At 42.3% G+C, this 288,358-nt stretch overlaps 3 protein-coding genes and 1 non-coding gene across 10 annotated transcripts; 1 reads left to right on the forward strand and 3 right to left on the reverse strand.

Annotated features, from left to right (window-relative positions):
* Window positions 1-8,511: 8,511 nt before the first annotated feature.
* On the reverse strand, window positions 8,512-31,446 carry CEP57L1 (centrosomal protein 57 like 1). Of its 3 annotated transcripts, XM_059700776.1 has the most exons (11): window positions 31,285-31,446; window positions 28,246-28,411; window positions 26,640-26,819; window positions 25,364-25,485; window positions 19,041-19,157; window positions 17,908-17,985; window positions 17,175-17,261; window positions 13,100-13,177; window positions 12,740-12,984; window positions 11,636-11,780; window positions 8,512-9,601 (listed from the first exon to the last, which is right to left on the reverse strand). In XM_059700776.1, the coding sequence occupies exons 2-11, from the start codon at window positions 28,406-28,408 to the stop codon at window positions 9,383-9,385; spliced, it is 1,434 nt and encodes a 477-aa protein (XP_059556759.1). In that variant the 5' UTR covers window positions 28,409-28,411; window positions 31,285-31,446; the 3' UTR covers window positions 8,512-9,382. The 3 variants fall into 3 exon arrangements, with proteins under 3 accessions (XP_059556759.1, XP_059556760.1, XP_059556758.1); XM_059700777.1 differs by lacking the exon at window positions 28,246-28,411; XM_059700775.1 differs by lacking the exons at window positions 13,100-13,177; window positions 31,285-31,446.
* Window positions 31,447-32,382: 936 nt separating this feature from the next.
* Window positions 32,383-131,375, forward strand: SESN1 (sestrin 1). Of its 5 annotated transcripts, none has more exons than XM_059700769.1 (10): window positions 32,395-33,047; window positions 114,441-114,506; window positions 115,252-115,452; window positions 116,013-116,195; window positions 119,540-119,782; window positions 122,665-122,812; window positions 125,515-125,627; window positions 127,673-127,863; window positions 129,023-129,167; window positions 130,202-131,375. In XM_059700769.1, the coding sequence occupies exons 1-10, from the start codon at window positions 32,769-32,771 to the stop codon at window positions 130,286-130,288; spliced, it is 1,656 nt and encodes a 551-aa protein (XP_059556752.1). In that variant the 5' UTR covers window positions 32,395-32,768; the 3' UTR covers window positions 130,289-131,375. The 5 variants fall into 5 exon arrangements, with proteins under 5 accessions (XP_059556754.1, XP_059556752.1, XP_059556753.1 ...); XM_059700770.1 differs by lacking the exon at window positions 32,395-33,047 and adding an exon at window positions 104,465-104,719; XM_059700771.1 differs by lacking the exon at window positions 129,023-129,167 and having other exon boundaries at window positions 32,383-33,047.
* A 4,693-nt stretch (window positions 131,376-136,068) lies between these two features.
* LOC132237745 (U6 spliceosomal RNA) lies at window positions 136,069-136,175 on the reverse strand. The gene has a single exon (XR_009453588.1). It is a non-coding gene; the product is annotated as a U6 spliceosomal RNA (small nuclear RNA).
* A 9,638-nt stretch (window positions 136,176-145,813) lies between these two features.
* ARMC2 (armadillo repeat containing 2) lies at window positions 145,814-238,381 on the reverse strand. Its single transcript, XM_059700768.1, has 18 exons — window positions 238,212-238,381; window positions 232,510-232,770; window positions 232,002-232,074; window positions 223,514-223,685; window positions 216,984-217,191; window positions 202,782-202,858; window positions 198,142-198,240; window positions 194,004-194,179; window positions 188,849-188,951; window positions 186,918-187,141; window positions 176,769-176,914; window positions 172,471-172,570; window positions 158,991-159,309; window positions 155,718-155,840; window positions 155,273-155,386; window positions 152,650-152,782; window positions 152,136-152,296; window positions 145,814-146,199 (listed from the first exon to the last, which is right to left on the reverse strand). The coding sequence occupies exons 2-18, from the start codon at window positions 232,725-232,727 to the stop codon at window positions 146,042-146,044; spliced, it is 2,604 nt and encodes an 867-aa protein (XP_059556751.1). The 5' UTR covers window positions 232,728-232,770; window positions 238,212-238,381; the 3' UTR covers window positions 145,814-146,041.
* Window positions 238,382-288,358: the final 49,977 nt, after the last annotated feature.

The following is a 288,358-nucleotide window of genomic DNA, read 5'->3' on the forward strand; positions in this document are numbered from 1 at the left end:
TTTTTTTTCTACTACACTACACTGATTTTGCAAGAAAATTCTAAATAGAAATATTCAAGCGTTCTTGAATGTATCTTTAAAATTTTTTATGGTATTTTGTTTTAGAAATACATTTCTACAAGTAATGACTTCACTGCTGATAAACTAAATATTATATTCAGTCACTTTCTTAAGTGCATAGAAAAAGGCACAGAAAGATAGGGCTACATTATGGTCCTGTGTTTGTTGTTGCTGCTGCTTTTTGTTTGTTTGTTTTTGCTAAATATAAACTACAGAACTCACATTATTGAGAAAGAAAGGCAAAGTAGAAAAATAGCTAAGGTGACAAAACTGAGTTTAGATGATGTACTCTGTGGGACATCTCTGGGGGTGAAGGAACTGATAGAGGGAAACACTTTTTTCTCGGCCTTTAGTTATTTTCCAGGACAATTCCAAGCATCAATCTGCCTAGCCTCTGTCATTTCCCCACCTCAGGTCTTCTAACCTAGTGCAGCTTCTCTTACTGAGAATGAATCTAGTTCTCCCCAGAAAGACAATTACCCGCTTCACCTACGCACACTTTTTGGGAATTTCCTAGGACATAAAAACTGTCCTTATTAAAAATTTAAATCTTTATGAAATATGAAAGTATTACATATGCCCTCCCCATTGACCCCTTCTAGTCCCCCCTCCCCCGTTAAAATTGCTTTTCCTAGCTCCCTAAGATCCTGACCAAAAATTCTTTTACATCTTAGCTTGAACATTCCCCCAGCTGTGGGCTCAATAAAGATATACCTCTAATTCTCTCCCCTTGGAATCACCATTTCTTAAACTATTACCCAGCAGACCCTCTCTGGAGATCGAGACCAGAACTTGGCTGGAGATCCTGGCTAGGCTGCTGATCAACTGAACGCTGTCTCCGTGTCATTCCTTCTTCGCCGACTCCGTCTACGCCTTTGGGAACCCCTGGACCTGCTGGGGTTGGACCCCGGCAGTCTCATTCAAGAAGTGGAAGATTTTGTCACTGAGGTCATTGAGATGCACTGGAAAACGCTGGACCCCAGTGCCCCAGAGGACTCATCGATTCCTTCCTGCTCCTCATGGACAAGCTGTCACTGGAGCTGAGAGCTGGTTCCAGCTCTGAGGCTGTTGCCAGCTGAAAGCAGAAAGAAAGGGGGAACCAAGATGGCGGCGATATAGGCAGACGTGTCCCAGGTCGTGTCCCCGAGCAAATGGAAGCTGAAGCTAGTAACACTCACACCGAATTGGCGAAATTGCTCAGCTGGTGAGAGGGTTTGCAGCCGGGAAGAGCAGAACTCCCCTGGAAAGGTAAAAAAAAACCAGGGATTTGGGCAGGAAAGTTTGCCTGACCTCTGAGCCCAGAGAGTCGGAGGGGGACCGCGTGGCAGACAGCCGCGTCCTTTGGGACAGGCACAGCCCCTGACGGGGGAAAGGAGAACTGCGGGATTCCTGGCGCCGCCAGGGAAATTGAGAGCTGGGTTCTGTGATCACGGAGGACTGAGCCTAAAGGGGGCAGCCTGAAGAGCTGACCTGACCATGCAGTCCCGGTAAGATAAGAAGCTTACAGAAACCAAGCCTTCCCCGTTTCCGCGGCCAGCATTTGTTTGTTTGTTTACACTGAATCCTGTTCATGGGACATTTCGGATACAGACACTCACCTGTGCTGAAGAGAGGGAGAGTGTGCTGAGGAGTGGAATCTGGGGAGAGACTGGGGAAAGAGGGGGAGCCGGGAGAGGTGGTAGTGAATTGAGTGCTGAGACACCCCTGAGGCCAGGACTGGGGCAGCCACCCGCTCCTGAGAGTGAGTCTCCTCCCCCCAGCCCCCAGGCAAGGAGCACAGCCACACCCAGATTCCACCCTGAACGAGATCAAGGATTAAGATAACCTGATCAGTCCCTGGGAGTTAACAGGGTCTGGCCTATAGGGGGATTTTCAATCCCAGCAACAACATACGGCCGGTAACTAAATATTACGCAGTCAGCTCTGGGCAGTGAACTTCCACTGGACAGAGAGGCCCTATAGCCTCAGAGGCCAACCCCAGAACACTGCCACCCAGAGGCTGACCCACAAACTGACTCTTTGCTAAACACAAAATAAGGCAGTCTGGGAAATAAATGCGGCATGCTTTAAAATAAGGACTGTGGTTTACAACACAGAGGAACAGTATATCGCAGGGAATCTCAACACTCTCCTGAATACCTGGAAGGTCTAAGGCGAGCCACACTGAAGAATAGAAGAAACGAAGGACATTCACTACTGCAATTTTTTTTTCTTTTTTCACTTTTTAACTAAGAAACCAATTTTTTTTTTATATTTTTTTCTGTTCTTTTTTTTTTTTTCTTCTTTTTCCATCACCTGATTTTACCCTTTTAATTACTACCTTCTTATTTTTAACCAGTATTATTACTGCTACCATTTTACCATTTTTTAAAGTGCCATTTTATTTTTTCTTTATTTTATTTTGGGATTAGTGTTCACCATTCTATTTTCATCGTTATATTATTGGTTGTTTCTAGTTTGCATTCATATCCAGGGAGCTGTTGCTGGAATTTGTTGGGATTAATGGCTGTCCTATAGGAGTATTCTCCTCATATAAAAAGTCTCTTCCCCTCTTCCACTTCATTCTCTCTTTTCGCTCTTTTTTTTTTCTTTTCTTTTCTCGCTTTTATTTTCCCCCTTCCTTTTTCCCAATTTCATTTTTGCACTCCCTTTTTTTGGTCCCTACTTTTCCTTTCTCTCTTTTATCTTTTTCTCTTCCTTCTTCCTTATCCCCTAATTCTCTTAATTCAGGTGGTCACCTTTACTTGGGGTTATTAATATCGTAAATATATTTGTGTATAGTGCCTGGTACGTGGTGCCTTGTTGTGTTGTATTTTGTGCCTTTAAATCAACGCAGCAGATCCAAGCAACAGCAACCTCCTGAGCACCACATCCTCTGCTGAGGAACAGCAGCTGTACGTGAAACCTCGCCCCACCAGCCAGAAGAGCCACCACAGCTGTGAACAGCACCCACCAGAGGAGCTGCTGACAACTGAAGAGCAGCTGCTACCGCAACCGCCCGAAGAGCAACCACAGACCAAGGAGTCACTGCCTCCAAGGGAGCAACCACTGAACAACTCAACGTCTAGATATGTCATTGAGATCAAACATGGGTAGACAAAGAAACCCCCAAAGGAAAGAGAAGGAGGACTCTCCAGAAAAGCAGCTAAGTAATACAGAGGCATGCAACATGACAGATAAAGAATTCAGAATAAGGATCCTAGAGTGCATAAACCGGATGGAGGAAAAAATCGACAACCTCTTCAAGAAGCAAGAAGAAACAGATGAAAAAATCGATAACATATGGAAGAAGCTAGAAGAAACAGATGAAAAAATCGATAACATATGGAAGAAGCTAGAAGAAACAGATGAAAAAATCGATAACATATGGAAGAAGCTAGAAGAAACAGATGAAAAAATCAACAACCTAAGTAAGACCCAAGAGGAAATGAAGAGTGATATAGCTGCAATGAAAAACTCCATTGAAAGTATCAACAGTAGACTAGGAGAAGCGGAGGACCGAATAAGTGAATTAGAAGACAAGGAAGCAAAACACACCCAAAATGTACTGCAATTGGAGAAAAAAATTAAAAGACAGGAGGAGAGCCTAAGGGAGCTTTGGGACAACATGAAACGAAACAACATACGAATAATAGGAGTACCAGAACAACAGATGGATGAACAAGGATTAGAAAACCTACTCGAAGAAATAATATCAGAAAACTTTCCTGAGGTGGGGAAGAAAAAAGTCACACAAGCCCAGATAGTCCCAAACAAGGTGAACCCGAAAAGACCCACACCAAGACACATCATAATCACCATGGCAAATGTTCAGGACAAAGAGAGAATCTTACAGGCTGCAAGAGAGAGACGGAAAGTTACATACAAAGGATCTCCCATTAGATTGTCAAATGACTTCTCAACAGAAACACATCAGGCAAGAAAAGAATGGACTGAAATTTACAAAGTGATGCAAAGCAAAGGACTGAATCCAAGAATACTCTATCCAGCAAGGCTATCATTCAAACTTGAAGGGGAAATAAGAAGCTTCACAGACAAAAAAAGGCTAAGGGAGTTTGTCACCACCAAGCCAGCATTGCAAGGAATGCTAAAGGGACTGATATAAAAATAAGAAATAAAAAGCTCAGAAAGAAAACAGCCACACAAAAAAAGAAATGGCTACAAACAAGTACCTTTCAATAATAACTTTAAATGTAAACGGACTAAATGCTCCAACCAAAAGACATCGAGTGGCTGAATGGATAAAAAAACATGACCCATACATCTGCTGTCTACAAGAAACCCACCTCATTAGAAGGGACTCACACAGACTGAAAGTGAAAGGATGGAAAAATATCTTTCAGGCAAATGGAAAGGAAAAGAAAGCTGGGGTAGCAATACTTATATCGGACAAAATAGACCTCAAAGTGAAGGCCTTAACAAGAGATAAGGAAGGCCACTTCATAATACTAAAGGGATCAATACAACAAGAAGATATAACCCTGGTAAACATATATGCACCCAATGTAGGAGCACCCAAATTCATAAAAAAACTCCTGGAAAATATCAAAGGAGAGATCGACAACAATACAATCATAGTAGGGGACTTTAATACACCATTGACAGCACTGGATAAGTCCTATAGACAAACAACCAGCAAAGATATAGCAATCCTAAATGATTCACTAGATCAGATGGACTTAATAGACATCTTCAGAACACTTCACCCCAAAGCCAGAGAATATACGTTCTTCTCAGGTGCTCATGGGACATATTCAAAAATAGACCACATATTGGGTCACAAGCAAAGTATCCCCAAATTCAAGAAGATTGAAATCATAAAAAGCGTCTTCGCAGACCACGATGGCATAATATTAGAAATAAACTACAATAAAAACAACCCAAAATACTCAAACACCTGGAAGCTGAATAGCATGCTATTAAATATTGATTGGGTTACCAATGAGATCAAAGAAGAAATTAAAAACATCCTGGAAACTAATAACAATGAAAACACAACAATCCAAAACCTATGGGACACATTGAAAGCAGTCCTGAGAGGGAAGTTTATAGCTCTACAGGCCTATCTCAAAAAACAAGAAAAAATGGTAGTAAATCATCTAACTCTACAACTCAAAGAATTAGAAAGAGAGCAACAAGAAAACCCCAGAGTGAGCAGAAGGAAGGAGATAATAAAGATTAGAGCAGAAATAAATGACATAGAGACCAAAAAAACAATACAGAAAATCAATGAAACCAAGAGCTGGTTCTTTGAAAGGATAAACAAGATTGATAAACCTCTAGCCAGACTCACCAAGAAGCAGAGAGAGAGGACCCAAATAAATAAAATCAGAAACGATAGAGGCGAAATAACAACAGACCCCACAGAAATACAAATGATTGTTAAAAAATACTATGGACAGCTTTACTCCAACAAACTAGACAACCTGGAGGAAATGGACAAATTCCTAGAAAAATACAACATTCCAAAACTCAATCAGGAAGAATCTAAAAATCTCAACAGGCCAATAACTATGGAAGAAATTGAAACAGTCATCAAAAAGCTTCCATCAAACAAAAGCCCAGGACCAGATGGCTTCACAGGGGAGTTTTACCAAACATTCAAGGAAGAACTAAAACCTATCCTCCTCAGACTACTACAAAAAATTCAAGAGGAAGGAACACTTCCAAGCTCATTCTATGAAGCCAGCATCACCCTAATACCAAAACCAGGTAAAGACAACACAATGAAAGAGAATTACAGGCCAATATCCCTCATGAACATAGATGCCAAAATCCTCAACAAAATCTTAGCAAATCGGATCCAGCAGTACATCAGAAAGATCATACACCATGACCAAGTAGGATTTATCCCAGGGATGCAAGGATGGTACAATATCCGCAAATCAATAAACGTGATACATCACATAAACAAATTGAAAGAAAAAAACCACATGGTCATATCAATTGATGCAGAAAAAGCATTTGACAAAATTCAACACCCATTTTTGATAAAAACTCTCAGCAAGGTGGGAGTAGAAGGATCATACCTCAACATAATAAAAGCCATATATGACAGGCCCACAGCCAACATCATACTCAACGGACAAAAACTAACACCATTTCCCCTAAGAACAGGAACAAGACAGGGATGCCCCCTCTCACCACTCCTGTTCAACATAGTACTGGAAGTGTTAGCCATTGCAATTCGGCAAGAAGAAGAAATAAAAGGCATCCAAATTGGAAAAGAGGAAGTAAAACTGTCCTTATTTGCAGACGACATGATATTATACATACAAAACCCTAGAGATTCCATCAAAAAGCTACTAGACTTAATACATGAATTTGGCAATGTAGCAGGATACAAAATTAACCCCAAGAAATCTGAGGCATTTCTATACACCAATAGTGAACTTTCAGAAAGAGAGATTATAAAAACAATCCCATTTACCATTGCACCAAAAAAACTAAGCTACCTAGGAATAAACTTAACTAAAGAGGTAAAAGACCTCTACTCAGAAAACTACAGGACGTTGAAAAAAGACATAGAGGAAGACATAAACAGATGGAAGAACATACCGTGTTCATGGATTGGTAGAATCAACATCATTAAAATGTCCATACTACCCAAAGCAATCTATAAATTCAACGCACTTCCCATTAAAATACCAACAGCATACTTCAGAGATCTAGAACGAACTTTCCAAAAATTCATCTGGAATAAAAGAAGACCCCGAATAGCTGCAGCAATCCTGAAAAAGAACAAAGTAGGTGGGATCTCAATACCAGATATCAAGTTGTATTACAAAGCCACTGTTCTCAAAACTGCCTGGTACTGGCACAAGAATAGGCATATAGATCAATGGAATAGAATAGAGAGCCCAGAAATCGGCCCGAACCAGTATGCTCAATTAATATTTGACAAAGGAGGCAAGAACATACAATGGAGCCAAGATAGTCTCTTCAATAAATGGTGTTGGGAAAATTGGACAGATATATGCAAGAAAATGAAACTAGACCACCAACTTACACCATATACAAAAATAAACTCAAAATGGATAAAGGACTTAAATGTACGACGGGATACCATAAAAATTCTAGAAGAATCCAAAGGCAAGAAAATTTCAGACATATGCCGAAGCAATTTCTTCACCGATACAGCTCCTAGGGCACTTGAAACTAAAGAAAAAATGAACAAATGGGACTACATCAAAATAAAAAGCTTCTGCACAGCAAAAGAAACCATCAACAAAACAACGAGAAAACCCACTGTGTGGGAAAACATATTTGCCAATGACATATCTGATAAGGGCCTAATCTCCAAAATTTATAGGGAACTCATACAACTTAACAAAAGAAAGATAAACAATCCAATCAAAAAGTGGGCAAAGGACCTAAATAGACACCTTTCAAAAGAGGACATTCAGAAAGCCAAGAGACATATGAAAACATGCTCAAAGTCACTAATCATCCGAGAGATGCAAATCAAAACAGCAATGAGGTACCATCTCACACCTGTCAGACTGGCTATCATCAACAAATCAACAAACGACAAGTGCTGGAGAGGTTGTGGAGAAAAAGGAACACTTGTGCACTGCTGGTGGGAATGCAGACTGGTGCAGCCACTATGGAAGACAGTATGGAGTTTCCTTAAAAAACTGAAAATGGAACTCCCATTTGACCCTGTGATCCCACTTCTAGGAATATATCCCAAGAAACCAGAAACACCAATCAGAAAGGATATATGCACCCCTATGTTCATAGCAGCACAATTCACCATAGCTAAGATCTGGAAACAGCCTAAGTACCCATCAGTAGATGAATGGATTAGAAAACTGTGGTACATCTACACGATGGAATACTATGCTGCTGTAAAAAGGAAGGAACTCTTACTATTTGCAACGTCATGGATGGAACTGGAGAGCATTATGCTAAGTGAAATAAGCCAGTCAATAAAGGAAAAATACCACATGATCTCACTCATTCATGGACAATAGAGACCATTATAAACTTTTGAACAATAATAGATACAGAGGCAGAGCTGCCTCAAACAGATTGTCAAACTGCAGCGGGAAGGCCGGGGAGGGTTGGGGGGCAGGAGGTAGTGGGGTAAGAGATCAACTAAAGGACTTGTATGCATGCATATAAGCATAACTAATGGACATAAGACACTGGGTGATAGGGGAGGCTAGGGGACTGTCTAGGGCGGGGGGATAAAATGGATACATATGTAATACCCTTTGTAATACTTTAAGCAATAAAAAATAAATAAATAAAATAAAATAAAATAAAAAAAAAAACAAAAACTATTACCCTATTTTCCGAGTTCTTCCCTCCTAGTTTGCCTTTCCTGTCAGCCTCCTATTTTATTTCAGTTAATGACTGCAATTCTCTAGCTGTCCTGAGGGATTCCAGTGAGAAAACAAAAAAGTTCAGAAGAGTCACACTAGTTTCCAAAGGCTCCTGGAAAGATAGGTCAACAAATGTTAATTTATTATAAAACATACAAATACACAGAAATCTTTTATAGCACCGATTAAAAAATATAAAAAATAAGTATGTACCATATTTCCTCCAACTTTTGCTGGATGGTAATAAAATGTCCAACTTCTTCCCATAATTTCCTATAAAAAATATGCTGGCTTTGTGGGTCCTGAAAACCACATTCTTAATTTATACTGATGAATATTATGTATAATGCAAAAACTAAAAGTCGCCAAAAGCTGTAGTTATAAAAGGATTTGTAAAGGAGAATGGGAATAGAGGAAAGCTTTTGCAGTTGAGTTGTCATCTAAAATTGAAGTAACTATGGGTTCTTATTGGTAATTGTCATAGAAACTTGGGCTAAAGGTTCACAAAGCTTTTCCATTCTAAACAAGAAAAACATTTCATTTCACAGCTCTAAAACAAGATAGGGAGGAAGTGCTAGGAAAGTTATAAAACCTTTCCATACTCTATTAATTTTATATTGGTTCTTAGGGTTACAGGCCTAAATGAAAAAGTGAGATGGTACTTGAAATAGTATTTCAAATTGAAGCTCAATTTTAAATGTCATCAATCCAGTATAATTTCTCAGATTTAGCTTAAGATATCTGAAAGTGAACAATGTTTCTAAAATATGGTGAGATTAATATTTCAGTCAATAAGAAAAAAAATACCAGCATATCATTTATTATTTGGGACTCTTAGATCATTAGGCATTAATTAAAAAATACTACAACCTGACACATTATAGAGGCTAGAAACATAATTCAAAATTTCATAAAGATATATTAAGTTAAAACCACTTTAACAATATAAGATCGCATTGACAGCTATGTAAGGTGACAGTTTTGCTATAGTGTTACTGTTCCCACATGATATCATCTCTTCTTAATTTCATTTGAAGATTATGGACTGGCGTTGGATGAAAGTTGCTGTTCTTCTGAAGACAGTGATTTAGCAGACATTTTCTGGGGCTATATTTTATGTTCTTTAATCCTTTAGGGTTGCTATCTTCTCGTTGAATACATGAAGCTTCACTCATCTTTGAGTTTTGAACTTTTTGCTGTAGTTTGCGAACCTGGAGAGAAAAAGATCTACCATTTTAATAAAAAACATTAAAGATATAACCTATAATAGATAGATTGGATTGATGGTTAAAGATTACATAAAATTAAAAAGCTCATTAAGGTCTTATTTATTGAATACCTATTAGATGCCTACTATTGTGCTAGTCAGGTAGAAATAAAGCTCCTTGTTCTCAAGAGGCTCACTGCTCTTACTAGTGAAAGAAAAGCATAAACATGACAGCTAGAGAATAGTTCAGGCTGGGATAACTTGGAATAGGACAAAAACTGTGTATCAGAGGAGGCCAATGCGGGACAAGAGCAATGTGGGCTGGAGAAGCTGAGAGAAAGGTTTGTGGAGGATATGAAATGGGTAAAAACTATAAAAGAGAGGAGAGAGAAGAACCTTTTAGACTATATCAACAGCAAAGACTGGGTGCTAGCAATGAGCACCAAGTTTATAGAATCAAAATACATATATTACTTAAAAGAATTCCTGAATTTAAAGTACTACTGAATGCCAGTAACAACAGCAACAAAAAAGTCAAGGGAATAACCTTATCTCATTAGGAGTATCTAGTAATGGTTGGACAGACAGAATTTAAAAAAAAACAAAACCTACCAACTAGCCAAACCCATTTCTTCTAAGTCCAGTCAATTACTTAGCCTATTTACTAATGCATAAGTCTAATTTGTACCTGATGTTCTATTTGCTAAGGCCATTTTAATTGCAGATATTAAATTTATCATGATAAAATACTTGAAAATTTATGCTGCTACAGCTATTATGGAATATAAATATTTTCACAATATAATTTATGTCCACACTGCCTAAATTTAAAAAAAATGACTACTTTTCTATTCTCTTCAAGTTTCTCTTAAGGAAGTATGTTATGTAATCTTCATCCTAGCACAATCATACAAAATTTTTTACTTACTATAGCATTAAGAGCTAGTAAAAACTTGCTTCAAAACGTTCATTTCCCTCTTCCTTTCTTTTTTAAATATATTTTTATTGATTTTGGAAAGGGAGAGAGAGATGAAACATCAATGATGAGAAAGGATCATGCATCGGCTGCCTCCTGCACGCTCCACTGAGGAGCCCGCAACCTGGGCATGTGCCCTGACTGGGAATCGAACCATGACCTCCTGGTTCAGAGGTCAACGCTCAACCATTGAGCCATGCTGGCTGGGCCCCCTTTCTTTCTTTGTTGGCCACAGAAGAAGAAAGACAGTAAAATCCTGCATCCTTTATTACTGTCCTATAAAGTGGGGGAGGCTTAATTGTGAGGTTAATATATCACCAACTTATATTAATGTTGTTACACAGGCAGATGGCTACGTGACTTGAGAGTTCCTAGAGAGACTCCCTCTGCCTTCTGCTCCAGCAATATAATAATGCTAATATTCTCACTTGTAAAGTTATTATTTTGGGATATAATAACTGTCCATGATTGCTGTTAAAATATTAAAATTATTATGACACTCTTAGTTATTAAGAACTCCCACGCAAGGATAGAGTCTCCCTCACCACCTCACTACAGCAGATACTCAGGGATTGCAGCAAAGCACAGCTTTTTTCTGGGGAAGTGGAAATAGTGGTTATAGGATTAGGTACTGCTTAAGGAGCCAGGTTGATGTATGGTACTGAATTAGAGACCTGTCAACATAAGGGGCTTCATTAAGCAATCAGAGAAGGGAGGAATAAGGGGGAAAATGCTAAAAGGGTAACTGGAAAGGTTATAAAGCAAATTCAGCATGTACTCACTATTTTACCAAAGACATTTCTGAATACATAACTAAATTTTCTTCCTCCGTTTTCATTATCTTATCTTGGAGAGTTCTGGAGGAGGCCATGTTACTCCAATGGAATAGATGGCTCTATTCTATAATAGGCCCGAGTGACTCCTATTTATCATCTTTTCACCAAGTCATACATACAGACCTCAAATTTGGAAGGTCATACAGAGATATACACTGAATCCAGGTATACTATCCTTTTATTAAAATCTTCTTTTTATTAAAATCTTTTACTAAAACTTTCTTACACTGTCTTGATGCTTCATCAGTTTGGAAATCTGTTCTCTTTTAATTTCCATTTTCTTGACTAAATGCTCTAGTTCACATTCTATGTCTTCAAAGACTGCATGGCTTTCAGTTTCCTTCATTTGATTCAGTAGTTCTTGGTGTTCTCTATGAAAGAAAAGCAAATGTTAGATACATAAATTTTAGTCAGAGTTAAACATTAATCTTCAAAGACCGTCTGTTCCTATAATTAGGGCTAATTGAATATATGGTAAATATAAATAGGTTCTTGCGATTTGAGATTAGATATATATAGAAATATCTTAGACTCAGGGTCTTAAAGAAGCTTTAAAAAAGTCCAAATTCTTAATATTTATAGCTAAATGTAGCAAACTATTCTGATGTCCTTAGGTAGAGGTATTAAAGTATTCTTTTTAGTTCCAACTTTGGAATTATTAACGTAGGGTCTTTGGGAGAATTCCAGCTATAGAAGTATTTGCCAGAGAATTCCTTAGATAGCCTACTCAAAGAAATACTGCCAAAGGAACTAGTTACCTCTTCTACATTAGTCTTAGTTCAATTAGCTGGCTAGCCAAATCATATATTTTCTGAAATTCTGTTAAATATATATTTAAACTTGGGGCTAAAAATATGTGTCCCATACAGAATTTTGTTTGCTATGGATGCTTCAACTTGTAATGCAGACCAGCCAGAGTTTAAAACAAGAGACTACATTCCTACTTGTCTAATGAAATCATTCATATCACTAAAAGATTATAAAAAAACCAACACAATCTTTCTTTTAAAAGCTTTTGTGAGTTATAATTTAAGATCACCAGAACTCATTTGTTAGAATGACAGTAATATTGTGCTATAAGTTGAGATCTTGGGAATACAGAGACTCCTTAGATTAGATCAATAGTAATTATACACAGTTGAAAATTTAAATCCAGTAGTATCAATAAATACAATGAAAAATCAGTGACAAGAAATCTACAGATCAAATAAGTCCAAATGACTAAGTAAGGACATCAAAAATTTCTAAGTGGCACTGCTCTTAAGACTAAGAAGGAAAATAATACCTAAATATCTTGCTATTTCTTCTGGTAAAAAATAAAAATACTTACACACTCATTTGGTCCAGTTCTTCCTGCATTGCTATCAAAAGTTCAGACAAATTGTCACAAATGGAAACAGATTTTTTGGAGTGAGGAGGTACCACTTTACACTGGGAAGTTGTTCTAGTAGGCTTGTAGAGACATCTAGGCTCAGCAACTTCAGCAGGTTTCTGAAGAATCTGTGGCCCATAATGTTGCACCATCTGAAGGAGGTTTTGCACACTTGCATTTACAGAATGGCATGCCCTCGCAGGCTTTGGGGGAAAAGAAATAGCTGAGAACAATTTCAAGTGATGGATGGCATTTAAATAGAACTTACAACAAAGGAGGAGTTTTTCTGAACAAGCATCTTTATTTTTCCCCTCTCACCTTTTCAGACACCATAGGCATTGATCCAAACTTTGAATACATTTGCTGAGGTGGTCCTCTTTTTAAGCATTTAGTTTTCTAAATATTGAGAAGGGAAAAAATAAACAAAAATGTTTTAAAAGACATTTATGACATGAATAAATCTCAAAGCTGAAGAGTAAATAAATAATTTGATAAGAAAATAGGCAAAAACAGAGATTTCACTGAAGAGGACATACAGATGGCAAATAAACACATGAGAAGATGCAGGGTTAGATAACTGAACTTTATATAAAGACTTATTTTGTTTCTGTTCTTCAGCAACTTGCTTTTTCTACTCAACATTAAGTTTATGAGGTTCATTGCCGGGGTCCAACCCCAGCAGGTCCAGGGGTTCCCAAACGTGTAGACTGAGTCGGCGAAGAAGGAAGGACACGGAGACAGTGTTCAGTTGATCAGCAGCCTAGCCAGGATCTCTAGCCAGGATCTCCAGCCAAGTTCTGGTCTGGATCTCCAGAGAGGTTCTGCTTCGGATCTCCAGCGAGGTTCTGTAGCCATGTTCCCTCGCTAGGTTCTCCAGCCAGGTTCTGTCCAGGCTCTCCAGTCAGGTTCAGTGTCCAGGTTCCAGTCAGGTTCTCCTGCCAATCTCTGTAGTCAGGTTCAGTCCAGGATCCCTTGCCATGTTCTCCCGCTAGGCTCTGTCTCTAGGCTCCGAGGCCAGTCCCTGTCCAGGATCCTCCGGCATGCTCTCGCCAGCGAAGTTCTTCTGTCCCTAGAGAACGTTCTGTGTAGGTTCTGTGCCTAGGCTCTGTCTCTCTTGGTCCTGTCTTCCAAGCCCTGTGTTCTAAGTTCTGTGTTCTGAGTTCTGTCTCTTGCTGTCTTGTTACATCTGTATTTATACCAGTTGATTCAATCCCATCAATCTCTATTCCAAAGGTTAGGGCGTTTCTTATCTCCATTCCAGGGAGTAAAGATTATGTAGCTTAAGCATGATTGTTCGTAGTTAAAGTGATTAATTACCCGCCTGGCACTTAGTTAAGGGGTTTTATTCCCTCCCTAACTTCAGGGGAAAATCCCTACCTGGGGAAACAACCTTTCTCAGAGGTGACCTTGGTTAAAACACATAGTGCCAAGAAGGTGAGCAAACATATTAAGAAAAGTATGCCATATATGCCAGGTCCCTTGAAACAGCAAGCATGGACCGGCTCCCGGCAGTTCATTCAAGTGATGTATATACCTGTGGTTCACTGCTTCTTATGGCTATAAAAGCTTTATTTATTCTTCCTCCTTTCAATGATCATTTGGACTGTTTCTTTTTGTTATTATAAACAACACTGTTATGGACATTTTGTACCCGCCTTCTGGTGTATATAAATAGGAATTTCTGTTAGATGCTGGGCCATAGAGTTGTGCATTCTTAACTTTACAAGTTAATGTCCAAAGTGACTAGACCAATCTATATTTTAGCCAAGTTATGATTGTTCCATATCCTTACCATAGTGTCTTTTTTTTGTTTGCTTTGTTTTTACATTTTACTGGGAGGTCCCCTCTATCTTTAACCAGTGTCTCACAATGGTAATAGCTGGCATAGTATAGTATAATATACAGAGATTATAAGATGGCTGCAGAGTAGCTTGGAAGCTGTGCCCACTGCTCCCAGCCCCAAACCAATTTATAACTAAATTACAGAACAATCAACCTCAAAAACCAACTGAAGGCTAGCTGACCTGAAATATAACCATGAAGTACAGAAGCCACAGAGAGACTGGTAAGAAAGGTGAACACGTGGAAAGGGATATAGCCTTCTCACACAGGTGCAGGGGCCAACAAGAGGCCTGAGGAAGAACGGCTGTGGAATTCCCTCCACTGCACCTCCAGGAGCCTGGAGTCTCAACCCCACACAAGGATCCCCAAACCAGAGCAACAAGATGGGAAGAGGAGCCCGCCAGCATCTGGTAGTGGGAATCAGTGGGGATTCAGCCGGCCTGGGATACTGACCACAGCCAGGAATAGAGCGCTCCTAAAGTTAGAGTACCAGCTGGGGAGTCACTCCCCAGGGAGGAAGGCTGGTGAGGCCAAGCTGCCACACTTGGGTCCTGCTGAGGGATCTGCTGGCTACACCCAGCAGTGACTTTAAGGGACCCTCTATTTTCTGGCGGAGACCCAGAGTAAACTGTCTGTATGACTTGGGAAAGAGGACCGTCTCCCCTACCTCCATCACACAGCTGGCACCCCTCCCGCTACCTGTTGAGCTGCTGGGCCTGCCCAGTCCTGCTGGGTTGGTGGTGAGGGGAGGGAGCCACACAGAGCTGGGATTTTCGACTGTGTCTCCTGGGGAGGCTTCTGTCCTGGAGCCAGACGGGCAAGTGCTGGGCTGTGTGGCTACATTGCGAGGAAGCAAATCCAAGCTTCCTGCGAGTTCAGCCACCACTGCCTCGGGAAGGAGAAGTGCCCACCCATCTCCTCCAGACTTGCAGGCACCACCCCCAACAGGAGACAGTTTGGATCAGCCCAGCCAAGTCCCAGATACCCACAATGAGCTCAGTGGGGGGAAGGGAAGGTGGCTCAGAGTGGGAGCATTCAAAGTGTGAGACTCAGAGGCTACAGTCTGGGAGTGGGACCAAGTGCTCAGCCCCTGCCTGTGGGCTAGGCAGGCATCATTCCCAATGGGAAACTCTGACCCATCCCCAAGCCCAGGGCAGGTAAACTTGCTTCTGTAGAGGGGACAGCTGGGTGTAACCAAACTGAACCTGAAGTGAGCCCCCCTAGGGAAGCTAGAGCTGGAGACTGGCAGAAGCTGAAGGGCTTGGCTTAGAAGCAGGCGCTACATTTTCCTCATTTGAGTGCCTGACTGCATGATTCCCAGGTAGGGGACCCGCTGGCCCCATATAGGCTGGCCTGGGCTCTTTTACTAGTAGAAGCTACCTTTTCTTTTCTTCATTTCTTTTACCTTACTTCTCCCTCTACCTTCATCATTTTCACGATGAATAGAAAAATTTAAAAAAATATTTCCACTAACTCATCAAAGGATGTCATAAAACATAAAGATAAAAATAATTCATATTTTTTCCCCACTGGCAAATTACTTATAGCAATTTTCTATTTGGTTTTGCAGCTTCTAATCTCATCGTGCAAACAAGATACAGAACAAATATTTAAGAAAGGAAATAAGGAAAAAAAAACAGTTTCACTGGGAAAATGCTTTAATTATTGCAGTTTGCAAATTCTCTGAAAGAAAAAAATTATGAAAAATACAGCCAGACTATTGAATAGTAATTCTTATTTATGCAATAAAAGAGTAGCCCAAGTAAGTATAATGTTCTCTACATTACTGTATCCATAGGGTGAGCCTATGGCAGTGGCCAGAATTCTCAAAAAGCATCTCTGCTTCCACAGCAAACAGCACACAGAAACAATAAGTAATCACATGCATATTGAGTAAATAGTGATAATGGTCATCAAAACTGTAATTTCAGAATCATAAGATTAAAAGGGATTGAAATCTTCTTACCATTACAGATAATTAAGAAGGTTTAATACCATTTATCCGAAACATCAACTCATCTATAAAGTACTAACTTTCCAATTCTATTTTTAGGGTAAAAAGAAAATAGATTCCCTAGAGAAATTACTTCATAGATCTATAATTTAATATTATGTAGCCTTCTCTTTTTATTGTGCTCAGAGTGGGATCTATTGTGTGGTTGGCCTCTGTTGTTTTATATAGTATCACAAGATAATTTCTCTAAGAACTTAGCACTAGGAAACATTTGCCTTTCTAGAAACACTGGATGCTTACTGTTATTGCACGAAGGCAGATGATACCACCCATTATCTGCTCCTTTTGCTTTTATTGTCAAGCAAACACAGCCAGGTTTTGTGCTCAACTGCTGTGGAGGTTTTATGGAATTTTCTATCCTTTTACTTCAAACCATCATCACTGGATTCATATTTTTATCTCCATTTCATAGCAGTATTACATGTCTTTTATTATAAATGTCTCCAATTTTTTTTTTTGGGGGGGGGAAATGAATAGATATAAATATGAAGAGTGAATAAATAAGTATTAGCAAATAAAAATAAAATGTTTGCATACCTTTGAAGATTTCTTCTTTTCCTTAGGTTGTTTTGGGTTTGATACTGAAGACATTAAAATTCTATTGATTTCAAGTCCAGTTTGAAGCTACAGTATTAAAGACAAAACTTTATAAAATTGATTTTTAACAAGCTTCTTTACAATGAAAGATCAGGTCTGTTTATAAAGAAAAAAATACTTTTTGGAAAAGAAAAGAAAAGAAAACCCCAAATACTGTTTTTGTGGTGTGAAAGTCATTAAATCTATTGGTAATTGCAATCATTTTCTGTTTATAAGAGAATTATTCATTCTCTCAACCAAATGGAAAACAATCTATGACCAGGAGTTGATATATACATGTATTTTTTGTCAAAATTTCAAAACACCAAAAGACCTCTTGGAATGCATCCCAGTATATGAATGTACTGGCTTATTGAGAATTTCATTAAACAGACAAAACTAAAAAGCTAGGAAGCAGAAATTAGAGTCTAGAATTTAGGCTTCAGTTAAGAAAAATAAATGTTCAGTGGTTAGAGCATCAACCCACATACCAATGGGTCCCAGGTTTGATTCCCAGTCAAGGGCACGTACCAAGCAGGAGGCAACCAATTGATGTGTCTCTCTCACATCGACTCTCTCTCCTCCCCTCCCCCTCCACTCTCTCAAAAAATCAATGGAAAAATTATCCTCAGGTGAGGATTAACAACAACAAAAGAAAGTATAATTGTGATACATGATACAGTGCTCTATTTACCTCAGAAGCTTTGTCTTGAAATAGCTTACGCTGATGTTCTTCTTCCTTAAGTTTTTCCTCTAAATGTTTAATCTTGTCCTGCAAAAGAATAAAATAACTAGAGCCAACTACCCTTTGTCCCTTTTCCAAATAGAGTCCTTGGGGGTCTTGATTCTTAATAATTTGGCAAATTAGAGCAGAAAGTAAGAAAAAAGTAATGGCAAAAGATGGTAAGGTTTTTTTTTGGGCTTTCTTCTTATGCTCCTTGACCATAAAAACAAAGGGAAAGCAAAGAATGCACATGCAGAGGCATTAACTTCCAGCAACAAAACCATAATGATGAAACTTTGAGGGATATTAAAGGTCTAGAAGGTCAAACAATGATATTCTTGCATCTCAATGTTTCACTCAAAACACAGACAAATCACAGTAAATGTCCACCATGTACATACAATAAGGGCACAGTTGGAGGAGGAGGGAAGGGATAGGAAGACATTAGAAATATAAGATTAGAAATATAAGATATAGTCCTTGTTACTTAATAGCTTATATTATATCCAGGAAATCAAAAGTAACACATGAAACAAACAACAAAGCAACGAATATGACTTGACCCTGACCATGTGTATACTTAGGCACATAAGCATTTCATCTTATATCCTTGGTGTGGTTCACAATAGGAGGACACCACCATTTCAAAGGAAGAGTTTCCTGAGTGTTGGAGAACTCAAGGAAAGCTTCATAGAGGAAGCAGGACCGGAGAAAGACCTATGGAATAAATAGGATTTTGGTGGAAAAAGAAGAGGGCATTTCAGGAAGGGACATAGGATAGGCTTAACTTAATTAACTGCAAGTGGTGAAAGACAATCTTCTCAATATTTTTTAGGTAAGTTATTTGGAATGAAAATGTTCTGTCATCTCCGAAGAAGCCAAAATTACAATTTTACATCAACAGGCAAGCTCATTCATGCTGTGACAGAATATATTAATTTTTCATCTCCATGGGCAGGAATTCATGGTTGGATTACTAAAAGTTGTTAACAAAGTTTTATAAATCTAAGATTTACTGCATATTCACATACAGAGCCAATTATGCATAATACTAAAGATTTATTCCTGGCACCACTACTTCAAAGAAATAAGTGGAAGCTTACCTCAGCAGTTTTCTGAGTTGTTGTAAGTTTAAAACATTCTTTTTCTAAGAGATCAAGCTTTTCAAGTTTTGCTTGCAGCTTCATCTGATCTTGTTCTTTCTCCCTTTGAAGCTGGGTCTGGAAAGGATAAAACAAAACCTGAATTTGGCAAGTGATGCCAATGGCTCAAGAATAATACAATTTCTCAGAATTCAAAGCACAATATAAATATGTCATTAGAAACATGCATTTACATGCACCGAGTTTAGGTGCAATATAAATCTGTCATAAGAAACATGTACAGCCCTGGTCAGTGTGGCTCAGTTGGTTGGAGTGTCATCCTGAACATCAAAGGTGGCGGGTTCGATTCTCAGTTGAGATGCATATGGGAGGCAACCAATCAATGTTTCTTTCTCACATCTCTCTCTCTCTCTTTCCTTCTCTCTAAATAAACAAACAATAACAACACAAACACAGAAATGTACATACATGCACCTACTTTTACTGACAAAGGCCAAGAAAATCAAATATTTTTAAAGGAGAAATAAAATGTGCAAAAAAGATGTGCTATATTAGCACTAATGGAGCAAACACTGTGCATCTTTATATAACATTTCAACTAAGAAAAACATCACCAGTGAAAACTGTATTAAATAGTATTACAGACAGGGTGATCAAACCTACTCATTTAATTACCCTTTCTCTGTAACAAAGAAAAGCAGCTATCAGAGGAATAAAGCATACAGAGAACATGGAGAAAAAGAAAGTTATACATATATATGCATATCTACTAGTATGTACTGTTTTATAATGGTATTTATTACAATGCAAGATGTTAATAATAAAGGCAACTGTGAGGGGGAATGGGGTAATAGAAAATATTCTAGAAGACAGTTTAGTAGTTTCTTATAAAGTTAAACATATACCTACCCTGTGGCTCAGCAATTCTCCTAATACATATTTACCCAAGAGAAATTAAAACATATGTCCACAGAAAAGATATGTATAAGAATGGTCATAGCAGCTTTATCTATATAATAAAAGCCTAAGCGGCCGTTACGCTGAAGGACCAGAACGACCTGTCGCTATGATGCACATTGGCCATCAGGGGGCAGATGCTCAATGCAGGAGCTGCCCCTGGTGGTCAGTGTGCTCCCACAGGGGGAGCACCGCTCAGGCAGAAGTTGGGCTTACGGCTGGTGAGTGCAGCGGCAGTGGTGGGAGCCTCTCTCGCCTCCGCGGCAGCGCAAAGGAGCAGCGAGCCAAGAATGAGCAGCGAGCAGGCGGGCGGTAAGGAGTGAGGGATCCCTGATTGCGAGAGGGATGCCCGCCTGCTGGCTTAGGTCTGATACCCGGGGGGATCAGGCCTAAGCCGGCAGCCAGACATCCCCCAAGGAGTCCCGAACTGCGAGAGGGCACAGGCTGGGCTGAGGGACCACCCCCCTTCCAGTGCACAAATTTTGTGCTCCGGGCCTCTAGTCTATATCCTATATAATAAAAGGCTAATATGCAAATCAACTGAACAGCAGAACGACTGGTTGCTATGACACGCACTGAACACCAGGGGGCAGATGCTCAATACAGGAGCTGCCCCCTGGTGATCAGTCAGCTCAACCAGAAGCTCATAGCTGGCGAGCGCAGCAGTGGTGGTGGGAGCTTCTCCCGCCTCTGCAGCACCACTAAGGATGTCTGACTGATGGCTGAGCAGGCCTAAGCCATCAGTCAGACATCCCTGAGGGCTCCCAGACTGTAAGAGGGCACAGGCTAGGCTGAGGCCTTGCACCCCGACCTCCCCTGTGCATGAATTTCATGCACCGGGCCTCTAATCCTATCTAATAAAAGGGAAACATGGTAATTAGCATACGACCGCTACCCTTCCCATTGGCTAATCAGGGCGAGATGAAAATTAACTGCCAGTCAAGATGGCAGCTGGCAGCCAGGCAGCTTGAAACTAACATGAGGCTTGCTTGCTTCAGTGACGGAGGAAACCAACGTTCCCCGCCTGCCTTGCCGGCCTCTGAGCCTGCAGTTTGAAACACTGTAACAACTATAGAAGCTAAACAAAACCCCAGAAACCTGCTTTCAGTGAGCCCGGGATCTCAGAGCTGGAGTTATACATTGTTTCGATTATAGAACCGAAACAAACCAGATACCTGCTTTCAGCAGCAGAGGCCTAAGAGCTGGAGCCTCAGAGCTAAAGCTGGCCCAGAATAAAAAAGAAAAAGAAAAAAAGGAGCGGTTGGGAGCTTCAGTCACCCGCCAGCCTGAAAACAGCCCTCAGCCCCTCACCCAGACTGGCCAGGCACCCCAGTGGGAACCCCCACCCTGAAGGGTGTGTGACCAGCTGCAAACAGCCATCATCCCCTCACCCAGGCTGGCCAAGCACCCCAGTGGGGACCCCCACCCTGATCCAGGACACCCTTCAGGGCAAACCAGCTGGCCCCCACACGTGCACCAGGTCTCTATCCTACATAGTAAAAGGGTAATATGCCTCCCAGCACCGGGATCAGCAGAGCCGAGAGGCCTCCCGGCACCGGGATCAGCGTGACAGGGGGCAGCGCCCAAACCCCCTGATCGGCCTGCGGCTCTGTGTGTGACAGGGGGTGGGGCCACAACCTCCCTATTGGCCCTGCTCTGTTTGTGACAGGGAAAGGCGCCCCAACCCCCTGATCAGCCCTGCTCTGTGCCTGATAGGGGGGAGCTCCCCAACCACCTGATCGCCCTGCGGTTGTGTGTGTGACAGGGTGTGGCGCCCCAACCCCCTGATCGGCCCTGCTCTGTGTGTGACAGGGTGAGGCGCCCCAACCACCCCCCCACCCCGCCGCCACGGGCCCTGCTCTGTGTGTGACAGGGTAGAGCCATAACCTCCCCATCGGCCCTGCACTGAGTGTGACAGTGGCGGTGCCCCAACCCCATGATCGCCCCTGCTCTGTGGGTGATAGAGGGCAACGCCCCAACCGCCCCCAACGGGCCCTGCTCTGTGTGTGATGGGGTAGAGCCATAACCTCCCCATCGGCCCTGCCCTGAGTGTGACAGGGTGCGGCACCCCAACCCCCTGATCTGCCCTGCTCTGTGTGTGACAGGGGGCGGTGCCCCAACTCCCCTATCGGCCCTACTCTGTGAGTGACGGGGGGAGCTCCCCAACCTCCTGATCGGCCCTGCTCTGTGCGTGACAGGGGGAGCTCCCCAACCCCCTGATCGACCTGCTCTGTGCGTGACAGGGGGAGCTCCCCAACCCCCTGATGGGCCCTGCTCTGTGCGTGACAGGGGGTGGCGCCGCAACCTCCCCATCGACCCTGCCTTGAGTGTGACAGGGGGCGGTGCCCCAACCCCCCAATCAGCCCTACCCTGAGGGTGACTGAGGGTGGCATCGCAACCTCGCGATCTGCCCTGCTCTGTGCATGACAGGGGCGGTGCCCCAACTCCCCAATCGGCCCTGCTGTGAGCCCAAACAGGGGCTGCACCTAGGGATTGGGCCTGCCCTCTGCCACCCGGGAGCAGGCCTAAGCCAGCAGGTCGTTATCTCCTGAGGGGTCCCAGACTGTGAGAGGGCACAGGCCGGGCTGAGGGACCGCCCCCTTCCCCCCGAGTGCACAAATTTTTGTGCACTGGGCCTCTAGTATATATATAAAAGCCTAATATGCAAAGTGTTCCCTTAGGAGTTCGACCAAATGGGAGTTTGATCACTCACTATGACATGCACTGACCACCAGTGGATGGTGTGAAACGAAGGGAGGCGCCAGCCAGCAGCCTGTAGCCGGTAGCCCCATGAATTTCAAGCACTGGGCCTCTAGTTTATAATAACCCCAAACGGAAGCAAGCCAAATGTCTATCAACAGGAAAATGGGTAAACAAATTACGGCATATCTATATAATGAAATTCTACACTGCAATAAAAAGGAATGAACTACTGATACATAAAACAACATGGATGAATCTTAAAAACTTTATGCTAAAAACAAACAAACCCAGATAAAAAAGAGTATACAAAGTTCTAAGATTTTATCTTATAAAGTTCTAAGGTAAAATAAGTCAGAATAGTAATTGTCTTATTGGGAGGTGGGGAGAGAACAGAGAATAACTTTGAAGAGATGAAATAATTTCTGATGAAAATGTTTTATTATTTGACTAGAGGCCTGGTGCACAAAATTTGTGCACAGGTAGGGTCCCTAGGCCTGACCGATGATCAGGGCCCATCTGTGGGGCGACTGGTGTGGTGATCAGGGGCCCCCCGCTGGCACCCACTTTGGCCAACCTGGGGCCTATGGGCTGGGGGTAGCTCCTGTGTTGAGAGTCTGCCCCCTGTGGTCAGTGCACATCATAGTGACCGGTCATTCTGCCATTCAGTCGATTTGCATATTAGGCTTTTATTATATTATCTGATAGGGCTGTGGATTACATGAGTATATGCATTTATCAATAATCAACTATCTCTATACTTAAGGTCTGTACCTCCCACTGTCTGTAGATTGTATGTCAAAACATTTTAAAAACTATTATAAGTCACTAGTCTACTATAGCTAGGATAGGAATTTCTAGGCTGTTGGGAATGTGTATGCTGAACTTCACAAGATAAAGTGGTTGCTCTTCTGGATGTTGTATCCTCATTTATACACAGAATTGTCAGACTTTTAAATTATTTCTAATCTGGTAGATGTGAAGTAGTATCTTACTGTGGCTCTTTTAAATACACCTGAGGATATGTTTTTTACTGATTTTAGAGAGAGAAACGTTTATCAGTTGCCTTCCTTACATACCCTGACCAAGGTTTGAATCCACAACCTAGGTATGTGCCCCGACTGGGAATCGAACCCACGACCCTTTGGTGCATAGGACAATGCTCCAACCAACTGAACCACACTGACCAGGGCACAAGCATTAAGTATTTTAAAGACTGTGTCTGTTAGAGCCAGTACCTAACTGGAGTTAGTTTGCAAAAGTATTTATAGATAGTCTATTAAGTAGGCTCTATCTTGTTCTTAGTGTCTTATCTCCTTCTGCCTGGTTATCTTCGAAAGTTTCTCACTGTGTCAAAGTAATGTTTGTAGAAATAATTTGAAGTACCTGAGAATATAAGCAATTCAGTATCACTTTAATACAGTTTCAGGGACTAAGATTTTCTGACTTACTTTGATAACCTAGAGCAGTGATGGCGAACCTATGACACGTGTGTCAGAGGTGACACACGAACTCATTTTTTTGAGTTGATTTTTCTTTGTTAAATGGCATTTAAATATATAAAATAAATATCAAAAATATAAATCTTTGTTCTACTATGGTTGCAAATATCAAAAAAATTCTATATGTGATGCGGCACCAGAGTTAAGCTAGGGTTTTTCAAAATGCTGACATGCCGAGCTCAAAAGGTTCGCCATCACTGACCTAGAGCAAAGCTGTAATCTGGGTTTTTTCCTACTGTTCACCCTTACAAAGACTGAGCACGGAGGATATACTAGGGTTCCTATTCTTGAGAGGCCATGAATTCTAACTTTAATTTCCTTAACCCCAAAAGGATGGCGGTCAAAAGCATTACTGAGGCCGAAACCGGTTTGGCTCAGTGGATAGAGCATTGGCCTGCGGACTGAAAGGTCCCGGGTTCGATTCCGGTCAGGGGCATGTACCTGGGTTGCAGGCACTTCCCCAGTGGGGGATGTGCAGGAGGCAGCTGATCGATGTTTCTCTCTCATCGGTGTTTCTAACTCTCTATCTCTCTCCCTTCCTCTCTGTAAAAAATCAATAAAATATATTTAAAAAAAAAAAAAAAAGCATTACTGAGCCTATCAATGGACTGTCCTGGAATCAGAAATGCACTCAGAAGGGACCTGAAATATCAGGCCTAGCTCTCTGGATTAAAGTCTGTACACAGATAATACTGAATGGGTGATTTTTATCAACGTATTAAATCTCCAATGCCTTTGTGTATTTTTTCTTTTGATTCTGTCTTTCCTTTTAATATTCTGTACAGTTTTTCTTATTTTCCTCTATAAGAAGGCTGTTCTAAATGATCTAGACTGCATCACTGTTAAGTGGAAATCTCCTATATACAACTTTATATCCTATTTTACTTGACTATAATGTAATATGACAATTTTCCCACAACATTAAATATTCTCTTTTTTCCTGAGGGGAAATTTACCCTTTTTTGGTGTATTTAATTTGTGTCATCTAATTTACATCTTACTTTTTTTACTGAGGCATAATTAACATATCATGTTATATTAGTTTCAAGTGTACAACTTGTGATTTCATCTTTGTATACATTGTGAAATGATCCCCTCAATAAGTCCAGTACCCTCTGTCACCATAGAGACCTTAAGTTACGTTTCTTATAGAAATATGCTCACCTGCTGTTCCAGGATCATATTCTTCTCTCGCTCTACATTGAGAACCATTCTCTTTGTATATTCCAGTTGCTTCTCTAGGAGCGTACAGCGATTCTGAGCTGAGCTTAATTGTATACTTATATCTATGAAAAAGAAAAGTAATTATGAGTCAATTAGTTGATTCTCACATAGGCCAGAGATTTGGTTACCATAAGAAATACATTATATGAATTCAACCAAGAGTTAAAAGTTCAAGACTTCGTTAGTTCTACGTACCGACTCTTCCGGAGTTATAAACATACATTTTGTGGATGTTTCATTAATTATATATCACTGGTTTAACATTATCTCTGCCTATGGACCCAGAGAGCATACATCTGAAAGGGGAAGATGCCAGTGACTTGTGAGATGATAAAGATTCTGACTGTCCCTGGGAAATGACACTAACTGGAAAAATAGAGGCCCCAATGTCTCTTTCCTATCAGTACATTTCTTCTCTTTCAAAAACTCAGGTATATGCATCCTACCATTCCCACTGTCCTCTGCTCTTAACTACAAGACAGCATGGTTCAATTCATCAGGTGGAAACAATTTCTTTTTAATCCTTTATGTTCTTACTTTCCTCAGCTCTTTCTTCCACTTTTGTCCAATTACCTCAGAAAAATATTTCTCCCCATTTCTTCATTCCACAAGTTGAAACACAAACTTGAACCCTGTTTTTGAGGGCAAGTGTCATGTTACAAAAAGCCACATCTTGAAGTAAAATTATATAAAGGATTTATGTTCTAAATCTCTAAAACCCATGTCCAGATGTCTTTTTCATAACTTCCACCAAACTGCCACCTATTGGTCCATTTCATCTAATTAACCACTCAAGTTTTTATTTTATATTCATTTTTATTGTTTTTATATTGCTTAATTACTAGTGTTGCCTTATGTTTTCAAATTTTAAAAACATGTTAACTAATAGTATAAAGCATTTTAATTATGTCCACGTTAAACTGGATTTTGCCGGAATTCTGAAACTATTCTAATTTCTAAACACAACTTATCTAAATACAGTTTTTCTTTTAATCTCAAAAACTTATGAACCGGGATAAAACGGATATAAAAATAAGTTCAAAGTTATATTTTTTTCCTGCAAATATCAAAATGTCTGAGAACAAGGCTTCAGGATTTGAATATATATATATAAAAGAATAAATATATTTGAGTAAATCTGCTTAGACTGCGCTTATTATTTCAAATTATAAACTTTAGTAACTCCTTGCTTCTGAGAACTACTGAATTTTCTTGCCTTTTTTCTGCTTTATCAGTTCCTGGTGGACCAGATTTCTCTCATTTGTTTCATCTTCCAAGGCCTTTTTATACTGTGCTGCTTCTCTGGATAGGGTGTTCAGGTTATCTTCAGCTTGTGTTCTTTCTAACTCCAAACGGTGAATCTTTTCTTGAAGAGTTTTTAAGGCTAAAATAAGAGCTGTTAAAAAAAAAATTGCTTGATATTATAAATGAGAATATTTGAATACTCACAATCATATAAAAGTTACCAGTATATTTTTGTTAGCCAGAAAAATGTATAATACATATTTCTGATAAAAATGGAAAATAAAAACAAAAATTCTAAAAAGGAACAAATTTTTTTCTAAAATATCTTGTAAAAACAATACATTTGATTGCATTTAGTGGTTTTTCTAGGTTTGAGAAAGCTAATGACGTAAGACTTAAAGATAATGTACAGTCTAGGAGGCATACCAATCTGAGTATGAATAAAGAAAATAAAAATATAGTACCCACTAACATAAAATTTAGGTTTAAAGTTAAAGGTTCTTTTCAGTTATTAATGTGTTCACTTTTAATCAAACTACAAACATATATTATTCATTTGTCCAAGATGTGTTAATATTCAGGACATATGAAGAACAGTTTCTTCCATTGGAAAAAAATTGTAACCTAGTGGTTTACCTGATATCAAGCTTGAAAGATTGTAAGTAGCACACATAAATTACTAAAATTGTTTTCAGTTATATTAATATCATCATGATTCAGAGAAGTTCAGAGTTATAAAATATTCAAGTATTACCTTACACTTTCTATTCAGTTATAACTTCAAACTATAAAACTAGAGATGAATAGAATATAAATAAATGTTATAGGCTATCTTTTGTATAGTTTATATCCAATTAGAAAGATGTTTGCTAGAGATTATCATTTGTTTTTTACAATTAAGATCAAGAAATTATACTTATTGTTCTTTATATGGTACTTGTGGCTGACTCACTGGTTTGGAGTACTATTTCTTGTGGTTGTTTTATTCCACTCCATAAGGCTACCTTTATTAACGGCAACCTTTATCAAAGGATATTAAAAGACAAAGTGATAATCAGCATTTAGAAAGTAATCCGAATCACACAAGGTATGCCTGGGGTCATAAATATTTTTCTAATTCAGTTTTAACATCCTTCTAAATTTATATTTTAAAAGTTACAATATTTGTATTTTGTAACAATATACTGGTTCCTCAGGAATTTTCAAGGCAATTTTGGATATATTCTACTTCTGAATTTAATCCTCAAATAAGACACAACTCTACTTAACTCACTAGCATTCTAATCTTCTAGTTTAGACGGATTCCAAATCTGACCTTTTATTCTTCAAAGAATTGTCCATTTTCTAATGATGTTTTTATAATAAATCTGTGATATATGTCATCTTACAGCTGAAGCCAAAATAAAAAATGTTAAATAACTTGCATAAATTTACAGAAACTTTTAACAACAGAATAGAAATGAGTAGTTTAATGTTAAAAACACAATCTATTATTTTTACATAAAAATAAAACATTTTATATAACACACTTTATACCACTCCCCTATTTTTAAGTGATATTTTAATGTTAATATTACCTTGGCTATTTGGACTTTGAAGCATTTTAGGAGAGGTAACTTTAAAGTTCACAGAGTGGTGATTCCGAGGTAATTCATCATTCTGGGTGAATGACGGAGCAAAAATTCTTTCTGGAGGTTTAATATAGCTTCCTACTATACTATGCATTAATTCAGAATCCATTATCTGTAGAGAATAAAGAAATTATATAGTACAGCATCACTCTTTCCTATTTGAATGACAAAAACATTAAAAGTTCAAATGAAACTTTAACATAAAATACAAAAAATTGTATCCTTCTGACCTTGTCACAAATCAACACTAATAAAAGAGAAAAATGGTAATTGGCGTATGACGATACCCTTTTCATTGGCTAATCAGGGCTATATGCAAATTAACTGCCAACTAAGATTGGCAGTTAACTGTCAACAAGATGGCAGTTAATTTGCATATGTAGGCACAATGCAGGGAGGCGAAAGGGAAAGCAGGAAGAAGCCCCCTGCCACTGACAGTGATCGGAAACCCAGGGGCGAGCTAAGAGCTGGGGGGCAGGGCAAAGGCGGCCCTGGGGCCGCCTTTGCCCTGCCCCCCAGCCATGATCGGAGAATCAGGCACCTTTGCCGCCCTGGCCAGTGATAGCAGGAAGTAGGGGTGGAGCCAGCGATGGGAGCTGGGCACGGTCGAAGCTGGCAGTCCCGGGAGCTAGGGGTCCCTTGCCTGGGCCTAAAGCGAAGCCCACGATCGCGGGGCCGCTGCAGCTGTGGGTCCCCACTGCCCGGGCTGATGCCTCAGTCAGAGGCATCCTGCAGGGGCAGGGGCGGAGCCCGTGCAATCACAGCGCCCCCCGCTGCCACTGCAGGTCCCCGCTGCCCGGGCCGGACGCCTAGGCCAGAGGCATCAGGCCTGGGCTGGGGGCAGAACCAGTGATGGGGGGAAATGAGAGTCCCCTGCCCAGGCCTGACGCCTCTGTCAGAGGCGTCAGGCCTGGGCAAGGGGCCGATCCTGCGATTGGAGGGTGATGGGGGTCAACGCCTGAGGGCTCCCAGTATGTGAGAGGGGGCAGGCTGGGCTGAGGGACAGTCCCCCCGACACACACACACCCAGTGCACGAATTTCGTGCACCGGGCCCCTAGTTCAACTATAATAATATAAGCTCAGCAATAAAGTAAAAATGACTATTTACTGTATAATCAGTATGGACAATTCTGCTTGATTTGCAATGAGCATCTGGCCCTGGAGTGAGCATATGGGTGATGTGAATTTTCTGGTTTCTCGGTTGATGTATCCTAAGTTCAGATACATCTCATCATATGAGCACCTCTTTATAAACAAAGTGATTCTAGAGTTCAAAGAGAAAATACATATTTTTAAAAGATAACACAGCTTTTAAAATATAATTTAATTCTCCAGTTGAACTCCACTGTACTAGCTTCCCAAGGGATTTTTAAGAGTAATTTTGGATATATCAATTTCTGAATGGAACCCTTAACTGAGACAGAACTCCATTTAATGCATTAGCATCCTAATGATCTAGTTTAGATGAAGAATCTAAAATGGCCGTATTTTGCATTCAATCAGTAGCTTAGCATGTAGCAAGGCTTTCCAAATTAGACCAACTCTTTAAAACTATAAATCTGTTCAAGAATAGGTCACTTTCAGCATCCACCTGGAAAATTCACAGTACCTGTCTCTTTGGAGCTTCAAAGTGAATCAGTGCACAAGAAGTCACCCCTTCCACACTGTCTATGACTCGGCTTGCTGCAGTTTCCTGGAACCCCGCCTCCTCCACTTCTGGGCCTCCCCATACGCTGTTTTGGAGTCCTCTTTCCCTGACTCTCCAAGACCCCCGGGGCTCAGTGACCTCTGGAGCCGCCCCAGTTATATCAGACAGCACTGTTCTTGTGGCCTCAACCATTGGTTTCTCTCCGACAGGAAGGGGCCGTGTCTTTTTCACTCTTGTATACTCAGTACCCCAAAAGGCGACATGTTTTGAAACACATCTATTCTGCAATGTGAAGAATTAAAATCTAATTTGGTTGTGAGTCCACTGAAGACCTTTCTCACCACTCCCCTTCCCAAAAGGAGTTATTTTAAGCCCTAGCCCCGGAGCTCAGCTGGTTAGACCACTGTCCATCCCATAGGCCGAGGCTGTGGGTCGGATCCCTCAGGGCACGTACAAAAAGCAGCCAATGAATGCATAAATAAGCGGAACAAAGCGATGCTTCTCTCACTCTCCAAACTCAATCAAGAAACATTTTTAAAGGAATCATTTAAAAACAACAGTACTTTGCCCTGACTGGTTTGGCTCAGTGGATAGAGGGTCGGCCTGCGGACTGAAAGATCCCGGGTTCGATTCCGGCCAAGGGCATGTACCTTGGTTGCGGGCACATCCCCAGTAGGGAGTGTGCAGGAGGCGGCTGATCGATGTTTCTCTCTCATCGATGTTTCTAACTCTCTATCCCTCTCCCTTCCTCTCTGTGAAAAATCATTAAAATATATTTAAAAAATAAAAACAACAGTATTTTGTAAACAAATGGTTGAATCCTTTCACTCTACTACAATTGGAATATTTTTGTGTCTTTTTTCACAAAGCATCCTTTAATCCTGCAAAAATCCATATCAAGGAATACTGGGTATTCTTTGCCCCTTAGCCTCATACAACATGGATTTGACAACCCGCCTTCAAGGGCCTGCTGGGGAGGTCACTTGGCTGAGCAAACCAAGCACAGAGCGCCCCGAGGCAGTATCAAAGGCGCAACTGCACCGGGATGCCTAACCCACTCCGCAGGAATCCGCCGAAAAGAGCGGAGGCAGAGGCGGCGGTGCAGAGCATCCCTCCAGCCTGGACTAATGCGACCCCTCGGGATTGCCTCCTTTCCTACATCTGCGCCTTCACGCGCCCTCGGATTTGGGCACCCGGACTAGTCGTTCTCACGCAGATGGCTGGAAAAAGTCCCTGGACAGCCCCGGATGGCTTCGCCTCCAAAACCTCAGAGGAAATGGAGGAAGGAAGAATCCTGTGGAGGGAAAAGTGGCAGCTTCGCCTGGGGTTCTCTCACCAAGGCGATGCTCTCAGTCAACCTCCGTGAGTGCTAACCGTTGACTCGCAGGCCTACACAGGAAACCTCGCAGTGGCTCCAGGGGGCTGTAGTTTCTGTCGCAATCAGAACTCGCCAGCAGCATCAAAACTACATTTCCCAGAAGTCAATGTAATGACGCCCTAGCTCCTGAAAGAAAAGGTTTGGCGTAATTAAAGAGACCGTCACTGTTTTTAGGCTAACCTTAAAATTAGATTAAGTTTCTTCCAGAAATGCATCTTTCCCTTTCCTGTGTTTGCCTTGTCTGTGAAAGTTACAGTACTTGAACTCTTCCTTACTTTTGTTTCTCCTCCAGTCCGCAGCATCCAAACGTCCAGGTACGCGGAAAACGCCCCCCGCGGCGGATTAAGTGCCGTTTAAGACGCATGCGTCCCGTTCGCCATGACGCATGCGTAGCAGCGGGCAGCCGTTGGCGGCAGCGCGCGGACGAGGGTCCGGAGGTAGCCCGCGGAGGGCGGGGCTTTTTTCCAATGGCTTTGCCTCCGCGGGTCGCGTCTGCCTGGGCGGGGAAGAGGGCGCTAGGGCAGGGACGGCTCCTGGGCTCCTGGTTTGTGCCGGGCGGAGAAAGGGGAGGGACTGGGGGTGAGGACCCCATCTCCCCTCCCCGCTCCCGCCCTCAGGGGCGAGCCCCACCGATGGGGCTGGGCGAAGGGGCGGGCTCTGCGCCTCGGGCCCGGCGCCGCTGCCACCTCCGCGGCGCAACCCCGCGCTCGGGGATTGCAGGGCAGCCGGGCGTCCGTCTGGATTAGCGGGCGGTGGGCGAGGGCGCAGACGTCGGAAAAGAAACGGCATCTGCCCAAGGAAGCGACGGGGCGGGAGACGCCTTCCTCCTACGTCGCTGCCGAGACCGCGACTGCTGGAGGCTGCCGTCCCCCGGGAGCGCCTGGATCGTTCGGCCGCGGCAGCGAGCGAACCGGGGTCGGCCAGCCTGCCCCGCCGGCGGCCCGCCAGCGTCCGGCCGCCGCCGAGGCGCGGGGAGGGCGGGGCCTGGTGCGGAGGAGGGCGGGGCCGGAGCGCTCCCGAAGCCCGGTGGCTGCGAGACCAAACCCCGAATGGCTGGAGGGCGCTCAGCGGGGACCAGCCTTTCTGGGCAGCGCACGGATTTGACAGCTCCGCCGCGCGAGGATCTCCGCTGACCCCGCCAGACGGCGGCCACCTCTCCGCTGCCCGGCCGAGCCGGCGCCGCGAGGTTCCAACTTTCCAACTTCTGACCCGAAAAGACTGCCCCTTCGTGTAGGAGGAGACGGGGAGCTCTATCGTGCCTTTCGCTTGAAAGCCATCCGTAGAAAAGGCAGTCTGGTTCCACCTGTCGCCCGGACGTCTGTTTTCATGAAGGTTGCATTTCTCTGATACTACTCTTCCATTTCTCGTTTTAAAAATACAAAGTGCTTTTGGGGACATGCTGAAAGGTAACTGAAGGCGGCCAAGAAAAACCTCCGGTTGTCATGGCTGAAGGAGGGCATGAAGTGAGATGGGATGGGCTGTGCAGCAGAGATTCAGCGGCCAGAGAGACAGCCCTGGAAAACATTAGGCAAGTCATTTTGAGAAAAACCGAGTGTCTTCGTTCGGCGAAAGAGACCCCTTACCGCCCATCGGACGGGCTTTCAGATGCTGGCTCGTTGGATGGGTTGAATAAGCTTCTTGCTCATCTGCTTATGCTTTCTAAGAGGTGTCCCTTTAAAGATGTCAGAGAGAAAAGCGAGTTTATTTTGAAGAGCGTCCAGGTAAGGAAGAGAACTGTCTCTATAGTGAAATGTTACTTGCACTTAAAGTCACCTCGTGTTTACTTCTAATAGGTTTTATATGCACTCATTATGAGTTCACTCTACATCTTAAAATTAGAATGTCCTATAAACATTGGATTGGGGGCCAAAATTGTACAAGATGACCTAAGGAAAAAAGTAATTTCCGCTTATGAGTAAACAGGTATTGTCTTTCTAGAGAGTTTTAGCAGAAACGACATTCCTCCTGGGAAAATAAGTGAAAATTACAGTTAGTTGCAAGTAAAGACTTGCTTTTCCTTTTATTTACTTTTACGTGTTGTTGGGAAGTGTAGCCAGTATGCTTTTCACATTGCTACAAACTGTTCTGTGTGGAAAGTTTCACATTTAAAACTCTCTCAAATGATAAAGGACGTTAAATGTTTCTTTGTCAGCTTGTTCAAGATAATTGGTGAAACAACTTTCTCTTGTTCTTAAAAACAAAACAAGAAACCCAGGATCTGTTCTCTAAATGCAACCTTTCTTTTAAGAATTATATAAAATAATAAAAGCTTATGTTGATATAAAAGCTGGCATCTTCAGATTTAAAATTTGGACTCAGGTGGAATGTATGGTAGAAACACTTTTTATGGTAAATTACTCAACCAGCTTTCTCTGTGTTTGCTTAAGTTGTTTGTTTCTTTTCATTTTCACATGTGTACTCATTTAAATTGTGAGTGCAACAGGTTAAACATATTATAGTTTTCCTCCTGTTTTGTACATAATCAATTTATCCCATTTTATTGAAGATTTCTTGAAAGGGTTCTTTTTTTAGGAGAGATTGTTCTTAAATATTAAGAATGCTCAATAGCCCTTTATACTTGTCAGTCTAAATTACTCCACATGTGTTGTTCAAAGTCATAGTGTGAGAAGTTTTTAAAATTTATAATTTACTTGTGTATACATGGAAATTAAGATAAACAGTTTTTCTATTCTGGCTTGAATTTAGTTTAAAGCAATAGAAAATTGAAGACTCTTCACAATCTTGGGATATTTCTTCTTACAATTACTTTGGAAATAATCATTATAACTCCTTTATCCAGAGTTACTAGAGAGGAATTTTCTAGAAACTTGAAGTTTACCCTTTTAAGCATCAAAAGTTTTTTTTCTACCTGAGACTGCTTTTTTTTTTTGCTTTTTTTTTGGTAATAGGGTCATCATTGTGCACATTAGTTACTGTTGCATAGCTAAAGGTGGCTTGTAGAAGACTACATGATCCATGTTTTTGAATTTTTGTGTTCAGTTCCGTTTATTGTCGGTATACTTCATTTGGTTTCTTCTTTAACCTTTCATTTTGCTGCTTATTTTGTGTTAAAATGGGAAACCAGATAACCAATTTTGTTAAGAGATACAGTGAAAACAAGTAATTGGGCTCTGGGGAATACAGGGTCAAAGGACTATAATACAGTAAGTAAATGGGTACTGGAGTCAGATGACTGAGTAGGCTCAAATTATCTTTTATATTTATTTATTTATTTACTTACTTACTTATTGTTAAAATATATTTTTATTGATTTCAGAGAGGAAGGGAAAGAGAGAGAGGGAGAGAAATATCAATGATGAGAATTATTGATCGGCTGCCTCCTGCACGCCTCCTACTGGGTATCGAACCTGCAACCAGGGCATGTGCCTTTAACCTGAATCCTTTCAGTGCGCAGGCCATCCTGCTATCCACTAAGCCAAACCAGCTGGGGCGAATTATTATCTCTTTTATTAATGTACTACATAACTTTGGACAAGTAAGTCACTGGACTTGTTTTATCTTGGATTTCCACACCTGTAAAATGGGAATAATAAAATAGAGCTATTGTGAGAATTAAATGTGATGTAAAGTACCCACTACATTGTGGGTGCTTCTCTCCCCTTTCATAAGTGAAATACATAGACTATCTGATATAGTATATTTCAAGACTCATTCATCCTGCAAAATGATTCAAAACTCTCCTCAACTGTAAAGGTTTCCCATAAATTTAGATTCTTTTTTTCATCTCTGCATCTATTGCACTTTATTCCTGCCACAGTTTTAATAGGCACTTTACTTATATTGTATTATAATCATGTTTATGTGTCTGTCTCCCCAGGAGGGCTGTAAGGTCTCAAGAGTATTGGCTGGGACCTGGAAGCTACTAAATAAATATCTAGTAGATGAGCAAACTTACATTTGGCTTCTTTTGTTGCTTATCAGTTTGAATAGATGAAGTTACCACATAGGGAGTTTCCACCCCCACATCATTCAGTCATGCCTTCATTCAACCATTGGTTATGGAACCCCAGGTGAATGCCATCCTAAGAACAGAGAACCAGTGGTCAACAATTTTGACATTCTACTGAAGGGAGACAGACCATAAAGTAGTAAACAAATAATGTAATTTTAGATAGTAAAGGAAAACTTTCCCTGAAGAGATGACATATAATCAGAGATTTGATGAATGAATAAATATTATCCTGGCAAAAATGAGATTTTTGAGGGGGACATAGGGAACAATACGTGTAGGTTACTTACTCATGGTAAGAAAGAGCAGATAAGTTCTAAGAATTGAAAGTAATGCAGTGTAGTTGGGGCATACAGTTTGTTGGAAGTGTGAAAGCTTGAGCACAAACTTACATAATCTCTCCTTGACTCAGTTTTCTCATCTGCAAAATGAGAATAATGCTAATTATTCTGCTTCACAATGAGAATAAAATGAAATAATTCTTGCAAAGCACAGCAAAGTGCCTAGCACGTAGGAAACGCTCAGTACTGTTAGGAATTCTTACTGCTTTTAGGCAGCCGGATGATAGGATCTTATAAGCCTTGTTAAGATCCGGGGACTTTACCCTAGGAACAGGGAGAAGCCCCTGGGGGCTTTTGAGCAAGATGGTGACATTTTCCATTGTGTATTAGAAGGACTGCTTTGGAAGCAATGAGGAGAATGGATTTCAGGGGTCAAAGTGGATGTGCAACATCAGTTAGCAGTTTGTCCACTAGCCCAAAGCAAAAATGATGGTGGAGTAGGATATAGTGGAAAAAGTGAATGGGTTTGGGAGATAGCTAGAATATAGTGTTTAATTGGATATAGGAGGTGAGGAAAAATAACAAACATTAAGGATGGCTTGAAAGTTTCTGGTTTTAACTACGTGATGAGTAGTTCTATAATTTCCAGAGACAGAGAGTGGGTCAATTTAGGGGGAATAAAGAGTTTTGTTTTAGACATGTTGAGATTACATTGCCTATGTTGCATCCTATAAGAAAAAGCTCATAAAGGGATTTTTGCCCCTGCTATACCACTGTTCTACTTCTGCCATTATCTCTCACTTCTCCAGACTTAACCCATCCTCCACCTTTATATCCACCCTCATGTAACTGCAGAGCCATTTATCTAAAAAGAAAATCTGACCATGTTACTCTCCTGCCTAAAATCCTTTAAAATAGGACAGACTCTAAACTTCCATAAGAATTCAGCGTCATCTGGTCTCCACTTGCCACCCCAGCTCATTGCCCAGCACTCCCAGCCTCACAGGGAAACCAAATAACTCAAATGTAGCACTCCAGAATACTTTTTGTTACTCATTAGTAACAAAGCAGCAGAAGCTGAACTGCATTTGCAATTCCTGCAGGTCAGCTCAGAGGACCATAGTAAGGAAGAGAGAGATGGTAGGGCATCTCTGTTTGTATTCCTGTTGTAATTTATTGATTTCATGTCAACATACTTAAATTTATTTAGCACATTTTTGAGCACTATTCTGTGCCAAGCTCTGACCCAGGACTGGGGAGGTCAGTAAGATTTGTTCTCCACTTTTGAGGAAGGTCATCTATTCTCATAGGGGGCTTTATTTTTTAAAAATTTAACCCCATAATACCTTTTTGATATGCTTGATTTCCCTAAACGAAGGCACAAAAGTAATCCACTGGTAAACTATAGTCTTTATGATGCATTGTAATTAGAGGGGAAATGTGAACGTATATACATACATCCAAAGATTATGAGTAGTCAAAATAGCCAAGTACATTTTCAAGAATGGTCATTTGATTATTTTCATTTTCTTCTGAAAATGTCTGAAAGTAATTTGACTTACGATAGAAAATTTATATCAAGTAACAAGGTATTTATCTGTAAGTGGGATGGAGGAGGCATTAAGTGATTGTTACACCCCAGTGAGAAATGAAACTTAAGCTGTTGGGTATGGTGCACATTTACAGTTGTTAGAGTTCCAGATGGAGTGTTCCTCTCCACCCCTGGCTTACAGGATGAATCATATCTGCACTATCTATCCTCAGTGTCTTCTTTATAACATATTAATACATCCTGTCCTCTTCCTTTGTTCTGACTTTTCAGAAAGATTGAAACTAACAAGGATACTCCTTTTTTTTTAAATTTTCAGCTTTTAAAATAAATATTTTATTCCTTTTACAGTGTCCCAAATGGTCTCTAGCATAAGGGGGAAAAACCCAGAATGATTAATTTTTTATTTTACTTTTTAAAATATATTTTTATTGATTTTGGAGAGGAAGGGAGAGGGAGAGAGAGATAGAAACATCAATAATGAAAAAGAATCATCTATCAGCTACCTCCTGCACGCCCCCCACTATGGATCGAGCCCACAACCCAGGCATGTGCCCTTGACTGGAACCGAACCCGGGACCCTTCAGTCCGCAAGCCGAAACTCTATCCACCAAGCCAAACCAGCCAGGAGCTGATTAATTTTTTAAAATATATTTTTATTGATTTCAGAGAGGAAGGCAGATGGATGGATAGATAGATAGATGGAGAGAGGGACAGAGAGAGGGAGAGAGATATCAATGAGAGAGATCCCCTCCCACATGCTCCCCTACTGGGGATCGAGCCTACAACCCTCCTGCAAGCCCCCAGTGGGGGATCAGGCATGCGTGGATGACCCGAATGATTAATTTAAAAAATATTTTTCTGACATACTTCTTGTTTGGTTCATAAATGGGAAGTAGTGTTTTGCAGGGAAATGGGATGTTGAACATTTACTAGATTTTGATTTGAGGTCATGGGTTGTTCATGATATCATGGAGGACCCTGTGAACAGTTTAGCTTAATTAGAATTTTCCCATCTTTAACACATGTGCTCTTAAAGTGATGTACAGATCATTCATGTACAAAATAATTAGAAAGTAGGTATGCTGTTCTCTTTGTTTCAGAGTTATATTTTCCTTTTGGTAAGCCATTAGAAATTTGCCAATTACCTTTTAAACCATTTGGATAATAAAAATTAATAACTCAGATAGCTAATTCAAGGATTTGTCGAAACTTTGACCTGACAGAAGGTAGTTGTGGAATCTTGTGTGTAATAAAGGATTATTAATCACTTAAAACTTTAACATGCCCTGGCCAGTTTTGCTCAGTGGATAGGGCATCGGCCTGCGGACTGAGGGGTCCCGGGTTCGATTCTGGCCATGCCCAGGTTGTGGGCTCGATCCCCAGTCGGGAACGTGCAGGAGGCAGCCAATCAATGATTCTCTCTCATCATTGATGTTTCTATCTCTCTCTTCCTCTTCCTTCCTCTCTGAAATCAATAAAGAGATATATTTTTAAAAAATAAAAAAATAAAAATAAATAAATAAATAAAACTTTGACATAATAGGGCCCTGTATGGTGTTATGTCCTAATCATAAAGAGTTTTCATATTTAAAAATAGAAAATATTTATGTGATAGCAAATTAGCGTGGACTGGAGGAACTGTAGACATGGGAAAACTTAGAATTTGTGGAAAGACGAGGGGAGATGCTGGGGAAAGGGGAGGCAATGCTTAAAATACAAAGAAGGATAAAAGTACTGCTGGAATCCATCAGCACCCAGCAAGCCTTGCCACTAATTTTAATCTTCTTTATCACAATTTCTCAAATAGTCATTTTTTTCACACTATGGTAAAATACTTGCTTTTTTAATGGAAGTCAATGGAAAACAGGATTTACTTTGACCCAGCTTTTCTAGATCATTTATTACATTAAGTGAAAAAGACCATAGTTGACCTTGATGAAATTATGCTGGCACAGTATACTCAGGCATCTGAGGGTTCTTCAGACTATTTGATAATGACATTGCTAGGGGCATTGGGCAGACTGGAAATCTGCACTAATAAAAGAGAAACATGCAAATTGGTGTCACTCCGCTACACCCACCAGCCAATCAGAATGAGTATGCAAATTAACACAACAAAGATGGCGGTTAATTTGCTTATGCAGGCACAGAGCGAAGACTGAAGATAACCGAAGACTGAAGAGGCTTGGCTTCTCCGCTGTGGTCGGAGCGAAGGCCTGGGTCCAGGGTGCCAGAGGAAAACCGGTGCTAGCAGCCAGGGGAAGGAAGGCCTATTGCACAAATCTCTTCGTGCAACAGGCCTCTAGTTTAAGTATGAAAAACTCAGCTAGATACTCATACTATGGGAACATTATTTCATGCTTTGCTTTTTTTCCTGTTGGTTACTACACCAAGTAGTGTTGATAAAGTACATTTACCATGACTTTGGTGTACAGAAAAAGTCTTTAAAAATATTCTTGTGGTGTGCTGTTTTTTTTTTAATGCCTTTTTCGCTGGAAATATTTAGGGAGTTTTTGTAGGGTAACAATTAGGACCATTTATTGGATTTTCCCAGTTGGTAATTTTATTGTTAAAAGTTGTGTTGTACTAGTAGACTGTCACAATTTGTGATGTTTCAAAAGACTCGTGAAATTTGGCAACATGAGAATTTTCTGTCTTCTTGTGCTCTAATCTCTTTTATATAACTACTTACAGAAAAATCTGATTAGTTTGCAATGAAATGTGGAATTACCTTAGAAAAATGAGATACTTTAATTTTTATATTTTATTTACATCTTATCCAATTTTTTAACTTTTTAAAAAGGGAAAGTTCTTCATAGATTTATAAAGTATTACACATAATATATCTTAAAACAACTTCCTAAGCTTTTAAATTATATTAAAGGGAAATAAAATTTGTGATATGAATTTTGTGAGTTATATTACCCATCAACTTTAATATATAAATATTCATTAAAGGAGTAGTATTCACTTAGTCTTTTAACTTAATTGTATAAATTGACAAGCTACTAAGTATATATACATATGCCTTTTTAAAAAAAATAGCTAGGATAATTTGTCAGTTCTGTGTGTAATATTCAGTAAAGTCTAATTAGAATTTTAGTAACCCCACTAAAAATGAGCATTTACTGTTTTGATACTTCAGTGTTTGACAAGCACTGTATACTTGTCTTTAGATTTTACATGATTTCATTTTCTAGCAAGTTGGCAGGTGTTAAGCTGTCTATAATTATAACTGAGTAATTTTTCAAATGCTATTCATAGCCTAAAAACAGCAAGAAATTCTTCCGATCATGTGATAAAGACCAAGCCTTGCAAAATAGTGGTAGGGTGATATGTCCAATGGAACTGAAAGACATAGTTAGAAGAAGTCTTTCAAAAGTAAAAAGTGATAGGGAGATAGGTTTTCTCATCAAATAAGGTCTCTCGAAGTCATTGGTAGTGATTACACCTCACCAAATTAATATGTGCTTTACTTACTCAACTAACAAGTAATGTATACATTGGCAGACTTAAATTATTAAATATAACTTACACTTATTTAGTTTTGTTGTATAATAAATAATTGAAATTTTATTGAACCAATATAGATTTGACCACTGAACCTAGTGAATTATTTCTTCTCATTTCATTCATTAGGTGTTTGTTGTATGCTTACTATTTAATAAACTCTATGCTTATCTATCTTTTGACATGTCAAAGGAAAGGCTGTAATTTTCACCTAATTTTAATAATGCTTCTACTTTAAAAGACACACACAAAAAACCCCAGCTCTGGCCAGGTAGCTCGGACGGTTAGAGTGTCATCCCAATATGCCAAGGTTGCAGGTTCGATCCCAGATCAGGGCACATACAAGAATCAACCAATGAGTGCATAAATAAGTAGAACAACAAATCGATGTTTCTCTCTTCCTCTCTCTCTCTCTAAAATCAAGAAATAAAATTTAAAACAAAACAAAAAAACAAAAGAAGCTTGTATTTTATTTTTTATCTACTTTGTGATGTGATTATAAAAACTAAAGGAGATAATATTGATAAAGCATTTTGTAAGCTTCAATATACTGTACAAATTTAATTATAAATTAACATTTGGAACTTATATGTAAATGAGGATAATAATAATACCAATTTCACAGGGTAGTTTTGAGAATTAAATAACATGAAAAGCATGTAGAAGTGGGCCTGGTTCATAGTAAGCACTCAACAAATATTGGTGATGATGAAGATGAAGATGATGGACTTGATCTAGGTCATTTAGATAAAAAACAAATTAAACTCCAAACTAGCATTCCTTTTGGATTTTTATGTTTATTAGAGTTTAGGATTTTTGTGGGATTATTATATATGTTTTTTAATTAATTTCAGAGATGAAGGGAGAGAGAGTCATTGATCAGCTGCCTCCTGCATGCCCCCTGGGGGGATTGAACTTGCAACCCAGACATGTGCCCCTGACCAGAGTCAAACCCAGGACCCTTCAGTTCACAGGTCAACACTCTATCCACTGAACAAAACCAGCTAGGGCCATGTATTAACACTTCTAATTACCTTTTGTACATTAAATATTTATATACTAGAGGCCCAGTGCATGAAATTCGTGCATGGGAGGGGGGTTCTTTAGCCCAGCCTGCACCCTCTCCATTCCGGGACCCCTTGAGGGATGTCCGACTGCCGGCAGTCGGACATCCCTCTTGTAATCCAGGACCACTGGCTCCTAACTGCTCACCTGCCTGCCTGCCTGATCGCCCCTAACCACTTTGCATGCCTGCCTGGTCGCCCCTAACTGCCCTCCCCTGACGGCCTGGTTGCCCCTAACTGCCTCTGCCTCCGCCACCGTGGCTTTGTCTGGAAGGATGTCCAGAAGATGTCCGGTCTAATTAGCATATTATCCTTTTATTAGTATAGATTGGCTGATTAATAAAAATGTCCAACTTTATCAGGGTTCTTCTAACCAGCCACTCCCCTACACTTGCTCAGAGTTTTTTCCCAGAGATGGTGGCACATCTATGGCATCTATCTCCTCCTTGAAGTCCAATGCCATTCTGGTATGTCAGCATGACACTAGCAGGCAGATTTGCAAACAGGCAAGGTTTGCAAGCAGGCAGCTCCATGTGTCATCCAAGTGGTCAGGTGCACACATAGAGATCCATGCCTGTGTTTCACTACCTAGACACCATTGGAGGATTAATGGTCAAGACCATACATAGGCTTTGAAGTTAGTCAGACCTGGCTTTAAATGCTGTTCTGTCAAAGTCGGTGATGTTGGACAAGTTACATAACCTTCTTACAAGTCTCAGTTCCCCCACAGAATTTGTGAGGATTAAATGAGGTCACATGTGCAATCCTTACTGGAACCGTGTAAGCACTCAGTGAATGTTAACTATTAGTTTTATGTTCTGCCCACACAGTGCCATGGCACAGTATGCTCTTTACGGTTCCCTAAGTCTCTGGGCATCTGGGAAAGCTTTCATCTACTTTCCAAGTTCCCTGGCTCTAGGGAATAGCAGTCTAAAGGAAATAGCACTTCTAGGAATCAAATTAAGGATTTTATAAATACTTTTTTTTTTTTTAACAATACCACCATGAAAAGTAAGCATTATTATCCCCGTTTTACATATCAGAAAAAATTAAGGCCCAGGGAGGTTGAATAAGGCCCAAATTATCATTGCTAGGAAGAGGAGGAGCCAGATTTCAAACCTAGGCTGTGAGACTCTCTAGCAGCGGTTCTCAACCTGTAGGTCATTACTCCTTTGGGGGTCCAACGACCCTTTCACAGGGGTCGCCTAAGACCATCGGAAAACACATATAATTACATATTGTTTTTGTGATTAATCACTATGCTTTATGTTCAATTTGTAACAATGAAATTGGGGGTCACCACAACATGAACTGTATTAAAGGGTCGCGGCATTAGGAAGGTTGAGAACCACTGCTCTATCATTTCACCATTATATGTACTGCACTATCCGAATAAAAATTTCATATAAGTTTCCTAACACTGAAAGTATGTATTATTTTTCTAAATTAGTTTTGTTTCAGGATGAAATGAAAACTTGAATGTTTCTAGGGGGAACCACACTTGCACATCAAATTCTTTTTTGTTAATCCTCACCCAAGGATTTTTTTCCCCCCCATTGATTTTTAGAGAGCATGGAAGGGAGGGGGAAAGACGGAGAGAAACATCGACACCAGAGAGATTGCCTCCCACACACACCCTGACTGGGGTGGGAAGCTAGTGGGCAACATGCCCCTGACCAGAATTGAACCCTCAACCCTTCAGTCCGTGGGCCAATGCTCCAACCACTGAACCAAACCGGCTAGGGCTCAAATTCTCATTTAAACTCTCCCCCATCTTGAAATTGCATTTGAACCCTGCCAAATCTCAAACTTTCACAGTGGCATGTTAATTTTCATTATGTTGTCATTATAAATTTCCGCTGATTGCAAGGTGGCTCTGCACTGTGATCTTGAAAGTATGGTATACAAAAGGCTTATCTTTACATTTAGAGATTACTAAGTAAAATGATTTCTTTAGTGAACTGCCTAAAAGAAAATTTGGTATATTTCCATGAGTAATAGAGTAAAGATTAGCTTTGAATGTTAAAAGAGCATTCTCCTAGCTAGTTCATTGTTGCCATGACAGTGCTGGCAGGGTGAGTGTTGTAGTAACTCCTTGCAATGATCTTATTTTAGACCCTAACGTTTGCAAAGCTGAACATCCCTGTCCCCGCCCGCCAAGTAACTCTAGTGGAAAAGTACTGGTTTTATAATTGGCTTCTGGCTTTGTAGCTGAAAGACTGCACTATTGTGGGATTAGAAAAATAGTGTAGGAGTGTTGAGTATTTTTCCTGTGGATTATGAATGTTTGAAATTTCCCAAAATATGGTATTACATTACATGTCATACAGCAAGTTGTTTACAGCTAAAAAGGGGCCTCAGTAGTCTTCTTAAAAATCAACCCCAGATTGTATCATACATTGAGCTCATATAGAAATCATTTTTCCATTAGTGTGTCTCCCATGCATACTTTAAAGTCTTTAGATTCTTTATTCAGTTATTATGGAAAATTAACATTAGAACCATAAATGATTATGTTTAAACAGTGTAGAAAAGTACTTTTTTCTTATTCTTTTCATTATTCAACTTTGATCAAATTTGAACATTTTAATCTTGATTTCCTTAAATTATGAGCTAACTTATGTAATGATTTAAAGAAATTACCCAATTTGAACTGTATAGTTAAACTAACATAATTGTTGAGGTGTTTTAAAGTACTTCACTGATATTTTCTAATTGTAAATCCTGTTATAACTGTACTGTTACTCTAAAATATTTTCAACTCATAATAGTAAGTGCATTTTGTATACTTTTGTATACCATTTGTTCAGAGTTTTGATATCTATGGAAATATACATTAAAAATCTAGTAGAGTACGATAAAACAAAATGATTTTGGCAACAAGCCTTGTCAAAGAAGATGGAAATTTTAATTCTATACTTCCTTCATTAGTGATAATTACTACAAATAATTACATTTACTTTTTTCCTAAATGGTGCATTCAAAGCTTAGCTCAACTTTCTTAGATGCTGATGTAAGCAAATCTTGCACAATTGGGTCTGTACTAAGTAATTAAGTATGGCTGTCAGGCAAGCCCTTTTTTTTTCCAGTTTAATATCCTCCTATCTAATAAAGAGTTAATATGCAAATTGACCATCACTCCAATACAAGATGGACAGCAGGGGAGGGCAGTTAAGGGTGACTGGGCTGGCAGGGGAAGACAGTTGGGGGTGACCAGGCCTGCAGGGGAAGGCAGTTGGGAGGGACCAGGCCTTCGGGGGGGAAGGGCAGGCCTGCAAGGGAGGGCAGTTGGGGGCGACCAGGCTTGTAGGAGAGGGCAGTTGGGGGTGACCAGGCCAGCAGGAGAGGGCAGTTAGGGGCAATTGGGCTGGCAAGGGAGGGCAGTTAGGGGTGACCAGGCTGGCAAAGGAGGGCAGTTAGGGGTGACCAGGCGGGCAGGGGAGGGCAGTTAGGGGCAATCGGGCAGGCAGGGGAGTGGTTAGGTGGTGATCAGTCTGGCAGGCAGAAGCGGTTAGGGGCAATCATGCAGGCAGGCAGGCAGGTGGTTGGGAGCCAGCAGCCCTGGATTGTGAGAGGGAGGCCCGATCCCGGTGGGATTCCAGATTGGAGAGGGTGCAGGCTAGGCTGAGGGACACTCACACCCCTGTGCACGAATTTCGTGCACCAGGCTTCTAGTATAAAATAATTTTCTAAACAAAAAATTTGACCCCAAGCTAGAGTTGTATTTGACTTTTTCACCAAGTAATGGGTATCTTAATCTTTATTTTTTTATTCCTTTTAATGTATGTTATTGTCTCCCTAGTGGTAATTATTCAGACTAAGAAGTGTCTCATTTTAAACTACACTTATTTTTGATGGCTCTTTCTTTGAATTTGGAAGTAGGTGTGTAGTAAAATGTCAAATCAAACCTTAAGATAAATATTCGGTCATTTTGATAGTACATATATTTATAGAAAATGCTTTTATTGGCTGGAATGAAACTAAATTTTGGTTCTTTTTCTTTTGTTAATATATTTAATAACAGGGTTACTGTTTTATTTTTTTCTGAACCCTACAGCACCTTCAGCTGACCTCCCTTCAGCTAAGGTTGAAATTAGTATGGTTGCTTAAAGTAAGAATTCATTTTAAATCTTTCTTTGTACCTGACACTGTTCTCGTACTGTGAAGGATATAAAAAGTAGAAGACAACCACTACACTTAAGAACTTTTAAGAACAAATCAAGACGGTGACTAAAAATGTTAAGTTTTATGGTACTAACTTGACAAAAGTGTAACTGTTGATGGGGACTGTACATAGTAATTTTACATATAGGAAATCATCTGAGAAAAGATTTATGTATGATAACAATTACTATAGTGCTATTTCGGATATAAATATTATCTATATGTATTTTTATATGTAAGTGGGTAATAATATAACCCATTTAAATTATGGATTGATTAAGTTATGGTGCATCCATATAAAGGACTATTATACAGTTATTAAAAATTGTTTGAAAACATATTTATAAGAAAAGAATAAATATATATGTAAGTGGAAAAGCAAGTTTTAAAGCAGTATGCTAAGTATATACATATTTTTATAGAGAGGGCAAAAAGTCAGGAAACTTATATGCACCAAAATATTAACTATAATTCTCTTTTATTTTTTAATACATATTTTTATTGTTGATAGTATTTCAGATATCTCCCATTTTCTCCCCTTTTTTCCCCCACTCCCAACCCTTACCCACTCCCCACCCCCTAGGTCTTCACAGCCTTATTGCCTGTGTCCATGGGTTATGCATATCCTACATAATAAAGAGCTAATATGCAAATGGTCATCATGCCATCATGCCATCATGCTGTAACGGCTCAGACACTCAACACTGGGGGGAGAGGAATGGGGACCAGCCAGGCACAAATGAGCTTGCGAGAGAGGAATGGGGAACAGCCAGGCTGCGGCCTGGGAGAGGAACAAGCTATCCACCCCGCAGTCCCAGGTACCAGTGGCTGGGGCTGCGGCCTGGGAAAGGGACAAGCCACCCGCCCCACGGTCCTGGGCTCCAGCTCCCCGGGAGAGGGACAACCCACCCACCCACGGTCCCTGTGGCTGCGGCTGGCCCATGTAAAGCCGGCCTGGGTCCTGGGTGCCTGCAACTGGCCAGAGGGAGGGAAGCCCAGGTCCTGGGTGCCTGTGACCGGCCGGAGGAGGGAATCCTGGGTCCCAGATTTGGGGCAAGGCAGAGGCTGCTAGGGGCAATCAGGCCAGCAGGGGAGTAGTTAGGGGCTATCAGGCAAGCAGGCAGAGGGGTTAGGAGCAATCAGGCAGGCAGCAGAGGGGTTAGGGGCAATTAGGCAGGCAGGCAGGCAAGCGGTTAGGAGCCAGCAGTCCTGGATTGCGAGAGGTAGTCGGACATCCCCCAGGGGGTCCTGGATTGGAGAGGGTGCAGGCCAGACTTAGGGACTTCCCCCCACCCCCCATGCATGGATTTCATGCACCAGGCCTCTAGTAAGTATATAAGTTCTTTGGTTTATCTCTTCTTGTCCCCTCAACTCCACATTGAGGTATGTCAATCTGTTGCATGCCTCCCTGCTTCAGAGCTTATTTTGTTAGTCAATTTATTCTGTTCATTAGATTCCACAAATAAGTGAGATCATGTGATAATTTGTCTTTCTCAGTTTGGCTTATTTCACTTAGCATATTTTCCAGGTCCATCCATGCTGTCCCAAAGGGTAAGAGATTCCTCTTTTTTGCAGCTGTATAGTATTCCATTAATGTAAGTGTCACACAGCTTTTTTATACATTTATCTACTAGTAATTCTCTTTTAGAGGTGGCATTATTGGAGATTTTAATTTTTCTTTTTATAATAATCATTACTAAATAGTTAATTTTGTTGAGTTCTTACCAAATGCTAGGCACTGTAATAAGTATTTTACATATAACATTTGCAAAATTTGAGGTGGGTTATAGGTTTTGAGGAAGCTGTCTTCCCAAAACAAAATAAATATACACATATGAATGTACCCACTCACTGTAAGGTTAGGTTGCGTTTTTGGTTTATTTAGCCAAGGAAATAGAAACTTCTCAAAAGCTAGGCTTTCCCATTGAAAAGAAACCCTTGCATCCAGCCTGGGTGCTACTTTCCTTGGCCCTCAGGTCTCCTAAAGGGGGTACAACTGCTAGTGATACTGTCTGGGTCACATCAGATCTGCTAAACTCAACTCTTGGTACACTATTGCCTTTTTATATCTGGGGTCTATATCCACATTCTGGTAGAATTTATACAAACTGCCATTTCTTTGAAGGCTCATTTGCCTATAATATTTCTCTATCTTTCTTTTTCTTTTTTTTACCCTATAGCAACTCTGTGAAGTGAGTTTTACTTTTTTTTTTTTTTTTTTTTTTTTGAGAAAACAGATTAAGTAACTTAAGCAGTGAATACTTGGAGTCAGGAGGCATGTCTGACTCCCAATTAATTCTGTTTTTAACCATTAATCTGTTTTCCTATAGAGTCCTCTTTTTTTGGTAATGAATTTGTTTTAGTTTTATTTTTAGAAATGGCTTAAAATCAATGTGAAAAAATATGATATATAGAATGTTACAGTAACTCAAAGCAAGGGAAGATCAGGACGGATTAGGACAATGAAGGCAGCTTAATGGAGCAAATACATTTTGATGTAATAATTAACTTTACTTTTCAGCTCATCTGTTTGTTTATACAAGTATACACTGTTTCTATCCCCAACATGCCCAAACCAAACCTCTGATGACTGGCGGGAAGTAATTAATGTTCTGTTGTACTTTCCTGTAGATTACATTTTGGCCTGATCTTTGTTTTCTTTTTATGGCCCCCTTTTATTTTCCTTTCCTTCTCACTTTAGTATTGGGCATTATAAATAAAACAGTTCAGCTTGGCCATTCCCATGTGGTAATACTATCGAAATTTAAAGATTGAGATGGCTAAAAGAAGTAGTAAAATTTACATTAATTATATTTTAAAGCTCATTGAAAGGAAATAGAACTAGATAGGATCTTGAGTCTGTCTAATGAATTAACCTTAGAGCATAAACTAGGGCTGATGTTCAGCCAATATTCATTGGCACAGCAATACGTGTTAAAATACTGAAGTATTTTCATACCAGCTGGTAAATAGTAAATAGAGACTGCAAAAGCAATAAAATAAATGATACATAGTCAAGATGGGTGGTTTATCTTAGAAACCACACAGGCACTTAGGTTCCAAGCTGGACTGGTCACTGAAGCATGGAGCTAGGAAGTTTGCCCAAATGCCTTGTTATTTATTTCAGGATAGGAGAGCGAGACCAGGCAGGTGAATCTAATCTGTAAATCCACAAAAGGAGTGGCCAGTTGTGCCAGGGGTCCAGGCTTGCTGGTAACTGAGAAGTCTGCCACAAGACAGGGACAGAGACACTCGGGGTTCAGTCTCTCAGGTGGGCTTGAGCAGCTTTTCTTTAAGAATTGAATTAGTTATCTGTTCCTTCATAACAAATTTGATGATTTAAAACAATACATATTTATTATCTTACAATTTCTGTGCATCAGGAATATGGCTACAGTTTAGCAAGGACCTCTGCTTCAGAGTCTCTTATGAGGCTGCAATTAAGGTGGTGGCCAGGATTGTGATCTTATCTGACAGCTCAAATGGGAAAGGATTTGCTTCTAATTTACATGGTTATTGTCAGGATTCAGATTCTTGAGTTGTGAGCCTTAGTTCCCTGCTGGTAGTTGACTGGAGGCTGCTCTCAGTTCTTTGTCATGTGGGCCTCTGTATTTGCTTATTCAGAGAAAGAACCTGAGAAGAACCAGACACTAAGTACCAGCAAAAAGATACCAGCAAGATGGAAGTCATGGTTTTTTATAACCTAATCTTGGAAGAGACATACCATCACGTTTGCCTTAGTCTGTTCATTAGAAGCAAATCACTAGGTCCAGCCCATACTCAAGAGGAGCAGGTTACACATGGAATGAATACCAGGAGTTAGGGATCATTGGGAACCATTTTAAAAGCAGCCTACCACAACATACCTCCTGAAGCTAGAGGTTGGGCAGAGAGGGCCTCCTTGCTTACTGTGAAGAGAGTTGTGGTTTAGGTTATGTGCCCAGAAACCTAATTAATGTCTAGAAGAGAGTGTGGCCCAGTAAGTGATAGTATGAGCCCAAGCTCTGTTCCTTCCCCACCCTTGCAACCCATCTCCCAGATAAGGAAATCTCACATCAGCCTGGCCAGTGGATGCCCTTTCAGGCCTTGCTCCCTCCCTGGCTTGGCCCACCAAGGCTCAGTTGGAGAGGCCAGCCCATCTGCCTCTAGCAGCTTTTCTACCTTCTCCCCTTATTTCTGTGTGATCCTAGGGAATTTCCTACGTTCCTTTCTTTGTACTAAAAGTAAAATAGCATTTGTCCAAAAGGTAGGAAGTGGCCAACGGCATTCTTTTCATTATTTAATGATTACCTAATGAGTTGTGAATCAAATCTCAGCTGTTTATAATTTGAGGGAAATGCATATTAAAAAGAAAGCCCAAAACTTCTATGAGCAGTCTCAAATGAAATAATGAATGAGGTTAAATATTATTGCAAATCCAAATTTTTATTCAGATGTCCCAAACTCAAATTGGTATACTTTATTATCAATTTAGTGGTATCTGAACGGGGGAAGATGAAGTAATTTATATATTTTTATTTTATAAACCCCAGTCTTTATGGATTTAGGGTATTGTAGAGCAAGACCAAAGTGATTATATATCTCATAGCAATTTTAAAAAAATTTACCCCATTGAATACAAAGTTGAAGCTAGGAAAGTTCTTGATTTTAGTTAAAATATATACATAATTTATCTTTTTTTGTATTTTATTTTTAATGTCTTGACCAAATATTTGATTAAAATAAAGTTTTTTCCATGTACATTTTAAATCTCGGAAATATATATATATATCTTCTCCAAACGCTAATAACTCTCTCTCTCTGGACCATGGTTCATGCTTTTATTTTCTACATTTCTCTAAAATTTTCATAATGGATAGTTCTATCTTTTCTAATAAGACCAAAATATGTTATTAAAAATAAACTTAATAGACCACTTTCTATTCATAGCAGAATGAAAAGTAGAACTTAAGTATACTCTCTGAAATGAGTTTCTTCTAATACAGAATATACTAATTTTATTTTTATTTATATTTTTAAAATTTGATTTTTAGACAGAGGAGGAACATCAATTGGTTGCATCTTGCATGCACCCGACCAGGGATTGAATCCACAACCTAGGTATGTGCCCTGAATGGGTATCGAACCTGCCACCCTTTGGTGCACGGGATGACACTCCAACCAATTGAGCCACACCGGCCAGGGGAGTATATGCTAATTTCAAAAGCTGCTGTTCTCTTTAAAAAAAAAAAAAAAAATTTTTTTATTGTTGATAGCATCTCAGAAAAGCTGCTTTTCTTTAGTTTCCTTTAGGAATACCTTTCTTTCAAGACTTGGGCTGTTGATAGAGCAAATCTTTTTCTAATGAATTTTTTCATTCTGTTTTTTTCTTTGTCTCTAGCACACAGGATGAAAATTGACTCTGAATTCTCAGCTTGTTGTAGCTTTCATGAACACTAGATGGCACTCTTGCTCAACTGAAATCTAGTTTCTCAATCATATTTTAGTGCTGTGGGCCTTAGAAGAATTGAGTATGCAACTTAAAAATGCTTATGTTTCCATTTTGTTTTAAAGGAGGGAATTTAGGAAGAAAGAGGAAGTTTCCAAGTGTAAATAGCAGAGCTTAACTGGTTCAGTTTTTCCATTTATCCAAAAACCACCATGTTAATAATGATATCAGTCATTTATTCCACAAATATTTATTATGCACTTACTATCTTTAGGCACTGTTCTTGGCATTACATACATCAGTGGGCAAAGGGATAAAAATCTCTACCCTCATAGATCCTATATTCCAAGGCTTGGATTTTTTTCCCCCCAGGTGCCATTCTAAGCTCATACTTGCATCACCCATTAACTTACCCATTTAATAAGAAGCCAAAGCACAGAAAGGTTATCTAACTTGCCCCTGTTCACCTAGTTAATGTAGGTGTAAGAGCTGGGATTCAAAATGAGGCATTTGGTCTCTGGAGTTCTGGTAATCTCAATACTGTACTGCCTCTCAAAAACTGAAGAATATTTTATTACTGAATCTGTTGGATGCAAATAATAAAGTCACCTATCTTACCTAATAATAGACAAACATGCAAATTGACTGTACCTTTGCTACACCTTAAGCCACACCCACCAGCCAATCAGAGCAGATGTATGCAAATTAACCCAACCAAGATGGCAGCCAGCAGCCACGGAGCTGGAGCAAGCAGGAGGCTTGCCCCAATGATGGAGGAAGCCAAACTTCCAGGCAGGCTCTGAGCTCCACTCAAAGCAACAAAGTTTCAATTATAGAAGACAAATAAACCCCAGATATCTGCTTCCAGCTGGCCCGAGCAGGAGGCTTGGTTGCCCCGGCGATGGAAGAAGCCAAGCTTCCCGGCTGGCTGCTGCCTCCTCTCAAGGCAACAAAGTTTCAATTATAGAAGGTAAATAAACCCCAGATACCTGCTTCCAGTCGCCATGGCCACAAAGCTGGAGTGAATTAAAAAAAAAAAAAGGAAAGGCTGGGAGCTTCGGTTGCCTGGGGGCTTGGTCAGTCTGGGGACACAGATGGGACTGAGGCTTTTCACTATATGTTTTCCAAGGCCTACTCTGATATGGTGGGCCCTGGCCAGCATGTGGCCTGTCCACCCTGTCCTTCCACCTCAACTCTACTCTCAGTCCTATTCTTGAAGGATGGACATCTTGCTCTCACATCATGACTCAGTGCACACCCCACATCTAGCTACCGCTTGCCCACTTCCTGGGCCTAGAGGTGTGTCAGTGGGCTCTGTATTCCACCAACGGGAAGACAACCCAAGCACAGGTCCTGGGAGTGGGTTTAGCCTATTTGCAGAGACTCCCAGGGTTCAAGTACTAGTACATGGTCTAAGTGGGTATATGCCCTAGGCTCTGTGGACTCTTCACCTGTTGAAGAGATGCAGCTGGAAGAGGCCTAGAGCGGGTCCTCTAAAGTACAGGTACCCCATTGTCAGGGTCTCAGGGATATAATGCCATTTTCACCTTCTACTTGAAAATCATTGGATGTATTTTGTCAATGTGACTATATTCCCTACATAAAATAAATAAAATGGGACATTAAGTTATAACAAAATAAAATTACATTGGCTTCTGCGTGGAAATGGATAGGAGGGCTACAACAATGGAAACCCAATTGAAAGGCTATTGCAGTGTTTCAGCAGTAATTGATACAATGCTCAGACTAGCATGATAGTAACAAAGATGCAGTTTCAACTAGTTTTTCATTTGTATTTCATTGCTATGTTGTTTAGATTGTATAAACTCTATTTTTTTTTTAAGAGTGTGTGGGAATTAAGCCTTCTGGTCCTGAATATTTGAAAGCATTTTTCTTTGCCTTCAGGTTTTAATATAGTTCACTAGAATTTTAGGTTAAAATCATTTTCTCTCAGAACTGTGAAAACTTAATTACACTATTTTCTAGCATATAGTGTTTATAGCGAGAAGTCTTATGATACACTGAATCTCATTCTTTTTTTTTATAAAATTTATTTTTTGTTTTATTTTATCTCTCTCTGGGAGCCTTGTGGGTTTGTTGTTGTTCTCCATGTTTTTAAACCTCTTGAACAGTTCAAAGAATAATACAGTCTTCACCTAGATTCACATACTAACATTTTGCCATAATGGCTTTCTCTAATCGTTTTCTTTCCTTCTGCTGAATCTTTTGAAAGTTATAAGCACTTCACCCCTAAATACTTTATCATGTATTTCTTAGGAACAAGGACACTCTGGGAGCTTAAGATGTTTTTATTTATCCTTAGAGTTTTGAAATTTTATTAGTATATGTCAGATTGTGTATCTTTCCCCATCTAACTTTTATTAATCCTTTACACTTGTGCTTGCTTCTCCTTCAGTTACGAAACTACAGCAAAGGCTCTAGGGAGAAAGAGATGTGGATCGAAATTGTAGATTTGTGTCTTTATATTATTAGTTTATGATATATTAAGCCAAAAATCAAGATACAGGATCTAAGACAGGATTACCTGTCAATATGAATATTAATTTGAGTGAATTAATTTAAATGCAAAACCAGGATTTCTAGAGTTTTATAACTTTACCTTTCACTATGTATATACTAGTAATTCTTTTACCCATCCTAACCATGTCTCTTTCAAAATTTAAGGGACAATTCTCATTTTTACCTACTTCAGGTTCTTACATTAGACTGAAAGGATTGGCTTTAGACTATAATTACTGATAGAATTTTGTGTTGTAGTAGATAAAAGATATTACTATATTTTAAAGGAAATATATTTTATTTTTAAGTTTTGTATTTTTCTGTCTTTAGTAAATGGGCAATATTTTGTGACACTGAAAATACTATTATCACTCTGTCCACAAATGTCTGAAAGACAAATGTGTGATCCAGAGCTTTTTCTACACCTGAGTACACATGTATTTTATTTTTTGGCTTGAAGCCTTATCCCTGTGAGTCACAGTAATCTTGTTTTTTTTCTTTTTAAAATCCTCTTGTCACTTTATTCCATGTTTGAAGCTACTTTAGAAAGAACAACAACTCTGCTTCAGAGCTTCCTCCATATGTCTTCATAATCAACTAGAAGGAAATATGTGAGATGCACAATTAAATGATTTTAAAAACTAAATTAGTTATATTTTAGTTTTTTAAAAGCACAGCAGATTGTTATTTCTTTTAAAATTTAATAATAACAAGAAACAGATCCCTGAAGATTGAATGAGTAAATGGCAATAGGAAAGGAGAAACTAAATAACAACATTCATTCTTATAAAGCTGAGAAGATCATAATAAATAATAGCAATAGGGGAAAGTAATATTTTTTATAAACCTATAAGAACACCAATAATGCTAATTCTCAAATATGCCTATAGTTAAAGAAAATATAACCTTATGAAAGTCAAGGTAATAGTTGTGAAAATAATAGATAATCGGAAAATCCTATATAATAAAGAGGTAATATGCAAATAAACCCTCACCCCCTCACAAGATGGCTGCCTACAACCAGGCTGGCAGGGGGGTTAGTGAGGGACAGCCAAACGACTAAACAAGCAGGCAACGTGGGGTGACCAGGCCGGCAGGGGGGTTAGTGAGGGACGACCAAATGACTGAACAGCAGGCTGCGTGGGGCGACCAGGCCGGTGGGGGAGGGGGGACCAGGAGGGGCAACCAGGCTGGCAGGGGGGGCAGTAGGAGGCAACCAGGCCAGCAGGGGGAGCAGTTGGGGGGTGGCCAGGCTGGCAGAGGGGAGTAGTTGGGGGTGACCAGGCCAGCATGGGGGGAAGTAAGAGGTGACCAGGCTGGCGGGGGGGGCAGTTAGGGGCGACCAGGTTGGCGGGGGGGGGGGCAGTTGGGGGCGATTAGGCTGGCGGGGGGGGGGGGGCAGTGAGGGGTGACTAGTCCAGCGGGGAGGCAGTTGGAGGCGACCAGGCCAGCAGGGGGGCCAGTAAGGGATGACCAGGCCAGTCGGGGGGGTGGGGCAGTTAGGAGCGACTAGGCCGGCAGGAAGGGGGCAGTTGGGGGCAACCTGTTCAGCAGCAGGGGCCAGTTAGGGGTGACCAGGCCAGCAGGGCGGGGGGTAGTTAGGGGCAACCAGGCAGGCAGGTGAGTGATTAGGAGCCAGGGGTCCAGGATTGTGAGAGGGATATCTGACTGCCGGTTTAGACCCGATCCCTGGGATCCGGCCTAAACCGGCAGTTGGACATCCCCTGAGGGTTCCCAGATTGGAGAGGGTGCAGGCTGGGCTGAGGGGACCCCCCCCCCCCCCCGCCGCCCCGCACAAATTTCATGCACCGGGCCTCTAGTAGATTATAAAGAGTTAATGTGGTATTGAATTTGGAGACTGGAGGAGGGAGATACTGAAACTAAGTGGTGTAAAATTTTAAGTGGTTGGGGTAACTATTAGGGTAAATACTCCACTTATTTCATGTGTGTTATTCAAATAACACAACTTCTTTTTTTAAATTATATTTTTATTGATTTCAGAGAGGAAGTGAGAGGGAGAGAGAGAGAGAAACATCAATGATGAGAAAGGGTCATTGATCAGCTGCCTCCTGCACACCCCCTACTGGGGATCGAGCCCGCAACCCGGGCATGTGCCCTTGACTGGAATCGAACCTGGGACCCTTCAGTCCAAAGGCTGATGCTCTATCCACTGAGCCAAACCAGCTGGGGCCAAATAGCACAATTTCTTATGTGAAAAGTAACCTATATGTTGCACTTGATGAAAGAACTAAGAGAACGTGGTAACTATTTTTATGTTTGGCAGTTTGAAGATTTGTAGACAGATCTAGAAAGTGGAAAAGAAAGGGCTCTTTGTTGTTATTTTGCCTCCTTATACCATATAGGGATCGCTGAAGTGTTAATTAGTTTATTACTACACAAATTTGCCAACATTAAAGTATATTATCAGTGATGTAGACTTATTTACACTTGATATACTCTTATTTCTTTTTTTCTTTTCTTTCTTTCTTTTTTTTTTTTTTGAGAGAGATCAACTCATTATTTATGCATTCATTGGTTCCTGTATGTACCCTGGCGTGGGAATGAACCCCAACTTTGGTGTATTGGGACGATGCTCTAACTAACTGAGCTACCTGGCTAGGGCTGCGTGGATTTTTTTGTTTTGTTTTTTTAAATTAAATCTTTATTGTTCAGATTATTACATTTGTTCCTCTGTTTTCCCCCGATAACTCCCCTCCACCCAGTTCCCACCCCACCCTCTGCCCTCACTCCCCTCCCACTGTCCTCATCCATAGGTGCACAATTTTTGTCCAGTCTCTTCCCACATCCCCCACATCCCTTTCCCCCCCAAGAATAGTCCACTCCCTTTCTATGCCCCTGATTCTATTATAATCACCAGTTTATTCTGTTCATCAGATTATTTATTCACTTGATTTTTAGATTCACTTGTTGATAGATGTGTATTTGTTGTTCATAATTTGTATCTTTACCTTTTTCTTCTTCTTCCTCTTCTTAAAGGATACCTTTCAGCATTTCATATAATACTGGTTTGGTGGTGATGAACTCCTTCAGCTTTTTCTTATCTCTGAAGCTCTTTATCTGACCTTCAATTCTGAATGATAGCTTTGCTGGATAAAGTAATCTTGGTTGTAGGTTCTTGGTATTCATCACTTTGAATATTTCTTGCCACTCCCTTCTGGCCTGCAAAATTTCTGTTGAGAAATCAGCTGACAGTCGTATGGGTACACCCTTGTAGGTAACTGACTGTCTTTCTCTTGCTGCTTGTAAGATTCTCTCTTTGTCTTTTGCTCTTGGCATTTTAATTATGATGTGTCTTGGTGTGATCCTCTTTGGATTCCTTTTGTTTGGGGTTCTCTGCGCTTCCTGGACTTGTAAGTCTATTTCTTTTACCAGGTAGGGGAAGTTTTCTGTCATTATTTCTTCAAATAGGTTTTCAATATCTTGCTCTCTCTCTTCTTCTGGCACCCCTATAATTCGGATGTTGGTACGCTTGAAGCTGTCCCAGAGGCTCCTTACACTATCTTCGTATTTTTGGATTATTTTTTCATTTTGCTTTTCTGGTTGGGTGTGTTTTGCTTCTTCTCATTTCAAATCATTGACTTGATTCTTGTGATCCTCTAGTCTGCTGTTGGGAGTCTGTATAATATTCTCTATTTCATTCAGTGTATGCTTAATTTCCAGTTGGTCCTTTATCATAACATCGAGGGTCTGACTAGATTTCTTGAGGATCTCACTACATTTATCGGCGGTCTTACCAGTCTTTCCAAGGGTCTTACTAAATTTATCGGTGGCTTCTAGAAAGTTCTTGAAAAACCTTAAAAGTGTGGTTTTGAACTCTATATCCAGTAGTTTGCTTTCCTCCATTTCTGTCATTTGTGTCCTGTTTCTTTGTCGCCACATTTTTTATGCTTCCCTGTGTTGATAAAGTGGTTTTCTGTGCTAAGTGTCCTCTAGGGCCCAGTGGTTCAGCCTCCCAATTACCTGAGGAGGACACTCTTGGTGCACCCCCTTGTGGGCTTTGTGCACAGTCTTGTTGTAGTTAAGCCTTGATTGTTGTAGTTAACACTGGGAGGGAATGACCTCCAGGCCAATTGGCTGTGAGAATCAGCTGTGTCTGCAGTGGGAGAACTTCTGTGCTGGAGACACCCCTCTGGGGCAAGACTTGCTTCAATGGGGCTTTGGTGCTCCTCTTTTTTTTTCTTTTTCTTTCTAATATTTTATATTCTCTAAGCTGGTTAAAAGAAAAAACCTGATTATGACCTATGTTTTGATTTAGTGATGAATGATAACTGACTTTCAGGTACTGCCTTTTGTTCTCAAGTACATACTGTCCTTAAATCATTTTCTATGTTGGAAATCAATTAGTATATCATGGGACAAGGTGTTGTCTATGTAGCTGAATCCATAATATATTGGGATCAAGTAACCTGTATTTCCTTTAGGTTTATTGACTTTGAGCTAACTCTATAGTCATCCATAAGCTTTTATATACTTTTTTGGCTTATAACTCAAGAATATAAGGGTATAGCTATTATAGAATTTAGAATAATCATAGCCTATAGGAAAAAGGTGGAGGGGTGGCAGAACCCTAGAAATTATCAGATACCAAGCCAGGTTAGTGACAAGGCTAAATATTAGTTCGCTAAGATTCTAAGACTATTTTCATGATGATTTTAATGTCATGGATTTGAATTCTTTGGATCTGGAATTATACTCATGGCTCATTTTTATTTCTATTAAATTTAGTATTGATATAAGTAAAAGGCTGAAAGTTGAGGTGAAATAGAAGGAAACCTAAATATTTTAGGTTATCAAGTTATTTTTTTCTCTTTAAAAGTATAACTATTTTTGGATATTTTTATTTATTTTATTTTTAAATATATTTTATTGATTTTTTACAGAGAGGAAGGGAGAGGGATAGAGAGTTGGAAACATCGATGAGAGAGAAACATCAATCAGTTGCCTCCTGCACACCCTGTAATGGGGATGTGCCCGCAACCAAGGTACATGCCCTTGACGGGAATCAAACTTGGGACCCTTCAGTCCGCAGGCCAACACTCTATCCACTGAGCCAAACCGGTTAGGGCTGTTTGGTTTTTTTTTTAATCCTCATCCAAGAATATTTTTTTATTTTTTTAAGAGAGAATAGAAGGGAAGGAGTAAAGCAGTTGTTCTCAACCTGTGGGTCGCGATCCCTTTGGGGGTAGAATGACCCTTTCACAGGGGTCACCTAAGACCATCGGAAAACACATATATAATTAATATTATTTTTGTGATTAATCACTATGCTTTAATTATGTTCAATTTGTAACAATGAAATTGGGGGTCACCACATGAGGAACTGTATTAAAGGGTCGCAGCATTAGGAAGGTTGAGAATCACTGGCGGAAAGGAAGAGAGAAACATCTACAGGAGAGACACATTGATTGGTTGCCTCCTGTACACGCCCTGACCAGGGCCGGAGATTTAACCACAACTGAAGTACATGCCCTTGACTGTGAATTGAACCTGAGACAATTTGGTTCTTGGGCCAATGCTCTAACCACTGTGCAAACCAGCTAAGGCTCAGATATTTTTAGATACCAGGTGACTTGTGAAGTCCACCCTCCCCCAAATTAAAATGCTTTATTAACTTCACAATATGCAATGATTATCTTTTTATACAAATGGTAAAACTCCCCTGCTGAGGAATTTATAAATCGGGTGGCAAAATAATCAGATTAGAAGATTTAACACAAGACACACGTGATACAAAATATCAAACGGTTAAATCAGCCCTGCCGGTGTTGCTCAGTGGTTGAGCATCCACCCATGAACGAGGATGGCACGGTTCTATTCTTGGTCAGGGCAAGTGCCCAGGTCATGGGCTCGATCCCCAGTAGGGGCATACAGGAGGCAGCTAACCAATGATTCTTTCTCACCATTGATGTTTCTGTCTCTCTTCCTCTCTCTCCCTCTCTGAAATCAATAAAAATATATATATATATATTTAAAAATTAAAAATGATACTAGTAAATGAGTAAAGGTACACCAGCAGTGGGAAAACAGCAGTGGTTACAGTAATCTCAGAGGAGACCTCAGAAATCAAGTATTTAGACAAACATCATGATAGTGGGTTCCTCAGCAGTAGTACCCTAAACTTTCTCTTGATTGCTCTCATCTTTTTCATGAATATTTTCTCATCATGTTCATCTCCTCCAATCTGTCATGTCATTATCTGGCCACTGGGGAATTTGGGTAAACAGACTCTTTAAAAGGTTACTCTGGGGCCTATCTTCTCTATCACTACACACACACACACACACACACACACACACACACACGTATGTATGTGTATTAGAGCATTCACCTGACTAACAGACATACTCCTGCCCCCTTCTTCAGGCCCACCCAACCCCTGTAGGATGGCTGGGATCTGGGACTCAAGCAGGGAAGTAACCAAGAACCCAAGGGCTGCTTCATTCTGCAGAAAGGTTTTATTGCTCATTCATTTGGTACAATTTCAGACATTCTCCCTGAGATCAACTGTGATGTACATTTCAGACCTTTCAGGTGAAGGGATCTCTAGCAATGGTATATTCACCTTCATGTTTAAATTTATGTTATAAAATTGCTATTTTGGGTCTCTCTCACGCACACATATACACATACAACTTAAAACTTCCTATCTAATAAAAGAGAAACATGGTAATTAGCCGTACCTCCGCTACCCTTCCCATTGGCTAATCAGGGCGATATGAAAATTAACTGCCAGCCAAGATGGCGGCTGGCAGCCAGGCAGCTTGAAGCGAACATGAGGCTTGCTTACTTCAGTGACGGAGGACTCCAATGTTCCCCGCCTGCTGGCCTCTGAGCTTGCAGTTTGAAACATTGTTACAAATATAGAAGCTAAACAAAACCCCAGAACCTGCATTCAGCCAGCCGGGATCTCAGAGATGGAGTTGAAACAGTGTTTCGATTATAGAACCCAAACAAACCAGATACCTGCTTTCAGCAGCCAAGGCCTAAGAGCTGGAGCCAAGCCTCAGAGCTAAAGCTGGCCCAGAAAAAAAAAAAAAAAGAAAAAGAAAAAAAGGAGCGGTTGGGAGCTTCAGTCACCCGCTAGCCTGAAAACAGCCCTCAGTCCTTCACCCAGACTGGCCAGGCACCCCAGTGGGGACCCCCACCCTGAAGGGTGTGTGACCAGCTGCAAACAGCCATCATCCCCTCACCCAGGCTGGCCACGCACCCCAGTGGGGACCCCCACCCTGATCCAGGACACCCTTCAGGGCAAACCAGCTGGCCCCAACCCATACACCAGGCCTCTATGCTATATAGTAAAAGGGTAATATGCCTCCCAGCACCGGGATCAGCGGAGCCGAGAGGCCTCCCGGCACTGGGATCAGCGTGACGGGGCAGCGCCCAAAACCCCTGATCGCCCTGTGGCTCTGTGTGTAACAGGGGCAGGGCCACAACCTCCCTATCGGCCCTGCTCTGTTTGTGACAGGGGAAGGCGCCCCAACCCCCTGATCAGCCCTGCTCTGTGCCTGATAGGGGGGAGCTCCCCAACCCCCTGATCACCCTGCGGCTCTGTGTGTGACAGGGTGTGGCGCCCCAACCCCCTGATCGGCCCTGCTCTGTGTGTGACGGTGCGGCGCCCCAACCCGCCCCCCCACCGGCCCTGCTCTGTGTGTGACGGGGTAGAGCCATAACCTCCCCATTGGCCCTGCCCTGAGTGTGAGAGTGGCGGCGCCCCAACCCCGTGATCAGCCCTGCTCTGTGGGTGATAGAGGGCAGCGCCCCAACCGCCACCCACGGGCCCTGCTCTGTGTGTGACAGGGTAGAGCCATAACCTCCCCATCGGCCCTGCCCTGAGTGTGACAGGGTGCGGTGCCCAACGCCCTGATCTGCCCTGCTCTGTGTGTGACGGGGCAGTGCCCCAACTCCCCTATCGGCCCTACTCTGTGAGTGACAGGGCGGAGCTCCCCAAACCCCTGATGGGCCCTGCTGTGTGCGTGACAGGGGGGTGCTCCCCAACCCTCTTATCGACCCTGCTCTGTGCGTGACAGGGTACGGAGCCCCAACCCCCCTGATGGGCCCTGCTCTGTGAGTGACGGGGCAGCGCCCCAACCCCCTGATCGACCCTGCTCTGTGCGTGACAGGGCGTGGCGCCGCAACCTCCCCATCGACCTTGCCTTGAGTGTGACGGGGCGGTGCCCCAATCCCCCAATCGGCCCTACCCTGAGTGTGACTGAGGTTGGCATCGCAACCTCCTGATCCGCCCTGCTCTGTGCATGACAGGGGGCGGCCCCCAACTCCCCAATCAGCCCTGCTCTGAGCCCGGCTGCACCTAGGGATTGGGCCTGCCCTCTGCCATCCGGGAGTGGGCCTAAGCCAGCAGGTTGTTATCTCCCGAGGGGTCCCAGACTGCGAGAGGGCACAGGCCGGGCTGAGGGACCCCTCTTCCCCCTGAGTGCACAAATTTTTGTGCACCGGGCCTCTAGTTTATATGTAATTTCCGTGGTATTTTGGTTAAGGACAAAATTCTATACATGGCCTCCCACAATTTATCATTTACACTAGGACAGTATGAGACAATGCTGATTATGCCAGTTCAACAGGAATAAACCAGGATGAATAGTCACCTTCCCTATAAGGTCCCACCTGGTCTATCTGGCTTCTGCTTACCTCTGTAGCCTTGTCTTGCAATGTATTCTTTCTTGCTCAGTATGGCCCAGAGTCACAGGCCATCCACAGCTCCTTTTTCAAGTGCCCTGTGCTTCTGAGTGCTTAATCTTACTAGAAAGCCTTTATACATGTCTTTCCCTTCTCCTGGACAGAGCTTTTTCCTCTCTTTTTTGCCTAGTAAACTCCTGCTCTTTCAGATCTTAGGTGTAACTTCCTCAGGGAGCCTTCTCAGACTTTCTTGGCTAGATCTTTTCTTTCTTATTATTCCTCAGAGCTCCATACTTTATCACATTTAGATCATTCTTGGATTAGTGTCTCTCTTCTAGAGTAAGGCTTCATGTAGGTAGAGGACATGCCAGGTTTTCTCATCATTTATTTCTGTATCACTCAGTAGGTACATAGTAAAAGCTAAGTATTTGCTAGATTAATTTACAAACTGAAGATAAAAATCTAGTTTACTGCATAACCCAAATATCTATGTAAAGTCAATTCTTATATGTCCCATTTAATTTTTGTTTAGAATAATACATTTATACTTACAATTGAAAGTGTTTGAAATTTTAGAAATTTTATTTTTACAGTATACAATAATAAAAGGTTCCAAGACAGTAAATTTATTGAAAACATTTTTTTGTCAAGGTTGTGTTTTCCTTATATAACATGCCTTTCAATTATTTAGGTTTAATCTGTGGACTCGGGTGTGGTTCACAAGTCTCTATATTAGTTAGCTCATTATTCTTTCTTCCTACGGGAACTTTAAATTAGAAAAAACTTATTGTTGCCTTCATTTTAGATTATGCACATTTTAAAATCAGATAGATACATCTGAGTTGTAATATGTATTTTCAATAGTTGAATGCATTTTTAAGGAAAATGCTAACTTTCTGTTGTTATAGCAATTTTAATCACAAGTTAAATCAAGGCTTATATGCATTTATTGAATTAATCATTTAAATTCATTTGATTTAAAGTCAGCCTATCCCAATAGAAAGATTGAGAGGGGGAGTTAGAGTAGTTTGTATTTTCCCTCTGGAGATAGTGAAAGGCATAAATTTAACAAAGACGGACAGGAAAAACATGTGATTATTTCTGATTTTCTTGGTCACTTGTCTTGGTGAGAATATTGCTACCTTCCAGTAACAAATTTTCTGAGGCTTAGGAGTGGCTCCATGACACAATCAGTTCTGATCAAATTTAATCATAATTTAAGTAAGATTATTCTATATAGTTAGAGTAGAGCATCCTACAGATGCTGTGCTAATTATAGTCATTAATGGCCTACTTTTTCTGACCTAAAAAGGTAAGTGAAGAAGGGGATTGTCTTTGCCTTTGAGGAATTTTCCCTCTAAAAGAGATTAGTTCACTGTCATTGCTATTTATCTTCACATGATACTTTTCTAGAATCTTTGTATAACTCCATAGTACTGAACTAATCCATAGAAAAGGCAGACGGTGTCTTCTCCCATAGGCAAGAAGACTTGGCAGGTCAAAGCTCTCTCCAATTAGAAATTATAAAGTTTTATAAACAGGCTCTTTCAATAAAAGAGCTTAGACATAGATGGGATCTATGGATCAGGAATGTTCACATGAAACATTAGTTTAAAAACACTGTTATAACATTTCATATAATAACATCTCTTAAAAATATCCTTTTAAATGTTTTAGAATATATTTCAGGAAAAAATCCTCAATAAATTATCCTTTGTTAATGTTATACTTAATGATGTGCTTTTTCTACAGATTCAGTGATGTGTACTCTTTAATATAAATGTATATGCATGTTGTTATTATAGTTTATTATTGCACAGTGCTTAACAGAGGCCTAGCTTTGGTGCTTTGAGGCTGAGAACTAAAGGGGTGGTTTGATCAAAGTAGGTCAGAGAGTACCATGGGGTAGCAAGGGGAAGTCCCTGAGCTTTCTCACATTGTCTTGCCTCTGGTGGAGTTCACTTTCATTGTTACGGTCTAAGCCTGTCTTCCTGTGAATGGAAGAAATACTCACATTGCAGAAAAGTCTCAGGAATATTATCAAAAGTAACTTTTTAGAATAATAAGTTATTGTCTGTTATTGGGAGGGTTGGTAGGGCAGTAAAGGAGAGAATAAAAATTAGAACTGAATTTATTCCTAAATTCCACAGAATCAAAAGCAAAAATATGCATAAAAAAGATAGCTTCTTTAAGTATAACATAAGAAGTGCTGTGTAGGTCTCTGTGAGATGGGAACTAGTGTTTTAAATTTTGCCTGCTTTTTTATATGCATAGCTGTTATAGAATTGACCATGTTTTAGAATCAAGGAGCTGTGCCAGGTTTATCAATCCATGTCATATTAGTTCTGAACATATGCAATTGATTAAACGTTATAAGCAAATCTACTTACTGATCATTGCAATAGGACCTATCACATTTCTATGAAACACCATTTTGTGCCTGTTTGACTATGTATGATTAAGCTGCTATTAGAATCTAGGAGTATACTTCAACGGGCTTTAAAGATCCTAGAGTGGTTTTTACATCTCAGAGTTAAAGTGAAATTTTCTTAAAATAAAATTTTAAGAAATGGCTTCCTTGGGTTGGTTAAATGTTAAGAAATTTATATATAATTTGTATACATTTTAAAAAACTCTATTGGTATTTCCTCCAATATAGTATTCCTGGTTTCTTGGACCATGTTATCTCTTAGAGCAGAGGTTTATTTTTCTGGCTAAATGTCCTTTTACTTATTCTTCCCACCCCCACCCCACCCACCCTTTTCTAAGGGCAAGAGACCCGTGAGAACACTAAGCCTTTTAGAGCTCAAGAGTTGCTGAAGTTATTTTCTATTCTTATATTTGCCAGGAATTGCTGACAACTTAAAAGCTATCATATGAGTGAATACCAGTTGCCTAGGTTGTTTGATGATTTTGGACAAGCGTGGATCAGGATTTCCTGTAATTTTTCTTCCTCTTCTGGGGTCGTGTTGCCTCTATCTCTGAGCAATTGTACACGTAGAATGAAAAAAAAAAAGACAAAGCAAGGTCACTGGATCTAAATTGCTTTTACTTCTGTGCCAAATGAAACTTTCCTTCTGCTATGTGTTACAGTTTTGGCATCTTTTGGCATCTAGAGAGAGATTTGCAGTTAGGAGGGGGAATGTGGGGTTTTTAGGAGAGATTTTTTCTGAGCTGAAGCCTCCCTTTTTCTGTACTTCAATCAGGGTAGAGACAGCCAGTTCCTGCTCTTTGGCTAAAACGTGTTCCTAGAATCCATGATAAAGCAGAGTATCATAAAAGAAGTCCATTTTTCTATGGGTTATATAATCCAGCAGTTTAGAATTCATTCCTGAATTCTCTGTTTTGGGGTGTAGCCAAATGGATTTTTAAAAAAGATATGTCAGAGGGAGACATATTTTAAGAAGTAGGCATTCTACTGAAGGAATTGCAGTTGGCCAGCTGAATGAAGGGGATAATCCTAGCCATTGCCTTTAAATAGCAGGAGTGCCTGCAGGACAGCTTGGGTATTTTTTTTCTGAGTCAGGAAATGAACAGCTGGGTTCCAGAAGATAAGAGAAGTACTTGTGAACAGAGCCAGACCTTTAAATAAAAGGAGCCTCTCTTTAGGAACTTTAATTGGGTTTAGGGAATTGTTGTGTATGTCAGTTAGGAGTGTTTTTGGCTGCAAATAAAACTTCACTATGTGACTTAAACAAATAGAGGTCTCCCTCCATAAGAAACCTTATTTTCAGTAGTCCAGAGGTGATACTGATGCTCAAGTTTACTAATAATGACCCTTTACCATCCTTAGAATGTGATCCTCATTCCCAAGGTCACCAAATGGCTCTTAACTTTCAGGCATCATTGTATTTGTTATCTTTCGCTGTATGACAAATTACCTCCAAAACATATTAGCTAAAAACAAACATTATCTCACACAATTTCTGAGGGTTGAGAATTAAGAGTAGTTTAGTTGGGATGTTCTAACTCAGATTCTCTCATGAGGTTCAGTTAAGATGATTTCACTCATATGTGGAATCAAATGAACAAAATGAACTAACAGGCAACATAGTTAAAGCCTCATAGAGAGCAGGCTAACAGATGTTGGGGGAAGGGAGGCCTAGGTAGTGAGGGTTGAAGGATTGAGCCAAAAATAAAATTAAAAAAAGAGAAAGAAACTCACAGACATGGACAACAGTGTGGTATTGCCAGGAGGAGGGAGGAGGTGGAGGGTATAGGGATAAATGTTGATGGATGGAGATTTGACTTGGGGTGGTGAACACACAATATAGTATACAGATGATGTGTAGTAGAATTGTGAACCTGAAGCCTGTATAATTTTATTAACCAGTGTCACCCCAATAAATTCAATAATAAAACCATATAATAGCTGGCACTATCATCCAATAAAGGCTTGGCTGAGCTGGAGGTCTGCTTTCAAGCTTACGGGACCATTAGCAGGAGGCTTCAGTTCCTTACCACATGGGGGTGCTCATGACATAGCAGTGAGCTTTCCCCAAGGCAAATGGTCCAGAAGGGGGCCATCAGGGAGTAGTCTTTTATAACCAAATCTTGGAAGTGAGATATCATCGTTTCTTCATATATTGCTCACACACCCTGATACAATATGGGAAGGGACTACGCAAATAACAGGAGGCAGGGTTCACTGGAGCCATCTTGGAGGCTGCCTACTATACATCGCAAATGTGTTTCAGTCAGTAACAAGGAAAGAAAAGAAAAGGTGATAACAGAATTCTGTTTGTGTCTCATTGGCCAGAACTGTGTAATGTGGCCTCTCAAAGGAGGCTCAGAAATTAAGTGTTTAGCTTTTATAGCCTCTGTCACAGAGAAAGGCAGGGAAGAAAGGTGTGGGAAATGGAGTTTGTCTGTCCCAGTATCCACTGTCTGCCGCTACTGATATGGAAGTTTTGGACTGGAACCTCCGGTGTTTCCCCTGGGTAGAATTGTTTTTCCCCAGGCTCTTTGTCCATCGGAGTCAAAGAATGAAACAGAAGGATGATGGCATAGCAAAGGTGGAAATTTATTGAAGAACAAGTACAGACTCCCACGTGGGGAGGGGGAAAGAGTCCTACTGAACCCGTTTTCCCTACGGTTTATAAAGGCTACAGATCTTTGTGCCTTGATATCCCCTCTATCCCCTTCTGATTTGGTTACTGTCGCAACTCCTGAGCTCAGAGGTTGAACCTCACATGGGACATGTGAGGCTCTCCTCCCCCATTGTTCTTCTATTCCTTCTGGGCTTTCTTCCTCCTTATTTACTTTGTAAATATAGACCTTTTGCTGCCCCCAGTTCCTTTATCTTATGGAAATGTAACTTCTGCCTCTCTCAACTCCCTTGTCTTACGAAAATGTAACCTTTTGCAGCTATGCAGCCTGTGCTTTTCCCATGGACCCCTTTAATTTAAAAAATTCCCTAAATCTACCTATTTCACCCCTAAAAACTCCTATTTCACTACCATTACGTTTGATGACTGTAACTAATTTTAATTTGCCTGTATTGCCTATCCTTGGAATAACAATTAGCTTTCTGGGAAGAGATTTTTTTTTTATCTTCTCCAAAGATAAATTCAATTTTTTGTTGTTGTTGTTTAAAGTATTACAAATAGTATATATGTCTCCTTTTTTCCCCATTGACCTCCCGTTGGCCTCCCCTACCCCCCGGGCACATGCCCCCACCCCCCAGTGTCTTGTGTCCATTGGTTATGCTTATATATATATGCATACAAGTCCTTCGGTTGAATTATGGGAAGAGATTTAATTAATAAAAATGTGAATAAGAGGAGCCCTAAAATTTTTTAAAAATTTAATTGAGGTATAATTGACATTCAATATTATACAACCCTATTAGTTTCTGGTATGCAACATAATGATTCAAAATCTATATATATAAAAGCCTAAGTGACTGAACGACCGGAGCGACCGGTTGACCAGTTGCTATAGTGCATACTGACCACCAGAGGGCAGACACTCAATGCAGGAGCGCCCTCTGGTGGTCAGTGCGCTCCCACAGCCAACCTCCCATAGCCAGCCAACCTCCCCTGATCCCTCCCTCCCGTCTGGAAGGCCCTGTCCAGCAGACCCCAGCTGGCAGGCCCCAGCTGGCTGCTGGTAGGCCCTGGCTGGCAGCCAGCAGCCGGCAGGCCCAGCCAGACTTGCCCTGATTGGGACTGGGCGAGACAGCCCCTATAGGCCCCGATCACCAGCCAGGCCTAGGGACCCCACCCATGCACAAAGTTCTCAAGTTTGTATATATTGCAAAATGATCACTACAGTAAATCTAGTTAATACCTATCACCATTATAGTTGATTGAATTTTTTAAAAATTTAAATATAGTGATTCTTCTAGTTGTTACAGAAATAAAGCTCTTATCTGGTGGCTAGCTCTTTGCTGAAGGGTGGGGGCTGGCTGGCCTGCCCTGATGGGGGCCCTGGATCCAGGTGGGGGGTCCCCACTGGGGGGCAGGGCTGGCCTGGGCGAGGAGCTGCTGGTGGTTTGCAGGCCGGCCACAGCCCTGATCGGGGTGGGGGTCGCCGCTGGGGATGGGGCTGGCCTGGGTGAGGGGCCGCGGTGTTCTGGTCTCTGGTTGTTCCACCTTTTCGGTTGCTGGGCTTTCATTATATAGGATTACTTTTACCTTTGTAAGAAACTAATAAACTGTTTTCCAAAGTGGCTATATCATTTTGCTTTCCCACCAGCAATGACTGGGAATTTCTATTGTTCCACATCCTCACCAGTGTTTGGTATTATCACTTTTTAAAATGTTAGTTGTTCTAATCTAATAGATATATAATGATATCTCATTATTTAAATTTGCAATTCCTTGATGACAAATGACGAGCATTTTTTTACATGCTTTTTGCCATCTCTTTATCTTCTTCACCAAGTGTATATTTAGGTCTTTTGTCCACTTTTTAATTTGGTTGTTTTATTATTGTTGGGTTTTATGAATTTTTAAAAATACATATTTTAGATAAAAGTTTTTTTATCAACTACAGTCATGCATCACTTAATGACAGGGATACGTTCTGAGAAATTATCATTAGGCAATTTCATCATTTTTCAGACATCATAGAGTGCACTTACACAAATCTAGATGGTATAGCCTACCACACACCTACGCTACATGGTATAGGCTATTGCTCCTAAGTTGCAAACCTGTATAACATGTTACTGTACTGAATACTGCAGGCAATTGTAGCACAATGGCAAATATTTGAAGTATATACGTAGAAATATATCTAAACCTAGAAAGGTACAATAAAAATATTGTAAAAAATAAGTATAAGTAAAAATAAGTTTAAAAATATGGCACACCTGTATAGGACACTTAACCATGAGTGGAGCTTGCAGGACTGGAAGTTGCTCTGGGTGAGTCATTAAGTGAGTGGTGAGTGAATGTGCAGGCCTAGGACATCACTGTACTCTCTTGTAGATTTGTAAACACTGTCACACAAGCCTCCCCACCTGCTTCCTTCCGGCAGGGTCAGAAATAAAACATCGAAGCTGTCAATGTTGCTCCATGAACAGGGATGTGGGCTGGATTGATGGGAAGAGAAACTGGCTGAGTTAGGCAAAGATTGCCATAATAGTGACTGTCAGGAGAGAGTGAGAGGTTGACTGAGGACCAGTAAGAATGAGAAATCAAGATGGAGGGATAAAGGAACATAAGGATTGTCATGGCAATGTGGTTTGGACTATTGCATGTTGGAATAGTGGTCAAGTAAGGAAGTTTGTTGTTGGTATTCATTTAAAAAAAAAAAAAGGCTGTTTTAACATGGAGAGGGTGCAGAACTGAGGACTCAATATTTTGACTTTGGAAATTTGTTTTTGGTTCCATTGACCCTATCTAGCACAAAGGCCTCTCTCTCGCATTGAATTAATGGAAGAAAGAAAACTTACTTACGATTTATATCAATACAGCCTGAAAATATTTCCAAAGTACAGGGACAGGCTGGCTCCACACTACCACAGAGAGCTTTTACTAAAGTGGCTATGGTACTTAATACTTTTAAGGTAGCTGCTGTGGACCTGTGTCCTTGTACAGGGTCTTGAGTCCTCAACAAATAATTTACAACAATGTTCTCTGAAGACCATCAAGTTAGATCTGGAAGGGCTGTAGAGCTGAATATATAGCAGTGGGGAACAGGCTCCTAATGTGCTGAAACAGGTCAGTGGCTGGCTGATTGGGATGTAATCTGTGCACTCTTATGTTGAGGTGCTGTGAGTGAGAGAGAATCTATTGCCAATCTCCAGGTATGTATATTGCTCCCATCAGAGAAAAATTTCCATTTCTTGTAGGAAATTCAGCTCCATTATAATCTTATGGAATTACCATCATATATGTGGGTCCATCATTGACCAAAACATCGTTATGCAGCACATGATTGTATGTGTTTTGCAAATATTTTCCCCCATTCTGTGGCTTGTCTTATCATTCTTTTAAGTGTATCTTTTGCGAAACAGAAGGTTTTAATCTTAAAGTACAACATCAGTTTACTCTTTAATGGATCATGCTTTTGATGTTGTTATATTTAGGTCTATGATCTCTTTTGAGTTAATGTTGTGAAAGTTATTATTAGGTCTGTGTCCAAGTTCTTTCTTTTGGTGTGTGTGGTTTTTTTTTTATATGGATGTCTAATTGTTCCAGCATCATTTGTTGAAAATGTTATCCTTTCCTTGTTGAATTACCTTTGCTCCTTTGCTAATGTTCAATTGATTATTTGTATGCGTCTGTTTCTCGGTTCTGTACTATTTTCTGTTGATGTGTGTCTATTCTTTCACTAATACCATGCTCTCTTTATTAGTGTAGGTTTATAGTTAGTCTTGAAATCAGGTAATGTGACTGTTCTTTAGTATTACATTGGCTATTCAGGCCTTTTGTCTTTTCATATAAACTTTAAAACCGGTTTGTTGATATCTGTAAAATAGCTTGCCAGGATTTGGAATTGCATTGAACCTATTGATTAAGATGGGAAGAAACTGACATGTTAACAGTTGAATTTTCTAACCCATGAATTTTCTAACCCATTAACATGGAATATTACTCTCTGTTTACTTAGATTTTTGATTTCTTTCATCAGAGTTTTATAGTTTTAGGCATATAGATCCTGTCATATTTTGTTATATTTATAACTAACTATTTTTTTCTGTGCTACTAATTTTTTAATTTCAAATTTTAATAGTTTATTGTTGGCATATAGGAAAACAATACACTTACCTATATTAATTTTGTATCCTGGGGGGTTTTTTTTGTAAATTCCTTGGGATTTTCTGTATAGATGATCATGTCATCTACAAATAAGAAGTTTTATTTTTTCCTTTCTGATCTGTATGCCTTTTATTTCCTTTTTCAAATGTTATTGTACTGACTAGAACTCCCTATACTTTGACTGAGAGTAGTGAGAGTAGTCATCCTTGTTTTATTTCCAATCTTAGGGGGAAAGCATTCAGTCATTCACCACTAAGTATAAAATCTATTGGGTTTTTTTGTAGACGCTCTTTATTAAGTTGAAAAAACTTGCCTCTATTCCTAATTTTCTGAAAGTTTTCTTAAAATCATGATTCAGGGTTGAATTTACTCATACTTTTTATATCAATTGACATGATTATATGATTTTTCTTCTTTAGCCTAATAATATGGTAGGTATACTATTTGATTTTCAAATATTGATCCAGCCATACTACATTCCTGAAATAATCCCACTAAGTCATGGTGTATAATGCTTTTAAAATATTACTGGATTTTATTTGCTTAAGGAATTTTGCATCCATACTCACGAGGGTTGTACTTTTTCTTTTCTTTTGTACTGGCTTTGTCTGGTTTTGGTATTTAATACTTGCTTTATAAAATGAATTGGGAAGTGCTCCCTCCTCTTTAATTTCAGGAAGAGACGGTAAAATTGGTGTTAATTTTCTTAAAATGTTTAGTATAATTATCCAGTGAAAGCATTTGGACTTGGAAATGTCTTTTTTGGGAGTTAAAAAAAATCACAGTAAATTTTCTTAATAGTTTTAGGACTGTTGAAGTGGTCTATTTCATAGTAGGCGTTGTGATGAGAATTTATTCATTTCATCTAAATTGTCAAATTTATGAGCATAGGTTGTTTATAGTATTTCCTTATTATCTTTTGGTCTCTGCAGATTCTTTAACCTTAATCCTCATCTATTTCATTTCTGATATTGGTAATTTGTGTCTTCCCTATTTTTTTCTTTGTTGGTCTTGCTAGATTCTAGCACAGGGGTGGGCAAACTTTCTGACTCGAGGGCCACAATGGGTTCTTAAACTGGACCAGAGGACCGAAACAAAAGCATGGATGGAGTGTTTGTGTGAACTAATATAAATTCAAAGTAAACATCATTACATAAAAGGGTACGGTCTTTTTTTTTTTAGTTTTATTCATTTCAAACGGGCCGGATCCAGCCCGCGGGCCGTAGTTTGCCCACGGCTGCTCTAGCAGCTAGAGGTTTTTTAATGTGTGTGTGTGTGTGTTTTTTCTTTTCAAAGAACCAGCACTTAGTTTCAGTGCTTTTTTTCTATGGTTATTCTGTTTTCAATTTCATTGAATTTTGCTTTTATCTTTATTCCTTTCCTTCTGCTTGCTTCCCAGTTTATATTTCTTTTCATTGCCTAGGTTCTTGAGGGTAGGAACTTAAGTTGTTTGTGTTCTTTTTTATTTCTTCTTTCTTAATGTACTAGAGGCCAGGTGCATGAAATTCGTGCACTCGGGCGGTCACACAGTCTGGCCTGTGCCCTCTTGCAGTCCAGGAGCCCTCGGGGGATGTCTAATTGCTGGCTTAGGCCTGCTCCCTGTGGGAAGCAGACCTAAGGTGGCAGTCAGACATCCTTAACACTGCCATGGAGGTGGAAGAGGCTCTCACCACCACTGTTGCGCTCACCACCTGTGAGCACAGCTTCTAGCTGAGCGGCATTTCCCCTGTGGGAGCGCACTGACCACCAGGGGGCAGTTCCTGCGTTGAGCGTCTGCCCCTGGTGGTCAGTGCACATCACAGTGACTGGTCGTTCCACTGTTCAGTCGATTTGCATATTAGCCTTTTATTATATGGGATGGGCTATGTTGAAAGTTCCGATTCTCTGCTAGACCTCCTCCAGTACCACCCAAGTAGGGAAAGAGGGATGCTCATTGCTTCTGGTGTGAGTGGATGTCCAGGTCATCTCCGCCACTATTTTTTCCAGTGATGGAGGGTGAAGAGCATTAATGCCAGTGGAAATGAAAGTCCCAGCTCTCTACTCAACCTGCTCTAACACTACCCTGGCAGGCAGTTTATATCTCAGGTCTATTGCCTTTTGCTTACTGCTACTATTTAAAAGATCATTTCTCGCCCTGGCTGGTGTAGCTCAGTTGGTTGGAGAGTCATCCCATATACTGAAAAGTTTTGGGTTTGATTCCTGTCAGGGCACATAGCTAGGTTTTGGGTTCAATCCCCGGGCAACCCATTTCTCTCTCTCTCTCTCTCTCTCTCTCTCTCTCTCTCTCTCTCTCTCTCTCTTTCTCTCTCCCTCCCTCGCTCCCTCCCTCTCTCCAAAAAACAAAAACAAACTAACAAACAAAAACTAAAATAACTTCTCACTGCCATGTTGCAATTTTTTAATGAATGTTTAAAATATTTCAGGAATTAATACATGGTTTAAGAGAGGAAAGATCTCAGAATTCTTAGTTAAGCTATCAATTGTAAATTAATCATTGCTACATTACAATGTTTTATGTAATTCAGATATTGAATATGGGCCCTATTGTTTGTTGTCACATGACATGAAGAATTTTTGTGATTGAACTTTGATTCCTTATGTTCTAGAAACTTCTACCACTCTTCATTGCCCTCAAAATTCCCACTTTGGCTCAGTGGTTGCTTGTTAATGGCACAAGTATTTGTACAGGTGAATGGTGAGCTGTTCTTGGGAGAGAAGAAATGGTAAAATGTCTTTTTATAGTTCAACTTAAAATAGTGCACACTCAGCGAACTGAGAATATGTTATTAAAAGTTTATACTAATTTGTCATATACATCATGGTTAACATTTCTCATGTTTTTAAGAAGTTAAGATAAACTCAAGGAAGTGATCTCCTGTTTTAATTTAATCACTGTAGCAAAACACCTGATGTAATTTGCTGGCATTGCCCCAAGAGTCCTTGGACAAATGTTTACACAAAGAATGGAGAGACACAACTAAAATGATAAATTTATAACTTTCCCACATTTAACAACTAAGTTGACAGAGAAATTAAAAGCCTAAGCATTAGATACAACCCTTTCATTCTTTCTCAATCCCCATCCCTGCCCCCTAAAACTTCAGTCTGATACTTAAAGTATATTTAAATTAAAGAAGTACATTTAATTATAAACAAAAAGGGATACCATATAAATGAGAAGAGACATGACAAACTAAAATATTTTTTTCATGAAAGAAGAAAGAATGGCTCTGTTGTTTTCCTTAAATAACTTCCATTAGTGCTATAGCTGAAGACTAGCAATTCAAATAATAATCTCTAATCCCATTACTGGGGTTTTCATGATAAAGATAATACTTAGTTGGAATCAATAGACCATGTGTTTCCAGTTAGTTGTTTTCCCAGTCATGATTCTTAAATGAGCTCAGCCATTCATATTCTCTCACAGTCCTCCATTGGACTGAGGTACATAACACGTTTGTGAAATCCTAGCCACAGCTGTGGTACAGTGTGTAGCCATGAAATAACCCCCCTCAACTGTGCTTTCTCCTCTCTCCCATCCTTCTTCCTTTTTAGATTTGAAGCCACAGTAATCTCTTGACTAACCTATTTTTCTACATGAACAATACTTTAGTCAGGAAAAAAGAAATATTAACAAGGACTTGGAAAACTGAATTTGTAGCCAAAATAACTTTTAATAGACACTTAGTTGGTAAATTCATGAAAATATTTGTTCCCATTTCCAGTAACTTCATTTTGCCATTTGAGTCATCAGTTTAGAATCTGTAAATGTAAATTGTCTTTATATAATTTGGAGATTTGGGATTTTTAATACTAGTTAGTGATAGGTCTATGACTCTTCCACTTCAGACCTTTTAGTGGTGCTTTTCCAGATAAAGATAGCCAGCGCTTGCTGGCAGTACTCAATGAGAAAAGTCACAAGACAGCTCTCTGATGTGCAGATTTAATGTTCTTGTCTCCAAGTCACTTTAAATTGGATTTCATCTGGAACTGAAAATAGAAAAATATAAAGATGACACTTTGATGCTAATAGTTACTATTTGCAAAAGTGAAGTAAATTGTCAGTAATCTTGTCAGGTTGAGAATGTAGGAGGTTATGACTTCAAGTCTTATGCAGCATATGCATATCTGTACTCTAAGTAAATTTGTGAAGTAGGCAAAACTTATCTTTGGCCATGGTCTTTCCCCATCCCACCCCATGAAATCCTTCCTTGCTTGTAGGCACAGTGCCTATTCTTTCTTCTTCTGCTCTAATATGCCATCACAACCTGCTGTTAAGGAAGGAACTCCCTATAATGGAATTGTATCATTCATATATTTACTTTATGCAAATGTAACTATTTTTGCCCATCAAACATTTTTAAATGTGAGGCAGAAACTAATTTTAATGTAAATAGTATAGGCAGTTTTGCCAGACATCTCACTCAAAGAACATATGCCCTTGAGTGAGTATGAAAGACAGAAATCTGCTCTGTTCTCCATTGGTCTGAATTCCTGCTTTGTTCTCATAGAGTGAGCATCTCACCATTCTGAGGGTATGTCAGGTGTTAAAGAAATGTGCTTTTGTGTCCAAGGGTCCTAAACACAAACCAATAACCTCAACTAGTGCTGAACTAAATAAACAATCATCTGCTGTAATGCTAGAGGATAAAATGTCTGCTTTGCACTTACTAAGAAGTGGCTTTTCAGTCTCCAGTCTGGTATGGTACCTTCCAAAGAAATTTTCAAGGACAATTTTATCTACATGATATTCACTTTACACGCCTATGTAAGGTTTGAATCCATTATATAGTTTAATGAGTTTTGTCTTTTATGCATATTTTCATTTTAACAGAAAATAATGGAATTCATATGCTTATAGAATTACAGGCATAATTGAACCTCAGCTAAATATATAAAAGAAACACAACTAGGTATCATTTATCATTTTCATTTCTGAGGAAGAATTTGGGTTTTTATGTGTGTGTTTTTTTAAATAATAGCACTTCTAAAATTATACTAAATAAACAACTACTTACTCTGTCAAATCCTAAGGCAGGCCTGATTTTACACACAGATGTCTAAGTTTCTTAAAGCTAGAATATGATAAATATATCAACATTAAAACTATGTATTTCACCTCTGGGTCTCACTTTCTTTTTTTTGCAATAGAGAATAATTTTATTTATTTTTCATTTTTATTGAGGTGGCATTGGTTAATAACATTATATAGATTTCAGGTGTACATCATCTGTATATTGCATTGTGTGTTCACTGCCCCCATGTCAAGTTGTTTCTCAATTTCTAAGTTCCACTGTTCTTAGACACTCTCCAAATTCCTATTTTAGTTCTACTTAGATTATTTCAATAATACTTTAGCTCTGAAATTCTATGGTTTTTACACCAGATATTGACTAGATACTGAATATAATTGCATCATTTAATTAGAGGGAATTTAAACTCCTTTCAGTACTTCAAAGTTATCCCTATGCATTAAGGTTTTCATAATTATTGCTATGCAAAGATACCAATCAGTAGAGATTTATAGTTTCTAGGGACTAATAATGTTTACTATGTGAAATGAAAATTCTTTTTCTTTGCCCTAAATTCAGTTTGAAAGAATAAGAGAGAGGAAAAAAAACAAAACAGCTTTTTAGAACCTTGCTGAACAACATTTGAGCAATAATTTTGATTGAAAGAATACATTTTTATAGACAATAGAAACAAAGGCATGGCTATATGGAACAGACCGACAGCTGTTAGAGGGCAGGGGGCAGGGACTGGATGAAAGAAGGTGAAGGATTAGCCAAAGAACATATATGCATAACTCATAGACATAGACAACATTGTGGTGATGGCCAGAGGGAAGGGAGAAGCGGGGCTGGTGATATGGGCAAAGGATATAGGGCAAATGGGGACATCTGTAATAGTGTCAATAATAAAAATAAAGTTAAAAATAAAGAATGGTGCACTGCTTGCACCATTTCAAACTTTATTAAAATATAATTTACACATCAAAAAGAAAAGAATAGTGCAATATTGTTGCATCATAGATTCTTAAATAGCATAGTTCATAAATGAGGTAACTTGTTTTTCTGGACTTATGGCCCATTAGGGAGGATAAGATTATCTTTACCACTTAGAATGTGTTTGTGCTCTTTTATGCTGTATCAGGAATATAACAAAAGTTACATTTTGGCTGTATGTCATGGACAGGGACCTTGTCGAAAAGACAAGGGACCTTGTCGAAAAGACAAGGGACCTTGATCAGTAGGAGTTTCCTGACTTCAGGTGCTGAACAAAAGCCAAAGAAATTTTTTAAGTATCCTTGTAAGCCTTTTTGCTAGTACTGATTGGGGCAATGTTCCTCTACCTCTCAGTCTCAGATTCATAATTGTTTTTATTATTCTATAATTATTTTAAGAGCATTTTATTAGGTTACAGAGAGAACTGTAAGTGAACATATGATGCTTTCCTAATAGAGAAAAGCTGAGAGTAATATTGCCCAACTGGAAATAAGAAAGCTAAAATTGTGGTAGCACTTCCTCCAGGTATTTAGCTCAAGCTTAAGCAGAGTTGTCTGAAAGTTAACAGGAAAAGAAACTACTTGTGAAGTGTTAAAACCACAATCTAAGAAGACAAACTTTTTATAATGTCATATTGTAGAGTATTATGAACTGAATGTCATACTCAAACTGGTTTAGTATTTAATAAATATACATCGCTTACCTTAGATAAAAATGACAAAAAGCAACTAATCCCAACATTAGTAGCTGAGATGTTTGTTTTTTGTCTGTTTGGCGTTTTAGTCTTTTTCCCCCCATTCTTTTGGAGCCATATGTCCAGCAATAGTATTACCATCATTATATATATATTTGTTCTTTTTATTAACCATCATTATATTTTAGACAAAGAATGATCTTCAGGTTTTCTATGTCTCACAAAGGGTCTACAATACAGTTAAAATTCATGTTAATTATCTGAGGCTAAGAACTTATTTTCTCACTCTGGCAAGTCCTGTAGACAACCAGTTAATTTTAACAGCATGAGGTTGCTAAACTATTAAAGTTAGTAACATAAATAATTTTTACATTCTATTTTAGCAGTATTTCTATGAGAAAATTAAACCTAAATTTTTACTGGGAATTTCATCAACACTCTCTCCCCATTCTGCTGAATCACTTCTTCCTTCAGAAGACACTGGGAGAAGAAGGTTCGAATAAAAGATGGGAAGGAGTAGAGCTGTGAATTGGGGCTAAAATTGGGAAAGAATAGTGGGGAGCCTTTTGAGGGTTCCTGAAGGAAGGTCTTTGCTTTTAGCGTTGTAGAGGCAGGTATAATAATAAGGAGGGCAGATGCTGTGCTCTCAAAGTTCCCGAAGTTTAACAATAAGCTTGTCCCTATTAATTATTAACACATGAAAGAGGTTGTGAGGATGTGTGAAGCTCAGTAAAATTCAATAAACATGTGTTCCTTTTCTTTCTCCCTCCTTCCTTTGCTATACAATTTTATCTTTTCCTTTCCCTAAAAGTTCTCCACACCTCCTTACTTCCTACTCCCTCTCCGTATGTTGGCTTTCTCTCAGTCTTTTACACTCATGTATCTTTTCACTTTGATTCAATAGGAAAATTTGGGACCACAGAGGTATAGTGCACAAATAATAAAACACAATTCAATGTACATTTTAAAATATTGCCTGACTTAGCTCTCTGAAGTCAGGGTCTGTTTTATTCGTCATCTAACAATGCCTAGCACATGGTAGTAATTCAGTAAAAATTTGTTGAGTGAGTAATGAATAAATGAATGCTGCTTTTAAGGACAGTTCATTAATAAAGTTGAAATTCTAGAATGAAGGAAAACATGGACTCTAGAATGGTTGGAGGTAGACTAAAGGAAAGTTTAGGAATGTGATATGAACTATGTCAGTGGTGGAATATCTGAATGAACTCATCCCTTTTTTCTCTTTCACTTAATACTATGTAAATGAATCAAAGGTAATATCTACAGGGGCCTAGAAATCTACAGTGTATGAAGGCAGTACAGGACTGATTTAGAGGCCCTATGATACTCGAATCCCTTCTGTGTTTTTCCAGTAGCCTCAAGATGTAGCTTGCATCTCTAAAATAGCTGTCCAGCATGGCTGCTTCAGCTCTAGAATCACATCCACATTCCAGACAGAGGAAGAATTTACTAGAAGAATGAGCATATACATACTCATTGTAGTGACATTTACTATGCACACACCAGTGCTTTTATAATCACACTAGAGGCCTGATGTACGAAATCTGTGCAAAGGGCTTGGCCCTTGCAGCCCCGCCTGCCTCGGCTGAGCCTTGCAGCCCCAGCTTTATCCAGAAGGTCGTCCGGGCGGTTGTTCTGCTGTTCAGTCTAATTAGCATATTAGCTCTTTATTATATAAGATTGGCCAAAGCTTACTAACTTGGTCACACCTACCTGAAAGGAAAGCTTTTGAGTGGCAGCATGCCCAGCTAAAGATTTGGGTGTTCATTAACCACTAGAGGCCCGGTGCATGAATTCGTGTACAGGTGGGGTCCGGCCAGCCCGCCCCAATTGGGGGCTGGGCCTCCGGTGGTTGGCCTGCTGGCCCTGCCCCCTGGTCGAACTACTGGTCAAACTCCTGGTTGAGGGATAATTTGCATTATTAGCCTTTTATTATATAGGATAGAAGAAGCAGAGAACAGATGCTAGGGACAACTGGACATTTCTATCACATTGACCAGTAGATTTTCTTGGAAAAATATCAGTGATAAAAGGTAGTCAAAGAATTTATACTGTTACCTCTTAACTAGACCATTGCACTGCCTTAAAGCTGAAGTCTAACTGCCTTTAGCTTCTCCCCACAAATCAGACCATCCTAGAGGTTTCTCCTAATCTTCTAAGACAACGGTCACCAACCTTTTGGACCTCACGGACCACCGGTTGGCAAAAATCAAAGCTCAGTCACCTCATTTCTCTGCTTGCAATATTTTGTTGTTTGTTTGTTTTTAATATATTTTATTGATTTTTTATAGAGAGAGGAAGGGAGAGAGATAGTTAGAAACATCAATGAGAAAAACATCGATCAGCTGCCTCCTGCACACCTCCTACTGGGGATGTGCCCGTAGCCAAGGTACATGCACTTGACCGGAATCGAACCTGGGACCCTTCAGTCCACAGGCCAACACTCTATCCACTGAGCCAAACCAGTTACGGCAATGTTTTTAATGATCCGTTGACTTCTTCCCTCATCTGAATCCATAGCACTGCTTGTCTATTTAAAATCTACCATATGTGGTTCTTTATTGGATTATAAGGCTTCTTAGGGCTTCAGTTGTGTTTCTTTCATATTTGTATACTATGAAATACCTTGTGTAGGTTCTTGCAAAGCACTGAGCTCTCTATAGATAGGTATTAAATGAAAGTTTTCAATTCTTTGCTCCCTTTAAGGCAAAAATGTGGTTTAAAAAAAATTGTCCTCAGCCATGGCCTGATCCAACCCTCCTCTTCATTAAGGGGCTTGGGTAGATAGAAAAAAAGAAGGCTTGGAGTAGCTCTTTCAATGAGATTTGAGCCCATCTTCCAAATTATATTATTCCCTATTTTTTCATGCCTGTATATGTATATCTTTTTCCTGTTCATGTAATCTTAGGGAAAGTACCAGTAACCCCTAAATCTATTTCCTGATCTTATAACCCTCTTTACTTCCTCTGATTCACAACTATTTACCAAATGAATTCAGTGCTAGAAAAGATGGGCCATTTCTTACCCTTGGAGCTTTCAGTTTAGTAGGGGAGATTGGCTAGCCCACTAGCAATTACAGTGTCGAGACTTAAGTGCTATAGCAGAGGAAGTAAACAAAGGGGATATATAATACAGGTAGGACGGGGTCAGGGAAGGCTTCTGTAAGGCAGGGACTTCTAACTTCAGAATGAAGATGAGAAGAGGGCCAGGATTAGAGGGTACCAACTTATAGTCAGAGGGAAGAGCATGTGCACAAGTCCAGGAATGATCCCTGTGGGTGGACTGTGAAGTTCGGTAACATCGTGAGGCTGTAAAAAGGAAGGGGAGTGGTAAGTCTCACTACCTCTTCTTTAATGTACACAGATTTCCTTTGCCTGTGCTCATCTTGCACACTTGTGAAAGTCACTGCTTTCACCACTTTATGCTACTACTTGGAAATACTTTAGGGCTCCATTATTGCCTCCTGGCTTGTCCAGTCTCCTCTTTTCCCTGACTTTCTAGGTGCCTTAAAACTGGTCCTAACCTATTTCCCACTGTTTAATAAACTCACATCCCCCTACCAAAGCCAAGACAATCTCCTTACAATCTCAAGTTCATCCACCTTCTTTTCTTCTCTGTGCCATTCCCCTCTACCCACCTTTCAGGTCTTTACTGATTCTCTACCCCTGGATATTTACAGTTTATGGCATTCAATTTAACACAGAATTACACATTTGTCTGGTGTTGTCCTTTGATTGTTTCTGAGTCTTTTATGATCAACTGGGTTGTATGGTAAGCTTCCTGAGGGCTGGCTCTAAAGCTGCATTTTAAACCGATGAGGAAAAGAAAGAGCAGTGAACCTGAAGTCAGACAGATCTGTATTTGACTTGTAGCTCTGCCACTTAATCAGTTGCATGACTGGTTTGTTGTTGGGTAATACAGGAATAATGAGATTCATCTCACAAGGCTGTTGTGAGAAATTACATAACTCTGTATGAAATTTGTGGGCTGTAAAACTCTGTATACATTTTATATTTCATTCCACAGTTGCTATGTAGAGTCATATTCAGTAACATCAGGAGGCTGTAAAAAGGAAGGCGAGCGGTAATTATCCTATATAATAAAAGCCTAATATGCAAATTGTTCTACTGGGAGTTCGACTGCTCGCTATGACAGGTGCTGGCCACCAGGGAGTGGTGCGGAACGTGGCGGGCATTGGCGACGTAGTGCTCGCAGCAGGCGGCAGTGGAGGCACTGCCTGCCCTGATGGGCCCCGACGAGAGCAGAACCGGGGTGGGATGGTGGAGCAGGTGAGCGGGCAGCACCAGGCCAAGGCAGGTGCAAGCACAGGCCCAATCGCGACCAGTGGTGGTGATCGTGACCACTGCTGCCTGCCTCCAACTGATCACCCCACTGATGGCTGCAGCAGGGGTCAGGGCCACCGCCCAGCTCCCAGGTGCTGAGGGAGCCGGGTGGGGGGCCTGGCCCTGACCAATTGTCCTGCAGACGGAGACCAGCGGCCAGCAAGCCCTGATCGCCCAATTGAGGCCGGGCCCCAGGCTGGGATTGGGAACTGGGGGTGGGTGGCAGTGACCAACCTCCCACAGAGCCTGGGCAGGGGGCTGCGACCTCTCGCCAGCTACCTGGGGTGGGGGTAAAGGGGACAAAGGTGCGGTGAGAATGCGGGGTGTCCACTGAGTTCCCTCTCAACCCCCCTGCTACCCTCCCCCAGGACACTAGGGCTTGCACCAGGGAAGCCCCTATGCTTAGGTGCTGGATGCCTGTGAGGAGCCTGCCCCACACCTGTGTGGCCTCTTCTGGGTGAGCCAGGCCGCAGCCACCGGGACCACAGAGGCCTGTCGGGCTCCCCATGGGTTCTCGCAGGAGCTGGTCTGCAATGCCGGCCAGGAGAGAGCACGCTGCCCACCCAGCTTCTGTGCAGCATTGCTGGATGGCCCAGAGGCCCACGCTGCACCCCAGCCTGCGGTGTCCGGCCACGCTCACCGCATCTCTGTGTGGGGACTTGGGCACCAGGTCAGGCAAATTGGGGTGTGCGGGGTCAGGGGGCCCAGGTGCTGCCCAGGGCCTAGAGGTCAGCTGGGACCTGCCCTTCCACACCAGATGCTCGCACTTCAATTGCTGGCCAGGCCTAGGGACTGCACCCGTGCACAAATTTCGTGCACCGGGTCTCTAGTCTATCCTATCTAATAAAAGAGAAAAATGGTAATTGGCGTACGACGATACCCTTTTCATTGGCTAATCAGGGCTATATGCAAATTAACTGCCAACTAAGATTGGCAGTTAACTGACAACTAAGATTGGCAGTTAACTGCCAACAAGATGGCGGTTAATTTGCATACGTAGGCACAATGCAGGGAGGCAGAAGGGAAAGCAGGAAGAAGCTCCCTGCCACTGACAGTGATCGGAAACCCAGGGGGGAGCTAAGAGCTGGGGGGCAGGGCAAAGGCGGCCCTGCCCCCCAGCCATGATCGGAGAATCAGGTGCCTTTGCCGCCCTGGCCAGTGATAGCAGGAAGTAGGGGTGGAGCCAGCGATGGGAGCTGGGCACGGTCGAAGCTGGCAGTCCTGGGAGCTAGGGTTCCCTTGCCTGGGCCTAAAGCGAAGCCCACGATCGCAGGGCTGCTGCAGCTGCGGGTCCCCGCTGCCCGGGCCGGACGCCTAGGTCAGAGGCGTTAGGCCTGGGCAGGGGCGGAGCCTGCAACCAAGGGGAGCTGGGGGTCCCCTGCCCAGGCCTGACACCTCTGCCAGAGGCCTCAGGCCTGGTCAAGGGGCCGATCCAGTGATTAGTGATCGGAGGGTGATGAGGGTCAACTCCTCTGGCCGAGGCATCAGGCCTGGGTGGGGGGCGGAGCCGGGGATTGGGGGGATATGATGGTCCCCTTGCCCAGGCCTGAAGCCTGGGTCAGAGGCATCAGGCTTGGGCGGGGGGTGGAGCAAGCGATCAGAGGGAGATGGGGGTCCCCTGCCCAGGCATGATTCCTGGGCCAGAGGCCTCAGGCCTGGGCGGGGGCCAGAGCCAGTGATCAGGGGGAGATGGGGGTCCCCTGTCCAAGCCTGACACCTCTGGTGGAGGCGTCAGGCCTGGGCAAGGGGCCGATCAGGCGATCGAAGGGTGTTGGGCGTCTACGCCTCTGTCAGAGGCGTCAGGCCTGGGCAAGGGGCCGATCCTGCAATTGGAGGGTGATGGGGGTCAACGCCTGAGGGCTCCCAGTATGTGAGAGGGGGCAGGCTGGGCTGAGGGACACTCCCCCCCCACACACACACACCCAGTGCACGAATTTCGTGCACCGGGCCCCTAGTATATATATAAAAGGCTAATATGCTAAGTGTCTGATCGTCCAACCTGTTGCTTTGACTCGCACTGACCACTGGGGGCAGACAATGCAGTAGTTGCCGAGCTGCAGTGACTTGGCAGCAGCAGTTCTTGGGTGACGCACCCCGAAACCAGAGAGGAAGGAGCCGGATTCCTTGCAGGGCTGTGTGATTCCACCTTGGACGTGGGTTATGTTGTTGCTGGGGCACTGTCAGCCCCGAATCTGGTTTACTACACACTTGCGTTTGCGTTCCATACCTTGTACGACAGCAACTTTGCAGAGTGCCCTCTCACACTCCGGGACCCTTCGGGGGATGTCAGATTGCCGGTTTCGGCCTGATCCCCACAGGCCAGGCCAAGGGATCCTCCCCTGCCAGAGGGACCCCGCACACTCTGCAGATGCCAGGGAGGGACCACAGGAGGTTGGCTGCCCCGCCAGCCACCAGCTAATTAACTTCCTTTCAATGCATGCACCAGGTCACTAATATAATAAGAGATTTTATGGTTTCTTCCAAAACCTTAGGATCTTGAGAATTTCAGACATATTTTAACTCTAATACATTTTTCTCCAATCCAGGTCCTGGTTATTTTATTCTTCCTCTGTTCACTTATTCCTACCCTGTCCTCAAACTTATGGATAACATCATTTTAGACAGTTGAGAAAAGAATATTTTGAGACATGAAAAAACTTAATTGCCTAATTTAGTTGCAGAGACGGTAGAAAAGTACCCTGAAGTCATCTTCATGCACTAAAGTTGATACACTGAAGAAATTTCCCACTATCTTTTCCCCACCCTGTACTCTGAATGCATAAGAATATATTACTAGCAGTACATGGTGCTCTTCACACGTTTATGGGTATTCATAGTTCTAAGCACTTTTCTGATACCCTTGCTTCACCAGAACTCATGCTTGAGTTTCATGACTCTTCTTAGAACAAATTCTCAGGTCAGAGGGGTCCTAGTAATGACTTCTTGTCAGGTACTACAGTCCAGATTCTGAGGATTCCAGAGATAGGCATCTTGCTAATGCAGGACCGGAAATTGGAGAACCAGAGAAAACAGACGCATGCCTGTAAGTCCCTAGGGTCAGGAAAAGCCAAGTTAAAAGGTCATTTTATTAATTTTTACCTATTATTTGTACTAGGGGAGGAGAGAACCCAACATTCCAAGGATTGGTTTCCTTAATATCTAAGCACTTGTGTTATCAATAAGTCTTTGATTAAAATTAAGAACCTTACTAAAGAGTTGAAGAAGTTCAGCACAGTAGACTTTAATTAAGTACAGTTTTATTTAGGAAAATAATGAACATTTTCTTCCTCGCTAAGAAAGCACAGAGAGTAGATAAAGCTGCTTGATTGGGGGAAGGGAAGGTGTTAGAAAGGTGGCAACATTTTAAATTCAGTACTCATGGCATCTTGGGAAATAATTCTCACTCAAGAAAAAAGACTTAATAAAGCAAAATCATCCCTGCTACTCATAAGAATTGTTCTGAATGCTAAAATTGCCATGAATCAAGTGAATTTATTCTGGAGACCACCTTTTTGGTACAATTACTATGTTTTTTTTTAAACTATGGTTTCCATTGTTCCTAACAGCATCTTTAGTCATCAGTGGCTAGGAAAAAAGTCTTTCTAGGACACTGAGCTCTGTAATCCTTAGCTAGTAGCTCTCTGAAATTCCTTGTAGAATTTAAGACCTTAACTTGCTATTTGAGTTCCCCATTTACTGCTGACATTATTGCAAATTTCTATAGAAAACAATTTTCTTAAGCAGAGAGGGTAGAAAAGTACCCTGAAGTCATCATCTTCATACACTAAAGCTCTGTTTCAAAGTAGCCACAAAACTAAGAATTAAGAGTATTACCAAGTGAACAATTTGAACTCTAAATCTATATGAGACAATTTCCATCTTTTCAAGGTAATCTTCAAACCCAGGTCAAAGACACTTTTCATGTTACCACTGTGCACCATTGTGTGACCCAGTACCATTTTTTAATTTCTTCAGCTGCAGATATTTTGGAATGTTTGGGGGGTTATTATTTTCTGATACAAACAATCATGATTTAGAAGGCTTTTTGGAAAGGATCTTTTTGTACAAATACTGCTTCCATGGTTCATTTCATGTTCTGTGCCAAGGCCTGGGATTGGAGGGTCATTTTAAATAGTGGATCCTTTTTATCTTTATGGTATGTGCTCCCAAGATTTCCATGTGGCAACAACTACTATTGCCTTTAAGAAATGCTTTCTTATGATCCAAGGGTACTAGAAGTAAAACTGTGTTGTTGACCCCTGTCTTACTCCAGTATATTTGCCTAGTCTCCAGAAGAATAACCACTGTTTTTTGCTATATGGAATTCATGTACTAGGAAAGCATCACAGAGTACTTACTTAACTGCATACATGAAATGTGCCAGTATACTTTCAGGTCAGATTTGGTCCCTAGAACAGAAAGACAAAATTAGTCTTGTTAGAATTATATTTCTCTCTTCCATTCTACCTCCACTGGATCCTTGTCTTGTTTTTGTTTTAAGACCAGGCAGGTAAGAAGGAATTAAGGCCCCTCATGTGTGAACTACTTTGTGTTGATGAATTTTCAGGGGAGATTTCACCCCCTACACTTTTATTTCTATCTCCTTTTGTAGATGGGAGTTTTTCCTAGTTCATACTTTCATTGATAGCTTAGCTTTTCGTGATTTGGCTTTATGATAGGGTCTCTGGTCAGCCCCCCAGTTTCCCAAGTTCTAAGCTTTGTCTTCTTTTCCCTGTGCTGCTGCTCTGGGTTATTGGGGGTCCATAGCTGTCAGCCTCAGTAACCATTGCCTCCTTGACTTCCTCCTATTGGTCATTTTTTACTTCTAATGATTTCTCATTACTTTACCAGTTCACCCATACACTTTAAGTTATATTTCTTAAGAAAATATTGTTAGTTGTTTTGTCCAACATAGATAAGAATCACTATTATGGAGGTTAGTTATTATCCTAAACTGTCAGAGTGTTGCTAACAGATCTCCTTAAAGCTTGTAGGACTAAGTACCCTTGTAGTAAAGGCTCCTTCTACTGTTATGTTCAAGTTTTTATTTCTACTTTTTAGAATTTTTCACACACTTGCCTTGTGATTAAATGGTTAAGTACCATTTTTCTCTGCTGTCAGTTTAAACAGTAGTTCCTAATCCCTCCTAAATCACTGTGGACTTAGAAACTAGATAAACAAGCTTGTTATACCTTTGTACAAAGTAAAAGTAAATTGCTTTTAAAAGAGGTAGGCCAAAGCTTTTCCTCTGAGTACAGTATATACCTTTTGGTATATAAACTCTGTGGCATCTATTTTACATCTTTTATTTTGTTTTGTTTTTAATGTTTTAAAAAATCTTTATTGTTGAAAGTATTGTATATGTCCCCTCTTTTCCCCCACAACCCCCTCCAGCCTGCCCCCACTCCTCACCCCAGGCCTTCAGCACCCCATTGTCTGTGTCCATGGGTTATGCATATATGCATACAAAGTCTTTGATTTCCTCCCACTCACACACCCTTCCTTCCCCACCTTCCCTCCAAGTTCTGGGCTCTATTCTATGCTTCCATGTCTCTGGATCCACTTCAGTTTATTTTGTTAATTTGATTTCATATATGAGTGAGATCATGTAATACTCGTCTTTCTCTGACTGACTTATTTCACTTACCATGATGCTCTCCAGGTCCCTCCATGCTATCTCAAAGGTTAAGAGATTTTTCTTTTTTACTGTTATACTATATTTCATGGTATAAATGTACCACAGCTTTTTTATTCACTCATTACTGATGGGCACTTGGGTATTTCCAGATCTTAGCTATTGTAAATTGTGCTGCTATGAACATGGGGGTGCATACATTCTTTTTTTTGTTCTAGATTCTGTTCATGAGTTTGGCAAACAAAAAAAAAGGTCAGTTGAGGTATAATGAGATATTATGATCCTATATAATAAAAGCCTAATATGCAAATTGTTCAACTGGGAGTTCGACCGGGAGTTTGACCACTTGCTATGATATGCGCTGACCACCAGGGTGCAATGCAGACCATGGTGGGTGGCAGTGGAGGCACTGCTTGCCCTGATGGGCCCGGATGAGAGCAGGACAACAGCTGGATGGTGGAGCAGGTGAGCAGGCAGCGCCAGGCCAAGGCGGGTGTGATCGAGGCGCCAGACCAAGGCGGGGATGTCTGCCAAGCTTGCTCTTACTCCTTCTGCTACCCTCCCCTGGGACACCAGGGAAGCCCCCGTGCTCAAGTGCCAGGCGCCCACGAGGAGCCTGCCCCACATTTGCACGGCCTCTTCCGGGTGAGCCGGGTCTCAGCTGCCGGGACTGCAGGGGCCGGTTGGGCTCCCTGTGGTTTCGCGCAGGAGCCAGTCTGCGAGGCCGGCCAGGAGAGAGCACGCTGCCCGCCCGGCTTCTGTGCAGCGCTGCTGAGTGGCCCAGAGGCCCACGCTGCACCCCGGCCCATGGTGTCCACCGCACTCACTGCATCTCCACGTGGGGACTCCAGCACCGGGACTCGGGCGGAGGAGGGAATGCAGGGGCTCAGGTGCTGCTCAGGGCCCAGAGGTCAGCTGGGATCTGCCCTCCCATGCCAGATGCTCGCACTTAAATCGCTGGCCAGGCCTAGGGGGACTGTCCCCATGCACAAATTTCGTGCACTGGGCCTCTAGTATTCTATATAATAATCAGCTATTTTGACCAAAATTACTAATTTTCAGATGTGGGAGAAAACATTTCAAGGTGTGTGTATGTGTGTGTCTGTAAGTCATCATTGTATTTAATCCTATCAAATAAATCACTCTGAATTCTGCCCTTCCCTCCCTTCCTTCCTCCCTCCCTCCCTTCCTCCCTCCCTCCCTCCCTCCCTCCCTTCCTTCCTTCCTTCCTTCCTTCCTTCCTGCTTTTCTTCCCTCTTCCTTCTTTTTTTCACTCCTTCCTTCCTTCCTTCCTTCCTTCCTTCCTTCCTTCCTTCCTTCCTTCCTTCCTTCCTTCCTTCCTCCCTCACTTCCTTGCTTTTGTTAATCCTCACCCAAGGATATTTTTTCATTGATTTTTTTTTTAAAGAGAGTAATGTTTATGGCTTTATCCAAAACATAATGGATGGTATTTTGGAGATTAAAAGGCAATGTTAGCATGGTAAACTGTCAAGTAGTAGAAGATATTTCTCACAACAAAATTTACAAAATTTTGTGCAGAAGATGGAATTTTAGAAGACCTTTGAAAGAAGTTATGAAAATGTATCTTTAGTGAAATTGTGAGGAAAGAATGTTTTTAAGTGTCAGGAAGAAATGTATAAAGACTCATAAGAGAGCACAAGTAGGTAAATGAAATAAAATTAGAATAGGATTAACATGTATAGAGCAGGCAGTAGTTAGGGAGAGATGCTATGGAGCATTTTTATTTTTCCAGTATGCTCAATGGGGAGCCAGTTCAAATTTTCTGGAGAGGGATGGTGTTCTAATGATTTGGGTGGTCATAGAGGATTGGGTGAGCAGTCAGTCATACAGAAGAAATTGCAGGGAATATAATTAAGAGGAAGATACAGAAGGATAAAGAAAAGAACTAATAATAGTCCCTTGGCCTCCTTCCTGATGGACACACAATCATTGGAATATTAACTGTAGAAAGGAAACTTAAAACATTATTAGGTGGCATAATATCCCACAACATATAGTATAGTAAAAGGAACATGGCTTGAGTTCTAACCTTTACTCAGGCCCCTGCTGGCTATATGACCTGGGTTAGACACTTAATCTCTTTGTCTCATAGTTTCCCATTTCTAAAGTAAAAATCTTCTACCTAAAGGGTTGTTATTAGGGTTAAATGAATTAAATTTTTTGTAAAATGCTTTATAAGAGTGCCTGATACATACCACAATATATTAGCTATCTACACTAATAAAAGAGAAAAATGGTAATTGGTGTACAACGATACCCTTTTCATTGGCTAATCAGGGCTATATGCAAATTAACTGCCAACTAAGATTGGCAGTTAACTGCCAACAAGATGGCGGTTAATTTGCATATGTAGGCACAATGCAGGGAGGCGAAAGGGAAAGCAGGAAGAAGCCCCCTGCCACTGACAGTGATCAGAAACCCAGGGGGGAGCTAAGAGCTGGGGGGCAGGGCAAAGGTGGCCCTGGGGCCGCCTTTGCCCTGCCCCCCAGCCGTGATCGGAGAATCAGGTGCCTTTGCCACCCTGGCCAGTGATAGCAGGAAGTAGGGGTGGAGCCAGCGATGGGAGCTGGGCACGGTTGAAGCTGGCAGTCCCGGGAGCTAGGGGGTCCCTTGCCTGGGCCTAAAGAGAAGCCCACGATCGCGGGGCCGCTGCAGCTGTGGGTCCCCGCTGCCCGGGCCGGATGCCTCAGCCAGAGGCTTCAGGCCTGGGCAAGGGGCCGATCCTGCGATTGGAGGGTGATGGGGGTCAACGCCTGAGGGCTTCCCAGTATGTGAGAGGGGGCAGGCTGGGCTGAGGGACACTCCCCCCCCCCCCCCCCACACACACACCCAGTGCACGAATTTCGTGCACCGGGCCCCTAGTTCTATTAATAATTAATAATATCAAATCTGAAACTATGAAGTATGATATCTGTCTAGTTACAGAATCAAGTTTTAGATTAAAATCTGAGTTATTTTAAAGCTCTCCATCAACTGTCACTCAGTACCTAACTGCTACAATAACATTCAGCTGTTCAGCATAACACAGAATCCTGCTCTCCGAGTGCTTTGTACCTCTTGCCTTTGTAGTTTTAAGCCATTTCTCATTCTACATACCCTTTTTTGAGCAAAATGAGTATAGTGTGTAGATCAGTATAAGAAATTAGAAGAGGGAAGAGGGAGTAGAAAGGAAGAAGATATGGATATTGTTATCAAAGACAGAGAGTAGGAAGAAAAAAAATGACTGGTTCATAATAGATGCTTCATTAATACTGGGCGAATGAATAGGTTCACTATATCCATACATATAGAGGTTCATGAATTTCACATCCCATGGTGTATGTGCTAAGTAATTAATGAAACTTTCAGTAAGAGTTGGATGGATACTGTTTTAAATTATTAAGGTATAAGAGCCTAAGGAAAACATGAGTGGGATATACAGTGTTTCTTTCCTAGATGATGTTTTGAAGCTATATTTTTTTCTTGATTCACTATACTAGGTGTATTGGTTAATAATGATGGATTTTGTAATCAAAGAAAACATGATAATTTCAAGAGAAATATCAAAAGTGTTTTATTCAAAGTAATGCCCATTGCTAGCTACACATTTCCCCCATCTTTCAGGTAATTTGTGGATACCATCCCAATAGAACTTTTCTTGTTTTGAGGCAAACCATTTAGAGACCCAATTTTCCACTTCTTTGTACGTTTTGAAGTGCTGCTAAGAAAGTGCGTGTGTCATCGATCAGAACAAGTGGTAACCTGAAGGAGCAAGGTCTGTTGAATACAGCGGGGCGGGGGGCGTCGGGGGGTGGTAATACTTTCCAGGCAAGATCTTTTAACGTGTCTTTAACTGGTTTTGAAGTATGTGATGGTGCATCATCATGAAGCAAAATTACTTTGCTGTGTCTTCTGGCACATTCTGGTCATTTCACGATCAAAGCGTGGTTCAAATTGATTATCTGTTGTCAGTAGTGATCAGTAGTGATTAATGGTTTCACCTGGTTTTAGAAGTTCATAATACACCACACCTTCCTGATCCCACCAAACGCATTGTCGTCTTTCTGAAGCGATTTGGCCTTGCCGTCAATGTTGATGGTTGACCTGGATCAACCCATAATTTTGTGCATTTGGGATTCTCAAAATAAATCCACTTTTCATCGCCAGTCACAATTCGATGCAAAAAACTTTCGTGCCGTTGAAGCAACATTTTACTGATGACTTTTCAGTTTTCCATTTGTCTTTTGTTCAGTTGATGTGGCACCCATTTTCCTTCCTTTAAAAGTCTTTCCCATTGCTTGTAAACAATTGGAAATTGTTTGTTGAGCACTGTTTAATCTTTCTGCAAGTTGTTTTTGAGTTTGACACACATCTTCATCCAATGCTTGTAGTTGTTGGTCTTCAAACTTTTTTCAGTTGACCTGGACGTTCTTTGTCTTTCACATCGAAATTATCACTTTTAAAGCACTTAAAGGTAAATCATTGTTCACAAGTATCTTGAGATGGAGCATGTTCACCATAAGCTTCCTGAAATATAGGATAATTTTTCTTCAAAATAATGAATTAAAACTTCCTGCAAATGCTCTTTTTTTGGCACAAAATTCGACATTTTTAAGTGTAAAAATATCTATGATGTTAACACCTTCAGAAAATTTGAAATATGAAGTTTTGAAGCTTGCTGTCAATACAACAAAATAGCATACATATCAAATCAGATATGTATCAACATATGTGTAACTCCATCTATTGAAAAAAATCCACATTATTAACTGGTACACCCAGTAGTTCAGTTATCTGTGACAATTGAGGATAGAGGAAAAGAATAAAGTAAGGATATCACTGATAAATAAAACCTAAAACTAGTCTCCAAACATTATCTAATTTTCTCCCACCTTCCAAGGGGTATACAGAATACAATGAAATATTGAGAGAAAGTATACATATATACAGTTTGACAGCAAACTACAGTACTAGTAGCAAACCAGTGTTTTTTATAGTATACTAAAGACCTGGTGCACAAATTTGTGGACGGGTGGGGTCCCTCAGCCTGGCCAGTGATCGGGGCTGATTGGGGGGCTGGCCGGTCGGGGGAAGGGACGCTGGTGGGTTGGCTGGCTGGCCCCCAACCGGGGTCTATCAGGGGGGCCGGCCAGCTAGGGGGAGGGACCATGGGAGGTTGGCTGTGGGAGCACATTGACCAACAGGGGTCAGTTCCTGCATTGAGTGTCTGCCCCCTGGTGGTCAGTGTTCATCATAGCTACTGGTCGTTCTGGTTGTTCGGTCATAATGGTCACTTAGGCTTTTATATATATAGATAGACTAGAGGCCCAGTGCATGAAATTCATGTGGGTAGGGTCTCTAGGCCTGGCCAGTGATCAGGGCCGATCGGGTGGCCTTCTGGCTGCTGACCAGGGCCTCCCTTCCCCAGCTGCTGGTCGGGGCCTTCCTTTGTTCCGCGCCACCCCTTGGTGGTCAGCGCACGTCATAGCGAGGGATCAACCTCCCGGTCTCCTGGTCAAAATCCTGCGGGGACACTTTGCATGTTGGCCTTTTATATATATAGATGTTGAATTCAAGAGATTATTGATTACATAATAAGTCAAGCTGGTCTACATGAAATAATTTTTTTTAGAGAACTACACCAGCAAATGGTTTAAGCAGTACTTAAAGAAAAAAATAAAAGGTGGCTCTTGAAGATTTTTACAAAAATATTGGAAACTGCCTTAGAACACTATAAATTTGGCACGTCAAAAGCAAAATGAAGAAAATTGTTATTGTTTTACAGTGTTTTTGTGTCTTTGTTGCAAGTAATACTTTGTCAGTTTGAGCAATACTGAGAATTTCACTAAACAGTGTCGTAATGACATCTGTAACTCTTTGAAAAATCCCTTCTGCATTCTCAGAAAACTTTCTCCTCTCAAAGCAGGATATGTATTGAGTGATAGAAAAAAAGAGGAAAAATTGCATAGAATGGTACTATGCAATTTGTTCAGTTTGCTTGCTTGTGTTGAAAGTTGTATTTTTATGTCATTGTTTTTACTATATTTTACATTTTTGGATTCGTACTGTAGCATTTTTGAGGGATGGTCCCCCTCCATGAATTTTAGAAATTGAGTATGGGGGAATTAAAAAATAAAGAATTAATTCTTATAGATATTCCCATCCTTATACTCTGTCCACAAGCAATAAAAAAAATTTCCACAAAGTTCTATATTTTATTACAAATACACTAATATTTTAAACATAACTTTAATGTACATCATATCTGATATAGTGAGGATGAAAACAAAATTATCAATGTTATTAAAATCTAATATATTTTGATAAGGGTCGGTGAAGAGATTTTATCTTTATTACTTTTAACCCAGTACAGTACATTGTGTTTTATTACTTTTGCTCTGCTCTAACATATCATTTAAAACAAACAAACAAAACATTGAATGAAGATTGGACCTCATTGGTATCTGGAGCAGTTGAGTCCTTACCTGTTTGTCTGCTTTATGATTGGCTGAAAGCTGTTGCTAAGCTTGTTTTTTTCTTCTTAGGAAAAGTTAAAAGTTAAGTGTGACCTATTTGAACTACATCCTGCTGTTTTTGACTCTGCTTTGCTCTCTGTCCTGATCCACATACTTTCTTTTATCTTTTGAAGCTTAGATATTATTTTAAAACAGCAGTTTATAAACTTAGTGTACAGTGTTTTAAAGTTTTAATTGTATATTTATAATGCACAAATTAAAGTACTGTGGTTTAGTTTTTAAAATATTGTTTAATATTTGAAAGTTGAATTTTCTGACATAAAGCAAGTTCTAATTGTAGAGTGCAAATACATTATTTTAAAACCTGCTTGTTGCCCTAACCAGTTTGGCTCAGTGCATAGAGCATTTAGTCTGCAGACTGAAGGGTCCCGGGTTCGGTTCTAGTCAAGGGCATGTACCTCAGTTGCAGGTTTCTCCCTGGCCCGGGCCCCGGTATGGGCTCATGCAGGAGGCAGCCAATTGATGTGTTTCTTTCATATCAGTATTTCCCAGTGTATTTTCCTCTCTCTTCCCACTCTCTCTAAAAATTAGTGGAAAAATATCCTTGAGTGAGGATTAAAAAATAATAATAAATAAAAACCTCCCTGTTAAAAACACAAAAGATTCTTTGGATATCAATAATATCCTTATTGTTAATTTTTAAAAAAATTTCCAAAGTATTTCACTGAAAAATTTATTAGGTCAATTTTTTGTGATCCAGGATAAAAGCTACTAAAGATCATATTGGCATGTATGTCACTGAGGATGAGGTGGACTTAACTCATGTTTTCTGGAAAAGGGCTAGAAGATTGATAATCCTTTCATTTATAGACCAGTTCCAGGACAGGCTAAATGAAAGTTTACTGTAAGGCAAGCTTGGTTTGTAATTCAGTATATCATTGTGAAATGTGATTCTATGAGCTTTTCCTCTCTAAGGCTCTATCTGGCATTGATGGGAATCAAACTTTGAACCAGATCCCCCCCCCCAGCACTCTGCTGGAACCAGCAGAATCTTTAGAGCATGCCTAACCCTTAAAGCCTGACCCAAGTCTTGGGTGAATAATGTAGGGAGTGATAGACTAACATGTATCCTCCAAACCTACTATGAGAGTGCTAGTGTGCAGATCAGATAAAAACTGGCATTTTTATTAATAAACTAGTGACTTCGTGCACCTTGAAAGGAAATTAATTAGAAAAAATATTTTAATATCGCTATTCGCCCTTTCTCTATAATAGAAGTGTCAACCAAATTCACGATCGATAATGACAGATCGAAACACACCCATGCGACATAGATAGGGAGGTCAGCATAGCTGTTACAATTTGATTAAAATATTTTAGAATATTATTGGGATTTTGTTTCTTTGACTCAAGATTATCTTTAGTATGAATAAAACATTCAAAAGTTAGACATGATTAAGCTAATGACTCATCAATATACATTTAGCCCAAACATTTTAACCATGGGTAAATTCAATTTTGTAAAGGAAATAGATATTTCAGCGTTGAGTTCCATTAAGTCTGTGGAGTCAGGATAAGTTGAAGATATTAGGTTTGGTTTTTACCTATTTTGAAGAGATAAATTTTTTAAATATTATGCCAGACTAACATATAATTACAGGTTATATATTAAAACCAGTTCTTTCCTGTGCCCACTAACAGAAGTTTGAGAATTTGAAAACTATTTTCAGTCTGACTAGTGTGGCTCAGTGGTTGAGCATCAACCCATGAACCAGGTCATGGTTCAATTCCTGGTCAGGGCACATGCTCCGGTTGCTGGCTCAATCCCCAGTAGGGGGTTTGCAGGAGGCAGCCTATCAGCGTTTCTCATCATTGATGTTTCTATCTCACTCTCACTCGCCCTTCCTTTCTCTGAAATCAATAAAAAAAACAAACCACAAACAAAAACCATGTCTTTAAAACACATATATTTTCACGTGTTTTTAGGTATAGATGAAATCTAGCCCCTTGATTACTATTTTAGCCCTGGCCAGGTAGCGCAGTTGGTTAGCATGTCGTACCAATAGGCCAAGGTTGTGGGTTTGATCCCAGTCTGGACACACATAAGCATCAACCTGTGAATGTATAAAGTGGAACAAGAAATCGATGTCTGTCTCTCTCTCTCTCTCTCTCTCTCTCTCTCTCTCTCTCTCTCTCTCTCTCTTTTCTCTCTCTCTAATCAATAAATATTTTTAAAATTATGCCATATAGTTAGTATGTATGCATAGTCTGAGAGCTACCGTTGTTTTTTTTTAGTTTGTATTATTTCTTTTTTTCCTTCTTTAAAACCATCAGTAGCTCCTAAGAAAATGTGGGATAAAGTACTCTTAATTTCCTACTACATTCACCTTTTTCCTGTATTTCATCCTATTCCAAATTAAACCTGTTCCTTTTTGTGTAACTCAACAATGATGCCAAAAAGTAATTAGCCTCTAAAAGTTGTAGTATAAATTCTCCCATTTAATTTTTCTATCTCAACAGACACTTTCCTGTCATTTCACCTTGGATAGGCCAGAGGATGTTTAAAATCAAACTTGGTTACAAAACATTTATGAATCTTGTCAAACAATGGTATGTATACAGGCAGTGTCTGACCTATATAGCTGCTGTCTTTGTGTTGTGAAAGAGAGCAGGCACAGAAAAAAAATCAAAGAAGCTTGGGAGTATCTGTGGGTTCCCAAGAAGATGGGTAGAGACTATGAAAAATAGAGGCTGCTTAGCAGAATTGAACCCAAGGACAATCTGATTCCTATGCAGAGCCTGCCTGCTTACAGTGGCCCCAAAGCCTTCTAAAATGTTTATCTAGATGGCCCACATCTTTTATAAACTGAATATTGAACTTGAAATTCATTATTATACTTTTGAGTTAAGCTTTTTTTTAAATGGAAACATCTCTGCAGAATTCATTGATTCAGTACATAATTATTGAAGGTCTGTGTGCTGGCATTAGGGAATTGGAAATACAGCAGTGAACAAAAAAAGCAAACATTCTGATTTTATGGTGCTTACATTCTATTGAGACAGACTAATAAATAAATAAATAAATTAGTATGAGATATCAGGCTCCATAAAATAAAAAGAGTGAGTTAACCCTGTTTTCTTCTTAATACCTACCAGTTATTCTATCTAAGAGGAATAGGGATAATATAAGGAGCATTTAAAAGTTTGGATAGACTCATGTGAGTTACTTATTGAAAGAGCATTGGGTAAGTAGCATAAAGTCACCAAATGCCTGGGAAGAAACACTGAGAAGGCGGACAGGATAGAGAAATAGAGAAGCAAAGCTCTCAAAGACCAAGATCACTCATTCCATGATTTCTGTTTATTTGTGGGGTTTTGGTGTTTGTTAGTTTTGTTTTTTAACCAGATCTCACCCTGAGTATAAACAAGGGAGCTACGTTTTTCTTTCTTCCTGTCCTCTTCACTTCTCTTCAGTCAAGAACTTAGGCTAATGCATATTTTTCAAAAAATTTTAAATATTCATTAAAAGAAGTAGCCCAGCTTCTGCTGCTTTGGGTTCAGACAGACTTGGGTTCTAATCTCTGGTTGCATTTTTCTACTTTTATATTCTTAGACAAGTTACCCATACTTTATGAATTTCTGGTTTATAAGTGTGTAAAACAAATAATTATATCTGTCTTATAGGTATAAAGTGCTTAGTGTCTGATATGTAGGTCTTCATAAGTTACTGGTCTTACTGTCATTAGCCTATTACTATTTTTGTTATCATTATCATTGATAGGTTATTATCATTAACCTGACCATGATTGAACATGCTTTTTCTTTGGGGGAAAGTAATTTTCTAATTTAAAACCACCAACACTGCTTAGAATATTGTACTTCTTATTTTCAAATATGGGTGATGGATGGCCTGTATTTTTTGAAGCCTATGTGGAGATTTAAAACTGCATTTCTAAAAGAAGAAACCCTATACTAAGAGAGTAAATCTTAGAAGTTCCCATCACAAGAAAAAAACTATTTTGTGACTGTGTATGGTGACAGATGTTAATTAGATTTATTGTGGTGAATCATTTTGAAATATATACAAATATTGAATAATGTTATACTCCTGAAACTAATATAATGTTGTTGGTCAATTATTCTTGAATTAAAAATAAGCAAAAGAAAAAAACCTTAAAGGAGAGAGAGCAAAGATTTGTCAATATTCTTGCTCCTTTATAAGTCATGTCATTCTAAAAATTAAATTGAAGAAGTGGAAAAAAGTAGAAGACAAATAAGCACAATGTAAAATTAAAGTTCTGTGCTAAAAGGATCTCAGTGTACCCAAAACATGATGTTGAAAGGAAAAAAGTGCTTAACAGACAAGCTATATATACAAAAACAGGAAGATATCAGCTAGAGAAGAAATATCTTGACAAAATTAGCAAGCAGAAGTAATCTTATAAACCAGCACTCATTCTAAATGAAATGTTTTAAATGACAATGGGACATTTTTAAATAACATGCTTAAACCACATAAATGTAATGAATCCCACTCCCACTCTTAAAGTTATTTGGTTTAATGGCAAAAACCACTGCTCTTTGTGTTTTCTAATCAATTACTAAATATAATTACAACTCTAATGAATAGATCTTTAAATCGGTAGTACTTCAATATAATTCCTGGGTTAATGAGAAAATTTAAGGTTTAATAGGTGGTCCATGAAAATGTGATTATGCCTTTTGGCCTGATTAGTAAGTATTCTTTCTACTAAAATCTATCCTTTTTTATGAATTGGCTAAATTTTTTCAAGACAAATGATTAATTAGGGAAAACACTTGGATCCAGATAGCAGGTAATTTGAGATTTATCTCCTAAATTTCAAAGACAAAAGAATGAGGTGTGATTTTCTTTTTCAAGAAACTTATGTTGGAGAAACAAACCCCATCATCATTCCTCCCCTTTGCTCCATCCCCACTGTTTCCAGACCAGCCTCTTCCCTTGCCAGAATCGCCTCAACACCCTTCCTAACTCACCTTCCTGCCTCCAGGTTTGCCTTTTCTAATATATTTTGCTAAACCTTAGCTGAAATGCAAATTTGCTATCATTCTACTCTTTAAAATTTGAATAACTCCACAGTACACTTAAGAATGAAATGTATTTCCCCTAATGACTCTTTAACACAAGCATGTCAAACTAAAAGGCTAACTGGGGCCAAATAAACAAGGTTTAGTTTATGTGGGTAGCAAAAAATCAAAAGCTTCAATTTTCATAGAAATGTAGGTTTACTACAAAGGGCTGAAATAAATGAGTAATCCTATCTAATAATAGACAAACATGGTAATTGACCATACCTTTGCTACCCCTCCCATTGGCTAATCAGTGAGATATGCAAATTAACTGCTAACAAAGATGGCGGTTAATTTGCATATGTAGGCACGAAGCAGCAGAGTGAAGACTGAAGGCGGCTCCGGCAGGAGCAGCGAAGGCTTGAAGGCGGCTCCGGCTGGAGTGAAGACCTGGGTCCCGCGTGCTGGAGGAAAACCGGTGCCGGCAGCCAGGGGAAGGGAAGGCCTATTGCACAAATCTTTTCGTGCAACAGGCCTCTAGTTATTAAAATAAGAGAACATTTTAATAAAAATTTATATTTTTTTCTTGAACATTAACGTACCAGACACTGAATAACTGCACAAATTAATAAGCGTAACGCCAATAAACCTTTTTTTCTTGTTCCCCACAAGCGAAATATTTCCTGTTGTGCACACCAAACAAGACAGTCCAAGACTAATGACGTGGCAATCGGCTGCTAAAATATTCGCTGCTAGTATTAGGGGAGAGAAATGGTGCGCCTGCGCGTAAGGCACGTAAGGGAAATGAATGCAACACCATTATAGTAATCAGTCATTGAACGTTGTAGTTCGTTATTAATAATTATGTATAACAGGATATTATAAAAATTAAGTTACGAAATTTTTATTAAAATGTTTCTTACATACCATTATGTTGGCTGGGCCACAATAATATTCATTTGGGGCCTTGTGCAGTCCGCGGACCTTGAGTCTGACATGCTGGTTTTAACAAGTCCCCCCTTAGATTTATTTTTTACCTAAACTCCATCCATTACTCTCCATACCCTCTGCTCCAGACCCAATGAACTTCCTTTATTCTGCTTCCCTAATGGACCACTCTCACTCTCTCCCCTGCCTCTGGGCCTTTGAACATGCTGGTTTTGTTGCTTTGAACTCTGCCTTTACTCCCCCATCAAGAGTCTCTCTCTGCCTCCCTCCCTCCCTCTCTCTCTCCCTCCCTTCCTCCCCCTCTCTCCTCCCCCTCTCTCCTTACCAAGGCCTCCCTTCCAATTCCCTAAGTCTCAGCTCAGATGTTTCTTCCTTAGGAAGCCTATCTTGACCCATAAGTCTGGACTCTAATGCTTCATAGTTCTCTGCTCAAATGAACTCATCTAACTGCCTCCAGTTTTTATGTGGGTGTATCAGCTTATTTTTTAGAATATTGGAGTTGAGACCATTACTGCTAATGACAGATGCAAAACCTCACTTTGATACAGTTAAGTTTACCAAAATATTTTTAGAGGGAAGGTAATATTTCCAAAATAATATTACTTCTTGTATTAGATGTTAGTATTCTTCTTAGAAGAAATAAAATTTTGAAATAAAATGTTTAAATAGCAGACTTTATAAAATAGCTGCTGGCCCACATTGATAACCTGTGGTAAATATCAAAAGCATAATTCTTTCCAGTTACCGTTCTGTACTTAGGATGGTCATCTTTTCAGCAGATGTTTGTTGCATGCCTGTCATGTGCCTAGCACTGGGGGTTCATTAGGAGATGCACCTTCAGGACATCCAGTCTACTCAAGAAATGAAATCTTTGGAAAATACAAACTTTTTATTGAATGATTTTGTCAACATAAGAAGCATCCAAACCTGTAAAGAATTTTTGTGAGTTTATTTAAGCCAAACTGTCAACAATTGCAGGGAAGCAAAATCTCAACGGATTGAGATAATGCTCCAGAGAATGGCAGTTTCGCACCTTGTTTTATACATTACAATCAAAAGAGAAGATGCAAGTTACATGAGATCTATTGGTGATAGATTAGGAGGGGGAGGGAGAGGGGGAGGGGGAGAAAGCAAAGGGGGGAAACCTCTGGGATTAGATGAAAAGTAACACAGGCACATAAGTCTTTTACCTAAGTAGGTAAAGGATTGTTAACAGTTGACAATTAACAATAGCAATGAGAGGATTTGTGGTCTCTGTGCCTTGGTTGTGCCCTGAGGGGTCTGGAAAAACACACACACACTAAAGTGGGAGTTACCCTGATATTCCAAGGGAATTTTATCCTAGATGTAAAAGACAATAGACTGGCTTAGTTAAGGTAAAGATTGACTTTTGTCCAGGAAGATCTTAGCCTAGGACTTGACTACCTGCCATAAACTGCTTTTATGTAAAACTTTTTAATTTCATTCTATCCTTTGTGGTTACTTTAGGTCTCTGAGTTCCTCAGGTTAGCATGTGGCCCCTTTTTAATCCACAATTTGAAACAAAACATTTCCAAAAGTGAAATCTACAGTGATATTTTCAGGTCGATTTATTCAGAGGCAACCTTTTTATGTTGGAGAACAGAGTAACAAATTCACTGTACTGCTTTATTAAAATGAGCAGAAATTAGCATTCTTTGAAGAACTTAAGTCAGTCTTTAATAGAGACCATAAAGGAATTTTGACATTTAATTGCTAGAAGGCCTTGGTAAATCACTGAATTAAAATATGTTTAAATTTTTCTTTTTACTTAAGGTGGCATTGAAATAAATAAGCTGAAACTTTCATTAAAATAAAAAAGGAATCCTAATTGGAACTTCCTAAACAATTTTAGTACATGCTTCTTCAATAAATATCAAGCACTAAGCATCAAACACTATATGTATACAGTTTGCAGTTTTAATTTGCACTTATTTTAAACCATTTTTGGGAATGCATGCTTTCCCCTTGCCTCTCATTAAAAAAATAAATAGGTAAGCATTCTCCATTTTGCAAATGACATATTTTAATGTCACAAAGAAGGTTATACCCTACTAGATAACTAACCCCACTATTTTATTCCTTCCAGAAAATAAAATCACAGCCCAGCTCTCTGGAACCAGTCATCATTTTCACATACTTTCTTCATTATCTAACTACCTTTATAGCTCACAACCCCATACAAGAAGCCCATTTGTGTTTCCTATACTCATCTACAATCAGTGTATCTTGGAGGGTACAGCTCATATTGCTGTAAGTTGGATGATTTCCTAGGTTTATTTTTGCCTGTTTGTAGCTGAGTGGGCATTTGATTATAATGTTTGTTTTTGTGGCTGTGCTCAGAACTCCCTCTGAGCTTGGAAGCTTCTATAGCCTTTTCTTCTATGCTATTAGCCCAAAATTGCTTTTCTTGACCAGTAAAAATATTTTGGATGCTTTAACAATTTATAAAAGTAGTGTATGAGCACAAACATCTTATTTATCTGGGAAGATAAATAAAAAGTATCCATTTTTAACCTGCTACTTTTAAAATATGACAGTTTGAGCAAAAGGAGTAACTTAGTATTGTCTGAGACATTGTAATTTCACTTCTAAGACTGAAACTTATTTTCATTTATAAGTTCTGGTTCTGTGCCTGTCAGCAAATAAACTCCATTTATTTGCTTCTGTCAGATGTTCCAACTTTTTTTTTAACCTGAGCATGTAAGCTTTTGAAAACCATAGGGCAAACATGCAAAAAGAGTTCTAATTTAGGAGTTGATTTTTAAAAGTTAATGGAGTCATGTAAGGAAATAGTGTTGACACAAGATTTGAGAGATTTGTGTTCTGGATCCAACAATGTCAGGTTTTGTGTTCCTTTATAACCTATATTTTCTCAAAAATTTCATCGGATTTTTAGAAATTCTTTCTTTAGAATCCAAGGCGCTTGTGAGGGAACATTAGACATTTTAAAGCCTTCTAATTTACTTGAAAAAAGAAAATTCAGAGATCTGCTAACCTTATCTGTGTAGGACAGTGATATCTATAGTTTCTATATAGCTTACCAAAAATCAATTTATATTGAATATAGGCAGGCCATGGTCCCATACTTCTTCCTGAGTTCTGTGGCCCATTCTGCGTTGTTTGGGCATTATTGGAAGGGAAGAGGGAAATTTCAATGGTTTATAAAATGTAAAATGAACTTGATTCCTCCTCTTGGTGTGAGGGTCAGTCTAGAGAGGCTGGTTGCTGCCTGGCTCTAGATAAAAGGACCCAAGCGGGTGAAGGGAGGGCAGCTCTCGGCCGCTGGTCCTGGGGGCAGGGGCAGTTCACCTTTCAGTGAAGCCCCAGGGCTCGTGCTGCGGTGCGCGGTGCACGGTGCACGCTCACCTCCCAACCGACTGAGCCGCCCGGAGTTCCGGACCTGAGCATTAGCTGCTCTGGGGAGCTGGCCCCAGGAGCTTTTTTCCGCCGGGTTGGTCAGCTGTTAGAACCGCCCGCCCCTTCGCGCTAAGAGGGCGGGGCTGCAGGGCGCCGAGGGTCCGAATTGGTGCTCGTGGCCTCCAGACGGCGGAGTGACAGCGGGGCTGGGCGGAGCGGCTGGTTTGTTCGCCCCGCCCCTCCCCAGCCGCTTTGCCCCCGCGGTCGGCGCTGCCTGAGCTGCTGCACCCCGAAGTCCGGCCGGCCTGCCTCCCACCCGGCGCTCGCCTCCTCCGAGCCGCCCAGGCCACTCTTGGTGACCGCTGCCGTCTCGTCTCCACGCCGACATGCGCCTGGCCGCCGCCGCGAACGAGGCGTACACCGCCTCACTGGCCGTCTCGGAGCTGCTAGGCTGCAAGCAGTGCGGCGGGGGCCGCGGCCAGGACGAGGTACCCGGGCGAGGGGCCGGGCGGGCGGGCGGCCCGGCGAGGTGCCTGGGCTGCAGGGTGGTCGTGTGGCTGCCCCACTGACTCACCCTAACAGCTTCAGAGAACGCTCCCCCGGAGGGCGCCCTGGAACAACCGCCTGCGCGGCGGGGGCGTCTCGGCTGGCCTGCGGCCCCTTGGTGCAGGGGCGGGCTGTGATGGAGGGTGGAGGGGACATGCTTTCCACGCCGGTCCCTGGGCAAACACTGCCGGGCTGGAGGAGACCCCTGCCTCGGTCATTTCATGGAAGTCTCCGGCACGTAAATAACATTGCCTCCTGTGCAAGTCTCCACAAGTCAGAAACCGAACAAAGCTGAGTCTCAGGGAGAACAGCCTGTGGATTTTTTCCCCTAGGCGTCCTGTCAAACCAGATTTTTCAGTGACCCCTCACTCCCTTTGCTTCCTACTTAAAAAGAGAAAGACAAAGGAAAAAAATACGTTTCAGTCAGTTAAAAGATGATGTTGCCTAGAGTAGGTATGTTCTGCCAGCTCCATAACGTTATGCACAACGTTTACTCTTATTACCATCCCTTTTGTGCCTGAATTGGCCTTCAGAAAGAGCCAATTGTAACATTTTGTATTTTTCCTAAGTGGTTGCAAATAGGGCACCATTTGAGAGTTACTAATATAACTTTACAATTTTAACCTTTGAAAGAAAGGCTTTGGTTCAGAAACTAACAAAGGACAAAATAAGTAGACATTAAAGTTTGCATTGAAATCAGATTGCAGTATATTGCCTTACTTCAAGAAATCTAAATGCAAAGTAAATTCTCTGCAGCTTTGCCCACTAAAATTACTCAGTTTTAATATTCATAGTATTTTAAATGGAATCTACATTATGGGCATACTTGAATATTCACATAAATGAAGACATTTTCTCTTGAAGGTTGTATAATAACAGCAAATACTGTTTCTAGATTTTAACACTTGTGGATATATAATATGCTCCTTGTTTACAGTTAATGCAACAACCTAAAAAAAAAAAAAAGAACCACACAAAACAAAATAAAACTCTTATAACTTGCTTTGGAAACTTTACCAAAGAGAAAATACCGTGAAGGCGTTCAAGTAGCATTTATAGTTTTTGTTTGCAGGCCATACAGATATTTTCTCATTTTGAGAAATGAACCCCAATAATTGTGCTTCAATAGATCTGTTATTTCTGGCTATATTTATGAGGCAGAATCCTGGTTTTTACCCAGATCTAGACTCCCTAAATACAGCCATGTAAATTAAAAGATAAAGAGATACATTTTAGCTTTCACATTGATTATCTGTGATATTGTGCCCATGGGATTGTGTTTGGGAAACCAGGAAGCTTTGTATAGTTGTATTTCATTTTTATTTTTATTATTTTTTTAATATATATTTTATTGATTTTTTACAGAGAGGAAGGGAGAGAGATAGAGAGTTAGAAACATCGATGAGAGAGAAACATCGATCAGCTGCCTCCTGCACACCCCCCACTGGGGATGTGCCCGCAACCCAGGTACATGCCCTTGACCGGAATCGAACCTGGGACCCTTCAGTCCGCAAGCCGATGCTCTATCCACTGAGCCAAACCGGTTTCGGCTGTATTTCATTTTTAACACATCAAACATGTGAGAATATAAATTAGGAAGCACTGCTTTATAGGAAAATGATTTACTGTGCAAAAGAACTAACACAGCTCTTTCAAATAGCAAGTTTCCATAGTGCTTTTATATGAAACACTTCCAGGAATGAAACTTGTAACTATAGTATATAGGGCACACCTAGGGACCTAAGGCAGCCTTACAAATCTAGTACTTTGAAGTCAGTGAGTGTTTATTTTTCTAGAATCTATATATATAAAAGCCTAAGTGACTGAAAGACCAGTCACTATGACACGCACTGACCACCAGGGGGTAGATGCTCAATGCAGAAACTGCCCCCCCACCCCCTCCGGTGGTCAGTGCGCTCCCACAGCCAACCTCCCGTGGTTCCTCCACTTGGCCGGCCAGCCCCGATCGGCCCTGATCACCATCTAGGCCAGGGGTGGGCAAACTTTTTGACTCGAGGGCCACAATGGGTTCTTAAACTGGACCGGAGGGCCGGAACAAAAGCATGGATGGAGTGTTTGTGTGAACTAATATAAATTCAAAGTAAACATCATTACATAAAAGGGTACGGTTTTTTTTTAGTTTTATTCATTTCAAACGTGCCGGATCCGGCCCGCGGGCCGTAGTTTGCCCACGGCTGATCTAGGCCGAGGGACCCCACCTATGCACGAATTCGTGCACCGGGCCTCTAGTATCCTATATAATAAAAGCCTAATATGCTAAGTGTCCAGTCGTCTGGTCGGCCATTCAATCAATCAAAGTGTGATATGCTAAGATCGCTCAACCGCTCGCTGTGACATGCACTGACCACCAGTGGATAGACGCTCCTACTGGAGGTTAGCTAGCTGCTGGGGCCTGGCCAATTGGGACTGAGCGAGACGGGCTGGGCACACCATGGAGCCCTCCCACAGTCCCTCTCTTCCTGGCCAACCTCCCTTGTACCTTCCAGGCCCTGATCATGCACCGGTGGGGTCCCTCGGCCTAGCCTGTGCCCTCTCTCAATCCAGGCTGAGGGACCAACCAACCCTCCACCCCCCAGTGCAGGAATTTCGTGCACCAGGCCTCTAGTATTTCATAAGTGACCAGACACTAGAAAATGAGGTACCTTGAACTTTACATATTTTTAAATTTTCTAGTAGAGTAAATGACGATTTTAAAAGAAACACTAGTATATTTTGTTGTAGTAGGAATATTTCTTTATAACACTTCTAGATTTCTTTATTTCTATTTAAATTTATTTTATTTTTTGATTTTAGAGAGGAAGGGAGAGGAGAGAGAGCTAGAAACATCAATGATGAGAGAGAATCATTGATTGGCTGCCTCCTACATGCCCCCTACTGGGGACTGAGCCCACAACCTGGGCATGTGCCCTTGATGGGAATCCAGGAGGCTCTATCCACTGAGCCAAACCAGCTAGGGCACTATGTAAAATTTTTGAATATCAAAAGGCTAGCGCCCAGCTATAGACAATGCTTCTCCTTAAGAAGGGGGAGTGGGGTGGAACTTTCACTTTTACACAATATATCTTTGCCTTGTTGAAATGCCTCAGAAAGCACATACTCCAATTAATATCAATGTTGTGGTTATTAGTATTAAAGCATCTGTACAGTTTTAAGATGTACCAAGTGCAGTGCGAAAAATATAATGATTCAAATGATCTGAGTATTTTAAATTTTTAACTAGTTTTACAAGTAGGTAGATGCCATAGCCAACAAATGCTTTCATTTTGCATTTGTGGCAAATTCATTCTTTCACTTAAGAATATTTACATAGATTCATAAATGTATCTTTATCAAGTTTTTTAAAATCTCATTACAATAGTACTTTTATACAGTGATATAAAATTTTTCTGTGATACTGTCAACATTTGCTAAGAATTTTCATACTGTGAACGTTACTATGTTAGTAGTAGACACTAATGATACTATGTCGGAGATTTGCAGCAATGTTGTGATGGTAAAAACTTGCTCTCTTTCAAAGATGCTGATTAGGAGAATTGTTGAGGAGAGGACTGTTAGTTCCCGTGTTAGTTTTCCCAGCCACACCTTTACCAAGAGCCAATGATGTTTATGCTGTGATTAGCATCTACATCTGTTTTTTCAACAAGGCTACTTTCTCTTGGCAGTTTTGCTTCCTAGAATCTGGATTGGACAAAATTTTATCTAAGTCTGTAATTCAGTTTCTTACAGATACAGATGAAGTAACCTTTAGGATATTATGAAATGCACTTAGTTTGGCTATGATTACCCTATTGAAAACCTGCAGTGTCTTTTTTGGATCAGTTCCTGCCAGAAAATAGGGTAGTAACTAATTTGTCATGTAACTAAGAAAAATCAGTGTTTCAAAAGTGAGTTTTCTAGAAAATTGAAACTTTCAACCTTTTAGAGACCAAGAATACTATTATATAATAATAGTGATATCTAAAAGAACCTTTAAACTATCAAAAACTCTTAATGAGGCTCAATAAACACTACCTCTAACCAGACTTCCTGGCTGTTTTCAGGGTAATTACCATGCTTACTTTTCCCAGAAGTTAGAACTCAATTTGTGTGCAATGGAAGGCTAGATAGAATCAGTGATCTGCTTCCCACCAGTATCTGGACTAGGATAAATTGGGATGTAATCCCATGGCTCATAACATGTTCTTGTATCCTTCTTAGGTACCTAATCAATTAACAGAGAAAACAAAGGACATCTTTTGAGTCCTGCCTCCAAATATTAGGAAAATAATTGATGTGAAGTCTAGAATAGTAATTGTATTTCCCAATCTTAATATTGACCCTTTCTGTTGGGGAAAGCCTTAATTTTTTAAAATCTGTCCATCTCTTCTTCCCCTTATCTTTTTTTTTTCACTTCCTCTCTTTCCCCCTACCATTTCCCTTTTTGCTTTTACAGAATGTCACAAACATCTCACAATTTCTTCAGCTTAGTAAGAAATTGACCCTCGTAGCCCAAGGCAAGCTGGGTAAAATTCTCTTTTACTTAGAACTAGCTTTAGGTAAAACAATGAAATTATATTCTTGAATGTCAGAGATTCCTTTTCATTTTCAGTTTTTTCTGTTCTTCTGTCCCCTCTTCTTTTTTTAGATTCATCTTTTTGTCAAACTAGTACCTCATCAAGGACTGGATGTGATCTTACACTAAGAGGTTATTAGCATAATGAATCTATAATCCAGTCCCAAAAATGTTCTTTTCTTTTTTTAAAAAAAATATATTTTATTGATTTTTTTACAGAGAGGAAGGGAGAGGGATAGTGAGTTAGAAACATCAATGAGAGAGAAACATCGATCAGCTGCCTCCTGCACACCCTACTGGGGATATGCCCACAACCAAAGTACATGCCCTTGACCGGAATCGAACCTGGGACCCTTGAGTCTGCAGGCTGACGCTCTACTCACTGAGCCAAACCGGTTAGGGCAATGTTGTCTTAACATCCTGTTTTAAAATGCATCGTCTTCCCCTTTAAAAGAATTTATTTCCTAAGGAACAGGGAGGAAGGGTTTGGCCAATGAAGGCAAGGAAGAGGGGAGACAGTGATACCAATATGGCCTCTAAATTCCTACAGCTGTATGGATGGACTTACAAAGACTTGAAAATTACATAGGACTGTTGGCAAAGACCCTTGCCATAACTATAGAAAAATACTCCATTTCCGAAACATCAGTGACTTTCTTAGAACTGGAAAACTATTGTTTTATAATATTTTGGTATATAAACTATACATTTGGTATAAAAATAAAACCAAAATAATATTCAACCTCTTTGTTTGAGGCCCATGTGCTATCAATCTGGTCTCATTAAAAAACTTTATATATATCACCTACAATATGCTGCTAATGATTTTGTAGAATAAAGTCCTAGAAGTGGAATTGATGTTTTTCCCCCTCTCCTTACAAAGAGGAACATCCTGTATAATAAAAGGCTAATATGCAAATCAACCAAACAGCGGAATGACCGGTCGCTATGATGTGCACTGACCACCAGGGGTCAGACACTCAATGCAGGAGCTTCCCTCTGGTGATCAGTGCGCTCCCACAGGGGGAGTGCCAATCAGCCAGAAGCCACGCTCACGGCTGGCGAACACACCGGCAGCACTGATTTCCGACTGCTGGCTTAAGCCAGGGTGTGGGCCTAAGCCAGTAGTTGGACATCCCTCGAGGGCTCCTGGACTGTGAGAGGGTGCAGGCCAGGCTGAGTGACCCCCTCCCCCCAAGTGCAAGAATTTTGTGCACCGGGCCTCTAGTAATTATATACTTTTCTTTTTTGCCTCCACATTCTATACCTTGGAGATCTTTTAAAGCCAGCCCATAAGGAACTGCCTCATTTTGTACAATGCATGTTATTCTAGTCCAGCGATTTTCAACTGGTGTGCCGCAATAATTTTAAAACATGCAGTACCCTACTATTTAGTTTGGGGCACTGACCTCTTTTTCCCTTAGATTGTCAAATAAAAAATGACAACAGCAAACACAATAGCCATCTGGTGTGAATGAATCAAAATTATACCTATTTTTTTTGTCAGATCAGCAACAAATATATTTTTTTGGTGTGCTGCAGAATTTTAGTAATTAGTTTATGTGTGCAATGAAATGAAGGGTTAAAAATCACTGTTCTTTATGTATTGACACAGTCCTCTGTTGATGAGCATATCTTGTACTTTTAGAACAATGAATGTTACAGTGATTATCTTTTTACATACTATAACATTTCACATATGTAACCTTGATGTTTAGGATGGAATTGTTGATTCAAAAGGTATGTGACTGTTTCATTTTGATCATTATTACAAACTAGAGGCCCGGTGCGCAAAATTTGTGCACTCAGGGGGTGGTCCCTCATCCCAGCCTGCGCCCTCTCGCAGTCCGGGAGCCCTCAGAGGATGTCCAACTGACAGTGGGAAGTGGGCCTAAGCCAGCAGTTGGACATGCTTAGCGCTGCCACAGAGGTGAGAAAGGCTCCTGCCACCGCTGCTATGCTCGCCAGCTGTGAGCCTGGCTTCTGGCTGAGCAGCGCTCCCCCCGTGGGAGCGCACTGACCACCAGTGGGCAGCTCCTGCATTGAGCATCTGCCCCCTGGTGGTCAGTGTGTGTCATAGTGACCAGTCATTCCCAGTTGTTCTGCTTAGGGTCAATTTGCATATTACCCTTTTATTATATAGAATAGAGGCCTGTTACATGGGTGGGGGCCGACTGGTTTGCCCTTAAGGGTGTCCCGGATCAGGGTGGGGGTCCCGCTGGGGTGCCTGGCCAGCTTGGGTGAGGGGCTGATGGCTATTTTCAGACTGACCAAGCCCCCCAGCGACCAAAGCTCCCAGCCTTTCCTATTTTTTTTTTATTCGCTCCAGCTCCATGGCCATGGCAGCTGGAAGCAGGTATGTGGGGTTTATTTACCTTCTATAATTGAAACTTTGTTGCCTTGAGAGGAGGCAGCAGCCAGCCAGGAAGCTTGGCTTCTTCCATCATTGGGGCAACCAAGCCTCTTGCTTGCTCCAGCTCCATGACCATGGCGGCTGGAAGCAGGTATCTGGGGTTTATTTACTTTCTGTAATTGAAACTTTGTTGCCTTGAGAGGAGGCAGCAGCCGGCCAGGAAGCTTGGCTTCTTCCATCATTGGGGCAACCAAGCCTCCTGCTTGCTCCAGCTCTGTGGCTGCCAGTCGCCATCTTGGTTGGGTTAATTTGCATATAGTCACTCTGATTGGCTAGTGGGCGTGGCTTAAGGTGTAGCAAAGGTATGGTCAATTTGCATGTTTGTCTATTATTAGGTAAGATTGCCCTCCCTAAAAGTTGTAGTTATTTATACTCATTATATATTTCTTGATCTTTTTTTCTCATACTTCAAAACACACTCATCAGAATGTATAAGCATTGAATGATATTTCAAACCCCCCCCCCATAGCCTGTTATCAAACATTTTTATTTTCTTTCAAACTTTTAGATTTTAAACAATCTTAGGTGAAAAATTGTATCTTAGTGTAGTTAAGTTGTAGTTGGTTTATTGTGAAGGATCTCTTTTTTTAGCCATTTGTATTTCCTTTTATTTTAATTGTGTTCTTTGTTCACTTTTCTATCAGGTTATTGGGGGTTTCTTAATGATTTGTAGGAGTCTTTATATATTAAAGAAATTTAGTCCTTGATATATGAATTACAAATTTATTTCCAAGTTTTCTGTTGGCTTTTGACTTTGTATGCTTATTTTTCCCATGTGAAAGTATTCTTGTCATCCCATTTATCAATCCTATGTTTTATGACTTGGATTTTGTGGCATACTTACACCTGCTCCATTTCATGTGTTCTGTTCTACCACTGCAATGGTTTTCAGTTTGTTTGTTTTTTATGTAACACATTTACTGTAGAGTAAAGTATGATTTAAGGCTCCAACTTCATTTGGAGTTGTTCCAAGATCATTTGTTGAATAATCTCCCACACTTGATATGTCACCTTTTTATATACTAAAGTCCCAAGAATAATGTCTCGTTATAAAAAAGAATAATAAACCCTTGAAATGGATATTTTCTTAAAATGCATTTTGTTTAAATAAGATAGTAAAGATATCAGAAGGGGTCAATATTGATTTTAGCCTTAAAGTTTTGCCCAATATATATTTTTTGAACTGTATGTAATTAGAGATTCAGCAGTTAAAAAGGCTAATAGAGTCATCGTTTTATATCTACATGGCTGCAATTATACCAAGATGAGGTATTGAAAAGCAGGAATGTGGGGTTTTTTTCTTGTATTTATGATAGGATATTAAAATCAAGACACATACATAGACCAATGAATTGGGTGCCTCCTCTAATGAAGTGTGTGGTGGTTAGAACATTACTATCCTCACAATAAGTGTGGAATAATCTGATTAAGATCACTGATCTCCAATACAAGATTATTTGAATTGTATATGCTATAGATTCATTTAGTAAATATAGCATACTTTGAATCTGAATCCTGAGTTCTCCTAATAAAGATTATCTTCTATTTTGTTCTGCCTGCTTAATTTTTAAAACTCCATTCTGCTCAAAAGGTTTTCATTCACTTGAACCAGATTTCTTGAATTGCTGCCACATGTCCTTCTTTAACCCTCCCGCCCCTTTTTTCTTTAAAAGGAAAGCATCTGGTTTATATCATGAAGGACTTTTTGAAGCAGTATTGAGAGGAGAGAAATGCTATTTGTATTAATTTTGTATGTAATGTAATTTGTACCTAAGCAAGGGTTAATCTTTAGTTGTTAAAACACTAAGTTTTTGTTTAGAGACCAGATTGATGAGCCTTAAAAAAATAATAAAGTTGTATTATTTTAATTTTGTTTCTAAAGCACACTATATTGGGGGGCGGGGGGAATGGAAGCCTTAACAGTAGATTTTTAATTTTTGTTAACCACACTTCATTGTTACATAAGGTATAAAATTCTAGATTCCAGGTATGGGATTCTAGATTCACTATGTCAAAAAGCAAAACATTTCACAATTACTTGAGCTTTTCTAAAATATAACAAGGTTGATGGCATCCTGTAGATAAAAAACTTAAGGCTCACAAACAAAATTAATTTCTCTAAAATTGCTTTTATTCAACCACAGAGAAAACATGTCCTGCAGTACTTTCTCTTTTGTAGATTTAAATAACTTTACTTTTCATAATATTTCTGTCCTTATTGTGAACCATTATTATAGATGTAATAATAATTCTTTTAGTTTAAGACATCTAGGTAGAGGCTACTGCTTTTTCATTTCCTGACAAGATGCACGGGAATTAATATTTTGGTTGGTTGTGTTTTAGATGTACAAACACATTGGTCTTATTTTGTATCACTGACAATCCACAGGGTTGGCTGCTATGTACTGAACTTTCTGTTCTAGACATTTTGCCAAGTACTTTATGCAAAACTCTGCTTTAAGTGAAACAGGTTTCATTGTTTTCATCAGAGTCATATTGTAAGCTGTTGTCAGTTATGTGATGCAAACAGAGGGGTTGGTATGTATATGTGGCCATGAAAGCAACCACCAAAACAAGCCTGTCTCTGTTCAACTGCTTGTTTTTCCCCTCTTTCCTGTAGCCTCAGTTCATGCTGTTTACTGCTGGAGGCCTGAGATGGTGTAATTTTCTTTTCTAGGAACTTGGAATTAGAATTCCTCGACCACTAGGACATGGACCAAGCAGATTTATCCCAGAAAAGGAGGTATGTTGTTTGTGAAAGTACATAGTGAACTGTGTGCTTTTAAGGAAAACCTTTCATGACCTACATCTTGGCATCTGAACAGTTGTTATTATTAGTCAACAACATGTTTTACGCAAAGTTGTTCACAATTAATCATACTTTGGCAGTGAATCTGGGATTAGAAAGCTGTTGTAGTCATGTTGATTTCTAGTATTTCTAACACACATATTTAATCAAGGAAAGGCAAGACTTGTTTTGACCAATGATAATCCATCTGATTATATTTAGATACTATTTAGGCATGTCCAGAGCTGAGTTACTTGATCTTGACCATCTCCACAGGTTGGTACCAGTGCTCGATTGGATCTTTAATTTTAAGTATGTAATTACTCCTGTGCTTTATTTACAGATTTTTTTCTATTAGTCAGTTTTGGTTCTCCTTAAATTGAGAGTAGGCATTGTTATAAGGAAAAGCTTTAGTATCTATTTGCAAGCTTTGCAAGTTTGTTAATCTAAATATGCTTCTTTATCTGGATTCTTTATCTGGATTCTGCAAGCAGGCTTTCTAGATGGCCTTTAATGTTCATTCCCTTCTACATAATATGTGACTGTTCTATCTGCTGCCAGTTGAGTTAAATTTGTAACCCCTCTTCTCTTAAGCCAAATTTAATCTGCTTCTAGATGATACTTAGAATGCAGTGCATGCATATTTTCTTTAACACCAGTTTACAATTTATGTAATCCTGATTTTCTCTCTTTTATACAGATTCTTCAGGTGGGGAGTGAAGACGCACAAATGCATGCTTTATTTGCAGATTCTTTTGCTGCTTTGGGTCGTTTGGATAACATTACATTAGTGATGGTTTTTCACCCACAGTATTTAGAAAGTTTCTTAAAAACTCAACACTATCTACTGCAAATGGATGGGCCATTACCCCTGCATTACCGGCACTACATTGGAATAATGGTTTGTGAACATTCAATGAAAAATTCTGCCTGCTTTATTAATCTTTTTAAGAAATGGTTAATACTTTAAACATAGGGGTAAATACACATATTGTGACTTCTTATTGGATTCCTGTTAGTTAGTGTCTGTTTTTCCTCTTTCCAAATAAGTATGCTCTCAAGTATAACAGAAAAAGAAACATGTATTTACATACTTTTGAGAATAAACTAGAATACAATATCTGTTTCACTATTATAAATAGTTCACACTGATACAAGTGGTGCTAATTAAAGTTTCTTCTTAATCTGAGTTTTTGAAAGTTGAGTGTTTGAAAGTTGGTATGTAAGTGAAGTTTCTAATGTTCAAATAATTTTATCAGATATTTTGTTCTTGGAATATTTCTGAGGTGCTCTCTATGGTATATAAACTTTTAAACTGTTTATATGAAAACTTCATTTCTGTAGTTTAGGAAAATTTGAAAGACACTAATAAAAATTTTAATTAGCTGTTTTGAACATTATAAAGAAAAAGGATTTGTAGTTCAAGATGTTATTAGAATAATCTTTCTGTTTTCTGTTAAGGCTGCAGCAAGACATCAGTGCTCCTACTTAGTGAACCTCCATGTAAATGATTTCCTTCATGTTGGTGGGGACTCCAAGTGGCTTAATGGCTTAGAGAATGCTCCTCAAAAACTTCAAAATTTAGGAGAACTTAACAAATTGTTAGCCCACAGACCTTGGCTTATTACTAAAGAACACATTGAGGTAAGTAGTAAAGTAATATATCTAGGGGGCCATTAAAATTTTTAAATTGAATTTATTGGGGTGACATTGATTAATTATACAGGTTTCAGGTATATATCATCTGTATATTGTATTGTGTGTTTACCACCAAAAATAAAATTTCAATAGACTCTTTAGAATAGTTTTAGGTTTACAAAAAAGTGACAGACTTCCCATATTTTATCCCCTCAAACTCCCCCAATACACATACCTAAGTTCTTCTATTATTAACATCTAGCATTATTAGTATGGTGCATTTTATGTAATTGATGAATCAATATTGATATAAACTATTAACTAAACTATATTTACATTCAGGTTCATTCTTTGAGCTGTATAGTTTAATGGGTTTTGACAAATGCATAATGTCATGTATCCACTATTATAGTATCACACAGAATAATTTCACTGCTCTAAAAGTCCCCTGTTCATCTCTCCTTCCCCCTAAACTCTTGCAACTACTGATCTTTTCACTGTTGCCTTTTCCAGAATGTCATGTAGTTGGAATCATACAGTATTGTATGTAGCCTTTTCAGACTAACTTCTTTTATTTATCAGTATGTATTTAAGGTTCCTACATGCCTTTAAATGGCTTGATAGTTCTTTTAAAAAAAAAAAAAAAGAGTAGGTTTTTATTAATTTTAGAGAGAGAGGGAGAAACATTGATGATCGAGTGCCTCCTGCATGGCCTCTATTGGGGAATCAAGCCCACAACCCAAGCATGTGACCTCTTGGTGCACAGCCAGTGCTCAACCAACTGAACCAAACTGGCCAGGGCACTCACTTATTTTTATTGCTGAAAAACGGTCCAGTGTACCACCATTTGTTTATCCATTCACCTATTGAAGGACATCTTGGTTACTTCCAGTTTGGGGCAATTGTGAATCAAGCTGCTATAAACATTCATGTGAAGGGTTTTTGGTGGACATAAGTTTTAAATTCAGCTGGGTAAATAATTGAGTGATTGCTGGATTGTATAGTAAGCCTATGTTTAGCTTTGTGATAAACTGTCTTCCAAAGTGGCTGTACCAGTTTGCATTCCCACCAGCAGTTAATGAGCATTCTTACGCTCTTCACCCTTGCCAGCATTTGGTGTTATCAGTGTTTTGGATTTTAGCCATTCTGATAACTGTGAAGTGGCATCTTGTTTTATATCTTTTAAAAATACCATCTTAAACTACTTCCTTCTGGTTCTATCTATACTAATAAAAGAGAAAAATGGTAATTGGCGTACGACGATACCCTTTTCATTGGCTAATCAGGGCTATATGCAAATTAACTGCCAACTATGATTGGCAGTTAACTGCCAACTAAGATTGGCAGTTAACTGCCAACAAGATGGTGGTTAATTTGCATATGTAGGCACAATGCAGGGAGGCGAAAGGGAAAGCAGGAAGAAGCCCCCTGCCACTGACAGTGATCGGAAAGCCAGAGGGGAGCTAAGAGCTGGGGGGCAGGGCAAAGGCGGCCCTGGGGCCGCCTTTGCCCTGCCCCCCAGCCATGATGAGAGAATCAGGCGCCTTTGCCGCCCTGGCCAGTGATAGCAGGAAGTAGGGGTGGAGCCAGCGATGGGAGCTGGACACGGTCGAAGCTGGCAGTCCCGGGAGCTAGGGGTCCCTTGCCTGGGCCTAAAGCGAGCCCACGATCGCGGGGCCGCTGTAGCTGTGGGTCCCTGCTGCCTGAGCCGGACGCCTCAGCCAGAGGCGTTAGGCCTGGGCAGGGGCGGAGCCCGCAACCGCGGGGAGCTGGGGGTCCCCTGCCCAGGCCTGACACCTCTGTCGGAGGCCTCAGGCCTGGTTAAGGGGCCGATCCGGTGATTGGTGATCGGAGGGTGATGAGGGTCAACTCCTCTGGCCGAGGCATCAGGCCTGGGCGGGGGGCTGAGCCGGGGATTGGGGGGATATGATGGTCGTCCCCTTGCCCAGGCATGAAGCCTGGGTCAGAGGCGTCAGGCTTGGGCGGGGGGTGGAGCAAGTGATCAGAGGGATATGGCGGTCCCCTGCCCAGGCATGATTCCTGGGCCAGAGGCCTCAGGCCTGGGCGGGGGCCAGAGCCAGTGATCGGGGGGGAGATGGGGGTCCCCTGTCCAAGCCTGACACCTCTGGCGGAGGCGTCAGGCCTGGGCAAGGGGCCGACCAGGTGATCAGAGGGTGATGGGGGTCTACGCCTCTGGCTGAGGCATCAGGCCTGGGCTGGGGGCAGAACCAGTGATGGGGGGAAATGAGGGTCCCCTGCTCAGGCCTGACGCCTCTGTCAGAGGCGTCAGGCCTGGGCAAGGGGCCGATCCTGCGATTGGAGGGTGATGGGGGTCAACGCCTGAGGGCTCCCAGTATGTGAGAGGGGGCAGGCTGGGCTGAGGGACACTCCCCCCCGACACACACACCCAGTGCACGAATTTCGTGCACCGGGCCCCTAGTTTATTAATAAAGATAATAGAATAGCCTGGCCAGCGTGGCTCAGTGTTGACCTATGAACCAGGAGGTCACGGTTTGATTCCCCAACGGGGCACATGCCTGGGTTGTGGGCTTGATCCCCAGTGTAGGGCATGCAGGAGACAACCAATCAATGATTCCCTCTTCCCTCTCTGAAATCAATAAAAATATTTTTTAAAAACATATAATAGAATGAAAGTAGATTGGCATTCTCTAAAAGTACCTACCATGCAATAGAAATTCTTAAATATATCTTTTTGTAGAACATTTTAGATACTGTTACATAATTGAAACATCAAGAAGATACAAGCTTTGAATATGATTAATACAATATTGTTTAGTAATCAAAAATTATACAAAATTATGGAGCAGGAGGGACACAGATTGTAAGACTCTGAAGAGTTATAGACTAATTTAGGAATATTCTGTCAAGTTGTACAAACTGCTATCTTAAAAATCCTTGAGGAGGCTGATAATAATTTAAAACAAACAATAAAAACCAGGCATATTTTATACAGTAGCTGCCCCTTGAACACAGATTATATTGGATTTGAAACTTTGAACAACATAGTTAATCCATTCATAACCTAGTATCTGAAATAAGGTAACTGCTTTTAATACGCTTTTACTGCAAAATGCATTCTATTAATTTTTAAATCAGGATTTCAGAAAATAAAAATGATAATGTATCGTTATCGCATTATGTTAAGCTCTATTGGTGAACACAGTTCATAAAAATTAGCAAATTTGGGGTCTACATGTCACAAATTGTAATTTTATGCAAACGTTTATATACTGACTAATTCTGTTTTCAATAGATTAAATACCAAGATAAACTATCTACTTTCATCAACACCATACCCCAATATTAAAATATTCTTTTCCCTCCCTAAGCAACTTTTAAAAGCTGAAGAGCACAGCTGGTCCCTTGCAGAACTGGTACATGCAGTAGTTCTACTCACACACTATCATTCTCTTGCCTCGTTCACATTTGGCTGTGGAATCAGTCCAGAAATTCATTGTGATGGTGGCCACACATTCAGACCTCCTTCTGTTAATAACTACTGCATCTGTGACATTACAAATGGCAATCACAGTGTGGAAGAGAATCAGGTCAACTCAGCAGGAAATGTTTCGGTAAGTCTCTTATTTTGTTACATGATTGTCATAAGACTAATCTCAATAATTGCTATTTGGGTTTTTTTCCCATTGGGCCCCTATATCTGTTCATTCAGCAAGTATTTATTGACTCTCTCCAAATACCCAGCATTAGTCCAGTACTAAGGGATATACAAATTTATAAGACCACCTAGGAAGCTGTGTTTGAGAAATTTTAGGATTAGGAGCCACCAGCATGTGCCCCATCAGAGCCAGCTAGTACTGAAGAGCTACTGCAGTGAGAGAAGGTTGAGAATAGTGCTACACGGTGGTAGGGACTTCCTAATGCCGATCACATCCTTTTCTTCCCTTCTGGACAAAAGACACAAGCTGGCTTCTTAATTTTTTATCTTTTAGAAGATTTAATTACCCTTGACCTAGAAATTTCTCCTTTTAAAATTCTTTTTCATGTTTAATTTCATACAAATAAATATTAAAACATGTAATTTTTTAAAAATGCTTTCACCTCTACTTTTCTCTGGCTTTTATATTTTCTCAGTTGTTATTCCTTTGAAACAGATGAGTTGAATTTTCTATAAGCAAATTTGAGTCAAAATTCCCTCTACATTCTTTTGCTATAGTGAAAGTGCAAGGGCTTATTTTATGTTTCCAAGAGAAATCAGAGAGATAGCATCACAGTTTTCTGAATACTTTGCATAGATTTTCTCTGTTGTATTATTCCTTTGAAACAGATTTGAACAGGTTAAATTGCCTTTAACTTATATATTTGACTGTGGGCAAGTTATCTAACATCTCTGGGCTTCTGTTCTTTCATGTATAAAGATCAAACACAAGGTTTTTGTAAGTTTTAAATGAAATGTCTCTGAAGAGGTAAAAGGTCTAGAATGGTATTTATCAGGTGCTAAATTACATACGGTGAGATCAGCACATGAAGGAAAATCATTTTCAAGGTTGATCAGCATGCTTTGCTGACAAAGCCCAAGACCACCATTGTCACCCTCTTTTGAGCTAGTTGGGTCCACATTATAGGTCTGCATATGGCCAGTGATTATTTATCAAAGCTTAGAGGTTAAGAGATGGTCTAAGGGAGAGTATATCCGTTGCTAGGATGCTTGGAAATTGTATTATTGCTCTTCCCTACTTTTGATATAGTACAAGGCTAAAGAAAAGTAATTGATTGTTTTTAGTGAGTCTTCTAGTGAAATAATAGAAAAGTTTTCTGTAGTAGATAAGCTTCCTATTTCCAGGTGTTGGGTTGGCTCCTTTTAGAAGGTTTATAGCCCACAGTGATGGGACTTGACAGCCATCTGATATAGCTTATTCTTCAGATGCAAATGGTAAAAAACAAACCAAAAATAATTTCCTCATATAATATCAACATTTTAATATTAAAATACACTGTTTCCCTCATTTCTATCAAGTGTCTCATCTAAGAATATTTAAATTTTGAACAGTTTTAGAGGAAAATGGGTAACCAAATTAACATAATAAAGGGATAATGTCAGTTGACAGAGACCTTGATTAAAAAAACAACAAAAAACCTTGGGTCTTTCTCTTAAGCAACACAATCCCTTTTGAGTTTTTTAAATTTTTTGTTTGGCTACTAGTCCTGTCTCAGGAATAATTATGGAGAGATATGCATCAGAAGAATCATCAATACATCATAGAAACGCTTTCCATCATGATATTATGAGAGAAAGTACTTAGTATAGGAAGGACACTTTGTTGTAACTGTTAGAATCATATGAAAATAAGTACCCGCAAAAAAGTACCCCCCAAAAATTATACAGTATTTTTCTCTTAACATAGACTTATCCTGACAGTCATTCTGCAACAAATATTTCTTGAATACTATGTGCAAGGCACTATGCTAGATTCTGAAAATATACTAATAAATTAAATAGGCCTCCTTCCCTTATAAGGGTTTGTTCTTAAGGAAGCAGGCATTAAACCATTATCATGCAATAATAATTACAAACTGTGATTCACTCTCTGAAGGAAAGAGCGGAGTGCTATTTGAGAATAATTAGAGTGACTGGGTTGGTGGGGGTGGGGACTCAGGAGAAGCATGTAACCTGACACCTGAAGGACCAATGGGTGTAAGGCAGAATAGTAGGGGGAAGAACATTCATAGCAAAAGAAATTTATAAAGGGGAAACACTGATTTTGCATTTGAACACTGAGATTTAAATTTTAAGGTTTCTTACTATGTTTTATAAGGTATAAATTCTACAGATTTGAACCATCTTTCATAGTAAGGATGCAGGAAGGTATAGAAGTATAAATTGTTCGGCTGGTTTAAGACCATTTGGCCATTCCTCTAGTGTCAGACCTGTCATTACAAACATGCCACTGCTGTAGTCATCCCAGTAAGTGACAGCTGCCAGCCCCATTTGCAGAGGTCAGGTGGACAACTCCAGCCCTATAAAGGACATGTTCATTCTTACCAGTAATTGGTAAATTGAAAGATAGGGCTGATTACTGAAATTTAGAGATGATAAACATATGTTGACAATATGCCTAATGTATATAGTTGATGCAAAACCACTTATACTTTGTGCATCTTACTTGTTTAAACTGATTGAGCAAACAAAAATTAACTTCTAAAATATTTGTTTTAAATTGACAAGTAATATTAAATTTTAATTTTTAAAAGTTAACATTAACAGTAATGACATTGCAAATTTTCTAAGGTAAAAAAACACATTAGAATGTGTTCTTAAAGTAGTTTTTCTTATATTTTCAAATCTGCATATCTCTGTGTGTAACAGACCAAACCCAATTTTTGATTCACTCATATATACTAACGTTTTAAGATTTATTTTTCCTATATTCTGTTAAAATTCAAAAATTTCATCCTCTGACTAGTGTAAGAAACATTAATTGTATTTTCTCTTCAGATAAGTGATTCCTTCTTTGAGGTCGAAGCCCTCATGGAAAAGATGAGGCAATTACAGGAATGTCGAGATGAAGAGGAGGCAAGTCAGGAAGAGATGGCCTCACGTTTTGAAATGGAAAAAAGAGAGAGCATGTTTGTCTTCTCTTCAGGTAACACAACAGCTACTGAGAAATTTCTCTAGCTTACAAAGGCGAGCCCAGTTTCTTTTGAGAGAGAAAATTTAAAAGTTGTTAAACATCAATCCAAACATGTCTTTTCTCTTAGAGACTATTGCATAGGTATTCCTGCTTATAAATAAACCAGGCAACCAAGAAAAGGAAGTTATAGTGAAAATAGCACTAGACTAGGTGGAAGGACATTTGAAAAAATCTAATTTATATACAGGCATAACTCAGAGATACTAAGGGTTCAGTTCCAGACCACCACAATAAAAAAAGAATTATAATAACATGAATCACAGTATTTTTGCTAGTGAAGGGTCTTGCCCTCAATTTGTAAGAAAACACATCATCTGTGAAGTGCAAAAGATGAGGTATGCCTGTAAGCTTGTTTTTCCTTGAGAAGTTTTTCTTTCTACTTACTTGAAACTATAATCTCATCAACTCCTAAAAATAGTTCAGAAAGGTTTAGAACAGTACAGGAAACATTGTAAAAATGATCACACACACACACACACACACACTTCTTTCCTTCATTCACCATTCTAAAACCTTTGTGCTATTATGCTAAGTGTCTGACAGTTCGTTCGACCTGTCTGACAGTTTGACCAGTCGCTATGATGCACACTGACCACCAGGGGGCAGATGCTCCGACCAGTAGGTTAGCTTGCTGCTGGGGTCTGACCAATAGGGACTGGGCGAGACTGGCCAGACACACCCTGGAGCCCTTCCGTGGTCCCTCCCCGGCCCTTATTGTTCACTGGTGGGGTCCCTCAGCCTGGCCTGCACCCTCTCGCATCCAGGACCCCTCGGGAGATGTCGGAGAGCCGGTTTTGGCCCGATCCCTGCAGGTCAGGCCAAGGGACCCCACTGGTATATGAATCTGTGCACTGGGCTGCTATTATATATTATAGTATAGGACATTAATAATAAAAAAATAGTACCAGTGCCAAAGTTTAGAGCAAGCTGATTTGTTATTACCATAAAGATTATCCAAAAGGGTGTTCATACTTTCAAATACATACTTTTAAGTAGAACCTACTATCTATAAACTGGAGACAGAGGGAGAATGAGTCTGGATGAAAAGCATAAATAATTCAATCATGAGTGTGTGTTTTTTATAACAGACTAGTGACCTGGCGTGCAAAATTGCGCAGCCTGCCTGCCACTCTGCCTTGATATCCTAACCTCTCCATCCAGAGCTTGAGCATTCCTGGCCCTGCGCCCGGCCCCTCTGGCCACTTCAAGCCCCGCCCTCAGTCCCACGAGTCGCCTTGGGCTGGTCCTGCCGCCTCCGGGTGCCTTCCCGCTTCCGCCCCATCATGGTGCCGGAGGAGAGCGTGGAAGCCTCCCGCCTGCTGCGGAGTTTCAAGCGCTGCTTCCTGGAGGCACACGCACTCCTTCCCCTGGCAGGTGGGCGGCGGGCATGCTGAGTGCGAGCGGTGGGTGGTGAAGGACTGGTGAGGGGGCACTACGGGCTCTCAACCCTGCCCTACCCGCCATGGGATGGTCCCGCCTCCTCTGGGTGCCTCCCCACTTTTGCCCTGTCTCGGAAGCAGCCTCCTGCTGAATGGTTGTTACGTTGTAAGGGCGTCATGACCATTAGCATATTAGCTCTTTATTATATAGGACTAGAGGCCCAGTGCACAAAAATTTGTGCACTCGGGGGGTCCCTCAGCCCAGCGGCCTGTGCCCTCTTGCAGTCTGGGACCCCTCAGGGGATGACACCTGCTGGCTTAGGCCCGCTTCTTGGGGGATTGGGCCTAAACTGGCAGTCAGACATCCTTCTGGCAGCCCGGGAGCCGTCGGGGGATGTCCATTTGCCAGTGGGGAGCAGGCCTAAGCTGCAGTCGGACATCCTTAGTGCTGCTGAGTAGGCGGGAGAGGCTCCCACCACCAACGCTGTACTGGCAGCCGACAGCCTGGCTTATGGCTGAGCAGAGCTCCCCCTGTGGGAGCGCACTGACCAGGGGGCAACTCCTGCATTGAGCATCTGCCCCCTGGTGGTCAGTGTGTGTCATAGTGACCAGTCATTCTGTGGTTAGGGTCAATTTGCATATTACCCTTTTATTATATAGGAGTGCCTGGCCAGTCTGGGTGAGGGGCTGAGGGCCGTTTTCAGGCTGCCTAAGCCCCCCAGTGGGGACCCTCACCCCATGAGGGTATGGCCATCCTGGGTGAGGGGCTGATGGCTGTTTGCAGGCTGGCCCTGGCCCCCAGCCACCCAAGCTCCCAGTGGAGGCTGGCTGGAAGCAGGTAGCTGGGATTTATTTGTTTTCTATAATTGAAACTTTGTTGCCATGAGCTGAGGCCATAGCCGGCTCAGGGCAGGCGGGAAGCTTGGCTTCCTCCATCGCCCAGGCAACCAAGCCTCCTGATTGCTCCAGCTCCATGGCTGCCGGCCGCCATCTTGGTTGGGTTAATTTGCATTTAGTCGCTCTGATTGGCTGGTGGGCATAGTGAAGGTATGGTAATTAGCATCTTTGTCTTTTATTAGTGTAGATAATAAATATACTTTTATTATATTGCATTTACTGGTAAGTGAGCTATTTCTCTTTATAGTTTTAAGACTATTGTAGTTGATGTTGGTCAAAGAAAAGGTTATCCTATTTTTACTTGTTAATGGTAAAATGAATTTTTAACTAGCATCCTGTTTTTTTAAAAGTTTTCAGTAGTTTTTATAATTATTTCAGATGATGATGAAGTTACACCAGCGAGAGAGATATCTCGTCACTTTGAGGATACTAGTTATGGCTATAAGGATTTCTCTAGACATGGGATGCACGTTCCAACATTTCGAGTCCAGGTAAAATTGCAACGTATTGTATACACATACTAGTAATTGGTTTGAAATAACTCAATTTGACTTAAAATAAGAAAGAGCCACGTGGATTTGAGAAGTATAAAATGTTGCAGAAAGAAGTAACTTTTCTATGTACAGGCAGTTCCCTTAGATATATTTATTCTACTGTTAAATGTGTATATATTATTAAAGTTCATAAATCAGTGGCTCAGAATTCAAAACACATTCACCCATAAAACAAAATTACAGTGGTGGTTAGGTTCCCAAATGATGCATAAAAACTCAAAGTTCTAATACAACTAAACAATAAATAACAGTTGTATTTGAATGTAGCTAGCATTGGTTTTTCTCCCCTACCTACTGAGCCCCAATTTAAAATGAGGCGATTTCTGCCCTGATAAGCACCAGTCCTGAATGACAAGAGAAATGTCCTCAGCCTAGCAAGCATTATGTGTAGGTGGAGGGAAAGGGATGAGAAAATCAGAGGTGAAAGATGTGTTTAAATACAGATACCTCAGAAAATAAAGCATGACAATTACAGCATCCCAAATCCCTTTAAAATATGAACTGAATGTTATTTGAGGCAATGAGAATTTTTGAGGATTTTAAATTTGAACTTTGGGGGGATTCACATAAATAAATATTCCATAATTATTTAACAGCTATCTCTCAGTGAATAAAGTTAGTGATGTTGGGATAGAATTATTGTTGATGGGCCCAGTTTCTTTAGCTCCCAAATCATTAACTTTGAAATATACAGTAAATTTCCCCTGTGCACTTCTGTCCATGGAAACATAAGGAACTGGTGGTCCTCCAGGATACCAGGCTCCTCCTCTTTTTTTGTTTTGCAGGAGGCACTGTGCTGAGTGTTCTGCAAGCATATGGTAGAAGCAACAGTATCTGTATCCCCTAGTACCAGAAAAAAAGTTGACAATCATCAGTTAGCAAATATTTATCTATTCTGTGCTCTAGTTTTATAAGACTGCTTCTAGTCCATCAGTAGAAATATACTGTATTTTAAAGGTATTTTAGAATAATGTATAAATATTTAATTTAGGTAAATATGAGTTGATATTCCAAACTTTTCCATATTGTGAGGGGCCTGTGTTAATAACTATTTTGCCAGGATTATGAAAATAGTTGAGAGCTGTAAGATTTCATTTCTTTGCTCAAGGAACTAAGATTATTTAAGGGAACAAAAATAGACACAAGGAAGTTATAGTGTGTTTCTACTTGATAGTGAAATTGTATCATGAAATATAATAGATTAGAATTAAAGCAATCAGGAAGGCTGGACATTTTGTGGAGGGAGATTAGGAATTGAGATGATTGAATGGTCCAAAAGCATGGGCATTATATTCAGAGGACAGTAATTGAGTTTAGGTTAAGGGATATAGTGAGGGAGGAAGTCAGAGAAACTGGCTGGGCTGCTGTGAGCTTTAAGCAAAGGGTTCCTACTTCTGACTAGTAGGAAATTGGTCAGATTTGTAGGTTTGACCAGAGTAATTACATGATATCAAAGAGGTGTTTTAGGAAAATACGTATGGGAGCAACATAGAAGTGGGTGCTTTATTAAGTTTTGTTTGAGGTAGAAAGGAAGCAGGGAGATTTAATGTGGAAAATCTAACCAGGAGACCCAGTAAACAGGTCTGAGAGTCAAAAGATGCAGTAGGAGGAAAAGGAATGAGTGGTGGATATTTCTAAATAAAACTTGAGGACGGTTTGGATGGGTGCAGTGATGGAAAAGGAGAAAGGGCTCCTCTGGAGGCTGAGGGAGGAGACAGAGAGAGAACGCTGAAAACGTTGGCCTATGTGTAGGGAAGAGAGTCCATTGGTTTTTAAACCCCTGAGTAATAAACAACCTTTTGTATGTTGTAGTAAAAAAACTGAAAATATCAGACTGGAGTGCAAGTGAAGCTGAGAGCTAGGGATGTACTAGAACAGCAGTGATTCCAACTGACAATCTCACCACACTGCAGAGTGGTAGACATAGGATAATACTTGGCCACATTTTAATTATTCACATTTATTCTATTCTCTGTACTTAGGACTATTGCTGGGAAGACCATGGTTATTCTTTGGTAAATCGCCTTTATCCAGATGTGGGACAGTTGATTGATGAAAAATTTCACATTGCTTACAATCTTACTTATAATACAATGGCAATGCACAAAGATGTTGATACCTCAATGCTCAGACGGGCTATTTGGAACTATATTCACTGCATGTTTGGAATAAGGTTAGTCTGTTTTCTTATGTTTACAAAGAGGTATTTTCCATTGGACTAAACTATTCCGGTACTTGGAACACACATGCACACAGACACACAAGCTCAAAACAATCCCCTTTCCAGTAGCTTATTTTTATGCTTATGCTTCAGAGAACCAATTTATAACAGCTTGGTTTGTTTCCTCTTTCTTAGCTAGGCGGGAGGGAAAGTTAGGGACATTGGCAAGATGCTTCCAGGGAAGAGGAGGAAGGTCAAGTATTATCTATTTCCTGACACACTTACATTTCTACCTTATAGTACCCCTCTGGCTGTTCTCAAGCTCCTTCAAAAGCTACGCCCTACTCCCATGATACTTCATCAAGGTGTAAAATGTTCATGTCCTCACTCTTAGGTATTCAGCCACATTATTATGTTACATAGGGAGTGCAGCTATTATATACTGCTTTCTGACACATACACACAAACTCCATGTCACAGCCCTTTCTGATTATTTTAGCTATTGACTTTAACCTCCTAAATGGTTAGGACCAGCTTTGCAAGAACTTTCTCCCTTTTCCACTGAAAAACAAGTAGGAGATTTTAGTCCTTGGGTGTTCTAGAAATCATCACATAGTGAGGTAGAGCAGACACTGGAGCCTTTGACCATTTTGGCTTAAATCAGAACAGTGTCTCCTAGGTGTAGAAGACACCGTGAGGCCATCTATAGACCATCTTTCCTCTGGAAACCCCCCCCCCCTTTTTTTACTCATATAACCCAAGAAACTTGGAAACATGAGAAAAAGAATTCTAATTATTTTAGTCACACAAGTGAATTACAATTTATATATCATGTAATAGTACCAATAATAAATATTGTCTAATTTCAGCAATATTCATAAACTGTTTCCAGAATTTGCACCTCAGTGTGGTTGCTTAGTCATGATTGTAAATACATACTATTTTTTGGGCACTGGCAAATTTTTTGTTCCTCTCCCTAACTTCTGTTTCTTATCCATTTCCACTCACTAATCCACTCCCATTTAAACATTGTAAAGTTGTTATTGGGGGGGGGACAGCTGCCTACACAAAGAGGGGAAAGGAATTAGCATTTACAAGTGGTTTCTGTACTTTTGTAAGAAGAAAACAGCTCGTATATCGAAAACATGGTTCTCACTTTGTCTTTTAACAGATATGATGACTATGACTATGGTGAAATTAACCAGCTATTGGATCGTAGCTTTAAAGTTTATATCAAAACTATTGTTTGCACTCCTGAAAAGGTTACAAAAAGAATGTATGATAGCTTCTGGAGGCAGTTCAAGCACTCCGAGAAGGTATGCACCTATTGTGGCTTGTTTACTCTGTAACTTAGTGCTTGTTCTCCTTCACCTAATCTAAAGCATCTCGAACCTTTCCATCACCTCTCCCAACCCAAAACATTCCAGCACAGCTGCCTCAGATACCGCTTGGGAGAGAACCTCATGGTGCTAGAGCAGTGGTTCTCAACCTTGGCTGCACATTAGAATCACCTGGGAATCTTTTTAAAATCCTGATTTCTGGGCCTCATTCTCTGGAAATTCTGTTTCTTTGTTATGGGGTGGGGCCACAACATTAGTAACAAAGAAACAGAATTTCTGGAGGATGAGGCCCAGAAATCAGGATTTTTAAAAAGATTCCCAGGCGATTCTAATGTGCAGCCAAGGTTGAGAACCACTGTGCTAGAGTAAAAGAATAAAGACAGGTGGTCTGGCCCATCTTTAAAGTGCTGGCTGTCATCACTTAGGAGAAGACTGTTGTACAAGAGCTCTTTAAAAAAAAATGTTTTGTTAGAAATACCTGGTCTAGTCTTTGATTCATCTTTATATAGAAATGATTGAATGATGATTTCACTTGGGAAATTGATATTCTAATAAAGCACTGTCTAGATTTTCTGAAATATACCTCCCAGAAGAGATATGATCAGACAAATAAAAGCACAAAACAACTACCCAAAAAGAGCATCAGATAGCTTTTGTTTTGAAAAACTGATATTCTGGCCCAGCCAATTTAGCTTAGTGGTTGAGCCTTGACCTATGAACCAGTCACGGTACTTGCCGGAATTTCGGCCTCGATCCCCAGTAGTGGGTGTGCAGGAGGCAACCGATCAATGATTTTCTCTCATCGATGTTTCAATCTCGCTCTCCCTTCCTCTGAAATCAATAAAAATATAAAGAAAAATTGATATTCTGGTCAGTAAACCCAAGACTTCTAAGTTATTCAGTGGAACACAGAAAATGTGCTTGATTTTTGGTGTTTCTTTATTAGACGCACTGAAAAACTAATTGTGAATGATTATAACCTTACCTTAAATGTTATGTTTTATATGCAGGTTCATGTTAATCTGCTTCTTATAGAAGCTAGGATGCAAGCCGAACTCCTTTATGCTCTGAGAGCTATTACGCGCTATATGACCTGATGCCTTTCCTCCATTAAAGATGATGGAATAATCAACAGATATAGTCTACGAGGGGAAGGTTCTAAGCCCCAGGACCAATGGTAGATAAAAGAATTCAGAAATACATTGTGCCATGATTCCTTTAGTTTCTGCTGTTTTCCTGTGGAAATCCCACTGTTGGCACGAGCAGTGACTGCTTGGCAGCTTCAAGTTTAGAGCTGTGAAGAAGGGTTGCCGTTCACAGTATTTTGCTTTTTGAAGTTCAAGATGCTGTATAACTGTTTTTAATACAGCAAATAGTAACTCTCCAAATCCTGTTGCTTTTATGTTTTAAATAAGATAACAAGAATTGGAGCATGCAGAGAATGGGACTTGGAAAATGACATAAGCCTTTTTACACAAAGAATTTTAGGTCTTGGTGCTGCTATTCCTGCTGGTGGAATGAGTAGAGTGGTTGTTCCAGTTAAGCTATTAGTAATAAAGTGAACACTGCTACTATCTGAGCCTACATAATTTTTGTGGTTTCAAATTAAACTTGCATATGTATTAATTTTGTTGCATCTAAAAAAGCATAGAATTATTACTCATAGCTCAGCAAAGACTGTTTTGATGGTAACAGTTCAATTCTTTCATTATAGTTGTTTTTTAAAATTCAGAGTTATTGGATGACATTAATTACACTGTCATTCTTAAAGATTTCCTTCAAAAAGCAATTTAAATGTAAATGAAAATGTATAAATTAAGAAAAGCTTGATAGGCTGTTTCTCAAGATCCTCTGACACTGGAGGGCAGCTATCTTGTGCAGTGTTTTTGTTGCCAGCCCGGGAGTTGTGGGACATGTGGCTATCGTCTGCTGCACAGCCCAGGTGCATTCTGCTCCTGCCCACCTCATTGACCCCACTTTAAAGATGTGCACTCCATAAATAATAAAGCTGGAAAATATTTTTAGTCAGGTTATCAAACTTGATTTACAAAAATGCTGTTTGTTTGAAATGCAAACAGTTTTGAAAAAAAATGTATTGAGTACTTTGTATTCTGGAAGCCTGAACTGCTTTTGAAGTCTGTCAGTATTATTGGTATTTTTCAATAAAGAATAACTTTTCTCCAATTTTATTTGCTGTCTTAATCTCTTTAAATAGTCATGACTTCAGAATTAGTAACAATTCCGAATTTCATTTGCTTTTATTAGCCAGGGTAGATTCGTACTTAAATAATGTTGTATCAGATGAGAGACTGCTATTAAATGGCAAACTCAGTTATTTTGTAGAATTCAAAGAAAAGTGGACCTTCAGAATCTTAGGTAAGACTTTTTTATCTTGGAGATGACTGGCATGGTGTCAAGCCTTGTCCTTTTGAACTGAGATGTTTTAGAATTCAAATAGAATTATTAAAAAATTATGAGGAACAAGGACTTGTTAGGGAGTAAATATATAACAAAAAATGACAAACAACTAGAAATAGCTCTAACTTTAATCAAAGCTGTTGAGCTCGGTCTGTTGCCTACAAATTTATAATGTGTGAATAGGGGTGGGAGTAAGAAGATATAATTTTGAATAGAGGTGATACCTGCCTTCAAGGATATATACCCTAGTAAGATTATCACTAATTAAATAGAAATTGATTATTCAATATATAGGTCCACTTATGGTTACCTTACAGGAATGTATATATACATGGTCCTACCTATTGAATTTCCCTTTGCCCTCTTCTGTCTGCTGCTCATCATAGCAATGCAGATGAACTTAACAAGTGAAGTTGCACTGCATATAGTTAAATTTTACTCATTCTGCTTTGTCTTGAAAATACAAAGTTTGTAACAGATTATGATCACAAAACAAAATCAACTGAATGCATTATCTTAGTCCACTAAAGTTTATAATCACTTAGAAATTACAAGTCAGAATAAAAATTTTAATGAGTAAAAAAGTGTTTATACCTAAAGTAATAAAGGCATGCATGTGATACAAAATTAATGTTTCAATGTCTCCTGTTTAACAGGTGCTTCCTGTTACACAGAAAGTTTTCTCAAAACTAAACACACTGGATTTCTAATGTTATGGGCTATCAAAACCCTCACCCCACAAGAGGAAAATTTTTTCTTAAATAGTCCTGAAAACAGTTCTGGTTGATGTTTCCAGGATTTCGTTATTTAAATCAGGTTTTGGGGGTAAAATTTGGGGAACTTTTATACTAGGCCAAACTTAATTCAGTATCTCCCATTATAAGAATGAGATTAGGCCTGGCTGGCATGGCTCAGTGGTTGAGCATCGACATGTGAATCACGAGGATATGGTTTGATTCCAGTGGGTGGGGGGCATGCAGGAGGCAGCTAATCAATGATTCTATCTTATTGACTAGAGGCCCGATGCACAAAATTCATGCAAGGGGCCCAGGCTCATGGCCTTGCCCACTGGTTGTTCCGGAAGGTCATTCCACTGTCTGGTCTAATTAGCATATTAGCTCATTATATAGGATGTTTCTATCTCACCCTCTCCCTTTCTGTTCCCAATTTTTCAAAAAAAAAAAAAAGTTTTAATGAGATTAAATTCCAAATACCTCTGTATTTAACACATTGTATGCGGGAAGCGTATTTACACGTTTTACGTATTTATACGTTCTACCAGTGTAGTAGAGCGCGGGACACGTATTAATACGTTTTTTATAGACTAGCGGTAGAATGCGGGTAACGTATAAATACGTAAACTAAAGTTATCGTAATTTTACTGAACCTTGCCATTTGCACAAAAAATTAGCAAAAATGGCCCACGCCACCTGTTAGCGCGTGATAAAACTACCCGCAAACAATGTGCTAATACAATTATTTGACTTCCTATAAATAGTGGTGCTATTTAAAGCTTGAAATTCATTTAAAAGCTAAAAGATTTTTATTCTAATGGTTTAGCTATTTCTAATTAATTTTGTAGCACACCACTGATAGATGTGTAGGTAAATAAAACTTGCTGGATAAGCATGTTTTCCAAGCATATATTTTATCATTAAGACTAGTGGCCTGGTGCACGAATTTGTGCACATTAAACAAATTAATTAGAAGAAATCCTATATAATAAAAGCCTAATATGCAAATTGTCCCTTTGGGCAGGAGTTCGACCACTTACTGTGACATGCACTGACCACCAGGGGGCAGTGGAGGCGCTGCTGGTCCTGACGAGAGCAGGACCGCGGCAGGATGGTGAAGCAGGTAAGCGGGCGGTGCCAGGCGAAGGCAGGTGTGAGCAGGAGCCTGATTGCCCCGCAGACAGCAACCAGGGGCGGGGCCGCCACCCAGCTCCCAGGTGCTGAGGGAGCCGGGTGGGGGCCCAGCCCTGATTGATGATCCTGCAGACCGAATGGTGCCAGGCCAAGGTGTGAGGCTGCGAGACAGGGTGTGAGCTGGGGCCCAATCTCCGGAGGCCACCCCAAGGGACCCCACCTGTGCACGAATTCTTGCACTGGGCTTCTAGTATTTTAATATCGCTATTCGTACTTTCTCCATAATAGAAGTGTCAACCAAATTCACAATTGACAATGACAGATGAAAACACACATGTGATTGGCGCCAGCGTGAGCTTTATATGTATCGCACATGGGCAAGTCAACCTAGCCTTTTATAAATATAGAATAAATTTGCTTAATTAGACCTGCTTTCTGATTTAGCTAAACTTTTTCTAGGCTAGTGAAGCATCCAACTTCTCTTTCAGGTAATTGTCAGCAACACAGCAGTAAATATCAACATGAAACAAATTATTATTGTAGATCACACAGGAAGAACAAAGGGTAAAAGATTTAACTGCAGCAGTGTTTGACTATATTCTGCACAGTGAGAAAATCTGAAGTCATTTTCAATGTCCACCATTAACTTTTGAGTGGGTCAAGTTTCTAAGCTTTCTAAATCTCCATTTTCCGGCTAATGAAAAGAAAATAGGATTCCACCAAGTCTCTTATCTACCTACTCCAGGACTTCTATGAGGATCAAATGAGATGAGGCATGGGAAATGCTTCACAGACATTTGGTTACAGTGTAAAATGTTTCCACCTGGCTATAAAGCAAGTCGGGTTCCTGGACTGAAGAAACTCCAAGGAGGCTAGTCACCAGGGAGAGGAAGCTGGGTGTTGCTACGTGATGTCATTACCTGGTGCCCATAGCCACCGATTCTGGGTTGGGCTGGGCTTTGGGCCACATTTTGTGCCATGGGGTCTTGGCAGCGTCGGCTGTGATTTGGTGGGGTGTCACTCTGGGGTGGTGGCAGGGCCTGTGTCCCACTTCAGGGAAGCCAAATGTTGCTTTGTGGGCAACAGTTCCGCAGTGCCTGTAAATGGCCAGTGCACATCACGGCATCTCCTGCGTTGAGTGTCTGCCCCCTGGTGGTCAGTGCGTGTCATAGCTACCGGTCGGATGGACACTTAGTAAATTAGATTTTTATATATATATATATATATATATATATATATATATATATATATATATATATATATATATATATATATATATATATATATATATATATATTCTGAAAGTTTTATTAGCTATTTGTGACTAGTGAATACAATAGGCAGGTGGATGGGGTGTCACATCATCCATGAAGCTCATTCCCCATGGAGACACTAAGGTAACAACAATATAAGGACCAAACTCTGGAAACAAGTTGGGAAACTACAACACCCAGGTGAACACAAAGCCAGTAGGAAGCTGCACTGAAAATTTTGTGGCATTTTGCTCAGCCTAGCCCCTCCCCCTACCCAGCAGTGTGACACAATTGAGAGGAAACTTCCAATTCCCGCCTCTTTCCTGAGAACAGAAAGCACTTGTGTCTAACATTCTGGCTGTGTGAAGGTTGCCTGAGGGACTAGATTCTACTGACTTAGAGAGTTAGTGGAAGTGGTGGTATGATTTGGATGCTGGTTGAAAGCCACTGAAAACAGAAGAGAGCACAGGTACATTAGAAGAACAGGGTGTCTACAGTTCTTTAAGCAGAGGGTGCAAAAGAGTACAGACAGGAATACAATAAAAATTGAAACAGTTCCTGAGAAGAAACCAGGGCAAGTCTCTTAGGGAAATTAAGACAGCTAAAAGCTGATGTATATCCTAGAATGAAAGCACACACACAAACTCAGAGAAGATACATCTCCAGAAAAAGTTTGGGAGGTCTCAGAGCCTCCAGCCAGGCTTATAGGCACCTCTTCAAGCCTTTACACCTTTGTCAATTATTCAAATGCCCAAATCTGAACAAAGTTCACAAGGCATATAAACTGATGAATATGCCTCCAATCTAAGAAACAAAAATCTAGGAACCAACTATAAAGAAATGCAGAATATAAACTAAATGCAGATGCCTGAGTTACCACTTTTAGTTTTTGTATAGAATTTTAAAAGCAAAGGCAAAAAATAACTATAAATCTATGTTGTTAGGTACAAAATAAAGTATAATTTGTGACATCAATAACAAAGTGGGGGTAGGCAGAGATAAAGGAGTGGAGTTTTTGTACGCAATTCAAGTTGTCATGACTAAGATTTTTTTAATATAATCCGCATGGTAACCAAAGAAAATATCTCTAGATTTTACACAAAAGGAAATGAGGAGAAAATCAAAGCATGTCATTTCAAAAAAAAAAAATAATAATCAATGAAACACAAAGGAGAAGGGAGTAAGAGAGGAAATGGTCAAACTACAAAACATACAGAAAACAATGAACAAAATGACAACAGTATTTCCCTATCCGTAGTTACATTAAATATAAATAAGTGCATTGAAGTCCACAATCAAAAGATATAGACTGGCTGAATGGATAGAATTTTTTTTTTTTTAAATATGGAACGCTTCACGAATTTGCGTGTCATCCTTGCACAGGGGTGATGCTAATCTTCTCTGTATCATTCCAATTTTAGTACATGTGCTGCCAAAGCCAGCCCTGGATAGAATTTTTAAAAAGGATCCAACTACTAGCATATATTGTCTAAAAAAGACTAACTTTAGATCTAAGGACACACAGGCTAAAAGTAAAAGGACAGAAAAAGCTATTAATATGCAAATGGTAGCTAAAATATAGCAGTGGCAGCTATGCTAATATCAGACAAAAGGGCCAATTCACCATGAAGATATGACAATTTTAAAAGAAGATTCCAGTCTTTTATTTATTTAATTGATTTCAGAAAGGAAGGAAGGGAGGGAGGGAGGGAGGGAGGGAGGGAGGGAGGGAGGGAGGGAGGGAGAGGGGGAGAGAGAGAGAGAGAGAGAGAGAGAGAGAGAGAGAGAGAGAGAGAGAGAGAGAGAGAGAAACATGAATGATGAGAGAAAATCACTGATTGACTGCCATGCACCCCACTAGGGACAGAGACCACAACCTAGGCATGTGTCCTTGACTGGAATTGAATCCAGGATGCCTCAATCTGCAGGCTGATGCTCTATGCACTGTGCCAAACTAACTAGGGTGAAGATATGACAATTTTAAATATATATGTACAAAATACCAATGCTAAATATATAAAGCAAACAACATAACTGAAGAGCGAAATAGATAGTAATGGATAGTAGATTTAATACCCCACTTCCAATAATGTGTAAAACAAGCAGAAATAAGGAAACAGAATGTGAACACTATCGACTAGTTTAACTGATCAGACATACAGACACTTCATCCAACAATAACAGAATATACATCCTTCTCAAGTGCACATGGAACATTCTCCAGGACTGACCACATATTAGGCAATAAAACAAGTTTTAACAAATTTTAGAAGATTAAAATCGCCCTAGCTGGTTTGTCTCAGTGGGTAGAGCATCAGCCCACAGACTGAAGAGTCCCAGGTTCAATTCCAGTCAAGAGCATGTACCTCAGTTGTAGGCTTGATCCTCAGCCCTGGACAGGGTGCATGCAGGAGGCAACCAATAGATGTGTCTCTCTCACATCCATGTTTCTCTGTCTCTCCCCCTCCCTTCCACTCTCTCTAAAAATCATTGGAAAATTAATCCTTGGTTGAGGATTAACAACAACAAAAAAAGATTGAAATCAAATAATGTTTTTCAATCATAATGCAATGAAACTAGAAATCAACAGCGGGAAGAAAACCGACAATTTACAAGTATGTGGTAATTAAACAACACATTCTTAATCAACTAATGAGCCAAAGAAGAAATTGCAAGGGAATTGAATTGGACAAATTAAAATGAAGACACAACATACTAATATTCATGGGATGTAGTAAAAGCAGTGATAAGAATGAAGGTATAAATTCTTACCTTAAAAAAAAGGAAAAATATCTCAAATCAACAACTTCACTTTTCAAAGAACTAGAGAAAGAAGAACATTCTAAACCCAAAGCAAACAGAAGGAAGGAAATAATAAACATTAGAGCAGAGATAGACAGACAACAGAAAACAAAAATTGAACAGATTAACAAAATTGACACACCCTTAACTAGATTAAGACGAAGAAAAAAATGACTTCCAGTCAAGGTGGCAGATTGGTAAAACTGTACTCACCTTCTCCCACAACCACATCAGAATTACAACTAAATTATAGAACAACCATCATTGAGAGCCACCTGAAGACTAACTGAACAGAATTCCTATAAATAAGGATATAAAGCAGCAGCCATATTGAGTAGGAGGGGCAGAGGAGTGGAATAGGCAGGTCCCGCACCCATAGTGTGGCAATTAAGATTCAATTAAGATTCAGGAGAGAGATCTCCGCTGCAGTGGTCCTGCCTGAGAATCAAAGGGCCCCAGTCCCATACCAGGCTTCCCAATCTGAGGCATCAGTACCAGGAAGAGGAGTCCCCATAACATCTGACTGTGGAAACTAGGGGAGATTGCATCAGAGAAGGATAGTGGGCAACACAGAGTTTTACCTACTTTGACATCTTGATTGGAAAAAGATAAAGTCCAGGAAGTGCATAGAGTCATCTCAAACAAGATGAAACCAAAGAAGTCTACACCAAGAAACTGTATGTGTATTTAAACTGCCAAAGGTTAAAGGCAAAAAGGGAATCCTAAAAGCAGCATAAAAAAAAGCAATTAGATACCTAATAGGGAGCTCCCATAAGACTGTCAGCTGATTTCTCAACAGAAACTTTACAAACCAGAAGGGATTGGCACAAAATATTCAGTGATGAAAAGCAAGGGCCTACTCTACCCACCAAGGCTATCATTTAGAAATGAAGGAGAGAGAATAGTTTCCCAGACAAGAAAAAAACAAAGAATTCATCACCACTAAGCCAGTACTACAGAAATGTTGAAGGGACTTCTTTACAAAGAAAAGATTTTAAAATATAGAAAAAAGAGAGAAAAATTTCACTGACAAAGGCAAACAAAAGCGTGGATCAATCAACTAACTATAAAGCTACTACAAATGTTAAAAGGCAAAAATAACAAGATCATGTGTAATTATAAAAATAAATTAAGGAATACACACAAAAAAGAAGTAAAAAATAATGACCAAAACAAACATGGAGTAAAAATAGTACTGATTTTAGAATGTGTTCAAACTTAAGCAACCATCAATGAAAATAGATTGCTATTGGTATGTATGAAGCACATGAAAACCACAAACCAAAAATCTACAAGAAATACACAAAAAATAAAAGGAATTCAAGCACCACTATAGATAGTCATCAACTTATAGGTGAATAGAGCAGGAGAATAAGAAAGGTACAGAGAAGAACTACAAAAAACAATCATAAAACAATAAAATGGCAATAACTGCTTTAAATATAAATGGTTCAAATGTTTATATCAAAAGACCAGGGGTGGCTAAATGGATAAAAAGGCTCATACATATGCTGCCTACAAGAGACCTAGTTCAGATAGAAGGACACACAGACTGAAAGTAAAGAATGGAAAAAGATATTGCAATGAAAATGGGAGGAGGGAAGGAGCTGAGGTAGCAATACTTTATCAGACAAAATAGACTTAAAAAAAAAACTGTAACAAAAGACAAAGAAGGGTATTTCATACTCATAAAGGGGTCAATCCAATAAGAGACTATAACTCTTGTAAACATCTATGGATTCAATGTAGGAACACTTAAATTCATGAAGCAAGTACAGGGTGGGGCAAAAGTAGGTTTACACTTGTTCATATGGAAAATAATACAATAATAAATAAAACAAAAATAAACTGTTTTGCATACTCATAACTGCAAACCAACTTTTGCCCACCCTGTGCTGATGGACATAAAGGGAAAGATCGAGAGTACGACAGTAATAGTAGGGAACTTTAACACCCTATTGACATCAATGGATAAGTCAGACAGACAGAAAATCAACAAAGAAATAGTGACCTTAAGTGACACCTTAGACCAGATGGAGTTAATCTTTTTAGAGGATTTCACCCACAAGCAAAATATACATTCTTTTGAAGTGCACATGGAACATTTTTTCAGGATAGACTACATTTTAGACCAAATAAGTCTCAATAAATTTAAGAAAACTGTAATCATATTAAGCAACTTCTCTCATCACAATGATATGAAACTAGAAATAACTTCCCTGATTAGTGATGTTGAACGTATTTTCATATGTCTATTGAGGATTTTTGCATCTATGTTCATGAAGGATATTGACCTATAATTTTCACAAATCAATTAATGTGATACAGCACATAAACAATATGAAGGATAAAACCATATGATCATACCAATAGATGTAGAAAAAGCATTTGACAAAATCCAATATCCAGTTATGATAAGCACTCTCAGCAAATTGGGGGATAGAGCGAATATATCTCAACATAATAAAGGCCATACATGACAAATCCACAGCTAACATCATCAATGTTTCTATCCCTCTAAAGTCAATAAAAACATATTTTAAAATAATAATCCTATCTAATAATAGAGAAACATGGTAATTAACCATACCTCCGACACCCTTCCCATAGGCTAATCAGAGAGATATGCAAATTAATTGCCAGCCAAGATGGCGGCTAATTTGCATATGTCGGCGCCAAGCGATAGAGCAAAGCCCATTCGCCCTGGGGCCCTGGGTAGGAGCAGCCCTCCGCGCTGCCACCGCCGGGCTCCGCCCCTGGGAGCCGAGCCCTGCGGCGGGAGCAGAGACGAGGGTCCCTACCGGCGAAGAGCAAAGGCCTGGGTTCCTGCCACCGGAGGAAAACTGGTGCCAGCAGCCAGGGGAAGGGGCCCCCGACTGCAAGAAGGCACAAGTTGGGCTTAGGTGGCCGCTTCCCTGCCCCCACACTCGGCTTCTGCAGTGATCAATCAGTGACCGCAGAAGCCTGGTGCGGCGGCAGGGAAGCGGCTGCCGCCAGCGTCCCCGGCCAGCACTTCCCTGACCCCACCCAGCTTCTGAGATGGGTGACGCCTATGTTTGCATGACACATAACTGACTGCCCTCCCTGGAAGCACAGAAGAAGAAGCCCCCAGAAAAAGAAGGCACCCACCGTTGGTCCAGTCGCCAGCGCCTGCGGCTGGCTGCAGCCCAGGAGATGGACAAGCTACCCGCCCAAGGTCCCAGGCTGCAGCCACCCGGAGAAGCTGCCAGCCCTGTGGTCCAGGGCACCAGTGCCTGTGGCCAGGGAAATAGGTTCCCTCTTCTCCTACTGCAGTCATTACTTCAATATTCACCTTCTGAACTTCTCTCCTGTGCTGCAACCCAACTCCACTTTTCATCAGAAGGATACGGAACAGAGAGAGCAGTGTTAAAAGCTGACATTTTTAAGCCGGTAAGGTTGGTACTTAAACATATAAATGGAAAACTAGAGTCCTCCTTAAGGTAACAAAGGCTGCAAAGGACAGGGACAGCGCATGACCTATTATATCCAGCAATCCATATGGGGACTGGAAACTTTGCAATGATGACAATTAGTGAAGATATGAATCAACTAAAATAGCTGACAGGGACAATTCTTCCATCTTTGAAAATATCTACATCAAATCTGTTTAAATAGATTTTCATCTGCATAATATAACACATTCTGACAAGACCACCACCACTGCCACCAATGTGGTCAGTCAGTGTTGTGCAGATAAATGTTTAATAACTGAGGTCCCCCCCCCCCAGTGCACAAATTTTGTGCACCGGGCTACTAGTCTATATATAAAAGCCTAAGCAATCAGCCAACCAGCTGGTAGCTATGACGCACAATGACCACCAGGGGGCAGACGCTCAACGCAAGAGCTGCTGAGTGATAGCAACTTTGCAGAGTGCCCTCTCGCACTCTGGGACCCCTCAGGGAATGTCAGACTGCTGGTTTCAGCCTGATCCCCACAGGCCAGGCCAAGGGACACCACCTGCCAGAGGGACCCCGCTCACTCCGCAGATGCCCTTCAATCCCCGGTGTCACCCCAGGTGCGGGCAGCTGAGGAGAGATGGTGGGAGGTTGGCTCCAGGGTGTGTCCGGCCCATCTCACCCAGTCCCACCCCATCAGCCACCTTCTAATTAATTTCCTTTCAATGTGCACGAATCTGTGCACCGCACCTCTAGTAATAAAATAAATTAAAATGCACAGAATAACTGAATAGACATTTTTTTCCCAAAGAGGACAAATGGCCAATAGGCATATGAAAACATGTTCTACATCAATAATCAGGGAAATGCAAATTAAAACCACAATGAGATATCACCTCACAACTGTCAGAATGGCTATCAGCAATAAATCAACAACTGTTGGCAAGGACGTGGAAAATAGAGAACCCTCATGCAACTGTTGGTGGGATTGTAAATTGGTGCAGCCACTATGGAAAACAGTATAGACTATCCTCAAAAAAATTAAAAATATAACTATCATTATGACTCAGCAATTCCACTTCTGGGCATTTATCTGAAGAAATCTAAAACACTAATTCAAAAAGATATATGCACCCCTATGTTCATTGCAGCATTATTTACAATAACCAAGCTATATGGATGCATCCTTAGTGCCCATGGATAAAGAAGACGTGGTGCATATACAATGGGATATCACTCAGCCATAAAAAAGAATGAAATCTTAACATTTGCAAGAACATAAATAGGCCTAGAGGGTATTATGGTCAGTGAAATAAGTTAGACAAAGACAAATACCATATGATTTCACTTATATGTGGAATCTAAAAATAACAAAATAAATGAACAAACAAAACAAACTCATATCCTAGAGAATACAGAGAACAAATTGGTAGTTGTCAGCTGAGACGGGTGTTGGGGAATGGGTGGAAAGCTAAAAGGGAAGCACAAATTCCAGTTATTAAATTAGTCACAGGGATGGAAAGTACATTATAGGGAATATAGTCATTAATCCTATGTAATAAAAGGCTGATATGCAAATTGTCCCCTCATCTGGGAGTTCGACTGGAGATTTGACCAGAGGATGGGGCCGGCCTGCCAACGACCTGCGGCCCCTCCCCCTACCTGTCCTGGCCCGATTGGCCCAATCAGGGCAGGCCAGCCGAACCCCACCCACGCACGAATTTGTGCACTGGGCCTCTAGTTTTGTAATAACTATGTATGCTGTCAGATGCGTACTAGACTTACCAGGGTGATCACTTTGTAAGGTATATAAATATCTAATCACTATGTTGTAAACCTGAAACTAATATTATATGTCAACTGAATTTGAAAAATAAATTTTAAAAGTAAATATTGTTTATAAAAATATAAAATAAAAAATCCCCCAAAATAAAAAGAAGACTAAAATAAGTAAAATCAGAAATGAAGAAGGGGACATTTAACCAATGTAACAAGAAAACAAAAGATTTATAAGAGAATCCTATAAATAATTGTATACCAACAAATTGGATAACGGAGACACTCAAGATTGCATCAGTAATTTAAAACCTCCTGACAAAGCCCAGGCTGAGACGGTTTCACTGGAGAATTCTACCAAACATTTAAAGGAGAATTAACACCAATCCTCCTCACACTCTTCCCAAAAAGCGAAGAAATGAAAACTACGAGAAATAAAAACTATAGACCAATGTTCCTGATGAATATTGATGCAAAAATCTAACAAAATACTAGCAAAGAAAATTCAATAGCACATTAGAAGGATTATGTGGGATATTCCTGGAGTGTAAAGATGTTTCAAAGTACAAAAATTGGTCAATGTAATACACCACATTAAAGAATGAAGGGGGAAAAACATGATCATCTCAATTGATACGTAAAAAGCATTTGATACAATTAAACACCCTTTCATGATTAAACACACACTCAGCAAATCAGGAGTAGATGAAATACAGGCTATATGTAATACAATGTAATACAGGCTATACATGAAAAGCCCACAGCTAATATTGTACTTGATGAAAGACTGAAAGCTTTTCCTCTAAAGAAACAAGACAAGGATGCCTACTCTCATCACTCCTATACAACATAGTACTGAAAGTTCCAGCCAGAGCAATTATAGGCAAGAAAAAGAAAAGGCATCCGAAGTGGAAAGGAAAAGTAAAATTATCTCTGTTTACAGATGACATGATCTTATATGTAGAAAACCCTAAAGATTCTATACACAAAAAAACCTGTTAGAACTAATAAATCCAATCAAATTTAATAATACAAAAGCAACTTGCAAATATAAGTTGCATTTCTATACACTAAAAATGAACGATCTGAAAAGGAAATGGAGAAAACAATTCCATTTACAATAGCATAAAAAATAATGAATACTTAGGAATAATGTTAACCAAGGAGTTGAAAGAGTTGTACCTTGAAAACAGTGAAACACGACTATAAGATATTAAAGAAGACACAAATAAATGGCAAGACATCCTACTGCTCATGGATTGAAAGACTTTATATTGTTAAGATATCAATACTGCCTAAAACAACATATAGATTCAATGCAATCTCTAAAAAATGCCTTTTTTTTTTTTTAGAAATAGAAAAATCCATCTTAAAATTCATATGAAGTCTCAAAGAACCCAAACAGTCAAAGCAATTTTGAAAAAGAACAAGGTTGGAGATTGCACATGTCCTATTTCAAAACATATTACAAAACTACAGTAATCAAAACAATGTGGTACCAGCATAAAGACCGACATATAGACCAATGGAATGGAACAGAGAGCCCAGAAATAAACCCTCATTATATGACCATATAGTCTTTGGCATGAGTTCCAGAACCATTCACTGAGGAAAGGACAGCCTCTTCAACAAATTGTGCTGGGAAAACTGGATATTCACTTGCAAAAGAATGAAGTTAGACCTTTACCTTACACCATATACAAGACTTAATTAAAATGGATTAAAGACCTCAATATAAGATCTAAATCTATAAAATTTCTAGAAGAAAACATAAGGGGAAAAGCTTTAGAACATTGGATTTGGCAGTGATTTCTCAGATATAACACAACACCAAAGCAAAGGAAAAAGGAAAAAATTGACAAGTGAAACTACATCAAACTTAAAAACTTCTGTGCATCAAAGGGCACAATCAACAAAGTGAAAAGGCAACATATGTAATGGGAGAAAATATTTGCAAATCATATATTTGGTGAGGAGTTAATATCCAGGATTTATAAAGAACACCTTGAACTCAACAACAACAAAACAAACCTGATTATAAAATGGGCAGGGGGCTTGCATAACATTTTTCCAAAGATGATATACAAATGGTCAACAAACATATGAAAAGATACTCAGCATCAGTAATTAATAGAGAAATGCAAGTCAAAACCACAATGGTGTTACTTTATACCCATTAGGATGGCTAAAAACAAAACAGAAAATAAGTGTTGGAAACATGGAACAGACTGACGAGTCTCAGAGGGGAGGCAGGAGCGGGTTCAGGAAGATTAATCGAAGAACTTATATGCATCTATGCATTACCTATGGACACAGACAGTAGGCTGGTGAAGGCCTAGGATGGGGTGAGAACTGGGTGGAGTGGGGCAATGGGGCCAAAAAGGGGACATCTGTAATTCTCTCAAAAATAAAGATTTAAAAAACAAATGGAAGAGTAGATGGCCCAAAGTGGTCTTCCCTAATGTTTCTGCTTACTTCTCTTAATATGAGAACCACAAAAATACTGGTGTCTAATTAGAAAATTATGATTAGACTAGAGGCCCAGTGCATGACATTCGCACACCAGGGGGCAGGGGGGTGTCCCTCAGTCCGGCCTGTGCCCTCTTGCAGGCTGGGAGCCCTCGGGGGATGTCCAACTGCCGTGGAGACAGGAGAGGCTCCCGCCACTGCCACTGAGCTCACCAGCCGTGAGCCCGGCTTCTGGCTGAGCAGCGCTCCCCTGTGGGAGCACACTAACCACCAGGGGGCAGCTCCTGCATTGAGCGTCTGCCCCTGGTGGTCAGTGCATGTCATAGCAACCGGTCATTCTGTAATTCAGTCGATTTGCATATTAGCCTTTTATTATATAGGATGACATAAGAATTCATATAGATGCTTATGTAGTAATGTATTCCTAACAGTGTTGACCACCATTCTTTCTATGTAAAAAAATGGAATAGTCTTCATCATAAGGTTCATTTAACTACTGGGTGACAGGCACTTAAATTCCAGAATTGTGAAATCTGGATTTTAAGACTAGAACTAAATTATTGACTAGAGAATAGAAGAAAAAGTCATTTACTTATAAAAACCATGCATATATTTTTTTTTATCTTACATTTCTCATAGGAGAAAGTACATGTACATTCATTTTCCCATAATACCTAACAAGAAGAAATGCTTATTTCTTTTAAAATACTTCAACTACTCACTAACATCAGTACCTGAAAATTTTTCAGTATTTGTTAATATTGAAAAAAAAATGTTCATGTTTGTTACCACTTCTTAAGAATGAAGGCGACCTGACTTCCTGTTTCCGGTGTTAATTTGCATCATGTTAGAAAGAAGGAATAGGCAGGGGTTCCAGGAAGGTGTGATGAGACTGAATTCGGTTTAGAAGCTGCTGTGCCACAGGCTTGAATTCTGTTTCCCAGTGGAGTTTGTGATAGTTTTTTAGGTCTTGATCAAAACTGCCATCCAGTGCTAGTTCTTCATCTGTATCAGAAAGTTAAAATTACAGCAATTACTTGAAAATATAACCCTATTGAATAAAGTTTAATTTTTGATGGCAACTCATCCTGGGTCATCCTTAATTCCAACATGACACAGCTAGGATTTGTGGGTTAAAGGGCTTTTTTTTTTCTGATTTTGTTTAGACAGGCTTTTTTCTTAGAGAAGTTCTTTACTCTCTGTTCTTTACAAATATTTTACAATAAGTATATTTTAGTCTTTTAATAAAAAAGGACAATAATCTTCTCAAACAATTCTAAATTGCATTGAGCTTTTATTTCAACTAATCTCCTATGTGTATAAGTAAGTCCCCATCCAAAAGTCAGGTCACAATTGCTCAGAACAAAGTATTAATAGGCCACTTCCTTACCTGTGCATTAAAAAAGTTAATTACTTCAGTGGTTGGCAGGTATAAAAGGAGTCAGGAAATCTTTTGGGAAAGCAGCACAGCTGCATTTGACACTTAAAACTTTGCTAAAAATCAATTTGCTGTCTTCAAGGCAGCCTGGACATACTTCCTTAAAGAGACAACCACCCGGCCCTGTGTTCTGACCCATAACAGTGAAAAGTGGGAGAATCTGAGCATCCCAACGAGTATGAGAATTCCCAGTGAGTCCATGGATAATGCAGAAAACCACTTGTAAAAAAAAAAAAAAAAGGCAAAATTACAATTTTAATTAGCTTCTTAATCCGAAGACATCCTGAATTCTGTGAACATCTCGAGTATATCTATCCAAGTAGGGAGCGAAACGGCCACTAAGGCTAAGTCCTAAATGACAACAAATAGGGCTACTTACAAAACTTGGAAACTTCCCTCAGGGGGCTAACTAAAATCCCTTTATAGACTGCTTCATTACTGGGCACACAGGTTGTCTGCACTGGATATTTCTGTACACTCTGTGCACTTGGGCGCTATGGGTGTCCCACCCAGCGTAAGGTAAGGGAGCCTGGATTCCAGCTTGTGCACCCCCCTCGTCTCTCCTCCTCACCTCTCCACCCAGTGGGCAGCTCTGAGAGAAGTGCTGGGCAGACACTGGGCTCCACAAAGGAGCCAGGCCTCGGGAGGAGACGCTGACAGCGGGTGACGCCTTCACCGGCCCTCCCCATCGGGCTCCTTCTGCACAAGCGGGGTCTGTGAGACTCCGTGGTTTCAGAGTTCTAGGTCTTTCTCCTGATTTTCTAAGCCCTAAACTTGCATTTAGAAATGAATTATCTTGCCCTTGACAGTTTGGCTCAGTGGATAGAGCATCGGCCTGCAGACTAAAAGGTCCCGGGTTCAATTCTGGTCAAGGGCACATGCCGGGGTGGCAGGCTCGATCCCCAGTAGGGGGCGTGCAGGAGGCAGCCGATAAATGATTCTCTCTCATCATGGATGTTTCTCTTTCTCTTTCCTTCTCCCTTCCTCTCTAAAATCAATAAAAAATATATTTTTAAAAATATCTAATATCAAGACTATGTTACTTTTCTTGGGGCTCAGCCTATTAGTAGTTAATCTATACTTGGACCCTATTAACTCTAAACTGAGTTAGACAAGATAATAAAAGTGGCCAAATAGCTACAGGTAAGAGAAAAGCAAGCTGAAATTTCAAAGTAAACACAGCAAATACAATACATTTTTTCAATGCCATATTACACTAGGTATAAAAATGTGTAACTTGTATGTAGTACAAAGAGTGGCAGAGACTAATGCAAGAAAAATTTAGATTTTATCATCTTTAAGCTTTTTTTTTTACCATGACTTAAGAAATACATATTACATTATAACTGTACACATATTTCTCTACAAGTAAACAAATGTCTTATAATCAAATACTTATCCTTATGCGTGTTATCTATCCTGATATTTTCTTCTTTGCTACTTCATTTGTTCAAGATGCCGGTCACAGTGTGAAAAGCACTGATTTAGAAAAGCAATCCCCCCTCAGCGCTCTGTGTGCCCAGCACACTTCCAAATACGAGTGTTTCGGGCAGCGTATTAGAGAGGATCAGCACATTGGTCAGGGGTCACTGTAACAGTCTCCGTAAGTGATGTCTCACAGCATCATTAGGAGCTCTCGGCTTGCTGCTCAGCACCAGGGAGCTCCTTAAAGGCCCTGCTACTGCCCTATTTTCTTATAAGGCCCAGTCCCCGCATGTTCGGGAGCGTCTGCTGGCTCTTTGGCTGGGCCATGGGACTCTCTGCCTTGCATGCTGGGCCCCACCCCACCCCTTGCCGTGCAACCTAGATGCTAAGTTCCATGTACCTCATAATGACCATAAAAGCCCAGCGCGTTTTACACTCACAATGATGGCCTGCACACTCTGGTCGCCGGTTGCCATCTCCGCTGAGAGAAGCTCCTGGTGGAGGAGTGTGCTAGGGCCCAGCACTTAAAACTTGAAGGTAAACACGCTGCTAGTGAGTTTATAAGAAGTGATTGTAATACCTCAGGAGGTTTTAGACAACATTCTTTTTAAACACTTTCCAAAAAGACTGCCAACATCCTGGCATCCCAACCACGTAGTGGACCATTACTTCATCCATTTTTCCCCCAGTACCCATCAAGAAAAAGTTGGGTAACATATTAATTTATGAATTGCCTTGCCATTATTTCTAAAAACAATGCTCACACTTCAAGACTCTGTTATTTAACAGCTCATCCTGTTTTCAAAATGGCCTGTTTTTTAGCTATCTTTGTAAGAGAATTGAAATTCAAATACATTCTAGACTTCATATGCATTTCACTTGCTGCCACCCAACTAACAGGCCAGACACAGCTCCCACCCTGTCAGAAGCAAGGGGTCTGAGGTCCGCACTGGGGAGAGGAAAGCCAGGCCCTCAGGGCATGATCCCATGAGAAGCCCTGAGGCTGTGCTGGAGTCCAGCTGCCTGATGGGCTGTGTTTCCTTTTATGAGCCATGCCACAGCCCCTCCCACGGCAGGGGAAGGGGGTACCATCCATGAACAGCAGAAACGCGCAGGGCCAGATGCTTATCTTCTGATGGGAAGTCCTGGCTTTGCTACACTCTGACCCTAGGCAAGTCACTGAACCCTCTTAGACCTCCTTTCCTCTCCTGTCACCGAGCTGATGACCTCAGAGAGATCGTCTGAGGTTAGAATGAACATGCTTTTGAAAGTATACAGCACTATTAAAACAAAGCCTCTACTCACGTGAGTCAATCCACAAGCATTTACCAAGAACCTACTTCGCATGAGGCAATATCCTTTCCCTAAACTGGCCCAGTTGGAGTGGGGAAATAAGATAAAAGACACAAAACAATAGCACAGGAGAAGTCACACAGCTCAAGATTAACTGCTATATGAGTACAGATTTCCGACGATTAGACAGGGGGCTTGAAAAGCTCTCCGAGAAGGGCCTGGCAAGGCAGGTCAGGCATGTGCACCTTAAAGGTGCTGGGATTGGGGAAGCACACGTGGAGGCCGACGAGGCTCTAAGGCAGTGGTTCTCAACCTTCTGGCCCTTTAAATACAGTTCCTCCTGTTGTGACCCAACCATAAAATTATTTTCGTTGCTACTTCGTAACTGCAATGTTGCTACTGTTATGAATCGTAAATGTAAAATCTGATATGCAGGATGGTCTTAGGCGACCCCTGTGAAAGGGTCGTTCGACCGCCAAAGGGGTCGCGACCCACAGGTTGAGAACCGCTGCTCTAAGGGGAGGCTGAGGGTGGGACGTGGTAGGCCCGCTGCCCCTGGGCCTGCTGGGTGTGCTGCCCCTGCTGAAAAGCCCGCCATGCCCACGCCCCCTTCTAAGCATCCTTGTGTCCCATGGCCCCTCATCCCCGTTAGTTGTGGCTGACTGCCCAGACTTAGGTGCCAAAGGAAGCCACAGAGAGCCTGTGGCGGAGGCAGCCGCTGCCTAAGGCACGCAGCCCTGCAGCCTAGAGCAGTGATGGCGAACCTTTTGAGCTCGGCGTGTCAGCATTTTGAAAAACCCTAACTTAACTGTGGTGCTGTGTCACATATAGAAATTTTTTAATATTTGCAACCATAGTAAAACAAAGACTTATATTTTGATATTTATTTTATATATTTAAATGCCATTTAACAAAGAAAAATCAACCAAAAAAATGAGTTCGCGTGTCACCTCTGACATGTGTGTCATAGGTTCGCCATCACTGGCCTAGAGAGCAACTCTCACACTCAATCACACCTTCTCCCCAGATGGGAGACAGGGGATGCTCCCACAGCAGGGGAACCGCAGTTGCACTCGCTGAGAAGAGTAAGGTAGTTGAAGCCCTGAATCAGCAGGAGCCGAGAGGGCAGGGGGAGAAAGGGCCTTTCCTGCCACAGCGGAGACAGAGCGAGCTGGGCCTCCCGCAGGGCAGGGCGATGGTGCCTGCCACGGAGGGGCCCTGGGGACTCTGGATCCTCCTAGGGAACCTCCCAGGGGCCCTCTGGCAGGCTTTGGAACCCTGCTGGCTTCCTGGCTTCCTCCTCGGTGCCCCCTTCCCTTTAACTCATTAACCAGGGCACAGGTTCTTCTCAACCCGGCCGGCCGCATAGCAGACTCACCTGTGAACCTTGTTACAAACAGGTTATGGACCTCACTCACCCCAGAGCTCCCGAATCAGAGTTCTTGGGGATGAGGCCAGGATAAGTGTTTTTCTTAAATTCCGCAGCGGATCCCATTGCACCCGCCACAATGAATGAAGAACCGAGTGAAGGCAAGTTGCTCCGGGCCACAGGGCGAAAGCATAGGGTCCAGAGAGCAGACGGCAAACCTCAGGGATTTAAATCACTCTCGTCTGTCCTTACCCTCAGACGCACAACATTATATTTATCTGGAAGGTTGCACACCTTCTAGTGCTGAGTTCCTGTTTAACCCCGCATCGTTACAACACTCAGGATTTACAGAGCGCCTTCACAACCACGTTTCGAGGGATTGCCCCCTGTCAGGCTCTGTATCGGGCTCTTTCTACAGGTCGGCTCATTTCTCATCCAGCAGCTCTGCGAAGTGGACAGCAATTGACCAGGTCCTCTCAGGCGAGGGAGGCTAAAACCTCTCTTGTGAAAAGTGCCAACACAGGGACTTAAACTCAGAGCCCTGGGTCTCTCCCCTGGGCTCTCAGATGTGTGTTTGGTCCTCGTGACTCCCTGCAGCCGGGCAGCAATGATCAGGGCCCCGTTTCAGAGGTGAAAAGAGGTTCTGAGAGATTCTCTCATCAAACGACGCCACCTGAACCCCAGCTCACGAGCAAACGGCACCTTTCCACAGCCCTTGCCGGTGCAAAACTGCCTGGGCGAGGGCAGGGCCCTTCTCCATTCGCGGGGGTGGGGGTGGGGGGTGGGGGTAAGGGTTATTGAAAACACTCATCTACTGCCCCCAGTCCCTGTTCTAGCCCAGCATGAGAATTCTTCTAAAAATGGGCATTTTAAAAATGGAAGAAGCTGTCCTCTTTCCTCCGGTGTGTATCAGAGATTTCCCACCTTCAGGGTACGGGCCCCGCTGTGAGGTCAAGTAGTTTCAGACGCCCTGAGCCAACGTGGACAGTGAAGCGAGGGAGCTCAGCTGACCAGTAACACAGCTGCTCACGACCGTGTGTAGTGTCACTCAGCAGCATGACTCAATTCAGAGTAGCTTTTAGCCATATTTTCTCAATCACAATGATGTGTATATACCTTTAAACAACAGAAGCTTATATGTATGCAATCTATAGGAAAAGCAGAGAGAGAGAGAGAAGAGAAAAGCCACAGAAGAAAGCATGACAGTGTCCAATGAATTAAGTTTTTGTGCCCCCAACTGCAAATAACATTCAGCCCCTCCCAGATATTTCTAAATTATAATCATCTTTAACAGGCTGCTGTTGCTTGTAGAAATATAACCACCCAAATGCATACCAATCTTTAACCACACAGGGCACAGGAAAACAATTAACCTTACTTGGAGGACACTTACAGACTCACAGCGAGGAGGCTTACCTAGGAATGATGACAGCAGGACTAGGAGCGTGTTAGCGTCTTCATCTCCAAAGCATGACAAGGCGTTCGTGGTATTTTCACTGAAGTTCCACAACGTTTTGCAAACTAAGCAGGCCAGCTGCCAGTCCGTCGGACCAAAGTCTCTCAAACAACCCACTAACCTGGGGTAACGGAAGTCAAATTGCGAGGTTATTAGGTCAGGCTCTCCTTAACTTGCACATTTCTAGCACAATGATGATTATCCTCCTGCAATATTTATATGTAATGTGTACCATCCAGTGATTCTTTACAATATGTTCATATCTACAAAGGCAAGTGGCTCCAAGGGCACCGTAATCTACTTCTGAATTAGTGTAAGGGTCCAACGGCACCTAAGGCCCCCCTTCGGCCCTAACTCAGCTCTTCCAAACGCTGAAATCCTGCTGGCCCGGGGAATGGCCAGAGGGGCCTGCACTCCCCGAGAGCTGTGCCCTCTGAACCTGAGAGAGGCGGGACTCTGTGCCTCCACACTTACTTTTTAACGCTGCCTCCTTCCTTTAGGATGGCGTGCTTGTCCTTATCCACGGCCAGGTTCAGGAGAACGCCGCAGGCAGAGAAGCACATGTCCGGATGCGTGGCGTCCAGCAGCGCGATCATGAACTTGTGTACTGGGAGGCAGAGAACACACGCGGACCCACCCGTGAAGTGCGGGGTGCTCAGCTGTGGCTCATTCCCCCTTATGGAAGGGGAAAGGGCAAAGGGGAATGGGCGTGGCTTGCAAAAAAAACCCCGGCAAACCCTGCCAGGGGATTTAACCCTTTCTTCCTACCGCACCGCCCATCGCCCAGCAGTGACCTGCTCCCCCCCCAGCAGTGACCTGCTCCCCCCCCAGCTCCTCTGTCCCCAGGCACCGCTGCGTCTGGCCCCGAGAGCGCTCCCTCTCACGGCTGTGGTCCAGTCCCTGCCGGTGGAAAGGAGGGAGCCATGGACTCCAGCCACGCAGGTGACGCTCATCTTGGGGCCTTTTTTTTTTTTTTTAAAATATATTTTTATTGATTTCAGAGAGGAAGGGAGAGGGAGAGAGAGATAGAAACACCAATGATGAGAGAGAATCATTGATTGAATGCCTCCTGCATGCCCCACACTGGGGATTGAGCCCACAACCCAGGCATGTGCCCTGACCGGGAATCGAACCCTGAACTCCTGGTCGAGCTCAACCATTGAGCCATGCCTGCCGGGCTCACAGGCCTTTGGAATCTCCAGCAGCATTTTTCTCTAAATACACGGCCCTGGCGAGGGCTCCTGATGGTATCTTCCCCCAAGTCCTCCAGGGCCACAGAAGTCTTCATCAGAACCCTGGAAACCGGGCTGTGGCCAGGCAGGACTGCCTGGGCTGGGGGCATCGCAAGTGAGGACCTCTCCCCGCCTCTGGGAAGCGGTTTCCCCCACTCCTGGGAATTGGACTTGTTGTCTTATTTCCGGTCCCCAGCAGGGCCTGGGTCAGGGCTGGGGAGAAGGGATAGGTGTGTTCTCTGCCTCCTCCCGTTTTCCTGCTCACCTGGGAGGTGGCCACCCTGTTCTGACCTGGGCCCCACGGATGGACTCGGGGGTGAGCTTGGCAAAGGCTGCCTCACACACGTGTGTTCCTAAGAGTCTAAAGACCGTACACCAGGATGGAGGAGTTACCTCTGCGGAAGTGAGATGGTGCGAGACAGCCTGTGCTGCTGTTCCTCTCTGTCTCTATTATCTAAATTTTCTGGCATAAACATGGGTAATTGGGTATTTGTGGAAGAGAAAGGGGTGCTGTGATAAATCATAAATCCTTTACTGGGAAGGCCGTGGAGGGCAGTCACACCCCAGGCCTATACCTTCTTTCCTTAAAGGTTTTAAGCCAGGCCCTGTCCACTGGTCTGCTGCATCTAGGGCCACACACCTTTGAGATGCCAGAAGTAACACCCCTCAGAGGGGTAACACCCTTAAGAAAGCATATCATCTTGTGGCCCAGTTCCCACCTGGCTTTCTCCCACCCTCACCTAATTCTCCTTACACCCCTTCCTTACTTTCAAATGCACAAGAGAACCCACAAACTTGTTATTCTCAGGAGCATTTGAGATTTTGCTCCCCAGTGCATGGTGTCAGTTTGGCTCAAATCAGCTCATAAAAATTCTCTACAGGTTTGGACATTTCTTACATCAACATATTTTTAGTTATTAATCTTACATGAGCTATTTGAAACATACAAAGGATGGCTAGTATAAACTCGTGTATAACTGCCACCCAATGTAAGAAAGGTCTGAATTTGCAAAGGAAGATGGAGATCAAATGCTATCAAAAGAGAAAGGACCACTGTATATATGGAACTTTCTTTTTCAAGGAAGAAAACATTACAAATCCAATTTTATACCTGGACATTCCTTCCCCTCCAAAGATAACTTCTACCTGAAATGTGGAGTTTATCCGTTCCAAATACCATTGATACCTTACACCATTATTACATGAGCACATGACATAAACAATACCCAAGATTGTTTTGCATATTTTAAAACTTGCCTTAATGGCATTATTCTGTATATATCCCCCTATCACTAACACCTTTGCTCCTAGCTTAGGTGTTTGAGGTTGATCCATGTTGGTCCATGAACCGCTAGTTCATTCATTTGTTGCTGTAGGACATTTTATGGCACGAATAAACCACAATGTGCTTATCCTCTTGCCTGTTGATGGACACTTAAGTTGTTTCCATCTTTTGCTATGACAAGCAGTACTGTAATGGGCATTCTAGTACTTGAAGGAGACAGTCTCTTGAGTAACTATTCCCAAGGACAGAAATGAGCAAATGAGTATAGATGACTTCCTCTCTCTCTCTCTCTCTCTCTCTCTCTCTCTCTCTCTCTCTCTCTCTCTCTCTTTCTCTCTTTCTCTTCTTTCTCAGGTATCAGAAGACCTCTCACGAGGGAGAGGGATCACAGAGAACATGCCTAGTCCCTCTTGGCATCCTGAGCTGACAGCCGAATTACTGCGTGCGGAACAAAATGTGAGGCACTCACTCCTCCCAAAGCAGAAACAAGCATCACGTTGTCGTGGCCCAAGCTCTGAGACGGCGCCACTGTTTTCTGGCAAGAAGTGCATGTTTATGGACACAAGTGTCACTAACTCACCATTCCTCCGCACAATGAAATCGCAGACGTCATGGTCCTGGGAGAGATTTCCAAACACACGCACAGCCTCCAGGACTCCGTCCATGTTCTTACTCACGAGAAGCTTTACAAGCACTGGGTTTGGTGACCAAAGAGTAAAATCAGTGAATTTAAATTTTGATTTAAAGGCGATTGGAAACTAATTATCAATAGCACAATAATAGTACATACTGATACTGATAATTCAAAAATTAAAAATGATAATAAAATGCAAACTGTAGGGGCCTTCAGCAAGAATTAAGAAGCTAACTTTTCTGCACAGTCTAATTTCCCAGAATCAAATCAGGCTCTTAGATATTTGTGCCAGGAAATGAGAAGCTATGAATGGTTCTAGTGCTGTGTTTAGTTAATAAAATCAAAACCTTCGATGAACATGCCTCTACCCAAACCCAACTCTGAACCTTACATTCAGCAACATGTAGCTTTTGCTCTTGAATCACAGAGTTCTTTACTTGGTAGTAAGATAAGTTGTTGATTGTTGCTGTAGTATTGATCACCAGCTCCTCACAGTCATCAATTGACTTGTATTCTGAAACAAAGTAAGGGTGTCACAGACGCATCGCAGGGACAGTAACAGTGCCGTCCTCTCGGCAGCCACAACCCCAGCAGCAGCAGGGATGTGCCCTTGTGCTGGGCAAGGTCTGTGCAGGGCAAGGTCTTGTGCTGGGCAAGGTCTGTGCAAGGTCTGTGCTGTTTGCTGCCTTATTTCCATGGCTCTTCCTGCAGGGAAATGCGCCACATGCAGGGGCCTCCTCCTGCCCAGGGTTTAGAACACTGAGTTCCATCCCTCCAACCGAGGGGTCTGGAAAAGTCCAGGCCCTGTGTCTGCAGTAAAGCAAGGGTGCTGATGCCCCAGTGAGCGCAGCCGTCTCTAAGTCCCCTGGTTCACCCTGACCCGAAACACACAGATGCTGGCCACTTCTCACCTGCTCTGGCCACTTCTCACCTGCTCTGCTACAACCTATAGCCCGTCTCTCATGCCTAACTGGCTTCTCTTCATCCACCTTTGCCTCCCTGAGTCTATCCTCAGCAAGGTTATCCTTTAAAAGTCAGTCAGATAACGTCATTGCTCTCACTTGGCCCTCAGACCCTCTCTGGGCTGCCCCAGTCCTGACCTCTCTGGCCGCATCTGCTGCTCCAGCCCCCAGCCACCCCCGGACCGACAGCACTGGTCTGTGTGCTCTTTCTGAACATGGCAGAGGAGCCTTTCTGAGGATGTTGGCACGGCTGTTCCCTCTGTCGGGAATGTATCCTTTCCCCAGTTGTCCACTTAGCTCATGCCTCACATGCTCTGGGTTGTTGCTCAGCTGTCACCTTATTGGACAGTTTCCTTAATCACCCTATATAAAATGGCACCCATCATTCTCTCTGCTCCTGACCCAACTTCAGTGTTTTCCATAGAACACGTGACCACTTGGCTTACATGTTTAACATATGTCTTCTAGCCCTAAAACTTAAGTTCCACGAGGACTAGTAACTCATCTGTTTTAGTCATTGCTACGTTCCCAGCATCTTAAGCAGCGTTTGCCATATAGGGAGTGCTCAATAACTAGTTGCTGGATGCAAGAATAGGTGAATGAATTCGTGACTAAATGAATGAATGAGTGAATGAACCTTTTAGCTTAGCACACAGACCCTCAGTAATTCTGCCCCTGCCTTCCACTCAGCCTCCAGACTTATCTGGCCACAGTGCAGAGAAGGGCAGAGGTGAGGACGCCAGTGAGAAGCCGCCTGTGGTAGTCAGATGCCGAATCATGTAGCTTAGGCTTGGGTGGTGGTGGGGATGGAGCACAGTGGACAGGCTGACAACTATTTCGGGAGGAAAATGGAGAGTATGAGGTGAAGGCCAGATTGGGGGGTGAGGGAGAAGAACCCCCCCGTGTGATCCCTGGGCTTCTGAATTACGTAAGTGGGTGAACATAACCCGGAAGAGGGTCCGGCTGGGGAGAAGGTCATGAGTTGAGCTTTGATATCTTGAGTTGCCTTTGAAGTACCCACACTTGGTGAGGGGTAAGCTGGACATTAGGCCTGGCAGTCAGAGGAAGTCACACTGGCTACACTGAGCCAACGACAGCAACGTGAGCAGGCTTCTGCCTCTCACCTCCGACCCTGCATATCCCCTCCACTCCTGCCCCAGCCTGGCAGGGAGCTACCTCCACACCTGCACACACCTTGGGACCTGCCTGGTTAAGAAGTGCCTTTGACCTCCTGTATGAAACCAAACTTCCTCAGGGAATAAGAGGGAGGCGGTGAGCTGAGCAGGGGACGTGCTAGCTCTTACGTTTTCTGATTTCATTCTCTCGCCCTTTGGCCTTCTTTTCATGAAAGGGAATGGCCTTTTAGAGCTTACTCTATTCAAAGGAAGATTCAGTCATTCGTGTGCTACAGAAAACATATTCTCATTTATTCCGTCTTTCTCCAAGTATTCATGGAGCGTCTACTATGTCCCGACTCCCGTGCTGGCCTTGTGGGTGGGAGCGCCGCTGGCTGAAGGACCAGGGTGTGTGCTCAGATGGAGTTACTTGATACGTTTGGACTTGCTTGGGACCGGACAACCAAAACCTTGTTTCTATTTCTCCCTTTTGGAACGAGAATGTCTAACCTGTGCCTGCCCCACCACTGTGTTTTGGAAGCAACCTGCCTGGTTTTACAGATTTACAGCTGGAGAGGAATTTGTTTTCCTCAGGCTAAGGCGTATCTCAAGTCACACAATATCTGATTTAGATGACATTTCAATGAGGTTATGGACCTTGGACTTTAGAGTTGATGCTGGAATGAGTTAAGACTTTTGGGGCTGCTGAGAAGGAATGAATGTATTTTTCATATGAAAAGGATGTGAATTTGGGGGTACCAGGGGCAGAATACTATTGACTGAATTGTGTTCACTTCCCCAGGTTCATATATTAAAGCCCTAACCTCCAATGCATTGTATTTGGAAACAGGGGTTTTAAGAGGCAATTAAAGTTAAATGAGGTCCTAAGGGTAGCGTCCTTATTCGGTGGGACTGGTGGCATTATAGGGAGAGGAAGAGAGAGGCATTCTCTCGCTCTCCACGTGCACGCCTTGAGGAAAGGCCGTGTGAACAGTCATCTGCAAGCCGGGAAGAGAGCTCACAGGAACCAGAGAGGCCAGCACCGGAGTTCTGGCCTCCAGAACTCTGAGAAATGCATTTCTGGTTTGTAAGCCAGCCGAGCCGGCCTGTAGTGTTTTGTTATGGCAGCTTGAGCTGACTAATACAGGGGAAAGATAGGACCTGGATAACCTGGGGCTGTAATGACAAATAACGTGACAACCTGAAAAATAAAAAGAAAGGTAAACTTTAATCATGTGGGCTAACCATGGAAAAATTTGGGATTTTAAACCCTTTGTGGTTATTTTGGCCAGTTTTTGGTAACTTGATTGGAATACTTTTTAAATACTGCAATGTAATTCACATACCATAAGATGCACCCTCTTCATGTGGGTTTTAGCTGTAATTCATATTACTATTTTTTTAAAAAATCTGGATTATCTTTGAGGCATTTCTGAACAGAAGAGGAATTTTCTTTCACGGGGCTGAGAAAAAAAAAGCGAGCTGACTGTACAAATAAAACCCTGAGCACACCCAGCCCACAGAGCTGTCCCTGCTGCAGGGAGCAGCCCCTGTGTACCCCACAGCCCCGCGGGCCGAGGGCCTTACCCAGAGTGGCGAGGAGCAGGCCCACCACCTGCGGGTTGGCGGCCAGGGCCGGCCCGACGCCCGGGTGGATGGCCAGGTTGGCGAGCACGCGGGTCAGCTTGATGAGCACGTCCTCCACCTGGGCCCGCGGCTTCTGTGGCGTGGGCCGCTCATCTCCAGCACCCGCGGGCCTCTCGGGATGCAGGTCCAGCTCGTAGAAGGCGCGGAACAGCGACAGCAGGGTCGGGATGCTCTCTTTCTCTCTGAAAAACTGCTCACGAGCCTGGTTGTTTTTCGCTGTCAGGTTGCCAAGAATGAAAACAATACGAACGACTAAGTCCTGCAATAAATGACAGACCGTGGGTTTCGAGTGCACAGCGGCTGGGACAAATTGTTGGAAAGAGTTCAGTATTCCATTTACCCACGATTTAACTAATCGTGAAAGGGAACAAGTCTGGCTTGGACTAACTTGTACAGGAGTTGATTCCCAAGATTGGTGCAAACTGACAGAGGTGATTAAGGCAGAAGACAAGCTGGTCGATGCTATATCATTAGAAGGTCTATTAACTTCAGATCCTTCGTGGGGAATGCTAATGCTAAGCTTGTTCTGGAGGATCCGGCTCTTTTCCTGGAGGTTCACCTGTGGAAGCGCTGCATTTCTAAACACCAGGCAACAACGTTTGGTCAGATTGTGTTACAGCGGGGTGTTGGCGGCATTACTGACGTTTGGGGCTGGATAATTCTTTGCTGGGCGCTAGCTGCCTTGTATTAGCATTCCTGGCCTCTACAGCCAGATACCAGTAGCACCTCCCCAGATGCCATAGCCAGAAATGACCCCTGGGGACATCACGGCCTTATCTCTGCATACCACTTTAAAGCAGGACTGGACTTGTCTTTCTTTCTTTCTTTTTTTTTTTTTAAATATATTTTATTGATTTTCTACAGAGAAGAAGGCAGAGGGATAGAGAGTCAGAAACATCGATGAGAGAGAAACATCGACCAGCTGCCTCCCGCACGCCCTCCAGTGGGGATGTGCCCGCAACCAAGGCACATGCCCCTGACCGGAATCGAACCCGGGACCCTTGAGTCCGGAAGCCGACGCTCTATCCACTGAGCCAAACCGGTTCGGCTGGACTTGTCTTTCTTGACCTGGGTAGTGGTTACATGGGCGACACCTTTACAACTGTTTGCTAACTGGTACATATGTGTTTCATGAACTTTTCTGTATATATGATATATTTCACAAAAAATTAATAAATGTTTCTAAAAACCCCAAGGTGAGTACATTTTACAACTAAACCAGATACAGCAACAATTACGTTCATAATTCAACAACAGACCTATGAGTGTGGCCGACCTTGCACACGGTGGTGAAGGGGGTCCTGGGAGGGAGAGATTTGAAAGGAGAACTTATGACCGGTTGCAACCGGCTTGGGTGCTAATGGTCTTGTGCGGAGGGTGGAGTCAGGCTGTGAACCCCGCATTGCCCAGCCCTGGAGTCCTTTCTGCAGCCATGCCCTACTTCCCACGTGTTTGTCGTTTAGTAATCTCCTCCTTGGATTTGCCTTCTTTCAGAACAGCGAGGGAATGATCTCCTTTTAAAATGCAACTATGTCACCGGGAGGGATTCCAATAACCTTTGTTTATCAGATTAGCAGTTACCAGCAGCCTTAGAGAAAAAGTCCAAAGGCAGAGGAGGACGGGGCTGTAGGTAAAAGCAGGCTTCCTTAGCGGCCATCTTGCTTCAAAATACAAAGGAGCTCTACCAACCCTCACAGGTGGCTAATCCAGGAAGACTCAAAGCTGCTTTTCTTTTTAAAGTTCCCTCGGGCCCCTCCCACTTCTAAGATTCTTTCATTCTAGCATCTCTGTGGCCTAGGGACCTGGGGAGAGGGAACTAGGTGGTAAGGCAGGAAGGGTTCACGCTGCTAGGAGCCATCTCTCCCTGCCGTCAGAGAGGAAAAGGAGGGGGCGGTTCCTGGCAGCAGCGATGCCAACTGCAGGATGGCATGCGAGATCCACGGAAGGGGCCGGCAGATTGCGCAGTCTGCCTCAACACGCTTCCAGCAGCTGCTGCGCTCACCCTGTCTGTCGTCTTTTCTCGGGGTTGGCTGAGGCTTTCTCCCCTCCCCTCCTCCCTCTTCTCAAAACATTCTCCACGAATGGAGGGAGCACGGGACAGGCCAAAATAGAAGCCGTCTCCAGGAGGCTGGCAGGAGTGGCGTTTCCTTTTTCCCAAGCCAGCACTTGTCTTGACTCATCTGGAATCCTGCGAGCGGAGGCTGAGCAGGAGGGCGCTGCGGGCCCTGAGCTCACCACCGAGGGCTCCGCACCGCCCCGGGCACAGAACTGCACCAAGATGGCATGAGAGAGGTAATTGACTGTTCCACCGCCACAGTTCATCTCAAGTCTACAAAACATCACTTCACTAAAAATCCTCTCAAGATCTGAAAAACTGGACAAAGACCAAAAAATCACTGATTTGCAGAGACCGTGACTCCACAGCAGGAAACTCTTTCAATATGCAATTCTTTTCTGAGATACAGATTCTCTCCTTCCTTCTTAGACAATATCTGAGAACTACATATAAACCGACAGTGCACTTTTATGGCATTTCTACTAAATTTAACCCAAAGCTGCTTATTCCTACCACAGCTATGAAACAGCAAAACGAAGATGAAATAGGAGAGATACATAAAAAAAAAAAAAGAAGGCAGTCTAGTATAACCAGCTCATAATGACTTTCTAATTTTGCTTAAGGTGGCCTCGGCCTAGCAACAGCTGTGGCCAACCAGCGCTCAGACAGGTACGCCTCCTGCAAGAAGCCTGACCTCAGCCTGTGGGATATTCTCTCTGGTTTCACATGTGGTGCCCTAATGAGCAAGCACGTTACGCAATCTGCATGAGCCCCACAGGCTGTAGATAAAGCTGCTTTCACAGAAACAAAACAAGGAGCAGGACGCGGCTGGCAGAATGGTCCATGTCCGTTTCCAGCAGCAGCAGCAGTGGGTGTTGAAGGTTACTTTCCACGTGAGAGAGGTTGGCCTCCAGTCGAAGGAGGAGATGACCCTCTACTCAGAGATCTGGCAACTGATCCAGAGGCTCACTGACCCCAAAGTCCAACACAGGTGAAGAGAAGAGGCAGGACTTGAATAGATGCCCAAACTACCATCAGCCCATCGCCTCATTCCAATGACCCTCATCTTCCTACTCAGCCAGACTCAGCCCAAGGGACATTTTTGATTCCTCCCTGTCTCACTCCCCTCCCCAACCAGTCACCAAGTTCCCTCTGCTCTATCATCTCAAAATCTCCCCCCACTCCCTCCTGCCCATGCTCACTCTGGTTAACCTGTTGGGAGACTCTTGTCGGAGACCCTTGACGAGCTCCTCCCTGTGAGATCAACGTTAACACCACTTCTTGAAGAACAGTTCCTACGCCACGTCCTTGCTCAAAACATCCACTGCCTATCAAGCGCCAAAGCCAGCACCTAATGCACCATCTGGCCCCATGGGACCACTTCTGCGTTACCGCACACGGCTCCCAGCCCACAGGGGACGCCTTTCTCCCCGACTCCCACACCCTTCCTATCCACCTTCCAATAACTGATGTGCACCGTGTTGCCCTGGGGAAGGAACCGCCTCGGGCTGTCACAGAAAGAATAACCGATGTTCAGCAGACTTCACTTAGTAGAGGAGTACTTCTAAGTACAGAAAAACATTTTAGAAAGATTTTTAAAAACAGGTTTAAATTGCAGGGGTTGTCAATGTGCTTAACCAGAAAATTACGTTAATCAACATGCTCTGTTTAAAACCTGGTTGGAAAGTTCTTGTGCAATCTGGATCTCAGAGCTGAATCAGGATTTGCAATTTATAACATTTACCCAACCTCCCACCCTCATTCAAAACCCCGAGGTGAACTGAGCTTATCGGTGGCCAGAGACCCGGTAAGTTTTACCAGTTTAGAAGCCAGACTGTGCTGCTGTAAAAATGCTAACGAACCGCAGGGTACGGAAAGTGGGCCAACAGTTTGCATAAGCGCCGAACCATGTACAATGGAGGGATCTGGGATGCTGGAGACTCAAAACCCAGAACCTAGTCGAAAGTCATTTAAAAACCAGAAGATTATACTTCATGCCTCCATCCATCTGTCCATCCCATCAGCGCTCATTGACTGAGCATCCACTATGTCAGTGATTTTCAACCCATGTGCCGCCGGTTTTCAAAACATGCAATACCCGACTAGTCAGCGGCACTGACCTCTTTACCTTTAGATTCTCAAATAAAAAAATGGCAAAAGCTGTCTGGTGTGAATGAATCAAAATTGTGCCTTTTATTTTTTTTAAGTCAGATCAGCAAAATATATATTTTTTTGGTGTGCCATAGAATTTTAGGAATTAGTTTATGTGTGCCATGAGATGGAAAAGGTTAAAAATCACCGCACGGTATGCTTCTGAGCACCAGGGCAATGCTAGAATCCCACTGCATCCTGTTCTTTAAGTCAGGCATTTGGGTTCCGTGCTGAGTCGGGAAGAGCCAGTTCCACAAGGGCAAAGCCGCAGGAGCTGGAAAGCATGAACAAGCTGAGGGCTTGTTGTGCTGCCTGCTCGCCCGGTCAGGGGTGCAGACCAAGGCCAGGGCTGAAAAAAAGGAGCAAGCTCAGCCAAATGCTTTCGGCATCCACTGGGAACGCGCCGGCAGAGGGCCTGGGAAGAGAGCCACAGGGCACGCTCCTGCCAGGCAGAAGGTGGAGGGGGAACCGCAGCCAAGTGGCCACAGAAAGGCGCCAGGGTGAGAGGTGGAGGGGCCTGCCTCACCCATCCGCCCCGGCCCCAGAGAGGGTGAGGGGAGAGAGAGGTCATGCTGTCCCTGGGCAGCCGCACAGCCGTGCTTGCGTTAGAGAAGAACAGTGAGAAGAGTGGCAGACGTCCCTGTGCCGCAGCCCCCACCGTCCCGTCATTCCTGGTCTCATTTTCAACACCACGATGCCCAAGCACCCAGGTCAGACGGGGCTCACATGGCTGGAGAGGGCGCTTAAGGGGAAGTCCGGATGGAATGAGAGGCCTGACTTTCAAAGCCGCCTAAGCAAGGACATGTCTGGTGGCTCCCGTACAGGGTTGCGCAGGCTCTGATGACGGCCCCACCCTGGAAGCCGTGTGTTAACTCTCCTCCCACCCACCGGACATTTCTGCAGGTGGAGAGGGTCAGCCTGGAGGTTGTTCAATAGACGTGAGTGGCGGGAATCGAGATAAGGGTTCTTTTTTTGGGACATTGACCTTTTGCAAAAATATTGCCAGTCTTAAAAGTCATGTTGGAGGCATTGTATCAGATACCCTGCCCGGCAGATATTTACAGGAGAAATGAGAAAAGTCCCTTTCTGGTCTTTCAAGAAACAAACCCAAATGTGTTTTGCGGCGATGCTAAATGCAGCCACGCCGACGTCAGAGGCAGCTCCCGAGGCTGCTCTCCACCAACCGCTCGTTCCTTCGTTACTAGGCCCATCTGTTTCACAGTCGGTTTGTCCCACATGCATTTCCCACCACAGAGCATACAGAACGTGCATGTTTCTTAAATGGAATTTGCCATTGAACTGAATTCTGGACAGTGTTTTTCATAGATATTTTACCTAATGCTGAAGTTCAGCTTTCGAATGGCATTAAGCCAACTGAAATGTTGTGCTTCGGTCTCACTTTGTATATGTGTGGCAACTGGGGTTATTAGCTGTGCCGTGGATCATGGACCAAGTAAGCTCACAGACATGAGCCCGAGTGGTGTCCCTGAGGAAGCCCCCTGTTAGAGCTGGGAGGAGTGGATCCCGTGTCTCCGAGGCTCCTGCTGAACAGAACCCCTGGCTCGTCCGTGACCATCCTGTACAGACAGGCCCCGGCCCCTGTGCAAAGAGGGGCAGTGTAAGCCTGATCGCGTTTTATTTTAAATGAACTAGTGTCCCTCAGATTTATTTGTTGCAAACTTCCGAAGGTTAGATATGGGTATATACAGAGGTTTCTCAAAGCAGGATTACCTGCAGGAATATTTTGTGACTATCCTATCTAATAATAGAGAAACATGGTAATTAACTGTATCTCTGACACCCTTCCCATTGGCTAATCAGCGAGATGTGCAAATTAACTGCCAGCCAAGATGGCGGCCGGCAGCCACGCAGCTGAAGCGAACAGGAGGCTTGCTTGCTCCAGTGACGGAGGAAGTCAAGGTTCCCCGCCTGCCCCAGCCCAGCGCTGAGCTCCAGATGCAACAATGTTGCAATTATAGAAGCTAAACAAACTCCAGATACCTGCTTTCAGCCGGCAGCGGACTCAGAGCTTACAGCGCCAGTGATGGTAACAGAGTTTCAATTATAGAAGCTAAACAAACCCAGATACCTGCTTTCAGCCAGCCACGGCCTCAGAGCTGGAGCCAGCTCTCAGCTCCAGTGACAGCCATAGCAGGTAAATAAATCCCAGAATTAAAAAAAAAAGACAAAAAGGAGAGATTGGGAGCTTCAGTCACCCGCCAGCCTGAAAACGGCCCTCAGCCCCTCAACCAGACTGGCTAGGCACCCCAGCGAGGACCCCCACCCTGAAGGGGGTGTGACCAGCTGCAAACAGCCATCAGCCCCTCACCCAGGCTGGCCAGGCACCCAAGCGGGAACCCCACCCTGATCCGGGACACCCTTCAGAGCAAACTAGCTGGCCCCCTCCCATGCACCAGGCCTCTATCCTATATAGTAAAAGGGTAATATGCAAACTGACCCTAACAGCAGAATGACTGGGAATGACTGGTCACTATGACACACACTGACCACCAGGGGGCAGACCCTCAATACAGGAGCTGCCCTCTGGTGGTCAATGCGCTCTCACTGGGGGGAGCTCTGTTCAGCCACAAGCCAGGCTGACGGCTGCCAGTACAGCAGTGGTGGTGGGAGCCTCTCTTGCCCCTCAGCAGCCCTAAGGATGTCCGACTGCAGCTTAGTCCTGCTCCCCGCTGGCAAGTGGACATCCCCTGAAGGCTGCCGGGCTGCCAGAGGGATGTCTGATTGCCATCTTAGGCCCAATTCCCCTGGGGAGCAGGCCTCAGCCAGCAGATGGTCATCCCCCGAGGGGTCCCAAACTGCGAAAGGGCACAGGCCGGGCTGAGGGACCCCCTACCCCCGAGTGCACAAATTTTTTTTACCAGGCCTCTAGTCTATATATAAAAGCCTAATATGCAAAGTGTCCCCTCAGGAGTTTGACTGGGAGACTGGGAGTTCGCTCGCTTGCTATGACGTGTGCTGACCACCAGGGGGCGGTGCAGAATAAAGGAAGGCCCTGGCCAGCAGCCAGAAGACCCCAGTCGGCCCTGATTGCCAGCCAGGCCTAGGGACCCTACCTGTGCACGAATTTTGTGCACCAGGCCTCTAGGTTTTTTTTTTGTTTTTTTTTTTTATGTGCCTCAGGCATGAAACAGCTCTGGCCACCGACACAGACATCAAGCTAGGATGAACTAAGGACTGTACATCTGCTTTGCCTCTGGCTGATATATGAGCAGGCCTCTAGTCTTAAAATAAAAGTTGGTGGTTGTGTCACTAACAAATCAGCAACTCCTGGCCGATCCAACCAACGGGAGGTTAATGAGTTCTCCCTCCAGCAGGTGGCAGTGAGAGTCCCACAGGAGGGGCCCTGTGCTCAGCTCTCCTGAGCGGCCCACTCGGACCAGCACTGGAGCCTCGTCACTGGGATGGCTCTCAACCCACTATCAGTGTTATCAGTGTGTTTGGTCCCTGGACCACTTGTTTTGACACCAGTCTGGCAGACAAAATTTACAGGACAGTGGATGGCACCATCCCGTTTTCTCTGGCTAAGAGCACCCCTGGGCTGCCGGTCCGAAAGGCAAAAGGCCTGTGGTTGTCACCACTGACTGGGGAAACGCACACCAACACCTGGCACAGCTAATGTGGCTCCTGCTCTGCGAGAGTCACTTCCAGCCGCACGCCTGGAGAGAAAGACTGACCCTGTGTGGCTGATTAGATTAATTGATTTAGAATCTCTCCAGGTTTTGTAGAAAACCTTCTGCTGTTAATATTGGACAAAAAAATGTGCTAAGGAACCACCTTAATTTATACCACAGGTTCCCCAACCTGCTGTTCATTTGAATCCCTGGAGGAGCCTCCTAGAAACAGGTTCCTGGGCCCATCCCAGCCCTGGGTCAGAACCTCCCAGGGTGGAGCCTGAGAACCTGTATTTTTAAAGCTCCCCAGGTGACTCTGAGGATAAGCCACTGATTTAAATCAAGACAGAATTAGAAATTGCACCACCTTAATAGCTATTGTTTTTATAATATCGATTTGTAAGAATCATCTATGTTCCATGCTAATCATTCTCACAACACAGATGTGTAGGAAAGAAAAGTGAAAATCTCATAGAGACAGATTTTGAAAAGACCCATTCTGTTACGCTGAAGTCAGACTTTACCTTGACACGAGATGAGTATGCATAATGTCAAGAAACAGGAAAAAGGTTACTTTTGGCGTTTTCTTGCATACGTTCTTTTCTTTTCATAGGAAACAGCAGCAGATGGGGGAGTGAATAGTCTACTTCTCCCAGTGGCCAGAGGCCCTGTGCTCTCTCTCTTGGTCCCCAGCAAGATTTCCCCTGTGGCAGCAGCTGGTCGCCCTGCTGCGGGCTCCTCACCCAGATGAGAAGGTCACTGAAAGAGGCCTGTGTAAGGTACTTTGTTTATCACTAGAGAGGGGTTTCTTTTCTTTTAAGATTTCTGTTTCTGTTCTTTGAAAATATAGTTGGCCATTAACATGATTTAACTGAACAGTGAGTCTCAGGAAAAGGAAATCTCCGCCGATTCCAAATGTAGTCTTCAGGCTTTTAAGCCAGAGGCAATGCTGAGCCCTCAGGACAAAGACAAGGTATAGAGACTGTTTCCTCACTTGGTGGTAGCTGTGTCTATTAGGAGACTACAAAGCTTCTGAGGTTTATGTCTGCAACCCACAGTTAGTGTTGCAGAAACGTTTCCTGGAGCTGAAACAAAAATAGTTATAGGAAGCGATCATTCTATTTAAAAGGCTGCCGGAGAGCTGATGTATGTTTCAAAGGCCAGTCCCAAGCCTCAACTGTTCACGTAAACCTCAGGTGCAGCGAAGTTTTCAGCCACAACAGATGAATAGACTCAGATCATGGTGTAGAATTTCTGGAAATTAATTTTCTTTCTAGGAAAGGGGGAAGATCAAATCGTATTCCACTGGCCACCTGGGCCAGGGGAATGTGAAGGTGCCATGCTCATCTGAAGTAATTTAAAATCCATCACTTGGGTTTTGTTGTTGTGTAAGGCAGCCCACCAATGGGAAAAGTGGGGGCTGGGGGGATTATGTTTTCCTCCTCCAAACTAAGGAGAAGTAAATATTTATGGAAGAAGTACTAGAGTACTATAAAAAATATTTTATGATACTTTACAGACTTCAAAACATTTTACATACTCAAAATTCATTCTTTAAACACGTATCATGCGCCTACAATGTCAAGCATCATCTCAGGTGTATCAAGACAGGGCCTCTGTCCTTTAGGAACTCCCACTAGTGAGTGAGGCAGCTACACAAGTGATAACCACTTGCAGAATCACAAAAGAAATATGTATTTATAAAGACCTATGGGAGCTTTTGGTTAATGATATTAGGAAGTAGTTGGGACACCTACCAACTTCCTTGTAGCCTGAATAAGTTTCCCAGCTCTTCTACAATAGTTTGGTTTTGAAGAAAATATAAATTATGCATCTATTTCTCACACAAAGAAAACCAACAAACAAAACAAAGCTGGCTCAAAATGGTAACATTTCATTCTTTGGTACAAGTAAAAGGTAGTATAAAGTCAAAGTATAATTTTAGGAATGCTAACAACATGATCTTTATACAAATATAAATTAACACATTTAAAAAAATTATCTCATCAATGAAGGATCCAATACAATGATAAAGTTGGTTCTAAGAACAATCAAAGAACTGGGTGTTTATAAGCACTAAAAAGCATGTGGGATAAGGTTACTAGGTTAGATACTCACCTGGCTAATAGCCTACAGTAGCGATTTTCAACCGGTGTGCCCCAAGAACGTTTAAAACATGCAATATACCTGACTATTTATTTTAGTCAGGGGCACTGACCTCTTTTTCCTCAGATTGCCAAATAAAAGAATGACAACAGCCAACACAATAGCCAGTGTGAATGAATCAAAACTATAGCTATTTTTATTATCAGATCAGCAAAATATATGTTTTTGGTGTTGCTGCAGAATTTCAGTAATTAGTGTATGTGTGCCATGAGATGAAAAAGGTTGGAAATCGCTGGCCTACAGGGTAATAAAACCATAACTTTGGAGGTTATCTTGTCTACCAGAGAAATCTACAAGTTAATGTGTAACTTTCTGGTGTCTGGGCTCTAAATGGCAAGTTTAAACACAGACCTATTCTCCTCAAGAATAAGCCCTGCCGATGGAACAGCGCCCCAGCATGACTTTGTCCGGACATGCAGCCTCCCAGGCCACACCCTGTCTCTAAGTTTTGCATAATTTTTCTTAATCGCAGTGATGTGGTTATTAACATCACGGACATACTGCTTGGATCCTAGCTCCGGGTATACTAGCTGGGTGTACTAGCTGCATGAAAGCCTTTAAAACGAGGCACTGATGAGAGAAGACGTGGTGGCTGGTCTTGAAAGGCTCCCCAGAGAAGGGGATGTGAGAGGTGCATCTTGAAATATAAACCTGCTTTTGAGGATGAAAAGTAACCAGGGAAATTTCATCAGAGTCTCTTAGGCCCTTCTCACTAAGGGTCTACTTGTATTCGATATTATTTCAGACTTTTTAGGTGTTACTTTCAACAAATGCGGTTATGATGTCCACCTGGTAATTGCAAGCAAATGCGTAATTGCCAAAGGCAGGCAACCATTACCAAAGGCAGAGGTAACAACCAAGAGAAAGGAAGAGAGAGAAATCTACGGGAAGAAGACAGACGTTTAAATAACCTCATGGATAGACTCGTGCTCCCAGTGTAGACAAAGATCCTCTGGAACATCAAGATGAGGCTAAGTTATTTTTAATGTCTTTTGTAATACATTTAAATATGATTTTCACCACAATGATTGAAATAAGTTTGGTGATTAAGGGGATACATTGTGAATTTTCTTGATGGTTCTGAATAAACAGCATGTTACCAAACATAGTTTGTAAGGTGCTCTTTGTTCTTTGGATCAAAATAATTTTAATAGAAACACAAAATTATAATGTAAATCAATAGAGAAAAATATGGAGTTTAACCACTAATATTGCTTTGCAGATAACTATTGGACTAAGGTGAAAAGTAGTTCAGTGAGAAGTGTGGTAAATTTTATGCCAATTAGAATTTAAGCCATTTAGTCTCTGGAACCAGAAAAAGCATACCCTTCCCATACTGACACATCAAGTGTTTCATATTGGCAAGGTACCAGAATTTTTGTCTGTTTATTAAACATGGCTTTCATCTAAGCTACAATCAGAGAGACAAATAGTATCTATTAGTAATGCCATAAGGCTGTTTGTCACTACTCAGCAGATGGGTGTTCTTTCTTTATAAGTTATGACAACTTGAAATCAAACTGTTAAAAACAAGTGTTTTCTTTCATCCACATTTGAAAATTCTAGTGCAAGGCAAAATGGTTTTCTCCAGTAACCGTCATCTAAGTTATGTCTGATCAAAACACCAGAGCAAAAAAAAGAATGATGATAAAATAAATTTACAATGAAAGACCATGAAGTAAATCCACAACAGAAAATTACAATGTAAAATCCACAACTAAATCTTTTTTATAATCTAAAATAATACTTTTAATGCTATAGTATTTAGCATTTCTACCATTTTAGTTTTTTCCCTAAAAAAGAAACCAGTAGGTGTGCCTAAGCTTTTCATGGGATTAATTCACTTGTCCAAAGATTTTAGTTCTGATAATATATTATACCAAAATCTAAAATTATAAATGCTTAATGGACATTTACATTAACAGGAGATTGTGCATACTTGAAGGTAAATTAGTCAAACTCATTCATTGACAAGGCAAATTCTTACACCTTGAAGTCTTTCACAGCATGTAATTTAGAGAAAATATAAAGTACATAGGGAGCCTTTGTAAGTAAGCCAAATACTCAAAATCAGAAACTTAAATGCATATTTGAAAAACAGTTTTTAACAATTAAATAAAAACTTAACCCTTTAAGCAAGCTTTTATCATCTTTAAAAGGTAGTAATGATATAGTAAGAGCATAGAATTTTTTCTGTCATTCATATAACCAAAAAGAGACCTGCAACCTTTTAACAAATCATTAATAATAGTGTAAAATCTGAGAAATTTTATCATTTTCATTATTTTTACCCAGTTCTGTACTTGGCTGAGTAAAAATAAGCTTAATGCTATTTGTGGCAAATAGGAATTATGTTGTGAAGTGGCTTTGATATGGTTAATATAATAACAAATGTTCTTAGCATAAACATAACTTAATTGTTAACTGATGAAATTTACTATATGATTTGGAAAATTAATCATGTATATAAAATGTCTCCAATAAAGAGTTGATGTCACTTTGATCATTTATAAAGGTGAATAAAATTGGACTGCATTTAATGACTATTCAAAAACTTATAATATAAATTTATATTTGTACTAAGTACTATAGTTTTATTAAGGAGAAGTCTTTGTGAGTTCTTCCTTATTTTTTTTATTTCAGAGAGAAGAAGGGAGAGAGGGAGAAGGATAGAAACATCAATGATGAGAGAGAATCCTCGATAGGCTGCCTCCTGAACACCCCTACCCGGGACGGAGCCCACAACCCTGGCATGTGCCCTGACCAGGAACCAAACCATGACCTTCTGGTTCATAGGTCAACGCTCAACCACTGAGCCATGCCAGCTGGGCGAGTTCTTCCTTTTTGTAAACAACTATACATGGTTTTGCCCAATTCATTAAAACCAAATTATTTCCTTTAAATACTTAAGTAGAAATTTTGTTTTCTAAATACAAGGTCAAAGAAATAGAGAATTTCAGTGCCAGATGACTTTTTAGAGTATGCCAAGTGTAGGGATAGCCCAAGCTTCAATTTACATCAGAAGTCCCTACAGTTTTTGTTGATTAGCAGATGGCCAGGCCCCTCCCCACCCATCTGACTCAGTAGGCTTGGGGTGGGGTCTGGAAATAACCAGTGCACCCCCACCTCACTCCATGGTGATTCTCATGTAGGGGAAGAACAAAGCTGTGGTAGTCCACCCACCCCCCCCCTAAATCAGGAATCCTCCTACCACATGGACATTTTATTGAGGCTTTTTCAGCCTCAAACTACTCCCTTCCCAACTCTTTGCCTCCTGGGGGATAGCCCATTACACATCGAATGGAAGTTTCTAATAGAAACCTTTACATTTAAAACATCAAGTCATTCAACATGAGCTTACATGAATACACCGATACAAAGACACACTGAAGAATTAAATGCACGAAGAACTGACCTGCTTCTTCTGATATCTGTTTATCAGATTCAAAAACAAGGCGTAGCATCTGGAATAGTTGGCCAAAGCAATACAGCAGTCACGGTAAGGAGTAAGTTTGCTGCAGAAATGCCAAATGGGAAAATAAAAATAAACTTTGTTTTTCTATAAAATTCAAGTACACATTGTGTAACTTTAAATGCAGATCTTCAAAGCATTGCCCAGTGCATGAAGAGAGTCTAGAAACAGTCCGCACACCAGTCCAGAGAAGCCCGGGAGGTTTGCTGTCTGCTGTAGGCTCTGGGGGCATGGAGTGGGGAAACAAAAAAAGTTCTTGGATAAACAGAGACCTGAAGCCTGTAACCCATGCATACAGTGTAAATTTTCACAACCCACAAAATCATGGTCCAGGAAATTTAGACAAAATCTGGTTGGATACCAACCAGTGAATCCCCTGGCACCCCACCAGCAGCAAATGTGCTAGGGCAGTGAGTGGTTGGCAAACCGCGGCTCGCGAGCCACATGTGGCTCTTTGGCCTCTTGAGTGTGGCTCTTCCACAAAATACCACGTGCGGGCGCGCACGTACAGTGCAATTGAAACTTCGTGGCCCATGCGCAGAAGTCGGTTTTCGGCCTGGGCGAGTCTATTTTGAAGAAGTGGCGTTAGAAAAAGTGGGGGGGTGTCAGTCGGTCGGGCGAAGGAAGACACAGCGCAGGCGGGCTGTGGGATACGCAGCGCAGGGGAGGTGCCAAATTTCAACAGTACTTAAACTATATAGGTAGGTTAATAACAAGATACCTACCTATATAATTTAAGTTTAAAAAATTTGGCTCTCAAAAGAAATTTTAATCGTTGTACTGTTGATATTTGGCTCTGTTGACTAATGAGTTTGCCGACCACTGAGCTAGGGGTGCACACTAGGCTGTTAGGGGAATACTAATATCAGGCAAAATGGACCAGAAGACAAAAATCCTTAAGAATAGCTTCAAATTTTCTAAAGCAAGCAAGCATGCAAACAAACAAAACCAACAAGGCAACATTGACAAACTTACATCAGATTGGGAGATATTCATAAATTTCTCATTAATTGATAGATTAATAGGTAAAACATCATTACTATTTTAAAAACTTGACCATGTACCAGGCCATTAACAAGTCTCAGTACATTTTTTGAGAATTGGTATCTCACAGATCATATTCTCTGGTCAGTGAAATAAAATTAGAAATCAATATTTAAAATCCATTAAAAACACACTTTTGGAAATTTAAAAACACATAACTTTTGGGTCAAAGAAACATGAAAATAAAAAAAGCACTTAGATACACTATAAATACTACAAAATACTACCAATTAACATTGCTGTGTTATGTAACTAAAGCAGTAGTTAGGAAAACAAATAAAGCCTTAAAAGGTTGAAAAGACAAGAATTGAGCTTCTAACTAAAACAGTTAAAAGAAAAATATACCCAAGGAAAGTAGATAAAATGGATGAATAAGGATAAGAACAGAAGTAATAAGAAAGAAAATAAATATGCAGTAGGGTGGATCAATAAATCTATCAGTTCTGCAAAAAATTGATAAAAAATTGGAAAGAGTGATAAAAAAAGAGAAACATCATAAATAATCAATATTAGGAATGAAAATCAATATTAACAATAAAGAGGCAGTGTAAATAGTGGTGAAATGTATGACCTCTAGAGCTAGACAAGCTGGTTTGAACTGCAACTCTGTGATTTACTAGCTGTGTGGCCCTGGAAGAACTACCAAACCTCTCTACGCCTCGATTTCCACATGTAAAATGAGGATAATAACTACAGTTTCTATCTTTTAAAGTTGTTATAAGGAGTAAATCAATTAGTAGTTGGCAAGTACTTAGACTATTGCCGGGCATGTAGTAGGCACTATCAAGTATTTGCTAAACAAGTAAAATAAATAAAAAAGGACATAATTAGAGATGGATAAGAGGATATTTGGGACAATGTCCCAAAAATGTTGAGTGGCAGTATTTTGTAGTATTTGTAATGTATCTAAGTGATTTTTTATTTTCATGTTTCTTTGACCCAAAACCTAGATAAAATAGACAAATTCATAGGAAAAAATAATTTATTTTTTTTTTTTGAAATTGACACAAAGAGAAATAGGAAATGCGGTTAGGTACTTGACCAGTAGAGAAAGTGACTCAGTAGTCAACAATATTCACACATACACACAAGGATAAACTAGCTTCTCAAGCAAGTTCTATAAGCTTTTCAAGAAAAAGATGTTTAATTTTCACAAATTCTTCTAGAAAAGCAAAAACCCCAAAATACTTTCCAACTTGTTTTATGAGGTTCGTGTAAACCTGACATGAAAACCAGATAAGGCCAATATGGCAAATGAAAAGACAGGTCAATTTAACTCATGACCATAGATGAAAAAACCTAAACTACATGTTAGTGAACTAAACCTAGCAAAATGTAATGGTTTAACATGAAAAAATCTATTAATGTAATCTACTACATTAAAATTTTAAAAAAAGGAAAACCACACAACATAGATTCAGGACAAGCATTTAAGAAAATTTAACAGCCCTTCATAGACAAAAATTTTCCTTAGCCTTCTAAAGGGTATCTATAAAAACCTACAACAAATACTATTTTTAACTGGTAAAACCAAAAAATATTTCCTTTAAAGTCAGGATAAAAGCACTAGGTCAAACACCCTCACAACTTTGTATGGGGCATCCTAAGCAATCTGAGAAGAAAGAGGTGGGGACATGGAAGAAGAGTTGTAATAAATGGGAAAACATTATCCTCCGAGAGAATCTATAGATAAGCTCTTACATCTAAAATTCATCAAGATCCATGGATACCTAATAATCAAATATCAATACTATTCACATATACCAGCAACAACCTATTAGAAAACAATTTTTAAAAGATCACATTCATAATCACAGCAAAAGCTATGAAGAAATAAATCTAACAAAAGATGTGCAAAATACTTTTAGAGAAAATTATGAAATGTTATTGAAAGATATAAAGGAAAAGAAGACATCATAAATGTTTATGGATGAAAGACTCAGTATCATAAAGATGTCAATCTTCCCCCTCCCACCCCAATTACTCTACATACTCAGTGTAGGTCCGCGAATAACCCCAAAGGTCCTATCATGGACCTTAGCTGATTCTCCAATTCATAAGGAAGAGAAGAGAAGAATTTGGACTTTAAAGGAGAAAAGAAGTGATGGATTCATCTTATAGCCAGGCAAATTAAATCTGTAATAGTAAAACACTGTCTGCTGGTCTGAGAATAGACCAAACGAATGCGCAGAAACAGACCTACCAGTGTGTGGAACCTTGTGTTTGATTGACTAGACATGTAAAATCAGTGGGAAAAAAGATGGTGCACTTGATTAAGGTGCTGGGACAGTTGACTATTCATCTGGAAGGAAAATTAAATCGGATCCCCAGGTGCCACCATACACAGAAATAACTCAATCATTTGCCAGCACAGTGTTTCTAAACGGCAGTTGTAAGTGCCCAGAGCAAAGCTCAGGAAAGGGCGGTGCTACGAGGTCAAGTCTGATGTCACACTCTCAAACTGGGGTCAACCACCAACTCAGTCTTCAGGAAGTTTTCTATTTTTTCAAACAACCACAGTACTAGAGTTCAAGAAAGGGCCAGGTCTCTTGAGAAGGATCATTATGTAAAAACACCGGCAAAGAGCAGTGAGGAGGAAGAATAAATGCATACTTTAAAGATGGTTCTGAAATTTGACATTGTGCTTTGAGGCAACCTGGATTCAGGTGATCATCAGTTCGCAGTACAGTGCGGACACGACCAGTTTATGTGTGAACCAAAGTTCAGCCAAACAACAGAAATAAAACTTCTATTACAAGTTGTCAGATCAGACTTTCTCAGCAATGATCTCCTTATGGAGTTAAAACCCTTAAAAGATTACAAAAGTATTGTTTCCAAGTATATCAGAAAGTTTGCCATGTTTTTGGAAATAGTTCTTCATGTCCAATAAACTAACGGAAATCTTTGTTTTGTCTGCTTTGTAAGAACACTAGGATAACTCACAACTCACCAAAGAACTAAAGTGACTTACAATCAATGAGTTTAGAATCATATTAGAAATACATAGGAAATGGAGTCATGGATTTACTAGTAAATCATTTATTCTAAACTTGGGCCATTAGATTTAGCTTTGCTGCTAGGTGAAGTAAGAAGCAAAAATAGGATTCCTTGCAAGCCACATACACAAATATTAAGGATAACCTGAAATCCAAGCATTGGCATTTTTGTAAGGGTACCTTGTTGCTCAGTCTACCTACCTGAATATTCTGGCAATATTGGTGCAGACATCCTTGTCACTCATGTACTGTCCCATCACCCTGCAGAGCTGGGCCAGGGCGCCGATGCTCAGCAACTTACTTCTTGCTAGGGGTGAATCAACCAAGTTTCTCAAAGTAGCAGTCATCTAGGATAAAAGCATGTTTGTGCCTTTTTTAAAAAACTGGAAAATATAGCAACACTAATAAGCACAGCACAATTCATCCCATAAGTTTCATTATATTTGTTATGCATCTCCCACTAGAGAACGTGGGCCTAGGCACAAATAGAATAAAAAGAAAACCAAGAAATGAATACAAAGAAAGCCAGCACTGGTTCAAAGGTAAAGAATGAAATATTCATGTTAATAATCAATTAATATACCAAAGCCCCAGGGTAACAGAAATCATCATCTGAGTTTGTCAACAGAAATAAGATCTTTAGTGACTCTGCAACGTGCCATATCAGTTAAGAAACGTCTTGTCCCATAGTCTCATAAGTAGCACCAAGGAATGCTGTGGCCAAAGAATATTTAAGACTGTTAGTTTCATTCATTCTCTTCTAAGAGGGAAGTATTGATTTTTTGAAAATTTGTCTTATTTTTGTAAAACAGGTTCAGGAGAGCTATCTAGTTTAGCCTTTGTCTAAAAGTAGAGAAGAGAACAACTTAGAAAATCCATAAAGCTAACATAGTTGTTATCTAATAAGTTTAATACGCACTGTGATTTGTCCTTATACAATAGTACAGTCAGGTTACTAGTTAAGAGAGTCAGATCAGGAGTTGGATGGCCTGGCTAAGTTCCAGACCCTCCACTCATTAGCTTGGGTTAGTTAGTTAACCCCCCAGAGCACATTTTTTTCTCATCGGTAAAGCGGGGGTGGTAATAATTGCCATGAAGTTGTGAGGATTCAATGAAATGAGATGTGGGAATGGCGTTGCAGGTGCCAATTACCTAACAACAGCTCAAGAATCCTGGGTTTCATCCCTACCTTTGTTGTGGGACTTCACATCCAAAATGCAGAAGAGAGATCACTGGTCTCACAGTCAAATGATGGAGATTCAAGTCCCAAATCTCCTCCTAGTTATATGACGGAGGCACTCCTCTTTCTCTTGTCACACCCAAATAGTCATCTGGTCTACCTCTTCTCTCCATCACCAGGTCGCTGGTTCAGTTTAAGCCACTTCATCTCTTTCCCACTTCATCTCTACAGCTCACTGATCAGGCTCCTTCCCATCTCTGCCTTGTCAGGTTCCTCTCCCCACAGTGTCTCCCAGAGGGAGCATCTCAAGAGCCAACCTTCCCTGTTCAAAGACCTCCTCTGACTTCTGGTGGCCTATTGGTCAAAGTCCACATTCTAAAGGTGCTTCACTCTCTACAGTTCACCTCTCCAGGTCCATCATCATCATCATTATCTCCTCCTCCTCCTCCTCCTCCTCCTCCTCCTCCTCCTCCTCCTCCTCCTCCTCCTCCTCCTCCTCCTCCCCACCACCATTTAGACTCTGCACCATACACAATGCCCTCGTCATGTCACAATTCCAAGCCTCTGCCCAGAATGTCTTCCTCCATCACACTCCACACCCTTTCTCCAGTCTGCTCACCTCCAGCTCACTTTCTGGACCAACCTGAAGCTCACTTCCCCATGAAGATGTATCAGTGGTTGATCACATCCTCTTCCAGGTTAACAAACCATCCTGTTCACACCCACATCTCACCTATCACAGAATCATAGCTACTTGTTTCATGTACCTTCTCCCATGATGAGCTCCTCTAGGGCACAAAACATTTCTTGTTCCTCTTTCTACTCAGAAGACAACAAAAATGCCCAGGAAAAGCTGGCTGGATGAAACACAAAAGGAGAAAGAGCAGAGGGGGATAAGGACAGAAAGTGGGGAAGGGAGGGAGATGAAGGGACCAGGGAGACAGAAAGAGAGGCATTTCTCCTTTAAGGAGCCTCTGGCAAGAGAGTGCCTGGATTAGCAGAGGCCTGGTGGCAAACCAGAGTCTGCACCCTGGGGGAGGAGGGTTAGGAAGAGGTCACCGGGCAGATGCAGCCCTGAAGGCCCCACATTTGGAGGGGCTGGCTGGGAGCCACCAGTCTCACGGCGGGTGTGGGTATGGGGTGAATGCTGAGCCCAGGCAAGTGGCTTTTTCTGGGAAAAATGTAAAAAGATCGGTGGGAGGAGAGGCTAGCTAAATACTGTGGTAACAGTAGAGTCGAATTCCAAGTCAACCCACTTAACTCTCAACCTTGGTCCAACTTTTAACAGAGATAAATTTGCGGAAATCATTAATGAGCCCTGTGCTCTGTAGCAGTCTTTGCTTCCAGCCTCCAGGAAAGCCCACCCACTGGGCCTGCAGGAGTTCACCAGAGTCCAAGCCTTATGCTTAGAAAAATGTATCTGTTTCTTTCTTAACTTTTTATTCTAATTCATAATATTCTGGACTCTTACTTGGCTAGGCACTTGCCTATTTTATTGTATATAATCTTTTAAACCATCTCAAATACTTTATATAAAAAAAATAGAAGGACGAGTTAGATGCTTGGTTAGCTTCCTAACTGGAACAATTCCCAACCTCTTAGCTACTCATCAAGATGTAGCAAACTGAAACACATGAGTTTCGATTCTTTTTTCCCCCATGCCTTAATGAGCAGCCCCCTGGGACAGCTATACTGAGTCAGAAGGCAACCAGTGGGGGGAAGAAAAAAGAGAAGAATGTGGAATTGACAATCCATAAAGAGGATTAATAAAATGTTAAGTGCTCTTCTTTAGTAGAAGTTATCAGATGATGTCTGGGACAAAAGGGGACTGGCATTTTTGGTATATATCCAGGAAAAAACATTACAGTGTAATTCTGGTGACTAATCTACCGCTGGAAAATGACTGAGCTACTCTCTACAACTTCATGGTGCTCGCTTTTTTTCTGAGGCAGTTATTTCTCTCTGTATTTCCCCAGATTCCTGGACATAAGTGGTCCTAGCATTGCCGCTGCCCCCCCCCCCCAAAAAAAATCAGAATGTCCAGGTAAAATGCCTGGTGAGCTTGGCAAAGCTGTCCTATCTCACATTGAATTAGTTGAGCCTCAAGTTCTCACTATGCAGTCAACATGGGGAGCCCCATTTTAAAAAGAAAAATTATATTGAGGCACGATTAGATGATTTATAGAGGCTCAAACAAGCATTTCAACACAACAAAACTAGAAGGCAAAAGATTTGGCATCTATTATTTTCAAATGGATGATAGGTACTTTATTCTCAATTTCAAATTATGTTTGCAATGATTAATTAATTGAAAAACCTTCGAAAAACACAAGAAATCTTAAAAATGAAGGTCCCCCCGCCAATTTAGATCAGTGGACTTATATGAAAGACAACACAGGCCCAGCAGATGTGGTCCAGTTCCCAGCATTCTCTACGCACTGGATGGGCACAAGTAGGGAGGGCTTGGTGGCTCCCCTGAGCTTCCGTATACTGCTCATTTCCCAGTAGATGACCCCCTCTCTTCCCTTTGTACCATTTACCCGTCAGCATCCCCAGGCCCTAGGAAACTCACCAGATTCTGCTCCAGGAGGCATTCAGCCATCAGAGCTGCCCCAGATCAGAGGCAACCACAGAACTCCTGTTTTGGTGCATCAGAAGTTCAAAAGGCTTTGTGGCTAGCAAGGGAACTTTGCCATCAATCATGCCATTGTTGGCTGAAGAAATATTTTCCCGATTTTAAAAAACCAGCTTTCAAAGAAATCTTTGGAACATGATGCAATTGAAAATTGTACCATTAATAGTTTGAAAGGTATTTTTCTTCCTCTACCAAAATTAGCATCAAGATTCGGTTTTATTTCTTTTTACACTTTGAATGCTATTATGAAAAGGATTTGAGCAGCTACTTTATGGTTTATAAAGCTAGCTCATGCGCTTGATCTCATTTGTTCCCTAAACCAACCCCAGGAGGCCAACAGAAAGGTAGTATGATCCTCACTTTTCAGATGAGGAAACTGAAGCCCCACCAGTGACTAGGTAGGTGGGCATCTCAGCCTCCGACTCCCTGTCTGTTGTCTCCCTCACTCTATTTGGCTGTCTCTAAAAGCATTTTATTTTCTCAATCATCTGGAATACCCATAACCAAAAATCCCTCGAGCTTTATCTCAGCTGCCAACGGCAAAATGGTTCACTTCCCGCTGATGATGTGACAGAATAAACAGGACAGCCAGAGACCACGAACAGTGTCAAGTGATTTAAGACCAAAGCCACACCATTTTCCAACCTCAGCAAAACCATCTCCCTCTATTCATAAAAGCACATTCAGTTTTTGGATTTGTGCCTAACTGAGACCACATATATGCCAAAGTCAGAGCCTCTGTGGTAACCCAAGAAGTTTCATATTGTCTCATATATGATTAGCACAGTCCTGGCTGAGACAAAAGAAACCAACGACAAGATGCTGCTATATACATGAAACCACAAGCACCAAAAATTCCCAAGCCTTTCACTGGAGTTAAGGCATATGCATATGAAAGTAATACTAACTCATAATCCTTATAATGCCTGGTGCCTGGCTATGGAGCCTGTTTGGCACATTCCTTCCATGGGGGTTCTACGTCAGCAGGAACAGGTTCTGTCCTCCTCAAACCCTCAGTGTCCTACTTTGAGACTCTAACGTTTGCCTAGGTTTATTATATATCCATTTATTGCCCCACATCGGTTACCTTGGTAAAATGAGTAGGTGGCTGCTGCTTCTAGTCGTGGCTATTATATGTATCACTATAGCTGGCATTTTGAATGACCACTATTTTATTGCATATAATCTTTTAAGCCATCTCAAATACTTTATTAAAAAAAGAAGTAAGAGCTTGATGCCTACATAGATATAAACGCTGTACAATGCCAATGCAGTAAAGTAAGGGAAATGAGTCTGAAAAGGCAATGCATTAAGGACTACCAAGGGATTACACCGGTTTTCACAATTCCATGTTAAAGTTGGGGGCGTTTCTTTACTGCCACGCAAATACAACGAAGGGATGAGGATGAAGCCGCTATGGCAGCAGTTGAAAGCAAGTGGCTCTCCCCAGAAATAGCAGGAGCAGGAATACTTATTTCTCGCCTTTGATCTGCCTTTCTGGTGAGGAGACTTCCTTTGGTGTAATACTCCTGGCCCCTCTCCACCTCTCACTTCCTGTTGGTGAGCACAGGTGTCCCCTGCTCCTCCAGGGGCGGCAGCAGACTGAGACTCAGTGGGCAAGTCTAATTTGGGGGTTCAGGGTTAGAAAGCATGCCTGCCTCAGCTTAAACTACAATCCTTCAACCATGGTGGTCACTTTCTCCCCTTTCCCATTTGCCTAGGTTTTTCTCTTATTTCCAAGTTCAAAACCACAGACATTATATGTTTAGGGCCTCTGAGTCTCCTCAAATCCTCAGTCGTGTTGTGTCTGGAGAGTCCGAGGTAAAATGAGTTGCCTATATGTAGCTCCTTCCCAAGAAAGGGAAGAGCTAGGCTCTGCCTGCCTAGTCTCAGGCCCACTGGGCGAGTGGCTGGTTAGTTACACAGTACTGGCTATCCTTCACAGGATACAGGAAACTTCGTAAGTAGAAAATAGCTGCCCCCTTCCCACTAACAAATACATCATTAAGGAATTAGCAAGCCTAATAACCAACACCAAAGATTATGACAAAAACACACACGCCATTTTGCCCTGGCCAGTGTTCCTCAGAGGTTAAAGCATCAGCCTGCACACCGAAGGGTCTCAGGTTCAATTCCCAGTCAAGGGCAAGTACCTGGGTTGCAGGGTGGCTTCCCAGCCTTGGTCAGGCGCCATATGGAGAGGCAACCAATTGATGTGTTTCTCTCTCTCTCTCTCTCTCTCTCTCTCTCTCTCTCTCTCTCTCTCTCTCTCTCCTTCCCTCCCTCCCCTCCACTGTCTCTAAAAATCAATGGAAATAATATTGAGTGAGGATTAAAAAAAACTTTCATCTAATCTCAAAAACAATATGTGAATAATCAAAAGACGCCATACAGAGCACTCTAGTTAACTGTGTTGCACTCTATCAATTTTCTTGCTTTAGTAACATAAGATGTCACCACTGGGAGAAGCTGGGTGATGGGTACACAGGACCTCTCCACTATGTTTTCAACATCTTGTGAATTGAATCTATACTTAGTTCAAAATAAAAATTAAAAAAAAGGCAGACCCAAAGAGTAAACACTGTGCATTCCATTTATATTAAATTCCAGAACAGCAGAGCTTATCTATGACGAAAGGGATCAGAAAAATGGTTCCCTTTGGTGGGGGTGGGTAGGAGAGTGGGAATTACCTGGCAGGAGGTGGGAGGGAATTCCTGAGAAGTCCACATCTTGATGCGGATGCGGATGTGGATTACACGGCTGGATGCTTTGTCCAAACTCATCAAATATCAGACTGAGCATTTCTCTGTATCGTAATAAATTACAGGCCTCCATGAAAGCAATTAGAAAAGGCACGGCCTCCTCTGCTGCTTCCTATCCCAGCAAAGTCTTCCAAAGAGATGCTTCAAATATGTTCTCTGTCTAATCATCCAACCTCTAATAAAATTAGCTGTGTCAATTTAAGAAACATAATCATGGCATATTTGCTTCCATTTTATAGGTAAGCTGTTCATTTCCTCCAGAAACCAGAGCAAGTTTCCATCAGGTAGAAGTTACTGCCTTGGTCCTGATTCCATGATCTGAAGAGGCAGGCTACCCATAGGCAGGGTAAGCCAGAGAATGAGAGTTAACACACTTTCCAGCTTATGTATGCATACTCGTAATTTACTTGGTAATGTGTGTGTGTGTGTGTGTGTGTGTGTGTGTGTGTGTATACACATACATACATACATAAATGGTTGAAAGAGTTTTTTTTTAACTAGATAAGAATTCAGAAGCTATTGCATAAAAACTAAAAACAGAGTGAACATCTCAATCGGAGAATGGTTGATTATTTGAGGTATTGAAAGAATATTATGCTGCCATTAAAAAGAATAAAATAAGTCTATAGAGTTGACTCAAGGGGTTTACTATTGTCAAATGAGAAAAGAGAAGCAATGCATTTCTACATTCTTTTTGAGAACCTACGAGTGTATTAAAAGCTGCTGAGCACCTCAGTGTGAACAGAGTTGGCTAACTGGGTGGACAGAAGGAGAAACAGGGAGAGAAAATAATGATGGAAAACAAGCAAAAACAACTATTAAAAAGAACCTGGTCCATGATAAAAAGCAAGAATTATATAAAATTATACATATGTAAGCATATAAATGCATAAAAATGCTTATAAGAGTGGTAACTAAAATGTTAGAGGTATGTTATCTCAGGGATAAAGCTGCTTTATTTTTACACTCTTATGCCTTTTTTGTATTTTAACTATATATATAGTTAAAATACAAAAAAGCTATATATATACATCTCCAAAATAACTATTTATTGAGGGAAAGTTGGAATAAGTCAATGACACTGGCAGCATGAAAATCATGTTTCTTAAGTAGAATTTTGAATGATTCGTGACTAAAAGAGGTTTTCACAATCTTTTTCGAAATGGAGACAGACCACAAGTCCAAAATTAATAATCATCATAAACACTTTGAGCATCTTTATACCAGGGCCTAAATCTAATTTTTAACACACTTTCTCAAAGGCTTCAAGTGCTCTGAGTGCTTAATCAATCCTCTTTAATTGACAAGCACATTTCAAATCTCATGAATTATTACATAGAAGATGCTATTATCTGACATACAAATGCTATTAAAGAGTAAAATCTCATCTAAAAAAGAATATAGAAGCTGAAGTAGCTCCAATGAAAATAATTTAACTATGAAATTTAATCTGCCACAAAAGAAGTAATAAAACTCTAACACATAATTCATTTTTCCTTCCGGCCCTGGTCATATTAAATGTATTCAGTTTTGTTACCTTCACTCCTATAGTCTCAGGCCTACATGTCATCTACACACCCCCTCAAAGACTGTCCACTCAATATCATTAACTTTCTGGGTTTTTTTTATTGTAGACATAATAGTCATGACATTTACTACCTGTCATCATGAATAATCTCTATCTATATATATAAAACCCTAATATGCAAATAGACCGAATGGTGGAACAACCGAACAATCAAACAACTGGTCACTATGATGTATGCTGACCACCAGGGGGCACATGTGGAACGTGGCAGGCGTTGGCCGCAGTGGGATGGTAGAGCAGGTGAGCGGGGGCGCCAGACCAAGGCAGGGCACCAGTCACTGTCATCAGGGCAAGCCTCTGGTGGTTCCTGAAAATTCTTTGCTCCTGTGTGCTGCAGTCCTGCCTGGCACTCACACCTCCTGCCAGCACCTGCCCTGCTCACACCTGCTGCTGGTGCCAGAGCTGCCGCTTGCACCCGCTGCCAGTGCCTGGCGTTAGCCCCAATCACTTGGCGCTGTTAGCGGGTGCAAGCGGTGGCTGCTGGCCCCAATTGCCCCTCAAGGCTTCTCCACCTCCCCTGCTCCTGAGGGGCAATCAGGGCTGGCAGTCACCTCTTGCACCTGCAGCCAGCACTGAAGCCACTGCTCGCACCCACTGCTGGCACCGGCCCCAATCGCTCCACACTATCAGTGGGTGCAAGTGGTGGTGGCGGGAGTGGGGCTGCTAGCAGAGAGGGAACCGGCGGTGCAGAGGATGGGCCGAGACCCACCTCTGTGCCCACCGCAGCCTCGCAGCCCACAGTTCCTTTTAAGGTGCACAAATTTGTGCACTGGGCCCCTAGTCCCATATAATAAAAGAGAAACATGCAAATTAACCATCCCTCCGCCATGCTCAAGCCATGCCCACAAGCCACGCCCACCAGCCAATCAAGAGCAAGTATGTAAATTAACACAAGATGGCGGCAGCCACAGAGCTGGAGCAGCAGGAGGCTTGGGTTGCCCCCAGCGATGGAGGAAGCCAAGCTTCCTGCCTGCCCTGGCTGGCCCAGCTCCGCTCAAGGCTACAAAGTTTCAATTATAGAAGATAAATAAATCCCAGAAAAAAGAAAAAAGGAGAAGTTGGGAGCTTGGGTCGCCGGGGGGCATGGCCAGCCTGAAAATGGCCCTCAGCCCCTCACCCAGGCTGGCCAGGCACCCCAGCGGGACTGCCCCCTCCCCCCCGAAGGGGCTATGGGCAGCCTGAAAATGGCCCTCAGCCCCTCACCCAGGCTGGCCACACCCCCATGGGGTGAGGGTCCCTGCTGGGGGGCTTGACCAGCCTGCAAACAGCCATCAGCCCCTCACCCAGGCTGGCCAGGCACCCCAGCGGGACCCCCACCCTGATCTGGGACACCCTTCAGGGCAAACCAGCTGGCCCCCACCCATGCACCAGGCCTCTATCCTATATAATAAAAAAGTAATATGTAAATTGACCCTAACAGCAGAACGACTGGGAATGACTGGTCACTATGACACACACTGACCACCAGGGGGCAGACGCTCAATGCAGGAGCTGCCCTCTGGTGGTCAGTGCGCTCCCACAGGGGGAGCTCTGTTCAGCCACAAGCCAGGCTGACGGTTGCCAGCACAGGAGTGGTGGCAGGAGCCACTCCCGCCTCTTCAGCACCACTAAGGATGTCCGACTGCAGTTTAGGCCTGCTCCCCACTGGCAAGTGGACATCTCTTGAGGGCTCCCAGGCTGCCAGAGGGATGTCTGACTACCAGCTTAGGCCCGATCCCCCGGGGAGTGGGTCTAAGCCAGCAGGTGGTCATCCCCCGAGGGGTCCCAGACTGCGAGAGGGCACAGGTTGCGCTGAGGTACACCCCCCCAACAAGTGCACAAATTTTTGTGCACCGGGCATCTAGTATAATTATAATTCTGATTATAACATGCAATTGTTTTGCAGAGAGGCACTGCTTTTTCATGGTTCCAGGCCTTCTTTCTCTGCAGGATAGTGGAAAATTTGTCTGCAAGCTGTGTGGACAGCTGCTCCATGAAAAGCCTTGGAATAGCTTTTCCAGGGGAAATGGGCACACACAGGGAGGAGATGGGGCAGTGACTGCTGCCCTTGATCCTCAAGGCCAGGCACTCCCGCCTAGCTGTAGGCAACAGCCCACCTGTTAACACATTCACCTGGCATGTAACTGTTACTAGGTAACATGAAAACTAATTTAACACATCTTACCTTTTCAAGTAAAATACTTACTTGGACTAACAAGTGGCCTGAATTGGGCAAACAGGTACCACATTTATTGGCATTCTCATTTATTTGCTCTATCAAATTCATCAGTATTTCCACAGCACCTTTGCTGATCATTTCATTAAGAAATCCTGGATTTCCAGAAATAAATTTGATAGTCCCCATACAGTATAAAAGAGCTTCAGTGTTAGTTTGAAGGTCTTCACTTCTCAGGACCTCCAATAACGATTCTGTCAAAAAGATGGATTATTACAAATGTATGATTATAACAGCTGGAGAGAGACATAGTAAAGTGTTTGTTGTGAACATCAAAGACAATTTGTAGAATGTTAGTCAGAACCTACAGTCGAATGTTTGTTATGGGTTATTTATAGGTATAAAGAGGAAAGTCTACTTTTAGCTAAATCTTCATAATAGTAAAAACAGAAGGAAGGGATTATATATATATAAATAAAAGGCTAAGCGACTGTCTAACCAACTGACCATCCGACTGGCCAGTAGGTATGATGCGCACCGACCATCAGGGGGCAGATTCTCAGTGAAGGAGCTGCAGAGCGACAGCAACTTTGCAGAGTGCCCTCTTGCACTCCGGGACCCCTTGGGGAATGTCATAGAGCTGGTTTGGGCCAGATCCCTGCAGGCCAGGCTGAGGGACCCCATCTGCCGAAGAGACCCCACTCACTCTGCAGATGCCCTTCGAGCCATGGCGCTGCCCCAGGTGCGCCGGCCAGGGAGGGATAGCAGGAGGTTGGCTCCAGGGCATATCCAGCCATCTGGCCCAGTCTCACCCCACCCACCACCTTTTAATTAATTTCCTGTCAGTGTGCATAAATCCGTGCACTGGGCCACTAGTATATAAATAAGAAAGTGTTCTTTGAATGCCATTCCTTGCCTCTTACTTACACTTACTAACTAGCCTTGTTTTTGGTTGCAAATATTTTGAGCTATTAACTTATTATTAAAGCAATTTAAGAGTTACATTTCAACAAACCATTTAAAATATACCAGTTGTTGTATGGATGGGAAATTAATCAAGATAGAATCTTTTAAAAAAATCTCAATCACCATAGAAAGGAATGCTTCAAATATAACACCCACCCTTTCCCAAGACAACTTAAGAACATCCATCCAAAAACATACAATACTAGGTTTTAGGAGTGATCTAAGCAAGCCTGATAAGGCTAATCATGCCTAGCTCACGTTTTATTAATATTAATGTGATCATTTGTCAGAATTTTTCTTTGTTTTTAGTCTACAATTCTCAATGAGCTGATTCACTGACATTTCTTCCAGTACTGGGCTTGTCCGTGTTTGCTGGGATAAAAAATAGATGAAGAACATTTATCCTATGTTGCAAAAAGAGGACTCAAAGTATTTTCCATGCTGCCTTCTTTTAGATCAGCAATACTATTTCATAAAAGACTTCTATTTAGGTAGCTATTAAAGCATCTTAATTATTTAAGGGCATGTCAAGAATTAGACCATATTAACTAGATAGAGTAAAATTCTCTATCTACATATTTGAAACACATTTGAGACACTTTGATGTCAAATTTCTATAATAGTTACAGATGTCTTCCAAGTTTTAGTCATTCCTACTACATCAAAAGGCTGAAATGTTAATTATGTCAATACTATATGAAATGTGGTAGCTTTTTAAAATAGTAAATCCAAGACCAGGAAATGAATTTTTAAATAGTGAACATTTTGCAAAGTCACATAATGGTACACAAGCATTAAAAAAATAGCAGGCAATCCTTCTAAGCTCCAAAGGATATATTAAATGGAATGTAGAAAACATAGGAAAAGAACAGAGTAAAAATAGGTATCACATAACTTCTGATAATACTAGAGAATAAAATACTCTAGCTATTGCTAATCGTAACTTTGCTCTCAAGTGCAACATTTGGTCAATGGTAGCACTGAGTGATACTCACCCAGAATGCCGTCACTTTGAATCAGAGAATCATTCTTCTCACTCCTGCTAATTTTAAATATAAGTTTGCAGACATTGAGAAGATTCTTTCTACTCACTTTAAGCTGCAGAGAAAGAGAACACATTTCTATTATGGATGGAAATAAAGACGTCATACGTTTTTTAACACAAATCTAATTTTAAAGGTTGAGCAAGAGTTGATTGTTTGTGTGTGTTTTTTTAATCCTCACCCTAGGATTTTTCCATTGATTTTAGCGAGAGTGGAAGAGAGAGGGAGAGACAGAGAGAGATATCGACCTGCGAGAAACACATCGATTGGTTGCCTCCTGCAAGTGCCCTGACCAGGGCCCCAGGCCGGGGAGGAGCCTGCAACCGAGGTACGAGGTATGTGCCCTTTACCAGAATCAAACCCCGGACCCTTTGGTCTGCAGGCTCATGCTCTATCCACTGAGTCAAACCGGCTAGGGCTCAGCAAAAGTATTTTGAAAACAAAGTAAAGTTCTAAAGAAATCAACTTTTAAAAGTTCTGGCCACATATTTGCCAACCATCTAATATGAACAATACTTAGAATAAGCGCATTTTAATAATAAGCATTTATTTTTACTTCATAAGGTCTCATGCTTATATGTGAGATTACTAGTTACTCTTTAAAGAATATATGAGGGAAAAAAGGGGACATGATGTTGATAAATTTAATTAACTTGACTAATTGCTTTAAAACACAAAAGTAAAGGAAGATAGATACAGATTTCAGATTAAACTACCTTCGAAAGCACAATGGAGGTGAAAGAAAAGAAGGGGAAGTATGATTCTCTTTATCATTTGTGTAAAATAAAATTAAAAAGTCATTCTCTCATTAGATAATATATGTATTTATTTTTAAGAGCTATTTCTGGAATGCTTTGAGATAATAATGACACATAAAGTTCAAAGTTTAAAATTACCTTCCAAATCACACAAAAGTATTCAAGTAACTTTTGTGGGCAATAAGGAAATATACTTTTTTTAAAAACACAGTATAGGAGGACTAACTAAATTAGCTGTGTGTTTATCTAAAATAGTAGAAATTAAAAAGAAAAATCCTAAACGTCCAATATTAAAAAAATCCCAATATTAGGGAAAAATTTAATAAATTGTGGAACATCAATACTAGTCATATTAAGCGGTCATAAAAAGCATAACTGTGAACACTATGTTTAAAAAGAAAGACATCTATAAACTATTATAAGATGGAAATATGATGTACCCTCATTGCAAGACTGTAAAATATGTTTGTAGGAATGAGGTCATCTGAACAAATAAATGTATCTGTGTGAAAAGGATAGCATATGGGTCATTATTTTATTCTTAAAAAATATATTTTGAATTATCTTTAAATATCATTTATTAAAGAGTTTTCAGTTAGTTTTTATTTTTTATTTTTTTTAAAAAATATATTTTATTGATTTTTTACAGAGAGGAAGGGAGAGAGATAGAGAGCCAGAAACATCGATGAGAGAGAAACATCGATCAGCTGCCTCCTGCACACCCCCCACTGGGGGATGTGCCCGCAACCCAGGTACATGCCCTTGACCGGAATCGAACCTGGGACCCTTCAGTCCGCAGGCCGACGCTCTATCCACTGAGCCAAACCGGTTTCGGCAAGAGTTTTCAGTTAGTTTTTAAAAAGATAATGGAATTTGTCATACATATTTTTAGATTTGTTCTGTGTCTGGCCCATAAATATTATTGAGCTCCAAGTGTGTCCCTGGCCCTGCGGTGTTTGCTATAGGAGACACTGTGATGAATTCGGTCAGCCCCAGCTGGAGGGGCGGAGGGAGGGAGCGTTACCCTCTTTCTGCTCCCTGCTCTGGGCCCTTTACCTGCGATCTCAGAGCCACGCTGCATATCAGCTGCTGTCATTCCCATTTTGCAACTGAGGAGTCTGCTCCTCAGACAGGTCATGTCAACTCAGCTTGGCATCGCCTGGTCGTGCATTAGAAAGCCAGGATCCCAGGCCCACCCAGCAGGACTGAATCAGAATCTGCATTTTAACCAGCTCCCCAGGGGATCATGTGCACATTCCAGTCTGAGAAGCCCTGTTGAGTAAGCCTCAGAAACTGTCGACAGATCTTGTAACAGAAATCTAGCCTGGCCGGTGTTGGTTGAGCATTGGTCTGTGCACCCAGAGGTTGCCTGTAAGATTCCTGGTCAGGGCACACGCCCAGGTTGAGGCTTGATCCCTGGGGTGGGGGGCGGAGGGGCATGGTGTGTGTGTGGTGTGTGCAGGAGGCAGCCGATTGATGTTTCTCTCTCTCTCCTTCTCCCTTCCCCTCTCTCTAAAATTAATAAAAACATTAAAATACTTTTAAAAAGAAAATATAATGTCCTTAATATTTGGGAATATATTTTAATCTGTCAGCAATGTTCTACTACATTGTAAGGTTCTGAGGTCAAAATCATGGTGTATTATTCTTTTTACGGTGGTAGGTAGCACGTGTTGTGTATGGAATAAAGCTTCTCGAATACAATTCCCCTCACCCTACCAGCCACGTCATAGAATTTTAGTGAAAAGTGGCAAAGTGAAACAAACAAACAAAAAACAGTGTCAGAGTTTTCATTAAAGAAAACAACAAAGAACTCACAAGTTCCAAGTCTGCCATAAGGTCAATTTATAGTCAAAGCATATTCCTACACCTTCTCTTTTGACAACTGCAAAATTATGACTTTGAGACATGAAAAGATAACAAAACATTAAATTACATGCAAGGAATATACGCGACCTTACACGCAACAGCACCCCCCGCCCCAGCGCTGCCCATTTCCTGAACTCGGGCTTGTTTTCTTCCCACAGTACCCCGGCCCCCTCGGGCACTTGGTGTGTTTACCGTCTGTCTCTGCTGCCACAGTGCCAGCCCGGAGGCCAGGGGCTATGTTATTCACTCATATTTCCAGTGTCAAGAGTCCCTGGCACGGACTTGGTCCCTTTAATGGGGTATTTTTCTTACGTTAAAAATAGTAGTCGTTTCTATTTAAAGCAAACTTGGAAAATTAAAGAGAAGCCTAAAAATCACTCATAATCCTACCACTGTATATAATCACTGTTGACATACTGGCATTTCTTTTCCGTTTATCCCCTTTTATAGGGCGCTTGGTCTTTCCTCCTGCTGAATATAATTACATTCACACTGTATAATGTTTATGCTCTAAAAAAAATCTTAATATAGACTGATATATTTTTGTAAGATTTTTCAACACAAAGATGAAAATTAAAATGGTCTGACGAACCCCCACTAAACCGAAGAATGCAAGAAATCAGAACAACTAACATGATGCTCACTGATTTTTTTTAACTATAAATAATTCAAAATGCCTCAATTGTTGCATTAAACTGATAGATAAAATAAAGGTAGGTGGCGGAAAGAAGTTATTAGAACCTTCTTAGTCCTATATATCGTTAATTTTAGGCCGACTCTTTTCAACAGCTTTTCATGTGGTCTTTTTAAAATTTACGTAGAACCCCATCACCGAGGCCTAAGCAAAACAACGTCTTGCCTGGGACATGACAGGAGAGTCAGGAGGCAGAGGGGACGTTGGACCCGATGGCCTTGAAGGTCCTTCCTGACCTCGTGGGCTCAGAGCTCATCAGAGGGGCCAGCCTACGGTCTCTGCGCTCCGGAGTGTAGCCCAGGGAGCCCTGCCCGATTCAGAGAGGGCGCCATCTAACACACGATTCATTCAGAGCATGCTCACTGCCGGGCAGGTCACTGAGCTTTTTGCTCTAAAATAGTTAACTTGTGCCATGTGTACAATTAATTTGAATGGCACCTTGAATAACCAAAATAACACTTTCTCTGCAAAGCATTAACAAATTCATGGCATTTTCCGTCTCTCTCTTGCTCTCTGGCTTACTAATTTTGTTGGCGTGGCCTGGACAAATGTCTAGGATGTAGGTAGGAAACCAAAGGCCATCCCTGGGCAGCGGGCAGCTATGCCGGCAGGGCCCCCCAGCCTCACACCGGGGCTCTCCTGGGCCAGACAGTGACCCAGATCCAGGGCCCGAAAGGGAGCCGGACAAGCACGCTGACGTCCTTCCACCTCCACTAACAGCTTTGACTTCGGAAGTCCTCCCTGTGGTTTATGCTCCTTTTGTTTCACTAAAGCGATTGATCAATTATCATCAATGAAAGGGGATTCAAATACTACTGACATCACTATTTCAAAGAAGGGCTGCTTTCTGAGTCATATAATATCACAGTTTTTACAGGGAGGGTGAACAGTTGGGATGACAGCTTAAATAAAACTGTAGCTGCTCCAAAAAAAACTACACTGGACATACAGTCAGAATATTTTGCTGCATGAAAGACATCACAAGAAGAAACGGTGGACACGCTTCCTCACTGTCAGTAAGTATGCCAGCGCTTACTCTCGCTGTGTGCTTTAAGATTTTAAATGCTATAAGTTATGGGCTGTTACCCTAATAGCTTTTACTTTTATGAAACTGGGTAGACAAAGCTTCGTTTGTTTTAGCGGCTCTCTCAGAACATTCTATAATACTTGTGCCTTATCTTTTGGTTCCAACTGTTTATGGCTATGACAACAAGGTGGTCCCCTCATACAATGATATCATTTTGTTTGAGACAGAATTTTTACGCTTTTATGTGGTGTCTGGCCTTTTCTTCCAACACCTCTCAGGAGCCATCTGTGACCACCTTCCCACGACCGCATGCAGCTGTTTCTCTGCTTCACGCTGGCTCACAAAGCAGCTGGCCCTTGTGCCCCGGGCCCAAGTCATCTTAAGTTATTGATTAAATGCCGTGGCAAGCCGAGCGCCCAGCAGAAACTGCAGGGCAGAAACCATCACCTGCACCTCGATCCTGAGCTCCAGTCAGGTCATCAGAGCAGCTGTCTTGAATGTGTTTGCCTATTGTCCCGTTTCCTAACCCAGCCACAGTCCACATGCTAGAGTTCATTGGAACATTTTCTGGGTCCTCAGCCTTAGTTCCTTAGTGCATTCTAGTCACATTCTGGGATACCGGTTTATTACCTGAACTTCTTTCAACGTTCTAAATGAACACACCGCATTGCTAACCAATTCGGTGGTATTTACCAGCAGAGCATTAAACAACACTTTCATGTGCTACCACCTACGAGACCAGAGGGAAGAAAAACTTACTGCCAGGATAAGTTTTGCCAGTTTAAGGCTGAGCGGGTCTGAGCCAACATCAACTAGTTTATACAGGGTCTTCAGGAGATGACTCCTTCTCCTGAATTTCTTTCCAAGCATGTTTTCTTCCTCTAAAGTGCGATGGAGTTGTGTGCAAGCAGCACAAAGCAGTTCAGTGTCTTCCTCTGTCAGGGCAAAGAGAGGCAGGCAGCGCTGACTAATTAGGGTCAAGTTTTCAAGTGTGTCCAGCACAGACAGTATAAGTGAAAACCCCATAATTATCTCCCCGGACATCTTCAAATGCCTCAACGAGGCCTTTCCCCTCTCTTAGCACTTTCATCTACCCCATTTCTTTTTATCTCATTGCTGCATCTCTTACCATGTCGACTTGTTTACTAACCAGTCAGTGAGCTTGCCTAGCACACACAGTCTTTAGGAGAGCATGTTAACGAGTGGAATGCTACCCACTTCGGTTGGCCTCCTTCGTTCTAAAGGCCTCCCCCTCAGCCAGGGCTCTGTGTGGGCTCATGGAAGCAGACCATTCACATCCCCATCGCTAACCCCTTGGGGCGCAGTCTACTGGCCTAGAATGTTCTTCTCCTTGTTCCTACTGATTCTGGCTCTTCAAGGCTCTGTTGACGTTCTGGCTCATCCAGAAAAGGTGCGTTAATCCACATACAACAAATGCTATCTTGTACTATTATTTCCACAGCTCTGTATATGATGTTGTGTGATATGTCCAGTGCCCTCCAACAGACGTCATGCTAAGTGAGTAGGAATCCTGTCTCACACGTTTGTATCAATTGTGCATGGTGCAGTGAGAATACTGTACTGACAGCCTGTGACATAGTCTAATACATATTCATTTTCTAATATATCTGTTGTTAAAAACAATGATCGATATTTTTTTTGTGTGAGAATAATGCTCATTAGTGAGAACAGAGGCTCAAATGAAACAAAATCTCAAAATGTCCCCACACCCACCATGATTTGGAGGTGGTTATTAGAAAAGGGGAGAATATGAAAAGAGACTTTTGTTAGGAAGCAGGGAGACTAGAACACTTCATTTTGTAATTAGAAGTCTGAGGAAAGCCATCTCTTAAAGTGGCAGCCACACTAACAGGCATGTAAGGGAGAAAAGCAGACACGGAATGTGAGGAGAAATACACGAATCCAAGGTCCACAGTATTCCGTTGAAAAATATTATCTCTGATAGATTCCATCACAAAATTTAAAACTAGGAAACCAATCTTAAATAAATACCATAATGTGCTCTTAAAAGCCCACATAGAGGAAGTGTGCGCCTGCAGAAGGAAATGACTCAGGCCATTTTTAGCTCTTTTCAACAATAACATCTAAGAAAAAATTTAAAACCTCAATAGCGAAGTAACCTTCAATGCCTTTCAGTTATGCATTTCAATAAATGAATTGATGGGAAATGACTTAGACTAACTTTAAATGCAGGGAAAGACCTGAGCTCTATTGTGAAAAACACTTTTGTCTCGTTGTTTTCTTCTTCTGTAACTGGCAGTCTCTTCAAACCCGAGGCCAGTGGGTTCAGACTTCAAGGCATTGTCCTAATGCCCCCTCCACCAAGCCTTCAACCTGGTGGGTTCTACTCAAGGGCATCTGTTTCAGCTTAAAATTAAAAAATAAGGCTCAAGGGCCAAGTTTTAAAACGATTGATCAAATGAACACTTGATACCAGTTGGCTTGTTATCCATGCCACAGAGCCACAAAACACAACTTGAATCTAAGAGCTATCAAGATTTTTAAGGGGCTAAAGCTAGGGAGTGAAAGTTTGATGAATGATATAAAACAACATCATCGCAAAGTACCCCTCCCCCATAAGATACTTATTAATTACAAGAGGGGAAATAGTGATTTTACAGTAGAAAAACTATAAGTCGTGCAGACTCACTTCCTGAAAGGCTTACGTAGTATCTGGGGGAAGAACACACAGGATTTCTTTGTACTGTGCTTGCAACTTCTCTATAAGCCTAAAATTATGTCAAAAAGTAAAAAAAGAAAACGAATCTCAAAGGATCAAGTAACCCAGCCCTGCCCCTTTTGCTGTTAAAGTCGGCAGACACCAACTTCCTCAAGTGGTCAGAGTTCACCGCCCCAGCAATGGACCAAGTCAGCATCACATGCCTCCTACTAGGATGCACTGAGGACATAGCACCACCCATCCCATAGACCTGCCCCAAATGCCTAACCTGGATCTAATTGTGAGAAACTACCAGACAAACCCAATTTGTGGGGCAGTCCATAAACAATTAGACTGGACTCCTCCAACATGCCAAGATCATGAAGGAGATGTGACAAATAATTGGAACTTGTGATCGCAATTTTCTTTTTCTATAAAGAAAATTATGAGGATAACTGGCAAAAATCTGAATGAGGTTCGTGTAGTGCTGCCTGGTAATTTCCAGGTATATCACAGAAGGCCCTTGTTTCTAAAAAACTATATACCAGAGTACTTAGGGATACGGGACATCATGTCAGCAACTTGTTCTCAAAGAGTTTAAAAAAGGAAAAGCAATGTGTATGTGTGTGTGTGTAACGGGGGGCAGGAGGGGGGGCGTATCAGAGAAAAAGAGCAAGAGGGAGGAAGAGAGAGAGAGACTGATGAAGCAAATGTGGTAAAATGTTAATATCTGGGAATCTGGGGGAAGAGCACACAGGATTTCTTTGTACTGTGCTTGCAACTTTTCTATAAGCCTAAAATTATGTCAAAAAAAGAAAAGAAAAAGAATCTCAAAGGATCAAGTAACCCAGCCTGCCCCTTTTGCTATTAAAGTTGTCTGTGGAAGACACATGCTACTTTAGCATCTAATCCTTCTGAGAAGGGCGGTTTGTCCACATTTCAAATCCCAAGGCCCTGCTAGCTCCTGCGGGGGCCCATGGGGCAGAGCCCTCAGAACCTCCTGGGATCCTCAGGCTGAAGTCCTCCTCCGAGAGAGGCCCCTGCACCGCCAGCCCCTCTCCCGCTGGGTGCCTCCCCGTGAGCTTGCTTGTTGAACTCCTACCCGACTAAGTGCTCCCTCACTAGCTTAGGCCCGCATCTCCTCAAGTCAGGGCTGAAGTTAACCGGGCCTACCAACAAGAGGGTGAAGATGAGGAACTCTAGAGGGGCCACATCAGAACTTCTTATTCTCAGGGATTTGAGCGGCAGTGGACTTGGGTGAGGACCTGGTCTCACTCACCCCTCACCTGGCAGGTGAGGAGCACCTGCACCGAGGTCAGGTGAGTCCCCCAATGTGCAGGCCTCCCACATCAACCTGAGCATGGCCAAGAGCTCATGTGGCCTGTTAGGGAGTGAGTCTGCACGGCTTCCCTGTTCGGCATGGCTGCTGGGGACGACTCACTTCCCCACTTCCCCTGAGCCTCTTCCTGTGGCTGCCATGCTGTTTTGCTCATCTCAGGGGCACTCATCCCACAATTGCTAGCGAAGGCCTACTGTGTGCTGTTGTGCCAGGCACTGGGCTCAGCCCCGGGCCATGGCTGCAGCTCCACGGGAGCCTGTTCCAACCTCAGAAATGGACTCCCCGAGCAGCGGACAGAGGAAGAAGGTGGGGGCCATTCCCCTGACTGGCAAGCTCCCCACAGGTCACATCTGCAGAGGCCTGTTGATCGTGGGCCTTCACTGCCGGCCACTCCAGAGTGCACACCCCACAACACTTCCTGCTCTGAGAGGCACCCCTGACAGGTGTGTTCTAACTAAAGAGAGTAGGACATATGCATTTGGATCTAGAAAACCAGGGGCACAGCTGCCCAGGACGCCAGTCTATGAGACTTAGTCAAGTTTCAGAGACCTGCAATCTGTTTCAATCTTTCACTTTCTTGCTTAACTGCCACCCTAAAGAGCTCAAACCAGCATCCCTGTGGGCAGAGGAGGTGAAAATAAATATATATTCCAAGGGGGATTTTACAAGTAGACTCTCTTGCTGCACTTAAAGTACAATTCTCCTCATTAAAAATTAGGTTTACATATAGTCCTGGGTAAACAGGTAGATGGCTTCATTTGTTTTTTAATGAGTTCATGGAAATGATAGTCAAAGCATACTAAAAACATCAGGGCAACGGGGGCATATATATAACCACAGAAATTTCTGATTTAAAACAAAAAAAAATACTTTATTACCTTTCTCTAATTTGTGCAAAATTGGCATTATCCTGGTATTCCAAAAGACATCGTCTACTTCCATTTCTGTATCCTTTCCTTGCAGGTCAGCTTTTGAACCTGCAAAAGAAACCCAGAGCAGGGGAAAGAGCACTGAAAAGAGTTACAACTGGAGCGTCGTCACAAGCCTTTGCTGTTTGTCACTAAGAATAGTGAACTCTAGAATTAAATTACATTTTGCCCCCAAAGCTCGACGAACACTGTTTAGAAGTACATGTCTTCTAATCAAATCACCCCAAATGAAACTCCAATAAGATCAGGTAAAATTCTGATTGGGATACTTCATAAAATCTTAAGCTTTGTAAATGTTGAAATTATTGTCAGTAAGGCAAACAGTTTTGAGTTATTTTTACTTAAACTTATCCGTCTTTAAAGCAGAATAAGTAGAAAACTATAGCTAGGTAAAGAATAAAGATCTTGAAAACATTTAATGGAAAGTTTTACAACAGGGAGGCTTGCAGGGATTTTCTGTCCTATCCTATAAAATAAAGAGCTAATATGCTAATTAGACCAAACAGCAGAATGACTGTTTGGATGACCTTCCAGACGAAGCCGGGGCTGCGAGGGCTGCAAGGGCCGAGCCCCTTGCACGAATTTCGTGCATCGGGCCTCTAGTATAAAATAAAATGTCCACAGCATTGGGGGCCAAGTTAATTTGGTGGGGGGTGGGGGTGGGGGTGGGAAAAATGTGGGCTTTGGGTGTTGCCAAATCTCAATTGAAATTCAACTTCATTATTGATGCATCGGGTGGCCAGGGGCCAGTTTCTCATTCTTTCTAAGCCTCACCAGCAAAGCAGAGGTCAGATCATTTGCCTTCAGGGTTTTGTGTGAGTTACAAAACATGATGCAGGCAAAGCTCTGAGCCCAGTGCCCAGCATAACACTCAATAAATAGCAATTTCTTCCCCTGATTAAAAAACAAACAGGTCATCATGTCCGAGGTGTATCAGGCTGTATGATACAGCACATCACGATGGATGGTGCCTGGAGAGGCAGCCTGCAGAGAAGTGAAGCGACCATTCGTCATGTATGTCAGGTGCAGCAGGCCCACCTTTAATTTCTGTAACAATGCGATGAGAAGGTTCCTAAATTGTCCCCATTTTCCACATGCAGAAAGTGGGGTTCAGGCGTCTTAAGTTACCAGCCCAGTGTCAAATAGATCCATAGTCTTTGCACTTGACCTCTACGCTATTCTACCCTGCAGCAAATCAGCAAACTAAAAGGTAACTTTGAGGGGAAATGCAAATCCTATTAGAAACTGTAAATCATGATTACATTTCACAAGGAATTATCTCAAGATCTGAGACACTGACAGTCGAGCTGGAGGGGGGGCACCACATCTGGTTTGGGTCAGGAAATCTGTGCCCTCCCCAATGCCAATTAAGTGACCACATAGTGGGTGCCTGGACCCTAAAAAATGTCACAGAATAAGGAGAGAGAGAGAGAGAGAGAGAGAGAGAGAGAGAGAGAGAGAGAGAGAGAATGAGAATGAGAATTGAAAGGTGTGTGGGCTGGTCCAGCCAGCGTGGCTCAGTGGTTGAGCATCAACCTATGAAGCAGGAACCAGGAGGTTTGATTCCCAGTCAGGGCACATGCCCAGGTTGTGGGCTCCATCCCCAGTGAGGGGTATGCAGGAGGCAGCAGATCAACGATTCTCTCGCATCACTGATGTTTCTCTCTCTCCCTCCCTCTCCCTTCCTCTCTGAAATCAACTTAAAAATATATTTAAAAAGAAAGGTGTGTGGCCTGTATACATTTAGGTTGTTTCAACTAAAAAATGGACAAGCTGATCGGGAAGGCCCTTGAGGAGCACAGGCTCTGGAGGCACTGTCTGGGTGTGAGTCCTAGCTCTGCCCCTACGAGCAGGTTCACGTTGGGCAAGTCGCTTTGCTTTTCCTCTGTAAAATGGGATGACAGTGGTCATCTCAAGTGCTGGGATTACGGCTTATTAAGGTCTTTTACGTGCTCTGCTGTATTTTTCAAAACTCCTCACGTGCTTGTATTACCCTTGAACAGGATATATGTGATGCCTATGAAGTGAGGTGATGACGCCGAGAGGCAGGAAAGCTATACCCGTTACCTATGCGCCCAGCTCACAGGCCTTGCCCCAGAGCACTCCCTGCTGCAAACAGCCACTCCCAGTTGCAGCGAGACTAAGCTCACCTTTTATTAAACCTTCCTAATACCAGGAGGGGCTGACACGCGCTGGGCAGGTAGGGCACGTGAGCAGCAAAAGTAGACAAAAGGGGTTGTCCACAAGCTGTAACTAAGCAGTGTAGGGGCTGTCACTAGTTTTAATCGCGAGGTTTCACATCATCTGCAAGCGAGAATTCACACAAACACATAGTTGAAATGGAAAAAAATCAGCTCATATCAGTAGAGGCTTACAATCCCTTATCCAAAGCCTTTGGGACCAGATGTGGTTTGGGATGCAGAAAACTTTGCATTTTAGTAAGGCAATAGGGTGCACACACTGCATTTTACATACCACCCCCGGTAGGGTCCTCTGGAGCAGCCCCCTGGTAGCAAAATATGTGACTGTTCACACTAGTGGAACCAAGACTACACTGGCCTGGGATCAGTACAGCTCAGGCATTGTCACTAAAGGGGTTTGCAAAATATGTCAGCTTTCAGAGCTTTAGGTATTTCAGAACTGCAGATAAAAGATTACAGGCCACCGTCACCATCTTTGGGATCATGACTCTCATGAGTCTGCCATAACTCTGATAAATTACAAATATGGATTCTAAAAGTAAACCTGAATATTCAAGCAGTATAGAAAACACAGCTGTTCATATTCCCAGGGATATGACATCTTCAGAGTCCAAAGTATATGAATAAAATCAACATATATCAAGCCAAAAGCCAAAAGATAATGTGAGACAAATAATTGCATCAACCAACACTTATGATGCCCTTAAATTTACGAGACACACAAATCTCAAGTCTAGTGAGCTCACATGAGCATGTTTACCACCTATGCAATATGCTCTGTAATAGAATGGCTCTGTGAGAACCAGGACTGTCCACCCCCTTTTCTCAGGACAAACAGAACTGGTAACGTTCATCCCAGGAAGAGTCGTATTACAGGGCTGAGCCAGAAATCACAGAACAGTTTTTTTGACCTTCAGAAAGGAGGTCCTCACAGGCCCGTCTGAATGTTTCTGGGCTGTGTTTGCTCTCAGAACGGAAGTTAGCTGGGCACTGTCGTGTAAGGGTTTGCTCCCCACTCCCTCCTAGGGACCCCTGCGTGAGCAGCTGTCTCCAGCTCCAGGCTCTCCACATCTCCGCCCTCGCCCACCTCCTCCAGCTCTGCTCCCCACACAAATCCCATGCTACACACTAACTAGGAACTGAAGCATGGGCTCATAATGATTACTTTTTAAGAGCCACACAAAAAAATAAAGTCTGTCTCAGTCGTGAGCAACAAGCTAATATTTCAGAAAGCACTTTTACCTAGGTTTGCTAAATAGAAAAATTATGATTCAACAGGAAATTGGGTAAGTCAAGCAGAAATTTCAGCATGTTTTTGAAGATTTTGCTGTCTCAGTGGTTATAGTTCTAAACCACAACTTTGAGCTCTGGACACAAAAACTTGACGCAGTGTTTATTGGCTGATGTTTTTAGCATGTAAATGTAAAAGCCTCAGCAACAATGCTGATATGGAAATGAGCCTATCTAAGATTTCCCTGAGTACTACAGAAATTCTCATCGGCCACAAAAGTCATTTTATTGATAAGGAATTAGTTTTGAAGATAATAAAAACATTTTTGAACTTAATAATAGTTTGGTTTCATAAAATTTCATGTATATAATAAAAGTACAAAGAATATAACAAACACCTGCATACCCCAGACTCCTTTGGTCAAATATTAACCATATTTTCATCCTCCTTCTTCTTTTAAAGAACCACAATGTTACAGACATAGTTGATGCCCTCTGTATGTCTCCCCGCACCTGCTCTCCCCACTCTCTCCCCCTGAGGGTTACCACCATTCTAAACCAGGTGCTTATTTTTATCATGCTTGAGCAGGTTTACAACATGGATCTATATCCATAAACAACATATATCATTATTTTTGCAACTCAATTTTTCATGTCATGTTATGCTTATACTCATTCAATATTTTAAATGTAGTCTAGTTCATTTTTCTAATTGCGATTTTCCATTGCATGATACATTTTGTATCATTTCTAGTCTGTGACTAATATTGTCACATATTTTTCTCTACTAGTTTAAACACCCAAAGAGCTGTCTTCATATAGTTGATATAGTTTCGTTTAAGTGAGTAACGATTTTGAACCAAAGTTTTGAACTCAATAACTATGTTCATGTCATGGTTTGAAACTTTCCAAACACTTTTACAAAATAAATTTCATTAAGAGTGTAACCTATAGATAATAGTATTTGAGCTGGAAGAATGGTAAGACTGTTGTGAAAATAACAAAAAGTTATAAAAATAAATGTTGCTGTGTGACCAAGCTGAGCAAAGTTCCTGGAGTTTTCAAACAGCGAGCCAACATCAGACGTCTTCAGTGCAGACACTTCTTTCTGCAGCAGGTGAAGGAATGTTGGGACCTCTAAGCACACAAGCACCTCACCTGCTCTGGCTCCCAGCCTGCTCAGGTCCGAGCTGTTGGGGCATGAGGAGGCCCTCGGGCGCCTCTCCCCCTGGTCCCTAGGAGGAAGAGGAACACACACAGCACTCAGCGCAAAACCAGAGCATTTCTCTTCCGTAGGTGTCGGGAGTCGGCCATGAAGTTTCTGAGGAAGCCACAGGGTAACCCAGATCCCAGTTTAATCAACCTCTAATTTCCAATCAGATTCACCTTTTGAAAACAAGCCATATTTGCTTAACAATATGAAATATAGTTACTAGAAATAACAACAAAAATAAACCCAAAGTTGACTTTGCAAATAGAAAAGGATTTTACCACAAGAGGTCACTGTGAGAATAAGAAAGAACTCCTCTATGCTTGAATTACAAGAGCCTAGCATTTATGAGCTGGGAGCAATCTCTCTCTCTCTCTCTCTCTCTCTCCTCCCTCCAGACACCCCCCGCCCCCCCAAAAAAGTTCCCAAATTCATCAGATGTTCCCAAGGTCATGGAACAAGGTCAGATCTAGAGCCCAAGTCTTACAATTTCCAATTCACTGCTCTTTCCCATCACAGGTCCTGTTTCCTTTTTAAAAATTAAATGAATATTTTCTGGAAATGTTTTATTTTTAAACATAATTTAAATGTTAAAAAAACTGAAGCTAAATTTAGGCAGTCCTAGATAACAAAATATTTTATATTACAAATAAAAGAGTGATGGCTAGCCAATAGCAGGATTATGCTACTATACCTGTTTCTTTTTTAATTAAGGTTACATTTAATATAGAGATGGTCTCTGAAGGATATAATTTCTCGTTAGGTAGAGCTGAAACTTAAAAGTACTTACTCTGAAATCAACACTAATAAAAGAGAAAAATGGTAATTGGCGTACGACGATACCCTTTTCATTGGCTAATCAGGGCTATATGCAAATTAACTGCCAACTAAGATTGGCAGTTAACTGCCAACTAAGATTGGCAGTTAACTGCCAACAAGATGGCAGTTAATTTGCATATGTAGGCACAATGCAGGGAGGCGAAAGGGAAAGCAGGAAGAAGCCCCCTGCCACTGACAGTGATCAGAAACTCAGCCATCGGAAATACAAGCCCCCCAGCCATGATCGGAGAATCAGGTGCCTTTTCCGCCCTGGCCAGTGATAGCAGGAAGTAGGGGTGGAGCCAGCGATGGGAGCTGGGCACGGTCGAAGCTGGCAGTCCCAGGAGCTAGGGGTCCCTTGCCTGGGCCTAAAGCGAAGCCCACGATCTTGGGGCCGCTGCAGCTGCGGGTCCCCGCTGCCCGGGCCGGACGCCTCAGCCAGAGGCATCCGGCCTGGGCAAGGGGCCGATCCTGCAATTGGAGGGTGATGGGGGTCAATGCCTGAGGGCTCCCAGTATGTGAGAGGGGGCAGGCTGGGCTGAGGGACACTCCCCCCTACCCCACACCCAGTGCACGAATATCGTGCACCGGGCCCCTAGTATCTGTATAAAATTCCAAGACAAAAAAAAAAGCACAAAACACTGAGAGAATAGTGAAAGTTTTGAAACAAAATTTTATTCATCAAATATAAAATTTGCTCTGAAAGCCATAAGGAGTGTACATACATGGGGCCAGGGTTACCCACGAACATCCATCTGCGTGCCCGTTGCTCCTGCTTCCTGTGACGAAGAGGCCCATGAACTTCCAGTGCTGGTCTTGCTTGACCTTTCCTACTGCCCCAAGGCTTAGCTTCTCCAGATATAATTTTTTCCGTAAATAGGTCCTTTTTCTCTAACACTTGATCTTATCATATGAGAGAAAAGAACAAGCTAACCTTTTTCAAAATGTCTAATTAGTGCAGTGACGGCGAACCTTTTGAGCTCGGCGTGTCAGCCTTTTAAAAAACCATAACTTCACTCTGGTGCCGTGTCACATAGAGACATTTTTTGATATTTGCAACCACAGTAAAACAAAGACTCATATTTTTGATATTTATTTTCTATATTTAAATGCCATTTAACAAAGAAACATCAACCAAAAAAAATGAGTTCGCGTGTCACCTCTGACACGCGTGTCATAGGTTCGCCATCACTGAATTAGTTAATACTCTGAGAAAATTACTTCATTTTTATTCAGGTAAAAACATAGGTCTGGTAGCAAGGTGTTCCTGGCCAATCAAACAAAGAAATGCGGATGAGATTCTTATTGTCCACACTCTCAGAGTTGAAATAAATGAAGCAGATCTCAGAGAAGATAGAAAAAAAAGAAAGCGACCCTCCAAAAAGAGAAAAATGCCGCAAGCTTGGCAGGGGTGAAGCTGGAGGTTCCCATATTTACCACCCCCGGAAATAACCAGAAAGTGTGAGGGCAATAGAGGCGAGGTCCTCTTCATCATTGTCCTAAACAACTGTTGCGATCAAGCAAGATAGTTTTCAGCTGATGGCCTTTCAAAGTCACTGAGGACATGGCCAGTGATGGGGTTGCCTTCCTATAAACCACATTTGTGTACCCCCATTTCAAGGGTGGGGGGTCCTTCTCAATACACAAGCGCGGCAGTGCTGACTACACTGATTCTCAAAAACAGCACAGGCCTGGAATGGGCCAATCATGGCACAGCGATTGGATGTGCAGGCTCTGCACACAAACTACCTAGAGTCTAAGTTCAGGGCCCAACACTTACCAGCTAGGTGGCCTTAGGCACGTTACTTAACCTCCTGGCCTTGATTTCCTTCTCTTAAAATGAATGCAATGCCTCTATTTAGTACAGTGATTGGTACATATGAGTAACTTAATAAGTTGTCACTGTTATTCCTCTCTTTAGTTCTGAGTCAACCAACACCTGTCTGAGCAGTCCAGTGCTAGATAGAACATTCGAATGAGTTGCCCTAAAGAAATTTAAAGTCTACTATGAAGAACTAAGGGACTTTTTTAAAAATGGAAAATTGCAATTGAGTCTCTATACAAGTACTAGAAGGTGAAATTCAGTGGGTGCAGGAACTAGAGGGATGCCGAGAAGGAAGACGTGGACCACAAAGTGGGCCTTAAAAGAATAAAAGCTGAACCAGCAAATGACAGACCTCCTCTCAGGAGGAGAGCAGCATGAGTGAAGGTAAAGAGGGCGTGAGGAGCCTGTTTCTCAGGGCAGGGGAGAACTGCACCGGCCAGCAAGATAGGGATAGAAGGTTTCTGCTGGGAGGTGTTGGGAACAGCTGCCTGAAACGTCAGGTGGGTCCATGGAACCGATGTAATGGGCAGTGAGGAGCTGTCACGGGCTCTCATACAAGCAGGTGAGGAGATTTAGAAGTATCCAGTAGCAAGAGTATTTAGGAGACTTGGAGAGAGGTCAACAAGGTCCTTCGAGGGTGAGAATGGGACTGGACAAGAAAGAAAAAATACAAGAGACCCTATACATGACAAGTCGGTAGGATTTAGTGATTGATTTCAGGCAAAACAAACACAAGGTAGACCTGGAGGCACAGGATAGTAGGGCTGCTACCCAAAACAGGGAGGGTGGGCAGCAGAACAGTTAGAGGTGTGAAGTAAGTTTGGGTTTTGCCACATTGGATTTCTGATGAAAAATGGAGCATCTGCAAAGGAGATGTGGAAATCAGGACAAGAGCTCTGTCAGAGACCAAAGCAGCCCAGGGAGCAGCAGCCTCAGAAGACTGGCTCAAACCCCGCGCTCGCGGAACAAGCCCGTCAGAACAAGGGCAAAGGGCAGAAAGGGGAGAGAGACTCCAAAGGAAGAAGAGAAATAAAATCTGCTCCATGTAGCCCAAACTGTTGTGAAAATGAATATGATTAACAGGTCTACGAAGATGAGGACTGAGGAAGAACTGTCCAAAAATTTTGTGTTGAGTCAATGATCTTAAAGAGAAGAACCCCCTCTTTGCTAAAGAAGAGGAGACTAGATGGTCTTACACTCAATGGAAATCTATTTCCCTGTAACGTCTACCCATTGGTTTTGTTTCCACTAACCGGAGCCACAGGAAACAAATCATCTTTCTTGGCAATCCTTGAAAGATGGTACGTTCACCACTTAAAGCTATGACCTAACACCCATGGTTCTACCGCTTACTGGCTGTGTGCGCTCAGGTAAGATTTTTACCTAAACGTTGGTTTCCTCTGTGTATGAGGGGGTGGTGAGTAATGGCCCTCCTCCCCATAGGGTTGTTGTGAGGGCGAAATGATATCAGGTGGAATGGCTCAGCGTAGTTCCGGCACATGGTGAGGACTTAAGTGTTTACTGTCACCGCAGCTGCTGTCATTGATGTCATTGACAAACTTCTCCGTTCCTTCAAATGTTTCTCATTTGGTAAGGCTTTACATATTCTTGCCAGCCTGTTGAGTCACTCTGCTGGTCTGGATCCCTTTTACAGTCTGGAACCCAGCACTGCGCTGAAGGTGTGGCCTGAGGAGCAAAGAGGTGAGAGTCTAAATAATACAGCCTGACACTGTATTAGTGGTTTTGGTGGTCACTTCACAGTGTTGGCCAGGTCTTGTCTTTTCTTACACATGCAGCTCATCCTTAATCGTTTCCTTAAACTCATTCTTATTGAATTTCAGTGTTATATTTGGTAAAGTGTTCCTGCCTATCGGCCGGTTTTAGATCTTGATGCTGTCATCCAGGATAATTGCTCCTCTGCCCAGTGTCCTGTTCCATGTTGTTAAAGGCCATAATTATATTTTTCCATGATTTTGATGTTCCAAGGATAAAACAATTCCAGAAATTATTCCGTAGAGCTACTCTGTGAAATTCTTCTTAGAGGTAAAATAACTCCATTTTATTTGTTAAGGTTGTTTCATCTACAAATAACGAAAACCTACCTCTGACTGACAAACAATAAGGGAAATTTATTGGCTCATCTGACCCGAAAGGTGAGAGCCAGGGTGGGTTTCAGGCATGGCGTGATGAGGGCTTTGGCCCCATCACTCTGAAATTCTCTCAGGTCTGCCCTTCCTTTGCTCCCATCTGTAATCAGGTTGGAGTTCTGAGGAAAGCAAAATGGATTTGGCATTCCCAGGCTTCTCGTCTGCGGCCCACATGTGTCCCAGTTATTGACAAAGGACCTCGTTTCACTCTGAATAGTCAGAACCAAACTCTGTAGCCAAGGCAAGGCCATACACAGAGTTACTAATGCCCATCCATGAATCAGTCACACTAACAACATCTACTGCTGGATAAAATATACAGTGACAATAATAATGATAATGATAACAACAACAACAACAATAATAATAACAAATAAAATATATTTCTTTAAAACTATTCTAAAATTCAGATTTTGCTATAATCAGACAGTTCTTCCAATCATTACAAGTAAGGTTCTTTAATCAGGGGTCAGCAAACTTTTTCTTAAAGGGCCAGACAGAAGATACTTTACACTTTGTGTGTCAAGTGGCAAAATGGAGGCTGGTATGTAGGGACTTTTGTGACCATTTAAAAGGTCATGACTTAGCCCTGGCCAGGTGGCTCAGTTGCTTGGAGTGTCGTCTCATACACCAAGAGGTAGCGGTTTGGTTCCAGGTCAGGGCACAGACCTGGGTTGCAGGTTGGGTTCCCGGTTGGTGGGTGAACAGGAGGCAACAAGTGATGTTTCTTTCTCTCTCTCCCCCTCCCCCCTTCCCCTCTCTCTAAAATCAATAAGCATTGGTCAGGCGAGGATTAAAAATGTAACAATAAGAAAGGTAGCCATGCCGAAATCGGTTTGGCTCAGTGGATAGAGCGTTGGCCTGCGGACTGAAAGGTCCCAGGTTCGATTCCGGTCAAGGGCATGTACTTGGGTTGCGGGCACATCCCCAGTAGGGGGTGTGCAGGAGGCAGCTGATCGATGTTTCTCTCTCATCGATGTTTCTAACTCTCTATCTCTCTCCCTTCCTCTCTGTAAAAAATCAATAAAATATATTAAAAAAAAAAAAAAGAAAGGTAGCCATTTAAACAATTCTTAGCTCAAGGGCTGTAAAAACCATAGGTGTCCGGTCACATTTGGCTCCTGGCCTGTCGTTTGCCTCCTGCTTTAGAGCAATACCTGGATATTAAGTCAACTAAATAGAAGAATTAGGAATTAAGAAAAAAAGCATACATTTATTTTTATTTGGGAAAAATTACATGTAAAACTGGAAAAGGAAATTTTAAAGGATACTTATGATAAAAAGAAAATTTGGCAAATTTTGAGCTAAGCGTTTTCTTACACTAAGAAGATGACAGTAGGCTTGAATTCCCAGAGCTCAGAGTGAAAGCCCAGTTTCATGATTCCTGTGACCTTCGTAGCCGCACGGTTTCCAAGAGCCTCACGTGAAAAGGCCTCAGGCCTCCTCACTGCTGCACCGTGAGGCCTGAGCACAGGAGACGGTGCTGTGCCTGCCTCTTGGACAGCACGTTTCTGAGCAGATGGATGCCACGTGGTCTCCACTCTCTGCTTTCCACCCCTAACGCCTCAGCCTCAGGCGGTGCTCCAGCTCACACATCACCACCTCCTGCCGGTCCTGCGGCCACTGCTTCCCGACGGTCACCTCTGCCCAGGCTCTCCCTTCCCCACACGTTGCCCACACTGCCGCCAGCCTCTCTGCTGCCCAAAGCCCCTCAGGGGCCCGGCAGTCTGTGGCCGCAGGGCCCATGCCCTGCTGCGCCAGGCCACCTGCCACCAGGTCAAACCCCCCTCGCCCTGCTGCTCCTTTAGGAAAGCACACATCCCTTCCCCATTGCACATCAGCCCTGGGCGGCAACACAAACCCGCAAGGCCAGGAAGCCTGCTGTGATCTTCAGTCAGAATGAGGTGCCCTCGCCTGGCCGGCGTGGCTCAGTGGTTGAGCGTCAACCTATGAACCAGGAGGTCACGGTTCAATTCCTGGTCAGGACATATGCCCGGGTTGCAGGCTTGATCTCCAGTGTGGGGCATGCAGGAGGCAGCCGATCAATGATTCTCTCTCACCACTGATGTTTCTATCTCTCTCTCCCTCTCCCTTCCTCTCTGAAATCTATCTATCTATCTATCTATCTATCTATCTATCTATCTATCTATCTATCTATCTATCTAAAAAGAATGAGGTGCCCTTGCTTCTACATGCCCAGGACCTTTCTTTTAGTTCTCCTTCCCTCCCTTCAGCAGAGAGAAATCACGGAATAGTGCTTTGACAACGTTTGTGCACATGCAGATCGCCCAGATATGTTATAAAGATGCGGACGCTAATTCAGCAAGTTTGGGGTGGGGCCTGAGATTCTAAATTCTCTCAAGCTCCCAGGTAATGTTGCTGCTGCTCTTCCACGGGCCACACCTGAGTGACAAGCCAGATGCGCCCGTGAGCTCCTCAAGGACAGGGTCCATTCCTGCATCTCCCAAGACATGCCTCCTACATGAAAACTATCAAATAATGTGGGACTCCACCAAATCATTCTGACCAACGCATCTTCTCCAAGTTAAAACAGTTTCTCGGCCACATTACCCTTAATTTCTTAACAGAATAATGACTTCATTATTTTTGAAAAAAATGATATATTTATTATTATTGTTAAAGCCAGGCAATATAAGGAAATACAAAGAAAATTATTAAAAAATCACCCAGGATCCCACCACCCAGAAACAAATATTATTAATATGTAGTAACCATCCAGACATATTTTGCATATATTCAGATAAAAAGATAAAAGAATGAAAGAATGGAAAGGTGACTTGGAGGAAGGGCAGGTAAGGGATACATATAAATGGGATCACAATACATGGCATTGCAACTTTAAAGTATGAACTATAAATTTTACTTGAGTTTAACAGAGAAACAGAAATTGAGGTGAAACTGAAGGGATTGTAGAACTTCAGATGAATGGGTCCTCCCAAAAGATTTTAGTTTCTAAAAGATTTCTCTGAAGTTAAGAAAAAGAAAAAATAATGAAAAACATTAGGATGCTGAAATCATTCTTTTTAAACAATATATTTCAATTTCAGGCTGTAGCTACTGAAAAATCTATTCCCTATTACGAAGTGAAGTAATTAGCACTCATGCTTCCTCCCAAATACCGCTTCTGATTATTTATGTTACTCCGACATCATCAAGGTTCCCATTCCACAGCCATCATTTTCAGAGTTGTTTACTTTTAATTCAATAGGAAAACAAAGTCAATATCACCACAAATGCGTCTACCATAGCTTCTTCACTTCTGAGTTTTGAAATCTGACTCATCACTTTGTTATCTAAGAGTTATCTAGAGAGTGCCTTAGTACTGTAGACCCAGAGTTCACTCACATTTGGAAACGTCTGTTGCCTTTTTACTGAAGAACAACTTGGCGGGTGATATGATTGTCGGGTTGTCCTTCTTATACTTAGGACTTCACAGACGTGACTTGACTGCCTTCTAGCACCGAGGGATGCCCTAATAAAGCCGGGGCAGCCTGCCTTCTCCTCCTTTTGTGGGACTTGCTTGTTCAGCCTGGGTGGCCAGAGACCTTCTTCCATTAATCCCTGTGATCAACCATTACTAACTGGGTGTGGGCTGTGCACTGGGCAGTGTTCTAATGCTGAGCACTGTTGGCAATGTTCTATATCAAATTTTTTTTTTGCAATACAATGTGTCCATCTGAGCTTCAGATTCAAATCTTTATTTCAGAAAGTTGTGTTCTGTTATGTCTTAATATTTTTTCTGGTTCCTTTGGCTCTGATCTCTTCCATTCTCAGTGGATTTATGTAAAAATAAAGTGAGTTAATATATCTAAATCACTTGGAAGAGTGCTGGAACTTACTTCAAAGTAAGATATTACTAAAAGGAGGAGGAGCGGGAGGAGGATTCAGGAATACAAGTGTCACACCTCCCATGTCTATCTCAGTCTCTCTAATCATTGTCCAATCTTCTTACCTTCTGCTTTTTGAATGAGTTCCTCTAGCCTGTCCACTAAGTCTCATTGTATTGTCAGCTGTTTTATTCTTATTTTTCATATCTAATGTGGCTTTCCTCTCCACATTTAAACCTTTCCCTCCTTTTCTTTTTAGATAACTACGAGCATACTTTTCATCTCTTTACATGGGTTTATAATCTCTAATTTGAATTCTTATAAACCAAAGAAGAGCTCTTGTCCTAGCCAGTTTGGCTCATTTGGATAGAGCGTTAGCCTGTGGACTGAAGGGTCCCAGGTTCGATTCTGGTCAAGGGCACATGCCTGGCTTGTGGGCTCGCCCCCCAGTTGGGGACGTGAAGGAGGCAGTCAATCAACGATTCTCTCTCTCTCTCTCTCTCTCTCTCTCTCTCTCTCTCTCTCTCTCTCCCCCTTCCTCTCTGAAATCAATAAAAATATAATTTAAAAAAACCCTACAAAGCAGAGCTCCCCCCTGCCATTATTTTTTTAAAAAGAGACCGATAACATTATCAATCATCTCTTGGAAGCTATGCAAAATTGTTTTAACGCTTTCCTTGTTTTTGGAGAGTAATTCTTTTTGCGATTCATTTTCTTCATCTGTTTTTGTTCAGTTCTTTACATATCTATGATCAAGTCCCATGTTAACTCTTGTCCTAATACTAATTTTCTTTAAACAGAGTCATATATTTGTTGCATAATGAAAAGGATCCACAGAAGAGAGAACTGGGGTATACTGCGCCTTCAGCTTTAGTTTTCTTGAACATCCATTCACCAAGTTTGTGACTTTTCTTGATTTTGAGTGTGTGTTCCCTTGGTTATGTGTAGCAGGTTGCCATGACTCACAGAAAAGCCCTGTGTTAACCTATCAAACTGCACCGCCTCCCCCCCCAAACTAGCTGGCTCACAGGAAATGTGGCGAGCATGTCACCCTCAGCTTCCCTCCCCACCCCCACCCCACCCCCGTTTGCTTCATGATCCGGATCTTGACTGTCTTGAATGGGGTCTTTACAGTGGCTCCCTCACCTCTCCAGTGGCCTGCCCACATCCTCAGATCTCGTTTCTCTGACTACATCTTTCTGAACCAAGAGACTCAGTTTTAGTGAAACCTGTTTCTTCACGGTCTGAGGAGGTGTCTGCTCTCAAATCCCCTCTTGTTTTCCTCTATATTTCACAGAGTCTGGCAGGTTAACTAGACTCTTTTAGTTGCAATGTTCCACATGACAAAAACCTCATCTATTATACCACAAGCTGTACCTGTCAAAATAAATAAAGGAAAGAAGAAAGAAAGGCAAAAAGGAAAGGAAGGAAGGAGGAGGGAGTGAAAGAGGGAGGGGAAACAAAAGAAGAAGAGAGAGAGAGAGAGAGAGAGAGAGAGAGAGAGAGAGAGAGAGAGAGAGAGAGAGAGAGAGGAAAAGGAACATATTGGCTCAAAACAGAGCAGTCCACAGTGTAGATGTGGTGGCCTCAGGCACAGCTGGATTTAGGGGTTTAAATAATATCCTTGAACTTGGTCACTATCTCCATTCTGTTTGTTTATACATCACTTCCCTCTCAGAGTCACTCTGCACAAAGCAATGAGTTGGCCACTGTTGGCTCCAAGACAGCATCATCTTTATAGCTTGTGAACTTGGAGAAAAAGCACTTTTCTCAAAAGTCTGAGGGAAGAATTCCATTGGGCTGGCTGGGATTATGTGCCCACCTCTGAACCAACCGCGATGGCTGGTGGGTTGGAGAATTCTGATTAGCCAGCTCTGACCACTTAACCACCTCGAGAGAGAGGGGTAGGGAAGGCAGGGCAGTCCTCCTCCCAACAGACTGAGCAGGAGTTCACACCCAGTGCAAGACGGCTCACTTTCCAAAGGGGAGGGGATGGGCCCCAAACACAGTGTGAAGTTTGCTCCATGTTTTGTAGTTCGGGGTGGAACCATTTTTGTTGTTGTTGTTGTTTCATCGATGACGTTTACTTCTCTGTTTTTCATTCTTTGTTGCTTTGAGTGGGTTTCTGCAGAATGCCTCTGCTTTGCCATCTTTGACCAGAGAGCCCTCTTTTCTTCTTTTTTACTCCAATAATACTAACAGCACGTGGTACTTTAAATATAAGCCTTTCAAGTCTTATTCATTGTTCCTCAGCCCATGGTGAGGGCTGGGAGGAGATGGGAGTGAAGGAGCACAGTTATTTCCATTTTGCGGATTAAAAACTGAGCTCCCCAAAGCGTGGAGAGATATGCTAAACAGCACACAGCTAACTTATGAGGCTGAGAGACTAACCAAATCAGGGATTCTGGCCCCAGTGAAGAGTTCTGACTCTGCAATGAACTGTTCTTTCCTCCTAAAAACCAATTTCCTCCTAAAAATTAATTTTCAAACCACAACATTTTGAACAATATTTACCCAGAAAGGGGGAGGGCAAAAGTAGGTTTATAGTTGTGAGTGCATGAAACAGTTAATAAAGCTATTGCAATAATCATAATCTGTATGTTGTTTTCCATACGAATGGCAATGAACTTACTCCTGCCCACCCCTCATACAATTTTCAATGAAAGCTGTTTTTAATCCTTGTAGCCCACAAAGTAGGAGAAAATGGAGTGTTGCTAAGGAGCAAGCCTGCCAAACTTTACAGGAACCCTTAAAGGGGCGCACGGAGACCGCTGTGGTGGGCACACCGGTTGTATGATCATCCGTGGAGTCCTTGGGGAGTGTGGTCTCTTTCGGAAAGGTAACGAGTTCCCCAGGGTCTCGTCTGCGATGATATCTTTCTGAGCAAACCCTTTTCCATTACAACCAGCATGAAGTTAAACTCCAGTCCATCCCCTGACCGAGTTATCTGTCTGTATTCTAGATGAAGGCTGCACAAAGCTCCTTCCCTCCCCCCGCCCCCTCAGCCCGAGCCCTCGGCCTGAGGCGGCTGCCCCCACCCAGGACCCTGCATGGGGAGCGTGTCCTCACTCCCTCTGTCCTCTTTCCCATCTGCATGTGTGCCAGGCCGCTTCCTGTTCTAGTTGCGAATCCCCTCCCTCCCTTCCTCAGTAGCCCCGCTCACGACAGGACTCTTCACTTCACAGTTTATGGGCGAAAGAGGCAAACAATGTTAATTGAGGGTAAGGCTTTAGCATCAAAACTGGGAACACTCCACTGCATAGCAAAGATCATTTCTTGGAATTATTCACTTAAATGTTTACAAGAAATGATTATCAAGTGTCCCGGATTGATTCACAAATGTAATTAATGAAAGAACTGCTAATAGTTTCCATTTGCTGGTTTGTTTTAAATCCTACTGTATAAAAAAATTTTTTTTGGCACCTCAACAAAATCCCATCCAACGACTAAAGGAGCTAAAGATTCATAGAGCAAAAATGTTATTGGCAGTGAGACTTGTCAGGGTATACTGCAAACCCAGCTCCGTCCCAACCATTACACGATGCCAAAGCCATGCTAACAAAACAAAAGGAAAACAATGAACAATCAGTGCCAGCGCCTCATCATTCTGGACAGTCGGGAAGAAGTGCGTCCAGGCGCTAATCGGCTTCTTCTTTGCTTTAGTGGAATAAACTATGTCACTGAAAATGCCTTTGCTGTCCCAGGCCGAGGAAGACAAGATGAACTCTGGCTGGCCAGGCTACTCTGCAACATCTGAAGGTTTGCAAAAATAAAAAAATAAATAAAAATAAAATAAAATAGAACAGCTCTTGTCTGGTTTTCCCCGGTCAGCTTTGATTCCCGGGAGGCTGGGCGCAGCAGGATCCCCGCGGCCTCTTGCTTCAGGGCCGAAAGGCGCACAGGTTCCCTGCGGCCCTTGTGTTTACGCGCTGGGCCCCAGCCCGTTCTTACTCAGCAACAGCAGAAGATTTGTGGCAACGGCCAGTTTCATGTTTTGTGCTCAACTCCCAAAGCCCCGATGTGAAGTTTGCTCTCTTCCCCTTAAGGAGACATGTCGTTTCCCCTTTCATTTAAAAAAATGTTCTGAATGCAAAGCGACCTTACAAGGACGACGAGGTTGCCTGACATAAATCCCGCGTGTGCCACCCTCCCCGGGCTGCGTCAGCAGACAAGGTCAGCTCGGCAGAACCAACCGGCTGCCAAGCAGCCAGTTCGGGGAAGAGTTCTGAGCACGTAACCTGTGTACAAATCAAAGTCAGGCCTGAAATCTAAAGTGAGGGCAACAAGTACTTGGTCTTGAAATGGGCCGTGGAATTTAATCTTGGTAGGCAAATTTGAACTGGGCAGTTGTCCATAATGACCCAATGGAAAGTCATAGAAAAATATCTTTGAGTGACCCTGTCCGGCCCAAGACCTTCTGCTTATTTAGGATCAGTACTGGCTGGGACTGGAAACAGAGCCTGCTCTCACCCTGACCCCCAGTTATTCAAGGCTGCCGTCAGAAAACACCAGGGTAAGACTCCATGTGGTCCATGCAGTGAACATTTCTTCACAAATCCTTAATATGATAGGACATTTGCTCCTCACTTTTCTGGGGCAAGCCCTGGAAAGCTCTATCCAGGAACATAATATGAACTTAGGGCTCCCCAGATTGGGGGGTGGGGGTGGGGAGGGATGAAGGTATCAGTGAGAGTTAGGATAAAAAAAAAAAAAGCCCTATCTAGGAACATGGTATGAAGTGAAGTAATTCCGAATCATTCATTTTATGAGGGATTAGTAGAGGGATGTCATAGAAAGAGAAATCCACGGGACTCTCCTGCTTTAACTATTAATTTGAAAAAATAAAACGTCTAAGTTTCTACTGGAGAAGAACATAAACTGTCCCCTCTTGTGTGGAGCTAACAATAGTGAACTAACCCAAAGGGAGGGATCAAGAGATTCCAGGCCAGGCAAGAATCCCAAATAACAAAAAGAATGATCAGCCGTCCTCAGGGGTGGGCTGGAGCAGGCCAACTCAGCGGTTCTCAACCTGTGGGTCGCGACCCCTTCGGCGGTCAAACGACCCTTTCACAGGGGTCGCCTAAGACCATCCTGCATATCAGATATTTACATTACGATTCATAACAGTAGCAACATGACAGTTATGAAGTCGCAACGAAAATAATTTTATGGTTGGGTCACAACATGAGGAACTGTATGTAAAGGGCCAGAAGGTTGAGAACCACTGGTGCAACTGAAGCCAGGACTTGAACCTGACAGTCCTATCAGAGCAGCATCTAGGCAAGTATGAGCAAATGTTCTCCTAAGGATTAAATGGGGGGCGGGGGGGGGGAGGTAAAATCAACTCCATGCAGCTGTGAGAAGAAACCTTTCCTTCTCATGTACCGCTAACTTAAGATTTGCTTTATATAAAAGAGAAAATGTGAACCAATCATCGACATAAGTTAGAAAACAAACTGGTAAATGACATCGCTGCCCTCGCCAGAAAAATCAAATAAAAAGAACACTGACCCTCCGCTTCTCCGATGAGATGGCAAGGATGTTGCCCCTTCGAACATTTCTTGCTCCTCGATTTCTCTGAAGCCTCCACCATACGTCAGCTGAAGTGGGTGACTCTTTAAGTGGCCAACAGCCTTTGGTTCTGTTAAATAAATCCCATTGATTTTCACCGGAGAGTCCCCCATCCTAACTGTGTCTTTGGATTCCACTGTCTTCTTTCCTGTAATAACCAAGGAGATGTTTTGTCAAAGCATTTCTTATTTTAGGAATCACCATCTTTCAATATTTTTTTTAAAACCTAAGAATGTACACAATTCAAAAATTACATGTCACTTATAATCAAGTATGGATACAACGTCCCTGGCCATGTAAGACCTCACCACTATTTTAGGCTTGGCATCATCGATCCAGCAGGTAAAAATGAAGAGGATCTTATTTCTATTAGCTTGGGGTCTACCTAAGGCAAACATTTAAATTTAGATTTATGACCCACCAAGTCCACATACATACTCTGCATCCCATCCTATTCCTACATGTAATCATGTTAGTAATTTCTGATTCAAAAAAAAATATATTTATTGAGTGCCCCCTGATGTCAGGCACTGTCCTAGGCACGTAGGATGCATCAGTGACAAAACAAAGATCCCTGACCTCATAGGGCTTACATCTGAATAAACAGATAATAAGTAATACACCATAATAAATAAGGTATATAAGATAAGTGTTATGGAAAAAAGCAAAAGTAGAAAAGTGGACAAGGGTAAACAGGACTGGCAATGGGTGGACATGGTAGATGGACCCTTGAAGGAGGTGGGGCACCTGCCCGTCACATGCTGAGGGACAGGCTTGCCGGCAGAGGGGAAGCAGACGCGGAGGCCCTAAGGCAGGACTGTGCCTGACATGCTCAAGGAACAGCAGGCGGGGAGTGTGTGAGGGGAGAAGAGGAGGAGAGGTGGTCAGAGGGGCCGGGCCGGGTCGTGGAGGCTGGCAGATCATTTCCAGGTGATGAACGGAGGGGTGCGCTGAAGCCCGCCCAGGCTTTCTGAAGGGACTAAGAGTTGCAAAAAGATGTCAGCCTCTGAACCGAAACACAGGCCTTGTTTATGACTGCAGAGTCTGACACTTATAATACAACACGGCTTCTTTACCAGCAACTGACATGAGGGACAGCTTATCCATGCTGCTCTGCTCTACTCTAGTCTGTGATAAAATATGTTTTTAAAGCGGAAGGGGGGACGAGCTTCATATAGAAAAATACTGTTTTGCAAGCTTTTCCAAAGCAACTCAAGGTTTCCTTTTCTGCACTTGAACCAACAAACCAATGAAAACCGACAACAAAACCGCCTAGTCTACGCTTCCGACCAAGCTCCTTGCGTCCACACACTGAATTGTAAAGCCGAGGGAAACCTGAGGGATTGGCTAGGCTCACCTTCGTTTTTCAGATGAGAAAACTGAGAACCCAAAAGGTTAAGTGACTAGTGTGAGGTCACAGGGGAAGTTCAGGGAGAGCAGGACCGTACAGTGGGAAGACAGTAGGCTCTGCATTTCAGCAGATGTGGGCTCAAGCACAGGCTGTGTGACGAGCAGGCCACTCAACCTTTCCCTCACCTTCCTCCGTGGTCCCCACTTCTTGGGGATGTGGTGAGAATTAAATGACATGACCTAGTGACTTATCACACTAAAACCTAGACGTCAGTGTCGTTACTGTTCATGGAACTCCAGAATCCTGGCTGCTGGCCCAGGGTTCTCTGCACAGTGCAGGCTCCCTTAGAGGTCTTTACTACTGAGTTACAAGGCACACATTCTGTTTCGATCACAAAGAATCTTTAGCCTGTGCCTATATCTTAGCACTTGTTTCTTTCATCCATCCGCTCCTTGAATATTTATTCAGCACCCACGCCAGAGGGCCAGGTGCTGCTCCAGGTGCTGGTGGTCCAGTGGTGAACGAGAAGTCCCAGCCGCCATGGGCTCCTGTCCTGGAGGGGGAAACCCACCGCCCGAGAGGGGAAGGAGCTGCAGCCCCTTTATCTTCACCATCTACTAGGGCAGTGGTTCTCAACCTTCTGGCTCTCTAAATACAGCTCCTCATGTTGTGACCCAACCATAAAATTATTTTCGTTGCTACTTCATAACTGTAATGTTGCTACTGTTATGAATCATAATGTAAATATCTGATATGCAGGATGGTCTTAGGCGACCCCTGTGAAAGGGTCGTTCGACCACCAAAGGGGTCACGACCCACAGGTTGAGAACCGCGGTACTAGGGGGAGCTGGCCGCTACTACCACAGTGCAGGCTGCCTGGGGCTCTCTCCTGCTCCCGAAGGAGCGCCGCTATTCAGCTGAGCACCGGTGGCGATGATCCACGTCTCCCTGGCCAATCTCTGCAGCCCGTACTAACTTTGTATGGGCCGGCGTTACCATGCAGGAGCGGTTCCAGCTCACAGACACTTCTCTGCCGCCTGCTGTATACCAGATCCTGTTTTAGTCCCTCTGGCTACAATGAGAGAAAAGCCTCTTCACCTCTGAAGTTGCTCAGCCTAGTAGGGGAGACAGAAGCAGACCTGGGTAAAGAGAGACATGCCGTACAGACAAGTGCGGTGGTCCGAGCCAGGTCAGGGTGACGGAGAGAATGGGGGCGTCCTGAGAGGTTGGGAGTTGGTCGGGGAAAGATTCAGAGCGGAGGTGGGGCCTGGGAAGCATTTTGAAGGATTAACAGGAGGCAAAAAGGAGTTCTGAGAAGGAGGAACAAAAGCTTCGAGTCCCAGCCAGCCTCTTGTGTGTACAAATTGGATAGTCGAGCAGGCCCCTGCTGAGAAGGGCCCCGTACTGGCTTAATGTTTGCTGTTGCCATCTTGAAATTCTGAATAATTTTTTAACAAAGAGCTCCGCATTCTCATTTAGCACTAGGTCCAACAAATTCTACAGCAGGTCCTGCATGAGGCTCGGAACAACAGGATGGGTGGGTGTGGGGAAATGCAAGGAATTCCACATTGTTGGTGCATAGACTGTGGGGTGGGCTAGGCCAGGGAGGGTTGAGAGAAGGGCCTGGCTGGGGCCAGATCACAACAGGGCTGTACATGCAAGGAGGGGGGGCTTCATCCCCCAGACCAGGAGTCAGCAAACTACCACCAAATCTGGCCCACCCCCCATTGTGGTAGAGCCTGCAAGCTAAGAATGGTTTTCATATTTTTAAATGGTTGGGGGGGAAAAAACATGTTTTGTAACATGATCATTATATGAAATTCAAATTTCACTGGCCACAAATCAGTCTATGGTTGCTTTTCATAAGGGCAGAGATGAGCAGATGTACAGACTGTATGACCTACAAGGTCTAAAATATTTACTATTAGGCCCTTCACAGGAAAAGTTTGCCAACGTCTGTGCTAGGTCAGTGTTTCTCAAACTGTGTTCTCCAAAAGACAGATTCCATAGCCAAGTCGACTTGTGGAATGCTGGGTGGAATTAAAATTAAACGCTTTCTTTACCAGATGGGCTTTACCGACTCTCTGAAATGCCCATGTGTACTGCGAGTCTCCGAGGGGGAGAGAACGTGAGTGCACCTATTTCAGCACGGAGCTCTTTTTCCAAGGAAAAGCTATTAATATTTTGCTAGAATTTCCCTAGAACTCAGTTTGGCAAACACTCCTTTAGGCACAGGGGGCCCTCTGAAGGTTTTTTAGCAAGAAGATGACGCAATCTGATTTTTGTTTGCTTCCTGACCTCTGATCCCTGATGGCACACACAGAACATGATTTCTGTGGTCCGGTGAGATAAAGGGAGATGGCCCACAGCCATGTCTGGGTGGGAGCTTGGCTTCCTCAGGCTGTGCTGGCTGCTCCAAGGGCCGAGTGACCTTGTGTTGACCCACTTGCAGCCCCCGCAGAAGGTGAGGTGGAGCAAGACAGGAGGGCCGGAGACGAGGGACAAGGCCGGAGGTGATCAAGGCAGTGAGGCGGAGGTGGGACAGGAGAGCAGACCCAAGCAGTATTTAGAAAGCCCATTTAGGAGGCCCGGGAGGGGCTGGTGATGGCAAAGATGACCAGGATGGGTGAGAGGGTGCCGACGGCACTGAGGTCTCTGTCCGGCTTGGGTAACAGGGGAGCTGTCAGCAACACTGCCCTCTCCAGCCCAAAACCACAGAGCAATTAAACTGCTGGCCCAAGAAGACGGGCACACACATCTCTTCCCCTTTCATTTTCGTAAATTGGAAATGCCCAGCCTGTCACCACACCCCGAGCCCCGCCCGTGGCAGTGTCAGCTGCAAACAACTTCCCACCAAAGAGAGGGCCGCCACTCCATCTCCGTGAACACGGTTCCATTTACAATCACCCAGGAGAGGGTCCCTTCTCTACACAACAGGGCTGGAAACCAGCCCAGGGAGCCGCTGTGCGGATGACCCTGGCCGCAAGGCTAGAGCGCGTCAGCGTTTTTGTGGATGGGGCAATGTGCGCTTTTAAAGGGACAACGCCTTCTAGCTGCCATCGCTTCCTGAGTGCTGACACAGACCCAGGGGATGGTGGAAATGGTGAGGTGGGGCCGCTGCAAACAGGGTGGATAAGAGAACCGCAGCAAAGACGTGCTTTGGGGCAGCTTGGAGGCGCGAAGATGGCCTCGGTGCTGGGACAGGGTGCCTGCCGCCCACGGCACCTTCCGAGCACCACTGGGGTGCTGTGGCCGAGGGCCCGGGGGGGCCCAGGAGGGGAGGAGCTAAGCCATGAGGGAAGCACAGAAGACGAGGTGGTGGGTGACACAGCCACCTGTTCAGGCACCTTCACAAAGCCGTGAGTGGCTCGGTGAGCAGCAGGGCTCTCAGGGTGAGCTTCCAAGAGTTAAAAGCGTTACACGTGGCTGCGGCATTCGCGTTCAAAGTCACCCAACGAACGGCCATTTAGTAGCTCTTACACCAGCTCTGCCATCCTGTTCACAAGAAGTGACCCTGCTCCTCTCTGCATCTGCCTTCACTCCTAACCTTGATCCCATCCCCCTCACCCTGTCAAGGGCTTTGCTCCTGCGGCTACCACTCCCTTCTGATGAACTGGTCTGCTGGGCCCAGTGTGGAGCCTGTGAAAGTGGCTCAGGTGACTGTAATGTGGCCTGACACTGAGAAACATAAGGTGGGTGGTGTGTCTCCCTGGCTTAGACCCTGCCCTGGCTTTTCCCTGCAAGCAGCTTAGAGCGGGCCATCCCCCCAGCCTGGCCTGCGTGGCCTTTGGCCTCAGCTCCCGCATCCATAGCGGGACGGCTCTCCTGCACTACACATCACCGCGTGACACACACACACACACACACACACACACACACACACCCTGCACTGCCTGTCTTTTCTCTCCTTGATGCCACCTCTTCAGCTATGTCAGGGATCTCCGGAGACCCCAGGAACCAGACAGGAACATGAGCTGAGGGGCCAGGCGACATGGGGAACAGCAGATCACATCCGGGGCTAACAGGGTGGGCACACCCAGCTCCAGTCATTCTCTTGGGGGCTGCACAGAAAGGGGCCCCGGAGTGGCTAGACCATTAGATTTTTCACAAGAAGTCATACATCTGGACTCTCCCATGAGCTCTGCGTTTAGATGTTGATGACTACAAGGAAAGGCTGGTATGTGAAACCAGGAGGCGCCTCAGTGCGGCTCGCAGCCTTCGGCATCCATCCTCAATCCCTCCTCTGTGTGGCTGCTGCCAGCCCTCCACCAAGCCTTCAACTGGAGGAGGGCCAGTTCCGCCGGCCCCGGGCAAAGTGGTTTCCCGACTTTTCTGACCAGAGAGAGCAATAGTAAATGTATAACACGCTTGACTATGAATGTACTACATAGCAAATTTACAACAGGGCCCTGAGCACACAGGTATGTGGCTGGAAAAGTCTCCCGAAGCCGCACTCATCCCCTTACTGTCCGCAGTGCACCCTGACGTTTTCCATTACATGCTGGTCTACTTCATTTTTTTTTAATGCTTGGAGTGACCCACTAAATTGATTGTCACCCCACTGCTGTTCCTTGGTTTGAAAACTCTTAGCATGCCCTGGGCAGGGAATGATGCCAACTGGTGGCGCCACGCCTTAGAATGCCCCTCCGTCCCCAGATTTAGATACCTGCCAGCAGTTCTGCGACAGCAGGAAAAGCCCCATTCAACTTTTGCTTATATTTTCCCATGGGATCGGAGGGGTACTGCCAAAGACCCAAGCTCAGTGGACATCATATGAGTCTTAAAAATGCCTAATGAAATGAACAATTTCTTAAACTCTAATTTTAAAATCATTTATCCAATCTTGATAAACCCGTTCATTAGAAAATACTTGTCCTCCTATCCTTTTTCTACCAAGTAACAGTTTTTTGAAAACTATGATATTGAGGTATTCTTTATAAACACCCAGAAAAATATGTGAACAATATTTCTTACCCAGCTTTTGCATAATATTAACTAAGTCCTAATTAATGTAAAAAAAATCACATGGGGTTTGAAAATATGATAGAAAAATAGCTTTTGCGCGCAAATTCGAGAGACATGCCCGCCCCCAGGTGTAAAGATGGTCACTGGGCCTTACGCTCAGCGGGAGGCGGCGTCCTGTCTGGCAGAAGGGCCCCCTGGGAGGCCGCCCTGAATAAGCGCGCCCGGGCGCTACTTATCCTCCGCATCTTCACGGGGTCCACCGGGGGCTTCGGGAAGGAAAGGCCGGGGTCCCCTTCTGTGGTGGGAGATGCCGGAGCTTTCGGTTTCTGGAAAGAGAATGTTTAAACGACTGGCGTGAGTTTCTGTGTCTCATACCAGACTGGCACCTGGGGCTGGCCCTGCCCCTGCTGCTGCGCACAGGCGGGGCTTTCTGCCTGGCTGGTCCCCGCCCCGGGCTCTGCGTCTCATGGGCCATCTTACTCAATATGGTATATAGATAACTCTTGTTCATTGTCTTTGTCAAATACATTGTATGAATTACACTACTATCCTGCTTAGTGTTTTTAAAAAACAACAACAGTCTATCCATGCTAGCAGCCAGCTACCTGTGTGAGAGACTAAAACATCTGGGAGAGTATATTCAACATGCGTTGCAAATTTATGTGTTCAATTCAGTTCAGAAAACATGTATTGGGCACCTATATGTGTCAAAAACTATGTGGAATATAAAGATGACCATTACACATTTTGGACTCCACAAAAGTACTTTTTAATGATATAAAAAAAAATAAAAAAATATATTTTTACTTATTTCAGAGAGAGGAAAGGAGAGGGAGAGAGAGACTCATTGACTGTCTGCCTCCTCCAGGTCCCCTACTAGGGATCGAATCCGCAACCCAGGCATGTGTCTGACTGGGTGTGTGAACTGAACCATGACCTCCTGGTTCACACGTCGATGCTCAACCACTGAGCAGGCAATGATATAAAATTTTAGAAACTAATTTAAAGTCACAAAACATAAGAGCAAGAAGTTGTCTTGGACTTGTGACATAAACATGTCTTATTTTCCATATCACTAGGATTCTATGCTGATATCCTTAGAAAAGAAACATTACTGGCAAAATTCCAATTCCTTAAAGACTTTTAAAAATACCAGCACCAGGCACTGTGCTGCCCAGCGCATCCTCAGATCTAAGCTCCAGGTGGCAGTGGCCTCTGACCCAGGGCCAGAGCCCCATGGAAGCCTAAACTCCCACTTTCAGTGTTGCTGGTGGTCAGTCCTTCCTCCCTCCAACGTTAGCAGAATTACCTGTCTGTGAAAGAGCAATCTTATGGCAGTAGTGCTTTTGGGGTCTCTAATCAGAAATAATCAAGTTCAAGTTCCTCAAGTCACTTACATAAATATGTGAAATGAGTGACACTCAATCCCACAGGTTTGTCAATAAATATTTTTAAAATCCAGTGTGAACTTCAAGTCAGATAATTTGGAAAAATGGGTGAAGTCATCTACCATATATGACACATAATTTTAAACACATGTTTTTCTTATATACATTAAGAGAACAAAGGCATCTATACTAGAGTTCTCCCTCCAAGGAGTTACTTATTTCAATAATGATGACATTTTTCAAAATTTTTTTTCTTTTCCAATTACAGTTGACATTCAATATTTTTTTCATTCAATATTATTTTATATTAGTGTCAGGTGTACTCAAAATATTTGTTCATTTGCACCTGAAATCAGTTCATGAACCACATAAAAAACTAGTTATGACTTTAGAGACACATTCTTCTAAACACAGCTAGAAAACTGGTAAATAAAATAATTAGCATAGTATAGAGGAAGAGTAAATGACTTTGGAATCAAACTGATCTGGAGTGGAATCCACTCCCTAGCTGTGTGAACTTGGGCTGGCCATTGACTTCTCTAAACTTGCCCAGCTATCAAATGGAGACAGCAGTCCCCTTCTTGCAGGGACACTGACATAGACAATTCCTGTTACGGAGGCTCCAGACATGCTAGCTCCCTTCCCTATGTGAGCGACTCACTCATTATTTACCGAATTTGGCTCCAAGTTACTTTTAAGTCACAAAGCCAAGGCTCTAGTCTCTGACACAACTTTGCTCAGAAAAAAATCCTGAATTCAGAGGCATCTATTCTGAAGGAGACAACACTCATTTGTCTGTATAAATTCTGCTATATTTGTTTGATAAATAGTCACTTTACTTTTTATTCTCCCTAATGTATTGCAAAATATTCATTAGAATGTGACTTAGGCCATGAAACTAAGAGTAACAAAAAAGCTAAAAGCATATAAAACAGGAAAGTTAAGTGCTTTAGGTATTATTATGGAAGATAAGATGCATTAGGACAATCTCAATATTGAATGTAGATACAAAGTTTTCTTATCTCAAAACGTCTGTACTCTGCAGGTACCTTGAATATAAAGCAAAGACCAAGAAGTCTGCCAAATAATAATAATGCAGATAAATAAATGTTTGTTTTTGTTTTTTTACAGATGCCATAATTGTTCTAAAAATTTTGGACACTAAATAAAAGGTCTTATAAAGGGAAAAATGTTTTTGCAAAGCTAAGTTCTACCCAAAGCACAATAGCTGAATTACCTCTGATGGCAAGATAAAGCCCCTTCCCTGCTCCCTGATAGAAGGTGGGATTTTCCTAGCACAACGCTAGTCGGTGTTGGCATAATGACAAATTACTTTCAGTTTACTGTTGACCTTTACTAAATCATTTGTCTCATTTAAACATATACCTCACTGGTCTACTTAAAATACAAACTGATACATGTAAAGAATTTTTAAACTCGTCAGGGAAAACGACTAAAGAAACCATCAATTTCTATCATGTCAGGTTCTACAAAATGGTCTTCCACATTGCAGAGCAAAATGGTGTCTATAGAGCTAAACAGTAAAAATGTTTTCATACACGATTCGTGGCATTTCAGAATTCAGAGAAGGTTTCAAGTAACTTTCAGTCTTCACTGGAGAACCTTCCTCCCCGTGTTGTGTGTCATGACATGAACCAGGGACTTGAGTATAATCAGGGACACTGGAAAGTCAGAATTTAAGATTTCTTCTGGTGGATAAAACTGCTGCAGTCCATTGAAGACTGAGAGACTACTTTCACAGAACCACCTAATGAAAGAAGACAAAATTCCTAGAACATCTAAGGGATCTGGCTGGCTCGGCTCTCCTCCCAGCACTTGGGCCTTGACTGATTTCTGACCTGGATCCTTGGGATCACCAGTTGGGAACATGGGGTGTCCCCTGTTCTACATGAAGGCTGGGAATGGGAGTCTATGACATCCCACCCCAGAAAGTTGCTATGATTTAATTTGTAAAACAGCAACACACACACACACACACACACACACACACACACACACACACACCCCTCTTGGAAGTTAGAAAGCAAATATTAAAAATTCCCCCAAGCCCATGACGTCTGCATGTGGCACTCGGACATGATTTCTATTACCATGATTTCCTCTCGCAGGTACCCTGGGCTCTCTGTCTCTCCCAGCAGGTGGCTCACGGAGGTAATGCTACCACTCCTTTCAGACACAGTGAAAGACATTGTTTTGTCTTTGTCTGCTTTTTCTCACCCTGAATCTCCTCTAACCTTAAAGTATGGGCTTCTTAGTCCCCATCTTTTAAAAATATATTACATTTTGTTTTACTCACCAAATACTTGGAGTTTGGTTCCTATCTATCTATCTATCTATCTATCTATCTATCTATCTATCTATCTATAAAAGCCTAAGTGACCATTAAGACTGAACGACCGGAACAACCGGTCGACCAGTCGCTATGACGCACACTGATCACCGGGGGGCAGATGCTCAACACAGAAGCTCCTCCCTGGTGGTCAGTGCACTCCCACAGCCAACCTCCCATGGCCCCTTCCCCCAGCTGGTCAACCTCCCATCCCCCCTCAACCCCCGGCCAGCCAGCCCCAATGGGCCCCCATCACTGGCCAGGTTGAGGGACCCCACCCATGCATGAATTTGTGCACTGGGCCTCTAGTAAAATATACAAATTATGGCTCGAACTAACATGTGCTATGAGCAGTGAGGACAGCAGTGACCATGGGGAGGCGGTGTCTGAAAGGCTGGCAATGGTCTGTTTTCTTTGAGTGCTGCTTACCGAGTGTGCTGAGCTAGCGTACATTTATCAAGCTGTGCCCTTTGGATCTGTGTCTTTTCTGTATGTCAATAAAAAGTTTAATAAAAATACCTGGAACTTAAATAACAAGGCTTTGTAAGGTTGGGAGACACCGGGAGAATTCTGTTTTGACAGTGATAGTGAAGAAAGACACAATTCCCTATTTGTTCACATGGTCCCATGCCTTTTCCTACTTTCTACAATCAAAGCATGAGAGCAGCTGCCCCTGCGTCTCTAAATCTGAATACCAGCTAACCAGAGCTGCAGAATGAAACCGGGAATAGCTGCCACCACACAACAGCCTGGTCTCAGAGCTGTTGGGAAAGGTGGAGGGCTGCTAAGAAGGGACAAAGGTGTGCCTAGGCATTCCTACAGCGCAGGTCGATGTAAATGTTAAGGGAAGACTACGTTGCAAGGCTCTCCCCCTGTCTTAAAGGGTCACTCGTGCTAATGGGAACACTGGTGAGCCAGTCAGACCAGCCAACCGAGGCCTCAGTGGCTAGGACCGGGAGCATTCATTTTCCCATCACTCTCTGAAGCCCAGGTCATTTCTGAGTGCAGGCAGCCCACAGACAAACAGGGGGAGAAACAGAGAGAAGGAGGGCACGCGTGCAAGCGCAGAGTTGAGCTGATGTGTCAAATGTAGGAGCTGGAAAGAGTTGCTCTCTGGATCCCTCTTTCCTGTCTGAGTGCTGGTTGAGGAATTATTAAATAAGCCTGAGAAAGTGTCCTAGATCCAAATAGTGTGAAATTCAATTGGTTAGGACTTCGTAAATTCTTTGGGCAAGTTTATCCTCTATTAGATACCCTACCCCCACCTTCCTCCTTTATCCTGTCTTCTCTATCCCCCTCTCCATCCTCCCACTCTTATTTCCCCTTTCTCCTCCCTTTGTCAAAGGGCAGGTAGTATGAGGCCCCACTTTCAGAGTTTCTCGACTGGGAGCTCCAAACTTTATTGTTCAAAATGAATTATACTTAAGACCCTTACATAATCCACTATTAACAAAATTATTTCAAACTAAAGGAGTTACGTAACTTAACATGGAGATTTCTTAGCCCATTTTCACTTTGCACCTAGCACCCAACCATTCTACAGGAAAGAAATTTAATGTCAATGACCTTCAACAGAGGCAATGCCAACATTATCTCTGTCTGACACCAAATCCCACAGTCTCAGAATGGTACCAGTTTGACAAGGACCAGGTTCAGTCTAGAAATACAAATTTTTATGAAAGAGTAGGGGAAGGGATGGAGCGAATCCCAAAAAACTACAGCAATATTGAAGACGACTGATAGGAGTCAAATGACAGAATTATACAATAGAGAGCCGTTCTACACAGGTAGACCCATTGGACTGCCCAGGTGAGGTCCTCTTACTGTAGTTGGCTCAAAACCCAGTAGTACCCAAGGTTGTAGGTGCAAGAAGCCATATGTCAATAATGACTGGCAAAATATTTATTGCATACCAGTTCACACATACTATTTTTGAATCTTACTTTCGTCATCTGCAATATAAAAACAAATATAATCTTCCTCACAAAGGCATTTTGATGAGTACTTTAAGACTGTGATACATTTTGAGACAATTGGTAATTTGGACATGGACTATACATTAAATTATATTACTGAGTAATGTTAATTTTCTGAGACGCAAGGATAGCACTGTGGTTATACAGGAGACTATCCTTGTTCATAAGAGATGCACACACATTTTTATGGGTAAAGTCTTACAATGTCTGAAACTTACTTTCAAACAGTCCACCAAAACCACACACACACATGCACACACATATACAGTGACAAAAACTGAGAAGCAGCTTGAGTGACACTCCAATTCCATAAAAGTCTGAGGAGTTGGTGTCGCTGGTACTTGCAGTAGCAGGGGCATAGGGAGGGGTACCTAAAATCAGAAGGATTGGCTGCAGGTCTGTGCAACCCTTTCCCAGCTCTACATAATCAGGCTACAGAACCCAGGAGTAGATGGGAGGTTTGTTCTCTCAAGACGGTAAAACAGCAGCTCTGAATCAGGCTAATCGGGCACAGTTGATGACCAGGGTACTTTGTGTAAGCATAGATATTAATGGAACATTTAAACACTGAATGTCAGGCATTCCTATCTTCTTCTTCTACCTGATTCCTGGAAGTTAGAACCAACCTTTGTCCTCCAGGCAAGAGCCTAGAAGATACTTGTACAGAAAATTAACTAGCCCTCAAAGAAAGCCCTAAAGATACTGCCATTGGGAGTTTCATAAACAACACAGCCCAGCCAGATCCCTCCCCTCTAAATGTAGCTGTGGGGCCCAGCCGGTGTGGCTCAGTGGTTGAGTGTCGACCTATGAACCAAGAGGTCACGGTTTGATTCCCAGTCAGGGCACATGCCTGGGTTGCAGGATCGATCCCCAGTGTGGGGCGTGCAGAAGGCAGCTGATCAATGATTCTCTCCATCAGTTATGTTTCTATCTCTCCCTCTCCCTTCCTCTCTCCAAAATCAATAAAAATATATTTTAAAAATAATAAATGTGGGTGTGGGTAGGTATAACCTATGTGTTGACCAACACATTCTACATGCTTCCACTCTCAAATAAGGGCAGCCAAGCAAGCAGCAGGAGTTTTCTGAGGGGAGCTCTAATATGAAAAACAAACCCAAACAAACAGAAAATGCATCAAAACACAGAGAAAAGACCATGTGAAGACATGGGGGGAAAGACAGCCATTCACAAGTCAGCAAAAAGTCCTTAGAAGTAACCGACCCAGCTGTCACCTTGATATCAGACTTCTAATCTTCAGAACTGTGAGAAAATAAATTTCTGTTGTTTAAGCCACACACACACACACACACACACACACACACACACACACACGCAAGCAACAGAAATTTTAAAGGGAGAAGAAAACAACTGAAAAATCAAAACTATCATTAATACATGCAGTTGAGAAGCTACAACTATGAAACAAGAACTGAACACTGTATTTTTTAAACGATAATTTAAAGGGGGGGAAGCTTTTGGAAAATTAAAAATATGATAGCAGAAATGAAAAGAACTCAATAAAATGACTAGAAGATAACATCTTTTCTAAAAAAAATAGACGAGAAACAGAAAAGAGGAAATAAGAAAATTAAAGTGCCAATCCAGAGGATCCCACATCCAAACAATGAATTCCAGAAAGAGTAAACAGGACATAAAAGAGGGGAAGACATATCAAAATAGTTCAAGGGCACTTCCCAGAGCTGATTCCTCATTGAAGTGCCCAGCAGGATGGATAAAAATGGACTAAAGCAAAGGCCCATTATCATAAAATTTCAGAACACTGGGAACAAAGGGAAATCCCACATACTTCCAGAGAGAGAGAGGAAAAAAACTCAGCAATTGAGGTCTCAAATAATTCCCTTCCCATACACCCCTTCTCAGGAAGTTATTGGAGGGAGTGCTCACCAAATAACAGTGAATCAAGAAAGAGGAGGACTTTGGATACAGGAAACAGGACCTCCAGCTTAAGAGGGAGAAGCCAGCTGTGCTCCAAATGACCAGGGCAAGGGGTCCAGGACGGAGGGTGGAAAATTCTCCAAGGAGATGAATCAACAGAATACCTAATGTGCCTGAATATATGAAGGAGATTTAAAGCACTGGGGAAGAGTTTGGGGTTGAAATAGTAATAATACAAAACAAAACAAAACAAAACAAAACAAAACAAAACAAAACAAAAAAGCAAGGTAATTATTAATCCCAGGGAAAACAAAAAGTGGTGCAGGGAAGAAGAAGTGATCATCATCAATCATTCCTAGTTCAAGGCTCCTCTGTAAACAGGGTTAATATAATCAGAGGAAAGGGCTCTAGCCAAAATTATGCTATATCTACACTGGGAGTAGCAGTGGGGACAGAAAGGGTGAATGTGTTGTGGGGAGGTGTGGGAGGATAGACAAGAGTTAAGACTTCATCTTCCTTAATGGGAAGTCATTAGATAATTTCTCGAGCTCCTAAGTCAGAGAGCAGCAAGACCCTGTGCTATTTAGAAATTTGGATGAAAAACAAAACAAAATAAAACAAGAAAATGTGCCAAAAGAGCTTAAAGTGAGAGCCACTGAGGAGGGGAGAATGAAGAAGAAGGGGACAGGAGACTACTGGAGTTGTTTTGGTAGCAAATATTTGACTCTTTATGTCCATGTTTTTATTTTTATATAACTATTACAAATAAAATGATATATTTGCATAAGTTTTTTGAATTAAAAAATACTGTGAAACATTTGGTTTACCAGGTTACTCTATTTCTAAAATTTCTTATTATTAAACTGTAGATAAATAAAAATGTTTTATTAGATACTAACCATTATATTTGAAAAAGTATAAAAGAATTTGTTTTCATATTAAATTATTAGTGCATTAGGTCTATGTACTAATACTCTACTAAGTATTTTTGACCAATTCCATTTCACAACTCTTGTGATATGGAGTACTCACAAGCTCTAGCGGGCTGAGACGTGCACTGGAAATGGGCCTGGAATCAGATGACTCAAAATTGGATGCATGGAGGCTAGCACAGGAGATGGAACAGAAATATTAGTTTGTGAAGAATCATTTCTTCTATTTCTAGTTTATATTAGTTAACTCTAGCCCAAAACTAAAGCATTCAATGCAAAAGTCTTGAGATATTTTAACAAATCATAGTACTTAAAACATTTTATTCATAAGTCTTTTCATTGCGTTGAGGAGAATTAAAAATACTGAATAATGAAAATAAATGCATATGATGATTTTTAAAAGCATTGTTCATATTGCTTTATAAAACAGACATGACAACCACTATTAACATTGCAAGCCAACTTCATGGAGCCAAGGCCTAAAATTATCTTTGAGAATCCTGAACAGATACAAGAGATATAATTGGTATAATTGGCAGAAGTCAGAGGGAACATGTCATCTCATGGCTTACATATCTGGATGTACAGGAAAGAGAAATGTCATATACCTGAAGCAGGAAGGGGGTCTATTTTCTGGTGTCCTTGAAGAGGCAGGTCCAAATAGTTTTCTTTGGTCTTCCTGTGGCGTGAATGGTCTTTGGGTCCCAACTGTTCTTAATGCATTTCGTGCTTCACTTATGATTTCTGCGCTGGTCTTCTGCTTGGCCGCTAAAGATCGATAAAACGGATCCCGCTTCTCTAACTTTTGATCATTTGGAGACAGCATCTTTCCTTTCGAAGTAAAACCTTCTTCAGCTAGAAACCACACCCTACAAATACACAGCACAACATGGCAGCTATTTTCATCCAGTAGTTTAGAAAGGAGGGCTTAAACCCATCCATAGATGCTTAAATCATCCCTCTATATTAAACGTGAAAAATGATACATACATTTAAATTAAAAATCTACCAGGTAGTTACAGTTAGAAGATCAGGATGGGAGAAGAGCTTTCAAAGATATAGGTTAATAGACACAGTTTTGCCCACAGGAATATATGTGATTGGGGAAAGGGATATGCCGGGAAGAGACCCAGAATGAAAGCTAAGCCTGGAGAGAAAGAGGACAAGTCATGAAAGAAGATGGACTAAAAAGAGAAAATGAGCCTGGCCAGCATGGCACAGTGGTTGAGCGTCGACCTCTGAACCAGGAGGTCATGGTTTGATTCCCTGTCGGGGCACACACCCGGGTTGCCGGCTCAATCCCCAGTAGGGAGAGAGCAGGAGGAAGCCGATCAATGATTCTCTCTCATCATTGATGTTTCAATCTCTCTCTCCCTCTTCCTTCCTCTCTGAAATCAATAAAAATATATATATTTAAAAAAAAGAGAGAGAAAGCGAAAAAATGATCTATCCTCTACCAGCCCCCCGAAATACTGGAGGGTTCTGTTAAAATTTTAAACTAAATTTTCCTTTTCTTTCCTACTGCTCTCCACACAAAATGCTAGCATTAAGATTAAATTTAGATAGATAGGGTCTATTTCCAAACTACATTTACTTTTATAAATATAATTTGTAAACTCAGAGAAAGGTTCAACCCCACATTTGTCCATACCTTTGAATGGATTGATCCAAATCACTTTCAGTGTGAGACAGTATTCTAGATTAATAAAAGCCAAATATCAGTTTCAAACTACCCCTTCTCAGGCCACCTAACCTCAGTTAAAGAGTTAAAGTCATACACAAGGGCTTTGAGAATGAAGATTCTTCTTTTTTTTGTTTTATTTAATCCTCACCTGAGGATATTTTTCCATTACTTTTACTTTTTTTTTTAAGAGAAAGTGGAAGGGAAAAAGGGATGGGGGGAGGGAAGGAGAGAGAGAGAAGAGAGAGAGAGAGAGGGAATCAGTGATGTAAGAGAGAGACATCAATTGGTTGCCTCCTGCACACTCCCCAACAGAGACCAGGGGTTGACCCTGCAACGCAGGTACATGCCCTTGACCAGGAATCGAACCTGAGACCCTTCAGTGTGCAGGATGACTCTCTGACCACTAAACCACACAGGCCAGGGCCAGGTTTGTTTGTTTTTGCAAGGGGCATTACAATAAGAAATTACACCACTCAGTAAGAGAAGCTTCAGTACAATAAACAAGTTTCTTCCAGAATCCAAATCAGGTGTGCGACTCTCTTGGCCCCACATGTCACCAATAAGTCTGGCAACATCCAAAGGTGATCTGACAAACCTAATAAAGATGAAAGGTCTTTGGATAAATAATAATGAACTATCATTCCTGACTAAGGTTCTCGCTGGCTGTACTAGGTTGCACTGAAAACTATACTCTTTCATACAGCAATGATGCAGAACATTTACTCAAGTCACATTCTAGGAAGTCTGTAAATTATTTGGGCATACAGGAGTTTAGGCTGACCAAATAGTGTTGGAAACAATGCAAATAATACTTAAAATTTTTCTGTCTCTAAATTTTTTACCACAAATTCTACCACAACTTTCTCACCTTTCTTCTTTCTTCCCTCCTAAATCTCATTTTAACTGTATACTGTGAAGAGCTGTTTTAATAATGTAAGGTCTGTACAGTTAACCAGCTATTATGTTAATATTAATATATTATTAACCAAATCAAACATGAAAATCTTCAATGACAGTGAACTGAGTTAGAAGTAAATTTGGGGGGCGGGGAGGAGATTTTTTCCTTTATTTGTTAAATTAAAAATTCTTATCATAGATGGTTTTTGCCAACTTAAAATAAACCCAATTACTCAGAGTTAAAAAAAACTTGCCTCTTTTACAAGTATTTCACAATAATACCACAGAAATTTTAACTTTACAAAAGTTTTCCTGAGAAATGGAACAAATCCATTCAGCTAGAACTGATTAACTGTTTCCTATGTGCAAAGCCCTCTGCTTGGATCTCTGGGAACACAGATGGGAATAAATACTATCTTCACTCTCGGGCAAGAAGGACCACTAATGCTAGTTAAACATTTATTTTAATACCAAGCACTATGCTAAGTACTCTTGAGTACAACATCTCATGTAATCCCCACAACACTTCTGTGAGGTGGATAGAGTCTTAAGCAATAGAAAAAAAAAAGCTATGACATATGCCCAGAGATGATATTCAAGCTACAATCCGCTAGGTGGGGTAGTAGGAGGTGGGGGCATCAGAGGCCTTGGGCTGCAGCTGTTTACACACCACCGTAGAGACATGCCATTATTTTCACAACTGGAGTGGCCTTCTTGGTGGTTAGCAGCTGAATATCAGCCCTATTTGTATTCAAATGATTTTAATACAAAGTAGAAACCGATGGGGCAATTAAAAAAACAACACACCATGTGATTACAAAAGAGGAGGGGGCTTCTGATTGGGAGAAGGTGGCAGGTAGGCTTCTTGGAGGAGGTGATGCTTGATCTGGGTTCTGGGATCATGGGCTGATTTTGAGCAAGTGGCACTGGCTGGCATTGGGGCTGGAGTAGAGAAGGAATTTCTAAGTCAGTGAGTGAGCCAAGGCAGAGTGCCAGGGACGTATGGGTGTGTGATGAATGAGGAGCAGCTCTGGAAATGAAGACTGGAGTGGGACCAGACAGGGAACTCAATGGCAGGTCAAGAAATTAATAAAAACTGATGAGAAAATTAAAAGATTTTGAGGCCGAAACCGGTTTGGCTCAGTGGATAGAGCGTCAGCCTGCGGACTGAGGGGTCCCGGGTTCGATTCCGGTCAAGGGCATGTACCTGGGTTGCGGGCATATCCCCAGTGGGGGATGTGCGGGAGGCAGCTGATCGATGTTTCTCTCTCATCGATGTTTCTAACTATCTCTCTCCCTTCCTCTCTGTAAAAAATCAATAAAATATATTTAAAAAAAAAAGATTTTGAGGTATGATGTGATCTGGCAGGGATTGGCAGGATGGAAGAAGGGAAAAATTAGGAGGGACAAAATCAGCAAACCTTAGAGGCCCTCATGGAAACGTTCCTCCCACCCTCCCAGCCTCAGGTAGGTGCCTGTCCTCCATACTCCACAAGGTCCCCAGTTGTCTCTGTCAGCACACCCTCCCACTGTGCCTCCATAACTGGTGTTGTCCCACCAGACGCAGCCCCAGCTCTGCGTGTGAGGCACAGCTGAAGGTCAACAATTGCATATAACTGCTGGATTCCATTTTCAAAATGTGTTTTATTCCTTTTTAGAGAGAAAGGAAGGGAGACGGGGAGAGAGAGGGAAACATTGATGAGAGAGAGAAACATCGATCAGCTGCCTCCTGACACGCACTCTGACCCGGGACTGGGCCTGCAACTTGGGCATGTGCCCTGATCGGGAATCAAACTGGCAACCAAACTGGCAACCTTTTGGTGCATAGGATGATGCTCAACCAACTGAGCCACACCAGCCAGGACTGGACTCCATTTTCAAATACAGACCTGAGCTAGGAAATACCCAGACGGAGGCTGCCTGGCTTCCTTAATTGGAGACATTTGTTACAGTAGATTAGAAAAGCATGTTGGACTTCATTTCAAATGGCATCTGATTCTTGGTGCCATGTGGTCACATGAGAACAATTGTAACTTTGAGTCACTGGGCATGAAGAAAGACTTGATAAATGTTGTGATCAGTGGATGAGGTATTGAAAGTCCTAAATACAGGAGTGAAGGTGACATAGAGGTAACAAGAGAAATGAGAACTAGCGAGGAGCACCAAGAGCAGAACATCCAACAGGATTTGGCATCTAAGGAGACAGGAAAGGGCAGAGGTGATACCAGGTATGCAACCTAGGGAGCAGGAGGGCAAGGGGACCTTTTAAAAGAAAACAGGAGAGTAGACTCTGAAGGGGAAGAAGAAAGCAGCTAAGTTCTGTCTTGCATCACTGTCCTGAGTTTATGGTGTCCACAGAACCACTAGAAGATGAATACCATCAGTGGTAGGAAATTCTAAACTGGAGACGGTTTTAAACAAAGTATTTCTTATTGGTTGGTACAAAAATTTCGAGTCATTATTTATAAGTTTATAGCTAATGATGAAGACCTGTCTTCACCTTTGTGCCAGCAGACACCTGAATCAGAGCCTTCTTGCTAAATGCAATACTGCAACTATCAAGATGCTCGCAACGGGGGAAAGACTGGCCATTTCCATACTATTTTCCCTGCAAATCAAATCATCAGGACCTTTACCTGATTCTGAATTACCTTTGTGTTAATATGAGCATCCAAAGAGGCAGTGGCTCAGGGCTCAGATGCTGGAGTAAGGGTTCAAATACTCAGACAATTCGCAGCTATATCACTTAGGGCAGGGATCCCAACATCTCTAAGCCTCAGTTTCCTGGTCTGTAACATATGTGTAGTAATAGTAATTGCCTCATAGAATTATTTTGATAATTAAGTGACATCACTCACGTAAAGCGCTTTAGCATGGTGCCCTCAGAAAACATTTACTACTGTCCAAGCGCCATGCGGTAAAAAATACAGCAAGAATGTCTCCCTGAATAAAAACAATACACTGCAAAAGAAAAGGAATGGCATTTGTTCAGAGTTTTCATATATTTTTATAAAATTTAAGTTTAAATAAGGGGTGTTTTCCTCTATGAACAAAGAGTCTTTGTTAAATATTTTATTTAATGTCAACTATGCTAAATCAACAACTAATCAGAACATCATAAATTCACAAAACGGGATACAAATAAGAGTGGTACTTGCTTTTCTACCAAGTAAAGTAATTCCAAATCAGGGAGAGATGGAAGGGCTGCTGTGACAGTGGTGGGAATGAATGATGGAAGGCATGATGTGAACATTTTAATGTATATTGTTACACCTACACTTATTTATCGAGGCTCTGTCTGTTGCATAGAAGAGCCCAGGTACAGTTTGTGCGACCTTAACTGGGTCCCGGTCTGCCCAGACAAAGCCCTTTAGTCTACCCTACTCTGGTTCAGCAAACATTAATGAGTGTCTGTGAAGTACGTACCACGCACTCGGCTAATGCTCAGTGTATAGATGTAAAGACAGCGAGGCCCAGCCGAGCGAGGAGGCACCGCACCCTCGGGGCCTCTCTTCCCGCCCCACCCCTCCATCAGGGAACAGAAAGGAGGACAGCAGGAGGGGGTTCCCGGTGAACCCGCGGAGCCTCACCTCTCGCGCGGAGAGCGGCCCCCCTCACCCCCACAATGCCCCCTCCTCCACTGGTCCAGGGGGGGCAGCATCTTCACCCTGCGCGTCTGCCCCACCGGCCGCCCAACGTCTCCATGGCAACCGTACACAAACTACCTACCCGGGGCGCCCGCTGCCGAGCCGGGTCACTGCTGGGCAATCCCGAGGAGCGGGCCAGGGAAGGAGTTGGGAGTGGGCGCGGGAAAGGGGGCTTCTGGCCGGACCGCAGCACCTGCGATTAGCGCGGGAGCAGTCACAGCTGCGGGGCTTCAGTTCATCTTCCCGTTTTCCCCGGGGCGGCGCGGCGGCGATGGAGAAGGCGGGGCGGGCGGGGCGGGGCCAAACCCGGCGGGTGGAGTGGCGAGAGGCGAGGGGTGGCCCCGAGGTCCCCTCCCAATAACGCTGGCGCAGAAATGCGGAGGCGTGGGAGGAGCCTGGGTCAGGCTGCAGGCCGGGAGGGCGAGGATCCCTTGATGGGAGGGAGGGAGTGAGGGCTCCGCGTGGCCGAACCCGGCGGGAAAGCGTCTACTTTTACAACTTACGGAACCACCTGTGTCGAGCCCCGATGAGATTTCAGCGCCTCTATAAATAACAAGTAGGACTGCCGCCTGCGGAGTGTTTAGGGGTTAGAGGATTTACTCCTTCGGATTGCGGCACTGTATTAGGTCGAACTAGTGGCGTAACCTCTCAATCTGTAAATGGGGGGGAATAGTAGGTCCTAGCCAGGTCCTGTGGTGGTGAAGACTGGTGAGAAAATCGATTTAAAACGTTATGCAATGGACGAGATGTTAACCGTGGCAATGAACGAAATGTTAAACTGTTGCTATGATTGAGCCCGTGCATTTGGATAGCACTTTAGGATTACAAGGGATATTAACACTAAATATTATCTTTTTGAGCATCCCTGCCACTCTGCGCTAGCCAGCTTGGCATCCCCATTCACTAGAGACAAAATAGGGGCCCCAGGTCTAGTGAGCGACAACCTAGATTCAGTTCTAGGCCTCCCGTGGGCAATCATTTTGTTTTACTGCATCAAAACACTTGATCGGCAAAAAGAACCCCACATATTTTTCTGGTTTAATTCTGTTCTCTCCTATTAGACCACTCAGCAACACTTAACAGTGTTAAATACAAGTGAGACCATAATCACTCCCCATTCAGGTTTGCACCACACTTTACACATATGGGAATTTTTCAGCTCAAGTGTTGTTGTCAACATTGGGAAAATGCCACATCCCTTGGTGCTAAGTATATGGTAAAGAATAATTAAATTGAAGATATTTTTGAGCACATATTAAGTGTTAAGGCATTGTGCTAGGTGGTAAATGATACTAACCTGCACTAAAGGAATGTCAGTCGTCTTCAGAGTACCCAACAGGATTTCAAACATAGCAGACAATAAACATTTATTAGTTGATTGGAAATTTGAGGGCCTAAAACAAAGTATTTGGTTTCTTCAGCGTTGAAATCTTTTATCCCGTGACTGAACATGAATAATCAAGTCCCTTTTACTGACCATTAGACTCCATTGTGCAAAGGGACCTTTGCCCATTGAATATAAAACCATAGTATTTTGAATTCACAACTTGTGTGATCAAAAAACAATTTCATTTTTGTCTCTCACTATCATTTTAAAATATATTCAGTGTTGTTATCTTCCCCTGCCCCTGGATGGAATGTTGGGCTGAGTTTTTGTATTTTCTGCTCATTTTTAGGAAACTGATAGTCCTATATAGGAACTACGTTTCAACCAAAATTATAATGTTGGGTACAAGACATAAACAAATGCAGCAAACTTCACTTGGCAGTGAGGCTTCTCTGCTGCCCCAGGATCCCAGCTGCAGGTGTGTAACTGACTTTCCCAGCAGTAACTGACTTTTCCCACCACTGCCCCCTCACTAGAGGCTACTTAGGACCCACCTGCCCTGGAGGATGGGGAGTGGGGAGAGGGGAAGGCAGGAGCACGCCTCCCTGGAGTTGATTGCCTTTGACCTTGCTGTGCCTGGCCTATGGTTACAGCAACTCATGTGGGTCTTCCCTGGGCCCTTCGGAAGTTTCCCATTAATGAGGACCTTCCCGCCCGGGGCTCTTTGGGTGGGTGCAGCACTATTCCACAGTTGCTTACAACTCCTTCCCTGCCCTAGAAATTCAGGGTTCACTGCAGCCCCTTTAAATGGGTTTCAAGATGACCCTCATCTTGTCCAAGGGAAACCCCACACATCTCTTGCCCCAGTGACTCTGAGACTGCAGGCCCATCCCCATGCAGCCTCCTCCAGGCTGTCACATGGAGCTTTAGTTTTCCCAGGAGTGAGTCAGGCTCCAATCCTCTGGACCACCCAACTGCAGTCTCTGGCAGGCCCCCCTGGGCAACCCCTCTCACGGGGTTTGAGATGAATGGGGTGGCATCCCCGCACTCCTCTCCAAAGCAATGTCCTTACACATTCTCCCACTTTGCTCTGACTCCTTGTTTTTAGCCTCAACCTGGACCCTCGGGTCCAGGGAGTCTATGTTTCTTTGTAACTTGCTCTGTGGAGACTTTGCCTCACCTTCGCTTTGGAACGGAGGATTATACAATCACCACTGCAACCGAAACTTCAGCTTCAACACCTGTTGTGCAGCCGGTTACTAACTATGCTCTTGCACCCTAAGATCTTGGTCTGGAATAGACCTCGTAAGCACACTATTAGAACCCGAAGCTAGCCAGCTCAGTGGCCAGGAAATGTCTGCCAGGCAAGTTAGAACAACTGAAAGAATGGCAAGGACAGAATCATAGGAAGCAATTATTTAAAGCAATGAAGCTGCCCGGTTTACTACATGGAAGGACACATTATGGGAAAATACGAGGCTATCGTAGTAGCGGCCTATTATATTGACCCTGCTATTCCTCCATGGTTACCTAATGGGTATTTAACAGACTTTGACATAGTTAAACTTGTAAGTGGAATTATCTTAGAAACAAAATTGCTGACAATTTTTATACCTTAGAGAGATTAAAGAGGAAAACAAAACAATTGTAAATATGACATTTATAAAGCACTACCTAATTTCTAAATTGCTTTCATTTGGAGCATTTCATTTTTATTGCTTTGTTTGGAGTTTATAATAAGCCTGAAACATAGTTAGTTCAGGGACTATTTTCCCAATTTGAGAGTGGTGAAAACAGGGTCAGAGAGGATTAGTGATCTGCCCACAGCCACACAGGTAGGAAAGTGGTATTTTTGGTGCCCAAGTCCAGTGTGCCCTCTGCTATTGTACACGTGTCACTACAGTTTCTCAGGCTGAGGCCTCTCATTCGCAGCATTGAGAGGTACTTCGTGGGCTGTGGAGCCTGTTAGGGAATTCTCTTCATTTTCTCCCAGACTGATCTCCGTAGGTCCTGTGTGGGCTACAGGGATCGAGAACTTAAGAATCTTTACAGTCACTTACAAATGCCTGCTGGATTTCTGGATTTTGAGTTAAAGTGAGAGTTATATAGATGGTAGGATGGGTGATATAATTTCACACACTCTAAGATGCAAGTAATGAAATGATGACCTCATAGATACTTATACCCACACAATCTGCCAATGTGTTTTATAGTTGATATTATAGTTTACACCACACACCCCTCATATTTAATATCTATAGATTATTTTGATTTATACATTATTAAAAGGTACAGTCTAAAGAAATACTTCTTTAATGCTTACAATTTCCCCAATGATTTTTATGACCATAACAGAGACATGACTCACAGAGGGGGAAAATTGCTTCTGGCATAGAGTAAAAATCACCAATTTAGAATTCTAATATTCACTTCAAGACACTTTCTGCCTTTGTAAATATGGAATCTCGGTGCTTTAATTATATTTATCACATAATCCCTGTGTCGAGTTCATCAAATTGATAGCCTATGTAATTTTTGCCTGCAGATTTAAAGGTGCAAATACATTAAAGTTCAACGTGGTGGAAATTTACAATGCAATGAAAATTAACTAACTTCATGGAACTGGATAGGCACAGGACTGTGGAATGGTCCTAAAACTTATTAACTGAAAAAAAATTACATTAGAATTCTCTGTTTAATGGGGCTCAGCTGTTACTCGTACACCTTAAGTATTACTTTGCCTTTAAACACATTATCCCTCCCACAGCATTTCCACCACCCAAGGCCACGTTCTCCATGAGCAGCCAAGTCATGTGTTGCTAGCGGTGCTAATGAATGAGGGTCCTCGTAATTACCAGTTGATTACAAAGTCTCTAACTCCTAGTATTTCATTGGAAGGGAGAGGGCTCTAGTTTTCAGGGGTTGAGTCAGCAGGAGTCTTAACTATGAATTGCTCTGTCTTAAAGAACTGCTGCGGTACCTCCTGCATGTTGAAAGAGACGATCAGAAAACCCCTAGTCCTTGTCAAGCTCACTGTGAGACATTACAAAGTGAGCATGCCTGCATCTTTTGGAAGCTTTGGACTGCAAAGAACAAAAGACCCCATCCACAGGAGCTTATGTAGCAGGACATTTATGCTTTTGTTTAACAATAAACCTCCAGGTCGGCTGTTTCAGGGTTGGCCCTGCAGCACAGGGATGATAAAGAGTGTCTGTCAGTCATGCCTCCCCAGGTGGTCACAGGACGGCTGTGGCAGCAGTGGCCTGTGCACTCACTCTTACATGATAGCGTTTCAAAGCAGGGAAAAGAGAGAGAATGGCAAGGCCCTCTTCCTATTCATTTCTTCTTTACACAGGGGAAAACATTTCCCAGAAGCCCTTCGGCTGTGTTCTCCTTACATCCCATTGGCCAGAGCTGTGTCACATGCCCAGTCCCTGCCAGAGATGAATGGAATTACTTTTATTCTGATTGACTTAAATCAATCAAGTTTCATCCTCCAGGGTTTGGGGGAGAAGCCCATCTTTTCTGAGCATTTTGCTACCACCTGAACCAAACGAGTCTATTTAGCAGGAAGAAGAGGCAATGGCTGTTGGGTAGATACTAAGGATGCCTGCCACGGTGGTCTGGGTAAACTGATGAAAAGTGTGTCCTGATAATCAAGAGATTTTGAAGGTTGCCTGTTCGGACTGGAACAAGTGAACCAAGAGAGTAATCTCTAGTAGGCAGGGTGCTTAATCCTGCCTTCCAGTAGAATCACGTGGAAAGCTTCACAAACCATCTCTGCCCAGCACCCACCCCGATGCTCTGATTCAGCTGCAGGAGAGGAGCGCCCAGGGGAATGGTTCCGTGTCCTTTAGAGTGGGAGGAAACTGTGATGTGCAGCAGCCAGCATGGGGAACCTAGGCCTCATGAAGTCCAGAGCTCCCTGTCTGAGGGCCTCCATCAAGATCCAACAGGAAGCAAAAATGTAAAAAGAGCCCTTGGCTTCCCGAGCAGAGGGACTAGAGAGAGGGGACTCTCTGCACGACCCCGAGATGAGGCTCACAGACTCCTGAGGCTGTCCTGGAAGTCCCTCCCTCCTGTCCACATGCCGTCTTGGACACTTTATATTTCCTCTCCAACAGTCCCCCCTGACCCCACTCGTTCTCCTCCTACTCCAAGTCCACCCTGTGTTCAACAGCCAAAGTGACTGTCACAGGCCACAGTCCTGGATGTGCCCATCTCTGCTCACAGGCTCTCAATGTCTGCCCATTGACCAAACCAAACCCCAGATCCTCTGCGACCTGTGCTGCCACCTTACTATAATAACTAAGTCTACTTGGGGGTTCTATCAGGTCCCGTGCTAAATGCTTTGATGACTTTAAATCAGCAAATCTTTCCATCCTAAAGTCCTACTGTTCTTCTCATTTTACATGCAAGGAAATTGAGGTTTAGTTTCTTCACCTGCCCAGGTCACACAATTGGTAAAAAGTGTGAATCTAGGATTCAAGCCCAGCCAGTCTGACTCTGGAGGCCACGCTCCTTCACACACCAGGTGCTCAAACCGACTGCTGCCATTCCCTGGACACTCCCAGCGACTCCCCACCTCTGTGCCTTGCCTTTGGGTAGGCTGTCTCCCTTGGAGAGCCTGGGCACTCAGCAGGGATGTCCTGCAGTACTGGGAGGATTGCAAGGAGGAGCTCACCATGGAGCAGTCCACAGGAGAAGCAGAGAAGATGAAATGTAACTGCCCATTTTCTTCTGCCTCCTTTTCCATTGGTCAGTTTCCATTGGTGGATTTAGTGGGACACTTTTATAGCTTTCTGTACCCCTGGCCCAGAAAGAAGAGCAGAGACAGTGTGAATGGGGATGAGCAGGTCTGGGGATGGGCCAGAGGATAAAGTCTGCAGGGCAGGCTCTAGGTCTGGGTTGATGGGGAAGTCAAAGGGGAGTCTGTGAGGTTTGGGAGAGGCCAGAGGAAAAGGTCACACAAGGACCCAAAGTAGATGAGGTGGTTTGAAGGAGGGAACTGAGAATGTCCTGTGGTAGGCAGAGCTCTAGACTGGAAGTCAGGAGACCTCAATTCATATGCTGCTGCTGCCACTCTGGCTGTGTGCCTGGGAGCATGTCAATCAATAGCTGTCGTTTTCTCACCTGTGAGATGTGGAGGTTGACCTAAGTGACCTGCAGGGTATAGCCACACTCTAGAATTCTGTGGGAGGAGGTTGTAGACAGAGAAGGGGCTGAGGGTTAGAGATTTGGGAGGTAGCTCAGTTGTGAGAGCCAGTTAGTGAAGTCCGAGGTGTGGCCTGGCTGGCCACTGCCCTGGAGAAGGTCAGGGTGGTTGAGAGGCCCACGAAGGCCAGAGGAAGCACTGATAGAGAGGGGCTTGCAGGAGAGAAGAGCCTGACCTGTCAGCAGTTTGGTCCTCAAGACTCTCGTGCTGTGCTAATAGCTCCTGTGCATGGGTGCCACCCCGCAGAACCTGGTAGCCCAGAGGAGGCTGCAACCCCTCAGGCTTGAGGCTCCAGGAGAGAGAGGCCTCCCGGTTCTCTAGGGCGATGATAGCACTGAGTTGCCTGAAGAAGGAATCCCCTAACTACCCTGGACTGGTGGGGTTGGAGGGGGACACCCAGGCCACTTCTTGGGGCTCTCAAATTCAGTTTTTTTAATAAATGATTTGTTTATGTACTGTGAGTGATCATGAAATGTAGAGTCCAGCTTCAGGTTTCAATATTCAGACAGAAGGAATGCTAGCAGGTCCCAAATCTAGCTGAATGCATCTGGGCTTTAAATACCAGTATTTTTACTAAAAAAAATAATATGTTTTTACTGAGTTTTAGAGAGAGAGAGGAAGGGAGAGGAAGATAGACAGGGAGATATCAATCTGCTGCCTCCTGCACACCCTTTCCCCCCCTCCCCCTACTCAGGATCGAGCCCACAAGGGGTGATGCTCAACCAATTGAGCCACACAGGCTAGGGCTCAAGTATCAATATTTATTTTATTTTATTTTATTTTTAAATTAAATCTTTATTGTTCAGATTATTACATTTGTTCCTCTTTTTCCCCCCATAACTCCCCTCCTCCCAGTTTCCACCCCACCCACTGTCCTCATCCATAGGTGCACGATTTTTGACCAGTCTCTTCCCGCATCCCCCACACCCCTTTCCCCCCCAAGAATAGTCAGACCACTCCCTTTCTATGCCCCTGATTCTATTATAATCACCAGTTCATTCTGTTCATCAGATTATGTGTTCCCTTGATTTTTAGATTCACTTGTTGATAAATGTGTATTTGTTGTTCATAATTTGTATCTTTACCTTTTTCTTCTTCTTCCTCTTCTTAAAGGATACCTTTCAGCATTTCATATAATACTGGTTTGGTGGTGATGAACTCCTTTAGCTTTTCCTTATCTGTGAAGCTCTTTATCTGACCTTCACTTCTGAATGATAGCTTTGCTGGATAAAGTAATCTTGGTTGTAGGTTCTTGGTATTCATCACTTTGAATATTTCTTGCCACTCCCTTATGGCCTGCATAGTTTCTGTTGAGAAATCAGCTAACAGTCGTATGGGTACTCCCTTGTAGGTAATGAACTGTTTTTCTCTTGCTGCTTTTAATATTCTCTCTTTGTCTTTTGCTCTTGGCATTTTAATTATGATGTGTCTTGATGTGGTCCTCTTTGGATTCCTTTTGTTTGGGGTTCTCTGTGCTTCCTGGACTTGTAGGTCTATTTCTTTCACCAGGTAGAGAAAGTTTTCTGTCATTATTTCTTCAAATAGGTTTTCAATATCTTGTTCTCTCTCTTCTTCTGGCACCCCCATAATTCGGATGTTGGTACGCTTGAAGTTGTCCCAGAGGCTCCTTACACTGTCTTCATATTTTTGGGTTCTTTTTTCTTTTTGCTTTTCCGGTTGGTTGTTTTTTGCTTCTTCGTATTTCAAATCTTTGACTTGATTCTTGCGCTCCTCTGGTCTGCTGTTGGGAGTCTGTATAATATTCTCTATTTCAGTCAGTGTATGCTTAAATTCTATATGGTCCTTTTTCTTCTTCTCAAGGGTATCATTAGATTGAGGGTCTCACTAAATTTATCGGCAGTTTCTAGAAAATTCTTGAAAAACCTTATAACTGTGGTTTTGAACTCTATATCCAGTAGTTTGCTTTCCTCCATTTCTGTCATTTGTGACCTGTTTCTTTTTCTCCGCATTTTTTATGCTTCCCTATGTTGATAGAGTGGCTTTCTGTGCTAGGTGCCCTATAGGGCCCAGTGGCTCAGCCTCCCCAATTACCTGAGGTGGACACTCTTGGTGCACCCCTTTGTGGGCTTTGTGCACAGTCTTGTTGTAGTTAAGCCTTGATTGTTGTAGGTATCACTGAGAGGAATTGACCTCCAGGCCAATTGGCTGTGAGAATCAGCTGTGTCTACAGTGGGAGAACTTCTGTGCGGGAGACACCCTTCTGGGGCAAGACTTGCTTCAGTAGGGCTTTGGTGCTCACTGAGTCTGCCCCCTGAGTGTGTCCCTTATGGATCTGAGCAGTTGTAATCTGGATGGTCCCACTCTGACCACTGGGTACACTGGCTCTTGGATCTAAGGAGGTGCTAATTTAGCCTCTGTCTGAGGCTACCCAGCAGGAGCTATGGAGAGATCTGCAGATTCCTCTTCTTTGTTTGGGGTTTGGAGGTGCCCAGATGAGGCCCAGCTGTGAAGCAATGCAAGCTGCTGTGGGGCCTTGGGCCTTCTTTTGGATGTTCTGGGTCTCTCTGACCCAGCTGCAGTTTGTTAGGTAATTTCAGATTGCAAAGGGCCAGACCATTCATATGCAAAAGCCTCTGCACACAGCTTGGGTGGGGCAGGGTCTCAGGGAATCAACAGGGCGGAGCAAACAGCTATGGCTGATCCTCAGCCCTGCCCTAAGAGGCCCTGGATCTCAGTGTCCCGGTAATCACTGCAAGCACCTCTGAGAGAAAGCCGTCCTCGAGTTCCTACCGATGCCTGACAGTCCAGTGTCTCCCCGTATGAGTCTGGGTGCCCAGAGACTCGCCTGGAACTGGAGTTCAGAGCAGTCGGGAGCTTGAGACTCCCTCCTGATTGAAAAAGACAGCCGCGTCCTCAGTTGCCAGCCCTTTCCTCGTGCCTCCGTACCTCTGCACTTTACTTCTGCACCTCATCTGAGTCTCAGTGTGCTTTTCTCTTTCCTTCTAGTTGTAGAATTTCCACTCAGCCAGCCTTCCTGTGGTTCAGGATGATGTCCATTTTGTCTTTTAGTTGTATTTTTGAAGTGGTTGTGTGAGTTAAAGATGTTCAGCATGTTTATTGGGATGGGAATAGCCACACCGTCCTTTATGCTATCAGATAAAAGGCATTACTAAATAGGGTATATAATATTTCCTACCAAGACTGCAAAAGTAATAGCCACAAAAACGTAAAACCTCACGAAAACCACTTTTCCACTTGCAAAGTACATTTCTTCACTGGAGCTCAGAACACTTCACCTTTCATAGAATGAAATACACACGCACATACATGTGTAAGGGGGAGCCTGAATGTGATGGCCTGTGTCCCTGTCACTATCCCGGCTGTGATATGTGCTATATCGTCCTGCAAGGTGTCAACATTGAAGAAACCAGGCAAAGTGCACCTGGGACTTCTCAGGACCTCTCCATATTACTTCTTACAACCGCAGGTGACTCAACAATGAGCTCAAAATAAAAAGTTTAAAATAAACCACTTCACTGTCTCACTTCCTATTTCATTTCTGCAAGACCCATAGATAACTAGTTGTGATGCAAGCACAGAGGAAATATCAGCTGGGCCATAAACAGGATGACGGTCCCACAATGCAGTCTGGGTAAGACAATTTTGTTCTGAGACTTGAACACCAGTGGACTGGCCTTAGCTGACCAAGAAAAGTGCATTTCAGCACCGACAGTCTCAGCGAAACTATTCTTTCCTGGCTCTTTCTAAGTTTACACCCAGCGATTGTTAACATACACAGGGTGTCCATCACAGTCCTTTTTAAACTTTGATTTTGTTTTTAAAGTTTTAGCTTTACTGGGATATAACTGACATTAATTTTTTTTTTTAATTTCAGTGTCTCTTCTTATTAGGGTATGGAAAGAAACAGAAACTTTGCAATTTTGCAGCTATTTCAATTCTGAGAGCTCAAACCCAAGAGAAGGAATTCTTGGGCTCAGACAGCAGTGTTCAGAGCAGCTCATTTTCTATCAGGAGTGGACACCCCAGGCTCCTCCAGGCGCCTGCTGCTCTGCCTGCTGGCTGCAGCTGCTCCAGGCCCCCCACTGATCCCACCTCCCCTGCCCTCTAATTAAGCTGCAGGGCCAAGCCCTCAGCCAGCCATGACACCCCCCTCCTCCTACTTCAGCCTAGCACCCACATTAGAAAGCTCTGCCAGGCTTTGCACTAAGTGGCTTAAGTTCTTGGAAGCCGTGTGACTGCATCGTGTACCAGCTGGTCTCCTCAAACAGCTCCGGACAGAGCAGTTGTCTAGCCAGGACCCACCTGAGGTCACGATTGGCTGTGAGGAAAGCTCATCCTGAATGGAATAGCAGCATCCCATCCTCCCCGAGCCCTCAGTACAGGGTCCCATGCCAAGGTACAGACCTTGCTTTCAAGAATCTTACCAAGAAGGAGGATTATGCCTCTGTAGGAAGTTTTAAAAGATGCCCCAAACCATCTCGTGTGTGTGTGTGTGTGTGTGTGTGTGTTTGTGCGTGTGTGTGTTTTGCTATATAGTAAACTTCTTGTTCACTTGGGTCACAGACAGGAGAACCCCAAGAAGAAAATGGAAACACTAAGCTAAATGGAATGGTAAGCTCCTGAGATCAGAGAGATCTTGTCCCTCTGGCTCACCTTTGGGTATGTTCAATACAAGAATGGGAGCTGGAACATAGATGTCAAATAAAAGAACAAATGAATGTGGGCTTAAGAGCATGATATTCAGGGTCAGGGCATCGTAATGAACAACCCTTACAAGGCAGATGTCTCTCCACTGACGGTCACCCCAGGCCCCTCTGGCCTCTCCACCCTCATCTCCTGCCAATTATTTCTGGGAGTGCCTGTGGCTGTGCCATCTCACCCGTGCTCAGGAGCAAGTCAGCTTACCTCCCCGACTCCCACCATCTCAAGGGCCCCTTGCTGCCGACTTCGGCTTCGGGAACTCTTCCTCCAGGAATTGTGGTTCTACCATTCTCCCCATGGGTGCCACCCTGGGGGCGGGGGCGGGGGCAGGCTCTCCTGATTCTGCATTTTGTCCCCAGTCCCTGAGGCAGCACTGTTTGTCCCCAGTCCCTGTTTCCAGCCTAGAGTCTCACACAGCCATTCACAAACAGTGTACTCACAGTGTTCTTGGGGCTTCTCACCTAAATCTCCCTCGAGGGGCCTCAAAACTCATCCACAGGCCTGGCTAAGGGTCAGCCCCTCCTCCATCCCTCTCTGAGATTTTCCTATTTCTCCTTTTTCCATCGTCACAAGCCAACAGCTCTTCTGCAAATCAGCTCCTGCAGACAGGCACCTGCAGGGGTCACCAGCCTCCCAGATCTACAGTCAGCCGAGGCTGGTATGAACTATCCAGGGAGGAGCCCTGGGCCCAGGCCGGGAAGTCCGAGGTCAAGCATCACATCTTCCCCAACCACTTTGTAATGCGGGAGAGATCATGGGAGCTCCTTGGCCCCGTTTAGGGGTCTGTGCAATAGAGTGGGTCCTAGCCATCTAGGTACCATGAGAGAGAGAAAAGTGAAGACGAGAGGCACAGGAAGGAGGCAGAGGGTGGGACTCAATGGTTGGCCAGGAAAGGCAGGTCAGGGAGCGTTCCCCTGGGCCGTGGGAGGAAACAGCCCACCCAGGAGCTCACAAGGGGCGTCTATGTGGCAGTGCAGACAGTCCCCTCTTAGGGGAGGGTCCCCTCTTAGGGGAGGGTCCCCTCTTAGGGGAGGGTCCCCTCTTAGGGGAGGGTCCCCTCTTAGGTCCTGGAGTTTCTGCAGCTTAAAGAGCAAACGTGGCTCTCTTGCGCATTCTGGCCACACTCCTCAGCCAGACCCACACTGTTTTTCTTTTTGTTGCTTGTGATTTGGGTGTTATATCTAAGAATCCATTGCCAAATCCAAGGTCATGAAGATTTTCCCCTGTTTTTTTCCTAAGAGTTTCATCGTTTTAGTTCTCACATTTACAGCGTTGCCATTGGTGGGCTCTGAGAGCCCCAAACTATTTTTGCTACTTTTTGCTTGTCCTCCCCCAAGAGTTACAATTAATTTCCCTTTTCAAAACTCGATTCAAAAAAGAACATTCTGTTTTCCAGGACCCTGGCTTCCTGTGAGAAATTCCATACCAGCATTTAAAATTAGGCCACAGTCGCCAACATGTAAATTTCTTTTCATGGCTAATTTCTTTTTTTTTAAGTAACAGTTTGTGTTTTTAGCAGAGAAATAAGAGAAAAAAGGAGTAATTTATCAGCAAAAACAGCAGTTTTATTTTGGGGAAGGGATGTTACAGAGAACCAATGTATTTCTGTAATATTAATCTATTTTAAAATTTTTTAAATGTCAAAAATACAGTTTACATCCACTGCCACAAATCTGGTGAACATTTTTCATTATACACTAAGCAGAAAATTTGGAATTAAATGTTCAGCAATGTGCAGACAAATGAAGAAATCCCCTCCCCCAGGCCATCCTTTGACATAACTAGGACAATCCAATATAATAACCCTCTAAAAGGATTAATTCTGCCTAAAACCAGCTCCTGAAAAAAACCACATGGCACTTTCTGAAGCATTCTTGATAACGTGCACATCTTTTTTACATTTGCAATCCATGAGCCTGGTGCTGACTCTGCTTGGGACCTCCTATGGCCGAGAAGGCTGAACGACAGAGTTCACAATCAGAATTGTAGAAAAACCTCAGTAATTATCAACAAAATAAAAGAGCAATAAGGTCCTATGCTGCTTCTATTAAATTAAAAAAAATATTTAAAACACACTCATTGTCGGTGATGGTGCAGTGAAACTGGTGTCCACACATACATTGTTGATGACAATGTAAAACCGCTATCAGGTAAATCCATTCAAAATATATATAAATGATTCAGTGATTGGAATTACCCCAAAGAAGGACAATGTTTTTATGACGGTTTAATACAAAATTAACATAAGAACATTGGTAAGCTGGAAGCCTCCTAAATATCTGGTAGGGGTGATTGGTGGTTAGGTAAAATACATTGCACCCACTTAATGAATATAAGGGCACAGTGGACACATTGAGATGCGCAAATAAGAGAATGTTAAGAGCTCTGTCAGGCCAGGGGGAGGGCAGAGTTGTAAGTGCAATTGTTCCTTCTGTTATGAAAGTGTCATTAATGTTGCCATAATTTTTTTTGTTGTTTGATAAAAAAGTTAAATAAATTGCAGGGAAGGTACATTATCTTTGTAAGAGGATTAAAAAATCAAGTATATATGGCATCTGAATTTTTTTTAACTTTTTATTTATGCTTGGCTTGGCTAGATTAGTCTGTGATTCCTTCCACATGGTATTAAGTTGCACTTACCCATTAGGCCAGGAGGGAAAAGTCTCAGAGTATGAAGCCGTTCGGTGGAGACACCGAAGGAGAGAGACAGTAAGAGCAGATTTCCATCCCAAGCAAGGTAGCGGGGAAAGGAAGCCAAGTTTGGCAGCAGGGCACAACATCTGGGGCACTGCCCTCATTTTATTCTCTGTAAGTGAGGTGCACCCCACAGAATACAGCCCCTTGGCGTTTTGCGACACCAAATACCTACTGTAGTAGACACAGTCTTGCCTACCCAGGAACCGTTCTTCAGTTCTTCCTTGTAGAGTTCCCGGTAATTAACAATACAACCCACTCAAGCTAGTTCCCTGAAGCCAGAAAGGAATTTATTGGGGAGCTCACAGAATCCCCAGGAGGGATCGAATATCAGGCTTGAAGGCTATATAACCTAGAACAACACCCAAATTATACCACCAAACTGCTTCCGTGGAGACCTGTGGCCACTCTCCCACATCAACACGGATGCTATCTATGCAGGATGCTACCACTCAGCCGTTTCTGAAAACTAGACTGTCTTTCTTCAATGACCCCCCACCTTCCCTGGAAAATGGGTTCTGCCTGGCACCTCATTCTTCGGTTCTGTATTCAAGTCTCATCAGGTGTGTCTGATTGGGGCGTCCAGATAACATACCTGCTGACTGGGAGGGAGTTCTGCTCCTATTTTGTTTTTGTTTAATATATTTTTATTGATTCGAGAGAGGAAAGGCGAGGGAGAGAGAGATAGAAACATCAATGATGAGAGAGAATCATTGATCGGCTGCCTCTCCCCCTACTGGGGATCAAGCCTGAAACCTGGGCATGTGCCCTGACCTGGAATGGAACCATGACCTTCTAATTCCTAGGTTCATGCTCACCCACGGAGCCACGCCGGTCAGGCTGCTCCTGTTTTGGATAGGCAGGATTCATAATGTGGACTGTTTCTCAAACATAAGGAGCCACAAGTATGACTAATGTCCATAAAGCTTCCCCAGTGTTGTCCTGCTGCCCATGTTACTCTTTGTGACCACGAGCTTTGGGGAAGGTTGGCCCCATTACCTGCTGTGGTGGTTAAGCCAGTTGGGGAAATTCCATTTTCCTCGATGGTAACTTGCCAAAGAAGGCATGTGACCCAGTTCTGACCAATGAGGCATGAACAGACAGCTGTTGAGGGACTTCTGAGGAAGGTTCCTTAGCTTTTAAAAACAGGTACTAGGATACAATAGTCCTTTTGTTCTGCCTCTGGAGAGTGGTGCGTGGGGATTTGAAGCTGGGAGCTGAGGCAGCCATCCATGACTGACATTTAAAACGGCAGAGCCATATGATGAAATTAATCAGGTTCTTGATAATATTCCTAGCCACTGACTCAACCAACATCCCAGGATTAGTTGTTACGTAAAATAATAATTTTCCGTCATGTTTCAGCCAGTTGAGTAGCAGTTTTCCTTGCAGCCCAGAGCATCCTAAGCTACCAGCTCTGCACCCAGTGTTACAAGGATGGTTGAGATAAACACAGACATAAGAGACACTGTCATCTCCCTGGGCTGGAGGAGCCTGAGAGTGTCTCAGTGGAAATAAATGGATGGGTGAACTGTGGCCACGTTAGGGAAGTCCCTTCTGAACAGCGTTCCCCATCAGAAGTGGACCCAGCCTCCATTCCCTCTCTGCAACAGCACCCTGCTCTTTAGTGGGACTGTATTTCCGCCATCACATTCAGGGACTGGAGACACCCCGCCTCACACTGAGAAAGCTGAAGGAGTTCCTGGAGGTTCTTTCTGGCAGAAGCAGTGTCTGTCTGTCTGTCTGTCTGTCTGTCTCTCTCTCTCTCTCTCTCTCTCTCTCTCTCTCTCTCTCTCTCTCTCTCTCTCTCTCACACACACACACACACACACACACACACACACACCCGGGGCAGGCTCAGGACCTAAACTCAATCAAACTCTTTCTCTCAAGACTTTACATCTCCAACCAAGTGTCTCATGAACAGAGCATAGCAGCGGCTGTTCATTCTTTCCAGAAACCCGCCCCCCCGCCCCCCCTCTACCTGGCTGGGCCACTGAGCGCTTCCTGCTGCCTGGCTGCCCAAAGCTGCCCTGGAGGAATATCTGTTCTGTTCTCAAACCACCATGTTCCCAGGAAACAGAGATTTCAAAACCTCCCCCAGTACCCAGCCAGAGACATTCCAGTGTGAAAGTTTACATACTTGAGGAAACTCCAAATTAGAACCTTATGGAAAGTCAGTTCTGCAGTTCCACCTCCTCTAAGGATTGCTTCAGTGCATTTCTAAGGAAATGTTCTTTATACAAGAAGTCCATCCCTTTTCTTCTTCTGGCCTCCCACCCGAAGTTGGCAAGCCAATTATGAAATAAAAAGGCTAATATAAAACAAGCTGCTGAAATTAAACACATCCAGAAGTTTACAGCTCAATCAACTGTTCATGAAACATGTATATTTATATATTTTAACGAATATTGGTATCCCAGATCTTTACTTGTTGGGTACTTGAGGACAATTATTTGAAATGTTTTAAAAAGCATTTTATTTCCTGGAACTGTAATAGTGACTACCATGTGACATCCAAGGGCAAGAGAAATAATTATGAAGCATGGGGAGGAAAAACAAAACCATTTAATCTCTTCATTTAGAATTTTTTTTTTTTACTTACATGAAAATTTTAAAATTGTGCTGAAATATACATATACCATAAAAGTTAACATCCTAACCATTTTAAAGTGTATAGTTCAGAGGAATATTTTTAAAGAGACCACTTAATGTCTTGGGTTTGTCAAATATATTCTCATACAACTTTCTAATAAAATCAGAACTCTTTAGCATGTTCTCTGAGGAAGAGTTAGTGACAAAGCTCATTACTGAGACAGCATTACAGTGATGACCTCTCTTCTATTTTTAAACATTGAAACACATGAAAATGATCCAAGAAAAAAAGAAAAAACGCATTTATGATACAAGCCACTTAATTTTCTATTTTTAACCTCTAGCTAATTAAAAATACTAGGTTACATTCAATGGGTCTTGCTATATTCAAAAGGAATTATCTGTCAACTATTATATTTTAAAAACCTTTATTATGGAACATTTCCAATGCATACAAAGTGAACAGGAGAGAAGAATGAACCCCCATGTACCCAGCTCCCAAGTTTCACAATTATTAATATTCTACCATTCTTGTTTCTTCTCTCCCCAACACACACAATTATTACAATTTTTACTGTTAGTTCTTTTGGGTAATTTGTACACATTAAAATATACAAATGTCAACTGTACAAATTAGACAAATAAGTTCTCCTAAGTAACCTAACTCCTCTATAGAACATTTTCATCTCCCCAGAAAGTTTCCTCATAATTCTTCCTACTTATCCCTCATTCAGAGACACCCACTGTTTTGATTTTTGATTAGTTTTGCCTGTTCTATAAATTTACATAAATGGAACCATACTCTGGAATCCCTGCCTTCTTTCACTCCACATAATGTTTATGATGTTTATCCGTGCTGTTGAGTACTTCCTTCTTTACTACTGCTGAGTAGTATCCCATTGTGGCACTATTGGTTCTTACAATGGAAGAGCCGTTGTTAAACGGGTCTTACTGTCTGATTGATAGACATTGAGTTTCTTTCCAGATTTTGGCTGTTGTGGGAAAAAAAGCTGCTGTGAATATTCTCGTATAAGCATTTTTTAAATGGATATATGCTTTCATTTTTCTTGGGTAAATACCTAGGAATGGAACTAGTAAGTCAAAGCGTAGCTCTATGTTAACTGTATGACACTCTCAAGCCATTTTCCAAAGTGCTCGTACCATTTGTAGTCCAACATACACCTAATATTATACAATAACATTTGAGAATTCTAGTTACCCCACATCCTTACTAACATTTAGCTTTAGCAACCTTTTAAATTTTAGTCATTCTGATGGCTATGTTGTGATATCTCATTGTGGTTTTAATTTTCATTGCCCTGAGGATGAAGGAGGTTGAGTTCTTTTTCATATGCTATTTTTTTAGGTGTGTGTTTTCATTTGTGAAATGTATGCTTAGGTATTTTGCATTTTAAAATAAATTTGGTTGTTCATTTTTTATTATGAAGTTGTAGGAGTTCTTTTACATATTCTGACACAAGATCTTTGTCAGATACATGTTTGGTGAATATTTTCTAGTCTGTGCTTTGTCTACTCATTTACTAATAATGTCTTTTGACAAACAGAATATTTGATGAAGACTAATTTAATAATTATTCATATGGTTATTACTTTCTGTGACTGTCTGAGCATTTTTTGCCAAATCCAAGGATGTAAAGATACTATCCTGTGTTTTCTTGTACATGCTCTGTGGTTTTAGCTTTTATGTTTATCTTTATAGTCAAGGTTCATTTTCAAATGTGCACCTCCAGTTGTGCCAGCACCATTTTGAAAAGTCTTTCCCTTTCCCATTGAATTACTGTCGGGTCTTGTGAAAAATCAATAGGCTGTACCTGTGGGGCTCCATTTCTGGGTTCCATTGTGTTTCATTGACTGTATGACTAGCTTTATGCCAACACCACACTGTTTTTATTACTGTGGCTTTATAGGGTATGTCTTTTACAGTGGCTGTGTTAGGTTCCCAAAGCTGCTGTAGCAAATTACTGCAAACTGAATGGCTTAAAAGCAACAAATCTTTTCTCTTAGAGTCGTGGAGGTCAGAAGTCTGAGGTGAGCACTAAGGGGCTAAGATCAAGGTGTCGTCAGGGCTGGTTCCTCTTTCAGCTTCTAGAGGCTGTGGGCACTCATTGTTAGGTAATTGCAATCTCTGCTTCTGATATCATATCTACTCTCATCCTTCTCTACTCTCATCCTACAGCCCCTCTTATACAGACTCTCATATTTATCCTACTACAGGAGTATTTTGTTAAGAATTTTTGTGTCTTGCCCTGGCCAGTGTTTCCTCAAAGGTTAGAGCGTTGGCCCGCACATCGAAAGGTCTTGGGTTTGATTCCTGGTCAAGGGCACGTACGTCGGTTGCAGGCTCCATCCCCATCCCCATCCCCATTGGTTGCAGGAGGCAAACAATTGATGTTTCTTTCTTACTCTCCCTCCACTCTCTCTCTTAAAAAAAAAAATCAATGGAAAAAATATCCTCAGGTGAGGATTAAGAACAACAAAATATTTTTCATGTCTTATATTCATGAAATATATTGATCTTTTCTTTTCTGTTAATGCCTTCATCAGATTTTGGGATCAGGGTTAATGCTGGCCTCATAAAAGAAGATTTGAAATATTTCTTTATCCTCTGTTTTATAGAGTTGGTCCTAATCTCCAGAACCTATGTATCGGTTAACTTATTTGGCCAAAGAGACTTCGCAGATGAATTAAGGATCTTGAGATGGAAGAATATCCTGGGTTACTCTAGCAGAATTTCTGCTGCCCCTAAGCTGCACACAGATTGGGAAGTTATCTAAAGCAAAATGCTGCTGTAAATAGCGAATCTCACCAGGGTAGATTCTTATCTAGTTCCTCTCCACCTTTGGTTATTCTTCAGCGCTTTCTAACAGCCATTTTTTCCTCCAGATTTAATTTTTATTTGTTAACCAAAATACTCTGTCACTGTTGGCTTTTACTTCAAAATATTTAAAAAGCTGTAATACGTTTACACAACAGAATACTACTCAGCTGTTAAAAAGAAGGAGATCTGACCTTTTGCAGCAGCATGGATGGACTTGGAGAGTATTATGCTAAGTGAAATAAGCCAGTCAGAAAAAGACAAGTACCATATGATTTCACTCCTATGTGGAATCTAATGAACAAAACAAACTTGAGGCAGACTCATGGATTCATAGAACAGACTGACAGCTGTCAGAGGGGAGGGGTTTGGGAGCTGCGTGAGAAGGACAAAGGGATTAAGCAAAGAGTAAAAAGAAAGACTCATGGACACAAACAGTTTGGTGATTGCCAGAGAGAAGGGGATGTAGAAGGAGGTAGGAGAGGGTAAAGGCGGGGTAAATGGTGATGGAAGGAGACTTGGCTTGGGGTGAGAAACACACAATACAATGATACAGATGATGTATTGTAGAATTGTCTACCCAAACCCAGCATAATTTAATTAACCAATGTCACTCCAATCCATTCAATAGAAAATAAAATATGTTCAAAATATTGGAAATGATATATTAAGAAGTCCAAAATTACCCAGATGCTCATATCTGGAGCCCAGCTGTGCATAGGACAAAGTAAAGCATAATTTGGGCCTCAGTACCAGAAAGTGCACAGACTCTGTGCCTCTTCACCGGCTGCCGTCCCTGACGTAGCTGCGGACAGTTCTGTCCACTGGCGAGCGGTGCAGGACGGAGCAGCCTGCGGCAGAGGGTGAGCAGCGAGTGCCCCACATCTAACCCCGGGCACAGCCACCTGCTGCCAGGCTTATGGCTTTCACTACCAGACACACGGGCAGGAAGGACTTATGTGGCGGCTGGACAGTGGGATGATCCACTAGCAGACGCTGTATACCGTCCAGAAACCGAGCCACGGTGGGCAGGGCGGGGAGAAAAGCGCTTTTAAGGACATACAATTTCAAGCATGGGCCCAGTGGTAAGCAAGTTTACATCTGACAAAAGAGGGAGGGTAAGTGACAGGAGAAGAGGGGAGAGGAAGTCCATTACCCTCAGGTCCAAATTTCCTAAAATAACGTCTGTCGTGATTCCCCTTTATAAGTGAATATTGAGACTTAGAGAGGTGACTGGCTTCAGTGACTCCAGCAGGTTTCACATACCACCTGGGCGATATTGTGCTTTTTAGAAGTGAGAGGTCAAGTTGCTAAACCCGCTGCCTCTGATGGACGACAATGTGGTCACTAAAGATGTGCAAGAGACACAGAGAAGGCGCCATTGTTTTAAAATCTCTAACTCTGCTCTCCCCACACTCAGAACCTATCTATCAATCAATCCTGCAGTCAGTTACCTAGAGGGGTGGTCGGCAAACTGCGGCTCGGCAAACCGCGGCTCGTGAGCCACATGCGGCTCTTTGGCCCATTCAGTGTGGCTCTTCCACAAAATACTGACTTCTGCGCATGGACCACAAAGTTTCAATCGCACTGTATGTGCGCGCCCGCACGTGGTATTTTGTGGAAGAGCCACACTGAAGGGGCCAAAGAGCCGCAGTTTGCCGACCACCCCTCTAGGTAACTGACTACAGTTTAGGCTTATGACCTAAAGTTATAAGTGGGTCAAAAAGCCACTCTTAAAAAAATAAAACCTATTCCTGGGAGGCTTATATATCCGTCATGCCCATCATTGTATTCATTATTTTTCGCTTACATGCTTCCCTCCTCACGGCTATCTGAGAGAAATGTGTCCTATTTTTCTTCCCCTTTGAAAGGAAGGAGAGGCAACTGTGGGCCAGAGGCTCTGGGCCGAGACCCTGGGCAAGCAGAGCGGGGCCTCAGGCACCAGAGAATACCATGGTTTCTGCAGGCAGGGAGAGGGAAGAGGCCCCTTGTCGGGAATGCATTAAAGACTCGTTTGCGTCTCTGGACTTCGCTAGGGTCTCTGTGCCGGCAAACCTGACCACGCTGGCCCCATGAAAATGCGGCCTGTGATGCTGCCGCCCCAGAGCTGAGCTCGTCTCCCTTGGACCTGCCTTTCTCACAGAGCTGGCCTCGCTGGGTGGACTCATGGAAAGAATTCATTTTGCACTATATATCGCATCGTTACATGGTACCCCTGAAACTCACATGGCAAGTACGTCCCATTTGAAAATTAACTACACAAAAAGAATGGGCATTGTGCTTCTGACAGCCAAACCACAGGCCCAGCCAGGCTTTTCCTGTGGCTTCAAACACACGCGGCCCCTCCCAGCAGGCGCCAGACCCATCGTTCAGTGGGCAGAACCACTGAGAGGCGGGGCCGTACCGGGTGTGCAGACAGTAAGGAACTGGGTTTTGTTTTAAATTCACTATGAAATGTGTAGTCCATCGTGTTGTCTTCTTTGCTTTGGTCCCCGGGACACTCAGATCCAAACTCCGAAGTTGAAGACTTTCTGACGTACATTTCTACACCCTAACTTTATCCTTGACCTCATCTTAAGAGTCCACCTTTTATTTTTGCCCTTTTGCTTTTTGTCTGTTTTGTTTGATATGCTGTGTAGGTTTGTATAAAGCCAACACAAATCCTTTCGGGAATATGGGAGAAGTAAATAAGCAAGGCCTCTTTGGATTATCTTTTTTTCCCCTGGAAATTCAGGTTTTTATTTATTATTTTCAAATCTTTATTGTTGAAAGTATTACATATATCCCACCCCCCCCCCATGCCCCTCATCCCAGGCCCTTCATCACCCTATTGTCTGTGTCCATGGGTAATGCATATATGCATACAAGTTCTTTGGTTGCTCTCTTCCCACCCACCTACCTTCCCCCACCTTCCCTCTGAGATTCTGAAGTCTGTTCCATGATTCTACGTCTCTGGGTCTATGTTGTTCATCAGTTTATTTTATTCATTAGATTCTACATGCGAGTGAGATCATGTGATACTTGCCCTTCTCTGTCTGGCTTATTTCGCTTAGCATACTCTCTCCAGGTCCCTTTATGCTGTCTCAAAGGGTAAGAGACCCTTCTTTTTTACTGCTGCATAGTATTCCTTGGTGCAGATGTACCACAGTTTTTAATCCACTCATCTGCTGATGGGCACTTAGGCTGTTTCCAGATCTTAGCTATGGTGAATTGTGCTGCTATGAACAGAGTGGTGCATATGTCATTTCTGATTGGTGTTTCTGGTCTCTTGGGATATATTCCTAGAAGTGGGATTACTGGGTCAAATGGGAGTTCTATTTTTAATTTTTTTATTATTATTGTTTTTTACTTTTAATTTCTTTATTGATTAAGGTATTACATATGTGTCCTTATTCCCCCCTTATCCCCCCCCACTCATGCCCTCACCCCCCTGTTGTCTGTGTCCATTGGTTAGGCTTATATGCATGCATACAAGTCCTTTGGTTGATCTCTCTCCCTTATCCGCACCCTCCCCTACCTTCCCTCTGAGGTTTGATGTTCTGATCGATGATTCTCTGTCTCTGGATCTGTTTTTTGTTCATCAGTCTATGTTGTTCACTGTATTCCATAAATGAGTGAGATCATGTGGTATTTATCTTTCTCTGTCTGGCTTATTTCGCTTAGCATAATGCTCTCCAGGTCCCTTTACGCTGTCTTAAAGGGTAAGAGACCCTTCTTTTTTACTGCTGCATAGTATTCCTTGGTGTAGATGTACCACAGTTTTTTAATCCTCTCATTTGCTGATGGGCACTTAGGCTGTTTCCAAATCTTAGCTATGGTGAATTGTGCTGCTATGAACATAGTGGTGCATATGTCATTTCTGATTGGTGTTTCTGGTTTCTTGGGATATACAATGGAGTACCATTTTTAATTTTTAGAGGAAACTCCATACTGTTTTCCATAATGGCTGCACCAGTCTGCATTCCCACCAGCAGTGTACTAGGGTTCCCTTTTCTCCACATCCTCACCAGCACTTGTCATTTGTTGATTTGTTGATGGTAGCTATTCTGGCAGGTGTGAGGTGATACCTCATTGTCATTTTAATTTGCATCTCTCGGATGATCAGTGACTTTGAGCATTTTTTCATATGTCACTTGGCCATCTGCATGTCCACTTTGGAGAAGTGTCTATTTAGGTCCTTTGCCCATTTTTAAATTGGATTGTTTGTTCTCCTATTGTTAAGTTGTTTGAGTTCCTTATATATTTTGGATATTAAACCTTTATCAGATATATCATTGTCAAATATATTCTCCCATACAGTGGGCTCCCTTTTCATTTTGTTGATGGTTTATTTTGCTGTGCAGAAGCTTTTTATTTTGATGTTATCTTTTAATAGCCTGAGTGTGCCCTATTATTTGGCCAGAAGACCTGGAGCTGTTTGGTATCTTTTGTCAAATGAGGTAGAGTTGCCAGGAGCGTGACTTTTAAGTAGGAAAAGAATTTTTTAACGTGCCCAGTGGTCTCCTGCCCATCTCAATGATGAGTCTCCTTTGTTTTGCTTTTATTTTTTCATTCCTTCCTGTCCAAATTGCTCTAATAGCCTTTTTATAAATTCTGATTTAAATCTCTCTCCAAGTTTATAAATAGTGTCAACTAGCTTCTCTCTAACTGTATAAAAGTTGAAATTGGAGAAAATAAGGAAAATTGATGAAACATATTCTAGTTTGACAAATCATTAAAGCTCCTTTTTTTTGGTGATTAAATTAAAAGGCAGGCTTATTTGTTAGGTTGAGGAATGCCTATCCCCATGGGTTAAACAAGTGCACAGACAACTTCCATGAATGGTTTAGGCACAACTCTCTTAATAATGCCCTTATTAAACATTTCTGACCCACCACCAATCAACATATATTTATCAAGTGTTCAAGATATCAGTCTCCACACCCAAGGGATGGCAAAGTAAGCCACCCCAGTTCTTGCCCTCCAAGAGCCCGCTGTGTGGGGTTGGGAAGTGGTGTGTGTGGAGAGGCAGACAGAAAGATGAGGAAACACATATACTGCCAGACAGAATGAGTGAGGCGCCACGAAGAGGGATGAACATTTGTGAGGGTAGAAGAGGGTCTGGTTTGGGGGCAAGATGGGCACTGGCTTCATGGGAGAAGGTAGTTTCGATGTGGGGAACAGTGAGAAAGCACCAGGGAGGCCCCTGGAGATCCTCGAGTTCAGGGAGGAGGTGCTTATCCTCAATTCTGCAGAAAGGGGAGGGGCCCTGGGAATCTGGAACCGGAGAGGGGTGTGTTTAATCTGACAGCAGACAAACTTTAATTTTATTCAGATGCGGGGTTAGGTTTTATGGTGGCCTGTGACAAAACTAGCAAGCTATTTTCCAAAAAAGAAGTGGGATGAGAAGTGTTAAGTCCCAAGGGATACTCCTGCAAGCTGATAATGAACCCATTTCTTCTTGCACTACCGTGGCCTTGTTTTGATTTTACAAGATACATAAATAGCTTGAATCGAGGAGAGGGGTAACCAGAAGTTAAACAGCATGTTTGGGAGGGCAGTTGCTCTTAGCCAAGCAACATGACATTTTAACCTCCCTTCTTTCATTTGGATTGCCTGGATCCGCCTCCAAGAAGGGTGCTGACATTTTAATAGTATCATTACACAACAAGCTTCCTTTGATTTTACTGACTTTTCCCTCTGACTTGCAGCTTTCCTGACATGACCGAATTCCCCGTCACGAATAGCCCTCAAATTAAATCGCCGCCTTCACTTCTCCAGCACCTAAAGTTGAGGAAGCAAAATGTTTCTAAGATCTCCTTTTGCTTTTTATTCTCGGGTCAAATCTTCTGCTCTTGTCATATTATTGATGCAGCATTTTATGTTCCCAGACCACCTGCATGGCTTTCCTAGAAAATAATGCCCCTATTAGCACAAAGGCTCATTCCAGTGACATTTCCTCAGCAGACGTTTTATTAGGAGAGGGAAAAATAACAGAGGCGGATGGGGGAGATAAGGTATAGGAACTAAGGCCAGGAAGTTTGGTACAAAGAAATCATTAAATAGGATCTAAAATGTTGTCACTTGTATAATAATGTATGTATCTAGGAGTCTCGGGGTCGAAGTCAGGCAAGGCCGAGACAGATGTGAGGAGACAAAGGATGTGGTCTGTCTGTAGGTAGGTAAGTGAACACGAGAGACTGAAAAAGAGACACGAGTTCTTTCTCTCTTTTCTTTGGTTCTTTTGGGCCAGGCCCCATCCTGCTGGGCCTCCCTGGTTGGAGGCGCAGAGGACTCTCAGGCTGTGGCTCCCTACCCCAGGGCTTCCTAAGGGTCGGCCATCACCACAGTCTGGAACAATTCCAGGGGTATTTACTGACTCGGGCTGTTACCCTCAAAGTGGAAATACTTACTTCTGCATGGAGGGAATATGGGTCATTGCTATTGTTTAAAATATATTTTTATTGATTTCAAAGAGGAAGGGAGAGGGAGAGAGAGACAGAAACATTAATAATGAGAGAGAATCATTGATCGGCTGCCTCCTGCATGCTCCCTACTGGGGATCAAATCCACAACCTGGACATGTACCCTGACCAGAAATCTAACTGTACCACCTAGTCCATAGGTTGACGCTCAACCACTGAGCCACACCAGCTGTGCAGTTATTGCTATTTTATTCTTTATTTGTGTGCATTTAAAATTTTTCAACCCAAAGTTTTCTCTTAAAAATAGATCCTAACCCTGTGTTTTTTTTAAAAAAGCAGTATCTTATATAGGAAGATGGTAATCCTTCTATAGCAGCAATTCTTCACATTTTATATTCAGTCTCTTGTAAGACACATTGGGAATTCTCATTTTCACTTACAGTCATGTGTCCCATAACAATGTTTTGGTCAATAATGGACCACATATACAATGGTGGTCCCATAAGATTATAATGAAGCTGAAAAATTCCTATCGCCTAGTGACACTGAAGCCATCATCACATCATAGTGCAGTGGGTTAAGTCATGTGTTTGTGGTGATGCTGGTCTAAACAAACCTACTGCACTGCCAGTCCTATACGAGTATAGCATGTACAATTATGTACAGTATATGATACTTGACAATGAGCAACTATGTTCCTGGCTTATATATTTCCTATATTATACTTTTCATAGTTACCTTAGAGTGTGCTCTTTCTACTTATAGAAAAATGTTTACTGTAAAACAGTAGCTGTGTTCCACCAGCAGCAGCCACATACACCTCATGTTTACCATGTCTCTTGTGCTTAATTTAATCTCGTGTTGTTTTGTGTGGCAACATGCTGTACAGGCTTGTAGCCAAGGAGTAGCTATACCATACAGCCTCAGTGAGTAGTAGGCTGTCCCATCTAGGTTTGTGTAAGTACACTCTGTGATATTCACAAAACAATGAAATTATCTATGCATTTCTCAGAACCTAATCCCATGTTAAGAGGCACATGACTATATTTGACTTCATTAAACAATGACTCATATTTGCTCATGTGTCATCCTTTGATAAGTTCATTTCAGCTCAACAAATGTTTATTGAATGAGTATTACGGGCCTGCAATGGGCTGGGTACTAGGGTGAATGAGACCTGCCATAGCTCTAGTCATGTGGGAAATTATCCTCTCTCTAAGAGTTCTCTGAAGCAAGAAAACTTCACATTGACTCAAAGCTTTTAAAAAAATACTCTCTATCATCAGCGTTGCATGTAGCCAGGAGCTCATGTCCTCCTCCTGAAGTCTTCCTACAGGACGATGACTGCTGGGGCCTTGCTGGAAGGAAGGGGGCTGGGCAGGATGACCTTCAAAGGCCATGAGTTTTTCTCTTCTGTTGGCCTAGCCCTATTCAGCAGCACAATGCCAAGCCCAAGGGATGGCATCGTAACGAAAGACAGCAATTAATCCAGGAAACTGACAACCAGATTTCTTCACAAACTAATCACAGTGTCTTCTACTTACTTCCGCATTTTAACCTCCTTGACCCTTTATGAGTCCAAGGTCAGTGTAGTGACGGTCAGTAACTCATTTTAACTGTATAGAGAATGGGGCTAACCAATAAAAGGAACTTGATAAGCACTGGCTGAGGGAGAGGATGAAGAAGAGGTGGACACAGGTGAGAGAGGAAGGTGATGAGAGCCATTGGAAGTGCCAGAAAAGTGCTTGGAGGTAGGGAAGGGGCCTGGGGGCCTCCTAGGGGGATCCTGTCTCCACAGAAAGAGCTTCTGTTTTGCAGTGTCCACATGGAGGCTGTCTGGAAGCCCTGCTGGGACCTGTCCCTTCGTCTTCACAGAGCCAGGCCAACTCTGGAACACTCAGACTTACTTTGGGACAGTTGGAGAAGTAGGAATGTGGAAGTAAAAGGTACAAAAATAACTCTGAGTCACTTGGGTTCTTTTGTTTGTTAGTTTGTTTGTTTTTTACCTGCACCATAGAGACTTTTGACCCTGATCTTTAACACGCCCTTTTAGTACACTCTTGACCCTGACTTTTTACACACTCAACCCTGGGACAATCCGTCCTCCATCCATTAGTTTCCAGATTGAAAACGGGAGACCATCTATTGTTGGAGTGAGTCATTTAACTGCCATTTGCCTCCACCTCAGGTCCACACTTTGTAATCTGGCTGGGCTGTTCAGAAGTCACCTACTTAAGCTATGAACTCCCTCTCCTCATGGCAAACATTTTTTTCCCCTATATCCTCCACTCTCTCCATTTTGACCCCTTCTCTCTCAAGGGGTGACCTCATCTCCTTTTCTGTTCTTTTCTTTCTCCTTTCCTTTCCTTTTCTTTTCTTATTTGTTAATCCTCACCTGAGGGTATTTCTTCCATTGCTTTTCAGAGAGACGGGAAGGGAGAGAGGAACACCAATGTGAGAGAGACACATTGATTGGTTGCCTCCCACATGTGACCAAACTGGGGGTGAGGAGCAAACCCACAACCCAGGTACATGCCCTTGACCAGGAATCAAACCTGAGACCCTTCGGTATGCAGTCCGATGCTCTAACCACAGTGGCCAGGGCTATCTCCTTTTTTACTAGGAGAGGAACCATCTTCTGTGTGTTAGTTCCCTCAGTTTCCCTTCTTTGTATTCAAAATTGGTCATTTCTTTTTTGTTACAGACAGACTCGAGGATGACTCCCAACAATTCCTGCCTCCTGGTATTCAGAGCCTTGTGGACTTCCTTTCCTTGAGTGTGGGAGGGACCTGTGACTTGTTTCGAACCAGAATATGGCAAAAGTGATGTCACTCCTGTGATCGCATGATGTAAAATCATAACTTTCATCTTGCTAGCAGTCTTCCTCTACTGACTCTCTCCCTTTCTGGCTTTGATGAAATAACCTACCATATGGAGAGTCCCACTTGGCAATAAACTTGGGGAAGCCTCCAGCTGACAGCCAGCATGGAAATGAGACCCTTAGTCTGATAACATGAAAGGAACTGAATCCCGCCAACAACCACAGAGTGTGAAAGTGGATTCTTCCCCATTCAAGCCTCGGATGAGACCCCAGCCCTGGCCAATACTTTGATTGCAGCCTCGTAAGAGACCCTGAAACAGAGGACCCACTAAGCCATGCCTAGGTTCCCGGCCTACCATTGGCCCAGTCATCCAGGTGAGAAAGTGGGGCCAATTACATCAGTGTCAGCATGTGTTGTGCCATCCAGTAGGCCAGATGCTCATATCGCAGGGCAATATGAGTCAGTTTGGTGCAATAAGCACTGTGATAGAGAAATGTACTGGGTCTATTGTTCATTTTTCCAAAATGGAAATATCTAGTTTTTACGATTCTTAAACTATTACACATTCATTATAAAAATTTGATTAAGTAAATAAATTGGGTAGAAAATGAAAGTTACCCATAACCTCACATTCAAGAGAGAACTATTTTTTGAACAAAAAACAAAAACAGACTCATAGAAACAGAGACTAAAGGGATGGTGGCTAGAGGGGAGGGGTAGGGTGATGGGTGAAAAAGGTGAAGGGGAATATAGCCAATAATATTGTGATAAGTTTACATGGTGACAGATGTTTACTAGAATTAGTGGGGCGATCACATTATAAGGTATACAAATGTCAAATTACAAATTGTAAACCTGAAACTAATATAGCTAATAATACTGTGTACCAACTATAACATTTTTTTTAAAGAAATAGCTATTTTTAACAGGCTCGTGTGCATTCCTCCAGACCTTTCTATGCAGCTTTAAAGATAGCTAACATTTACTGAATTCTTTTTATGGACTAGACATCCTGCAGTGTTCTTTAAAGTGAACGAATTTTAACCTCACAGTGATCCTCTGAGGTAGGCACTACTAATATCCCCACTTTATAGACAAGGAAACTGAGGGTTAAAGGGGTCAAATAAAACCCCATTGGTTGTAAGATATCTATCAGCCAACTTAGGTTGAGTTATGCTAGAGTATCAACGCTCAGTGGCTGACAATAATGACGGTGTGTTTCTTGCTTATGCCAATGAACCGTGTCAACCATGTGTGTATCTGCTCCAGGCTGTCTTCTTTCCAGAACCCACGCTGAAGCCTAAGGAGCCCTCTCTATCGAGGAGGTAGCCGATCACCAGGATCTCAGGAAAAGAGCGCATGGCAGGAGTCAACGATGGCTCTTAAAGCATCTGCTCAGAAGGGGCATACCTCACTACTGCTCGCAAGCAGGTCACATGACCAGCCTGGCACCGCTGAACAGGAAAGAAAAACCTTCCCCAGGAAGAGGCAGTAAATACCTCCAACAATAACACAATGCACTGAAAGGACTGAGCTTAGAGTTGGATCCAGTCTGCCTTTAGGGCTCAACAGCTCAACGACGTGCATATATATTTTTTATTCTTAAAGGTGGGAACTCTCCACACACTGTTGAATCACCTGCTTGCCAGTGTAATCTGTATTGGACTTCGCGCTCTATTTGTTCACACAGACGTAGAGATTTCTTTTTTTAAGGTTGCAGAGTTTCCTCTGAGATCTCCACCATCCCACCTGCTGCAACCCTCCTCCTCCCTTAGGTCCCACCTGGAGGCCTCGCCCCGCGGATGGCCTCGCCTCTTCAGCGCTCCGGGTGCATTCGGTGCACACGGCCCTTCTGTCACGTCCGTGCCTTGTCTCAGAGGCGCTGGTATACGTGTCTGTCTCCTCCACTAGGCTTTGAGCAACTTGAAGCAGGAATCGCGTCTACCTAGAGATAAGGACTTTTATCTTTCTGGGCCTGGACATGCTCGACAGAGATGAGATACTGCCTGTTGACTTTGCAATGCTGTGGAATTCTCCTCTGTGCTCTCTCTGTCACGTCGTGGCCTATACTGGGTTCTTCTGTATTATTTAAACTTAGTGACCCCTTCAGGACTCCTGCAGAATTTGTTGTTCAAAGGAGTCCTCAAATAGTTCCGCCTTCCCACACGTTAAAATGACAGCAGCAATAACAACATTGGGAAAACAAAGCAGCAAAGAGTTATCAATACCTCCCTTCTTCCCCCTTCAAGGAAGAATACTGCAGGAGAAACACAGATATAATAATTATTCTAAATTCATACCATCATCAAGTTTTCCCCTCCGCTCTTCACAGCAGAAGTTACTCAGTGAGTGGCAACCTGTCAGACAGAGCTGTGGGAACAGTGCTGGGCGGAAGCGGGGGACGAACCCAGCGCAGGAGCACTGGCTAACTGTCCAAGAGCGGGTCTCGCCATGTGGACTCAAACACGCACAACACTCTCGGGTGGAAAAGCTCCCTGTCTGGGGCCCGGGATGTTGATTTTTTACGAGCGCCGAGTAAAACCAGATCCCTAATCTGCACCGCAAGCGGGGGGTGGAGGGGGTGCCGGGGTCCAACCCCAGCAGGTCCAGGGGTCCCCAAAGGTGTGGACGGAGTCAGCGAAGAAGGAAAGACTCAGTAACAGCATTCAGTTGATCAGCAGCCTAGCCAGGATCTCCAGCCAAGTTCTGGTCTGGATCTCCAGAGAGGTTCTGCTTAGGATCTCCAGCCAGGTTCTGTCCAGGTACTCCAGTCAGGTTCAGTCACCAGGTTCCAGTCAGGCTCTCCTGCCAATCTCCGCAGTCAGGTTCAGTCCAGGACCCTTTGCCATGCTCTCTCGCCAGGCTCCACCTCCAGGCTCCCAGGCCAGTCCCTCTCCAGGATCCTCCGGCATGCTCTCGCCAGCAAAGTTCTTCTGTCCCTAGAGAACGTTCTGTGTAGGTTCTGTGCCTAGGCTCTGTCTCTCTTGGTCCTGTCTTCCAAGCCCTGTGTTCTAAGTTCTGTGTTCTGAGTTCTGTCTCTCTGTCTGGTTCTGTGTTCTGAGTTCTGTCTCTTTCTGTCTTGTTACAACTGTATTTATACCAGTTGATTCAATCCTATCAATCTCTATTACAAAGGTTAGGGCGTTTCTTATCTCCATTCCAGGGAGAAAAGATTATGTAGCTTAAGCATGATTGTTCATAGTTAAAGTGATTAATTACCCGCCTGGCACTTAGTTGAGGGGTTTTATTCTCTCCCTAACTTCAGGGGAAAATCCCTACCTGGGGAAACAACCTTTCTCGGAGAGGTGACCTTGGTTAAAACACAGCGCCAAGAAGGTGAGCAAACATATTAAGAACCGTATGCCATATATGCCAGGTCCCTTGAAACAGCAAGGATGGACCGGCTCCCGGCAAGGGGGGGCACCCGACTTTGAGGGAGAGCCCTTCCCTGACACAAAGGCCACAGCCATCTGGAAGGACAGCCCCCCTGAGCCGATCCGCTGCAGGTCCTCACACTGCAGTGGATTTGCCTGGAGACGGGCATCTTGCCGTTATTAACTCACTCCGGCACCAACAGGAATCAGCGTGGCCTCTTCATCTAATTCTTACTGGGCACCTGTGTATGCGGCACTGCGCCGCCCTCCGTGAGAGGCCCCAGGGACAAACACTGCACCCCGCCGGTCCCCAGGCCAGCTTTCCATCACTGAGGCCTCTGGCTAGAACACATTCACAAAGGAGGGGCTTTGGGAAAGGTGTGAGCAGAGCCCAGAACACCCCGAACTAACACAACTTCGAAGAAGGCGATCTGTGTGCAGTGGACTGTCAGGTCCTTGATGGTGAGACGGTGCTCTCAGGGCCCCCACCCACCTTCCTCACCGCCTGTCCCCTGCCCAGGCCCTTGAGGCCATGACAGATGTCGGCTCTCAGTCTGCCTGCCCTCTGTGAGGCCGCCGGCTGGGTGCTCAGAGCGCTCCCACCGCAGGCACTGGGCTCCGCGGAGAAGGCGCTCCCTGCCCGCCCCGCCCCGGCCAGGCCGTTATCACCACTCGCCACGCCGCTTCCTGTCACATATCCTGTGCCAACGCTGTGTCAAGCCCATCTCACATTTTTCAAAATGTCTTTAGCATCATTTCCTGAGTCTGAACTTCTGCTGGTGCTGCAAAACGGCATCGAAGCTGAGAACGCTCTCTCCAAGCTTCCCGCGGGGTGGCTGGACCCCCAGCCCCCGGAGGCAGGAGCAAACGCTCTCCTCTTATCAGTGCGAGAGCTGGCCCAGCTTTCCTGTGAAACCCCGGCAGTTTGCAAACCAGAGCGGAGCTGTGTGTTTTTATCTAAGTAAAGACCTGCCCTTCCAGTAAAAAAAGAGAGAGAGAGAGAGAGAGAGAGAGAGAGAGAGAGAGAGAGAGAGAGAGAGAGAGAAATCATGTAAGAATGACACTCTCCCTGTGCAATTTAGCATCAGATTATTCTGCACAGCCATTCCCCCTCGTTGGAGGCGAGGAGGAGGCACATGAGAGCCCTAGGAGTCTGGCTCAGCGCACAGGCGATGCGCAGCCCAGCTCCCCGTAAATGATGCTGCCTGACAAGATTTCTTCTCCCTTTAGCCTCTTTCCTAACCCTTTCAGCCCCACCGGCTGACATCACCCTGGTCGGATTTAAATAGCTAACTGTGCCATGTTCTCCTGGATACAAAGCACCCATTGGCCACCTCCCCACCTGGCCTCTACCTACTGAAAGGCAGGAGGTAGAGCGTCCCGGCCAATGGCTGTCGGAGCCCAGCGGCTGCTGGAGTCCAGTGGGTTTCCTGTCACCAAGGGAGGGAAATTCAGAGGCCCGAGAGGTCTGAACGGTGCATGGCAGTACTCGCCTGCCCAGGCAATGGATCGCGCTGTGCTCGCGTCACTGTGTGCTGGGCATAAAGGGGAAAGACAGTGCACATCCTTTGTCCCTGCCTGCACTGCAAGCAGATTATAAAATCTGACTCGATGGCTAACGGGCAGAATAATTTTAGCTCAAAGGAAAAAAGAGAAATAAAAGATGGAGAGGAGATCTCGGCAGCCATTCCCTTTTCATTGTAAGCGTCCGTTAGCTGCATCCTTGGGGCAGTGATGTATAAATATCAAGCTGAGTTTAACTCCATTGTGCTCAACAGTGAATACTTTTCATTATTTCAGCGGGTTCTTTAAAGTAATAAATTACGAGTTTAGCAGTCTGCTAGGCTGCTTCAATATGAATTCTGGTAAGAAAAAAAGTCTACGAGAAAACTGAGGAAGGTAAGAGTGAGACTAATGTAACCCACTGGAATCATATCCTAGAATTTTAATTAAGTAAATTTTAAAGCACTGGAGAGGCATCTGCACACATGGTAGGCAAAAACTTACTAGGCTGTGTTTAATACTGAAATCAGCATTCATAGAAAACCTGGAAAACCTTCACCGTACGTGTGCAACCAGCAGAGAAAGTGAACCCACGGGGAGCAGGGGATGGGACCTCCTATTCAGAAAAGCATTATTAAAATCCTTGCAGAAGGTATGAGGTCTGTGATAAAGTATAATGGAAATTACACATACAGCGCACACATGACTTGTATAAAGAGATTAAGCCACAATCAATTTGGGAGCTAAGAATACAACTGAAAGCTCATTCCATTTTATAAGAAATAAAACTAATCCCTGTGAAGTCACTTACTCATACAACTGGATACTTGGGGAGGACTGACATGGTCCAGGCAGTCCCGTGTTAGCTAGTTCAGGTCGCTTTCCAGCCCCCACACCTTGTCAGGCCAGGCCTGGGCACTGTCATTGATTAGGGTCAAGCACTTTAAACAGTTATACTCAGGAATAAACAGGTGATGGGTTAGAAAAACAACCCACTTTGGACATCGCTGAGGCCTCTAGCTAGAACACATTCACAATCCTAGCACCATTTGAATGCAGGCGCCTAGATCTCAACGTGAAATCAGATAACCTCCTCATTCCAAATCACTAATGCGTAAGCCACGGAGTAGTTACTTTACACTTTGGTGCTTCCTAAATAAAATGTGATTTTCCTTGTTGAGGTGTAAGAATGCTGGGTAGAGTGTTAGTTACACTATTCTTTATTCTTCATTCTATATTTAAACTATTTCACAGCTTTTAAAGCGTGCATACCATCTGACCCAATGATTCTCCTTATATGGGAATTTATTCTATAGCTACGCTTACATATAAGCATTGTTTGAAACAACAAAAGATTCCAAGCAGCCTAAAAGATCTTTAAAAAGAACTGGCCTGGATACTATGCTGTATCCATACGGGGAAACTACGCTGCCCATCCAAAGACAGAGGCAGACTCACTGCAGTGGCAGAGTGGTCGCCGCCATCCATTAAGAGACAGAAAGAAGCAAGGAACAGAGCTGAATGCACAAAATCCTGCCATCTCTATTTAAATAAAACAACTTGATAAGTGCGTGCAGGCAGTTACCTCTAAAAGGCTATGTCCCACTCACTCTCCCATTTCCCTCCTCCCACTCCCCGCCTGCCTCCCCCCCCCCCCCCCAACATAAAAGACAGCAGTGGCCTCCAGAGAGGGATAGAGTGGCTGGGAACAGGAATTGCTTTTAGTAACCAGTATTTTTCTTCCAGTTTATGTCAGCTTTAAAGAGATACCACTTGATGAGGTTTGATAAATGGATGTTATGCTCTTTTGAACTCTGATTTTTGTGCATGTATTACAAAAAATGATTTTAATGAAAATATCTTTTTGAGCTAGATTCTTCAGAAGTTTTATGGAGCCAAGTATTCACATAAGCTACCTCCTTTGATCTGTGAGCTAGTAGTAGAAGGTGGCCACTCTGGGAAGAGGAGTTATTCTGATCTTTCATAAAAGTAAATGTCCCACGTGGTGGAGAATCAGCTGGGAAGGTGTGAGGTCCAGTTTGGTGGTGGGGGAGGGAGGGGACCAGGAGAAGAGAGAGCCAGGAAGACGATCTTACTTGTAGGAGTTAAAAGCATCTTCACCTCTGTTATGGCCTGAGTGGATGTGCCCCCCCAAATTCATATGTTGAAACCTAAGTTTGAACGTGATGGTATCGGGCGGTAGGGCCTTTGGGAGGTGACTAAGTTTAGATGAGGTCCTGAAGGGAGGGCCCCCATGATGGGATCAGGGGTCTTATAAGAGAGGACACATCAGCGCTTCCTCTCTCCTATATGAGAGGGTACAGCAAGGTGACCTACAAACCAGGAGAAGGGCCCTCCTAGAGGCACCCTGATCTCGAATTTCCCAGCCACCAGAACCGTGAGAAATTAATTTTTGTCGTTTAAGCCACCCAGTCTACGGGATTCTGTTATGACAGCCCGGACTGACGAAGACAGCCAAGGACAGAGGATGAGACAGAAATCTCCCTCTTTTATAATCACCATACCAACGTCCTGAAATGCCCGTTGATGGCCAGTGTCTTCAGACCCCTCTCTAACGAGAGCCAAGCGTCACTCTGTGTGCTAAAGCCAACGTGATGCCCTGACTGCACCTCCGTCAGCCCAGGAGCTGGACTTCCACCACCTCGAGGGGTCTGAAATTTATGATGTCCACTTGGTCAGAGTGCCTTGGCCCTGCTCACCAAGAAGACCCGCCGAGGAACAGGCAGCAAAGGCGGGAGGACCGCGGCAGAGCCGAGGCAATGAGCTGGGGAGGCCGCAGCCTGGGACCTGGGGCATTAACTCCACCAGAGAGCCGGGCGGGAGCCTAACTGTGAAGGAGGAAGCGGCTGAGCACATTGAAATGGTCCCGCCTGTGCTAACCGAGGGGTCAGCCCGAGGCCGGCACTGTTGTCTCATCCTCTGTTTCACGTGTGTGCAGTCTGTTTCCTGGCCTAGAATGCAAACTCCCAAGGGAAGAGAATCTTTTCTCATCCTCCTCTTCATTCTCTCTTTTTAAAAATGTATCTTTATTATTGAGAGTATTACAGATGTCCCCTCCCCACCCCTATTGACCCCCTCCTTCCTGCTCCCGCCCCCTCCCCCAGCCTTCACCTCACTACTGTCTGTGTCCACAGGTTATGTATATTATGCATATAAGTTATTTGGTTAATCTTTGCCCCCTCCCCTCTTGAGATTCTTCAGTTTGTTGCTTCCATGTCTCTGGATCGATTTTGTTTGTCAGTCTATTTTATTTATTAGATTCTATCCCTAAGCACTCAGCAAACATGAAGGAAGGAAGGAGGGAAGGAAGGAAGGAAGGAAGGAAGGAAGGAAGGAAGGAAGGAAGGAAGGAAGGAAGGAAGGAAGGGGGGAGGGGGGAGGGAGGAAGGGCAGAACTATTGCCTCAGTGTCAGTGGAATTGTTAAGGTAAATATAAGGTAAGGTAAGCATAAAATTTAAATTAAGTGGAGCTAAAATTTTTTAATTTTAAGCTTTTTGACAGTAAATCTAGAGGCGTTACGTGCTCGGCAGGTGGGGAGAAGCAAGGCTCCCGCTCCTCAGCTGAGTCCAGGAATCACTGAGCACTGAGGACAGCCCTCGCACCTCCGGCCTCCTCACATGCATGTGGTGACGGTAAAATGACTTTCCTGCTGAACCCAGTTTCCCGCTGCCAGCTGTGCGCCCTTGAGCACTGAACTCCTTGTGCTTCATTTCCTCATCGATAAAATGGGTCTAATAATACTACCTTCCTCACAGAGTTACGGTGGAAACTGAATTTAATATTTATTATGTACATGTAAATATACGTTGATATATGTTAATAATATGTATTAACATTAGGCACACAGAGACCATATAATAATATATATTAATATCAGGCACACAGAGACCACATAATAAATAGTAACTAGTATAGTTATTAATATCACTAAATCATTTAAGCTTCCCCTATATTAAATGGTTTAGTGATATTAACAATGGGATCACCATTTTGTCAATGGCTCAAGCAGTCTCTGTGCTCTGGGCAATGAAGACCTGCCATGGTGGGTTGCAGATAATAGGCTAATTCTGTTGTTTAATAAAGGTGTTTAATTAATTCTACATTCTTGTGGCTGTTTAGTCAAGAAGCTTATCCATGAAAATATTTGAATACACTACATATATAGGGATATTGGCCACTAAAATGTGTGTACAGGAAAAATCCCATTTCCTGGCATAATTATCACTAGAGAATGAATTTGTGAGAACAGCCTGGTGAAGGCAATACCTGAGCAGGAGGCATGTTCACCTCTTGAAGACACGGAGTGCCCCCACCAAAGGCAGAGTCATTCCTGCATCAATATATTCTATCCTCCCAATGAACTCATCTATCTAATGTGAATTCAATTTAGAGGATGCTGCCAGACAGAATTAAATATGTTTGCTTGAGAAATTACAGAGAGGGTGTGTTTATAACAGTTCCATTTTGATTGAACCCATTTTCTAAGCATTTATCTTTTAAGAATCCTAGAGGTCTTGCTTACAGGAGGTGCCTCCCAGACAGACTTTGCATTGTAGCATCCGCTGCAAGAAAGGACCCCAGGATGTTTTATTCGGGGCTTTGATCGCTGTCAAAAGGGACTGGTGCAAAGGAAAAGTTCATGAAAAATAACTGACCACAAACATTTCCGCAAGCAACTGTTCCATCCCTTACCTGGATTAATCATTGATCTGTATATTATAGGGATAGCAAAGTTACAGCAAAGGAGACATAACTAATGAAAAGATTTCACATACTATATGGGGATAACTGACATGATGACACCAGTACTGATTAGGATTCTTATGCAGGAAATAATGATAATCTTTTATGAAACACCTGCCAATGGCCAGACTCTGCACCAGGCACTTTATATACACCATATTATTGGTTCCTCCTGTCAATGCTGATGGGTTTTTAATAGATGATGAAATTAATATTCAGAGAGATTCAGTAAGGTTAAAGTAAGTTGCCAAAGTCACATAACTGGTTAATAGTAAAGCTGGTATTTGAACTCAGGTCTGGTTGACCTCAAAATATATGCTTTTGCATCCTACTGACCGGCCAGTTTCAAAAAGTAAAAGCAAGGTATATGTGGTCTTCTCCCTCATCATCATTTTCAGAGATATTTCCTTAGCATAAGTTCAATCATTTAAAAAATACTTATTTTAAAAAAATCATAGCCACCTTATAGAATATTCGATATTTTTAAAGGATATGATTGGAGAAGGCACAGTGTCTTTTTTATGGAAAATGTTTCCCCTGGATGAAATTTTTATCCTCCTTTTGAGATTTAATATTCTCTGCGAGGAAAGTCAACCTCCCTTACTTCTGAATTAAATAAAAAAATCACAACAATGAACTAGAAAATAGATCTGAAAAGTAGTCAAAATACAGTTCATAATGAGATTTTTTAATGACAAAATTAAAAGAATGGAAGAATAAAATGTGAAAGTATAATATTTAAAGACATGCAAGAAAAAGACTAGAGCAATGCAGTATTCAAACTAATGAGGTAATAGCTGAGAATATTCTAGAATGAACAAAAAAATTCAGGCCTCTGATTGAAGAAGCACAACAAATATTGACTAGAATAAATCAAATATATCTCAGATATATATGGTGAAACTTCAAAAAATAAACTTTAGAACAACTTAAAAACAACCAGGAGGGAAAAGGCACATTGTCTATAAAGGAACAATTATGTAGACTGAGAGTTAACATCTCATCTGCAAAAGTTGAGGCAAAAATAAAATAGAAAACTATCTTAAGCACTACTGACCTATAATTCTATACCCAGCTAAATTATCATTCATGAATAAGAGTGAAATAAAGACATTTTCAGACAGAAACTAAGAGAATTTTCCACTCACAGATTCTTTATGAAAGCACTACAAAAGGATGTCCTTCAGGGAATAGGAAAAATGAACCCATGAGGAAGAATTTAAGAAGCAATAAATTAGCAATGAACAATCTGAAAATAAAAGAAAACAATTACATTTATACTAGCATAAAAGATAAACTATTTTAAAAATAAACAATAAACTATCAATAAATTTAGCAAAATTTCAAAACTTCTACTGTAAAAATTACAGGACAGTATGAAAGTAAATTAAAGAATTCTTACATAAACGAAAGGACATCCCGTGCTAATGGGTTGAAAGACTCAGTATTGTTAAGAGGGCAATACTGCCATAGTCACCTATAGATTCAATGCAATGTTCATCATAGTCACCTATAGATTCAATGCAATGTTCATCAAAACCCAAGCTGGCTTTTTGTTCAAAAATTGAGAAGATGATACTAAAATTCACATGTAAGTACAAGAGACCCAGAATAGCAATCTCAAACAAGAAGAAAAAAAGTTGGATGACTCACACTTCCAGATTTCAAAACTTATTACAAAGTTATAATAACAAAGACAGTGTAACACTGAATTAAAAATAGACATATAGCCCTAGCCATCAGTGGATAGAGTGTTGGCCTGTAGACTGAAGGGTCCCAGGTTCGATTTTGGTCAAGGGCATATGCCTGGGTTGCCAGCTCGATCCCCAGTAGGGGGAGTACAGGAGGCAGCCGATCAGTGATTCTCATCATTGATGTTTCTATCTCTCTTCCCCTCTCCCTCCCTCTCTGAAATCAATAAAAATATATTTTAAAAAAGAATAGATATGTAAATCAATGGAATAGAGCCCAAAATTAAACCATATATTTATGTTCAATTAATTCCCAACAAAGGGCAACACAACAGTGTAAAAATAATCTTTCAACAAGTGTTATTGGGATAACTGGTTGCCATATGTAAAAGAATAAAGTTGAATCTCTTCTCCCCTGTATACACAAAAATTGTCTCAAAATCAATCACAGACCTAAATGTAAGAGCTAAAACTATAAAATGCTCAGAAGAAAAAGGAATAAATCTTCATGACCTTGGTTAGGCAAAACCTGCTTAGATATGACACCAAAAACACAAGCAACAGAAGAAAAAATACACAAATTAGATTTTATTAAAATCAAAAACCTTTGTGCTTTGAAGAACACTATCAAGAAAGTGAAACTATAACCCACAAAATGGAAAAAAAATATTTGTAAATCATACAATAGTTGTTTGTATCTATAATAAAGAACTCTTACCATACAAATACTAGAAGAATCCAAAGGCAACAAAATCTCAGACATATGCCGAAGCAATTTCTTCACCGATACAGCTCCTAGGGCATTGGAAACTAAAGAGAAAATAAACAAATGGGACTACATCAAAATAAAAAGCTTCTGCACAGCAAAAGAAACCATCAACAAAACAACAAGAAAACCCACTGCGTGGGAAAACATATTTGCCAATGTCATATCTGATAAGGGCCTAATCTCCAAAATTTATAGGGAACTCATACAACTTAACAAAAGGAAGATAAACAATCCAATCAAAAAATGGGCAAAGGACCTAAATAGACACCTTTCAAAAGAGGACATTCAGAAAGCCAAGAGACATATGAAAACATGCTCAAAGTCACTAATCATCCGAGAGATGCAAATCAAAACAACAATGAGGTACCATCTCACACCTGTCAGAATGGCTATCATCAACAAATGCACAAACGACAAGTGCTGGAGAGGATGTGGAGAAAAAGGAACACTTGTGCACTGCTGGTGGGAATGCAGACTGGTGCAGCCACTATGGAAGACAGTATGGAGTTTCCTCAAAAAACTACAAATGGAACTCCCATTTGACCCAGTGATCCCACTTCTAGGAATATATCCCAGGAAACCAGAAACACCAATCAGAAAGGATATATGCACCCCTATGTTCATAACAGCACAATTCACCATAGCTAAGATCTGGAAACAGCCTAAGTGCCCATCTGTAGATGAATGGATTAGAAAACTGTGGTACATCTACACGATGGAATACTATGCTGCTGTAAAAAAGAAGGAACTCTTACCATTTGCAACGGCATGGATGGAACTGGAGAGCATTATGCTAAGTGAAATAAGCCAGTCAATGAAGGAAAAATACCACATGATCTCACTCATTTCTGGATAATAAAGACCATTATAAACTTATGAACAAAAATAGATACAGAGGCAGAGCTGCCTCGAACAGACTGTCAAACTACAGCAGGAAAGCCGGGGAGGGTGGGAGGGCAGGAGGGGGGTGGGTAAGAGATCAACCAAAGGACTTGTATGCATGCATATAAGCATAACCAATGGACATAAGACACTGGGGGGGCAGGGGAGGCCAGGGGATTGTCAAGGGCGGGGGGGAAAAAGGAGACATATGTTATACTCTTTGTAATACTTTAAGCAATAATAATAAAAAAAGAACTCTTACATAAAAAGACAGATAACCCAATTTAAAAGGGGAGATTTGTATCTTCAAAGAAAATATAGAAATGACTAATAAAAGTACAAAAAATGATGCTTAACATCATTATTCTCTAGGGAAATGCAAATGAAAACCATAATGAGGTACCACTTCACACACATTATTTGGAAGGCTATAAAAAAAGATATAATAAAAAGTGTTGGCAAGGATATCGAGAAATTAGAACTCTCATACATTGTTGTGGGAATGTAAAATGATATATAGCCTCTTTGGAAAACAGTCTGGAAATTCATCCTAAGGCTAACCTGAGAATTAGTGTTTGACCCAGTCATTCCACTTCTAGATATATACCCAAGATAAATGAAACTATATGTCCACATAGAAACTTGCACACAAATGTTCGTAACAGCATTATTCATAGTAGCTAAAAGGTGGAAACAACCCAAATGTCCATTAAGTGGTCAATGGTTAAATAAAAGGTGATGTTTCCACACAATGAAATATTATTCAGCCATAAAAGGAATGAAGTACAATACAGACTACGACATGGATGAACCTTGAAAACATTATGTTAAATGAAAGAAAACAGTCACAAAAGAGCATATTATTATACAATCCCATTTCTATGAATGTCCAGAATATGCAAATCTATGGATTTAAAAGCAGGTTAGTGATGGCTTAAGGCCGGGAGAATTGGAGGAAAACAGGGAATGACTGTTAATGGATATGAGGTTTCTTTGGGGAATCATGAAAATGTTCTAAAGTTGACTTTGTTGATTATACAACTCTGTAAATACACTGACAATCATTGAGTTGTAAGCTTTAAGTGGGTGAATTGTATAGTATGTGAATGATTTCTTAATGTTTTGAAAAGAAGCAATGGAAAGTATAGTCAAATCAAAACAAACATTGAATGTTTGAAGTAATAGCAGCAAAAGCACTAACAAAAGTTATGAATAAAGTTGGAATTAAAATACTAGAAATAATAATATGTGAGAAGAGACAGAGGATGACAGACAAAGTACCTGAGATCCTTATTTTGTCTAAAAGGAAAGCAAGGGGTGTTGATTAATCTACAAATTGTTGAATGGTATGCTTGCTAAATTGAAAAGTAAATATGAAAAAACAGAAATATAATCACCTGACGGAAGGAAATTTATCAGTTCTATAAAAGGCAGAAAGGAGAAAAAAGAACATGTTGAATGGAAAGCATAAAATAAGATTAAAGAATAAATTCATCACAAAATGTAATTATAATAATGTAAATAGACTAAATTCACCAGTTAAAAGGCTGAAACTCAGATTTAATTTAAATAAATTTAGCTGTATGTGGTGTTTTTTGAATTACATTTCTAACTGTTCCTGGTATTTAGGATGAAATTGCATTTGAATATTTTTCCGTGTCTTGTATCTGACTTTAAATGGGATGTTTTTAGGCATTTTGCCTTTAAGAATAAGATATAGGGCTTTGATAGATACACTTTTTCAGGTTAAGATATGTTCCTTCTTTTCCTAGTTTACTAAGAGAAAATATATTCAGAATGTTGAGGGAAAATCACTGCCAACTTGAACTTCTATACACAGTTAAACTATCATTCAAGAGTGAGAATGAAATAAAAAGATATGCCATTTGCAGCACTACAAAAAACTATATGGTACAGATAAATCTAACAAAAGAATAGAAAAAACTTTTATGGAGAAAACTTCAAAGCTTTATTGAAAGACATAAAAGATAACCTGAAAAAATGGAGCGACATAACATGTTCACATATGGGATAACAGTAGCTTAACAATAGTAGTTTTCCTAAATTTACACTACAAATTTAATATATTTTATTAATCCCTGGAGGAATTTTCACTGACTTGCTAAGCAGATCATAAAATCCATTCAGAAGAGTAAGGGGCCAAGAACAGCTAAAACAACTTTGAAACAGAGAAAGAATTCACCCTAACAGATATCAAGACTTTTCACAAAGTTATCGTAACTCAAATGCTCCGCAATCAGCATTTGGATAAATAGATCAATGAGACAGATTTTCTGAAAAAGCACAAACACTAACACATAAATAGAAACCTGGACTATGACAGGCGATATTACAAGTCGGGAGGGAAAGTGCCTAATAAATGGCACTGAGGCTATTTGCTAACAATATTTTCAAAGGGAAAAATTAGATGCGTACCTCATGGCATGCGCAAAAGTAAATTTCAAAGTGTTACTGGAAAGCTGTAAACATTTAGACAGACTACAGGAAAACATGTATGACATCCTAGAGGGCACAAGCCAAAAATTACCACGGGAAAGTGATAAGCTGAACTACAGAATTTTAAAAAAACTTTCCAATGACAAATGATATCAATAACAAAATAGACAGGCACAGACTTGGAGAAAATACCTGCAACCTACACTCCCAACCAAAGAAAAGTATTAAAAAATGTACAATAAACTCCTAAAAATAAGCAAGAAAAAGAGAAACAACCAAACACGAAAATGGCAAAGGATGTGAAAAAGCTATTAGCAGAAGAGGACATTTAATGGCCAACAGACACGTGAAAATGTGGTTGACATCATTAGTCAAGGAGATGCCTATTAGAAGCAAAGATATTATTTCACACTTAGAGTAAGACAAAAATATTAACTCTGACAGTATCAACACTTGGTGAGAATGCAGAAATGAAAACTTTTGTCTGCTGTTGGGGCAGTGTAAAATGATTTAACCACTAGAGAGAGCGATTTGGCAATGCCTGGTAAAGTTAATATATAACCTAAGAGCAACAATCTCACCTTTATGTGTCTAGAAGTTCCTGAGAGATACATGTGGACTCAAGGAGATACAAAAGAATGTTCTTTTCCACACTCCCTGTAATAGCTAAAAAGTGGAAACAAGCTGGCTGACCTTCAGGAGTCAAATGGGCAAATAAAATGTGGATTACTGACGCAATGCAACGTGGCACAGCAGTTAACAAGAGTGAACTAGATCTATATCATCTACACAGATATAAATCTAAAATACATACTGGTAAGCTAAAAGGATGCAAAGAAAATATTTATATACTAGAGGCCCGATGCACAAAATTTGAGCAAGAGTAGGCCTTTGCAACCCTGGCTGCCTCGGCCCTCACAGCCCCGGCTTCATCTGGAAGGTCATCTGGAAGGTCATCCAGACTGTCATTCTGCTGTTCAGCCATTTGGTCAATTTTCATATTACACTTTTATTATTATAGATGATATATATATGCCGAAGCGACCATTCGACTAGTAGCTATGACATGCACTGGCCACCAGGGGGCAGATGCTCAATTCACAGGCATGGAAACAGGGAACAGATGGATGACTCTCAGTGGGAAGGGGGGAGGGGAGAGGGCGGGAAGAGATTAACCAAAGATTTTATATGCATACTAGAGGCCCGATCACAGATTCGTGCACCGGTGGGGATCTCTTGGCCTGGCCTGTGCCCTCTTGCAATCTGGGACCCTTCGGGGGATGTCAGGCTGCCAGTTTCAGTCCGATCCCCACAGGCCAGGCCGAGGGACCCCACCCATGCACGAATCCGTGCACCGGCCCTCTAGTATCTCTATAAACATTTTAAAAAATGAAACAACAGTACACAGTATTTACTAATCCATTAAAGACACCAAAATCTTCCTGGTTATGACTCACCTCCCATGTGTCCTAATACCACAACATCTAGAGAGTTCCTTGAACTTACATGTCATAAAACATAAGGGAATTTTTCGAGAATGATTAAGCCACTGAGAATTCAGAACCATTTATGTGCTTATGTGCCAAGAACCGTGGGCATGTTGGCAGGTTCTGGTATCAGTGGCGAGCTCCTCTTCAGTAAGGAATGATGATGGTGACCCTCCGCCGGGGGCCTAAGAGAATGGTCCGGCCCAGGTTGCTGTCCCTCACCCAGCCTGCTTTGTGCTGAGAAATCCCTCTCCTGCTTTAGCTGTGTCCTTTCCTGTGCGTCCTTGGGTTCTGCCAGAAGTGCAGGCCGGCATGCTGCGTGTTGCTTGCTGACCTCTGTAGAAAGTTCTGCAGCCCAGCTCTGCCTCTCTGATCCCTGCCCAGGGCCTGTGCTTGTGTCTGTTCAGGGGGCGCTGCTTCCCTGGATGGGCTTAGCTTTCCTTCAGGTGCTGCATTTCTGGCTTCAGAGTTCTAGAACCATAATCCTTCCACACACGCACACACATTCATATACACATAAACACATGCAAAAACACATTTACATACAGACACATGTGCACAAACTCACAGACACAAAGAAACACACACCTACACCACTCCCCTCCTCTGCTTAGTCACTCAAAATCCAATACTGTGTAGAGATGATGTGGCAGATCTGATTTTATACTGGAAGACAATGGGAATAATAGAATTTGCTATTCACAAACATGTAGATCTCAAATATCAAAGGAGAACTGTATGACGCCATTGAAACCACTGTAACATAATGGACTCACCCCTCTCACCCAAGCTCAAAGCCTGTGAATTTTCTTTTTCACTTTGGGAGCAGAGTTGATTCAATTACCCTCTTTGGTTCTTAACCCATTACCATTACCATAGGCAAGGCCCCTCTCTGGTTTTAGTTTATTTTATTGTATTTCCCCCTTACTGCCTGATTCCACTCTCAGTTCCCATTCCTCCCAACCTCACAGGCATCTGCTGTGATCTGTTTGACATGTGCCCCATCAGTATTTATCCTATTGCTTTTCTATGAGGATGGCACAGCAAGGTGGTGTTTGTCTCTAATTGTGCCGATTCACTTTTATTAAGCAGCCATGATGATTTAGGTGGTGTGCGGGATTAGCCAAATGATGTGAACATCTGTTTAATTTGATGGTGGGTCCAGAGATGTCTGTTGTATAATTATTTTTCTTTTGTACACAGAACTTGGCTCACAAGATTGTACTCTTATGAAGAGAAAAATGTTCTTTAAGTTGGGAAAAGTGCTCATTCGTCACGAATGAGTTGAGAGTGTTTTTTGGTGACTAACTCTTCCACGAAGACTCCTTCAATGTTGAGATTGCATCTGGCTGGCTGAGCCCCACGTGTGGGCTCCCTGGAACCTGGCCCGTAGGTGGCAGTCTCCCTTCATCATTCCTGGGCCGCAGGACAGTCTGCCATATCCGTTTCTTTTGCTCTTTCCTTTGGGGTTCCCTAATATCTTATGTTCCCTCCATTCAGCTTCCCGTCCCTCCCCACAGAGGGCACAGAGACTGGCTCACAGGGGTGGAGCAAAGGACAAAAACTTCATCTGGAATCAAAGTCAGAAGACCCAGGTGGTGCCCACTCCAGGCTCTGTAAATAGGAAGAAGGAATGTCTTTCACTCTAAACCAGCGGTTCTCAACCTGTGGGTCGCGACCCCTTTGGGGGTCAAACGACCCTTTCACAGGGGTCGCCTAAGATCATCCTGCATATCAGATATTTACATTATGATTCATAAAAGTAGCAACATTACAGTTATGAAGTAGCAACTAAAATAATTTTATGGTTGGGGGTCACCACAACATGAGGAACTGTATTAAAGGGTCGCGGCATTAGGAAGGTTGAGAACTACTGCTCTAAACAGAAACAAAAGCCTTTGCAAATTGTCCTATTTTTCTAAAGCAATCATGCTGGTGCAAATGTTTATCCTCCTGTTTTGTTTTGCCTCATACCTTCTGCCAACACCCACCCACAGATTTGGGGCTAATCTTTGGGAGTGGGCTATCATTGGACATTCTCCCCCAAATGTGCCCAGCTCTCATCCAGCCCCTCACAGAGCCTATTTGACAAGACAGAGATCAGTCACAGGCAGAGATGAGGAGTGGGGGAGAGAGGGAGAGAGAGAGAGAGAGAGAGAGAGAGAGAGAGAGAGAGAGAGAGAGAGAGAGAGAGAGACTTGTAGATGGGGAGTCAGAAGGAAACCCAGAGATCAGGAAAAGGGGCACCACTTCTCACCTGCCTTCTGCCCCACCTGGCCCACACTCAAGGACAGAAGGCAGGTGGAACCCTAACCCAGCCTGGGCCCTTTTCAGAAAGCCTACCCAATGGGCTTCTAACCTGCCAGGACTGCAAGTCTGGCCCCCACTGTTTATGGAGCCAAGGGGAGTTTCTCAATGTCAAATTGCCTGAGGATTGTGCTTGTCTTTGAGGCCAAATAGAGGGGCTCATTGGCATTTGTAAAAAGCACCTCAACAAAAAATGTCCAATCCAGCGCTGGATGGGTTTTGTGTCTTCCATTTAAATTAGCGAGTAGAATAGCTTTTAATCTTTTAACTCCTGGGTTCTGAAAGGACGCCCCCTGAGGGAAGGGCTTCCTGGTCTGGTCTGTGCTGGAAGGGGGCTGTCCCTGCCTCTAAAGACTTCTCCTCCCCAGAGTAGAGACCAAGTTAGATGCCCTGTCCCTCCTATTTCCCCAGAGGTGGGGAGGACCCAAAGCTTGTTGCTCAGGCTTTGGGAGAACAAAGATCCAGGAAGTCCTTCGTGTTGCAGCAAGCCTTCCTGGATCAGACCTAGCCAGAGGCCAGCCTGTTCTGAAGGGGGACACGTTCGTATTCCCCCAAAGGACTAGAGCCTAAAGTAGATGAAGTGTGTGTGTGTGTGTGTGTGTGCGCGTGTGTGTGTGTGTGCGTGTGTGTGTGTGTGTGTGCATGTGTGTGTTTGGGGTGGTGGGTAATGGAGAGAGTGAAAAGGAAAGGATGGAGTGAAGAGGGTGGGTGTGAGGAGGGGGAATGGAGGAGCTGGGAGAGGTGAAGATGATGAGAGGAGGAGGAGGAGGGTCAGGGGAGACCTGGCAGAAACGTGCTTCAAGTTGTAACCTGACACCTGACGGAGCAGTAGCCATGACAGGCAAGCCTCTGCCACCACAGAGAATCTTCTGTGAGACTGTCTAGGGCAGCGGTTCTCAACCTGGACAGAAGTCACCGGGTGTGTTTCTGAGGAACCAAAGCTGATCTCTTCTTGCTGGGCTGACTGCAGGGGAGACAGTCGCCCAGTCCAGCTGGGTGGTACTCAGATGCTGAGGGCCTGTGGGGGGCAGCCAGTCGGGAGCACAGACCCACAAGGGAGCCGAGGTCGCCTCACTTTCAACCCGAGTTAATTCTGAGATGGGAAGATGTGGTCCTTTATGAGATGGACTCTATCAGGAAGGTCCCTTGTCTCGGTGGCCATGTAAATTTATGACCCAGGAAATCATTAGCTGAAACCAATATTGTAAAGAACCAGGATTTCAGGTTAATTTCTATCTGAGTCAGGCCTTAGTTGATTACACTTCCAGGATGCTTTTTCATTCTGCATCTTCCACTGTCTACCAACATGGGGAATGGATGCAAAGATCTTATCAGATCTAAACAGATCTAAACAGATCCCCATAGCAGTCTTTCCTCTCTGTAGACCCTTACCCTTAAAAAGCTCTATAAATTCTGATTTTATTTTCTCATGTGAAAAAAAAAACAACTCGCTAGAAATACCAACAAGTCCTCAAATCTATAAAATAAAGCCTTAGCAGGATATTTAAATTCTGCGGGAACATGAGCCCCGCAGCCTCTCCCCCTTCATCTTCCACCATTGACATCTCATTAGACTCATCCCAGTTCTACTTGAAATACCAGGGTGTTTCCACACCTGCATTGTCTCTGCCCGTCCTTCAGCCTCAGCCTGAGCGTCCTCTCTCCCACTCCACTTGTCAAGATCCACTCATTCCTCCAGGCCTGTCTCAAATCTCAGTTCCTGAAGTCTGATCCACCTGGAGTAAGTCAGCCAGCCCCTCTCTGTGCTCTCCTGGGCCCTGTGACCCTCCACGGCGTCATTTGCACACGCAGCCTGTGGGCCAGCCGGCTGTGCCTGTGCCTGCCTTTCTCCTCCATAATCTACAGCTTCCTGTGAGCGTCAGCCACGTCTCAGTGTATCTCCTCTAACGCCCAGCCCAACGTTGCCCAATTAGTAAATCTCAACAACAGTCGATGGAATTTACAGTCAACCACGTTAGCTGAAGAAAATAAACACCAATGTCAGGCCTAATCCTGTCCCATTTAATGTAAGAGGCACCACAGATTCACTGTTAGAAAAAAAAAATTAGTAATTTAAACCTAGAAATGAATTAGCTAATTAAGAGAAAGACGAAGGGTGTTCAGCCCTTCTGGAATTCAAAGAGTTGCTTGTGAAAATAAGGAGATGCCAAATTTGGCAAATCAAGTGAACAACTTTAGAAGAAATCGCAATGGACGTTGTTGCCAGAGTCACGGCGAGACGCGTGTTCTCAGGGCTGCAGGCAGTGCAGGAAATGCAGTCAGTGCGGCTGTCCTTAGAGCAATTTTACAGAATGTCCCAAGAGCCTTAAAGTCTTCTTTCACTTGATGCAGTAAGCCCAACAAGAGTGACGGCAAGGTAACAAGCTGTGATGCAAATGAAGAGTTGTGTTTATTATT

The sequence above is a fragment of the Myotis daubentonii genome, chromosome 6 (genome assembly GCF_963259705.1).
Source record: "Myotis daubentonii chromosome 6, mMyoDau2.1, whole genome shotgun sequence".
Lineage (NCBI taxonomy): Eukaryota > Metazoa > Chordata > Mammalia > Chiroptera > Vespertilionidae > Myotis > Myotis daubentonii.

Coding starts and splice junctions, on each gene's coding strand:
- SESN1 (XM_059700769.1), top strand. CDS start 32,769: ATGGCTGAAGGAGGGCATGAAGTGAGATGGGATGGGCTGTGCAGCAGA. Junction 114,507..115,251: donor GATTTATCCCAGAAAAGGAG/GTATGTTGTTTG, acceptor TCTTTTATACAG/ATTCTTCAGGTGGGGAGTGA. Junction 125,628..127,672: donor TTCCAACATTTCGAGTCCAG/GTAAAATTGCAA, acceptor CTCTGTACTTAG/GACTATTGCTGGGAAGACCA.
- CEP57L1 (XM_059700776.1), bottom strand. CDS start 28,408: ATGGATTCTGAATTAATGCATAGTATAGTAGGAAGCTATATTAAACCT. Junction 25,486..26,639: donor ACTGATAAAGCAGAAAAAAG/GCAAGAAAATTC, acceptor TCTTTTTCATAG/ATATAAGTATACAATTAAGC. Junction 17,986..19,040: donor CAACTCAGAAAACTGCTGAG/GTAAGCTTCCAC, acceptor ATTCTTTTGCAG/GACAAGATTAAACATTTAGA.
- ARMC2 (XM_059700768.1), bottom strand. CDS start 232,727: ATGCTGTCTCCAAATGATCAAAAGTTAGAGAAGCGGGATCCGTTTTAT. Junction 188,952..194,003: donor TGGCAAAACTTATCCTGGCA/GTAAGTTTTTCT, acceptor CTTTCTCTGCAG/CTTAAAGTGAGTAGAAAGAA. Junction 155,841..158,990: donor CCTGCTCCTCGCCACTCTGG/GTAAGGCCCTCG, acceptor ACTTTGTTTCAG/AATACAAGTCAATTGATGAC.